The sequence below is a fragment of the Corythoichthys intestinalis genome, chromosome 9 (genome assembly GCF_030265065.1).
Source record: "Corythoichthys intestinalis isolate RoL2023-P3 chromosome 9, ASM3026506v1, whole genome shotgun sequence".
Taxonomy (NCBI): domain Eukaryota; kingdom Metazoa; phylum Chordata; class Actinopteri; order Syngnathiformes; family Syngnathidae; genus Corythoichthys; species Corythoichthys intestinalis.
Window position 1 is genome coordinate 11,899,397 of NC_080403.1, and position 273,104 is coordinate 12,172,500.

The 273,104-nt window shown below is 39.4% G+C and overlaps 11 protein-coding genes across 26 annotated transcripts in view; 5 read left to right on the forward strand and 6 right to left on the reverse strand.

Annotated features, from left to right (window-relative positions):
* Positions 1-238: 238 nt before the first annotated feature.
* Positions 239-16,440, forward strand: nuak2 (NUAK family, SNF1-like kinase, 2). Of its 3 annotated transcripts, none has more exons than XM_057845696.1 (7): positions 239-257; positions 1,263-1,605; positions 9,443-9,563; positions 10,651-10,802; positions 11,609-11,674; positions 13,437-13,689; positions 13,875-16,440. In XM_057845696.1, the coding sequence occupies exons 2-7, from the start codon at positions 1,381-1,383 to the stop codon at positions 14,909-14,911; spliced, it is 1,854 nt and encodes a 617-aa protein (XP_057701679.1). In that variant the 5' UTR covers positions 239-257; positions 1,263-1,380; the 3' UTR covers positions 14,912-16,440. The 3 variants fall into 3 exon arrangements, with proteins under 3 accessions (XP_057701679.1, XP_057701680.1, XP_057701678.1); XM_057845697.1 differs by lacking the exon at positions 239-257 and adding an exon at positions 838-856; XM_057845695.1 differs by lacking the exon at positions 239-257 and adding an exon at positions 939-1,081.
* Positions 13,820-35,771, reverse strand: ccnd3 (cyclin D3). Its single transcript, XM_057845699.1, has 6 exons — positions 35,521-35,771; positions 34,783-34,989; positions 34,338-34,553; positions 20,996-21,158; positions 19,035-19,168; positions 13,820-17,024 (listed from the first exon to the last, which is right to left on the reverse strand). The coding sequence occupies exons 1-6, from the start codon at positions 35,650-35,652 to the stop codon at positions 16,833-16,835; spliced, it is 1,044 nt and encodes a 347-aa protein (XP_057701682.1). The 5' UTR covers positions 35,653-35,771; the 3' UTR covers positions 13,820-16,832.
* med20 (mediator complex subunit 20) lies at positions 22,155-54,013 on the forward strand. 5 transcript variants are annotated; one of them, XM_057845702.1, is made up of 6 exons: positions 22,155-22,303; positions 43,542-44,053; positions 46,485-46,545; positions 49,005-49,150; positions 53,268-53,521; positions 53,597-54,013. In XM_057845702.1, exons 3-6 carry the CDS (start codon positions 46,526-46,528, stop codon positions 53,816-53,818), a joined length of 642 nt encoding a protein of 213 aa, XP_057701685.1. In that variant the 5' UTR covers positions 22,155-22,303; positions 43,542-44,053; positions 46,485-46,525; the 3' UTR covers positions 53,819-54,013. The 5 variants fall into 5 exon arrangements, with proteins under 5 accessions (XP_057701685.1, XP_057701684.1, XP_057701688.1 ...); XM_057845701.1 differs by lacking the exon at positions 22,155-22,303 and adding an exon at positions 37,067-37,143; XM_057845705.1 differs by lacking the exons at positions 22,155-22,303; positions 46,485-46,545 and adding an exon at positions 37,067-37,143.
* Positions 35,942-47,318, reverse strand: bysl (bystin-like). The gene is made up of 7 exons (XM_057845698.1): positions 46,899-47,318; positions 43,490-43,646; positions 43,275-43,413; positions 42,997-43,130; positions 42,766-42,926; positions 37,699-37,801; positions 35,942-36,841 (listed from the first exon to the last, which is right to left on the reverse strand). Exons 1-7 carry the CDS (start codon positions 47,158-47,160, stop codon positions 36,487-36,489), a joined length of 1,311 nt encoding a protein of 436 aa, XP_057701681.1. The 5' UTR covers positions 47,161-47,318; the 3' UTR covers positions 35,942-36,486.
* Positions 54,014-56,930: 2,917 nt separating the features above from the next.
* Positions 56,931-94,233, forward strand: usp49 (ubiquitin specific peptidase 49). Of its 5 annotated transcripts, none has more exons than XM_057846272.1 (7): positions 56,931-57,105; positions 58,633-58,681; positions 76,555-78,023; positions 82,158-82,365; positions 82,603-82,711; positions 87,819-88,024; positions 88,092-94,233. In XM_057846272.1, the coding sequence occupies exons 3-7, from the start codon at positions 76,623-76,625 to the stop codon at positions 88,193-88,195; spliced, it is 2,028 nt and encodes a 675-aa protein (XP_057702255.1). In that variant the 5' UTR covers positions 56,931-57,105; positions 58,633-58,681; positions 76,555-76,622; the 3' UTR covers positions 88,196-94,233. The 5 variants fall into 5 exon arrangements, with proteins under 5 accessions (XP_057702255.1, XP_057702253.1, XP_057702254.1 ...); XM_057846270.1 differs by having other exon boundaries at positions 56,932-57,105; positions 58,633-58,704; XM_057846271.1 differs by lacking the exon at positions 56,931-57,105 and adding an exon at positions 57,329-57,451 and having other exon boundaries at positions 58,633-58,704.
* An 8,927-nt stretch (positions 94,234-103,160) lies between these two features.
* On the reverse strand, positions 103,161-125,721 carry tmcc2 (transmembrane and coiled-coil domain family 2). 2 transcript variants are annotated; one of them, XM_057846461.1, is made up of 5 exons: positions 125,595-125,721; positions 120,197-120,586; positions 115,021-115,634; positions 114,531-114,666; positions 103,161-109,307 (listed from the first exon to the last, which is right to left on the reverse strand). In XM_057846461.1, exons 1-5 carry the CDS (start codon positions 125,595-125,597, stop codon positions 109,008-109,010), a joined length of 1,443 nt encoding a protein of 480 aa, XP_057702444.1. In that variant the 5' UTR covers positions 125,598-125,721; the 3' UTR covers positions 103,161-109,007. The 2 variants fall into 2 exon arrangements, with proteins under 2 accessions (XP_057702444.1, XP_057702445.1); XM_057846462.1 differs by lacking the exon at positions 103,161-109,307 and adding an exon at positions 113,217-114,092.
* Positions 125,722-133,992: 8,271 nt separating this feature from the next.
* Positions 133,993-139,503, reverse strand: cdkn1a (cyclin dependent kinase inhibitor 1A). 2 transcript variants are annotated; one of them, XM_057846302.1, is made up of 3 exons: positions 137,412-137,534; positions 135,491-135,932; positions 133,993-135,321 (listed from the first exon to the last, which is right to left on the reverse strand). In XM_057846302.1, exons 1-3 carry the CDS (start codon positions 137,412-137,414, stop codon positions 135,266-135,268), a joined length of 501 nt encoding a protein of 166 aa, XP_057702285.1. In that variant the 5' UTR covers positions 137,415-137,534; the 3' UTR covers positions 133,993-135,265. The 2 variants fall into 2 exon arrangements, with proteins under 2 accessions (XP_057702285.1, XP_057702286.1); XM_057846303.1 differs by lacking the exon at positions 137,412-137,534 and adding an exon at positions 139,330-139,503 and having other exon boundaries at positions 133,995-135,321.
* A 16,971-nt stretch (positions 139,504-156,474) lies between these two features.
* srsf3b (serine and arginine rich splicing factor 3b) lies at positions 156,475-167,170 on the reverse strand. The gene is made up of 6 exons (XM_057847029.1): positions 167,006-167,170; positions 166,212-166,422; positions 163,838-163,978; positions 159,119-159,157; positions 157,068-157,154; positions 156,475-156,996 (listed from the first exon to the last, which is right to left on the reverse strand). Exons 2-6 carry the CDS (start codon positions 166,412-166,414, stop codon positions 156,969-156,971), a joined length of 498 nt encoding a protein of 165 aa, XP_057703012.1. The 5' UTR covers positions 166,415-166,422; positions 167,006-167,170; the 3' UTR covers positions 156,475-156,968.
* An 8,569-nt stretch (positions 167,171-175,739) lies between these two features.
* On the forward strand, positions 175,740-198,626 carry LOC130921980 (S-adenosylhomocysteine hydrolase-like protein 1). Of its 2 annotated transcripts, XM_057846389.1 has the most exons (17): positions 175,741-176,229; positions 181,053-181,164; positions 181,307-181,450; positions 182,475-182,575; positions 182,715-182,817; positions 183,419-183,513; positions 183,600-183,706; positions 183,776-183,892; positions 185,663-185,726; positions 185,896-185,984; positions 186,107-186,177; positions 186,261-186,355; positions 186,480-186,578; positions 187,630-187,698; positions 195,757-195,835; positions 196,064-196,184; positions 196,329-198,626. In XM_057846389.1, the coding sequence occupies exons 1-17, from the start codon at positions 176,050-176,052 to the stop codon at positions 196,333-196,335; spliced, it is 1,653 nt and encodes a 550-aa protein (XP_057702372.1). In that variant the 5' UTR covers positions 175,741-176,049; the 3' UTR covers positions 196,336-198,626. The 2 variants fall into 2 exon arrangements, with proteins under 2 accessions (XP_057702373.1, XP_057702372.1); XM_057846390.1 differs by lacking the exon at positions 196,329-198,626 and having other exon boundaries at positions 175,740-176,229; positions 196,064-196,188.
* Positions 198,627-201,569: 2,943 nt separating this feature from the next.
* strip1 (striatin interacting protein 1) lies at positions 201,570-226,341 on the forward strand. The gene is made up of 20 exons (XM_057846824.1): positions 201,570-201,734; positions 208,800-208,869; positions 208,953-209,027; positions 209,122-209,256; positions 209,359-209,479; positions 209,567-209,742; positions 209,883-210,010; positions 210,102-210,284; positions 214,563-214,783; positions 214,864-214,929; positions 215,014-215,077; positions 215,151-215,222; positions 215,336-215,410; positions 217,304-217,401; positions 217,681-217,807; positions 217,917-218,017; positions 218,091-218,157; positions 218,253-218,357; positions 222,905-223,109; positions 224,567-226,341. Exons 1-20 carry the CDS (start codon positions 201,582-201,584, stop codon positions 224,812-224,814), a joined length of 2,490 nt encoding a protein of 829 aa, XP_057702807.1. The 5' UTR covers positions 201,570-201,581; the 3' UTR covers positions 224,815-226,341.
* Positions 226,342-230,621: 4,280 nt separating this feature from the next.
* Positions 230,622-273,104, reverse strand: part of LOC130921717 (sodium-dependent neutral amino acid transporter SLC6A17-like) — a 61,601-nt gene continuing 19,118 nt past the window's right edge. Inside the window, exons 3-12 of one of the 3 annotated variants that reach the window (XM_057845938.1) lie at positions 269,011-269,168; positions 260,144-260,270; positions 248,530-248,711; positions 248,355-248,465; positions 247,774-248,015; positions 244,050-244,242; positions 243,782-243,974; positions 243,078-243,237; positions 242,808-242,970; positions 230,622-236,980 (exon numbers count right to left, since the gene is read on the reverse strand). In XM_057845938.1, the coding sequence (XP_057701921.1) occupies positions 236,582-236,980; positions 242,808-242,970; positions 243,078-243,237; positions 243,782-243,974; positions 244,050-244,242; positions 247,774-248,015; positions 248,355-248,465; positions 248,530-248,711; positions 260,144-260,270; positions 269,011-269,168 (1,928 nt within the window). In that variant the 3' untranslated portion in view covers positions 230,622-236,581. Of the gene's footprint in view, positions 236,981-242,807; positions 242,971-243,045; positions 243,238-243,781; positions 243,975-244,049; positions 244,243-247,773; positions 248,016-248,354; positions 248,466-248,529; positions 248,712-260,143; positions 260,271-269,010; positions 269,169-273,104 lie in introns of those variants that run through there. The other 2 variants (XM_057845939.1, XM_057845940.1) reach the window with 2 other exon arrangements.

Here is a 273,104-nt window from a genome sequence, read left to right on the forward strand (position 1 = left end):
TTTTTTTTTTTTTTAAAGCGACCCTTGGAAGAAGAAAAAAAGTTTGGACACCCCTGCTTTATAGTGATCTAAACAGCCCCACGTTTAATAATGAGCAAGTTAGTTTGTGATTAAAATCAGAGAAGATCATCATGACTTTAGAGGTTACTTAATGTGACGTAATGTAAAATGATTTTAAATTGTGTGAGTGACAGTAATCCATCATTCTGATTCATCGACTGCGAAACGGTGAGAGAGTCTACTGGCTCTCTCCTGCGGTATGTAAAGGAATTACCATGTTCAAACTGCATAAGTCTTCCAGTGGCTCAAAATTTGTATCCACTTTAGTGCGTTATTATAATTACATTATATATTTGCATTTAATCTTTGTGAACAGTTTGCTGTAATAGATTTAATGTATATCAACCTAAGCGATTACTTTCGTTTTCTCTCTGTCAGAGGATGAAGGTGACATAAAACAAACGCATTTAAACCCAACTGGACTTTTAAACGGAAAGCAGCGGGGTTTCGAGGCTTTTTTTGTTTTGTTTTAAAGTACTTCATGTTTAAAATAGCATTAAATACACTTTGAAGCAATAAAAACAGCTAGTGAATTTGAATTTTTGTCTTTGTTAGCACTTGGAGAGCAAAGGTTTCTGTGTCTTTTTTTAGATGATACATGTTGCAAAACGTTTGAGAGCCTCTTGTGACGTTTGGTTTCATACAAAAGGTTAGTTTGCTTGAAGGCAAGTTTTAAAGAGCTTTGATCATTCATTTTGGGCAACGAATTCTTTCTCACGCGTTTTTACAAGCGCCATGCGCACTAACCAAAGAGACATGAATGTTTGAACTTATGAGGACTCGGGAGTTGAAAGAGGTGAGCGTTCATTGTGTCGCAATAGTATCCGTGCGCTCGTTTTATGACGCATGCACAGTGGTTGATGTGCCATTTGTTTTATGCTGCTAGAAGAACTCTGTTTATGTTTGATTTAGAAAATAGAAGATAAAAACATACAACAACAAAAACTCTGCGACAAGAATTGAGTTGAAAGAACTAAAATAGATGTCATTTCGCAGTTAACGTAACTGTCGGCATTCAAAGGTACGCAAATCTAACGTTACTTCACTCTTTTAACTCCGCCTTTCATACACTGACGTGTCAATAGAGAGCAACACGCCTCCCTACCGGCTGTGTTGTACCTGTTAAGTTCAAGACTCTGGAATTCTCTGCCTAGATCTCAAACTTTCACTTTCCTGCCTCTAAATCTCTCTCCAAAAACTAGCTCCTGGTGTACTGCAGACGGACGTTAAGGACGGCGTCTCGGTAGTTTATTTCTAAGGAATGCTGTTGGCGCATACCTGTTGAGGCATTTAGGTAAGCATCCATCCATTCATCCATCCATGGAGGGCTCCAGCGTTGGCCGACTCTCGTCAAACCGTTGGCCGCCCGTCGAGAGCCTTTCAGCCGAAGCGAAAACTCCTCTCCCGCCGGTCCAGGTGAAGAAACAAGCCGTGAAGCGACACCACCACAAACACAACTTGAAACACCGCTACGAGTTCCTGGAGACGCTCGGGAAAGGAACGTACGGGAAAGTAAAGAAAGCTAAGGAAAGATCTGGAAGACTGGTAAGGTTTTTAACGCAACATGTCATATTATTCATGTGCATTTTTTTTTAATTGAACAATCTTAAATTTGCTTCTCCCCTCTACCAACTGTTCAGAAACCAAAGTGGCATTTTTGGAGCAGCTGTCTTCATGAACATGTCATTTGTTAAAAGTCTAAAATTTACCCTTTTTACTCGGAGTATGACAAAAAATCGAAATGATGATATATCGTGAAAGGCAGAAGATGGGTAGAGTAGCCCAAAATTTTACTCAAGTAAGAGTAGTGTTACTTCAAAATATTACTCAATAGTAATAGTAGTCATCCAAAAAATGTACTCAAGAACAAGTAAAAAAGTATCTTGTGAAAAGAATACTCAAGTAATGAGTAACATTTTGAGTAACTTATTTTTGTTAATTTTTTTCAACAACGGTATTTTTTTTCTCAGCACAAACTTATCTGCAGTATATGAACTGTTGATATAATATCCAGATAGCAGACCGACGTTGAAAAGATGTTGGATCAACATTCCGCTGTCCATCTTATATTGTTGAATCAACGTCGCTTTTGCACCCTCGATTGATGTTGTTTGAATGTTGAAATCCTTACAAAACCTAAAAGTCATTTGGATTATTAATAATATAAGAACAACGCTGAATCAATGTTATGTTTTCGACTAAAGCACCAGCTCATACATAATTCAATGACTTTTCAATATTTCCCGGTCAATCATAAATGAACTATTTGTAAACATTAGTTCATCAATTATAAAACAATCTTTACCCAACCATCGCCTGAAATACCATAGAACGTTCTTTCAACGTCACCTGACGTCGAAAATGTTGATGTCAGCTATACTGATGATTTTGATGGAAAATCAACGTTTATTCAATGTCGGTTTTATATCTGGGTACTGTACAATAACCCATTACATAACTACATTAAGCCAAGGAAATTAAAAAAAATAGTAGAGAAAAAAAAACAGTAATGAAGCATTATTCGTCCAAAGCGCATGGGTGCCCTGCCCTCTAGTGGAGAAAATAGTTCCTAGTTTAATTAATGAATACTGTAGTTCCCGTGGTCAATTGATGCCAAATAAAAACTCGGAGAGAGGTTTAAATCCACGATTTCGATCTATGTTGAGGGCAGCGCTCTATGTTAAATACTTCATTTGTTAACGGTGCTTTAAAGACGGGTGATTCAACAGGCTTGCGTGATCATAGAACGGCAAGCTTGCGTCTGATTGGTGTAATGAGTCATGATTATTGTTGCGACGTCTTATTGGCAAAATTAGTAGCGCTACTCTTAGCAATAGCATCGCATGGAAAATGAATGAATGAATAATATGTAGAGTAAAGAGGTAGTAATGGTAGCTTTTTTTTGTCACAAATCTACTCAAGTTAAAGTAAAAAGTATGGCTTAGTAAAACTACTCTTAGAAGCACATTTTTCCCCAAAAAGTTACTCAAGTAATATAACTGAGTGCATGTAACGCGTTTCTACCAACCTCTGCCAAAAGGTTATCGATATGCTCCTGCCAAGAATCGATATATCGTTTTATAAAAGGTCTCACGGTTTAAAAAGGAACCAACAAGTTGCTACCAATATCTTCCACTTGAATAGTGTCTCTGTTGACTCAAGTATCACTTGTCACTTCCTGTTCTGTAACCCAAAATCAACAGGAAGTGACCCATAAATGCTCCAAATTCAAAAGAAAGTGACTGAAAATCAACAACAAATGACACGAAATGCCCCAAAATTAAATTCTTTGGTTGCCATTGGCCGCTGTGATAAACTCAATTCAAATCACAGCAGAAGGATGTAAATAGCTTGTTTTTCCTGTTTATTACTTGTATAGTAAATATTTTGTAGAATTATTTCCTGGAATCCTGACCCATGTATCGATAACTGTTATATCGCCATATTGTGAGATAATCGTTATCGTGAGTCGTGCATCACATTTCGTATCCAATCATGAGGTACCCAGAGGTTACCAACCCTATTTTTTACATAAATTCTTAACCCGAGTACCTAGTTTTAGCAATTAAAAAACAAACAACAAAAAAACACTGAAATCCATAAATACCTGGCGATGTGGATTTGGGTCATGCACAATTTTAACATTGGTTATACAGGTGTGGACTACATGATGCTAAATAAACTTATAAATTAATGAAATCAAGATGAATACAATTGTAATTAATAAAACCAGAAATACACTGGTTATGGCCCCCAGTAACAACAATATTTAACTCTGCTTTCCAATCACAGCAATAGACATCCATTTTGTCCATATTTCAGTGACATTAAAAGACCACTAGACATACAATCCAGTTTGAATGGGAGGGTTGGCAGTGAATGGCACCAAGTCAGTGGGAGCATTCAGTCAAACGAGTGCTCTCGAAAGGGTTAAAGCAAATTATTGTGTACATGTTGTGGGTGTTTTGGGCAGCTGATCTTTCCCGCTTTGTAACTATCCAAATGCAATTTGTGTCTCCGATCTAAGCATTGGACTCTGAGACGTGTAAAGAATGTGCTGCTATCACAAAGACTACAAAAAAAGAGATTTAATGCTCCTTGTAAAACTTGTCAGTGCACACAAAGCCTTCTCACCTTTAAACTTCCAAGTGGCTTGTAATCAACCTGGAAAGGCATTTGGTGGGCCAGCAAGGCAATTAAAAGCAGAGAAAAGGGTGCATTTATTTCTTGGGAAATGAAAATATTACATTACTGGAAAGTTTGAGGAAATAAAGCAGAATTTAAAAACAAGACAATTAACTCCTTATTTTATCAGCATAGTAGGCATGGAATGTAGTTTTTCCAGAACCTTGCTGTCATATGGCCAATCTATTTTTTTATTTTTGCTTTGTTCTTTGGGAACAAAATTGATAAAAGCGTGTATTTTGGCTCTACAGACAAGCCGACTCACTAAACAATAAGTAGCATTTTGGCAGATGAATCATTTTTAAAAAAAAAAGGCTCCTTTTAGAAGGTTACTCCCAAACCCTGTTTAGGATTACTATGAAACTAAACAAAATTTAAATGTGTATTTTAAACAACCAAATAGCATTTTCCTTGGGAATACTCTGTTTATCATAAACCCAAGAAACCAATGTAGTTAAGAGTTTCCAGTATACCAACTATTATTTACATTCTTTATATTTTGAGAATACAGCAAAAAGACAGGCAATGCAGAAAGTCAACTGATATTATCGCATAGTCCTTTAATAGTTCACCTACTAAATCTCAATGTAAAAATTATCACCATTTCTTTCCATTTTTAAAGTAATGCCTCTTCTAATATGTTTTGATTAGCAACTTGTTCACAATTTTTTTCTCTTAATCTTTCTGCGACAGTGGTCACTACAGATGACATTTATTCAAAAACTAAGCTAATTCACCTCCAGCCCAGGTCACAGAGTATGTGTTGTTGTAGTTAGTAAAAGAAGGAAATTGATATTGAAAACACCTATTGACGGCAATAGACGTCCAATCAATCCATTTCAACCGGGAGAGGCTGGAAGTGATGATTACTTCCAGCATCTCCCAGTTGAAATAGATTTGGACATTTTGTCAATATTAGCTAAAGAGTTGAACTATACAAGGTCACTACAGATTTATAAAACTAAATAAATTCCCAGGGCAAAAATACACACGGGCCACAATTATTTAAATTTCATGTCTTCTTATTTTTCTTTATTCATTTTCTATGACAATTTGTTTTTATTTGTGAAGTGTTCATTTAAAAAAAATATTTATTTTATTTTATTTAGAATTATGCATATTTCTATTACTCATGGCTTTTTTTAAATTCGCACTTTAAAAAAAATATTCATTACGATTTAAAAACAAATTTCCACAATGAATCCTTCAATTACTTTATTCATTAATTTATAATTATGTATTTTTATTGGTGATTGCAAAATACGTGCAGGCAAAGCTAATACTACATTTGGATTTCAAATCGAGGCCGCAAGTTGAGATGACCTGAATGTAGTAAAAACATTTAAGGAAAAAAAAAGGTAATTCATGCATGAAGGTGTTAAAAAAAACTCCGTTCTTTTGAGCCCTCCCTTCTCACTATGGCAATCCTGCTCTGTGTTGAGCAAATGCTTAACAATGTCACTGCATTTTCCTGTTCCAGAGCCTTTTGTCTACACTTTTTAAGTATACCAATCTCTCTCCCTCCTAGCTACAACTGGAATGTGAAGGGTTTTCCACCACTGCCAGACAGACTCGCTGCTTCATCAAATTCATTACTGTAATGTTTCATGGGAGTGTCATGTCTGAACAGCAACATCTTGTTTATCACCAACGCCCTTTCCACGAGTCTTGGAATATGGAATTTCCCTCCTTGCACCTGCGTTCGTCAATTCACGTCACAGTACATGTTGAGTCGCATCCCCATACACACACTGCAGGATGTGAGTTGTTGTCTGGGAATCACCCCTGCCGACGTCTTGCTGAGTCTGCTGTCATAATACTGATAAGATCTAGCAACTGGCCGTTCTAAATGTGCTTGAAGCTTAAATAGCCGTTAACATGTTGTAAATGCAACATTCCTTTCTTTGTTTTTATGTACCTGCTCAGACAAAAGGCATAGCGGACTTCCACTTTGACCTCACACACTCATCTTACAGTGAGGGCATAACCTCACAAGAGGAAAAACAACAATGTCATGTCGCAGACTTCTACTGAGGCATAACAATCCTTATTTGGATTGGATCAACCACAATGATGCACTCAAGATGAGTGCGTGTTACACTCGTGTTTCACGTTTTTTGTGACAAGGCACTTATTTTACATTTGAAAAATCTTACCGTGCACCACCCAACAAAAATAGAACACAAATTATGAATGCTGACTTTATGATTTTGTCTCATGGATTCATAAAATGATTTACTCCGTGTGAAATCTAGGCCTGGTTAATTGAGCACAAAGCTGATTGACAGGAATCTGTAAGTAGAAAGCGGATACACAGGTTTATTGAAACTTCTGTCATCTAAGAGAGGAAAAGTAAATTGTTCTGCGGCTTCGTGTGAATTTACAGTGCACTCAGAAATTTTTGGGTGTTTTACTTTCTACATATTATGTAACAGCTTATCGTAATATACAGTGGGGAGAACAAGTATTTGATACACTGCCAACCATTGGCAGTGTATCAAATACTTGTTCTCCCCACTGTATAATACTTACACCCCCCCCACACAACACCCCTTATTGAAAACATGTTGTTTTTCCATGGGGCGGAGGTGCAAATTTATTTAAGAAAAGTCTTTTTCAATATGATTCCACAAGCTTGACATATCATTAATTGGGGTGTTTGTCCATTCCCATAATGGCTTTTTTGTGTTACATGTGTACAAATTATTGTATTAAATTGATCGAAGGCCCTTGAATCAAATCATGGCAGACATTCTCATATTGGAAAATATATCCTCCATAGGATCGATATCATATCGTCATAAAATTGGAACTATATACTAGGCCTGTCGCGATAACAAATTTTAGTGTGCGATAATTTATCTCATAAATTTTTGCGATATGCAATATTATTGCGCCCCCCCACCATTTTTTAAAAACCAATTCACAATAACACAGTGAGAATACAGTATATATTAATAGATTAAGTTCACCTATTTAAACGCAATAAATATTTACTCTTTAATTAAAACATTCTTTTTAAGAAATCACAACTAAAAACAATAGACCATGCCTAAGTAAAAGACATCAATATGAATACCGCACAGAAACACAGACAGAATAAATAAAATTGCACTTAATAACGTTTAGGCAAATGAAAACTTTTCCCCTCATAGCTTCTGCAATGGTGTTCCATAGGGATGCAACGATACAGTTAATTCACGGTTCGGTACGATTTTCGATGTAAAAAAAAAATTTTTTTTTTTTACGATCAAAAATTAAATTGCCATCATATAAACATACATTTTAGTGCATAATATTTATGTGCTTACTTCTTACTGAAGAAATTTAGTATAAAAGTGCTGAGAACAATCTTTACTGTGTAAAGTGAGGCGGGGCACACTGTTGATTGCTACAGCTCTCTTAGCAGCTAGGTTTACTACATGAGCAGGACGTCCTATTTGTGGTCCGAATCCATCTGTGTCACGTACTGAATTAACAATATTTGCAGCATTATCTATAGTCACTGGTATGGATTGATTTGGCCTTCTTAACTTCCATTCAGTCATGCAGTTTATAATTCATCGATGTAGTATATGGACTACATGTCCCATAATCACTCTGGGCTCACGTAGCCAATGGCATGGGACGTAGCAGATCTAGTTTGCTATTTCATGATATCTAGTGTGTGGGCGCATTAAAAAAGTTAGCAAACGCCACAGAAGTCGGGTGTGCTCATTACTGCACAACACCAGCATATGACAATCGACTTTCATAAACAGAACGAGTTTGAAGCACAGCACTCTTAATTTGCTACTCAATGTTCATCATGTCCATTCAGCTGTCCGTTGTCAAAGCGAGGTTGTTCGTAGCAGCCAAGTCGGTAACAATGTTTTGGCGGACTTTGTTGTAAATATCCGGTGCTGTGCCAAAAAATAGCCGACCCGCGTGAAATGTCACCCCTGACGGGAGCGCCCACACGTCAACAACACTGGCACGCCGGAGATGGTCCGCAGTCAATCCGGAGCACTGACGTGGCCGGAATACGTTGAACAATGGGATATAATGGTAACGATTGGCTCCGGCGCTATTTTTTGCCGGACCTGGAACGAAGATGCATTTTGCGCAGTTGGTAACAAGGAATCCGAACTTTTAACAGCACGTCTGCCGCACGCACGTGCATGTGAGGCGATAAATCGCAGCGGAAAAATTACCGCCTTCATTTTTATTTATCGTGCGATAAATAGAATTATTGCATATTGCGACAGGCTTACTATATACCCCTACTAAAGCACTTAGTTAAAAAAATTATAAAATATTCTTTAAATAAATGGAGCACGGGAGTCAGTATTTCCTGAAATCTAAAAAAAAAAACATAATAATTGTCTAAGCCGGTGAAAACTTAACGCCCGAAGGTCAAGCTTGGCATGCGTTGTGGCATGTTATTCTACCTTGTGGGTGGTAGTGCAAAATTGCAGTCTAGTTGTGTTTGTACTGGAGCCCAGAGATTTTTTGACTGTGGGTGCCGAGTGCGTAGAACAAACTGACTGAGACAAAGGGCGCACACACACTCCGATAACCTCACAGGGGTGTGAAGTCATCATGAGTCCAGCAGCTCTGTCTGACGGCTATTCAAACAAACCCAGGAAACACGAGTTCGCAGAAGTCAGGAAAAGGGAGTCTATGCGGCGTGAACGCCACGCTGACGCACACCTCGCATCCAGACCAGACGGTGATTCACAGCAGGTTCTCTTGGTGAAATTGATACATAATGTCAGGTCTCTACTTTGTCTGCATGTCTGTCAGGAAGCCTAGAGGCTTCACAAATGAGAAGGCTACTCCAAACACCATCTGGTGCCTCATGATGACGCTTCTTAACCTTAAGCCTGAGTGATGAGGAATGCCTGGTATTCCAGCTCCAAAACATGGATAGTCTTGTCAACAAGCCTTTTATTTAAAAGGCAGTATTTATCACATTTTGCACGTGTCTTTACAGAGGGCAGTCTTTGGCACCTGGCAACTTTAAAAATTAACTATTCTGTTTTTACAGGAAGTTTTTTTTTCCGTTTGTCACAAACAGATCATGTTTCTTTGTCAACAAAGTCTGCAAATAATCTTCCTTGTTTCACCTGTACTGCGTAATTATTTCCATGAGCTGATTAAGAATATGAGTGCCCGTACTAAACGTGATATTCTTGTTCTGTGTTTGTTTTTAAAGGTTGCCATTAAGTCCATCAGAAAGGAGAAGATCAAGGATGAACAAGACCTGGTTCACATTCGCAGAGAAATTGAGATCATGTCGTCACTGTGTCACCCGCATATCATCACTATATACGAAGGTATTTGCACAATGCATTAGCTGTGTTGAATGGAGATTCTTTTTTAGGCCACACACGTGAATAGTGAAACGTGATACTCGTAAACAGACCCCTCTACATCGGTCCGATTGTTTGAATTCGGAGTGTGCTCACGCAAGTCTTTTGTGGAAACTGATTCTTGGTTGCATAAGTGCTGACTCCACGTTGCATCACAACAGCAGTGTTGTGGGCAGCGCACATGGCCTTGTCTTCCAGCGCCCCTAATCGAGATCGCCTCAATGCGCGCTTGTTACTATCCATAGGGTTTTTCCCAATTAGTTTGGCCTGCAGTTGGGCCAGTAGAAGTCAGCTATAAAATTAAGGACAGCAATACAATTTCATGAGATATGGTCACAACAAAAATCTTTTACAGAGGTAGCTACAATAAATGCTAAAGATTGACTTTAATGACAAAATGTAAGATTCAAGGCAATTTGGGTTTTTGAGTTAAATACTTAATTTGAGACTAAATGAGGTGTTATATATGCGTACCAATGGGAAACAATATTAGACCATGCGTTTTTTCCGTTTTTTTTTTTTTTTTTTTTTAATGCCTGGTGGAACTAAAGATGTGTTTGGACAAATATAATGATAACCAAAATGGCGCGAAATAGTTAAAGACTTGATGTCTGGACACTTTCAATTTATATCTTGATCAAAATCACTTACGTTCTTGCATTTGTAGCTACAAAAATATTCTTCTAGGCACTCAATGTTAAAAGTTGGCTTTTAAGCAATCTGTTTTCTGTCTTTTACTTATTATCTGTCTTTCGTGGTACCAGCGATTAAAGTGAATGCAAAATAAAGGGAATAATCTTCTGTCCTTATGAAGACCAGATAGTGCAGATATGACTAAAGGGTAACTTGACTTAGGAGTTCAGTCCTCATGGAAATTCAGATACTTCTGTCAGTGTCAGTCATTAAGTGTTAAGGCCTATATTTTTAACATAATTGTTTAATGTGTTTTTGAGCTTGGATTGTACGTAATGTGTGCACCAAGATTTGTATAGAGTTGTACATTGAAAATAAATGAAAGCTTAAATGGTTTTATCTGTTGTTTTCTTTCTAGTATTTGAGAACAAGGACAAAATTGTGATCGTAATGGAGTACGCCAGCCGGGGAGACTTGTACGACTATATCTGCGACAGAAGGCACGTCTCCGAGCAGGAGTCGAGGAACTTCTTCAGACAGATTGTGTCTGCTGTGCACTACTGCCATCAAGTAAGGACACATTTATATTTGTTCCAAATGCTTCCTTGTTGCAGCTACATGGACTTGAATGACACTGAGCTTCCCTTAAACCAGTTGCTGAGCTTGTGTTGCTTCCCAGGCACCATAACCCCCCACTGTTGCATAATGATCATTACTAACTGTCAGCTGGCTGATTGGAATAGATGCTGTGAGAACAATGCAGAGGAAAATGAAACGTTTGTAGAGAGAGGGAGAGAAATTAGGGGAGAGAGAGAGGGGGGTGGCGTTAGGGCTCGAGGCCAGCCACCCCAACACACATATTCACAGTCCCTAATGAGTGCGTGATGGAACACAACAAGCACACTCGCACACCATCAGCCCACTTCAGCAGTTCGAAAGCTAAAGCTCCAGCAAAAGGTGGTGTTCCACGTCAACCACCAGTTTTGCTTTTTATTAGCCGCTGATATAAAGGGCCATTGTAAACTGTTTGATATATTTGGCCTTACTTGGAATCATAAAACAGTGCAGACAATAGTTCTTTATACCCACTTCAAACTGCACGACACACAGTGTCCTTGGCTACACGTGTCCATTCCTTTTCAGGCATAGATGACCTGCATTTTTTCAAAGACAAACATTAGTGGAAGGCATGCCCCCCTGCAGAGTTAAGGACAATGAAGCATAGCCGACACACCAGGAAAAGACGAAAGAATGTGCTTCAAACTGGGGGAAAATAATCCTTTTATATAACTTAGACAAAAATGACAATTGTATGGAATGTTCCTGATAAAATGCTGTGAAAAATCATTTGGACCTTTCTTTCTTTCTTCTCGTAGAATGGAATAGTTCACCGGGATCTGAAACTGGAGAATATTTTACTAGATGGCAATGGCAACGTCAAGGTATGCAGCTCTGTGTAATATTTTATATACTTGTGTCGAAGACTAAAAATTACAAGTGTCATTTGGTTTGATTGATCATCTACAACCCCAACTCCCAAAAAAGTTGAGACCCCATACAAATTGTGCAGAACATGTATGCCAGTTCAAACTTTTAAGCGGGGAAAATGTATAATTTTAAGCGCAAAATATATTAATTTTAATTCCTTGGTGTCAACAGGTGGCAAAAAAGTTGGGACAAGTCCCATTTTAACCAATGTGGGCATCCCCTCTTAATAAAACAGTCTGCAAATGTCTGGGGACCGAGTAGCCAAGTTTCCTAAGTTTAGAAATTGGGAATGCTGTCCAGTTCCTCTCCAATATAGGCCTCTAACTGTATGTGGCAAATGTTCTCTTTAGGTGAAAGATATTCACTGCATACGTGCCATTTCAATGCAGTTTTCCCACTCAGCCATGATGTTGTAATTAGAGCTGGCACTGTCATGTTGAAAAATGCTCGGACTTCTCTGAACGAGCTGGGATCTGGATGAGAGCATATGTTGTTCTTGAACCAGAATACTTTTCTGCATTGATGGTGCCTTTCCAGATGCCCATGCCACATGCACTGATACAACCGTATACCACCACAGATGCAGGCCTCTGAACAGAATGCTGATAACAACTTGGGCTGTGCTTGTCCTCTTAGTCAAGATGACAAGGTGTCCCAGTTTTCCATTTAGAACTTCCAATCGTGAGACATCTGATCAGAGAACAGTTTTGCACTTTGCATTTTTTATGACCCCTGGCCAAGAGAAAAAAAAATGTGCGCTCCGTGGTTGCGTTTAGACATGGCTTCTTCATTTGCGCCTGAGTTTCAGCTGACAACAGCAGATGGCACGGTGAATTGGGTTCACCGACAATGGTTTCTGGAAGTGTTGCTGAGCCCACTCTCTGATTTCCTTTACTGAATCATTCCTGTTTGTGGTGCAGGGTCCTTTAAGGGCCTACAGATCACTGGTATCTAGTATGGTTTTTGGGCTTTGACCCCAATGCACAGAGATTGTTCCAGATTCCCTGAATCTTTGGACATTCTCATGTACTGTAGATGCAGACAAGGTAAAACTGATTTTTAACTCTGAAAATCCTTTCTGATATTGCTCCCTGATCTTTCTGAGCAACATTGGGGGTATTGGTGATCCACTACCCATCTTTGTTTCCAAGAGACACTACGACTCTGAAAAGGTCTTTTAATACTCAGTCATCACCCATGATGCCAATGGACCTAATTAGTCGTAAATTGTCTTTCAGCTGTTCTTTATATGTGCATTTGACTTTTCCAGCCTGTCCTAACATATTTTAGATTTGTTGACACCATGAAATTAAAAAAACATATTTTTTCTCTGTATTTTTTTTTTTCAGTTTAAACTTTGAATCTGTCATTTATCTTCTGTTTTGAATACAATATTGATATTTGACACTTATACATCGTTACATTCAGTTTTTTTTATTCACTTTTTGTATAGCACCCCAACTTTTTGGGAATCTGGTTTGTATATACTAAATACACACATGTATCCAGATATCTGTTCATTACTTTGAGCATGGAAGTAAATATAGTTGCAATGAGAAAGTAATGGTGTCGGGGGGACTTTGTGTCAATTTATGCCTCTAGGTCAGGGGCGATTTGTCTCAATAAATGAGTTAAGTGTGGTTGATACGTTCTGGTTAGAAAGGGGCTAATAGTAATATGTATTGACAAGATTCTTATCTCATTTTTTTGTTCCAGATTGCTGACTTTGGCCTGTCAAACCTCTATAACAGAGACGAGTACCTTCAGACATTCTGCGGTAGCCCATTGTACGCATCCCCAGAAATCGTAAATGGTCGGCCATACCGTGGGCCGGAGGTGGACACGTGGTCTCTTGGGGTGCTGTTGTACACTATGGTTCATGGTACAATGCCATTTGATGGCAACAACCACAAGGACCTTGTGCAGCAAATCAGCACTGGAAATTACCGCAAACCAAACAAACCCTCCGGTGAGCATTTTAGCATTTCCTTACATGGACTGTAATTCCTACTCAGTATATTCTCTCAAGGTTTTTACGATACAAGAGAACTAAGGACAACAGTCAAAGTGCTCTAGTATAAAATGACTTGATAAAACAATTTGCAGTGCTGCAGACAAATTTATTATTTTTTTACCTCTCTTGCTTCCTATCAGATGCATGTGGTCTCATTCGTTGGATGCTAATGGTCAACCCTGAGCGCAGAGCTACAATTGAGGAAATAGCAGGACACTGGTGGCTTAACTGGGGTTACCAGAAACCCCTCCTCTCTGAGACAACAGCCAACCAAGTTGAGGGTGCAAAGTCGACGGCCTCTTCGTCAGCGCAGCACCCGGCCGGGCTGGCTAGCGTTGCTAGCTGGCTGAGACGTACATCCAGGCCTTTGCTCGAGAATGGCTCCAAGATGCGCTGCCTGCTCCGCTCACAAGGCGTTAGTGGCAATGATGTAGTTCGACAGCGTTCTCTACGTAGGTCACAAAAGGAGAACAATGTCTCCCAGCCCAGCCACGAAGGAAGTACAGACACCCGACCTTCTAAGGGGATTTTAAAAAGAAGAAACAGTGTAAAACAAAAGGTCATCAGTGAGACCACTACCACATCACTGGAACATCAAAACATTTTGTCCAACCCAGCCAGCGCCCCTTCAGCGGAAATGGTACCTCGCAAAGGTATCCTCAAGAAGCCCACAGAGCAAGAATCTGGCTATTACTCCTCCTCCCCTGAGAACAGTGACTCTGGCTGGGTCCCGCAATCCAAAGCGCCCACCTCAATATCAACCCACAGAAAAGGCATACTCAAGCGAAATGGAAAGTTCTCTGGTGCGCAGGAGTTCGGCTCCTTAGATCAGCTAGCAGTTTCATTACCCAACAGGGGCACAAGGGTTAGATCGAGTGGTGCTATCAGCGAGGAGAGCATTCTGTCCTCAGAGTCCTTTGATCAGCTGGATCTTCCAGACTTTGCACGACTTCCTGCACATCCAGAGAAAGCTGGACGGCCCACCATGAGAGGATGTGTGTCTGCTGACAATCTGCTTGACATCCAAGAAGATGATATTCTTGGAGATGGGCTGCACAGGAAGTGGAACTGCTATGAGTCTGGAGTGGCTGACAGTGCCTTCTCCATTACAGACTGCGATAATGTGACCGAGGCTTACAAGCAGGCCTTAATTATTCACAGTCCTGTTTCAAGTTAAACACCACTGAAGATTCTGTATGCATGGCCAAAGCACATTGTGACAATACTGTCTAACAGCGCACTTAAGTCATCATCAGGGATTTCACACACCAAAAAAGGGAAGAGGGATACTCAACAGGCTTGGTCAGGTTAAAACAATGATTATTGTATATATGTATGTCAGAGTCTTAGGTACTCAGCTTTGAATACATGAGAGCATTGTCAAAGTCTCCCTAAAACCAAAACACCTTGAATGTAAGTGTTGTAGGGCATCAGTCATTTGGAGGCTCTTGTGCCTTTTATGACCTGAGGTTTTTTTTCCCAGCCGACAGTTAGAAAATTATTTATGGTTTCATGGCGCTTTTGTCATTGAACATTGTTGTCAATGAGGTTCAACGGGAGAAATGCTTCTCTTTACCTGCCTATTTTACTGCATTTTATTATAATGAAAGTTACGTAGGTAACTATGGTCCTATGAATCCCAAATGACTGCCAGTTACAGCACCCCGTCTGGCGGTCAGCAGGGATGAAATAGAACTGCAAACTACTGTACATTTCATGATGCCAAAGAGCACTCTTGTTAACACTACTGGATGAAATGCTCAGGACAGGGATCTCAGTTTTTAATTTCAATCCAGGTTTCTGCAAGTTTGGACAAGACTTGAATAACAACCTGACTCACTGATGCACAATAAGCGTAACCTGTTTAACCTGCTGTAACACCCAAATCTACGCTGGTGCACATGCACAAGTAGCATAACAGATGTTTTCTTGTAACATTCCAGGAAAAACAGCATTTGTTTGAAGTAAATTGTGAGCTTTACTGGCTGAATGTTATATCTGTTGTTAAACTCCTCAAGTAATGATGGTGTCTTTAGGTCTATGGCTCAGGTGTTTCATATTATTTGGAAATAATATGGATATTTGCTAAAGGCAGGTATAAGTATTTCTATCTTACAAATGCTGTTTACAAATACGGTGAACTGGCATGTCCATACTGCTTGATGCTGTTGAAATGCTAAATATTTGGGAGGTTTGGTTTGTTTCGTCCTGTAACATCAGCGGTGTTTTATGTCTAATTTGACATTTGAATTCCTGACATTACTCAAAATAGTACATTAAAAAGTGACAAGTTTTAACATGACATCTGATAAATTGGGAACTATTACTTTATTGTCATTTCAAAAGAAGACGTCCAGTAACGTAAACCTCTCTTGAAACTGGAATGTTGATATGGCAATGTTTGTGTTTCAGTTTTTCCTTGACAAACTGAAGCTTATCAGGAATGTAAAGCAGATGTGTGAATGTTTGTATATGCAAAGTTGAAATTGTCAAAACGTCAGTTTGTTCTTGTCATTTCAAGAAATGAAGGAGCAGGGTTCATGAAAGCAAAAGTGTTCATAATTTTTGTACCATGTGCATTTAAGTATTAAATCAACTTTTGTTGCAAATTTCATTTTTTTTCAACATGTGCCAAAGTTGTCAACTTTGTTGACACTTCTGTGACTGGGATAAGGGCATCAATAAAAAAAAGTGCTTCCTCATCTTGTCAGTCAATTACATGCTATCATTTTAATGAAAATGTAAAACATTTATCGTAACAATGGAGTTAAACCAAAAATGTTATACTATGTAAGTCATTGCATGAGTCTAGTTTAATGTATAATCTTGTAACCGTACAGAACTATAAATGCACCACAATGAATCCGTGCGTGACAATTGCGATTTTAACACGAAAAAATACATGAACACAATTCACAACAAGCATGGCCATAAAAAATGGACAAACACTTAGCTCTTTAGCGATTATAACGCGTAAAAATGTGTAAACGTAATCTGCAACAAGTATGGTCATATGAAAAAAAAGTTTGCTGTTTAGTAATAGACACACTATGAATAAATGGGTATTGTGAGCAAAAAGCCATTTAGGCCTGGTATATTCACACCTGCCTGTTGTGGCAGGGAGGGGTTTTCAGTTGGCTTTCACCAGGTGTCATTGACGTCAATGAAAGATTGTCAACATCAGTGGTAGTCTGACCGACCTCTGATCCGCAAACAGCAGCTTTGGAAGCAGAAGGCAGGATGAGCTCCAGCGCTGCCTGCAGCTGGTTGTAGCAGAGGAAGAGAGAGTCCTGGTCGAGGCGGAACACATGACAGGTTTAATGCCAGGTCATAGACTGAGATGATCATTGATTACTTTTACCTTATTCCCCAATATATTTCTTTGTGCTCTGAACCTCGTTTTTGTATGCCCTGGTTTTTGTAAGACTTGAACTTGTTTTTCTTGTCAGAGTTCCTTATACTGTTAAATAAGCCACCACGGGGCCTTAGTAAGTTGACTTTAATTACAGTCGTGAAAAAATTAGGACACCCCATTAAATATTCTTTATTAAGAAATGTTCACATATCAATGTCTGATCTTGTTTTTCTTTATCTCTGGAAAATAAAGTGATTTAATTGCAGGTAAACAACATAAATTAACATTGTTTTACTCATTAAACTAATATCAACAAAAATGCATGTTCTGAGGAAAAAGGACACCCTACCGCCTAATAGCTAGTGTTACCCCCTTTGGCTGAAATAACTTCAGTAGGACGCTTTTTGTAGCCATCTACTAGTCTTTGACATCGGTCCGAAGAAAGTTTGCCCCACTCCTCAACGCATAATACTTTCAGGTGTGAGATGTTTGAGGGGTTTCTTCAATGTACACCCCGTTTCAAGTCACTCCACAGCATCTTAATGGGATTGAGATCTGGGCTTTGACTTGGCCAATCCAACACTCTCCATTTCTTCCTTTTCAGCCAGTCCTTGGTGGATTTACTGGTATGTTCTGGGTCACTGTCATGTTGCAGGGTCCAGTTTCACTTCAGTTTTAATTTTTTCACAGATGATCTCACATGTTCCTCAAGCACCCTCTGATACACGACAGAATTCATGGTGGATTCTGATGTTGAGGTGGCCAGGTCCTGCTGTGGCAAAGCATCCCCAAACCATAACACTTCCACCTCCATGCTTCACAGTTGCTATGAGGTTCTTCTTTTGGAATGCTGTATTGGGTTTACGACAAACATGTCCTCTGTTCTGGTGTCCAAATAATTAAATTTAGATTCATCTGTCCAAAGAACATTATTTCAGAAGTCCTGGTCTTTATCTACATTCATTCTGGCAAACTTCAGTCTGCCCTTCATGTTCTTCTTGGACAGCAAAGGTTTCCTCCTTGCACATCTCCCATGAACGTTAAACTTGTGAAGTCTGACTGTAGAAGCATGCACTTTGACATGAACAGTAGCAAGAGCCTCTTGTAGGTCCCGTGATGACATTTTAGGGTTTTTGGAGACTTCTTTTAGCATCTTGCGGTCTGCTCTCGGGGTGAACTTGCTTGGACGGCCAGACCTGGGCATGTTGGCAGTTATTTTGAATGTCCTCCACTTGTAGACTATATTTTGGACAGTGGAATGGTTGATTTTCTATTCTTTTGAGATCTTTGGAAATCTCTTACCAGACTCATAAGCGTCTACAATCTTCTTTCTGAAGATCTCAGACAGCTCCTTTGATCTCGCCATGGTGTATTTTCTCACTTCATCAGTCAGGGACACACCAAGCTAAATTTGAGGTTTAAATAAGGCGGCTTGCCTTATTTAAACCTCAAATTTAGCTTCCTTCAAAATACTGGGTAATGATGTTCTAATCATGTGCATCTGATGTGATACCCTTGTGTGTGATTTTAGCCATTTTAAGTGGGATTCAATGTGGGGGTGTCCTAATTTATTCTTCAACAGAAATTGCATTTATTTAAAATTACATTTTACAGAAAGATATTTAAAAATCATTTTTTCTATTTTAATTGTTTAGTTCTATTACTTGAATCTCTCAAGACTGTTAAAATTTATATTAAATATCCACATGATCAAATATGTTAGAAAACACACAGGCTTCCATGGGGTGTCCTAATTTTTTCACATGGCTGTAGGAAAACAAGAAACAATAAAATTCTTGGTGATAGTTTTGGTTGTCTAGGTTTACCTACAGGAGATTTTTTATATTACAACTTGGAAGTCAGACATTTTGAAATAAATTATTCACAAAAAAAAAAAAACTGATTCTACTGTAGTTGAAAACAAAACTGTAAACATAATGCTTACCAGATCTAGGACCAGGAGATTGGCAAGAATCCTGAGCAGTGAGTTAGGTGAGTCCATCAAGTTGAGCCTGTGAGTTGCAGCACTCAAACAGGCACAAAGAAGGGTGGAGGGTAAAAAGTCAGAAGACCTCCACTCTGGAAGTCAATTAATTAAAAAATATCATTTGTAACATATAGTGCAAAATGGTGAGCAGAGATCATTAACACTAATATTTTTTCAAACATAAGAACAATTACAAGTTTTTCTTATTTCTTTAATCGCATTGTAAAGCCCTTGTTCCGCCAACTACATTTAGAGATGATGCACGCCTAACTCTTTACGCACCTTACTCATCCAACAGCTTTCTGGGTAAGAAAATATATAAATAATTCTCCAAAATGCAGGAATACTTTTTCAAAATGGCAGAAGTCCTAGCTATTTTTTGTATGCATGTAAATGACAACGAAAAACTGCTTCAACTTGGCATCAATGACCATTATTTTTTCAGACAGTGACATTCATCCATTCATATAAACATTTTTAACACTATTATTAGTAGTATTATTATAGTATTTTTAATGTTCTACAGGTCACACCACGATTAAAATTTGATAAGAATATTTAATATATAGATAGAGTTTTTAAAATATTTTCCATGTTGGAATAATTTGCCAGCATTTTAAAACAAGCCTTTATTTTTATTTTCATTTTAACGAGATGGTTAGAATACTCTTCTAAGTCTATTGTATTTCTCTACATACTATTCATTGCCGTAAGAAGAGGAGGGCAGATAAAGATGACAGATGCTGGCATTGTTGACACACCCTGATGGACAAAGAAAACACTTTAAAGGCGTTCTTTTGCTAAAACATGACAATCTGACATATTATTTTCATCGCCTCAGGAAGGAAAAGTGTCGAGACACCGTGTCTGCCATTCGATCCTTCCTCGGACACCTTTGTGAATAGGTCACAATGTCAGGGGGCTAGGAGTTGTCATAACTTTTTGTGATGTTTTCAATGTCTAATGTGGCCCGGTTATCTCCCTGGCACATGTTGCCTGGGGCAGCACCACAGAGCTTCGTGAGAAGCGTAGGCTGAATAGGAATAGGGGGACAGCGTTCATTCACTGCACACAATACTGTATTGCACAAACTCAGCTAGCTGTCTCCTAAATGAACTGCTGACACAACACAATCAAACTTATAGCAGCATTGTGCCCACTGTTTCCAGCGGTGAAAGTCTCTTCATTTTCCACAGCCAACACTCGTTCAATCGTCTTAATTTTATGATCAACAAATCAAATGCTGCATTTTTTGATAAACCAACCTGATACTACCTTACCTTACTTGTTTACTACATTTGGTTCCACCTTTTGCGACCATCACCTCAAAACATAACAGAATCTGCTAGAACATTGAGCGATTTACAGTATACACGTCACACAAATGGTGACTGGGTGACTTACAGTGGTGCCTGTTTGGTTTATCATCATTCAGAAATAAAAACTGAACCAAAGGTATCAAGTTCTTTGTAGAACTCTATCCCTACTTTAAAAAATATTCTGTAACTTGCCACTGGTGACACATACAGAATATCATATAATAAACCTTTTTTCTCTAAAATAGTTTTCCATATTTTTTGACATTCTATTTTTTGGTAAGGGGCTATAGTTTGCACTAATCAGGATTCTAGTAGCAGTGTTCAGAGTGACCTGAGGCTATTTATTGTTCTTTTGATGAACCCAAGTACTGTAGTAACAGTCAGCCATATTTGACATGTGGCCGAAGTTCAATATTTAACCAATTAAGTTGGAAAACAAAAGGCAATTAGGATATCCCCTCCAGGATGGAATTATATAATTTGTTCAGACACAGGGGGTGTAGCTCACTATAAAGAAAATATGAGTAGGCACTGTGGTCTTATCAGCACACAATTCATATTGACATCTGGGATTTTATGTAACTCTGTTACGCAACTCACCGATGTTTGCCAGTGCGACGTAAGCATGGACATGTTGGCGCAGTTTGGGAAGGTGCCGGGCATCGAGGAAGGAGAGCCTGTGAAGCATCGGCTCCAGGAAGTCAGAAGGGAGTACTGGCGACAGATACCAGCCTAAACTGGACACCACTGACACCTCGAACTGCTGCATCATAAAAAGACACACTTATGTCCATTTTGTCATGGTGAAATATCTATTGAGACCAAAACCTACAATTCAAAATATGTTTGTTAAACAGAGCAACAGCAGGCTAATTCAGCTTGCTAACTCAATCACATTACCAAGGTCCATCATATAAATGCAACTATGCTTATCAAGACAACACATTTTTTTAGGATGATATATTTTCGCAAAGCTATCTTGAGGAAATATATCATCTTAGATTTTTTTTCTGCTGATATAATATTGTAACATGTAAAATTAATCATCACAGAAACACTTGAAGGTCAGGAAAAATGAGATTCCGCTATTCATTGTGCTGTCAGCCCTAGGTATTAAATAAATACTATGTCTCATATCTGTATCAGCAATCTGGCCCTGTAGTCACTTGGACCAGATCGATGTCAAGAGATGTAGTATTGTAATTTATGGCCCCCGGGAAAAATTCTTGGCCTTTTTATATATCGGACAATAAGTCTATATGGCAATGATCGTGACAGGAATATATGTGACATCAACAAAAGAATGCAAACATTAACATTGTCTACCCTGTCGGGAACCTCACGTATTTTGATATTTGCATGTAAGCATTAGAGGTGTGCATCGGCACTGCCCTCATGATTCGATTCGATTACGATTCGGAGGGCCACGATTCGATTCGATTCAGAGGGTCACGATTCGATTCGGTTCGATTCGGCAATGCATCGCGATGCATTAAAGCCTGGGATGCATTAAAATTCTAAAGCAAAGCATATTTTTCGTGAATCATGAGGCAACACAAGCGGTCAGACATTATACAACTTTTTACTGGCTCTTGTGTCACTCCTGGTTGAAGTCAAATGACAATAGTATACTTTCAGATATATATATTATTAAAAAAAAAAAAAAAAAAAAAAAAAAAAGATCACAGCATTTAATTTGTGCTTTGAATGAGACCAGGGCTTTCTCTTTTTTTTTACACACAGTAGCACTCCCTCTTTCTCCGCTTCAGCCATTGTTATGTTATGTCCTATCTCTCTGCTCTCTCGATTGCAACTGCTTATGTCTGTGACGTTACTCCAGTGAGGAAGCGGATTTGGGTTCATCATTCCCTCTGCATTGCTTTGAATGTAAAATAGCTTCCTCTACAGGTAAACATGAGAATAATAATAATACATTTTCTTAATGTAATGTTGAAATTGTCTACCTATTTTTCTGATCATTATAAATGCATTTACACAACGAAATAACGCTGGAAAGGTTTGTTAAATATATTTCTGTGTGGGATATTTTGCTCACTATGAGCCTCTATGACAATGAGAGGAACAGCAGCATATACAAAAATAAACAAATACTTTTAACCCTTGTGCAGTATTGCGCCAAATCCTGGCGTTTTGCTTTGTTACTCATCATATTATCATATATAAAGCATATCAAAAAATAAGCTAGAGGGCTGAAAATTGTCAAAAAATGTCAAAACATGTTTACCTTCAAAATGGCACCATCCACAATTTCAAAATTGGTATTGTCATTATTATATGTGGGAGGCCTACTTTTTTGTGACGCAGAGAGTATTACGCCAACTTTCGTCCCCATTGACTCCCATTATAAATCCCAATTTCTCATGTTTTTTGATGCACTGCCACCTGGTGTGTGAAAGTGCATTTCCCACGATTACACAATTTATGGCTTCAGCGGGGTGTCAACTGACACGAGATTGTAACGGATCCTGGATGAATATCTTAAAAACAAAAAATCCAGCAGGGGACACTAGACTATTATTTATCATTTTTCTTGATTGATCCCTCATTGTCAAACGCATTTACTTACTACCAAAAAAACAAGTTTTCATGTTGAGCTTTGATCGAACGGGCCAGTGTGTGGACTCACGAACACTTGTGTGTGAGTGGGTGTGTGCACGCGCGTATGTGGGTATGTGTGTGTGTGTGCGCGCGCACTTTGCCTGTTCAATGGGACAGTATGAGTTGACTTTTGTGACGTTTGACTTTATGACGCGACTGTGGGAGAAATCGTGTGCGTTTGTACATGCACGCGCACTCTCACGTCACCGAGCGTGTGCGTATGTGTGTGCTTGTACTTTTGCGTGCAGAGGTCTGCAGAAGGCGGCTTTGAATGCACTTCAAAGCACCTTGTCTGCAGGGCGCAAAAAGGTGTTTGATGTGACACATTTTGAGAATTCAAAATGCAGTTGTTTATTGAATCTCAACTCTTATTGGTAGAATGTTTTACTTTTTCCTCCTCCCATTGGCTCAGTGAATGGTCACGTTTGTAAACAACTTTATATGGGGTCCAACGGCTCAAAGGCCATTTTACTCCCTGTGACTGCTGGTGAGCAGAGATGGCGAGAATATTTTTTCTTGAGGAGGCAAGAAAAATGGTGTTGGAGGAGGAATGTCCCACATACTCAATGGATGAAAAGGATGATGTGTCACAAGACTATGATGAAGATTTTGAGCCACTTGTAGGAGAGGAGGAAGAGGATGATGATTAGGATTTTGAGGAGGTTACAGCAGAAGCAGCAGAGGAGCAACAACAACAGAATCAGGTCAGCACTCCATGGCTTGCCAAAAACCAAGAAATTGTGTGGTCCTCTACAAATGAAGTTTCGAGGCACTTCAACCTGCCCCCTATTCTATTGCCTGGCCCAACGCTTTTTGCAATTGCCAGGATCAGTAGCCCCGAGACTACTGTCAATCTGTTTTGCCCGGACGACATTATCCATCAGATTGTCTAAAAAAAAAAGCCCAAGATTATTTTGGACTACTATCTGTGTAAAGCGGCAGTCGATCACTTGGACCAGGTAAGCATATGTTATGTCTTTTTCAAAACTTTGCATCAAAGCTCTCTGGTCATCTGACATCATCTGATGTGTTTTTGTGTGTGTGTGTGTGTTATTTGCAGGCATCTGCCACATATTCTTGCTGCTGGAGGACATTACGATGGCCAATGTCCATATCATATCATATGCTGGATCTGTCTCTCTTCAATGCATTCACCCTCTTTACTCAGGTGGACCCCGCAGTGGTGGCCACGCCACAAAGCCAGAAATGTGGGCAATGTGGCCTTTGCATTAACCGACTACGGGCATCAAACATTAGCTGCAAATGTGGCATTTTCTTTAGCCAAAAACATGGCCAAAAAGTGTGCAAATTGTTTTTTTTTTTTTAAAAAAAAAAAGCTCACTGGTTGTTTGTTGTTCTAGTTGAGTTGTTTGTTGTTCTAGTTCAGTAGTTTGTTGTTGTGCGTTTGAGTTATATAGATTCTGTTAATTCAAAATTCTTCTAGTTGTTGTGACTTGTTGACTGTTATTCTGATGCCAGTGAATATTTTTAGTGGTTGAAGGTAAAAAAAAATAATATTCAGAAATGACTTAGTTGTCACACTTCCAAGAGTGACTTTTGGCTCCAATACTGCAAGAGGGGTAAAAATTTTCCATTTCATTTTCAGATGTCACAAGTAAAAAAATATTCAGAAATGACTTAGTTACACACCCTCAAGAGGGCGCAAGGCTTCATCCCCAATACTGCGAGAGGGGTAAAAATTTTGAAATTGCCATTGTCAAAAAATGTTGAGTTCCTCAAATAAATTTTGATGTTATAATTTATTAACATATTCAAAGCTCTAATGACCTGATATCAAATATTCCTACTTGGATTTGTTTTTATATATTACATACAACATTGTTAGTTTTGTTCATAGCACACTATTGCTTTTATTGTCCATAGAGGGCATTCAGAATAAATAAATAAATTAAAACTATATATGTATGGATAGGTCTGATGCTAGTGAACATTTTGAGATGTCGCAAGTAAAAAAATATTTAGAAATGACTTGGTTATCACACCCTCAAGAGGGCGCCAGACTTCATCCCCAATACTGCGAGAGGGGTAAAAATGTTAAAATTGCCATTATAAAAAAATGTTGAGTTCCAAAAAAAATTTGATGTTATAACTTATGAACATATTCAAGCCTCTAATTATCTGATATCAAATATTCCTACTTGGATGTGTTTTTATATATTACATACAACATCGTTAGTTTTGTTCATAGCACACTATTGCTTTTATTGTCCATAGAGGGCATTCAGAATAAATAAATAAATAAAAACTATACACGTATGGATAGGTCTGATGCTAGTGAACATTTTGAGATGTTGCAAGTAAAAAAATATTTAGAAATGACTTAGTTATCACACCCTCAAGAGGGCGCCAGACTTCATCCCCAATACTGCGAGAGGGGTAAAAATTTTGAAATTGCCATAGTAAAAAATTTTTGAGTTCCCCAAAAAAATTGATGTTATAATTTATGAACATATTCAAGCCTCTAATGACCTGATATCAAATATTCCTACTTGGATTTGTTTTTATATATTACATACAACATTGTTAGTTTTGTTCATAGCACACTATTGCTTTTATTGTCCATAGAGGGCATCCAAAATAAATAAATAAATAAAAACTATATACGTATGGATAGGTCTGATGCTAGTGAACATTTTGAGATGTCGCAAGTAAAAAAATATTCAGAAATGACTTAGTTATCACACCCTCAAGAGGGCGCCAGACTTCATCCCCAATACTGCGAGAGGGGTAAAAATGTTAAAATTGCCATTATAAAAAAATGTTGAGTTCCAAAAAAAATTTGATGTTATAATTTATGAACATATTCAAGCCTCTAATTATCTGATATCAAATATTCCTACTTGGATGTGTTTTTATATATTACATACAACATTGTTAGGTTTGTTCATAGCACACTATTGCTTTTATTGTCCATAGAGGGCATCCAAAATAAATAAATAAATAAAAACTATATACGTATGGATAGGTCTGATGCTAGTGAACATTTTGAGATGTCGCAAGTAAAAAAATATTTAGAAATGACTTAGTTATCACACCCTCAAGAGGGCGCCAGACTTCATCCCCAATACTGCGAGAGGGGTAAAAATTTTGAAATTGCCATTGTAAAAAAATTTTGAGTTCCCCCAAAAATTTGATGTTATAATTTATGAACATATTCAAGCCTCTAATGACCTGATATCAAATATTCCTACTTGGATTTGTTTTTATATATTACATACAACATTGTTAGTTTTGTTCATAGCACACTATTGCTTTTATTGTCCATAGAGGGCATCCAAAATAAATAAATAAATAAAAACTATATACGTATGGATAGGTCTGATGCTAGTGAACATTTTGAGATGTCGCAAGTAAAAAAATATTCAGAAATGACTTAGTTATCACACCCTCAAGAGGGCGCCAGACTTCATCCCCAATACTGCGAGAGGTATAAAAAAAATATACTGCACAAGGGTTAAACAACATTCTTTATTTTAATGACTCGCATTAGAACACACAAAAGAACAACCCGCCTTAAGGAGCACTGAAACAAAATAAATAATAACATTTAAAGGAACACCACGATGTCCTGCTTAGCACGAAGAGGTGCAGCCCTCGAAACAAATGATAATAACGATGTTTGACCAATATCATCTTTTAGGCCGGTACAGTTTTTAAAATGCCTGCTCAGCGTCAAGGTGGCAATCTTTCTGCTCTCGTACGAGAGCAAAGCGCCACATTTGTTGCATTCGGCAAGGCCGACACGGTTTTCTGTAGCATCTTCCACTATCGATTTAAATCCTTTCCACACACCACTCGTGGATTCTTGCCTTTCCAATCCCCCCGTCTTTAGTTTGCTTTTCACGTCTTGCTGCTCTATATCGAAATTCGAAAAGGAAATACGAGGATGCAGTTACAGACTCGCGGAGAGGCCAAAGCGCGAGGGGAAGATTAAAAGGAGGGCGGGGCCACGGCGTTCATGTGCGCAAACAATACACTGGCTCTGCTGCGGCTCATGTTTGGGATTACCAAAGCGCCTTCTCTCTGTTTTATCCAATTTATTTATTTTTATAACAAATATTCCTTAGTTTAACATCCATACATCGTTTTAGTATACAAATATATATTTATTAAAAAAAAAAGTTAGCGAGAGAGCAGTCCTGCCCGACCCGAACCGACCCGACCCGAACTTAAATCGTTGACATTTTGGGCCCGACTCGGCCCGAAATTCGGGTCGGGTTGGGTCGGGTTCGGGCTCATGATCTAGGCTATTAGTCTTATATATTTTAAAATGCGCTGAATCGATTCGGCTTGTTGCCCGCATCGAATAGAATCGTCCATGCCTCGCATCGGGATGCATCACCGCATCGATTATTGTTGACGCCAGTAGTAAGCATTGTCAAGTTGCCGTGATAGCTCCTACGTGATTCATTCTGTCTGTCATGAGCAGTCCTTTCAAGTTTACAGCTGCCTGTTGACCATCTATGAAGGCATGCTGTGGTCTATTTAAATCCGTGGTTCTTTGCCAAAGGTCCCAAACCCGAAAACTTCCACATGTGCATTCACCGAACCCTTCAGAATTAGATACCAAAGCAATTTTTCTCAAATTCAAAACCGATGTATCTGAGCCACCAAGCTAATATCTTAGCGAACTCCCATTCAAAATTCTTCTCATTTTAACAGCATGTTTTATAAACAGGTGAAAATTTCAGACCATGCTGTCCGAAGGTCTAGTATACTTCCTCATACTAAGTGCGAGACAACCTTCCACTGAGAAAACCAGTTTCTCCTCACATCAGACCAAGGACTATTAGTTAAAAGACATGGAATAAGCCCATAAAGTGGGGGCAAACCAGGCCAAAACGCCGCTTTGTCTAGATTTAGTCAGCGTACGAAAATAGGGCTCTTCGTTTCTTACAGGGATCCTCGATCTTAAAGACGTGTAGGCTCTAATAAACCACAATTGTACTGAAATATGTTGTTAGAAACACATAAAATGTTAAATCAAAGGCAATATTTTATAATATTTAGAACATATTTTGACCGATAGTTGGCGCCATGTTTTGCGGGCTCGGAGTGATGACGTAATTGGGACATTTCCACTTTTGTACAACAATTGTGTATTGCCGCCTAAACTCGCTAAGTAAAATGCCACAATGTGCTGCTTTTGGATGCAATTTCCAGTCAAATGGAAGCAAGGGGAGTGATGTGAGTCTCCACAGATTTCCTATCGACAAGAAGAGGAGAAAGGTTTGGGAAAATGCCAGTAGACTGACAGAACTTCCTAAAGACCCTAGGCTTTGTTCTCACCATTTTTCTCCTACTGCGTTCGAGGCTTTTAGTTGACGACAACTTATGAAAGAGCTCACCGGAGCAGCTGGACATAAGCGGAGAGTAAAATCAAATGCTGTTCCAACTATTTTCCCTCACAAGAAGCCTCAACGTGCTTGGATAGCGAGTGAAATGTGCGCAATGAAGCGCCTAAGACAAGAGATGCTGGCCGCTCTCTTAAGCAGGCAAGCCGCTCCTGTCGCTGCAGCGGGTAGGCAAACCTTCTGGCGTAACGCTAGTTACAGAGGAAGCTAATAATTCACCTCTACTGTCAGTTCATCAGACAGTAAATGTGTCTGTTTAGTTTTCACCTAATATGAGTGATGCTGCCACTCAAACTGATCCAGACACGGCCGATGCAGCGATACAGTGGCCAGCTGATGCGCACAGAGCACTTAATATGGACCACCCTTACGTTGCTAATCGTGAGTTGGATGTAAAAGACATGGAGGAAACTCGATCCAGATGACGAATTTAATGGGGACAGTCAGCCACGACAGTCAGCCACGACATGACTCCGATCCTGACTATCACACGTGTGGATTCATAGTTTTATTACCTTCAGTGAGAGTTTATAATGTCAATAGTCATGAAAATAAAAATGCATGAATGACAAGGTGTGTTCAAATTTTTGGTCTGTAGTTTATGTAAAGCACACGACAGCTCTGGATGCTAACAATCTACAAATTTATATTGGAATAAGCTTGATCACACAATAGCTCACCTTGAAGATCTGCTAAGAAAAACCGGAGTTCTCAACAGCATACGCTGTCTCGCTCTGTTGTCATTGAGAAGCCCTTGCTGCAAGTACATCACCAGTTTTGCCCCTCTCTTGACTTAACAGGTATTTCCTGCTATGCATTTTGCCTTTGTTGCTCGTCTTGTGAATGACCGACAATGTTGTCCTGCTCTTCACTTTTCCGCTCTGGTTCAAATTGTAAGGGCAGAACGACGACATGTTGGAGTAGCCAACGAGTGACACGCAGGAAGTTCGGCAGCGGACCTGGTGACGTCACCGCAATGCAACGTCAAGAAGAATGGCGACCTATCACTTAAAATAATTTTACAAAATTTATTCAAACGAAAACAATAAGAGGGGTTTTAATATCAAATTGTTATAACTCACACTAACATTTATCTTTTAAGAATGACTTGTCTTCTAGATCGAGGATCCCTTTAACCTTCACCAAACCCTTTAAACTTACTAACTGAACCTCTGGGGTACAATTGAACCCAGGTTAAGAACCACTGGTTTCAATAAAGTGCTTGGGTTTGAGTTTGTTCTGCATTTTTTACTTTGTTCTTGATATTGTGTTTAGTTCAGACTAGTTTATCTCGTCAGTGATTACCTATGGATTTCATCTGTTGTGGCCTAGTCCTTCTGTGTCTACTAGTCAGCTTCCTCTTCACCCACCTATTCCTCATTGTCTCGTTTCCTCATGTTTGTATTTAAAGGGGCGTTAACATAGTGACGCTGCGACACCAAGACACAACAATTGTGTTGCGGAATGGCCTTGCCTTTACACGGTGACGGCGAAAATGGAAGGCGAAGACGCAAACTTTTGATTCCGGCCTCTAAAGGGGAATGATTCAATAGCGTACTGCACGAATGCTATTTTTAGAACGTGACGTCGCCATCGTAACGCGGAAGTGGAACATTTTCGAATGGCTTCGCATACAAACCATGTTTTTTCTGCTTATTTTCTACAGTAATCTTTCAAAAAAGAACATGCCAATTAAGCACTACTGATATCAAACTTGTAGAAACGACTCTAGACATTACGACATATGAAGGATGTTTTCTTCATACGTTTCCCGAAACCAAAAACTCAGAGGAAAAAATGTGAATCGTGGATCAACTTGCGTGGACGTCCAAAAGACCAGTTTAACGCCAGCTAGGTGAAGCCATTCACATTTCATATGCAGTAAACAGCCATTTTGATATTTTTTTGCTTATTATTTAGCGTGGCGTTTTGCCATGCTGCGCCTATCTGACAATGAATGACCTGAAAAAAGTTCAAATGGTATCTGACTGCCACTGTTACCTTTTCTGTTGTAAAAACAACTTTAGTAAGGGGGTAGTCTAAATAAATTATAGAATTAAGATTTGTTATTAATGAAAAAATTAAAAGTGTTCGTTGGCTGACACCGAGTAGCATTTGCGATCGCTACACAAAAATAGCAATGTACATTGCCCCCAAGAAAGGTCAGAGACGTAAGACAACCAGAGGATATAATAGTAATATATAAGAAGGACAGGGCTTATGATGGTAAAGGATAGATTGTTGAAACAGGAGAATGTCATTGTCAGTGGCGTAAGAAAAAGGTGTCGATAAAAAAGCTAAGGCTAAGCTTAGGTCGGCTCGGCTCTTTTTCTCGTCTTTTTCAGCCCTCGACACTCAAGCAATCTCTTTAACTGAACATTTGTATGTTCTTTACCAGTGAATTTGGCTCCAGGGACATCATTTACAGACAGAATTGGTAGGTTTAGCTCAGTAAACATCTCGTTCGTACACTATTTCCGTTCATTTACTATTAGGGACAAACAACAGGTTGACCCGCCTAGCCACAATTGCTAATGTCATGAATACTAATGAGCAAAAAGTGACGTGTTGCTTGCAGTACGCCATTGCGGGGATTGCTCAGCAACCATATGAATGGAACACTCTCGCTCCGATGACGTCAGCACTCGCGCATATCACTTTGGGCATGCGCAGTCACTCATAGTGAACATTAGAAAACATGGTAGGCTTGAATTTACTATTTCTATATTATTTTTTTATTTAAATACATTTTATGTTTGCGTTTTTGTGCCTCTTGAAGCAGAAAGAAAAAAACGCGTGGATGCCATTGCTTGGAGTGGGCGGGAATGTTGTCTTCCAGGCTGAGTAGGTTGTTGTCAAGAAAGTGCATCATTGGCTGTCGCCTTGTAAAACTCCACAGCCCCCTAGGGCCTGGCATGAAAACATATTTTTTAGGCGGAATTAAGACATCGTTCAAATGGAAACGGAATCAAGACGGAACCATGTAAATGTAAACATGAAATGTGGCGTATTCTTGGGAGCGTCAGCCTGTAAACGGCCCTTAAGCTCCCAGTTTTTGTTCAGTACTTGTTGCATTGTTGCTCATGTCAGATGTGTTTTCCTTTGCCATCTTCCAAGCCTTGTTTCTGCTTTTTGAGTGAGTTAGTTTTGATTCCTAGTCTTTTATGGTTTTTGTTTGTATTTTGTCTTTGGGATTTTGGATTAAAGCATTTTGAGTTACGACTACACTGCCTGCCCTCCCTGTTTTCCTGCATTTGGGTCCACATTGTCTCCCAACCCTAACATAAAGTGTGTTATTTAAGAGATCTTTCTTGGGAGAATTGACACAAATGATCCAGTTTATCTAGGGAAAAAACACAAACACTGAAGGAATGTTTGTGCTACACAAATGTTTTCTGCAGTTCTGTCCTACTAACCTTCAGACCCTGTGTCGAGTAGGGAAACTGAGTGTACTATCTATCAACTATTTGGTGAAAACGGGTCATGGTGAAGTAATTCAGCCATTAAGATTGTATTTTAGAAACTAACATTAAAAAGGGTACATTTCTAATAGTTTGGAGACCTTGTTCAACATTATTAAAAGGAAAATAAACTTTTTAGTACTACAGGTATAATAAACACTTAATTAAAACCTTTTAAAATCTTTTGTGAAGCAGGACGCAGCAATATTTCATATTTTGGAAAGTTCCAAGCCTATTTGACAAGTCCTCACTGTATTGGGTTATTGTAAGAATGTCCATTACTGTGAATGTGAACGTTTGTTCTATGTACCTTGCAATTACCTTCAATGGGGCAAATAGGTATTTAGTCAACCACCAATTGTGCATGTTCTCCTACTTGAAAAGATTAGAGAGGCATGTAATTGTCAACATGGGTAAACCTTAACCATGAGAGACAGAATTTGGGAGAAAAAAAACCCAGAAAATCACATTGTTTGATTTTTAAAGAATTTATTTCCAATTTAGAGTGGAAAATAAGTATTTGGTCACCTACAAACAAGCAAGATTTCTGGCTGTCAAAGAGGTCTAACTTCTTCTAACGAGGTCTAACGAGGTCTAACAAGGCTCCACTCGTTACCTGTATTAATGGCACCTGCTTTAACTCATTATCGGTATAAAAGACACCTGTCCACAACCTCAGTCAGTCACACTCCAAACTCCACTATGGCCAAGACCAAAGAGCTGTCGAAGGACACCAGAGGCAAAATTGTAGACCTGCACCAGGCTGGGAAGACTGAATCTACAATAGGTAAAACGCTTGGTGTAAAGAAATCAACTGTGTGAGCAATTATTAGAAAATGGAAGCCATACAAGACCACTGATAATCTCCCTCGATCTGGGGCTCCATGCAAGATCTCACCCCGTGGCGTCAAAATGATAACAAGAACGGTGAGCAAAAATCCCAGAACCACACGGGGGGACCTAGTGAATGACCTACAGAGAGCTGGGACCACAGTAACAAAGGCTACTATCAGTAACACAATGCGGCGCCAGGGACTCAAATCCTGCACTGCCAGACGTGTCCCCCTGCTGAAGAAAGTACACGTCCGGGCCCGTCTGCGGTTCGCAAGAGATGATTCACATTTGGATGATCCAGAAGAGGACTGGGAGAACGTGTTATGGTCGGATCAAACCAAAATAGAACTTTTTGGTAGAAACACAGGTTGTCGTGTTTGGAGGAGAAAGAATACTGAATTGCATCCGAAGAACACCATACCCACTGTGAAGCATGGAGTGGAAACTTCATGCTTTGGGGCTGTTTTTCTGCAAAGGGACCAGGACGACTGATCTGTGTAAACAAAAGAATGAATGGGGCCATGTATCGAGAGATTTTGAGTGAAAATCTCCTTCCATCAGCAAGGGCATTGAAGATGAGACGTGGCTGGGTCTTTCAGCATGACAATGATCCCAAAAACACAGCCAGGGCAACAAAGGAGCGGCTTCGTAAGAAGCATTTCAAGGTCCTGGAGTGGCCTAGCCAGTCTCCAGATCTCCATAGAAAATCTGTGGAGGGAGTTTAAAGTCTGCGTTGCCAATGACAGCCCCAAAACATCACTGCTCTAGAGAAGATCTGCATGGAGGAATGGGCCAAAATACCAGCAACCGTGTGTGAAAAGCTTGTGAACAGTTACAGAAAACATTTGGCCTCTGTTATTGCCAACAAAGGGTACATAACAAAGTACTGAGATGAACTTTTGGTATTGACCGAATACTTATTTTCCATGATTTGCAAATAAATTCTTTAAAAAATCAAACAATGTGATTTTCTGGGGGGTTTTTTTCGACATTGTCTCTCATGGTTGAGGTTTACCCATGTTGACAATTACAGGCCTCTCTATTTATTCTGGCACTTGTGAGATTTGACAAAGACGTTTACCTTCTCATTAATATGCAGAACAGTCAGGCTCACTGTTTGGAGTATAACAGAAAACTCTCCAGGTCCTGAATTCCCCAATAACGTAGTCACAGTTGCCACTCGGAAACTTTGCTAAAAGGTACCAAACCCGACAAGTTACACACGCGCATTCACCGAACATCTTCTGATTAGTTATCGGAACTTTACATAGCTCACTCACGCAGGTCATGAATTCACAAACTATGTTTGTATGTGTCGTGTGTGCACATGTTCTGTTTAATAAAGGGAGGCTAAATGTCTTTAAGTCAAATATGCACCAAGCAGTACATATATACTGTACAGTTACATTTAAGGTGACACAATCATTTCAAATGTCAATATGTGCGTGCAGCTCCCAGTGTTGTCTATTTTGTGGAAACTGGGCCAAAATGGCTTTTTCAGTTTCCAAGGTTGCCGACCGCTGGTCCAAGGTGTACCTACTACTTACCATCCCAAGTCAGCTCAGACAAACATAAGCAGTATTGAAAATGGCTGGATAAAAGTTTGATTGGATTAAATAACCACTGATTGTGTATTCCAATAAAGACATTTACCAGGATACTTAGCAGTGAAAAGGAGAAGTCTGTGTAGATACAGAGCTTGTTGGCTGTCAGAGGAACAGTCTCTTTCATCTTGGAGGCCAGCCACATGGTGACAACACCTAAAAGCTGCAGCTTGGAGGTCAGCACAACATGGCGGCTCATGTATGAGTCCAGGTAGTGGACGGCCAGGGGGAACACCTCCTCCTCACATTTCTGCTCCTCACATACCTGAAGAACAGCACAGTTACCACCACCGAATCCATTTCAAACTCAACCGAAGGATACGTTTAAGCCACAGCTTGAAGTGAAGAAAATCGGATCTTTTTGCATTTAAGTGAGATTCTTTCATGAATGAAAAGAAAATCAAAACAGCTGTCTGAACAGACATTCAAAAAGATTAGATTTAACATTAACAAAAAAATAGATCGAACATCAAAATAGAAAGATTTTGCAATACCCGGAGCATCCAGATTAACAGCGTCCGCCTAGAATGGGGCTGGATGTTCTCATGGATTCCATGAGGAGGATGCACCTGTCTAGCAGTGTCCTTTTCCAGGGCTCTCAGATTCTGGACACTCCGAAAGTCACCGATGATTGCCAAGTCGGGGCCCGCCCGTGTAGACACATCATAATCATACACCAGTTCAGGTACACAATATTCCTCCTTGGACAACATTAGATTCAGAGCAATCTCAAAAATCATACTAAAACCATGAACACTGAAAGATTGGAATCATGTGATACACGAGATTGTACATATTTATCATAGTTAATCTCTAAAAAAATACCAATTATATACATTATACTGTATGTTAATATGTAATTGTGTTTCTAATAGTCTGGATCATTTAGACAATTTTAACTAAACCTCGCCAAAGAATAACTCTTACTAAAATACGGGGTAAAATCGGTGGTTTTAAAAATCTCCTAAAATTCGAAGTCAGCAACAATTTGCCAAGATTTTTACAAATAAGTACGCAATGACGTCATTTGTAAGGAACATTAAAACTTGCCGTTTGGAGCTATTTAGCTTAGCTTCGTGCTAGCGTGTTTGTTTGAACTTCCTTCCACATGGTCGCTGTAAAAATCTGTGCACTTGTTTCAATCGTTTTACAACAAGTGACGCATATAAATATAGTAGAAAATAGCGACAGATTCTTATAGAGAAAATGTGTTCGGAAATTGCCAAACTCACCGCGCTAATTGATGTGGTGTCCATAGTGTAGACGTTTTTGGAATGCAGGATAATGAGAAAACCAATTGTAAATAGTCTGTTAAAAATCGTACTGTTCCTGAGTCCTCCCTCTATTAAACGAATGTAGATCATTCATACCAAAGATTGCATATACTGTAATTAATTGCCTGATTGTATAAATATTTGATACGATCATAAATGTAGTTAACTGATATTAACTCATTCATTACTAATGGTGAATAAACAATGTTGTTTTTGATGTTCAACTGCTCAAGGACGAAAAAGAGTAGAAACAATTTCTTAAGGATGAAAAATAATTTCTACCCTTGACAAGGAGTGTAAAACAGGAGCAGAATAAGTGTCAATGTTTTGCTGCAGAAATTATTTGCAGTTTAATATGAGCATAAACTATTTTCCACCACTTGGCAGCATGTTCTGAGTCTGTGTTCCAATGATCCCTTGAGGATTTGTTGTATGTTGCATGTGCATGTTCTCCTCTCATTTGCCAAAATACATCTTAGGTTTACTTTTCTCTAATAAGCATGCTGCCTCTCTAGCACTAACCTAATAAGGAAAACTAAAATATAGATGGTTGTCCCAATTACAACAAATACACTACAAACATAGACATAGGTTTATCTTTGGAAATGGTTAAACATACCGGGATGAGAAATAATCTCCATGGCCAACTTGTATGGATTTGGTTTGTTTTTATCAAGTTGCTCCTTCATAATGAAATACATGTCTTGTAGCTTTATAGCATTTTCTTTGCAGTCATTGCAACTCTGGGAAAAGCTTTTTCATATCATACATCGTAACATGTGTTTTTTAACATCAAACAGTCCCCAAGTAGAAACCCTACTGGATGTACTGTAATCAAAATGGGGATTATCATTTTGCCCAATTTAAATGAACCATGATTTGTTTTTTTACTCAGGAAAAAGAGCACACATCAAACAACAATTCTTAGTCCATATCAATACTAACAGGGATTCCGATTTCAATATCCCGCGACTCAGAGTTCTGTAGTTCTCTGCGGATCTCCACTGATATTTGAGGGTGGGTTTGTAGCTTGAGTAGCTCCAGTAGCGCCATCTTCTGTTCGGAGGCCAGGTCCGCCTTATAGCGCTGAGCCAGTGTGAGTAAGCTCTGATGCCAGAGCACAGGAAGCACTCGCTTTTCACTACGGAAAGACAGGAAGTGAGCCACCAAGGCATCTAGAACACGGAAAGGCAGGGCGTATTTCTTGTCGAGCAACAGACGCAGGAAAATGCTGTTGGCGCCGTTGTATTCCATTTCTGCCAACTTGAGCATCGCCGCGCTGAAAGAAATAAAGTTCACATATTATGCAATCTTATATCATATGGAAACTGACTCCACCTAGGATATCCTCTTTTGAGGTGTTCATTCTTAAATTAAAAAAACTGCAGTGGTACCTCTAATGTAAAACTTGAATATGAAACTTTAACAGATCTGTCACACTACCCTGAAATCATAATGATGTCACACAGAAGCACTGTGATTTCAAAGTCAAAAAGTGAGCATAGCCACAATATAGGCACAGATAAATTAACGTTCTGATAAAACCAGCACATACTTTGAATAGACAGCTGTCAACGTAGGGTAAGGAAAGCATATTTTATTGTTTTTAAATGTTCACTGAATAATATTGTATGCATCATGCATACCGAAAAAAATTGTAACTGTCATGTGCAGATTCTGAAAACAAAGTCCTAATGGATCAACTAGTAACATGTATTTTATGCCTGCACATGATAGAATTTTACACTTTGTCAAACTTTTAATTTCTTTGAGAAAACATGCTTCTTTCAGGATGCAATGGGCGGATTGTGTTCAACCTCAGCCGTACAACAGTAATTGGAGTTAATGACAAGACCATTGGTATTTGGTATTTGTCAAATTTAATTTTCTTGGAAGAAAGCATTGTGCTAATGTTCTCATTAACAAACACCACCACCAAAATACACAACAAAAAATAGGTGCACCTAGTGAAATTAATAGTAAAGCCTTTTCACCCCAAAGCGGTTTGAATATATTTGTGGTTGATGGTTGTGAGGATTGTGTAATATTGTGTCACGTAATACCATAGCTGACACAGTAGCTTGTTACAAACACTCATGAACAGTGGCGGGTTGTCTCAGGAGAGACAATACTTACCTGGAGTAGAGGACAGGAATAGAACATTTTGTGAGGATGCTCCCAATGATGATCGCCTCTCGTAGAGTGCATGTCCCAGATTCACACAAAGGTAACAGTATACCTAAGGGTCAAAGTAAAGAATACATTTTTTAAGGTTTAATGCATAGTATCACAATAAACAAATGTTGCAAACATTACATTAAAACATGTTTGGGTAGAGTGCATATTTCCCTTTAAAAGCATTTATTATCATGCCGCATATGGATAACCTACATTCCTAGATTTATGACTATGATTATGTAGTGAATGTTTTCTTCAAAGCGTATAAAATAATAAGTACATATCTTTTATGCACTGGCAATAAATTCCAACGGCTGGGTCAACGGCCATGTAGTACAATACTGATCCAATGTGCATACTAATCGGGTTGTAGAATTCAAGGCAAATACAGTAGATATAATGCAGATAGGCCAAAATGATTTTTCCTTTATGGTTTACTAAAAGTTAAGATTACACAATTGTCAATTTTAAATTCTACATGGTTAATGTTTTTGTATTTTTGGTGTGGTTTAATTAAGGAACATAATAGCTCTGGACCTTTTTACATTATACTAATGACAAGTAAAGTATGGACTATTGTTGAATGGAATTGAGTCATAATTTTAACAACAATCTTTGTACTCATTAAAATGTTCTTTTTACAGTCTTTACAAATACATTTTAATATAATTGACTCCGTGCCGTGTGAAAATGTATTCATCAATAAAAATGAATACCGTGAGTATCTATTGTTAGTATTGTCTTGAAATTACTTTAATCACAGACGAAACCATTTAATGAAGATTCATTATTTGTTGTCAACTGCAATGTTTTATATATGCAACACTGCCACCAAGTGGGCATTTTACACAGTGCTGTTTTCAAAAAGTGGGTCATGGTGGAAAATTCCATACTGGAATATGGCATAACCAATTGGTAAGTAGATTTTGCTACACTATAAATACTACTGCTATATTACAATGCTATAAATATATTTTAAGCAGTTTTTTTCTACCCCATTTCTAAAAAATCTGAATATCAGATGATGAAAATGAGGGGAAAATCTTATTCAACAATGTTTTCAAACAGTTCTTACACTCAAGCAGTGGATTACCAACGGGTATCTGAAAACGTGAAAAACTGCCCAGATTGTCATTTTTCAAGCCATTTTTGGTGGATCTTATGTTTGCCTTTCTGTAACATCCGAATTCTCATTAATATGTAGCTGACTGGCTCCAATTTGAATATTCAATATTTAAATGTCAATTTTTTTTGCTGTGATTGGCCATTGGTGAGACGCTCGTAGGCACAGGCAATGCATGAGGTGACTTTGACACATCTTGAAGACACAGATTTAAATCAATAACACCAGGCTTTGCTATTTCACAATTATAAAAAATAAAATAAAATGTTCATTTACACTCCCGCTTAAGTGGGGTTCCGTGCTCGCTTGTGTGCAATGAGGCATGTCTAAGTCAAGAAGCAAGATTTTGCTAGGACTTCCAGGTTACAAAATGCTTACATATTACTTATTTCTACTTAAAAGTCCTATATGGAATTTTTTGTGTAAATGTAAAATACCTCTCTACTAGGCCTGTCGCGAAACAAATTTTAGTGTGCGATAATTTATCTCATAAATTATTGCGATATTCGATATTATTGCGCCCCCCCCAATTTTTTCTAAACCAATTTACAATAACACAGTGAGAATACAGTATATATTAAGATTGAGTACACCCATTTAAACGCGATAAGAAATCACAACTAAAAACAATACACCATGCCTCTTAAGTAAAAGACAACAATATTAATACTGCACAGTTAATAAAATGTGTTTTTCAAGAAAAAAAAAAATATGATTGCAGTAATAACTTAAGCATTTCAGCAAATGAAAACTTTTCCCCTCAAAGCTTCTGCAATGGTGTTGCATAGGGATGCAACGATACAGTTAAGTCACAGTTTGGTACGATTTTCGATACGGGGGACACGATTTTCGATCCGATTCAATACACTTAATGCTCTGGAAAAAAAAAACTATTTTTTGTTTCTTTTTTTTTTTTTTTTTTTTTTTTTTTTTTTTTTTTTGCAAACAACCAATAATTAAATTGCCATCATATAAACATGCGTTTTTAGTGCATAATATCTATGTGCTTACTTCTTACTGATCTGAAGAAATTTAGTATAAAAGTGCTGAGAACAATCTTTACTGTTTGTAAAGTGAGGCGGGGCACACTGTTGATTGCTATAGCTCTCTTAGCAGCTAAGTTTATTACATGAGTAAGACATCCTATTTGTGGTCCGAATCCATCTGTGTCACGTACTGAATTAACAATATTTGCAGCATTATCTATAGTCACTGGTATGGATTGATTTGGACCATAGGGGCCCCTGAATGACCCTTAATTTATTTATTTTTTTATTTAAATCATTGTCTGATTAAGCATTATGTTCTTCTCGATAAATACTTAAAAACTTTAACATATTAATTATTTCAAATATATATATTTCTCCCTTTTTGTACAACGCCTCCCGCCCCCACCAACTCTGTCTTAGCAGAGAATGGTTTGACCCCGCTCTGGCACACTCAAGGCTACACTACGTACGAAGTAGCCTATTGAGCTGCAGTATGACAAGACATGCTGCTTGCGTTGAGCCGAGGAGAGAGAAGGTGATGGGAGATAAGTGATATATTTTAGTCTGTGGGGAGCAGGTGCCCAAGGCTGAACAGACTCTGGTCCGGTGGCTGGATTTATCTTGGGTTTACGACCCACAGTGTATTATAATAACCGCTAAAACGAAGCACACTGTTACACACTTCATACACGTAGCACACTGCTACGCATTTTGTTGTCTTTGCCATATGGCGTTATATTGCTGCCTCTATTCTGAGTGAGCAATAATGGATTATGATTGCTGCCTTTATTCTGAGCGAGCAATAATGGCTTTTGAGCACAAAAAAAATCAAAGAGCTAGCGGAGGTACACAGGTTGGCTGTTTGCCCTTCGCTAGCTCTCTGATTGGTTGGCTTCCTGACACTTTAGTAGCGTTTTCTCAACTGAGCGCGCAGAGAAAAAAAAACAAAACTGTCGAGCGCAGGAGTCGAGAAATTTCGCGAGATCAGGAGGTCTGCTCAAAATCCATTTTTGATCGCTCAGAATAGAGGCAGCACAGGTGTGCAGAAATTGAGCGAGAGCCCGAGGGGTGTTTTGTGTGCTCAAAATCCATTATTGCTCACTCAGAATAGAGGCAGCAATATAACGCCTTATTGCCAGTGACTGTAGCTGAAGGAGAGCGAGCGTCCAGTAAAATGAAAATAATTTTTTAAAAACTACCTACGCTCCACCATATCACAGGGCAGGCTTAATGGATATATGTATATATTTTCTCCAAGTGGAAGCTTCCATGATCCTAATAAATTTAATAATAATTAAAAAAATATATTACATAATTATATTTTATATATTTATATACAGTATATATACCGGTATTAATTATTTTATTAAATAAAAATGCACGTTGATACGACCCACATAAAGGCAACTTCCATGAAAAAAAATCGTGAGAAAGTTGTATGAACTTACAATCCGCTCGCTTGTTGTTTCTCGTTGTCTTCGAAAATTACACTTGGGTGACGGCATTTCAAGTGTTCGTTCATAGCCGACGTGCCACCGTGGTATGCGAGCTCAGCTTAGCAAAGAGTACACACAGTGGCACCCTCCATATTTTCCTTGAAATAATTCCAGGCTCTGGGTATTCTGGTCTGCTTTTTTGGCTTTATGCCGCTTTCACGTGTTACCAGTTCTGCCCTTTTTGGTAATTGGCGGTGTTTTCAACTCCTCGCCGTAGTGAGGAGTGAACTGGCGATTCACTTGGCTCGTTGTCGTCAGTTCGTCCGATTTCCTCCTCAGGAAGGCGGCGGCGTGCATAAAAACACCGAGAGGCGTCGGATGGCTTTTTATGGATACTTTTATTGACCAAAACAAAAACGTGGGGGATGCCAACTCCGCGCTACCCGCACACTTACCCAACTCACCGATCTTGCTCCCTCTCTCTTGCACGCCCACGTTCATCCTCTTTGCTCAATCTGACAATGCCGGTCACATTAAAATAACAACGGCCCCCTTGGGGGTGCAAGTAACAACCGCTTGCATCGCGAGCGCCCGCCATTTTAAACTTTATCCGCATGTAATATTTTTTTTAACCCGTCATTACCTGTCGACGGTATGTTTTGCCCGTCGTCGCATTTACGTCATCGATGACGTCGACAACGTCGACTAGTCAGGACAGCTCTACATAAAACATTCACTCACTTCACGCCAACACACTCACACGGTCATCACCTTATTGCAGACATCTATGCCGGCAAACAAGAGGTAAGGGGTGGGGGGCGATCAAGAACCAGGCAAGAGAGCTGACTGATGGCAAGCAAGCCAATCAAAGTCCCTTTCGAGCAGCCAGCTAGACAGAAAACAGCAGCGGGTTGTGGAGGTTGTGTGGAGAAAATAAGTTGATCGAAAACCAGGTGAGAAGACAGACTTTTACCGGCGTGCAAGCCTAGCAAATTGCCACTCGGCTGGCTAGACAGCAAAAAACGGTGGTGCGTGTATGTCACGGTAAATAATGTGACAAGAACAGGAACAGGTCATGCAACAGAAGTGTTGTACTAAACCACAGCAAATGCACATGTATAGATTTAAATAAAGCATACTGTATCCTGTATATAACATTGAAAAATGACTGTAGTGCCTTGTACCAGCTGCCTAAATGCAAAAACACAAGTAAAATGTTTTTAAAACTTAATTTTAAAAAATTTGGAGTCAAGGGGTTAGGGAAAAAATGGAAATCAGATCACTTCATATTTCACGGTACCATAGTACTAGCACTAAATTTTTTGCTTAGACAAAATGTAACAATTAGGATGCAGTATTCTACCCAATAATTGTTTGATAGTGTCGATTAAAACTGAGCATCATAAATGTTTTATGGGTAGAATTTTTTATATAGGATGTTGTTAACAAGGCCTTAATTGAACAATGGACATCTTACCTTTAAACCAAGCCCCTGGTTTGAATAATGCCTTCTTTAGAGCACTATAGAGATGAAAGTTGAGCCTTTTGTATTCAGCAATATCATCCCGAACTCTGGGCAACAACACCAAGTTGTAGAATCTCTGGGCCATACGCTCTTTCAGATTGGAGGAAAACATTCTAAAACACAAGAAAATCACCTTATTTGAAATCTTTCGTTCTACCCTCATTCATGTCACGCAGCAAGCACCTTGTCGCTTGAAACATAGCAGCTGCCGTCCATGTGTCAGGCTCAGTCAAATAGAGGACCTGCTCCCAGTTTGAAAGCGCTGGTATTATTTTGAAAGCCTTTGGCAACTTTCCACTACGATATTTTGACAGGACCTGAATAAAAGTAACAAACACATATTTAAAGTGTGACTTAACATCTCAGGCTGACAGAGACATTCGGATTACAATAAATTCTAAAATAATTTGTTGCTGTATATGTTATTTGTAGTGAAGAGATCCTTTTTTGAGACAACTGACCTTATTCACACCTCTGTACACTTCTACTACCCTTGGGTCGAGTTGATGCATTGGACAGCCAGAAACCTCGGACATCACTGTTCCCACCTCTGTCTGTTTCTCTGTTATCTTCTCCATTATAATATCTGCAAGGGTTCGCCTGAAAGGGAAAAACGGAGCACAAATCAATTTTTTATTTGATTCTTCGAAATGAAAAAGTTTCTCATGTATCTTACCTCATTGGAGGGTTCTTATTCATAAACATCTCAATTGCTTTCTCGTCATCAGGGTCGACCACAACTTCAGTCTCACATACGGCATCATGGTCACCATCACCGGCTGCTCCCAGTGCTGGCCACTCATCATCTGAATCTGCATCTTGAGAGGAGGAACCTAAAAAGAATTCCAAGGGGAAAAATACCCATGAAAAATATGTTAACTTTAACTCATTTTGGCTGGGAAAAACTGGCAGCGATCATTCACTGACGTCCGTGCTCAGCCCTCCCACCGGGGCTGGCTCTTCGCTGTAGTAAGAGGGGGCAGTGCCGTCAAATCAAACTTTTGGAAGTTGAGAAAGCACATTTTTAATACACTGACAAAATTAATATATTACATTGACAGGTTAATCTGCACTCAATACAAATCACAAGTTGAGTGACTGTTTGGTGCCATAGACACCATGTAATAGAAAATCATTTTACCGATTACTCCAACAACACATGAATGCAGCATCAATATAGCATGTGCTAATCACACAGTTGATGGCGGGTGCAAATGACATCTTCCAACCTGCTTTGAAGGTCAGTGCCAGATAAAATGCCCATCCTTTTTGTTCGTTTTTATTACCTACTGTATGTGTTGATGTTTGTTTGGTCGCTTATACCCATTAATTGTGAATTTAAATGGTTCAGCTTTACTCTTTACGTATCAGGCAGTTAACTGAGGTAAACTCCTCTGGTCTCGAATTAAAGTAGCAGATTAGCTGCCGTCTTTTAGCCGACTGGGTATGAATACAATGACAATTAAATGCAATTTGAGTGAGAGGCTCTCACTCAAGAGCTTTGCCTAATATTGTGGTAATATGGTATGCAGTATTTGATAAGAGGTGGGAATCTTTAGGCACCTAACGATTCGATTACGATTCAGAGGCTCCGATTTGATTATAAATCAATTATTGATGCCCCCCCCCTCGCTTTTAATGTTTTGTACATTAGTTCCAAAGTTTTTAAAAAGTCCTCTCAGAATAAACCAAACTAATATTTCTGTATCAAGTTAACAGTTAAAAACAGTAAATAAAATACTCAATTCTCCATTCTGTATCAGCAGCTTTAAACTGCATTCAATTAATTCAATGATGTGAATTAACCGTTAAAGTTGTTAAAATTGCTCCCGTTATTCCATAATTTCCCTTCTGTCTACTTTTGACATGTCAAAGTTTTAAAACTATTTTCTCATTCAAAGATAGATTCCAGTCAAGATTTTGCCGATTTAGGAGTATTTTAGATAAAAAGTTAATTAGGTTCGCTACAACAGAGCCTTCTAGAGAAGTCTACTGCTTTAAGATGGCGGCTGTTTACTAATGCGGCAACTACTAAACAGCAAATCTGTCATTTCGCATATAGTTCTCTTTACATGTTCTAACGCCACAGCCGTCTGTCATTTTGCATCTAGTTCTACATATATGTGATATCTACAGTAGCCGTATGTGACCGTATGTTTGTAGCAACGAGCCACTGGGCGTTGTTTGAAGCAGCTGTCAGCCGCAGTCAGGTACAGTGGTACCTCTACATACGAATTTAATTCGTTCCAGGACCTTGTTTGTAAGTCGAAATGGTCGTATGTCGAGCAGGATTTTCCCATAGGAATACATTATAATTCCATTAATTCGTTCCAAAGCCTAAAAACATACACTAAATTCTTAATAAATACTGCTGGCACTGTTACAAATGGCAATTAAACATAGAAAAACAAATAAGTTATAAATAAATAAGTCAGAATAATATAATAATAAGAAGAAGAATTAATAATTATTCCTGTAAATAATGTAACGAATCGGATTCTAATATGGCGGACACTTTTTACTGTCCCTGAACGCACCGCGAAGCTGACGTCACGGTAAGATAGGTCGGTGCGGTAGAGATAATACTTTCGTTTTCTTGAGAGCAGTCAACTGCTTAAGACAATGGGCGTTTTGTGTTGGATAAGTTCTTAAATAAATGATAAAAACGTGACGAAGCTGGCGATTTCCTTGGCAATGTTACCACAATAATAATTGTCAACTTATAAATAGTGGCGAACGGTGGTCGGAAGAGGACCATGGAGCTGTGTTGTTGAGCCAGTTCAGGGACGCGCACACCAAGCTCATATTTTTCTATAACTTGCATCTTCATTTCAAAGGTAAGCATCACTTTTTTCCTTGTTTCTCCAACTGTATCAACTTTTTTTGAAAACTGTGTTGATTTCTCACACAAGAAAATCCACCGTGCGTTCGTTTGCAGTGCTGTCATGTCGTCGTATTTCGAGCAACTCGTCGGATGTAGAAACAAATGGCGGCTCAAATTTTACGTCGGATGTCGAAAAGATCGTGTGTCGAAGTGATCGTATGTAGAGGTACCACTGTATTATTGTTTTTTTAATCTAGCTGTATGAGTTGAATATGGTATTTACTCTCAGTCTGTTCCTCATTGCGTCCCGAAGACCGCGCTGACTGTGTTTTAGTTCTGCTTTACCTGGTATAATTCAATAATGGGAATATGGATGTTTGTAAATCGTTCTCGAATCTTCCACGGTTGAATCGCGAATAATCGAAGAATCACAAATTTCACACGCCACTAATATTTGAGTTGTATCAATACTGATGCTATTTATTGCGATTTGTTTATATGACAAAAATGAATCAATCTGTTTGAATGAGTTGCCTTTCTTTGAGATATAACCTGTACCAATTTTCTATTTGTGCTTATCATAATTTCCAGCTGTTTTACAAGCCGTTTATTTGTTACTGCAGTCCCTGTAAACTGTAAAAATATTATTTTTATTTGTATTTGACTCAAACAGCATTACTCTTGCAAATGGACATTAGAAATGTATTTGTTCACAGCAAGAAGGAAGGAGAGAGGTAAGCTAGGTAACCCACCTAGGCAACATAAAACACTTCTAGGTCACAAATTACCGTAACCAGTTGAGAAACCCTGAATAATTGCATAGCAGTTTATGCATATTTATGTCCAGACAAAGCAGAGCAGCAGAGTGCAGGCAGAGGTGAACGAGAGATGGGAGTTGATGAGCACAGGTGAATTGACTATCAACAAAGGATTTCGCGATTTTGATTTAGAATTCAGATGGCTGAAAAACACAAAAAAGGTCACTTTTTTTTACAGAAACCTCAGAAATTTCTGACTTTTTATGACAAATAAGCGGTAAAAATATTTTATTGCTTGCTCGCCAGTGCCTCGCTGTGCCCCTACATATTTCTGACTGCCCCCTCATACATGCCTGCCTACAACCGGCCCTGCCTCCCATTCAAAATGGATATGACGTCGAGTCCCACCAATAGTACAGTACTTTCAAATGAGAATTCAGAAGAACTTCCTCGGTTAAAATTGCAGGCAATTAGTTAGTTCTGAATTTTTCTACTCTTCTTACCGAGGAGAGTGACGGGTGCCTTCTTCTTCTCTGGTGCCAAGCCATATTCGGTCTGAAGTTCCTCTTGTTGAATCCGGGCTTGTCGCAAGATTTTTCTTGACAGACGTTCGTCCACGTAGTTGTCATCGCTCTCTATCCGGTCGTCTCGAATCTTCACCCGACCTTTACTACGAACCGTGTCGCCCTGTAGCATTTGATCAACAAGCGTGTCCGAGTCGCCTCTCTTCTCACCCCCTCCTTTGGATTTTCTCACTTTTGGCATGACTGCAATTTGTTTAATCTCGATCAATAATGTTCATGTACCCAAACACGTGTTTAGACAAAACTGTCAAAAATTTCAATACAGTTAAACAGAAGTTAGCAAAACACGTGGAAGGGTGGCTCTTCTTCTTCTTCTTCTTCTTGTTTTTTGTTGGCAGTTTACCCCTCGCATCGTGGGGCATTACCGCCATCTACCGGGTTGACGGTTTGGCACGAGATCAGGCAGTTACAGACTAAAAAAAACTGCTATTCCGACTAACCGTTTAACACACCCAGAGTGGAGACGAAACCTATCACACACAAAAAATAAATAAATGAATATAAATAATAAAAAAATAAATAAAAAGGAAGGTTGTTTCTTCAACGAAAGTGACGTTTATTGTGTCACATCCTTTCAAAAATCATTTTTTCCTCTTCAGTCTCATGGACTTTTAATTGTTTGTATTAAATGTATCTAGCAATTATATTGATCTATTGTCACTCATATTGTTATAATGCTATTATACTTTTTTCCCTAGATAGCGTTTTTTTTTTTTTTTTCCCAAAAGAAAAAAAGTTCACCTGGAAGTATTCTACGTACTATACCATAGATCACATATATAGAGCCCTAGATGCAAATATTTGGGAGTCCGTGGCGTTAGTAACAGGCCACCATCTTAAAGCGGTGGACTTATTCGGTTGACTCTTTTGCAGTGAACCTAAGGTGATATATTATATTTTCCCCACTACAAACTCCTAACTTGGCGAAATCTTTAAATATATTAAAACGATTTGGTTAATAACAAAGAAGATTAACGTGGCTAAGTCCAGGTTGAATATTGAAAAAAATATATTTTTAAATACGCAATTATTTCAATTGCATCTCCGGCGTTTATGAAAAACCAGTACGTTTAAAATGGGTTGGGAATTTATGCAAAATTGAATATGTATAATGTTATGCTGAGCGAATGGCACTGATAGAAAATGGCCGACAAGGGCTAATGGCCGTCCCAGTTGGCCCACAGCGTGCATTACGTATCTAGCTCATTATATATTTGATATCTATGCCTACTACGACAATAGCAACTGCAGGCAAATATCAATGGGGGTCACTTGGTGAGATTTTATATTCTTTTAAAACAATGTACAATTATTAGAAAGTACACAGCGTTTTTTAACAAACCGCCCGTAAACCCTATGCTTGTTTTTTTTTTTTCCACGGCGTCGCTTTGTTCATTAAGTATCGTCATTATGAAGACATTCAGAGTCTTTATTGGCCACCCTGCTAACAAATTCCAGCATAAGCGCCAGGAGATCCCATACCAAAACAACATATCCTGCACAGCTCTGCTAGATTTATTGTGTTTTAGTGCTGGTTTTACTGCTACACCCACTATCATATGCTGGAATTTTTAGCAGGGTGCAATTATGTTATAAAGACACATGGAAGTTGTCTCCTTCATTTAGAGCCACACTTTCCAAGCTTTACTGAGTCGTGCTATAAAAAAAAAAAAACACACACAAATGCGTTTGTGTGATTACTTATTTTGTGGTATAAATTGCATCAGATGGATACACTTGATAATAATATGTGCAATACATGATTTTACACTAGTACAGGGATCCAAACTTCCCCTTAATGATGGCATTTTGGCCCATAAACGTTGGAACAGTGGACAAAAATTTTCATCTATCACGCTTGTGCAGCTAGTAAATTTTTTTTATTATATTCTTTCATCATTGTTATTTTTGATTTTTTTTTTCTGACAAACTTGAGCAACACACATAAGCCCATTTATTGGCGATGCTGCACAATTGCATATACACGATCGAGTTCCCGTTTTCAAGTCATTGTTTGTGTCCCAGTGTGTGCCAGGTGCCGGTTGCGGAGGGGAAAAGTGTGCAGCAGACTGTGGACATGGTGCACAAAAAACTGGAGCAACTGGGAGCTGTGAAGCAGGGTAGCTTCTGTGTAGACTGTGAGACCTACCATGCAACTGGAAGTGTCAGCGGTAATTCTTTTTTCATTTCGCTTCATGTCTCTGTGTTTGTGTGTAAATGCAGCCAATCTTCAGGTTCAGATATATATTTTTTTTAGACATTCCAAATGATCGGTTGACATGTGTGAGTTTACAGTGTTGTAAATGGATTAGATTTTTCCTGTCTACACTACGTTGCATGAAAACATACTCACGTAGAGAGAACGTGATGATGCAAATGTCATTTTCACATTCTACCGAACCTAGCACAGTCAGAACTTTTTGGCCATTTATATCTCACAATTCTGGTACTTTCTACCACCAGTAAAATACATTTTGAAGTGTTTCATTACACTAATGAAGTCATGAACTTTCTCTTTACTCTTAAAGTGTTTCATATTACTTATCATCAGTTATGCAGCAACAACTGCTTCTTTAGTCCAAAGACCAAGATTCCTTGAGAATAGAGCAAGCGCAAAACATGAGGGCAGATACTCATAGCCATATACACTATATACAGTATACAATATACAGTGTATATTGCCAGAAATTCATTTGGAGGTACCTAGGGGTAGTCACGATGTTTTTGAAAACTGGAATACGAGCATCTAGTTTTTTTTTTATGTGTTTACGTGAGCGGTCATCAGGGGTCGCGTTAACCGAATATTTTCCGTCGTTGACCGTTTTTTTTAAACGGTGACGGAAAAAACTGAAGTCCATCCGTCATTTTGACAGGTTGCAATTCACACCCCAGACCACAGGGTGGCGGCGAGTGAGCATATTAATTAGCTATTGTCTCTCTTGATGCATTACGTCGTTGGCCTTACTCGGAAAAATGTCAAGGCAACTGAGTGTTTGCCTAGCACGGCCAGACTGTTCTCCCTGTATTTTTCAAACACTGAGAGACAAGTCTGGGACACAGCCTCTCGAGTAGGTACAAAATCAATCGACAAATCAGATTTGTTTATTTGCGTGACGTGTTCTTCACGAGCAACGTCACTCTTGCGCACCGAAAGTCGTCTCTAGAACAACGCGGATGGCGAACGGGAGAGCCGAGAATACGTTTCAATCCGCGGTAAATTCAGTTTTAAATGAGCTAAAACACATCGACACGAATCATTGACAACAGTCTGTCTCGCGCTAGCCATGTTGAATAAACTCCGTTCTCCTCGTATGTTTACTTCCGCGCGCAAGTCCCTCGTCCTGCCCTCGTCGCTTTGCTAACGGCACGTCTGCCCGTCGCTGATTGGTGCACTCCGCTGTCTGTTTGCCTCTTGTTAAGCTTGTTCAGACAGAATATTAATTAAAAATGAATGAAAACTAAATACTATTGAATATATCATTATTATCATTTTTAAAATGTAAGTGACGGGTAAAAATTGATTATGACCGGATTTTTATGACACTGTCAGTCAAAATGACAGACAACGAAAAAGTCTAGCGCAACCTCTGGCGGTCATAACTGGATAACTGCCAGCTACCAATATATTCGGGCCATTCAAATGGTAAAAAATAGTTACAAATATTTTAGCATCATAGAGATGCACGATAATATCGGTCACCGATAATTATCGGCCAATAATGGCAATTATGACGTCACACAGATAATCCAGATAAAACGAAATTCAACCGATAATGCAATCCGATAATTATATACTTGATTTAGCCTCCAAATGTGCGCAATCAACAGTTTTGTCCAATTCTGCTAGTTTTAAGGAGGTGTTTTTGCAGTGTAGTAATGTGATATATGTTAGGAATGGCTTACTGGATAAGTAATTGTTGCCAAAAGCTTACCATTACACAACGTCATTGCCATTGTTTAGTTGTTGGAATTTACTACTTGTTCACATTTGATGTGGAAAAAAATAGCACTAAATTACATTTTTGTACAGTAACATTTGATCTTTGTATACCGTACTTTAAAATTTTACATACATATTTGAATAAAATTATCGGCGTGACATTATCGGTTATCGGGTGGAAGGGGCAGGAAATTATCGGTTATCGATATCGGTTGAAAAATGTATTATCGTGCATCACTAAAAATCAATAATATGTCTTCATTCTCCTTGTACAACATTAGACGCTTTTGTGTACCTCTTTTGCTTAGTATTCATTTATTTCCAGCAGTCTTTTGCAATGTCGATGCATTTGTGGGTTATTTTTCTCCCTACCCAGTCAGAATGTGACATGTGTTGCCATATCAATGTAATGTTCCCAGGTCCTTCAGACTCAAGGTTGCGGGCCAATGCCAATTGAGGTCATTAAAAAATGCTGGTTCTGTTGTTTTTTTTTGTTGTTTGTTTGTGTGTTAGTTTGGCGCTTACATTTTTCCATCTTCTGATTGGTTCAAAGCTACCTTAATTGAGATTCTCAAGGCTTATGAGCACGACTACTGTTATAGCAATTAAGAGGACTACAGTCAGGCATAATTTGACATTTCATTTTACGTCTGCAGCTATCGAATATTTTAGTAGTCGATTAATCGATGGACTAGTTAGTTCGAATAATCGAGTAATCGGATAAGGAACATGAAAAATAAAAAATATCTGAGCTGAGCCTCAAACTGTATATATATATTTTTTTAATGAGGATCTCTGTACATCAAAAGAACAATTAGCTAACTTACATCGAAAAAGTCTGCTAGCTTAAATGCTATAAAATGCTAAAGTTGTTTTTACAATGCTCTTAACAAATGGTTCAGACACATATTCCCACACCGCAAAAAACGGCCAAATATACCTATAAACTGAATGCATTAAAAAACATTAGCTCAAACCAAAAACTTAGCTTACATTGATCTTAACAGGGAGCAGTTGCATTCAGCCATGTGAAAAGAGACAGACCAGAGGGCAGTATATCCGCCCTAATCAATAAAACTAAATGCAAAAACTTTCAAAATAAACCATTACAACGCCACTTTAATTAAACGAATACTCGAAGCAACAAAATTTATTTGTAATATTTTTTTCCAATCGAATACTCGAGTTAATCGATTAATCGTTGCAGCACAGTTTCATTTACAAGGCAGACATAAAATAATTTTAAAAACTCAACATTTAAATTGGACAGCGCTTGCAGTTGGCTGGCTTGATTCAATATGCACCAGCTAAAAAATAGCCAACATAAAAAATGGCGAAAGTAATGGAGTTCCTCTAAATATTAGAAAGATTGCAGCTACTGACATATAAATGTCATTTTAGGTATAGACTGACACCAAAAAATGTTAACTAGTTAAGAGTCAAAGTGAATCATTAACTTAAGGCCTTTTATCAAAGTCATTTTAGCAATTGCTGTGACTTTTTTTTTTTCAATATGTTTGTCTTTAACTATTTACGGATAAATTATCGTAGAACTTGACTGCTATGTTTATACCTTTAAACAAAAAAATAAACAATACATTTCATACTTTCATTCAGCTATAAACATATTTTTTCTCCACCTGTGTCTACTGCCTTCATAATGAGGTGTCCAACGTTCATTTTAACTTAAAGGTTTTGTAGCCTTCGAAAAGCTTGAGCAGAATCTAGAGGTGCACGATAATTATCGGTCTGATAATAGGAATTATGACGTCATCCCAATAAATCCAATAACACTATATGTTATCAGGCCTATTAATATTTTTGGTGTCGGATTGGGATGTGTGCGTTTGTTTCCACTCCTGTTTTGCCAGTACGCAAAGGCTTGTTACTGTTCTAGAGGCCGTATTTTTCCTTCACTGAGTTATAAACCTTACTATGGCATTTAGCAGATATTTGTATTTTACAGTGTTATGTTTACAAGTTATTGATAGGCTTGATGTTCTATAACTGCCAGGTTAAGAAAGTTGTTTCATGGACCAAGACGACAAAAGTCTCCTCTCCTGTTGCACCTAACGTTTTATCTGCTGACAAAGCACAATACCTCTTGGGTTTATGTTTGTTTTAGATCAATGCTCATTGTTCAGGGGACACATAGTCAATGATATTGACTGATTGATGCACATAAAAAAAATACTGTATATATACTGTACGTTATCGTATCGGTATCGTCCTTGAGGAGCAGGAAGTTATCGATATCGGTTTCAAAAAATGGATATCGTGCACCCCTAGGAGAATCTTCTTTATAGTGAATGCAGAACTGCAGTAATTGTGTGACCTTTGTGTTCCAGGTCAGCCCTCCAAGCTCTTATATGTGATGCACAACTCAGAAACCCCACTTAGCTGTCTGGCTTTGTTTGAGAATGGGCCCTGTCTGGTAGCTGATGCCAATTTTGACGTTCTCATGGTGAAGCTAAAGAGTCACTTCCAGAATGCTAAGGGACACAAAGTGGAATGTCGGGGGTCACGGTATCGATACTGCGACTTCCTCATCAAAGTTGGCACCGTGACCATGAGCTCAAGTGCCAGAGGAATATCAGTAGAGGTATGGCAACATAGCCAGTGGGTAAAAATATATTTCCCCCACCTTTTTTTTTAACTGTTCTCACCCTCTCTTCAGGTAGAATATTGTCCCTGTGTGGTTCCAGGGGACTGCTGGAATCTTATGAAGGAGTTCATGCAGTCATTCCTGGGCCCTAGCATCCCAGAGCTGCCATCTGCGTTTGTTGCCAAGCCCGAAGGCATCTTTGCACCGGCAGACTGTGTTGACACCATGACACAGTATCTGGAGTTATTCAACAAGCTGCGTAAACTGCAAATCCAAGGGAGTAATGTGCGTTGAATATTACTGATGGGTTTTATTTTTGATATATTCCTAATCTGTTTATCAATTCTGGTCCTGTGGATCAAGAAGCTAGCCTAGCTGGCATCTAAGAAAGCCTGGCCTTTTATTTCACTTGCATCATGTAAACATCAAATCTCAACCGTTTTGATGAGAGACTATTGTATTAAAAAAGGTAAAGAACAAATAAACAATCTTTTTGTATTCACTTGTTCATACATGTCATGTCGATTCAGACATGATATCTTTGAAGAGAAAAGAGAAAGTAGTAATATACAAATAATACTAGGGATGTGCCAAATACGATCACGTGATCGGAAATCAGGCCCGATAACTTCATTTTCAGAGGATCGGAATCGGGTATAAACTGGTTTTAAAACTATTTTAAGTATGAACTTCATTGGCTGCCTTTGACGACGATAGACATCCAATCAATTTTGACTGGGAGAAATGCCATCAAACACTTGCTGCCAGGCCCTCAGTCCAATTGGATTGGACGTCTCGTCGTCATGATCACTCAATGCCAGCCTTTATTGTTGAAATGGATTTGTCTTTTATTGTCAATAGCCGTGAATGAGTTAAGGACGACAAGCAACAAAATAATCCAGAAGTATAAGGATAGCGCAAAATATATACAATACGTTTTAACACCATTTATATACGTATATTTACACTAATGTTATTTATGGACGCATAACAATGTCATTTGATAGGTATTTTCCAGGGATGTATCTGTATATCCTCAGAGCCCTATTCCTATTTTTTTTTTCTTGAAGGGATCCACGGATAGAAAGGCTTGTAGTTCTTAAAAGATAAATGTTATTATGAGCTAAAATAATTTGATATTGAAACCCCTCTTGATGTTTTCGGTTTTATACAATTTGTAAAATTAATTTAACTTTTAGGTCATGGTTGTTAACGTCACATGGTTATGCTGCCGGGCTTCCAGAGCATGACTAGCAACATAAACGTCATCAGTTCAACCCTTTCAAAATGAACCCGAGAGGAACATTAATGAGCATGACAGCACTGTCCATATTTCACAAAACGAGCAGCAAAAGCAAAATGAACATGAAAGACGGGATTAGACGAGGTGGGAGTGGGGGGGGACGGTGTGCTGCCAAAATGTGCTACACCAGCAAAATGTCTACAAGAGGCGAATTTGAGACCCAAAGTACTACCATGCGCTTTCAGCTTGTTTTGTTTAAATGCATACAGACAGAACATACTAAAGATGCCATAAGAAAATACTTAAATGTAGTAAAATCAAATATGGGTGGTTTAAATATGCTACGTGACTGATGTTGTCAACAGATCAACAATCTGCTTTATTAAAGCGACCACAAGAAAACACAATGCTTAAAAGTATGAGAGAAAATACATGCCAAAAGTATTGTGAGGCAATGAAAAGGTAATAAAAGACTCAATAAAAACAGAAATAGTAAGTACTCGCCACTTTTAACCGATGTGCGCATGTGTTGGACGTCTCACCTAGTTTAGTCCGGTGACACTGACAATCTACGTCATGGGTGTCCAAACCTGTCCTCGAGGGCTGCTGTGGGTCCTCGTTTTTGTTCCTACCAATTGAGCACAGACAGTTTAACCAATGAAGTTTGTGCTAAAACAAGCAGCAAATGACTGCAATCAACTGATTACACTTGTGAGACACCAGATTGGTGAAAGGTTGTCCTCATGATGGGTTTGAACAAAAATCCGCAGTCCCGCACCCACTGCGGCCCTATGTGGAATAGTTTGGACACCACTGAATTCTACGTCGTCACCCGAGCCTCCATTGCGCGCATAAAATGTCTTTTTTTTTTGTTTCTATAAGAATCTCAAGAATGAGAATCCAATGTAGCAGACCCACGTTGAAAAGATGTTGGATCAACATTCCGCTGTTGATCATATATCGTTGAAGCAACGTCACTTTTGCACCCCCAATTAATGTTGTTTCAACGTTAAAATCCTTACAAAACCTGAACATCATTTCGATTATTAGTAATATTGGAACAATGCTGAATCAATGTTGTTTTCGACCAAAATGCCCGCTTATCCATAATTCAATGACTTTTCAATCATATTTCCCGGTCAATCATAAATCAACTATTTGTCAACATTAGTTCATCAACTATAAAACAATGTTAACCAACCATCGCCTGACATACTACAGAACAACATTGTTTCAACGTCACTTGACGTCGACAATTTTGATGTCAACCATACTAGTGATTTTGACGAAAAATCCAACGTTTGTTCAATGTCAGTCTGCTATCTGGGATGTTTTATTATTAATCTACTTATCAAAATTCTACCTCCAAGAATGTAAATTTAAGTAGCCGTGACCTCCTTTTTTCTCACTTTCATAACGAGACTGTGTGCTACATAAATCTAAGAATCTGAAAGCGGAAAAAAACAATATTTGTGAAAAACTAACTTTTTTTGTGAATAATTGATTACAGCATTTGTAATATTTCCTCTCTGATTGCAATGTTTGGTATGTTTATAACCCCTGAAATATTTGTGTTTGTTTTGTTTTTGGTTTGTATTGATAATTGTTCATAAACAATAACAATCAACAATAGTTTGTCTATCATGTTAATAAAATTAAAAAAAGCATCCATTGCACGCATATAACATGGCGCCCTCCGTAGGTCAAAACATATACTAAATACTGTATTATAGATTTTTAGATCAATAGGAAAAAAATTGTCCTTTTAATAACATACTCTAGTAAAAGAGAACAATTGTGGCTTACTAGAGCCTAGAAGTCTTTAATTCCTTTTTTTTTTCCTGGAGATGTTTCGAGTTAGCCAGTAAAGGGAGCCGGGCGGCCGTAGTTCATTTTGAACTTGTTATTGTGTTAAGGCAAAACATTCAGTATTCACTGTAAATTGTCGTTTAAAGGTTCATTTTGCATGAAATTGTCATCAATACAAAAAATGTTTCTTTCCTCAACGGAGCACATCTTTGAAACGATGAAGCGAACACGAACCACAATAGTGCCACAGAGGTCAGGCTCCTCCTCGCCCGGTTTGGGGCTCCGACTCCGAGTCGCGGTTATTGTTCCATGTGGCCTCGGTGGGGTGGGCGGACGTCGGCCGGTCCATCCTGCTGCCTGTTGTTCCGCCATTCGGCCAATGGGAGGCCGGCTGCTGCTGAGCCTCGGTCCAATGAGAGCGTCGGGGTCCGGGCTCGCTTCGAGAGTTGGGTTGTTCAATCTGAGTGAGGACAACAAGCATTTTTTTTTCTTCATCTCTGGTGTGCCGGATGGATGCGTTCTGGCGATGGTAATGTTAACCCATCGGCATTTCTTTTATCACAAGGCAATATTCTTGTTTAGGGTACAAAACATTGATCTCCTTGGTGGATGTCAGCGGGGAGTTTCTACTCGCTTTGCGGTGCAGTGCGTTAGCTAAGCGGGGTAATCAGCCTCGGCGACCGACAACAGCAGCTAGGTCAACTTCACTTAACACGGGGGCCACGCGAACTGCACTTCCACGTTATATCAACAAACCAGCGACTCGCGTTTATCCATCGCCGTTAAGTGACCGGAGAGGCGGGCGTAATCGGGGGACGGTGCGACGCCGACAGCCTGGCGGAGGAACCGCGGTGGCTGCGAGGAGCCAGTTTAAGGTTAGCATGGAGCGAGCGCGAGCTAACTTGGTGGCCGCGCTGCTTCAACAAAGTTGCTGGATGTTCTCGGAGAGAGAGGAAGAGGGGCTCTTCTTCACGCCCCTTTGTTCTGCCTCGACGCGGAGGTGGAGGCGGTGAGGTAGCCTAGCATGGCGTTTACGAGCCGGGTGGAAAGAAGCGCTCGAACAATCGGGATTAATACAACCACGCCAGACGTGCGGTCAATCAGATAACACGCAGTACTGTAATACAGAACCATTAGCGACAGTAGTCCACGTAATCCTTTTTCCTATTGCCGTTGTATTATAACATCAACATATCAGTGTCGAGCTCAACAGATGTGATTAAGGGAGACTGGTGCATGAATAATGACCCTGAAGAACTCTGAGCACATTTTCAGGGCAAGTCACAAGCATTCATCGTTGTAATTCCATCTTGTTTGCATGGGAGGAAAAAGATTACACGTTTTTGACAACAATCTTTTCGAAAATTACCTGGATCTGATCTTAAAATCCAATCAAAACAACACGTTCGGCACAAAAGCAACAGAAGTGTTGTTTCGATCATCTTTTGTGAATCCCACACGCGGAGCAAAAGTATTTGGTAGCGTGCAATCTTCAAGCATCAAGTGGTTGTAATGTGTATTTGTATGGTAGAGTCAGCATCTGAGTCATTTGCATCTTGTGAACAAAACTGGAATTCAGTTTTGAAAGGGGCTTCAAATCATATTGTTCAATGAAAAACATCATTCCAAATTGAATCTGTTAGGTCTTTTGTCTGAAAAAATCAAGGATTGCCATAATTAGTTATCCCTAATTAAATGAGAATTGTCTTTTGTTTTTTTTCCTCCCAGTCCCCGTTCATTACCCTGCATTGAAGAAGTCCAAGCTGTTCTTTTCACTTTTAAAAAGTGAATCGCTGTGCACTTTACACAATAGCGCCACTAATGTGAACCTTGAAGTGGCCACATGATAAGCCGCATGAGTTCCAACTAGTTTGCTCAAATCCTACTCAAGGCACACAGATTAAACCCAGGATTCCTGGAGAACACAGACGCTCCAACACGAAGCGTGACATGTATTTGACTAGGAGGAGACTTTGAATGCTATGCACAGGTTTTAACTTTGCGTGTATTTGAAGTTCTAGAACGCCTACTCACTTTTGATTTGTATCTCCCTCAGAATGTTCCAGTGGGTGCTGCTGACGACAGTGGATATGGCTGATAACACCGTACGTTGACAACTATTTGTACCGTAAGCGCATCTTTCCTTCTCTGCGTACATTTAATTTTTTTTTTCAATTTTAGAGCTGTGCCAACATAACTGTTCTCATTTTATATAAAGTTGATGGATGAATAGTAAGGCTGTCCCATATCATCCTATTACTAAAGATACTAGCGAGGACTAAAGAATCAGTGTAGACTTGCTGGCCAATGATATCATGCAAGCGCGAAAAGGGAAAGCGGGGTGAAAAGTCTGCACATAATTCGTGTTTGCACCTCTTAAAGCAGGACCGCAGTGAGCGCAGAATCTTGTTCCATCCGAACAAAATGACAATACCCTTTCACTAGTCTGGTGTTTTACATGTGTAATCACTGCAGTCAGGTGGTGATTGACTTAGCAGAAATCTCAGTGGTCCAACTTTCGGTACTGGATTGGTTGGAACAAAAATGAGGACCCACAGCGGCCCTTGAGGACTGTTTTGGAGACCCCTCTCTTAAAGAATGTGCATTGCTCGTAAGGTTTAAAAAACAGTGGTACACCGACATAAGGTCGCTTCGACACACGATCTCTTCTACATCCGACGTAAAATTCATCTCGCCATTTGTTTCTACATCCGACTACATGCTCGAAATACTATATGACAGTGCCGTAGACGGACGCACGGCAGATTTTCGCGAGAGAAATCAACACATGTTCAAAGAAGGTTAGTGCAGGTGGTGAAACAAGGAAAAGGTGAAGTTTACCATTGAAATGAAGATGGAAATGACAGAAATATATGAGCAAGGGGTGCGCATCCGTGGATTGGCTGAACAATACGGCCGCAGAATGTCTACGACAGTGGTCTCCAAACTATTCCACATAGGGCCGCAGTGGGTGCAGGATTTCACTCCAACAAAACAAGACCACACCTCTTAACCAATCTGGTGTTTTATAAGTGTCATCAGTTGATTGCAGTCAGATGTTCTTTGTTTTAGTAGAAACCACATTGGTTAAAAGGTCTGTGCTTGATCGGTATGAACAAAAACCAGGACCCACAGCGGCCCTCAAGGACCGGTTTGGAGACCCCTGGTCTACGATCTTCACGGTTCTCCTCTGACCTCCGTTGGCCAGTCTTTATAAGTTAAGGTGACAAATATTATTGTGGTAACATCGCCAGCTTCATCAGGTTTTTATTCGTTTATTTCAGAACTTTTGCAACACAAGACACCTACTGTCCGCCGCATTTGACGGTCTTCTCAACAAAACATTAAAAGTGAAAGTAAAATCTCTCCCTCTCTCTGTCACGTCAGTGACGCGATGCGTTCAAGTACAGCAAGCAAAACACGTCCGCCACATTAGAACCCAATTCATTACATTATTATAGGAATTGTTTTTTTGTTTTTTGTTCTTTAATAATTCCGGTTTTTATTAATAATTTATTTGTTTTGCTATGTGTAATTGCCATTGGTAATAGTACCAGGGGTATTTATTAAGGATTTAGTGTGGGTTTTCAGGCTGTGGAACGAATTAATGGAATTATATTACATTTTGTAAATGTTCTTAGAGGGATACAGCACTCTTGTAAGATGTACGATATTGGTACGTGATCAAAGAACTGTCAAACGTTTTGTTGTGAACAGTCAACAGGGTAGCAAAAAACATGTCGAAAATCAAAGACGCAAATTCATTAATTCACTTTCCGAGCCGTTTATCCTCACAAGCGTCGCAGGGGTGCTGGAGCCTAACCCAGCTAACTATGGGCAGTAGGCAGGGTACACCCTGAATTGGGAGAGATGATCATTCACGCACACATTCACACCTAAGGACAATTTGGCGTGATCAATCAGTCTACACTGCAAGTTTTGGGGATGTGTAAGCAAACCAGAGTACCCGAAGAAAACCCACACATGCACGGAGAGAACATGCAAATTCCACACAGGAAGGCCAGATTCTGGGATTGATCTCTTGATCTCAGAACTGTAAGGCAGATTTGCTAACTACTCTGTGACAGTGCGGCCAAGACGCAAAATAACTGTCAAAAATTGGAGAAAATTAAACATGAAGCAACCAATAACCTGTTATCTTTCAGTGCTCCAATATTCCACAATTTCAATCTACCTCAAGTCTCAAGAATTACGAGGCGGGGCTTCTCAGCAGGGGCAGATCTACAAATATATTAATGATGTGCGAGAGGGGGGCAGGGACTTGTTGAGGGGTGGCAAATATTTCATGATCGTATAATTATCGATTCTTTGGGCAATAATACGATATTCTACGACGATTCAATTCAAGAGCCTTCAATCAATTTATGCAAAATTATGAACACCTTTGACACAATCCATTCTAATTTACCTAAAGCAATAAAAATTACCGAGTAATGTTTTGATGGGTGCGACAATTTTGTTGATTAAATGTAAGATTTTTTTAAAATAAAAAAAAAATAATGCGGCATATCGAAATTAATAATTTTCCATTGACCGACTTAGATTAAATTGTGTTTACCAAATCGATATATTGATCCACCTTGATTGTTACACTCCTAGTGTCAACATATGGCAGATGTACATGTTTGTCAAGAAATTGTATGTGTAGAGACTACAAAAAAGCACAACTGACATTTACAAACAGATTGACAAATTTTGTTCCATACAATTTTTTATTTAATGAGGACCCTGGATTTCTCACAATTGAAATCCTAAATACACAATACAAAATTATAGCGTTTGCCATCTTTGCAATGGTTTTTAAAGGCGGACACCTAGGAGAACAAAGTTGTCTATAAGAGTTGAATTGGACGGTTTCCATGTTTCTCAGCAAAATGTTTCACCAATTTATCTTTATCTAATTTGGATCCAATGCCGAGTACACCCAAACTGGATTGTCTTTATTTTTTTTTTGTCTGTCAAAGTAGAGCGCAAATTAATCTTTATTAGTCTCAAAGAAGGAAAAACAGGTAAACAACTGCTATTTCGCAAAATCTGAATAGCTCATAAGAAACATCCTGGTATTGTTCCATAAAAAACGTTTTTACCTCATTTTTCTTGTGTTTTCTTCCTACGTAACTTGCACCATTGCTTTTTCAAAAAATAACTTGCTACTTGCATCGACTGAGTAGAATGTAGAGAAGTAAAATAGACTCTAGGAAAGTGCTTTTCAACCTTTTTAAGGGTCACGGCTAGGGGTGTAACGGTACACAAAAATCTCGGTTCGGTACGTACCTCGGTTTTGAGGTCTCGGTTCGGTTCATCTTCGGTACAGTAAGAAAACAAAATGCAAAATACAAATGTGCTAGTTGTTTATTCACACCTTTGTGCTTTCAACAATAGGAACATTAGCCTATACAAAGCAAGAACTCTGCTCAAAAAGTAGCGGGTATTTAAAGATAATCCAACAACAATTTGCCTTTCAGACCCGGCGTATTGGTCAGCTTTCTTTCTAAAAGAAAGAAGAAAAAAGAGCTGTGCTAAAGATAAAAGCAATCCCAATGACAAAGATTTTAAAGAGCACATGACAGGAGAAAAAAAAGTCTTAAATGCCATTATTATGTGAATTAGAATCATATTTTGAGACGCTTCGACTATATCCAACAATTTAGCAAAGCGCAGATGACGAGAAATTAGTCTTTTAATCTGCCGGTTAGCCACACCTACCATTATAGGGCTTTAGCGTCCCCAACAGGTAGATGACGTCAGCGGGAGACTGGGCTCATCGGTTTTACTGTTCAGCTCACTGAGGGGGAATTATTCAGAACGAGGAAAAGTAGACGAAGAGAGCCGCAAAATGTCATTGTTTCAGTCTCTCTACTCCAATATTTTTACAGGATATTCTTTTTATCCAAGTATTTTCCCCAATAGCTATATAAATGGCTTGAGAAGGACCAGTCAGCCTGTCGAGGGGGAACTATTCACAACGAGGAAAACGATACGAAGAGAGCTGCAAAATGTCATTGTTTCAGTCTCTCTACTCCAGTATTCTTACAGGATATTCTTTTCATCCAAGTATTTTCCCCAATTGCTAAATAATTGTCATGGTCATGACAAATAACAGTCTTGTGCTAAATGGAAAATGAAATAATAAAAATGCACTTATTCAGGATGACGTGGCAAAATTACTCCATAATGGTCAAAACTGTCGACTTCACCTTTACTGTCGCACCTCCCGAACGATATTTTATGACACCTAAATCGGACATATGTCATTTCCCTTCCCTGGCTTCGGAGAATGTAAACAAACCAAGAGGCGTGAAAGCTAACAGACATGCCAACCCGAATCGAATGATGTTTCAAAGTCTTCGAAGCGGAAAATCACACATAACTAGCCCGGTTTATTTGACATGACGACTGCGTAGTCGACTGTCTTCGCGGATTGGCAAACCGCCCGGCGGAGAGCAATTTTTTCATTCCCCGGAGGAGGGCGGCTGCAGTTGTTGTGAAGCTAACGTGCAGCTAATGTGCATGAGGAGAGCTTTTTACATGCCTATCAATGATCAAACGTAAGTAGTCCTTTATTTAAAGAAAGTCTGTAGTGTTTACTTTGTAATCGCTGTATTCGTATTTGACATAATACAAAACAAGATGTTTACTCACTTCCTCGTAAGTCCAATGGTCCCATAGTGGTCGGGCTTGTTTTGGCCAATATCCACGGTAAATGGGAACCTTTTGAAACTCCAAAAAGGCTCATACGCCTCTCCCTCATACAGAATGATTTTTCTGCAGCCGTTTGGCTGGTGTGATGCGAAAAATAAACGTATTAATCCGCAAAATCAGCTGAATCCTTCGTCCCCATACACAACAGTACGCTGTATAGTGAAGAGGACGCCTTCACCCGTACACGTCACAGCTCCCTCCTCCTCAATGCAAGACCGAAGCTGGAAGTCACTCATTTTCATGGCGCGGGATTCAAAAAAACTAAATAAATATAGCGATCACTTCCACACACATCCAAGCGGTCCACATCATTCAGGAGCATAAAATACCGCGTGTATTATGAAATAAACATGCTTTTTCGTGTCACATGCACTTTAAAATGTATTTTACAAATAAAACGCCTCAGTGAATCATTTTTTTTTCTTATGAACGGTTTTCAAAAGCTTTATTGGTGGATTTCCTCAAGTTAAAGCGCCACACAGAAATTAATAAATTTAATTGTGTAAGTAGGATCTGTGTATTATTCTTATTATTTAATTACAGGTGTTTTAGCTCATTTCAGTTTATTTTATTTAAATGGGCTATTATTTATTTTATTATGTGTTTATATTTTACAAATGTGATGTAGTATTCATTTATATTGTATATTTTATGTTGTATAACTTTAGTTCCTATGTGAATATTAGTTCCTACTTGTTTTGTTGTGGTAGGAGGGTTTTGTATTGAACACAGGGTCATGTTGGTTATTATATATATATTATTATAGCAGAGAAGACAGCAGTAAATCAACAAAGACAAGTCAACTGTGCCCCGATCTACCACTCAAGAGATCTGATGGACTCAAAAAGTGGGTTATGATTGCATATTAGTTTGAAAATCGACCGGGTCCACCATATTTTTATACGAGTGACTTCCGGTCTGCCCGATCCTAGCTACCGGTAGTAGTATTGACGCAGGAGGGTCGCGTCTCGCGTCAAATAATAAACTCTGCCGTTCTATTCGCGTGCGTCGTGTTGAGCCGCTTCTGGGACGCGTCTAACACGCGGCTGCACTGCGACAGGTGTGCATTGGCTGATTGACTTTAACGCCCGCGTTTCACTGTGTTCTCGCGGCGGCCACGTTGTCGTGCCGTTGACGTTTCTGGGTTATACTGTCGTACCGTGTTGGTCCTCATTATAGTAGAGAAGACTGACCCCGGCCTCTCATCAGAGAAGGGAAAAGTTATGTGGCCCTCACAGGAAAAAGTTTGGGGACCCCTGATCTACACAAAAAAACTGTAACCCGATCGACTCACAGCCTCGAAAAGTAAGGGTTACATTACGTCAGAAACTCATTCGGTACGCCTCTGTTCCGAACCGAGCACCACGTAACACAACGGTTCAATACAAATACATGTACCGTTACACCCTTAGTCACGGCACACCTTTTTCATTAAAAAAAAAAAATCCCAAGGCACACCACAAGCAAAAAAAAAAAAAAAATGTAGAATTGAATTTCTGTAGCCTACATTAAGAGTATAAAGTCGTGTATTGAATAGAAATCAAACACAAAGAAAAACACATTTTATAATCATATTTTTACTCACTCAATGTGACAATTGGGCTCATTGTATTGGAGTAGGTATCATTGCGTCCTGATGAAAGTTATGTTCAGCTCTATGTTCAGTTTTTACAGTCGTGTGTAAATCCCAATTAATGATAGCTTTTGCATATTTCCTCAAACCAGAGACTTTCTGAGAGAAAACTGTCTTTGCTTCATTTTGACCGCCATTGAATGAATTTTGTCCAGTGTCCAGTTCTGAGCTGGCATGTAGCCGCTAGACCCAATGCCACTCTTACCTCCTACACATCACTAAACATCATAATTAGCTACCTATTGACACCTACTGAAATGATGGAACAGTACTGCATGACAATTGGACAGCACACACACTCAGCAACTGCATATTGGCGTATTCATTTTCAAAAATTTAAGTCAGGGTGAATCACCTCCATTAAGTTGGCCCCCCATCAGATGAAAATGTATATGAAAATGATGTCAATCGTTCGTGCTACATCTGTGCTGTAAAAAGTTTCTTTTGTGCTGCTATCGTTTTTGAAATATTTACAATTCTTTAATAGGTCAATTTGATGTCAACCTGATGTAAACCGTACTAGAGGGTTCGTGCACTCACTTATAGACGCACACGGACTAAGCAACACACTCAGGACATTTTTCAATTAACATGACTTGAAACTACGGCTGGACAACTGAAAGGCAAGGAGCAGTGAACTTTCTCTTCTCCTTTCTCTCTAAAAAATACCTTGCGCACAGAAGAGTACCCTATGCGCAACCACCTGAAGCTTGCCTGTCTCATACACAGATTTCTTTTCGAGTCTTTTGTACATGAGTAAATCTCTCACTCAGTAACTTCCGCTGCCGCCATCCTCAACCTGCGGCGGACGTGTCTTGAATTTTGTTGCGCTAGCAGTGGCTGTCATTAAGTTATTAGCGAAAATCCTCGTTTTTGAACATTTATGAATCGTAATCGAATCGTCATGTGTCGAATCTCGATGAATCTAATAATCGATGTATTGGCACACCGCTACCATCGCGGCTGACTGAGTGTAGCAACGAGCAACTCTCAATAACAGAGGTGTGTCCCAACAATTAGCGCAAAAGCAGCACAAACAAATGGCATCCCTTTGGATCCATTTTGCAGGAAATGGGCGACTGCGAGTCACGTCACCACTCGAAATTAATATCTCAGGCCCCCCATTGACTGCATATTGGACTCGAAGGGGTGCCATTCCTTTGCGCTACGTTGGTGCTAGTTATTTGGACACCTCTGTTACTGAGAGAGTTGCTACGCTCTGTCAGCCGCGGGAGTGAGGATATGGAAAGGCTGCGAGTGATGTCATCACTTGACATTAATATCTCAATATCCATAAGACAATAGCAGCACAAACGAATGGCACCATTTGGGGTCCATTTTGCAATAAATGGAGGGGCTGTGTGACCTCATCACTCGAAATTAATATCTCAATATCTCAAAATGATAGCAGCACAAACTAATTTTTTTACAGCACAAATGAAGCACAAACGACTTGACACCATTTTTAATCAAAATGGGGGGTTGGTAGACCTCAGATTGACCTATAAAGAATTGTAAATATCTCAAAAACGATAGCACAAACAAAACTTTTTACAGTACAAATGTAGCACAAACGATTTACATCATTTTTATATCAATTTGCGTATAACGGGGGCCAACTTCACGGAGTTCGGTGAATCATCAGTCATGTGAAAGCGGATGATTTTCCACGGCACACCAGACATACGGCTACGGCATGGCATAGTAGTGTGCTGCGGCCCTGCTCTAGGACGCTGTAGGCCACAGTTAATCTGATATCAACTTTTGCTGCGTTTACTGCAGTCGAATGTTTGAGTTTCGTGCTTGTAAAGCTTTGAGTCACTCTTGACTGACTGGATGGATTTGCCAGTGGTTGTAACAGAACTACAGCTCCACTTTGACTCAGATACCAGAAAAATTGAGGTTGCGTACTGATATGAGCTGGTATTTTCTCCAAACAGTGTTTGGAACGCTGTAGTTGCACCTGTACAGAAAGTTGATTCTGATATGTTCACAAGTTTATTATTATTATTTTGTACATTTTTAGTTGTTTTTTTTTTTATCTCGTAAACAGGTGAAAATACTGTTGATTTTCATTTAGTCACATAATTCTGCACATTAATAATCACCTAATAATGGTGTACATGATAGTGCACAAATTTCTTCAACTCCCGCCTTCCCTTGACTAAGCAGAGTTGGGAGACTTTAAGGTGGGCTCTCTTATCTCTGGGGTTGAAGTCACGGTGGTGTTTATGAAGCTCTTCGTCGCAGGGGTTGAGATCCACCTGCAGTTCCAGGGATTATTTTTGTTGGCATACATTAGCAACAACACATGGACATTGGGGACAGTGCCACTGAATTTTAAGTAGGGGGCCGAGGGCTGTGTTCCAAGTTCCAACTCTAGAGATATCACACTGGTAAGATTTATTCAGAATGTGGAAGAGTGTCAGTCGGGAAGTCATTTCTCAAATTCAGGAGGAGCAGTGTGGTTTTCGTTCTAGCTGTGGAAATGTGGACCTGCCCTATACCCTCAGTAGGACTCTAAACTGTGCATGCAAGGTCAAAATTAATGGTGGATGAAGAGAGATAATAACAGATCTCTTGATGTGCAGCGGAGTAATTCCCAGCTCGTCTTACACTTTGAATTCTGGTTGTTCAAATCCTGCCTGCTTTGTGCATGGTCTATTTCCTTTTACTGGTTCTCCTTCACTTACTAAAGCTGCACATTCAGAAATAGAGGACCATGAAAAAAAATTAAGGTGACGGACTAATTTCATTTAGTACGCCAATTTGTTGCTGCAAGCGATCGAGTCCTCCTCAAGGTAAAAACACATGATTACAACTAGTCGACATCAAGTTGTAAACATAATTTATGGGAGGAAAAACCATGTCAACTACTTTGTACAACCTCTACACATGTTGTCAATAGGGATGTCCCAATGCTCTTTTTCTTTTCATACGTCGATCCGATTTGACCAAATATGTTTTGCCGATTTGGATTTTGATGCCGATCCAATACCCATATTTATCAACCAGTAAAAATGAAAAAATTAATGCAACAAGTAAATTACCAATCCCATTTTTTGTATTCAAGTGTCTACGACAGAAATGCTCCGTTTAGAAATATTACATGTTGCTTTGTTACTCATTAATTAGTAAAGAGAAGTAGTCCCGCTCAGCGGACATGTTTGCTGAATGGTTTGATCAGATCCGATCTTGTGATCAAATCTGTTACTGTTCCATACTCCAAATATAACTGTTGGACGCCGATACTGAGTGTCTGATCGGGACATCATGAATAGTTGCTTAATTTTAAGATGCTTTTTAATGTTTTAAATTAGATAGTTATCTCCTATTCTTAGGCGTGGCTTGTTCATTTTTTATTTCAATACAAGCAGTATCTAATTTAAATTCCGTAGCAGCGCAATGTGAGGGGCTGATAAAAGTGAAGGTTGTCGTTTTGCTGAGAAATAGACATGGCAATCACATCAAAATTTGGGCCTCTGGGAAGCTGTTGACCCTTGTGAATTACTGTAATTAAAGATTGATGATGGGGAACAGGCAGAATTGATAGGCGTTTGTGGTGCACTAAGGGCTTTGGACTTTTAAGCTCCGAGCTCATTAGATGGAAGCATTCAAGAAATGATGGATGAGTGAGATACAGCTGTTGTTTTTTATCTGATTTATTAAAAAAGAAAGCATGCCAAAACGTTCAAGTACAGTCAGGAGTGGAACATCAAAAACAGTGTTGGACATTTGCCCAAAGTCAGATTAGATGGGCTCCATCTTCCAATACCCAGAAAAGGATCTGTCATATAAAACAGATGACTGGATTAACCAATAGTTATTACCCCTGGGAATCGGCGGCGAAAGAGCGTTGATTCCCTGGAGAACAACCCTCATTCTGCGGAGAACAATTCTTGATTCCACAGGTTTTTATCCCATAGGCCTTACACAAACTTGAGCCACCTTATCTGAGTCAACTCAATACGGAAGAGCAGCGGCTCTACTCCAAGCCATTCCAGGATAATCGAGCTTCTCACCTTATCTCTAAGGAAGAGCCCGAACACCCAACAAAGTAAACTCATTACGGCCGCTTGTATCCGGGATCCCATTCTTTTGGCCATGACCAACATCTCATGTCCGTAGGTGAAGGTAGGAACGTAGCGTGACCATTAAATAGAGAACTTTACCTCTCAGCTCAGTTACTTCTTCACCACGACGGACCGATACAGAGTCCACGTAATTGCAGATGCAGCACCGATTCATCTGTCGCTCTCCTGCTCCATCCTTCGTTCACTCATAAATAGGACCCCAACAATTGTACACGTAACGTGTGTTTAAAGGGTATGACAACACCTGGGGAAATGGTAATATTCCATCATTTATCCATAAACGCATGCCTTTTGGATTCATATCATGCCACTTCACGTAATTACACACATCGCAACACCAAGAAAATGATAGAAATTTGGATCGATTGTCAAGTTAAAAGGACCCGCCCCCGAGATCCCGGAAATCTAGCATATTGTGTGAGTGACGTCACGACAAGGAAACAACCAGCTCAGTGCTTAGTACTGAATGGCAGCGATGATGGCGGACAATTTTGTTTCTAGTTGCAGCGACGAATCCGACGTAACGAACAATCTTCTAATGGTGACGAGGAGAGTTATGAACCTTTCTTTGGTGTTTTGGGTTATCAATTTGAGCCCAAACGAAAGCCATTGCAGCCTAATGAAAGGATCATTGAGGGGAGCAATCACACTGATGAAACACCGGCAACATATCTTGTGGGAAACACCGAATGGTTTGTTTTGCATTTCTTTTTGTGAAGCTGATACACCGTGACCGCAAAATAATGTAATGTATAGAATAATTATCATTTATTGTGCTATCATTGGTTTTCTCTCTGCCAACAGACACAAATATGAATGGGATTAGAGGATTTGTTCTATATATTTTACGAGCGATAATTTATACGTGTCCAGTCCTATATCCAATGCGTGATATGTTTTTATTATAAAAGAGTACACACTCTGGCCATTTCGAGCTTGGCTGCTCCGCTCCTTTGGTTAGCCTGGGGTGGTCTCATCAGAACCAGTCATCGTCCTCTTTCTTGATATCTCGGGACATTTAGGTGGCTGCGCGTGTATGGTGGGCACCGCATCTGCTTTCATCAGCAATTTCTTAGCAAAACCTGATTTCATTTGTCCATAGTTCGAATAGCTTTCAGGTGTAAAATGCGCACCACACAAAACCTTGCCGGAGGGTGGGTGTGCAAAATTAGCCCTCTTAGCACGGACAAACTTTACTCATTATCTGCGTAGTCCAGCTGTTTTTCTCGCGTTCGGGAACTCATGGGTACTACATTGCGACAAATGGCAATTTGTAGACCACATAGAATGACAGGTTTGAACCATTTTAGCGATTTTTTTGATAAAACACGAACGCAACTCTCTCGTCGATAAACAACGATGGCACCTGCCTCGACCTTTCGTTTCCTTGTTATGACGTCTCCGCCCCATTCGGCTGTTTCCGAAGTACTTTAGGAAATGTTCGTAATTTTCGATCTATTTTCGATAATTGCTCATGAATGTGATTTATTTTTTTGTTAACTTTATTAATATTTGTTATCTTGCCACATAACGGTTCTATTGATATCTCACAGTCCCTTAGTGTTTTAATACCCTTTAAAAGGAAAAAAAATTAACATTTTTATTTTGGCGATATACACCGGAAAAGATCATTTCCATTATTTTCCAAAACCAAACAAATTGGAGGTCTACCAAGTGTAAAAATTTAATAATGCAAACACTGAACTTCATTGAAATGCCTAAAGGTTGTTTATTGAATCACACAAATAAAAAATAATAGCTTCAGAAGTGTCTAAATTTCCTAGACTCAGAAAAATCTTATAACATTGAATAAAAGGTTAAATAAGTAGCTCTCATTAAAAAAAAAAAAAAAATGTCGTTCCAAAAAAGAAATAAAGTTTTAAACTTGTCACTGTCCCACTGTGCCGCCGTCAAAATGCGAATTGTTTTTAAACAAGAATTACGGAGAAAAATGCTAGTCTTTATTAAATGCTTCATTGAGTGAGTACAGTCAAATCCGCTCACTGCTGAGAGCAGCCGCGCACACACACAAGCAATGAGTTGTCATAGCACACCAGCTAAACGATGATTGACACATTCAGCGTCTATGAAGGTAGCGCTGCCCAGCTTCTCTGGCAAGTTTAAAGCTTCACTGCCTATCAATCATCGTTTACTTTAACAAACAAAACTCTCAGTGCACTGCTGACCAAGAAAAGAACCAGGAAGCTGTACGAGCATGAAGCAGGAAAACAAATATATTTTTTAATTAAAAACCCGATTTTTTTTACCTGATTCCGATCCTGTGAAAAATGTCGCGATCCCTCATGCCTATCCCTAGTTTTAAATTGACTTTTTCATATGGGCCGGTCGGATTAAAAAAAGGCTGATACCAATATACGTCAAATTACCAAATATTGGCCCGATAAAATAGCCGACCGATATATCTGTGTGTCTCCACTTTTTAGATGTTGTGTCATCTCATCAACATAATACCGATATAGTTAAAATTGACAACCAACTCCTGCAATAACGTTCCGTTTTCATAAAGTCGGATGTCTGAGAGCTGGAAGCAGCGAGAAGTATGGCGGAGGCAGCTGCCTCCAAATTTAATATGTGGGAAAAACCCTGCATTCATTCTGTGGTCACATCATCTAATCCAGGGATTCTCTAAAGTGGGTGACGCCTTCCAGGCCAAGTAAACTTCAGTTCTTCGATATTCAACACACTTGTATTTTATTATTGTGCTGTGCAATGCATCAAACTTGAGTCTAACATGTTGACAGATAGATTTTATTAACAGACTCAGGGTCCAAGCCACAGCCATACAATACAAGGAAAGGATTAAACAAGACTAAAAACAAAATAACAATAAAATGAAATAAACTACAGTGATACAAAACTAGGTCATCTAGTGACCCACTTTTAAAAGGCATGTATACCAGTGCTTCCAAAACAGTGAAAAGCAGCGTGTAGAACTGTGCAAAATGTTAGTCAGGCCCAAGACAATCACATTTTTAGAACACTTCAAACGATCAATAAAATTAAACATCAGCACCCTTAGGATGGCCTGGAGAGTATTCACCCGAGTAGCCACAAACTTTTCAGAGGCAATGCACCACTTGGGCCTCGTCAACAAGATTCTCAGAGAGTCATGGTAGGCCACATGCAGTCTCTGAAAACTTATCTTATTGTAATTTGACCACAGTTGCGCAGTGTAGAGGGGAGTACAATAGGCCTTGAACAGGGCGAGCTTGACCTCATCAGAGCACTGACCAAATTTTCGGCAGAGAACATTGGCTTGGACATATAATGAGCGACACTGTCGAAATATGTCCTCTTTGTCTGTCAGAGTGTCCGTGAGCATATGACCAAGGTATTTTTACCTGACCACAGGGCTTTAAAACTTGACCAAACAACTTCAGATCAGGGAAAACCAACTGTTTGCCCTCTTCGGTTCTTAAAATCATAATAACACTCTTTGATTCATTGTATTTAATGTTGTATAGCTCCCCTTACCCGGAACACACATTGAGTAGCTGCTGCACCCCAGCTGAGCTTGGGCTAAGTAGCACACAATCATCTGCATACATCAGAAGGTTCACCACCAACCCACCAACCATGCAACCAGTTTTACACTTACTTAACAGTTCTGACAGTTCATTCATATAAAAATTGAATAAAATCGGCGGTAGGATGCTCCCCTGTCTGACCCTATTGCTAACTTGGAGGGGCGCCGCTATACAGCCGTTCCACTTCACCTGCATAGTTTGATGAGTATACCAATATAAAGAATTCTTATAATGTCATTGGGAACCCCTGCTTGGCCTAATTTCCTATACAACTTCCCATGGTTCACACGATTAAAGGCTTTGGAAGCGTCTAGAAATTCACATGAACATAGAGAAGTTTTTCCTCATATAGATATTGGCCAATACTTTTAGAGCATAAATACACATGTCTGTGCCACATCTAGGTTTAAAACCAAACTGATTATCTGTGGAGCATATTAGTGTATTAAGTTTAACTCTCTCCAGTACGAGGAGATCAAATACCTTAGAAAGAACACTAGCAAGGCCGATGGGTCTGTAGTTGTCCGAGCTGCTCACTTTCCCTGCTTTATCTTTGATGACAGGGACTAGCAGCACCGACATCATAGTCGGGAAGACAGCCGTGAACCATAAAGGAAATAAAGCAGAGTGCAAGAAGTGGAACAAGCGTCGGACTACCTTGTACCCGTATAAGCTGTTCGGCAGATATAGAATCCATGCCTGTGGACTTATTAACTGATAAGATTTTGATAACTTCAAACACCTCATGGGTCTTAATTGTGCACACCTCTCCGATATTGCCCACTTGATAGGGTTCAGTTGGGACAAAAGTTAAAAAGATTTTCATAATGCTGTCACCAGAAAGCAGCAATAGCATTTGCACCAGAGAAGCCATCTATCGAGAGCAAGGTAAGCAGGGCTTGCAATGATTAGCAAGCCTCAGCTCCTTCCAAAAGAATTTCCTGTTTTTACAAAGAAGCTTCTTGGCCATGGAGTCGGCCCTCAATGTTTGCTCGTTCTTTTTAATGTACCGTAAAGCATATTTATATTTTGCATTCAAATATAGGGCCCTGCCTGGGTCTACCTGCCAAAGGCCAAGCCTTGGCAGCTTCACATGCTTCTGCATAAAATTCAGCGACATAAGTGTTCCAGCCAGGCCTAACTCTACCAGTACTCCACCTTTTAGGTGTACAGCAAGTAGAGCTGACACAATGTCATTGTACATTTCCATGACATCTGTTTTATGGCTAGGGTTACTGCAGTTATTCTTTCTACGCATGACTGCTTCCTTGGGCAGATATATGTTGCTCAGCTGTACATTGGTGTCAGACATATAGGAAGTAACGTAATCGTCGCTTTAACAGTATTTGGGACATTAGCAAAACTAATAACCATCTTCACAGGGATGTGATCTGAAGTAGACATGTTATATAAAATTTCCATCTTTGCCAGGAAAGTGTGAGCATCCACTGTTGAGATACAATGATCTAACCAAAATGTGGTGTGCCATGCTTCACTTGTATGGGTGTAGCTACCAGAAGGCAGGAGCCACCTACTAGACAGAACCAACCCATTATCCCGACAGCGATAATTCAGGTGGTTAGCAAACAAGGAGCCGCTACCTGAAATGTCAGCATTAAAATTTCCAACTATAAAAATATTAGTGAATTGCACATGCATTAAAAATGAGCTAATAAATGCCATCTTATCCACAAAATCGTCAACATTATCACGACATTCATATGGGGTATAAACATTTAAAATAAATTACTTGTCAGACTGGGCCAGGTGTACAGCAGTGCACCAATCTACACCAAGTCTAAGGACATTACCAACAGCGTCCAGCCTTTTGTTCCATATAACTGCCACACCACCAGGAATTCTGCCTCTTCTCATTCCCAAACTGAGATCAGTAGAGGACTCACCAGAGCCATGAAAGTTATCATTGAGCATATTTAGCCCTTTTAGGTCCTGCTTAGCCAGAAAAGTTTCCTGTAGGCGCAGAATGTCACAGTGCTCCAACAACTGGTCCACAAAAATGCAGCGAGCTTTATCCTCCACGCTCTGTCCCAAGCGCAGGCAACAACAGTTATAAAAGAGGACGTTTAGATCTATAGCAACATTAGACATTAGCTTGAGAGCCAGACACAAGCGCATTTACACCTCCAGCTAATGGACGAGCAGCATCAGCAGATTTATGAGGTTCATAAAAGTGCCGAACGAACGCTCCCTCCGGCCAGAGCTCCGTGTTATACATGTCACCAATCTCCTGGCACTCAGCAGAAATTTTAAATGACGCATGTCTGCTATTTACAGTTGCGATCTTATGGCATTACACCTCTCTGCAAAGTTTCATCTCAAGGTGAGCACGTAGAGTTTCGGCGTCTAACCCAGGAGAGAACTTGGTAGCAAAAACACCAGTTTCGTTTTGACCACTTTGATATTCCCTGATGATCCAGTACCAACGATAACTTTGCCAGATTGCCTTGGCACCGTTGGCAGATTACTGGCACGTGAACCTCGTGTGGCAGGGGCCGTTACAGTACGCTTCTGCTGACTTGTCCTCACAACGCGGTTCCAGTTTGGGGATTCGGGATGAGACGTCGTCGGCCTGATGTAGCAGTCTAGGTAGCCCCCTCCACAGCCACCGGCGGCAACGCGGGCAGCTGTCCTCCACAGAGTTCGCTTCCTGTCCCCGCTGCTGAGCTGCGGCTTACGTCCACGAAGCGCAGATTTTCACTGGTTTGAGCGTGCAGATGCAGCACACTTTTCATAGCTTTCCGGAGAAGGCTACAACATTCATGTTTGAAAAAGTCACTGGTGGTAGCTCATCAAGATAGTGCGAGACAAACAGTGGGACATTGTCGCCACACTAGTTCAGCACTTAAGTCAGCTTCTTATATTATTTACGTACTTCTGCGCACCTTTGTGCGAGATATTGTGCCACGTAGTAGGACAGAGCTCAAACAGCGTCTTTTTTGAGGGTTCAATCCAATCTGAGTCGAAACAGTTAGTAGCCAAAATGACAATTTCATAGTGACTTAAAATCCTTATTTTCATGGCCATGAAGTTTAAAAGTTCATCCTTCACTATGATTTTGCCGTTAGCAGTCCGTAAAACATGAGGTTTTAAATGAACTCGGGCAAAAGCTGGAGCTCCTGCGGGGCAACCTGCTGTGCCGTCCGCCATCTTGATACTACCCAAGGAACTGGAAGACTTCATATTTTAAATAATCCACATTTTTAAAAAATTCTAAAAAAAAAAAAAAAAAAAGAAATACAGTTTCTGGGTGCATTTACCTAATTTTCGGACTATAAAGCAAACCTGACTATAAGCCGTCACCCACCAGATTTGACACGAAAAGAGCATTTGTTCATAGATAAGCCGCGCTGGACTATATATTAACTGGTAACACTTAATTTGACAGCAGCATTATACCACTGTCATTAGATCAAATGAACCACCTTGAAGCTTTGAACCAAATGGCTGCAAAGCTTCATTGCTTCAAGAAGCTTCATTTGGCCATCACTGCTACCTTGGGGGAGACTGTCAGCCTCTGCTGCCACCTGCTGTCAACACTGTTGCTGTTCAACATGCCTCCAAGCATGCATTTTAGCGCTACAGATGTAAATAATAATCAAATTTTATGTTCTGTGCTAATTATTTCTTCAGTTACTGTTCCAGTTGTTTCATTAATTTCTAGTTATGGTATTTGGTAATACTCTTGTTTGTCTGTGGCGCCATAAGACTGTCATTAGACACTCATAAATATGACATGACACTGTCATGAGCATTAATGAAAATTATCTCACTTTTGAATCCATGCAAAAGAGCCGAGCTGGACATAAATAGAGTTAATGACATAATTTGCCAGATGACACTGAATGATAGGCTATTACCTTTCACTATTGATCAATATGTAGTAGAAAACCAGAGAAGTTATAAAGTTTATTCTTAAAGAAACCCATAATCTAATGAAGACTTGTGATTGCAACTTGTAGAATGACTTGCTGCTCAACTAGAGGACCTGCGTCCCACCACTGAGGGCCCCCCATGTGCATGCGGAGAGATGGATCGCTGTAAGCACGTGGTGCGCCTTCGCCTGGGCCACGACCACTCCATCCTCAATCCCCAGAAATGGCACTGCGTGGACTGCAGCACCACAGATTCGGTGTGGGCTTGCCTCAAGTGCTCCCATGTGGCCTGCGGGCGCTTCATGGAGGAGCACTCGCTCAAACACTTTCAGGAGTCTCACCACCCGTTGGCCATGGAGGTGCGCGAGTTGGATGTCTTCTGCTTCGCCTGCGGAGACTATGTACTCAACGACAATGCAGAGGGAGACCTCAAGCTCCTCCGCGGGGCCCTCTCCACCGTTCGGAGCCCCGGTACACGCTCGCTACGCTCCTCAGCTTGGCGGGTATACACCCACCGAGGCGGTGAAAGTGGGCCCCAGCCTGCCATGCAGCTAGCTTTGCGTCACAGGAGGAAATCCCTCCTTGCCAAGATGCTTCAGAGGTGGATGAGCAAACACCAAGAGCTGCAGGCGGAGCGGCAAGAGAAGCTGGAAGAGGCTAGAAGACAAAAGAAAGAGGTGAAAAGGAGACTCTTGGAAGAGCTGGGCAACGTCCCTCCCAGAAAGAGCGCTCGGCTTCTTACTCAGGCGCCCCGTTCAACCATCACACTCATTCCTTGTAAGTTTCGAGACCCTCCGGAACGCCTACCTCCAGCTCCTGCTCCTCCTAAGAAGCCTTCCCTTCTCGCCTTGTCACGAAAGCCGCCCCCGAACGGAAAATCCGCAAAACTGAGGCGGTACTACTCGACCCACTCGACGAACCGCCGTCGGTTGGCACCAGGGGTAACCGGTCTGCGTAATCTGGGGAACACGTGCTACATGAACTCCATCTTGCAAGTGCTAAGCCACTTGCAGAAATTCAGGGAGTGTTTTCTCACTTTGGACCTGTGTGAGACCGAGGAGCTCCTGGCCAAAACCAACCATTCGCACGGCATGAAGGCAATGGCCGGAAGCGTGGTCAGCAGTGGTAATGCGCCGCTGACCTCCTGCCCCCTGGGCCGCGTGGGAAATCTGACTTTGGGCAAAAAAGAAAGTATCCCGCCTACCCCGCAGACTGCCGAGTTGGTCCAACCCAAAGAGCCTCGTTGCTCCACCCGCCAACAGATGTCTCTGTGCCATGAGTTGCATACACTTTTCAGGGTCATGTGGTCAGGCCGCTGGTCTTTGGTGTCTCCCTTCGCCATGCTGCACTCCGTGTGGAACCTCATCCCGGCTTTCCGCGGCTACGACCAGCAGGACGCGCAGGAGTTCCTGTGCGAGCTGCTGGACAAGGTGCAGCAGGAGCTGGACACGGAGGGCTCCAAGCGCCGGATCGTCATCCCCATCACCAAAAGGAAGCTGTCCAAACAAGTGCTCAAGGTGCTCAACACCATCTTTCACGGGCAGCTACTCAGCCAGGTGAGTGTGGCTGCATGAACGAGGCTTTGAGCATTTGCAAAGTCAGATCTCCTAACCTTTACAACACACGCTACAAAGAATACCCACACAGAATATGAAATTAAATGTTTTCCTTGCGCTCTGGAGCCACCAATTTTACTCTGTTAAGAAATGTTAAGAATACCTTCTTTTTAGTGCCTGTAGTGCTGCAACGATTAATGGATTAACTCGGGTAATTCGATAAGAAAAAAGCTTCGAATCATATTTTGCTGCTTCGAGGATTCGTTTAGAGTGGCGTTATTATAGTTTGTTTTGAAAGTGTTTGCATTCTGTTTTATTGATTTGGGTGGATACACGGCCCTCTAGTGGCAACAGTGAATATGCCATAACTTGTCTAACATGGCTGAATCCAGTTGCTCCCTGTTAAGACCAACATAAGGTGAGTTATTGTTTGAGCTAACATGTTTGTTTATGTATTCATTATTTAGTATAGAATTATATTTTGCAGTTTTTTATGGGAATATGTGTTTGAACGATTTGTGAAGAGCATTGCAAAACAAAAGTTAGCAATTTATAGCATTTAAGCTAGCGGACTTTTGCTATGCAAGTTAGCTAATTGTTCTTTTGTTGTGCTTAGATCCTCATTTATTTTTTTTCATACAGTTTGGGGCTAAACTCAGGTATTCTAGTTTAGTTTTAAATTCATTTATTGCTTTGTAAAATGAATGTGCAATTCTGCATAGTTTGAAGAAACACTCAGGTATTTTATATTTGCATTTAATGTTCTTTTGAAAGTGTAATCTTAGCAAGCCAAAATAAATGTTATTGCAGGCATAAACACTTATTTCTTCGTTTTACATATCCTAAAATTTATTCTGCAACGCAATAAATGTTGGTTATCCGATAACTTGATTATTCGAACTAATTCATTGATAGAATAATCGTTTACCTAAATTATCAATAGCTGTTTCAATTTAAGTGTCCAAGAAAAGACCTAAAATAGTTACTTATATAGGGTTAAAGGTCTTTAGTGTCAACTTTTGAATAGCCGTCCACTGTAGTGACCACTGTCCCTGAAATGGTTAAATAGTGTTGTCATAAAGCACAGGTGTCAAACCGATTCCAGAAAGGGCCAAGTGGGTGCTGGATTTCGTTCCAACCGATACCGCGCAGAGAGTTTAACCAATTAACTTCCTGCTGAAACAAGCAGCACCTGACAAAGTTTAACTGATTACACATGTAAAAGATCTAATTGGTGAAAAGGTGTCCTCTTCATTGGTTGGAAAGCAAACCTGCACCCATTTGGCCCTTTCTGGAATCGGTTTGACACCTGTGTCATAAAGGATTAAGGGTAAGATATTTATGTAAAGGTTGGACAGGAGTAACGCATGCTAAAAGTAAGTTTAAGGTTATGTCGAAGAACCTTCTTCAAGCATATTTAGAAGTGAAACGGTCTTCCAAGTGCTCAGCTTTCTCACATAGGTTGGGAAAAGAAAGTTCCCATTTAAAAAAAAAAAAAAAAAAAAAAAAAAAAGCATCCAGAAACACCCATTGTGCCTTTTTGTTTAAAATAACAATATCCGGTTTGGAGGTATTTGTTTCATGCCAGCAATTCCTTCTCTCCTTGCCATCACAAGCAGTGTCTTCATTTCATAGCTTTATATTGCTTGGCTGCACTGCTCCCAGGACATGTATTTGGATCTAACCTTTTTTGTTGTTGTGGGTCCAATCAAATTTCAGCATCAGTGTAATATGTCAATCTAATCTGCCCAGTGCCTTTTGAATCAGGAATGCTGGCCTGTTGAACAATATTAACAATTGGACAGCAGTGTTGTTTTTGGCAGCCATTTTAATTTTCTTCTTAGTCTTTTGGACAAAAATAATTATTGTCTTTATTGGTCTTAGTCATATTTTAGTTACTTCAAAATGTTTTCTTCTATGAACGTCAAAAGTTTTAGTCCATGAATAAATAAATAAAAAAAGGTTTCCAACAATTTCGAATTATTATGACGGATGAGCACGTAACCGTAGAGTCTACAAGGATATCACCATTTTCATGATGATAATACACGCTCAGCAGGAAAACAGCACATTATTTGCAATTAATTAAACTCACCTGGATGCAACGAACTGTATGTGAAATGTTTTCCAAGAGTTTAAGAAGACACTGAATCACTGCGCTGAATGCTGATGCTAATGCGAACACCATGCTAACTCTAAAAGTTAGTTTAGTGTGTGTGATAATCACTCAGCATTGACCTTTAAAGGCTAAAGCAACATGGCATATTAAGCCAAGATAAGATAGCAAAACTTACCAAGCAGCACCTGACACATGTTTCACAAAATGGGCACAGGCTTACTCACAGGCTGGTGAGTAAGAGGTGCAGCACGTCACATGAGTGACACAACCAAACACTGCTAAATGCCATCTAACTACACATAAAATAAGAAAATATTAGGGCTGTCAAAATTACCGCGTTAACGGGCGGTAATTAATTTTTTTAATTAATCACTAGGGTTGTCAAACGATTAAAATTTTTAATCGAGTTAATTACAGCTTAAAAATTAATTAATCGTAATTAATCGCAATTAATCGCAATTCAAACCATCTATAAAATATGCCATATTTATCTGTAAATTATATATATATATTCTGTAAAATAAATTGTTGGAATGGAAAGATAAGACACAAGATGGATATATAAATTCAACAGACGGTACATAAGGACTGTAGTGGGCATTTCACTCTACTGTCATTTAAATCTGTCTATGTTGTCCTCACTCCGAAGCGTCTACTTTTTCCAAAGCTAGACAGCTAGTGAACGACGCCTTAATAATCAGACTTCTTCCTTTTTCATCTGATTTATTAATAAAATGGCCTCAAACCATTGTCCTCTTTAGACCGTCGTAAAACTACAAAAAAAAGTACACAAGCATTGCATTAGCAACAACGTTAGCTTAGCACGCTATACAGGTTCACTAAACATAAACAAAAAGCGTCTCATACAAAAAATGTAACATTTCGCTTAGTAACATAATGTGTACATTCTTTACAACAACCATACTTACGGACAAATCTTGTCCAAGGATCATATAAGCACAACATTACAACGTAGGCGTCAGCCCCAGACGTCGTGCAGCCATATTGAACTGGCAAGAAGACAATAAACCATTTCGCAAAGTGACCACAAGAGTTCGCTGTTAGACAGCACAAAAAGCCTTGCTGTAAAACTTAACAAAAGGCAGAATACTGTCTGAGCGGGACATGTGCGTTAATTGCTTCAAATATTTTAACGTGATTAATTTAAAAAATTAATTACCGCGTGTTAACGCGATCATTTTGACAGCCCTATTAATCACATTAAAATATTTGACGCAATTAACGCACATGCCCCGCTCAGACAGATTTAAATGACAGCACTGTGAAATGCCCACATGTTAATTGTGTTTTGTGGAGTTTTGTCGCCCTCTGCTGGCGCTTGGGTGCGACTGATTTTATAAGCACCCATGAGCATTGTGTAAGGAATTATTGACATCATCAATGGCGGGCTACTAGTTTATTTTTGATTGAAAATTTTACAAATTTTATTAAAACGAAAAATTAAAAGGGGTTTTAATATAAAATTTCTATAACTTGTACTAACATTTATCTTTTAAGAACTACAAGTCTTTCTATCCATGGATCGCTTTAACAGAATGTTAATAATGTTAATGCCATCTTGTTGATTTTTTTGTTATAATAAACAAATACAGTCCTTATGTACCGTATGTTGAATGTATCTTGTGTCTTATCTTTCCATTCCAACAATAATTTACAGAAAAATATGGCATACTTTATAGATGGTTTGAATTGTGATTAATTGCGATTAATTACGATTAATTAATTTTTAAGCTGTAATTAACTTGATTAAAATTTTTAATCATTTGACAGCCCTAGAAAATATCACACATTGTGAATTTATTATGGAAACTATGGCAAATTTTCATCTGGTTTTCATCGGCATGAAAAAATTGTTCGTTGACGAAATATTTTCTGTAATGTCATCGTTGACGAAAACGACACAGTTGGACAGTCACTTTAACCAATGAGGTTTGCTGTGTGTTCTGAAAAGCCTGACTGTACATTTCATGGCTAAATGCAAACGTTCTTTCTAGGTGACATGTCTGTCCTGCAAGCACAAGTCAAACACGGTTGAGCCATTCTGGGACTTGTCCTTGGAATTTCCCGAGCGATACCACAGCGTCAACAAAGGCTCCGGCTCCACAGCCTACCAGCGCAGCTGCACCCTCACCGAAATGCTGTCCAAGTTTACCGAGATGGAAGCGCTGGAAGGCAGCATTTACGCCTGTAACCACTGCAACAGTGAGTGCAGTCTTTGGACTTGAACGCATGTGCAATATCATTTGCACTGCACCCGCATTGTCACCTTGAATTTAGTTTTGGTTTTGAAAAGGCTTGACTCCAGTTTGAGCATATCCTAGTTTGTTTCTGTTTTAGTTCAACTTAAGCGTTCAGTTTTTTCACTGTTTCATCATTTTGCAATCTGCTACCGATGCCATTTTCATGTAACAATTGCTCATCTCTGATGTGATTTGTTAGAAAGAAGAAGGAAAACGTCCCACAAGCCTTTAGTCCTTTCAGAAGCCCATAAGCAGCTTCTGATCTATCGTTTACCTCAGGTTCTACGGCTGCACCTCAAGCGCTTCAGGCAAGTGTTCGAGACAAATTCTGTCTTTTTACTATGTTTTGTATTTCATGTACAATCAGTAAACAAATGTCCAAAAAATAACCACTCTAATGTAAATCTGCACCTTTAGGGCGCTTTCACACTAGCACTGTTTGGGCCGCGGACCGTAGTTCTTTTTTCAGATTGTTCACTTCGTTTTGTAAATGTGAACGTGCATCTGAACTCTAGTTCGGACCAAACAAACGAACTCCGGTCAGCTCAAAACAGAACACAGAATGACGTGTCGCTGTATCCGGCCACCATATTGTCCGTCATTGTTTATCCGTATTCTCAATGGTTTCAATTTGTCGAGCAATTTATAGTGCAATTCATGGAAGCCTCGGTGCTTTCAGACGCTGTAAACTCATTGGATGCGTTGCATAAAAGGCGTTATGTGGAAAAGCTTCAGTCTATCCATTCGCCAGATCCATATTTGATGCCTAAATCGATATTTTTCGACCCGCTGTCTTCGCCGTCTCTGCCTGACATCTGCTACCCTGATATCTACAACTATCTTGTCCACACAAAATAAGCCTATTCTCATGAAAGTTTGAAAAACTTTAAGAGCAGCACGACATTACCCCGTGTGACCCTTTACTTCTAATTTTGTAAAATGGCGACAATCAAAAAAAAAAAAGTTGACTGCGATGGCCGACGCTTCAAGGATAGGTGTATATTGGACTATTTCTTCAATAAAACTGTGTCTGCCTCATTTGCAAAGAGACAGTCGCTGTTTTCAAAGAGTTTGATGTACGACAACATTACAGGGAAGATACGCAGCGAGAAATTATAGCACCTTGAAGCTAGTTTAATTTCACTGCAGCAGTATTTCGCAAGGGCTCTAGTGTCGAAAGAGAACGCCACAAAGACGAGATTGTTGAAATTATGAATTTTTAAAAAATGATAAAGCAAATGTGACACACAGTAGGGCTTGCTAAAATTTGTTTAAATGTATTGTTCTATGTAAATCAGCCAAGGTAACCCCCCGCATTTTTACCACACCAAATCTGGCCCCCTTTGCAAAAGGTTTGGACACACCTGTTTAACTGATGATCCGCAGACGAGGCCAGCTTCTTTCACTTGGTACCAGCTAAATATTATTAAAAAAATAATGATGGTGGAAGAAATAAGCATCTTTAATTTGAAACTGTATGTTGTCGGCAATTAGCTTCGCAGTGATCTTAATTGTGGTTGTCAGCCCAAAACCCTCTAAATATATATTAAATGCATCTTACCAGATATAAAATGACTACTACATAATCTGTGGTGATCGTTTGGTGCCCAGTTTTCTGGTCGAATTGCAGCAGTCCATCTCGCTCTCCTCTCCGGGCCTCGCGGAATACGGTAGAAGTTCAAGTCCTCCGTCTATCTTGTCTGTTACTGCAACCAACCGCCACACACGCCTTCACTATTTTGATTATTAATGTTCGCGAGCAGAAAAAAACGCCATAATAGGAGGAATTTACGTAGCGGTGATGCGTAAACAAGACGAGCTGACGGACAATATGGCGCGGAGGAGCGGTTGTGACGTCATGTGAGTGGGGTCTATAGGGTTCTACTGTAGCGGTTGTGATTTGCATGCTGTTGCTGAATGTACCGTGAGGGACAGTGGCATATGCAGGCGGAGCCTCTCAGGGTGGCCGTTTTGTGAGTCTTGCCCTCCTGGAAGTGGCGGCAATTTTTCAGTCCAAAAAGTCACGAAAGTGAGAGTGATTGCGTGACTGTGGTACCACGTGGTTCCTTTTCGTGGATTCATTTTCCCCTATGCATTTTTTTGTATATTCCAGTTTGCTTTTGGCACTGAGTCAGGAGGGAGCAACCCCAGTGGCGATTATCTATGCTATGCTACATTACGTGCAGTTAAGCCTGTCGCAGTATGCAATAATTGCATTTATCGCATGATACATAAAAATGAAGGCGGTAATTTTTCCGCTGCGATTTATCGCCTTGCGTGCACGTGCGGCAGACGTGCTGTTAAAAGTTTGGATTCCTTGTTACCAACTGCGCAAAATATAGTGCCGGAGCCAATTGTTCCCATTATATCCTATTGTTCAACGTATACCGGCCGCGTCAGTGCTCTGGATTGACTGCGGACCATCTCCGGCGTGCCGGTGTTGTTGACGTGTGGGCGGTCCCGTGAATATTTACAACGAAGTCCGCCAAAACAATGTTACCGACTTGGCTGCTACGAACAACCACGCTTTGACAACGGACATGATGAACATTGAGTGGCAAAATAAGAGCGCTGTGCTTCAAACTCGTCCTGTCTATGAAAGTCGATTGTCATATGCTGGTGTTGTGTAGTAATGAGCTGACATGACTTCTGTGGCGTTTGCTAACTTTTTTAACGCGCATGCACACACTAGATATCATGAAACAGCAAACTAGAAGTACTACGTCCCATGCCATTGACTACGTGAGCCCAGAGTGATTATGGGACACGTAGTCCATATACTACATCGATGAATTAGAAACCTCCATGATTGAATGGAAGTTTAGAAGGCCAAATCAATCCATATCAGTGACTATAGATAATGCTGCAAATATTGTTAATTCAGCACATGACACAGATGGATTCGGAAATAGGATGTCTTGCTCATAATAATAATAATAATAATACCTTTTATTCTTCAGATCAGTAAAAAGTAAGCACATAAATATTATGCACTGATGGCAATTTTTATATGATGGCAATTTAATTTTGCTCGTTAGCAAAAAAAAAAAAAAAAAACCTGAAACAAAAAATATGATTATTATTTTCTTTTCAGAGCATTAAATGTATTGAATCGAATCGAATATCGTGTCCACCGTATCGAAAATCGTACTCAACCGTGACTTAACTGTATCGTTGCATCCGTATGGAACACCATAGCAGAAGATATGAGGGGAAAAGTTTTCATTTGCCTAAATGCTTAAGTTATTAAGTGCAATTTTATTTATTTTTTCTTGAAAAACACATTGTATTTATTCTGTGTTTCTGTGCGGTATTAATATTGTTGTCTTTTACTTAAGAGGCATGGTCTATTGTTTTTAGTTGTGATTTCTTAAAAACTATTTTTGAATTTAAGAGTATTTATCGCGTTTAAATGGGTGTACTTCATCTATTAATATATACTGTATTCTCACTGTGTTATTGTAAATTGGTTTTAAAAAAATTGGGGAGGGCCGCAATAATATCGTATATCGCAATAATTTATGAGATATCGCACACTAAAATTTGTTATCGCGACAGACTTACGTGTAGTGTCAAAGCACCATGCTGTGTAGGGAGGAGGTATTTCCGCTTCTATTTGTCTAATCAATGAGTACGCCAGGAGTGCAGCTGGAGTTTGACACTTAAAGCTACGTATGATTGGCAGGTTTGTAGCCTTGATCTGGCAAGTGAATGCTCAATAGCTCTACGATCTAAGGCACAAATGTGTTAATCATCGTTTAGTCAATCTTAGTTGTCTAGAGGCTGTTGAGCGCCAAAGCGTGAGTGAATTTGAGTGGACTCACTCATATGAATTATATGAATTATGGAGAGTGATTCAAAGTGTGGTGTTAAAGGTGATTGAATGAAAATGTGGGTGCGCCTACATTTTGTGCTGGTGCACCTTAAGAAAAAAGTTAGCTGCACTATTGCAACTAATACAAAAAGAAATTGTGGAGCCTCGGCAATATACATGATATCGCAATGTTAATTTTTTCCAATATCATTCAGGCCTAATTTATTTATTTTTAAGGGCTAAAAAGTAACAAAATAATCAGAAATTCAATGGCATTGCCAAAAGATACAAAAATATATACGTTTTATTGTCAGTAGAGCCTAGTTCGGGCCTAAAAAATCCAGCCCGACCCGACACGGCCCGCTGGTATTGAGGCCCGACCCGGCCCGAGCTCGATCACTTAACTAGATTTGCAGGCCCGAGCCCGAAAAACCCGATTTTTTTTTTTTTTTTTTTTTTTTTTGAGTGACGCGGAAAAAACGCAGCAGCAGCAATTTATTTTCATTTCTTCGAGTTGGCAGAAAAAAAACGCAAATTTTCTTAATGTTTAAATAATCTACATATTTTCTTTAGAATTATCAAAGCATTCACACAACGAAATAACGCTGGGAAAGTTTGTTAAACATATTTCTGAGTGTGTAGGATATTGTTCTCACATGGACGCGCCTCTCTGACAAGGAGAGGGAACAGGAGAGGGGGGCGCCTCGGCCGTGCGCAAACGGTAGAGGGGGAGGACAAGAAGGAAAAGCGGCCGGCGCCACGGCGTTCGTGCACACGCACAAGCAAAAGCGCAATACAGAGAGACTGCTCTCCAATTTTTTTTTTTTTTTTTTTTTTTTTTTTTTTTTTTTTTTTTTTTTTGAGTGACGCGGAAAAAACGCAGCAGCAGCAATTTATTTTCATTTCTTCGAGTTGGCAGAAAAAAACGCAAGTTTTCTTAATGTTTAAATAATCTACATATTTTTTTGAGAATTATCAAAGCATTCACACAACGAAATAACGCTGGGAAAGTTTGTTAAACATATTTCTGAGTGTGTGGGATATTGTTCTCACATGGACGCGCTTCTCTGACAAGGAGAGGGAACAGGAGAGGGGGGCGCCTCGGCCGTGCGCAAACGGTAGAGAGGGAGGACAAGAAGGATAAGCGGCTGGCGCCACGGCGTTCGTGCACACGCACAAGCAAAAGCGCAATACAGAGTGCTTGCTCTCCTTTTTTTTTTTTTTAATAATTTATTAGTCCGGCATGGCGGCCCGACCCGACCTGACCCGAACGTGAATGCTTAAATTGTGGGTTCGGGTTCGGGCACAAAATCTAACCTCTAATTGTCAGTAACACTTCTGCAAAAAGGAAGTAGTAGAGGTACTGTAAAAAGTACAGTTCTGTAACATGTTTGAAACTTTTATTAAAATAAAATATATATCGTTACCCAATATCGGTTCGGGACTCTGTATCGGCAGATTCTAAAAGTCAGGTGACTTGGACTTGGGTGCAAAAATATGCGATCGGGACATCCCTATACTTAACACATTATGACTAATTCGTGCTGCTGCTGCTGCTGCAATAAAAGACAACCAGATGATGAAAAAAATTATTGTCGCAGGTGGTCTGGGAGGAACCACCGGGAGAAAATTGGTGTCCATGTGGCCTTCGACCAGGTTCTCAACATCAAACCCTACTGCTGCACGGGCTCAGGTCACTCTGTCCACAGAGGGGGCTACACCTACGACCTGTCGGCCGTGGTGATGCATCACGGCAAAGGCTTCGGCTCAGGGCACTACACCGCATACTGCTACAACACAGAAGGAGGTGAGAACGCCGGCAGAACGCCTGGTCGCGAACACCTCCGATCTAACCGCTCCCGTGTGCTCTTCAGGTTTCTGGGTCCACTGCAATGACTCCGAGATGAAGGTTTGCAGTGTGGAGGAGGTGTGCAACACTCAGGCCTACATTCTCTTCTATACCCAGAGGTCTGCTTAGGGACTTCTCGCTGTGAGCCTGAGCTGCATTTATGAAATCGATCCACACCAAAAAGTCACTTGACATTAGCTATTAGGACTAGCCTTTGCATTATGTTCCCCGCGGTCGTGGCAATTGCGTTTTGCACCACATGAACAAATGAGATGGACAGATGCGGTGGCGGAACAAATATAAATTGGGGCCGGTTGAAAACATGATCAACGAGTCCCTCGTGTGAGCCATCTATAGCGGTGGTGTTTGGGTGTATCTAGTTGAAGATTTGAAGATTTTCCTCGGGCACACTTTTGACCCCCAAGTTGCAGAAACATTCGTCTGGAATAGAAATTAGAACACTTAGACACAGTATTCGAGCTTTAAGCATCATCATACCTTATTTTCAGGACCTTCCATTGATGCCCCAAAACCAGGCCCGGGTGCACCCGCACCATCACTCCCCCCTTAGGTTTCGCCCCTGGACAGAGGTTTAAAATGTCCTCAAAATTTGCTATTGCGGTCACAGGTCGGAAGCCTCAAAATGTGATGGCGCTTAATTATAAAGCGAGACATCAGCAAAGACGTATTATTCAAGTCTGCTGTGGTCACATATGTGCTCCAAAGCTGCCAGAAATATTAACTTATAGTAAATGCAGGAGGGGAGTGCCAAAATCCTAAACAAGACAGCAGAGACCACCGGGAATATCATGTAAGTGGAGCAGGGACTGGCAAACGTCCTAATCGAAGTCACACAAACATTTTATGGAAATTGACGAGCGCTCATCTGTGATCCTAATTACCATCACACCATCCAAAAAATGCCTAAAGAGTTAAAAATCCTTATGTCACTTTTTTGGAGGGAATTTTATTTCATGGTAGACCAAGAACAAACATTATACATTAGAGTAATAACTATAAAATGGAGAACAGTGGGCTAAGTAAGCATCTTTTACCATAACATGAACAGTTATTTCGATAATTTTAGCCTAAACAACGCAACTAGTTTTATTAAGCAAACTCGAGCTCATTCCTTCGTAGGAGTATTGGCATCAAACAAAGACAAAAATTAGGACTACGAGAGTAAAGTCCTTATGAGATGAAAGTCGAAATATTACGAGAATAAAGTCATACGTTACTACGAGAAAAAAAGTTGGAATATTATGAAATTAAAATCATAATATTACGCATCTTTATATTAGAGGTGGGAACTTCTTGGTACCTTACGATACGATTTGCGATACAAAGCTCACGATAACAATGATCTAACGATTTGGCGATACAACGATTATCGATACATTGGTCAGGAAATCATTGACAAAACGACTAATAAACAGGAAAGACGAGCCATCTTTGTCCTTCTGCTGTAAGTTAATTGTAGTAGACATCCAATCTAATTAAACTGGGAGGGTTACAGCGAATGAAGCCCTCCCACTTCTATGGCCATCAATGGCAGCCAATGCCAAGCAACTCGGTAAATTTTGGGGACACCAGCAGAGGTGGGTAGAGTAGCCAAAAATTATACTCAAGTAAGAGAAGGGTTACTTCAAAATAATATTACTCAAATAAAAGTAAAGTTAGTCATCCAAAAAATGTACTCAAGTAAAAGTAAAAAAGTATTTGGTGAAAAGAATAAGAGTAACTACTTACAAATTTGATTGAGTTTTTTTTCCTCAGTACAAATGTATAGATATGAACTGTTGTTACAATGATGCTGTACAATAACCCATTACATAACCACATTAAGCCAAAGAAATACAAAAAATGAAGAGAAAAATGACAAATTAAGCATTATTTGTCCAAAGAGCATGAGTGCCCTCTAGTGGAGAAAATAGTTCCTAGTTTGAATGGTGAATAGTTCTGTCATAGATCCTATTATGAAATTAAAAGGATCATATCTCTGCTTTTTCCGTGGTCAGTCGGTGTCATGGGTGACTGGGAGAGAGGTTAAAATTAGGGCTGTCAAACGATTAAAATTTTTTTAATCGAGTTAATCACAGCTTAAAAATTAATTACCCGTAATTAATCGCAATTCATACCATCTATAAAATATGCTATATTTTTCTGTAAATTATTGTTGGAATGGAAAGATAAGACACAAGACGGATATATACATCCAACATACTCTACATAAGTACTGCATTTGTTTATTATAACAATAAATCAACAAGATGGCATTAACGTTAACAACATTCTGTTAAAGCGATCCATGGATAGAAAGACTTGTAGTTCTCTAAAAGATAAATGTTAGTAAAAGTTATAGAAATTTTATATTAAAACCCCTCAATGTTTTCGTTTTAATAAAATTTGTAAAATTTTCAAACAAAAAATAAACTAGTAGCTCACCATTGTTCAGCACCACCAATTCTCATGGTGCTGAAAACCATAAAATCAGTCGCACCCAAGCGCCAGCAGAGGGCGACAAAACTCCAAAAACACAAGTAACATGTCCACATGACACTGTACTGTCATTTTAATCTGTTTGAGCGGGGCATGTGCGTTAATTGCGTCAAATATTTTAACGTGATTAATTTAAAAAATTAATTACTGCCCGGTAATGCGATCATTTTGACAGCCCTAGTTAAAATCCGCAATTTCAAGACATGTTGAGGGCAGCGCTCTATGCCAAGTACTTTAAAATACTTCAAATTTTTTATGGTGCTTTAAAGACGCCACGTAATTGAATAGGCTGGCGTGATCATAGAACAGCAAGCTTGTGTTTGATTGGTATAATTTAGTCATGTGATTATTGTTGCTACGTCGAATTGGTGAAATTGGTAGAGCTACTCTTGGAATCGCTGCCAAAAAAAATCTAATATGAAGAATAGATATGAAGAATAAAGAGGAAAAATTACTCTTGTGTAGCCCAAAGTAGCAGAGTAAAAGTAGCGTTTTTTCTTCACAAATCTACTTAAAAGAAAAAGAATGGCTTAGTAAAACTACTCTTAGAAGTACATTTTTCTCAAAAACTTACCCAAGTAAAGGTAACGTAGTACATGTAACGCGTTAATACCTACCTCTAGACACCGGGTACCTGTTGATTTTCAGTCACTTTCTGTTGATTTGGGGGCATTTCAAGGTCACTTCTTGTTAATTTTTTTTTTTTTCTTTTTTTTATGAGTCACTTCCAGTCCTGTAACCCAAAATCAACAGGGAATGAATAGGCATTGACTCAAACTCAATAGGAAGTGTCCTTTAAATGCCCTAAAATAACAGGAAGTGACCTGTTAAATGCCTCGAAAATAGTGACTGTGAATGCCCTGTTTTTGAATGAACGAAGAAGTCATTTGCCCCTCCCAGTCTTAATGAACTGGGTGTCGAGCTCCGTCAATGGCAGCCACAGAGTTAACTAAGACACTATTATGGTGGGAGATTTTGCTAGCAACTTGTTTTTTGTTTTTATTTTATTTTTTAAACATTGGCACCTTTTTAAAACGATATCTCAATTCTTGGCATCAGCATATCGATAACCTTTTGGAATGCAAAGTATCACGATATATCAACATTTCGATATTTTGTCCCACCCCTACTTTTTATTAAAGAAATATGTATGGATTCAGAACGGCTAATTCGGCTTATAGATCATAATATTTATTATACCGTAATTTTAAGACTATTAGGCCGCTACTTTTTTCCCTCATTATGAATCCTGCTGCTTATAGTCCAGTGCGGGTTATTTGTTGATTTATTTGGGTTAATAGGTAACACTTTATTTGACAGCGGCGTCATAAGACTGCCATAAGACTGCCATAATTATGACATGACACAATCATGGACATTAATTAATGCATATGACATATGTCATTAAGTGTCATCCGGTGAATTATTACACTAACTCCATTTATTTCCTGCTTGGATATTTCACATCGATTCAAAAGTGAGATAAATTGCCAGATGACACAAAATGACATCTGTCATAAGCATTTATTAATGCTCATGGCAGTGTCATGTCATAATTATGATGGTCTTATGACAGTCTTATAGCACCACTGTCAAATAAAGTGTTCCCAGATACCATAACTAGCAATGAATGAAACAACTAGAACAGTAACTGAGGAAATTAACACAGAACATGAATTTTGATTATTTACATCTGTAGCGCTGCAATGCATGCTTTGAGGCATGTTGGACAAAAAGTGTTAGGTAGGAGCAGAGGTTGACTGTCTCCCCAAGGGAGCAGTGATGGCCAAATGAAGCTTCTTGAAGCAGTGAAGCTTTACAGTCAATTGATTCAAAGCTTCATGGTGGTTCATTTGGTCTTATGACAGTGTTCGATGCGGCTTATCTATGAACAAATTCCGTTTCGTGTCAAATTTGGTAAATTTGGTTGCGGTTTATAGTCTGGTGCGCCTTATAGTCCGAAAATTACGGTAATTTGATGTAGAGGTGGCCAAAGATGAAGGATTTCCTTATGTAAAACTTGTAAAATAAAGCCTAGCGAGTATCTCTCAATATTGTTCATTTTAACGGATATTGTTCATTTTAACGGAAGCAGAGAAGCGCTACGTACAGTACGCAGTATCTGATTTAGCCGAACTACGCTGTGGTGGGGAAAACATAAGTCAGATTCCCAGCCAAACTATGAGCAAAGTGCGACTAATAGTCCAGAAAATTGTTTACATACAAGCCATTACTGAAGAAATGTCACAATGCAGAATAAGGCAATCATCTCATCTAATGTCTTGCGGTCTTTGTTATCTCGTACTGACTGGCAAAATTCCCGCCAAAATGAAACATTTAACCAAACTGTCCAGAGCGTGTCTTCTTTTTGTAAAAACAAAGTAATATTTTATTCGCACATCTGTAGCAGAAACAATCGTAAGACTTGACGGAGGTCATTAGCCACTGTGATAGGAATCCTTTCATAAATGAAGCTCCAGGTGGACCAGCAGACTGTGCGTGCAGTGTGGATTCTGTCCTGCTGAACATCCAGTGCTGTCATCTGCGTTTTAGAAAGAAAGAAAAAAAAAAAGCTCATTTGTGTTGAGTGTGAGAACTGAGCAGGCACTCGTGCTGTTCCTGAAACTACATTTTGCATTGAACACAGATTTTGCATTTCAGGACTTTTTGGTTTTCTCCCTAGAGATGTTTTATTTTGTAGCTTTACGTACGTTGAGGAGGGGATGGACCAGCTTACTTGAAAGAAGATTCAGAGAAGCCCAGACTGTGCTACATGTGATTCAGATTTTTATTTGACTTTTTTTTTTTTTTTTAATGGTAAAATGTCACTTTTCTGACTCATCCCTATGTGCATCATGATGTCGCTTCCTGGCTTGGATGTCCTCTCGGCGAGTTCGCTTGAGTTCATTTTGTGTTCGACTGCCATGAAAAGAAGCGAAAAGGACACTTGACTGACGTATGAGAGCGGTTTATCTAGCTGCTCCTAGCTTTGTGATTGTTCTTTTTTTATTTTTTTTTTCTCCTCCATTGTTTCTACATGGCAGCTCCCTGCCACCTCCTCTTTCTCTCTCCCCTTTTGACTCCATGTATAGATGAGGCCAGCGATGGAAATAAGCCACTGCAGAAGTGATTAATGAATGTTTTCTTTTCAAGAGACATTTGGTACCTTACGTTTTAGCACCTGAAAGCAATATATTGTAAATCTTAAACCTTGACAGGAATTTAAGATCAAATCAGGAAAATGTTTTTTTTTTCTACTCTGCTGTTTCTTATCAAAGTCTTTAGAATTTGCTATAATTGAGAAGCAACACTTGTGTTTGATACGAGTCAAATCCACACTACATTTGTTATCTCCAAGTCCGAAACAATCTTAATGACGATGAATGTCCTACTGCTTAGAGGTCAGGTGAGTTCTGTTGTGTACTGTAAGAATACATGTCATCAATGTAATGGTCATATGGGTTTGCCTGACTGTAATTATTAAAAACATGATGCAAAGTCTTGTGTGTGTATATTTGAGACATTTAAGCCTAGTCAGGAGCGTGTAAAGGTTTTCTTCCCAGTTTTGAGAATAAATACTGTAAAAAATAATTAGTATTGAAGGAAAAGAAAGCCGATTTTTCCACTTTCTAGGTTCTTTAATTCTCTCAACGAACAGGAAATGACTACAAAAAATTCAGGAACAAAACTAAAGCATTAATCACCTAAGATACAGTGTATTACAAAAGTGAGTACACCCCTCGCATTTCTGCAGATATTTAGGTATATCTTTTCATGGGTCAACACTGACAAAATAACACTGACACAATGAAAAGTAGTACCGGTAAGTGTGCAGCTTACATAATAGTTTATTTTCCCTTCAAAATACAGCCATTAATATCTAAACCCCTGGCAACAAAAGTGTGCACACCCCTTAGAAACTACATCTCTAAATGTCCAAATTGAGTACTGATTGTCATTTTCCCTCCAAAATGTCATGTGACTTGTTAGTGTTACTAGGTCCAGGTGTGCATAGGGAGCAGGTGTGTTCAAATTTGTAGTGCAGCTCTCTCATACTGGTCACCGAAAGTTCCAACGTGGCACCACATGGCAAAGAACTCTCTGAGGATCTTAAAAGACATATTGTTGCGCTACATGAAGATGGCCAAGGCTTCAAGAAGATTGCCAACACCCTGAAACTAAGCTGCATCACAGTGACTAATATCATCCAGTGTTTTAAAAGAGCAGGGTCCACTCAGAACAGGCCTCGGGTTGGTCGTCCAAAGAAGATGAGCGCACGTGCTGAGCGTCGCATCCAAATTCTTTCTTCGAAAGATCGTCGCAGGATTACTGTCAGCATTGCTGCAGAGATTGAAGAGGTGAGGGGTCAGCCTGTTAGTGCTCAGACCATATGCCGCACTCTACATCAAATTGGTGTGCATGGCTTTCACCCCAGGAGGAAGCCTCTTCTGAAGACTGTACACGCCCACAAAGTTTGCTGAAGACATGTCAACAAAGCACATGGATTACTGGAACCATGTCCTATGGTCTGATGAGACGATTAATTTGTTTGGTTCCGATCGGTCTCAAGCATGTGTGGCTGCGACCAGGTGAAGAGTTCAAAGATAAGTGTCATGGCTAAAGTCAAGCATGGTGGTGGGAATGTCATGGTCTGGTTCTGCATGAGTGCTGCAGGTGTTTGAGAGTTACATTCCATTGAGGGAAACATGAACTCCAACATGTACTGTGAAATACTGCAGCAGAGCATGATCCCCTCCCTCCAGAACCTGGGTCGCAGGGCAGTGTTCCAGCATGACAATGACCCCAAACACACCTCTAAGATGACCACTGCTTTACTGAAGAGACTGAGGGTAGAGGTGATGGATTGGCCAAGTATGTCTCCAAACTTGAACCCAATAGAACATCTTTGGGGGATCCTCAAGCAGAAGGTGGAGGTGCGCAAAGTCTCAAATATCCGGCAGCTCAGCAACGTAGTCATGGAGCAGTGGAAGAGCATTCCAGTGGCAACCTGTGAAGCTCTGGTCAACTCCATGCCCAGAAGAGTCAAGGCAGTCCTGGATAATAGTGGTGGCCACACAAAATATTGACAGTTGACATGTTGTATATTAATATTGACAACTTTCTCTAAGGTGTGTACTCACTTTTGTTGCCAGGGGTTTAGATATTAATGGCTATATTTTTGAGTTATTTTGAGGGGAAAATATTATATAAGCTGCACAGCACACAGACTTTTCATTGTGTCAAAGTGTCATTTTGTTAGTGTTGGCCCATGAAAAGGTACACCTAAATATCTGCAGAAATGCGAGGGGTGTTCTCACTTTTGTGATACTTTTTCGTACCACTGTATATACAGTGTATCTGAACCTTTTTTTCACATTTCTGCATAAAATCACCATCAAATGTGATCTGATCTTTGTCATAATCACACAGATGAAAATTGTGTCTGTTTTAATTAAAACCACCCAAAAATGTATAGGTTTTCATATTTTAATGAGGATAGCATGCAAGCAATGACAGAAGAGGGAAATATAAGTAAGTCAATCCTCTGCGTACGGAGACTTAAAGAGCAATTGAAAACAATTTTGACCAAACATTCAAGTCACATTCAAGTCAAACACACAAGTCAGGTGTGTGCCCAATCACCGATGAGTGTTTCATAGCTGCCCTGCCCACAATAGAACACACACCTGGTAAGAATTCTCTTGATGCGAAGGGTTGTCTGATGTGCATCATTGCTCGGTCAAAAGAGCTGCGATCAAGGATTGTTGATTTGTAGAAAGCTGGGAAAGGATGAAAAACCATCTCTAAAAGTCTGGATGTTCATCATTCGACAGTCAGAGAAGTTGTCTACAAATGGAGAGAGTTTGGCACTATTGCTTCTCTCCCAAGGAGTGGCTGTCCACCAAAGATGACGCCAAGGTAGCATCAGGAAGGTAGGGACATAACTTTTCAGGGTGCTCAAATTGTCCCCACCAACTTTTAAGCAACCTTATATGCATTATATCATGAGTTCAGTTATATAGGCAATTTAGATTTGTCTTTCCATATGTTGTAAGGATACAACTGACCCTACCATTATTAAGTGAATTATTTTCATTATGTTCGAACCTACTCTACATATATCCCTTTTCACTTGCTGAATGTGCCAGTCCATGTTTTCAGCCTCAAACGCACGTTTGATTGGCTGATGACTTGACCCACCCCTGACACTCACACAGCCCCAACAGAAATACATGTCGACAACATGCCGCCCCCTTCGAAGAGGAGGGATATTAGTTTTTTTTTTTTTTTTTTCACTAATTTTGCTACTGAAAGTCTGACCTGCATCAGTGTTAGCATAACATTAAACTGTGTGAACTTGCTAACCTGCAAAACTTGAGTAGAAAGATGCTTAGAGAGAAGTATCCTTCAGTTTGTGTTTTCTACTGTTAACGTCAATTAAACTGAGAAATGTTGTGAACCCTGCTGAAAACTATCGAACTAGAAAAACTTGAGCAAGAAGCTGCTTCGAGAGAGAGTTGCTGCACAACCTCACATGCTGCTCACACAAAACAACATACAACATTATCATAATTATTTATACACATTAAAAAAAAAAATTGGGGGAGCGGGGGTGCCGTGAGCTACCCACACTAGCGTTCCGATTGACTGGTCGATCGTGATCGACGTAATGAGCACCCCTGATTTAGTATATGAATTAATTAGGTTCATATTCGTGTGAAATATAGTCCTGACTCCCGTTCACCCAATCTGTTTGGACTTATTAATGTCCCATCCCAAGCAGAAAGTGTACATGCAGGCTATGCTGTTATATTATCCCTGCCAATGTTGAGACCAAACCTACGCCCCTGATAATTGGTGATAAACTAATTGGTGGGATGTAGGAGTGCATCTTGGCCATTGACTGCACGAGAATGGATTGACATCTACTGGTGATCAACTCATTAAAATTCACAGCAGTAGGATGATTGCACATCATCATCTAGGGAAGGGCAACAAGTGTTTATTTTACAGAAGTGTGCCATAACTCGAAAAGTACATATTGCACTGCATCAGCACGTTACTGTTACTGATACTAGTATTAGTATCAGTATCGTTGCAAACACTAGTTCAGAGCATTAACTCATTTAATTGAGGTTTATTTTTTTAACTTGAAAAAGCCAGTGAAAATGTGTTTAGCGAATTATCTTATTCATGCTGTTATGTTTGAATGTTTAAATTACAATTTATTGAACTACTGGCGGCCATTTTCCCCCACTTTAATTTGATCCTTGTTTTTGTTGCGTGGCTTTGGCCGACTTTGAAATATTTCAATTTCAACCAACTTTTTTTTTCTTTTCAATGTAATGGTCTGTGTTATACCGACCCCAGGTGGTCAAAGTGCACACACCAGAAGGAGTAGCACAGTGTCCATTGAAATCAAGCAAAAAATTTATATCAATAATTGTCATTACTTTTTAAGAAGTACATAGCAGTTTTCTATATTATATTCCCTATTAGACAACACTGCAAAAAAATTAATTGCTTCAAGACTTTATTGTCATTTCCATTCATTTTTAAAGGAAATGATGGTTTGAGTTTTGTTTTTTCTAAACATGGTCATGAATAAATTGGAATCTGGATTCCACCAGTATTTTATTCATTTGACGAGATTATTTTTATGCAACATCCCTGTCACTTTCCTAAATTTGGGTTGGTTATGAACCATGTTTATTAATGTTTTAATTTGTCATGGTGTCGTATTTTACCGCACCGTATTCTGTTTCTAGTATTTTGGTTACCTTAGCAACACGAACAGCAACCTTTGACTCTTAATGATGAATCAAGGCAATTCTAAAAGTGCTTGCAATGATTTCCTAGAATTAGCAGATGGGCACACAACTAATCTGCTACCTCCTATTAATTGTGTCGCTGTAATTCATTCCCCTTTTAACCCTCAAAAAATACAGTGTATCACAAAAGTGAGTACACCCCTCGCATTTCTGCAGATATTTAAGTACTGTATATCTTCATGGGACAACACTGACAAAATGACACTTTGAGACAATGAAAAGTAGTCTGTGTGCAGCTTATATAATAGAGTTAATTTATTTTCCCCTCAAAATATAGCCATTAATATCCAAACCCCTGGCAACAACAGTGAGTACACCCCTATGAAAAAACATACAACAAACATATTAACATTCTTTCTGTGAGAGGGATAGAAAGACTTGTAATTCTTAAAGGATAAATGTGACTTTGTATATTGTAACTAAATATTGCCATCTAGTGTATTTGTTGAGCTTTCAGTAAATGATACAGCAGCCATTTAACTGTTCTGCTCAAATGCATGATGGGAAGTGCAACCATGACTGTGCGTAGGGGCACCAATTGATATATCTTCTCTGCGTTAGGAAAGAAAATAGGGTGTTAAGAAAATGATCAACTACTACCTTTCTTCCCCACATTGCCTCCCACGATATTTTTAATTGCTGAGAGAGGGATTGTAAGGCTTTAGCCAAATAAAAACAAGGCTCCAACGGCTGTCAAAATTCTCTCTACTCATTATGCGCTGCCTTTTAGTTCTATATATAGGTAAAATGGCGCTTTTATAGATTGAATGCGAGAATGCGTTAGTGGGCCGAGCAGCGCATGCGTTAGTTATTTAACGTGATTAATTTTTAAAAAATAATAATTACCGCCGCTTTAAGCCAAAACTACTTTGGATGAGTGTAAGACATTTTGTCTGTAACATTAAATGCAATTAAAAAATGATTTAAATTAAAAAAAAAATATATATATATATATATATATTAAAAAAAGGCATGTCCGATATTTTTTTGCCGATTCCGATACTTTGAAAATGACGTGATCGGAAAATGTGATGTCCACATATGTGGACACCCGGTCCCAATTATGCAATTTTTTAAAATTATAAATATATATATATATATATATATATTTTTTTTTTTTTTTTTTTTCCTCTCTCAATGATTAATAAAATTTCAATTAATAAAATGTTATTTCGAGCAAATTTTAAAAAAAAATAATATATTGTCATGGCCCACAATAACACCCTAAAGCTGTTTTTTTAGGGGGAATTTCATAGTATTTAACATTGCCTGCCAATGACTGGGCTAAACGTCAAATTGTTTTCAACTAGAAGGCATGGCAGATAATTCTAATGTTTCAGTGCCATTGACAGAACTAGATGTCCAATCAATTTTGACAAAATGGACTGGATGTCTAGCAGCATAAATGGCAGCCAAAGATTGAAAGAAATGACTGCCCCATAAAGAAAGGGTTAGCTCCCCGGTTTGCAATAAAACAGCAATATTTATTAGTTGAATTTTTTTTTTGCAAACTGGATAGAAACATTGACACAAATTGACATGCCAGTTCATTTGACATTGTGGGCAAAAGCAGATGTACAACAGTGGTCATGAAATATCAGGTATGGCAGGAGAATAGTTCACATGATGATAAAACATTTTTAGCAGCTAAATGCTCCACATACAGCCAGAAATTAGTCTAAAAAGCTTCCCTGCAACAATATGGAAATGGCATTGGTCTAACAAATGGGACATTTCATGGTGTAAACCTGCACTTTCAAAATATAAATTTTCGTTTGTGCATTTTTATTTTTTTGACACGTGATAATAGAACGTATTAAGAGATAAATCGCTGAATTCACTTGACTCAAAGCGTGCAGTTGTTTCAAACTGCAATGGAATTCAGTAAGCAAAATTCTAGTAAACAGTTCATACACTATAATAAACTACAGCTGTGGAAATAAATGAAATAAATTATATTTTTAAAATCAGTTGCTAAATTTAATTACATGAGTCATTGCCTTGACTTTGAATTTAAAATTCATTTGGTATTTTCATTGAAAACTAAGCATTATTGTTAAGATTATAGGTCAACCGATTTATATTTAAGATTGGCTGATATATAGCCGGTATAATAGGATAACTGTGAACTATTTAGACTTTTTGGGTGATGATATTTGTTTTGAAGACTGACCGATATATTGGTCAGCCAATAAGGTTGCAACAACTAATCGATTAAGTCAATTAAAATCGATCAATAAATTAGTTGACAACAAATTTGATAATCAATTTTTGCCGGCAGCTATGAGCAGTCCCGTTTGGGTACTTATTTGTCTGTAATATGAGGTTGCGTGGCCGCGCCAGTGATTAGAGCAAGAAAGAGAGAGAGTTCACTGCTACACTCAGGTTTGGCAGCTGGATCAATAATATTTATGCGTGAGCTTTATTGTGTTGAGTCGTATGTGTTGTTAGATTCAGTGTGCCTCCGTCAGGGGTGAGTAAATTAAGCCAATTGTATTGTTTGTATTTTTTGATGAGAGTATTTTACTACTTCGTACGGATCACTAAGCTAGTTAGCAATTATGCTAATCAGTGTCTTAAGTGTCCATTTGTATTGTGTTTTGGAGAAGCATAGTAGCGCTCCAGATATCGTTAGATAGTAAAATTGTCTCATTTCTTTTTATAAAGAAATCACTCACATAAACCCATTCATATAACAGCTTAGAGCAGTGGTTCTTAACCTTGCTAAAGGTACCGAACCCCACAAGTTTCACATAAAGCAATTTTATTTAAATTCAAGACCAATATATCAAAGATAACAAGCTAATACTTTAGCAAATTCACGTTCAGAATTCTTCTCAGTTTGACAGCATGTTTTATAAACGGGTCAAAATTTGAGACCACGCTGCCCATTGGTCTGTTGTATTCCCTGATACCAAGTGAGAGTCGACCTTCCACTGAGCAAACCAGTTCTTCCTCCCATCAGCTCAGAGAACTAGCATTTAAAAGAAATGGATTAAAAGCATAGGCGGAGTTTGTAGAAGGGGGAGTGGGGGATAAAACCTTGATGACCCCGCTATTCTTTTGGTCAAGGACGTCATCCATTAAATATGGTACGACTGGTTGTGGCTCTGTTGTACAATTAGCATCTTTAGTGGGACAAATTGAAACTCCGCTCACCATTTTGGTGGTGCTCTCCGGCATCTCGTGAGCCACATCTTCAATCCTTGGTTCTCGCTCAGTAGTTTTGTCGCTTTTAAAAGCTTGGGTTTGAAAAAAAAATTACGTATATCCATCGTGTTTCTGTCCTCAGGTGGTTTTGGCTAAGCAAAGCAAATGACCGTCTCGAAGGTGCTAGTCACATGATCTGTTCGATAATTAATTTTGACCCATTACAAAATTATCTTTTATGTTCATTTCATTCATTTTGGTGGTTTTGCTTTAAAAAATTTATAGACATTTTACTGGCAAAGTCTTAATTTTAAATTCATAGAGTGGAAAGTCAATTACATCCAACGATATTTTCGGCCACTCGGGGGGGCCCGACCCCCCTTTAATCTCCGCGTATGATTAAAAACCTGTAAATTGGGAGCAAACCAGTACAAAACTTGGTCTAAGAAGCCCCTTTGCCTGGATTTAATCAGCGTACAAAAATAGGGCTATGTGTTTCTTTACCTTTGCCGAACCCCTTGGACTTACTCACCGAACTCCTGTGGTTCGATCGAACCCAGGTTAAGAACCACTGGCTTAGTCTCCTTTCAACACAAACTCCCATTCAAACTGCAAATAGTCATACAAGAGAGTGTGCTCAGACATTGGATTTGGATTGTATTTAAGAACAACTGTTTGATAAAGAAAACTGATTCAGTACAGTGTGCCTCTTCCTTATTTGATTTTGTTGTTCAGTTTGTTTAAGGAAAATAAATGAGTCACTGACAATATTTATATCAGCGCTTTGCCCACAAGAAAAAAAACTGTCAATCAGCAACACCTTTTTTCTTTGAATGAACATGACCTTTGCCTGATTTGTGTACTGAGAAATGATTTTCATGTTTTATGCTCGGAACATTGATTAAAAAGTTTTATGTACCAAAAACAGTACAGTAAAGACTACAGTTAAGTCAGGAAGCTGTAATAAAATATCATTTTTGAAAGAAATAGTCACCCATTTTGTCTTCCTTGTTACTTACAACTTGCCTAAAATAACTTCGTTGGGGAAAAAAAAGTGACATCTGATTAATCGTTTAGTTGATCATCCAATTAATCGATTATAAAAATAATTGTTAGCTGCAGCCCTACCGGCCTATATATGGACTTTTTATCAAGACCGGCAGATATCAGGCATATATAAAGTCATAGGATAACTTTCATGTTTTCTGTTTGGTTGGTGATTTTTGTTAATTGTGATTTTGCAACACCAGTGTTCTGAAAAAGGAAGTAGAGAAAAATTGCATTTAACTTTAAATACAGTGAGGAGCAGTAGTATTTGGACACCTAGTGATTTTGCAAGTTCACCCACTTAGAAAAAAGGTAGAGGTCTGAAATTTCAATCATTGATGCATTTCCACTTAACAGAGACAATCTAGAATACAAAATCCGGAACTCACATTGTATGATTGTTCAATAATTGATTTTTAATTCACTGGGGTTCATAAGTATTTGTACCCCTGAGAAAAGCAGTGCTAATATTTAGTGCAGAAGCCTTTGTTTGCTATTACAGAAGTCAGACGCTTTCTGTAGTTCTTCACCAGGTTTTCACATATGAAAACAGGGATTTTGGCCCATTCCTCCACACACATCTTCTCTAGATCTGTCAGGTTTTGGGGCTGTCGTTGAGAATAATGAAGTTTCAGCTCAATCCAAAGATTTTCTATTTCTATTTTCGGGAGACAGGCTGGGCCACTCCAGAGCCTTGATGTGCTTTTTACTCAGCCACTCCTTGGTCAGCTTAGCTGTGTGCTTCTAATCATTGTCATGTTGGATGATCAAGCCACGACTCATCTTCAAGTCTTTGACTGAGGGAAGGAGGTTGTGGCTCAAAATCGGATGATACATTTTACCATTCATCCTCTGCTTTAACAGTACAGTTGTCCTGTCCCCTTTGCCGAAAAGCAGCCCCAAAACATGAGGTTTCCATCCCCAAACTTCACACTAGGGATGGTGTTCTTGGGATTATACTCAACCTTCTTTTTCCACCACACACAACAGGTAAAGTTTGCACCAAAAAGTTCTACTTTGGTCTCATCTGACCACATGACTTTCTCCCATGACCCCTCTGCATCACTCAGATGGTCCCTGGAAAACTTCAGACAGGCCTTCACATGTACTGGCTTCAACAGGGGAACCTTCTGAGCAATGCATGATTTTAAACCATTGCACCGTAGTGTTCTATTGACATTAGCATTTGAAGATGTGCATCCAGCTCCCTTCAGGTCATTGGCCAAATCCTGTCATGTAGTTCTAGGCTGAGCCCTCACTTTTTGCATCATGAGGGATAACCCACAAGGAGAGATTTAACATGGAGCCCCATTCTGAGGTAGATTATCAGTCCTGTTTAGCCTTTTCCATTCTCTAACAATTGCTGCAACTGTTGATTTATTCTCATAAACCTGATTTCCAATTGTTCCATAACCTTTTTTTCAGCTTTGTGGAGCTCAACATTTTTTTCTCTAGTGTCTTTCGAAAGCTCTCTGGTCTTGCCCATGGTAGCAGTTGGATTATGACTGACTGTGGGGTGCACATGTGACAATGTTGAGCTCAAACGGGTGGGTTGGTGGTTACTCATGGGGTAAAGGGGGACTTTTTTTAAGATAGACTGACAACTCTTTGAGTGTCATAATTATTGCTGATTCTCAAGGATACAAATACTTATGAACCCCAGTAAATTACAAATAAATTATTGAAAAATCATTCAATGTGAGTTACGTATTTTTTTAAAGATTATGTCACTATAAGTGGATATGCATCTATAAGTTAAATTTCAGACCTCTACCTACTTTCTAAATTGGTGAACTTGCAAAATCACAAGGGGTGCAAATACTTCTGCTCATCAGTGTGTGTGTGTGTGTGTATACAGTATATATATATAATATTTCAATTGCCTTTAAAAGTCACTGCTTAAAAAAAACTTATATTGGCATCGAATCACTCAAGATCAGTTTTAGATATCACAATTGGCAGTTGTTTTTTTTTGTTTTTTTTTTTAAGGGTGGTATTGGCATCAGCTTTTGGAAATCCCATAACGCTTGACTTCTAGTTAAGATACCATATTGTGCAGGTGTACCCAATGAAGCGTCCAGTGAACTTATCTCTGGCATAGAGTGAAATCCATATTATCATTAATTGAAATGTCAGCTGGTTTCAGTGCACACATGAGGACATGCATGATGAGCACATAAACATTCATGAGGGGAAAAACATTTCCTCCTGAATAAGCTTCCACCTGAAGGTGGGCCTCTTTAATCCAGTTCTGCTTAGAGACTGTCCGTCCTTGTTTGTCTTGTTTTCATCCCCTGGAACATTGTCCTGACAGAAAAAGTCTCTTGTGCTACCTGCAACCATCTTACTCTGTACAAAAGGAGCCTCAGAGCAATCTAGATTTAATTAGGAAACGATACCTCCTGTTTCATCTACATCTGATTTCTGGTATACAGTTAAATGTTGTCCCTGTTACTGCAGCACATAGCACACCTATTGAGTTTAAGGATACATCTAAACCTCCACAGGTATTCTATGGCAGCATCTTTGCTCATGATAGGAGTGTGTGAAGTGGTCAGAAATGTCAAGGTTCCTTAATCTAAACAAGCATTCCTTCATGAATTATGGCATTATAATTGGGATTCTGTTGAATTATGTAAAGACTGCATGTAAAGTAAATTCTCCTTCCTTTACAAATTATTCATTCAATGGAATGCAATACAAATACAGTGGTACCTCTACATACGAATTTAATTCGTTCCAAGGCCTGGTCGAAATGGTCGTACAGTATGTCGAGCAGGATTTTCTCATAAGAATACATTAGAATCGATGAATTTGTTCCACAGCCCAAAAACCTCCGCTATATCCTTAATAAATACTGAAGGTACAAATATAAATAGCAGTTTCACATATCAAAACAAAAACATTATAAATACAAATTGGAACAATAATAATACATTGGAAATAAAAAGCGTTGTCACCTTAATTTAGAGACTGGCGAATGGAAGTTGGAGATGGCGGGTGGTGGTAGAGGAGTAGGACCGTCAGATCGTAGACATACATTATTCCAACCGTATTGTCGAGCCAGTTCATACGGTCATATTTTTGTATCATTTCCTTCTTACATTCAAAGGTAAGTGTTACCTTTTCCCTTTTTTATCACCTGCACTAATTTTCTTGGGTACAATGTTGATTTCTCTCACAAGAAAATCTGCCGCGCTGCGACGCTGTCTGAAATTGTCATATTTCGAGCATGTCGTCATATCTCGAGACAAATGACGAGTCAAACTTTACGTCGGATGTTGCATCATGTGTCGATGCAGTCATATGTCGAGGTACCACTGTATTTTGAAGACAGTTTCTTCTGGCGTACCCCATGGTTCAAACTTAAGTCCAATTTTGTTTAATATTATGCAGATTTGCTTAGCAGAACCTAAACCCGATGCAATATTTGATTTTTTTAAAATGAAAACATCATCATTTATTGCTGTAGTCCCACTCATGGTGAAGCCCATGACTATTTCCTTTAATCTCGTGGAACATCATTTTACGGAGGTAAAACTTATTTTTAACGTTTCCAAAACTAAAAAGGTTTTTTTTTTTTTTTTTAATGGCACCTCCCAGTGTGTTCTCCTGACAATTGAACACAGTTAAATTAGTGTTCATTTTTATTAAATACATGGTTGTTTTAATTGATCGATTATTTTAGAACTCATGTAGAAGCCCTGATTAAAAAATTCAAACTGGATATCTTTTAGTATTGCTACTCCTTTGCTGCCACACAAATATTGATCACTGCCACCATCCTTCCTACGCTTGGCTTTTGTGATGCCTTGGAAACATATCCCATGGACTTCACTATCAGTTGACGGGACACAGGGCTCGGGGCCGATCCGTAGGGGGCCTATTTCAAAATACTTAAAATTCAAATATTTTCAAAACCAAAGCTGCTCGCGGCCTAAAACCAAAACAGGAACCTCCCTTCGGCATATACAGTATGAGTCTTCATGAACAGCGACATAAAAAAAATGTAAAGTCGTTCCCTAATAAAATCCGTATTTTTTTTTTTTATATATAACAAAACTTAAAATGGCTAAATGCATGAAAATCACCAAATGCAGAGATAATCACCTAGATTTTCAGGATCAATAGCAATATTTGACATATTATATGAGTTACTGCCCAAAAAGCAACTTTTTTTTTTTTTTTTTTTTAGTTGTTGGTTTTCAACAGCTAATAAATCACAAAATTTTCACATGAAAAACAATACTTGAGGAAATCCTGCAGAATCATCTTAATTTTACACAACAAGAACAAAATTTGCATTTTTCTATCTACAATCACAACTTATTCAGGTTGAATTCCGCTATTGTGTAGAGATACAAAATCCAACATGGCGGCCGTCACAAAACAAAGAGCTTCATAGTTGAAAATTCTTGTAAATAAATGCTTAAATCGCGGAATTTCTATAGATATTAACATAAAACAGTGTAGATTCTTGGTTAAAAGCAAAAAAAAACGGGCAGTTATCGTACATTTTTACGTAACTATTTCAAGCCAAAGTTACGGTATTGCGTAATCCAACATGGCGGCCGTTACGAAACAAAGAGCTTTTTAAGTTGAAAATTCTTGTAGATAAATGCTTAAATTGCGGAATTTCTTTTGATATGAACGTAAAACAGTCTAGATTCTTGGTTAAAAGCAAAAAATCGGGCCGTTATCGTTCATTTTACGTAAATGTTTCAAGCCAAAATTACGGTATTGTGTAATCCAACATGGCGGCCATCACGAAAAAAAAAGAGCTTCTTAAGTTGAAAATTCTTGTAAATAAATGCTTAAATCACTGAATTTCTATAGATATTAACGTAGAACAGTCTAGATTCTTGGTTAAAAGCAAAAAACAGGCAGTTCTCATTCATTTTACGTAAATATTTAAAGCCAAAGTTACACTAATTTTATCCATTGATTTTTTTTTTTACGTTTCAACGTGCATGCATGGTGCTGTTTAATATAATAATTACCTTGAATCCTCAACCAAATCACTCTTGAGATACTCCTGCTGCTTGTATGCAGTAAAACCATTGTCCTATTTCCACCTAAATCCGGCGTTAGAATGCAGCATGTGTTTGAATTTACCACAGTGAAAGCCAACTCAACATTCTGCCTGCGTCGGCCCCCTACAGGAAGGTGTGGCACAATGTCAGTGGGAGCTGTCTTGTCAACTGATGGTGGAGTCGATGCATATCCACATCCTTGGACTACATATAATTTGGTGCCCTGAGGTTTGTGACAGGCTGCACTTATTTCTGCTCAATGTTCACAATGTTAGTTCAAATTAGGCCAGTGCTCGTTGATTCTCTCTGGACCTGCTGCTTGAATTTTGCTTCAAGGACCTTTAAAATTCAAGGAACTGGCTTCTCTTAGAATATTGTACCACTGCTCTCTTTTAAAACGACAGTCCTGTAATTTACCTGTATTTTCCTGACGACCGTGCATTTCTGTTTTAGCCTTATTTTATTACTTTGTGAATGTTGTTGAAACCGTTTTAACATGATGTCTTAGCCAGGCTTTCCTTGGAAAGAGATACCCTCATCTTAACAGGACCGACCTGGTAAATGAAGGCAAAACAAACAAACAAACAAAGATCCTAAAAGTAACTTTAGAAAAATAAGATGATGTTTTTGGTGACAGCAGTGATAATCCATGGTTGGTCATCCACACTGAGAGAAGGTCAGAGATTCGGACATGAGATGCTTGGCAGGATGTTATTTTGTCCATCTTGTCGTGCGGTTTGTCTAATCATCAGGCCGATAGGAAAATAAGCAGCTCACATTCTGTGGCAGGCCTCCTAAACTTTGTGCCCTCCTTTGGCATTTTTGTGCATTTTTCTCATTTTGTTCTGATTTGGCCAACATTTTGGTAGCGGAAATGTTTTTTCCCAAAATTCAGTGTGTTTTACTTGGCGTGACGCTGTGTTCAGATTGGTCTGGCAAATGAGAAATACAGTCGGCCAGCTCCATTTTGGTCATTTTGCAAGAAAGCAATTTTAAGCTTCAGCCCAATAGTGCAATAGTGCTTTAAGTCCAGGTTTAGGACCTGGATTTATCTGAACGATATGCCTTTTTTCCAATTGTTTCTGCCCTCAATGCAAAGATGACAAATACGTAGTTAGCCCACTCTTGTTCTTGGCCCATTTATTGTACTGTATGTGCCGCAGGCCCTCAAAAAGTAGGGACAACTGGCACCAGATGCCAACAACAAAATGTGATGTTTGGTAAATTTAAGCAAGAGTTAATTTTTGAGTGTTTTTGTTTAACAACAAGCAGAAGAAAAACCCACAAAGGTGTCAGAAGGATAGATTTTAGGAGGGCACAAGGGTTAAAAAAGAAACCCACCGGGAGCACGTACTGCTCTAGTTCCCTTCTCGGTGCAGCTCAGCTGGGCAGAAGCCAGGGCTCCAAAAAGTCCCAGTGCTTCCACAGAACGAAGAGCAACACTGTGAGCAGGACAGTGGCGCCCACCCGTGCCCGTGTCTTCATCAGCGGCGTGATGAAGTTGGCCAACGTGGACACGAACACCAGTAGTACTGCCATGAGCGCCAGGATGACGTTAATAAGCTTGCCCAACAGCGCGCGGGCGTTGGCGTTCTCCACGCCCTCCAGCTGGACCACCTGCTGCTGCTGCTGCTGAAGCTCCAGCTTGGTGATGCGAGTCAGGCACGACTCCACTGCCTCCTGCCAGTGTGGAAAAACACAAAAAATGAACACGAACACCAGCTAATGCTCATCCTAACTTTATTAACTCCTTGCTACCATTTATGGCAATTGACGTCCAATCCATTTGAACTGGGATGGCTGGCTGTGAATGATATGTGTCAGACCTCCCATTTCAAATGAATTGGATCTGTATCACTGTCAATGGTAACCAATGAGTTAAAAGACATTAAAGCAATGGTAAACTTTTAATATAAATGACCTTTATGTGAAAGATGGTTGCTCAAAGAATCAAAATATGCAAATCACAAATTTCTAAGAACTATGCTAAAATGGACAATTCCCATTCTTGATGTAGCCAAATGGCCATTGGGTCAATCATGATGGCAAATAAAAGGGGGGAAACAAGACATCCTCTTCTGGTTCCTCGAAAAAGAGAAAATGGGGTCGAACAGAGTCCATTCGTAATAACCGAGGCTGTTCGGTTAGTATGAAGCAATTTAATCCGTGATATCAATTGTGAGTCAAAACCAAATTGATGTAGAATAAAAAAATAAAAACTGCATTCCACTCTTTCAAAGACCTTTTCTGCATCGAGAGAACATAGACTTCGTAACCTAATGACCTGAGACTTCATCATTCTTTGCTCACGCCATACCATAGGGGGCCGAGCTTCATTTAGAAATAGCCGAAGACAGCACACACTCCTGTCGGATTTAAGCTTGGATTTTTGAAGAACTACGAAAGCTGTACCACATTCAAACAGGAAGGATTGTCTCAGGAGTGATTTGTTCGAGGATTCAAGGTAAATATTATGTGGCAGCCCCCTTATCATAACAAAGAGCCAACAGACTAGCATCAATCTTCGACAGATTTAAGTAAAGTAGTTTTTTTTTTGCTTTTAACCAAGAATCGAGACTGTTATACCTTCATATCTATAAAGAATTCAGGGATTTAAGCATTTATTCACAAGAATTTCAACGTAAAAATCTCTTTGCTGTGGACTTGTGGTAAGGCGGCGCCACAGTGAACTTAAACACGAGCCGCACATGCGCTATATTTACGTAAAACAAATACAGTAAAAGTACAAATCGAGGAAGCTGACCGGCAAACACAAGGCATAGCCCGATATTCATTTATATGCAATATTCTATGTGCAATACTTACCTGCAATATTCAAAGCCTTAACTGTCAAACTGCTGCTACTTCACTCCGATTATTTGCACTGCCTGAACATAGGGCTATCGCATACGCATTTTATATTTGTTTATTTAGATTTTATACTTGCAAGTCACTTTTAAGATTTTAACTTATCATGCACTGCAAAGGGAAATGCTCCAAGGCTTGTCCAATATTCATTTATATGCAATATTCTATGTGCAATACTTACTCACTTGCAATATTCAAAGCCTTAACTGTCAAACTGCTGCTACTTCACTTCGATTATTTGCACTACCTGAACATAGTGCTATCTCATACGCATTTTATATTTGTTTTTTTAGATTTTATACTTGCAAGTCACTTTTGAGATTTTAACTTATGCACTGCAAAGGGAAATGCGCCACAATTTCATTGTACAACTGTATAATGACAATAATGGGCTATTCTATTCTATAAAAAGTTGTGATTGTATATAGAATCGATTAAGTAGTAATCTATTTATATATTATAATTGATTCCGCGTGTTTTCCTCAAGTATTAAATTTCTGATGTGAAAATTGAGTGATTTATTAGCTGTTGAAAACATGCAGTAAATGAAAGGAACATAAGTTGGTATTTTGGGCAAAAACCTATATGATATGTTAAATATTGCTATCGATCCTGAAAATATGGGTGATTATCTCTGCATTTGGAGATTTTTGTGCATCTAATGTAAAATCCGAGAATTTTATAGCCATTTTAAGTTTGTCATACTTTTATGAAAAATAATGAATCGGGATTTTATTAGGCAACGACTTTGAATTTTTTTATGCCACTGCTCATGGAGACTTATATCTGGCTAAGGTAGGTGCCTGTTTTGGTTTTAGGTCGGTAGCAGCTTTGGTTTTGAAAATATTTGAAGTTTTTTAAAATAGGCCCCCTACCGATCGGCCCCCGTTTCCCATGTCATGTCAATAGGTTATGAAGTCTATGGAGAGAAATAATCACTTCTGGCTATGGTCAATAGTCTTGACCAATAGCCTTTTGCGCCAACTACTGTCTAGGTATGTCCCGATCGCATATTTTTGTACCAGCGTCCAAGTCACCTCATTTTGAGAATCTGCCGATACTGACTCCCGGTCCGATACCGGAAAAAAAAGTTGTTGGTTGTTATTTGAACAAAAGTTCCAAACATGTTAAAGTACTGTACTGTTTACAGTACTGTACTTCCTCCTCCTCTTTTTCCGGGAGTGTTGTTGAGGATAAAACCTACATACTTTTTGCTTCTTTTGGCAATGCCATTGTATTTCTGGATTATTTTGTTACTTTTTAGCTGTTAAAAAAATATTTTTTAAAAATATATAAGTGTACTGCCCAAAACAGTGCGTTTCCTCGTGCACTACCCGACAGCCAGCTAACATTGTACTGTATGTCCGCCAATAAAACACAAGGCTTGGTTTTCTTGTTTATATATGGAGTAATTCGTTTAAGTTTGTGAAACTGTAATAAAGAAACATGCATGCGTTCAACACAACTGCACAATACACGCCGGTATACAAACGCCATGTAGACACCACACTTCACTTGAGCTACAAGCTATAAGTATAGGCTAGCTTCCATACAGCAGGACTTATTAACAAATTTCGTTCACATTATTTTTTTCCATAAACACACATATACTGCATATTAACAGGTTGGTATATATAAGTTTCCGAGGACTTCCATTTTACACTTTCTCTAACCAAAACAAGCTGAGCTCGAGTGGCATTACTCATCGAAATCCCTCAAAAAAGACAATTTGGAAATGTCACATCCTTCTGCCATCATCACGACATAGGAGGACAACATGAAGAAATGGCTAAGAGTCGCCACAACCAAAATAATTTTATACATTATTGATTTAATGGCAGTGGATGGAAACGCAATCAGGGACCTGAAAAGCTCGGAAGCATCCAGTTGAATGTGTCCTTATACATAAATGACAATGAAAGACAGTGCCACCACAAAGCAATAACATGTACAATTATGTTAAATTTGACAACAATTTTGTGTGTTGTTTCACAGTTGAGACATCATTAGCTTTGCATTAGCTTCAGCGATAAAGAAGTGGAAAACAAGCACTCATCTACCTACAAGTCATACATGGGCTTTTTACCCTAAATGCATAAATTCAAGTGTTACATGTCTTTGTCCATTTGTTTACAGGTAGAAACGCAGTTAGGCAAGGGAAGACAACTTGATGTGCCTCACAACAACACTTACGTTGATGGACATATATCGAGACTACGTGCATTCTACCTTGATGATGGAAGGCTCGATTTATGCTCCACCTTCCTTAATATTTTATAAATTATGATTTATTGACCTGTTTTGCACACACACCAATTAATCAGCTTTATCTGTGAATATGCCTTGTTCATTTGCTGCTTAGAAATAGATGTACAGGGTGTCCCAAAATGCCGTGTCTCTGGCGTTGAGACACACAGATTCAACACTTAGAAGACATGTGTTACAAATCTTTGAATTTCTCAAACAAATTTGAATGAATAAAATGTATAAACGGTTCAATTTCATTGAGTTCAAATTTATGATATTTAGTTTTTTAAATTATGTATTTTGGGGAAGGGGCAGTATTTCTCGACAAATTATTGTTGTAATCAGGGCTGGCGCTAGCTATTTTGGTGCCCTAGGCATAAATGCTTTGTGGTGCCGCCCATACCCCCCCAGCCCCCCATCCACCCCCCCAACGATAAATGAACAATATCTGAACGTTTGAATATGAAAGGGGAAATCTACATAGCTTTTAGATTGTTTTTTTTTTCTACTTAGTTTCATCAGTAGATGTCGCTCTTGGCCTCTGAACCTCTCGAAAATGACTACGGCTTCTTACTAATGGAAAAATTTCGGTATCAACATAGTCGTTGCATAAAACCACTACCGGTATGTCTCGTAACATTCCATTTAATTTTCATTGTGCAATGAATTTGCAAGTCACATCATTTCCACCACAGCGTTTTGGAGTGGGTTTTTTTTGGTTGTGCACACTAATAAACCGATCATAACCCGATTTCTGGAGTTACCAGATTATTCAAGTGGTCATGTAAAGAGCATGATCCGCTATCCTTTATCTGATAAACACCGCTATTTTACATCTCTGAGCATGTGTACAAATGGAAAAACGGACGTCGCTAGAGAGGCCTTAGGGACACAAAAACTGATTCGCTTTCAGCCTATGGGCCTACTCTGCAGTTAGCGAGCTTGTGTAACGCAATCGCCACACTCGCATTTGAAGAGGTTCAGTGGGACAACTTCAAGCAAGCATGGGTTTTTGGTAGACATGGAGGAAGGCCTATGCTGAGACCGAGTTTTACGTCATGTACTTGGAAAGAAATCGAACTATTGACTTAACATGTAAACCAGGTTTTTCCTGATTATCACATCACTGAAGTGCACGTAAATGCGTCAAATCTCATTATTGTCATTACCAGTTATCGGATTATTGTAGTCATGTAAACGTAGCTGATAATAAATAAACAATTGTTTAAAAAAAAACAAAAAAACAAAAAAAACATTCTTACCTGCAAGTGATGCGCGGGCATCATCTCGCTGCTTTTTCCTCTTCCTTTTTTCCGCCCCCGACTCTTGTTGTCTTTTCGATGACATTCCCTTTCAAGAATAAACTTCTGCCAAATTTGCGACTGAAGCATAATGGAGCAAACCACTAGGGAATTGGGGGGGGGCACCAAAGGTAGACTGACGAGAGGGCCGCACAGGAGATTCTTTTTTTGTGTAAATAATGAGCCTATGTTACTTATATTTGTATTACTTGCATTTATCAGGCTTTACAAAGTTTTATTTTAAGTACTATATATTGTTGTTATTATTACAATTACTATTTTTTAGGATTTTTTACAAACTTGATTTTTTTTTTGGTGCCCCTTCAGGCAGAGTTGGTGCCCTACGCGCAGTGCGTGTTATGCGTATGCGGAGCGCCGTGTCTGGTTGTAATGATAAAATACGAAAGTGTTTATTTTGAGAAATGCATGTGGTTGGCACAGCCCCCAATTATTTGCCCAGAGCATGGATGCATGCATCCATATTTACCTGAATGTCTCTTGCTCTCTCATAGGACTGGTAAGCCACTTTCTCCTCCATGCTGGCCAGTTCCTGTTTGAGATTGCTCATTTCATTCTGATGAAGTTCTGTCAAGTCGCTTAGTTGCTCCTCTAGTCGTTCATACCTGAATTAAAAAATACAAATAATTGCAATATAAAATGTCTATATGTGGTAAGAAAAATATATAATTGCTAAGGACAAGGTGACAGTTTTACATCTTACAGGAAATTTTAAATATGCTCTCTCATTGGGAGTAAAACAGCATACATGATGTAAACCTACAATATGGTGATACACATCAATTGACTCAACTACGGTGAGAACAGAGCTTTTCATTGGCAAGGCTTCAAGTCTACAGTGGCACACGTTCTATCACTCAATGTAAAACTGAATAAATTAAAACTAAAATATCCAGATTTCATGGCTTATTTTTAAGGAAAGGTTTAAATGATTGCTGTTTGTGTGGGGTTCGGTATACCTGTATCTCTCTTCTTGCAGGCACTGCGTCATGTAGGAGTAGTCGCTTTGCAGCTGGCCCTTCATGTCCTCAATGGTGTCCTCCATGTGTGCCTGGCTGGCTTTGATCTCCTGCAAGCCCTCGAGGAGCGAGTCCCACGAGCTGTGCACGTGATGGTGGTGGTGGTGGTGTCCGTCCAGTCTGGGACTCCCCATCGTGGGCCCTAACATACCACCTCCTCCCACCCCACCAGAGTTGCTGCCTGGAGCGGAGCCGGACGTGGCGCTGGAGCACTCGTCGTCGCTGCCGTACTTTGGGCTGGACACCAAAGTGGCGCTTCCACTGAGGGCGCGTGGGGTCGGGGTGTCGTCGGGGTGGCCGCCGACTCCGTCTTCCAGCGTGTCCTTGAGGTGGGCAATGTTATCCGCGCTGCCGAACTTGTTCCTGATGAGACTGGCGAACTCTCTGGGTTTGGAGACCACGGCGGTGTGAGTGAGGGCCGACACTCCTCCTTTAACCCCTTCTACCACGCCGCCTCCGAAACCGCTTATCCCTGCACGAACGTTTGCCCCCACGTCCTTCAGTCCTTGTTGCATATCACGCAGGACATCCTTGGGCTGCCGGGCCGGTCCATTCTGGACAGTCAGAGGGAAGAACAAGAATAAAGAATCTTACATTTTTGGTCTTAAGGGGCAAACATTGGATGAAGGCGGAAGTTTGAACCTGGCACAGACATTCGCCCCCACACTGCAAAAACACACATCTTTAAAACTAGTTAAATTCCCTTGTTTTCAGTGTAAATCTATCAGAAATAAGTGAAATTATCTGCCAGTGCTTCGTGTAAATTTTACTCATTTAGATTTCATGAAATAAGAAAATTAGCTAGCTGAAAATAATCTTAACATATTTATTTTAAGTGACAGATTAGTATATAATATCTTTAAAAAAAAAGATTGCTTGTCAGAAATGTTCTTAATTCAAGAATAGATATCATTCAAAACATTATTTGAATGCAATTTTTCTTGATTTAGCTGAAAAAACTACCAGCTTTTAGCTCTATAGGCTTAAAATGAATAAATAGCAATATTTATTTAAATTGAATAATCTGACGCAAATATTCTGTTATCTAGTCTTTAACACTCAAAACAAGATGGAGAAAAATATTTGACTAGATTCAAGAAAAATAATCTTATAAAGGCATTATAAATTTGCCAGTGCACAGACTGTTAAATTGACAAGTTAAAATCAGCCATAATGTTCGACATCAAGAGTTTAATTTGTTCTGTGACCACGTTTGTACCTGAAAACACTTGCATGTCAAATAATCCCTGAAATGAATAGAAAAGCCTTTAATCTACAGGTGTCAAACTCAAGGCCAGATCTGACCCGCTACATCACAAAATCCGCCACAAAAGATAAACATCTGCATCGACCTCATGTTTCTCGCTAAAATACCAAAATTGCAGAAAGCCATTATTCAACTTGTTGTGTAATAATATGAGGTGATCATAATTGTTCATAGTTAATTATGGCTCTTCCAGGAAAGCTATAATTATGATGTGATCTGCAATTGAAAAGGGTTCAACAACCATGCTTGAATCCATTCTTGATTCCAAAGAAATACAATGAAAATTTTTCGTGTTTTAGGTAGATAACACTCCGTAATATAACATAGCGTAAATCAGTGTTTTTCAACCGCTGTGCCACAGCACACTAGTGTGCCGTGAAAGATCGTCAGGTGTGCTGCGAGAAATCATCCATTATCACATTTTTTCTTTTTTTTTTCATGTCGTCGGGCGGAGTTGCAGGAGGAAGGAAGGAGTAGGTAGAAAGTTCTCGGTCGTGTGCAGATGAGCGAGGTATTGCTCGTGACGAGTTCAAAAACTGCTCGGATTTCAAGCCATCAGCCACCTTGCTGTCCGCGACAATGTGGTCCCCAGCATGTCTACTGTACATCATTTGATTAGACTCATTAAGTATTGATATACGTCTAAGTGTCCTTTCTATTTCATCCATATGTGACGACCGTCAATTCTCACCCTGTGTTTTATTCCTACACTTTGTCGAGGACAGCAAGGTGGCTGATGGCTAGAAATCCGAGCAGTTTTTGAACGCTGCACGAGCAGCTCTCCAACAGCGCCATAGTGCCAAGCAAGCTTCAACGTCATCTCCAAACGAAGCACCCATCGCTTCAAAACAAGTCGATGGACTATTTTGTTCGCCTTTGTGAAAACACAGAGAAACAGACAACTATTTGGAGGAAAAACTACAAAAGTAAATGAGAAAGCCCTCAAACCCAGTTACCTTGTTACTGAACTTGCTGCTAAATCCAAAAAGTCCAATGCAGTGGTAGAGAAATTAATACTGCCTGCCTGCAAAGCCATTGTCAGCGAGATGCTCGGCCCTGATGCAGTTAAAGACATTGCTAAAGTCCCTGTCTGATAATTCTGAGCTTTTGAAGCCTAACTGCTTTAAAAAAAAAAAAAAAAAAAAACTGAGAGACTGAGAGCTGTCGCTGAAGATTCCTGCCAGGATATCGGCTTTGTGTTCATCTAAACAGGCTCAAGTTTCCCACTGTGTTAGTATAAATTCTGAGAAATTATTTTTTTTCATTAAACATACTGTGCAGAAAGTAATTTTGGAACATTTTTTATTTGTGGTGTGCCGCGAGATTTTTTCCAATGTAAAAACGTGCCGTGACTCAGAATAGGTTGAATAAACACTGGCATAAATTATAAAATAATTAGTAGGCGTGTAAGGATACACGGATCTGGATTGATGTATCAATTAGTTATGCAATATCGAATCAAAATACATTGAAATGCAAAACATCGTCACATTATTTTAGATAGATCATTTGTCAAAAAGACTGTGTGTCATTCATATGAAAGTTTCAGCAAAAAAAAATGTCAAAATTGCCTTAAAGAATTCATTGCTTTAGTTGAAATTTAACTGATTTTGTTAATTGTGTCGATAATATTGCAATAATATAATAATATTAATATCTGCAATATTATTTCACTGTCCAAAGAATCAATATCTTATAGCATCATCATGAAAATGTTAATTTACACGCCTACTAATTACCGTAATTTCCGGACGATAAAGAGTGAGTCGGGTCAATGGTATTTTAGGGCAACACTGTAAACACACACACACACAAAAATCAATGTTCAACCCGAGTGAGGAGAACGCGCAGTAGAAAATGAATATGGATGATGGCCAATGTCCAGACCATTAAGTTAACACTTGTAGTGAACTACTGTCAGTGTTGCCAGTAACACGTTACTCTAATCTGATTGTTATCTTTCATTTTTCCAAACCAGTAATCTGATTAAAGTTATTTTCCTTAGTGTCTGTGCGTCACAATCAGTGTTGTTAATAACGGCGTTACAATATAACGGCTTTACTAACGGCGTTATTTTTTTCAGTAGTGAGTAATCTAATTAATTACTTTTCTCAGCTTGGCAACGCCGTTACCGTTACTGAGGCGGGAAAGGCGTGCGTTACTATGCGTTACTAGGTTGGTTGAATAAAAAAAGTCAGACGGACTCACGGAGACGAGAGAGCAGAGCAGGAGTGGGGAAGACGCCGTTGCAAAAGCGATGCTAGGTGGCTCTAATAATACCTGACTGTAGCCCACAAACTACACCCACATGATACGGTAGATATCCCATATTATAGAACTAGATGCTAAAGATAGACACAGCTGCATTAGCAACATGTTTTAAGGACTACATGCGTTAGTAAACAGCCGCCATCTTAAAGCAGTAGACCTCTCAGGAAGGCTCTGTTGTAGAGATCCTTCCTAGCGAACCTTTTTCTAAAATGGTCCTAAATCGGCAAAATCTTGACTTAAATCTATCTTTAAATGATGAAACAGTTTTAAAACTTACACATGTTGAAAGTAGATAGAAGGGAACTCATGCAATAACGGGAGCAATTTTAACAACTTTAACGGTTGATTCAAAACTTTAAATGACTTCCACACATAGCAAAGGTTACTATCTAGTTATCGCAATACCCTTGTGTCTAGTTAAGTGGAGGGTAAAGAATTGGGCTCGGGCCAATTGTCCCAAAAACCCTTTAAACTTCACATTGTGTGACCTTTTTTTTTTTTTTTTTTGGAGAAAAAAAAACATGAAAATTATCACTAGTTACTTTGCCAAGTAGCTAATTACTCTTAAATTCAGGTAACTGAGTTACTAACGCAATTACTTTTTGGGAGAAGTAATTTGTAACTGTAATTAATTACTTTTTTAAAGTAAAATTAACAACACTGGTTACTATTGCCTCATAATGTGTGTAGAATGAAGAATATTGTAGTCATGTATGACGAGCATTTTGAATAGAAAATGCTAGAAAGGTTCCCGGTACGTGTTTGTTAAAATGGTAACTGCTTATAGCTACTTCCTGTTTTGGTCTCGAGTCATACGCGCTAAGTGTTTTGGGACGTGGGCTAGGCAGGTGTACATTCGAGCCGAGTCTTGAGATGTGCAAGGGACTGTCGATCCTTGTACATCCATGAATGAACGTGAGTATTTTTCCTTCATTCTGGAGGGTATCAGCGATAGGTTGGACCCCCTACATAGCTTTGCCGTTGCAACGGCGGGTAATCATCACTCCAAGTCGGCAAGCATTTTTTTCATCATATTCATGTTGCACAATTATGCCGTGAGGTGATGTGTTCATTTCATCTTTGGGATGTGTTGTAAATCCGATTGAGTGTAAAGTGCTTAGTTGCTGCCACGTTTTTAGGCTTAATTGACTGTGTGTGTATGACGTACCTCCAGGTTGTGAGTTTGTCAGTTATTTGTTAGTTTCAGGGCTCCGGAGTGGCTTAGCAAGCGCGAGTCAATGGTGGTTGAAATCAACTCCATCGACTAATCAAACTTCCGATAACTCTAAGATGAAGCCTTATGTGAAAAATTCTTATCTTCCCCTTTAAATTCAATTATCGGAAAGTCAATTACATGTGATGACAGTTTTCTGTTTCATTCTTATGTTGAGGCGGCATAAGGAGAAAAATTGGTAAAAAGTAAGTAATAAATTACTTTTAAAGTAACTAAGTCATTTTGATAATCAAGTATTCAGTAAAGTAACTTGATTACTTTTGTAAGGCGTAATCAGTAATTAAATTACTTTTTCAAGTAATCTGTGACGACTACTGTGCTCTCTGTGTGAGATGATGACTTACCTGTTCTATCTCCTTTAGCTTCTTGTGGTAATGCTCTAGCTTCTTGTGCAAGTGTGCAATGGTCTGTGCTGACTTTTGGTTCTTTTTCTCAAACACCTGCTTGATCCTGGATGCCTGCTGCTTGTCGGCGTTGTGGGCTAACTTAAGGTACTCGGCAACGTTGTCGTCACGGGCCTCCTGCTCTACCCGGATCTGCTCGGTCACCTTCAAGATTTTCTGTTGCAGGTGCTCCAGAGCCGCCCGGGTTCGCTGGGGCTCGCCGCATCCCGCGCCGCCCTCAGTGCCGCCGGACGCTGAGCCCGCCGCGCCCTCTGCGCTAATGTTGCTGTCTGAGCCTCCATGGCTGGCGGTGGAGGGGAGGCTGAGAGTTGTCGCCTCGCTCTTGTCCAGCTGGCAGGACAAGAAAAGAGGTACAGAATGTTGATGACTTGATATTGAATAGACTTTGCCCATTTGAAATGAATTTTGTTTATCAACGGTCATTAAAAAAATGTTTTTTTTAATGAGAAAAATGGCACTAATTAATATATTACTTTGTGATAATATAGACAAAGGTTTTATTCTATTATGCACGCTTCGGCTAACTTGTGACAGTACACTACAGACATACTGTACAAGGCGAAAGTCACAGCTATTTAGTGATATTCAGTAATACAGTATCACTAGTTTATCAGAATACACGCTAGGCAACGGCGTAGGTTTGCATAGGGATGGTAGGGATATAACACTACCAACTTTTCAGGATGCTCAAATTGTCCCCACCAACTTTTAAGACACTTCTATTATACAACGACATCAGTTACAGTGGAGCAAATAAGTATTTAGTCAACCACCAATTGTGCAAGTTCTCCTATTTGAAAAGATTAGAGAGGCCTGTAATTGTCAACATGGGTAAACCTCAACCATGAGAGACAGAATGTGGAAAAAAACAGAAAATCAAACATTGTTTGATTTTTAAAGAATTTATTTCCAAATTAGACTGGAACATAAGTATTAGGTCACCTACAAACGAGCAAGATTTCTGGCTGTCAAAGAGGTCTAACTTCTTCTAACGAGGCTCCACTCGTTACCTGTATTAATGGCACCTGTTTTAACTCATTATCGGTATAAAAGACACCTGTCCACAAGCTCAGTCAGTCGCACTCCAAACTCCACTATGGCCAAGACCAAAGAGTTGTCGAAAGACACCAGAGACAAAATTGTAGACCTGCACCAGGCTGGGAAGACTGAATCTGCAATAGGTAAAACGCTTGGTGTAAAGAAATCAACTGTGGCAGCAATTATTAGAAAATGGAAGACATACAAGACCACTGATAATCTCCCTCGATCTGGGGCTCCATGCAAGATCTCACCCCGTGGCGTCAAAATGATTACAAGAACGGTGAGCAAAAATCCCAGAACCACACAGGGGACCTAGTGAATGACCTACAGAGAGCTGGGACCACAGTAACAAAGGCTACTATCAGTAACACAATGCGCCGCCAGGGACTCAAAGTCAGACGTGTCGCCCTGCTGAAGAAAGTACACGTCCAGGCCCGTCTGCGGTTCGCTAGAGAGCATTTGGATGATCCAGAAGAGGACTGGGAGAATGTGTTATGGTTAGATGAAACCAAAATAGAACTTTTTGGTAGAAACATAGGTTCTTGTGTTTTGAGGAGAAAGAATACTGAATTGCATCCGAAGAACACCATACCCACTGTGAAGCATGGGGGTGGAAACATCACGTTTTGGGGCTGTTTTTCTGCAAAGGGACCAGGACGACTGATCTGTGTAAAGGAAAGCATGAATGGGGCCATGTATCGAGAGATTTTGAGTGAAAATCTCCTTCCATCAGCAAGGGCGTTGAAGATGAGACGTGGCTTGGTCTTTCAGCATGACAATGATCCCGAACACACAGCCAGGGCAACAAAGGAGTGGCTTCGTAAGAAGCATTTCAAGGTCCTGGAGTGGCATAGCCAGTCTCCAGATCTCAACCCCATAGAAAATCTTGGGAGGGAGTTGAAAGTCCGTGTTGCCCAACGACAGCCTCAAAACATCACTGCTCTAGAGGAGATCTGCACGGAGGAATGGGCCAAAATACCAGCAACAGTGTGTGAAAATCTTGTGAAGAGTTACAGAAAACGTTTGGCCTCCGTTATTGCCAACAAAGGGTACATAACAAAGTATTGTGATGAACTTTTGGTATTGGTATTGGAACTTTTGGACCAAATATTTATTTTCCACCATGATTTGCAAATAAATTCTTTAAAAATCAAACAATGTGATTTTCTGTTTTTTTTTCCACATTCTGTCTCTCATGGTTGAGGTTTACCCATGTTACAGGCCTCTCTAATATTTTCAAGTGGGAGAACTTGAACAATTAGTGGTTGACTAAATACTTATTCATATCATTTTGACGCAGTCTGGTGTTAGTGGAAGGCTCATATTTAAGCAATAAATATTTGAAACACATGAACAGATAATATAGCAATACTCATCACAGACATTAGGCCTGAACGATATATCGTTTGACCATAATCATCGCGATGTGCGGATGTGCAATACTCGCATCGCAAGGGTGAACGATATTTTAATAATAATTTTTTTTTAACAAGCTTAAATTCACTCACGCTTTGATGCTCACGCTGCCGAGAACAGCCTCTCACTTACACAATGAATGAGTTGTCTTTGATTGGAGAGCCAGCGAGTCGTCCATCGCAAGAGCAAAGCTACAAAACTGTCAATCATCGTTAACTTTACCAAACCCGCTGCGCTGGCAGAAAAGCTTTGGTCACACTGCTTAGCAGGAGGGGGTGTGAGAGGCTGAGTGGACTCACTCAATGAAGCAAAGCATTTTTCTAAGTTATTCTTTTTTAGAAATAATTCACATTAACAAGGTGGCACGGTGGCACACTGGTTGCATTGTTGGTTTGCACTGAGCTAAACAGACTATTCTAAGGCAAAACAATGTGTCTGTTTTCAATACACAAGATTACCTAACCCTAACCCTAACCTCTTCCGAATACTTCTCATTATCGGCCAAAAACGTTGCTTGTTGTCAAGTAGGAGTGGGAACCTCTTGTTACCTCACGATACGATACAATTTGCGATACAAAGCTCACGATAACGATGATCTGACAATATGGTGATACAATGATTATCGATACATTGGTCAGGAAATCATTCTAGGATATTCTACAAACAACAAATAACAAGAAAAACAAGCTTCTGCTGTGAATTGGAATGAGTTTATCACTAGTAGACGTCCAATCCATTTGAACTGGGAGGTTGGCAGTTCATTCGCTGCCATCCCTCCCACTTCAAACGGATTGAACGTCTATGGCCGTCAGTGGCAGCCAATCCCAGGCAATGCCTGGCAATGAGGTAATTTTGGGCCATTAAACATCATTTGCCTGTTGATTTTCAGTTACTTCCTGTTGATTTTGGGGTATTTTATGGGTCTCTTCTTGTTTATTTTGAGCTACAGAACAGGAAGTGAACTGGGAATCACCCAAATGAATAGGCAGTGACTCAACAGGAAATGACCTGTAAATGAACAGCAAGTGACCTGTAAATGCCCCGAAAATCGGACAGAATGACTGCGAATGCTCTGGTTTCAAATTAGTGCTGCAACGATTAATCGATTAACTCGAGTATTCGATTAGAAAAAAAGATTCTAATTAAATTTTGCTGCTTCGAGTATTCGTTTAATTAAAGTGGCGTTGTAATGGTTTGCTTTGAAAGTGTTTGCATTTATTTTTATATATTTGGGTGGATACTGAATCCATCTGCTCCCTGTTAAGACCAACATAAGCGTTTGTTTGAGCTAATGATTTTTTGAATACAGTCCTAATTTAGTTTAAAGGTATATTTAGCCATTTTTGTGGTAATATGTGTCTGAGCCATTTGTTTAGAGCATTGTAAAAAAGTGTTAGCATTTTATAGCATTTAAGCTAGCGGACTTTTGCTTTGTAAGTTAGCCAATTGTTCTTTTGTTGTACGCTGTTGTTCTCTTTTTCTTTTCTTTTTTATATACTGTGTGAGGCTTAGCTCAGGTATTTTAATTTTTTATGTTCCTTATCCGATTACTCGATTATTCGAACTAAATAATTCATCAATTAATCGACTACTGAAATAATCGATAGCTGCAGCCCTATTTCGAATGAACGAACGTGCCCAGTCTAAATGGATTGGGCGTCGAGCATCGTCAATGGCAGCCTTAGAGTTACCCGAGACACTATTATGGTAGAAGATTTTGGTAGCAATTGCTGGTTCCTTTTTTTTTTTTTTTTTTTGTTACATTTTTAGATATTGACACCTTTTTAAAACGATATCTCGATTCTTGGCAGGAGCATATCGATAACCTTTTGGGATACAAAGTATCACAATATATCACCATTTCGATATTTTGTCACACCCCTATTGCCAAGCGAGTTGTGTTGAGCACAATGAAACCATTCGGTACTCAACCTTCAAATAATTGCTTGCAAGCCAAAGCAAAAACTCATCTAAACAAACTCGTATCTCCAAAAACTTGCAAGTCAGGTCACATGCATCTCAAGGTGCCACTGTATGCACTTCTTGTTTAAATTTACATTTGAACAAAATACTGTATCCTCCATCTAAAATCATGTATACAAACACCATAAAAGAGGAACAGAGCTGAGACTCGAACCACAGACCTCTGAAGTGTCATGCAGATGTGCTAAGTAAAGTGTGTGTCTAAGTAAATAATGTAAGGGTCACATAAAATGGGACGGTCCAATATTTGATGGGAAGAATAACATGATTGATCTGAAGGGGATTCCCTGCATGGGCGAATGTGTGGCCTGGCAGATGGTGCGTATTTTAATGCCTGCCTGCCTTCGCCCGCCTGACGTCAAAACAGTGTAATGAGAGCCTGCAAACATGAGCTCAGGGAGACACATGACACTGAACATCTCGAATTCCGTGCTCTAATTTCTCTGGACGGGTCAGTGGGAGGGTTTATCAGCATTTTACTGGCATGGCGGTGTTATAATAACAGCTCTGAGGAGCTATTTACAACTCCCCTCCCAGTGAAAGTAGGTTACAATCACATTGTAATGGAGAAAGGAAAAACAGACGAGACTCTGTGGGAGAAAGTGGGATGCAGGAAGCTGAGCAGAGGATGCGGTGCATGTGTGATGTCGCATGACTGTGAAGAGACATCAAAACTGCCAAGGATGACGTTGTGACCTGACTGTGTCTTTACATTTAACTAGCGCAAGTCAGGTTGGGATGGGGAGGGATGGTCGGTGACGAAGATGGAAGTGACACCCGGCATCAAAACAAGCGCACACACGACCGGCAACACCAGGCAGGACACGACGAGGATGGATGAGGACGAGAGGACGAGGATGAGTCACGAGCGGGCGAGGAAACAAATGAGAAACGTTACCATACTGCTTTAATCCAATTTGGACTGTTTGCGTTCCAGGCCCATTCTCCTGGAGCCCCCCTCCTCCTCCTCCTCCTCCTCTTCTCCTCACCTCCCCCTGAGCCCCCCACCCCACCCCGCTCCTATCTTCACCCTCAGCCAACGCCTGGGCGACGATCACCTCAGCTCGTCCTATGCGGCTCCATTGTTGACGGCGTCGACATCTGCAGCCTCCTGGCCTCCTCTCTAGCTGCTGGCCGCTCTGATCTAGTTCTCACTCTCTCTCCTTTGCCTTTTCCCCCCCTCCCACCGCTCTCTCGGTGCAAATGCTGCCTGTCCTGCTCTATAATGGAGGTGGGAGCACAGGAGCAGATGATGGCGGGGGTGGGGATGGGAGAAAGCTTAGCGCAGGCGTAAAGCTGCCATCGCTGCTGTAGGAGTTGAGGTGTGGGAGGGGCAGAGAGAGCACAGGAGGGCCTGTGGCGAGGGGGCGGGGGGCTGCAGGCCGTGCAGGAGCAATCCAGAAAATCTGTCTGTTCCACAACCACTCCAAAGAGCACATGATTGGGAAAAAAATGTATTCTCATCAGGCAACATGGTAAACAATTGTTGAGCAGATCTGCTTCAGTTTTGCTATTTTTGCAAAAAAAAAACTATTCCAATTAAAAAACAAATACGTAGCAGCGGGAACCTCAGGGTTCCTCAGGATACGATTAGCGATACAGGTCTCACGATAACGATGATGTAATGATATAGCGATATAACAATCATCGACAGATAGGTAAGAGAATCAATCTGCGATATTCAAGGATAAAATTATGAAAGTGTAAAGCTATTTCTAGATTTTAAAAAAAATGTTTAGCTGACAATTTGTCAGACCTTCATTTTATGGACTTTGAGAACACTATATTTTGCAACATTCTTGTAAACATAGACACTTTTATAGTGGAAAATGTGGTTAGCAACCTGTTGGTTCCTTTATTAAACAGTGACACCTTTTTTTCAAAGATATAGCTATTCTTGGCTGGAGCATATCGTGTTCAAATTATTATTATTATTTTTTTAATATACAACAAAAACAAGCTATTTAATGTTTAAAGTGATAAACACTTTAGAAAATAGCCATTAACTTTATTTTTATGGCTGCAGCACGTTCTAAAAAAGCTGGGACAGAGTCATGTTTACAATTACCACTGTGTTACACCACCTTTTCTTTTAAAGACCAAATGTGAAGTAATTTCATAACATGCCAAATTGGGTCACAATTAAAGTAATTAAACATTTTCCAACAAATAAAGCATGAAAAAATCATTTATATGTTGTATATTTGACAAAATAATCGTGTTTCCGAAGTTCGAGCCTGAAAGGGGACGAACCCGGAAGGGATACGTCACACTGAGAGCAGTGATGGCATACAAAGCCCTTCAAACAATGAATCAAACAGCGATATAAGCGATAGATCGAGCGCAAGGGAGGAGATTCAAGTTTTTGAAGAGTTGGAGGAAGAAGAGGAGGTTGGAATTTTATGTTGGACCTAACATGTATTAGCCAGACGCTAATCAGGATGCAAACAGTGCACCTATACTATCTGTCATGGAATGGAGACAAGACCCATCGAGATTACAAGATGGGTAAGATATAGGCTGTTATTATTTTCATGATTTGAAGATGCAGGCATTTGCGCATAATTTTATGTTTTTGTCTATCTGATGACGTTGTTTAAAAAAATAATAATCAGACTTCATGTTCACTTTGGCAGATCCGGCAGCTCTCGTGCATATAAAATAATAATATAAAAACGTTGGGGGGAAAGAAGGAGATGAGTCGTTGATAGCTTTCTCCACTTTATTGTGGCAACAATAAGAAAAGAAAATAATAGCGGATTGCCGCCACATTCGACCGCAAAGTTTTGCTTCTCGCTCATCTCACCCCCTTGCCTCCTACTACTCACAGCTCTCCAGTCCCAGCGTCTCTTAAACGCATCGTGCATAGTGTCTTGTTATGAGCTTTTTGTTGACAAAGGTATCGAACACACGACGTGCTGACAACTTTGTTTCTTTATTAACACATGGAGCTAACAGTACGAACACAGCTTGGGGCTCTCGGCAGGCTGTGCGTAGCGACAGATAGAGCCTGTAGAAGTGGCGTCTAATGGCGTGAGGAAATGTAGTTTTTTAATACAAGCGAACAGATTACAAAGCACCACTTCAGTGTTGTCCCGAGACTACATTTCCCATGATTCACTGAGTGACCTGCGCCAATCGCTGATTTGCTGCGAGATTGACTCAATGGCTACGCTAAACCAACACGCTAGTTGTCAGCTGTCACCTGTCAGCGGCTCTCGTAAAACACAAACTAGAAGGCTATCATCCGATCACCGTGTAAGAAACGCCGAACAGTCCAAAAGCAATGCGAAGCATGAAGGTGGAAATACATGATACAAATACAAATAAATGTGCACAAACTCACCGGCGGTGTGTGTCTCTTACGGCAACGTGACCGTAAATTACGCCGACCCACTTATATGCACATCCACACCCCTTTCCCGATTGACAGTGAATTAACCCTTTCGCACAAGATCGTAGATGACGCACAATTTAAACACGCTTAACCTAGCGAACGCAACAACAACTATGACCGGGATTGCCATGGGTTAGCTTTCGGCTAACGTCGCTAGCTTCTACTGTTCATTCCACAACAGTTGGCAGCTCTGCTTTGACAAAGTTATCAGTCATGTATCCAAAAATCACACTTACTTTATGGCAAATCATTCATCATAAGCAGACCGGTTGAGGAAGCAGGCATCTTCGAAGTCTTTGTAGCAGAGAACACGACTCGATGATGGCGTGAAATTCATTCGCTTAGTGTGAACAAAAGATGTCCATTTACATGCCCTGCTATCCTTCAGCCACTCATACAACTTTTCTTTAGATTGAGAACAATACATCACCAAACACCGCCGTGGCATCTTACCGAGAAGCAATGCAACAACTGTGTGTATGGCAGACTTCCCTCGCAGTTCTCGGTGTGACATAATTTCCGAGGATTTCCGAAGATTGTCGAAGAAAAGCATTTTCATTGTCAAGGGCGTTGCTATGGGTTAAACAAAGAATCTGGAAGGGTTGCGTTAAAAAAAATAACGAAAATATGCTTATAATTGTTTACCCATTGATATTATTCAAAAACATGGTTGGCCAACCTTACTTCACATTTCGTCTTTAACATCATTCAAGAAACCTTCAGGAACAAGTGGACACATATTGTTGAAGCTTTGTAGGTGGAATTATTTAAAAAGTGCGTATGACACCAAAAAGCATGTTTATTTCATATTTCACGCAGTGTTTTATGCTCCAGAATGAAATGGACCACTTGGATGTGTGTGGAAGTGTTTGTTTTATATATTCAATTTTTGAATCCCGCGCCATGAAAATGAGTGACTTCTGGCTTCCATCTCAGGTTTAGGACGAATGCGAATGTGACGTCAGCCGGGTCAGCGTCTCACAATGCAGCATTGCTTCAAAAGCATGCAGATGGACTGCGGATTCAGCTGATTTTGCTGATTAATTCGTTTTTCGCATCACGCCAGCCAAACAGCTGCAGAAAGTTGTTGCTGCACCAGAGAGAGGCGTGTGAGCCTTTTTGGGTTTCAAAAGGTTCCCGCGGATATTGGGCAAACCAAGCCCTACTACCGTGGGACCAATGGACTTACGAGGAAGTGACTAAACATCATATTTTGTATTATGTCAAATACTGGGATCATGGCACACATTTTAATACAGAGGTGGCTTGCATTTTGTGGCTGATTTTGTCACCAAGAATGCCACTAGGCCGTCGACCGGCGGCTTGTTTGCACATCCCCCTCTATACTCGGCTTATTGCCCTCTTGGTGTGCCCGGTGTTCTGTCAAATTTTCAACCCTATCAGAAATTGCAACTTTGCGTTAAAAATGGCCATGAATACAGTGATTACAAAGTAAACACTACTGTTGGAATTGTTGTACATACAGGTAACATTTATGCTTTCCTTAGTATAGTTAGTTACCAGATAGGATAACCTCTGTCTAGTTAACCTCTGCTTTGTTCTGGGCCATGTGGCCCCCATGTAGTCCTGACACCTCCCATCCTATTATTTGCCCCTGAATAAAAAAAGGTTGCTATCACAGCAGCTGGGGGAGCAGCTACCAACCTCCAAAAAAGCTACATAGACTTCCTGCGCTCTCTTTTTAGCCAAGCTAGGTGTACATAAACCTAGCTTCAAATCTAACAACAACAAACTTTCTTTAAATAAAGGACTATGTACTTACGTTTGATCATGGACGGACATGTAGAAAAGTTTTCCTCAGACACATCCTGCCATGTTAGCTGCACAAGAACTGTACGCCGCTCTCTGTTTACGTCTTCGTCGTGTGGTAAAGCATTATTTTACGCCATATTTGTGATAACCATGTGGCAGCTACGCGCTCCTCCGACGTAGGCCGGTTTGTACAGCGGTACTCTCCAGCTGCTTCCCCGGTGAGCTCTCCTGTCCGTAGCAGGGGAAAAAGATAACTTGTTTGCCGCCGGGCGGGTTGCTGATCGGCGAAGAAAATCGACAACCCCGCCGCCGTATGATATGATCCGGGCTAGTTTTGTGTGATTTCTTTTTATTTTGAAAAGTGAAAATAAGACTCTGAGAAGTCACTCGGTTCGGGTTATCATGTCGGTTAGCTTTCACACCTCTTGGTTTGTTTGCATTCTCCAAAGCCGGGGCAGGGAAATGACAAAAGCCTGACTAATTACGGTGGCATAAAATATTGTTCGGGAGGTGCGACAGTAAAGGTGAAGTGGACAGTTTTGACCATTATGGAGTAATTTTGCCATGTTGTACTGAATAAATGCATTTTGAATATTTCATACTGCATTTAGCACAAGACTGTTATTTGTCATGACCATACTATTTGTTTAGCAATTGGGGGAAAAATACTTCAATAAATATAATATCCCATAAAAATATTGGAGTAGAGAGATTGAAACAATGACATTTTGCGGCTCTCTTCGTCGCATAATTCAAGTTCTGAATTATTCCCCCTTAATGGGCTGAATTTTAAATCAGATGAAACCATGACCCTGCCGATGTCATCCTCCTGTTGTGGACGCTAGAGCCCTATAATGGTAGGCGTGGCTAAACTTCGGATTAAAAGACAAATTTCTCATCATCTGCGCTTTGCCAAATTGTTGTATATAGTCGAATCATCTCAAAATATGATTGTAATTCACATAATAATGGTATTCAAGACTGTCGTACGCACTTTAATCTAAGTACATGTAAGGCCGAGACTTGGAACAACACTTCTTTATTCAGTGTGCTTCTCATCATATGTGCCCCCGACACATCACAGGGATTCCTTTTATACTGCAATACCCCACCCACAGGAAGTGCACCCTATGGCAACAGCAGTGTGACATAAATATGTTACACCGTCCCCATAAAAAAAGTCTACATGCAGGTTATGCTGGTATATCATCCCTACCAATGGTGAGACCAAACCTACGCCCTTGGTTGAACATACTTTAGAAATCTTTGTAGGCCTATTCTGTTTTATGTTTAACATAACGGCCCAAAGTCATTTGAAATTAAGTTGTAATTACGCCCATTGCGCACTGACAACAACCACGCACGTAAAACACACTCCCTCCCTTTCATTACCTACTGTAGTATTAACGTTCCATCAATAGAAGGTGCTAGTAAGTTGTGCTATTTTCCTTGTTAAAATTTTTGGGAACGGAGGCTGCAAACAGGTTGATGGCAATTGCATTTGAGGGTTTATTAATTATTATTATTATTATTATTATTACATCACTGACCTAATCAAACTCATATTTCAAGCCAAGGCTTGCACATTTGGTAATGGCACGTCACGAGCTTGGCACAAATGTGCATGATTTTGTGGCCTAGTGAAAAGTCCACCCTACTCTTCTGAGATTTGACATTTTGCATCTTCTCCCTGTTCTTGAGTGGTCCGTTAACATTTAATATTCCTAAATTCACGTGCTTGTTAGATTCACAGAAAAATATCTATAGTTGTGATGAGTTGTTCATGTGTCGGCTGCAATAGATGTTCTGCCCGTAGGAAATGATAGCTATAACAAAAATATTTTGTGATTTGTTTCCACATTTTATGATGATAATTGGCAACCATTTGTGTGACTTCAACTGTCTGTTTGTTTTCAAAAAGAAACGCTTCTATTTTTTAAGAGACTTCTGTTGACCTATGATCACACCAGGAACACAACACAAGCATAATAGCACTGTTTTTATTTAAAAAAAATATATATATATATGGGTTTAAAAATAAAAATCAAATTGAAAAAAATCAGGTCAAGTGCTCAGCAACATCAAAAGCTGGGAAACACTAGTTTCATTTTTGGATGATGTTGCCATGGTGACATTCAGTACTTTGATGAACAGGAGACAATGACTAAGCTCTGGCGTTTCAAATTTACGGCTCGTGGGCTGAAAGCGGCCTGCAAGGAGTTCCAATCCAGCAGTCAGTTTGTGGGTCATTCATTCTGTATATAAAAAATCGCATGCTTTTAATCTGACATTGGAGCAGTAAAACTGTTGATTTGTGATTTATGTGATCGAGTGCGTGTACTACTGCACATAGCTCACTTTTGTTTCAGTTAAATTCATTCATGAATTCACCCTTTCCCAGTCAAAAGGTATTGGACGTCTAGCATCGTCAATGGCAGCCAATGAGTTAACAAGGAAGTGACGCAAAAATACCTCCAAAACCAACCGAAATGGCCCAAAATCAACAGGAAGCAGCCCGGAAATGCCCAAAAAATCGACCACAAATTTGCCAAAATTTACAGGAAGTGACCCGTAAGTATCTTAAAAGGGTCCAAAGATAGAAAGACTTGTAGTTCTTAAAATATAAACATTATTATCAGTTAAAATAATTTGATATTGAAACCCCTCTTGATTTCGATTTTATATAATTTGTAAAATTAGTTTAACTAGTAGGTCGCCATTGTTGCTGATGTCGCAGGGCGGTGAGGTCACTGGGTTACGCTGCCGGGCTTCCAGAGTATGACTCTAGCAACATAACCATGTCACCTGTTCAGCCCTTTCAATTTGACTCGAGAGGAAAATTAATGAGCATGACAGCAATGTCAATATTTCACAAAACGAGCAGCAAAAGCAAAATGAACAGGAAAGACGGGATGAGACGAGACAGGAGTAAGACAAAATCTGTGTTCTGCCAAAATGTGCTACACCAGCGAAACGTCTACAAGAGGCAAATTTGACACCCAAAGTATGACCCATGCGCTTTCAGCTTTTGTTTAGATGCATACAGGAAAAAAAAAAGTTAAATATGCCTTAATAAAATACTTAAACGTAATAATATCAAATAAGGGGTATTTAGATATGCTACGTGAATAATGTGGTTAACAGATCAACAATCTGCTTTAAAGCTACCATAAGAAAACACAATGCTTACAAGTATGAGAGGGAAAAACATGCAAAAAGTATTTTGAGGCAATGAAAAGGTAATAAAAGACTCAAAGAAAAACACAAAGTACTCGCTGCTTTTAACCGATGTGCACATGTTTTGGACATCTCGCCGCATAGAAGGAATTGCAGAATACCAGTAGTATTTGTCTAGTGACAGTGACAAACCAGTCATCATCTCGAGCGTCCATTGCGCGCATAAAACATGGCGGCTTCTGTCGGTCGAAATATGTACTAAATATTATAGTTTTAAATCAATGGCAATATTTTATGCGTTTTTAATAATATATTTTAGTAAATGGGAACAATTGTGGCTTATTTGAGCCTTCAAGTCTTTTAGTCCGAGGTTCCCTTTAAAATTGCAAGCGACACAAACTGAACTATTTGCATGCCATTGACAGACGTCCAATAATATATATATAATATAGTGGATATAATATGGTAAATATACCTAGTGGAACGGCGGGCTGTGAATGCTCATGTTCCAGTGCCATTGACAGTGCGATGCCAATCCATTTTGACTCAAAATGGATTGGATGTTGCACGCCGTCAAAGGCAGCCAGTGAATTAACGCTTATTTGCCCAAAAGGCTATGAACCAAAATGAATTTGACGCCCCTGACTTTGCTGAAAGATGCATGAAACATGTGAGATTGGATTCAAATAGTTATGTATGGCCAACAATTTTCTAAATTGTCATCTGACTTTAGGCATGAGGCGGGTAAACCCTGGACTGGTCACCAGAAAATGGCAGGGCACTTAAGGACAAACAAGACTGGGGAGTTGGTCATGTCGTTGTTGACATACTTGCATACATAATGTGGGTCTAATTCTCCTTTTTAGGCCACATTCTAATCCCTCTGGAAAATATGTAAGGCAACTAGAAAATGAAAACACAAACATTTAATTCAGACATTTATTAGATTTTTTTTATTTCAACACAATAAATAAATGATTTTCATTTGTAGCTCTCCACAAAAACAGTATGTAGCAGGATCCTTGCCCAAGTATCAATAAATAGGAAGCGCAGTCAACATTTGAGCTCCATGCTGTCACTCCGTGAGCACCTTTTTCTGCACCTATTCAAATGAGCCATAGCAGCAGGACTGTCTACATTAGACATAATTAAGAGTGATCAAAGTTATACTATTATCTAAGAGACAATTAGTGTGATGAATTGCACGCAATAGAGCAATAGGAGAGGATCGCCACTTGCCTCAAGCTTGGTAAATGAGAACACTTTTGTGATTGTCGATTAGCAAGGGTGGTGCCATGAAGACACTTAATACTGGATGGCTCCAGTACATGAGGTGCATGTGCAATACCGCAATGGGTTTATAATTAGTATACGCTACTTTACAGATCTAGTCTATTAGATTAGTGATATTTCGTTAAATAATCATTTTTAGATGTGCTATTCTACAATATCTGGAACAATATACTGTACATTTGAGGTGGGCCACTTACAAAAAAAATATTAAAGGTGGAAGAACATGATGGCACTTGTGTCATGTCTAATCTAAGCTAAGCAAATGTGTTTAGAATACTTTAGGACAGTTCAAGCATTTTTTAAAGTTGTGCAACAGGATATATAACCTATAATACAATGTAAGTGCTATCTGGGGTAGAAAAAAAATATTAACATTAAAAATAGTTTCACTGTCATAATGAAGAACAACAACAAAGTATAAAAAAAAAAAAAAAAAAGTTGAGAAAAGTGGATTCCAGCTATGAGCCAGGGACCTTCCATCCTCTGTTATTCATTGATTTCCTTGAGGCAGATTGATGTGAAACCTGAAGGTGTGTGTGTTTCAAGTAATCTTCAGCCTTATTTTCTCCGCTTCTGCATGTCACAGACTTCAAAAGTAAACAGAATGCACAGAAGGACAAATTCAGTCAACCCATAGGACATCCACCTGATCCAAATGAGTATGAATCCACCAACGCAAAGTTTAACCGTAATCTCCATTTGAACAAATGTTAAATCATTCCCATCCCAAAACCCAGTTCATAATCAACACAGTACCCAAATTAACTATAAAGACACCGAGGCTGAGGTCCCATATGTTGTCTCCCCGAGGGGCAGCCATGCAGTCTGTGCCCAACTTGGCATTCCTTAGTGTTTTTGTGAGGTCCGGTTGGAAAATTGGCACTCTTTCTGGAATGTTGCACCAGTGGGGGGGAAAAAAAAGAAAGAAATCACTTGTCGGATTTAAGCGACATCCCGACCACTCTTCTCTTGGCCTGATAGAAATCTGTTGGGAGAGGCAGGACATTTAGTATCCGGACAGAATTGGGTGTCTACTACTATGCACAAAGCTCAGCACTGATATCTCAAATCATCTTTGGAATAAATGGAAATGCCATTAATTAATTCCTATTGTGTGCCTGTAAAGATATGAAGACCATGTGTTGAATAGTTACCTGTAATATTAGTTTGTTTCCTCTTGAGTCCAGTGTTCTCTTTCTTCTTTGGCGTTTTCTCCATATTGAAAGAACATTTATCCGGTTTGCTTTCAGGGACATTCTCCTTCTCGCATTCTGATGATGCAGTCCTGGATCTCTTGTGGCTGACCGTCACCTCTGTCACCCTTTGATCAACCGCCTTCCCCAACATACGGGTTCTGTAGAGCAGCGGCACCGTGGCGACCGGAACACCCTCCCACTGAAAATGGCCGCTAGCCAGTGGCTGGTCGGACACGAAGTCGAAACTCCATCGCCGCGACGCGTCCTCCAGGTCTCTCCTCAAAGCATCCTGGTAGTCTGCCTGCAGCTGCTCTCTGTCAACTGGGCCGAACAGGCTCCTCCGTGTGGGGCCTCGCCCCGCGAAGCTCAGGGTCCTCTTGACATTGGCCATTATTCGACACTAAAAAGACATGAAGAAGGTTGAAACGAATCCCTCTTAGGCTCAAAAACCGTACAGTATTTTCTACCCGCAGAAGAAAAGAATGATTTCTTTGTATTTCATGTGGCTTTTCGTTAAAAGGACAACCAATACCTTTATCTTGTACATCCATGGTGCAATTGAGAAGAAAATTTCAAATATACTGTAAGCTTGTATTTTTTCCATGAATTGGCCACCCTAAGTGTGGGCAGACATTCCATTAATGCTAGTGCTATTTACGTGCATGTTTTTGCTATTTGACAGAGAAACCAGACTACCTGCAGAAAAACCACAGAAGCACAAAAAATCAAACCCATTTTTTTCTCACCTCTAAGACAGATTTGCTGAACCAATATTCGGTGCTGGCTTAATTCTTACAGACATGATTAGATTAAGATCTGACATGCTAGTAAAATCAGTTTAATTACAATATTTACATCCCAACATTATTTTGATTGAGTTGGTTTTGCGTCAGATTTTAAACCATGAAAATAGTATGAGAGGCGAGGATGCGATAGACAAAAATAAAGATAAAAACAGACATTTTGGCTTGTTTAAAAACATTCTGTCGAAATGAGAAGAAATTTGAATGGAAATTAACTTAGGTAAGAATAGTGCTGCAACGATTAATCGATTAACTCGAGTATTCGATTAGAAAAAAAAGACTCAAATTAAATTTTGCTGCTTTGAGTATTCGTTTAGTTAAAGTGGCATTGTAATGTTTTGTTTTGAAAGTGTTTGTATGTAGTTTTATTGATTTGGGTGGATACACTGCCCTCTAGCCTGCTTCATTTCACGTGGATAAAATCCAGCTGCTCCCTGTTAAGACCAACATGAACTAAGTTTTTGTTTGAGCTATTTTATTTTATTTTTTTTTAAATGCATTCGTAATTTAGTTCATAGGTATATTTGGCAGTTTTTTGTTTTTTGTTGTTTTTTTTTTGCGGGGGAATACGTAGCTGGATCATTTGTTAAGAGCATTTTATAAAAAGGTTAGCATATTATAGCATTTAAGCTAGTGGACTTTAGCCAATTGTTCTTTTGTTGTACATTGATCCTCTATTTATTTTTTATACTGGTTGAGGCTCAGCTCAGGTATTTTAATTTTTAATGTTCTTTATCAGATTACTCGATGATTCAAACTAACTACATCGGTTAATCGACTACTAAAATAATCAATAGCTGGAGCCCTAGGTAAGAACCACCTATATAGAATATGATTATATTAAAGTTTCCAACATTTTGACTTTTTTTTTTTTACATGTTACTATTCAATAATAAAACAGTTAACATGCAAAAAAAAAATAAAAAAAAAAATTAAAAAAAAAAAATTAAAAAAAAGCACAATTTCCATTTCTTATCTAATATATAACATATGTATGTATCAACTTTCTAATTCCTCCAAAGCCAGTTAATATGTATACCTTCAGAGTTTAAAATATAAATATATAAGTGTCTTACCATTGTTCAACGCTTCCTCAGTGAGTACAAGAGAGCATCTCAGACTGGCGTTACTGGGAGTCTATTTATAATGCTGAGACATGACTCACAGGGGAACTCAACTCTCACACTAGTACATGCCCAGACACAGTCCCACACACAGACATGTGAGGACAAGTCCTCAGGCGGAGAGAGCCACCGCTAGGAGGTGCTCTCATCTCGGGCCATCATAATTGAAGGGTGTGGAATCGTCCACTTGTCAAGATCACAGATTGGGGCTTGACAAGCAAATTAAGCGAATAAAGAACATCATGATGATTGTCATGATAATATATTTTTGTGGGGGTATACTGGTATGTTACGCTGCTTTTACACAGCTACACAGGAAGGAATCAACTGCATTTTGTGAGAATAATGAGTCATTACGCCCATCCAGGAAAGGTGGGGCAGATGCAGATCTTATGGACAAACTCTAATTAGACTAAAATCCCAAAAGACTTTAAACTCGGCTCTTGTTGAGTAATAAAATTGTGTTCTCTTTGAGAGTGTTACGTGCTATTTAAATTAAATTGAAGGTATTTCTATTTCATATACGTATTCGGGATGTTTTAGTCGTACAAAATATGCAATATTAAAACTGACCACATGGTGGCGTCATATAAAAATAATGCATTGGGCGTTTCTCCAGGAACTGATCCTTCATTTGAAACAGGACATCGAAATCATAACGCGTTTTAAAATAAATACTTTTTCAAAATGTACTCACTTGACAACTGTGCATAAATCTTTCAGACTTTTCTAAACGTGAGGCTAAATGCAGGTAGTGTTGCATCAATACCATTTTTTTGCCTCATGATTCCGACATTTTCATGTGAACCATCGAGTTTATGAGAAATTGGATGAATATAAAGTAGTGTGGCAGCATTCTGGAGACTCATATAGGCTGCGTCTAGTGCTATTAGACTAACATCAGTCTTGACCAAGGAATGACTTTCGAAAAATTGACTTTTGACATCCGCCACATTAATTAGCAAACGCCCCCCTCATTTTTATATTCATCTAATTACAGTGATTCCTCACTACTTCGCGCTTAAAACTGCAGATTTTTTCCAATTACAAAAATAAAAACATACAGTATTTTATTTATGTTATGTGCATGTATACATGTACAAAGAATTGTTTTTTAATATATATAATTTATATTATAATTATTACATTTGAAGTGCTTAAAAACTTAAAATATACAAATTATATATATATTTTTTTTAAATGATAATTTCGGAGGGTAAATATGTCTTATATGTATCTCTTTACAATGCTCTTAAATCTGAATAAATACATTGAACACACACACAAAAAAAAGAAAAAAATTGTGTAAATAAACTGCCTCTACTTCACGGATTTTCGATTTCGCGGGGGGGGGGGCGGTCCCCATTAATCGCGAAAAACAAGGAATTACTGTAAATATTTAATTTAAAATTTTGTTAAGATTGAGACGTTTCTCGAGACTTTTTGAAGCTCATTTCGTTCCTGTGAAGCGGAAATGACGTCACCGGCACTGGATGGGCGGGATCCGAAATGGTTCCAAGAATTCAAGACTGTGGCGGGAGTGGAAGACTCCGCCCAATTACTATGCCGGTACACGTGAGCTCAAAACTCGTGTCAGCCGGGTATAGTAGTTGACAATTTAACTCGACCCACGCCCTTCGTCGAACAACAGTGAAAAACAAATCTTTTGTGTATTCTTCTGAGAAAGCCAACATAAAATTTGTGTTTAATTTATTTATAATCATGTGGTGTACAGCCACTCTAGCAGTACTAGTCAATGGAAGCCATGTCTCCTGTATGCTATAATACTCAGTGAGGAATTTAATGGACTCGGAAATAGCACTACGTTCAACTTAAATCTGAAAAGTATTTTAAACACAATTTTACTTACATTTTCAGTTTCCACTCAAGATGAAATCTTGTTATGTGCTAGTTGAGCCTTTTGGCTGAAATCACCTCGAAGAAAAGCTGCGAAACTCTGCAGGATGGCCACAGAAATATAAAACAGTTTGACAGTGTCTCAAGTGTTCTCATACGGTGGCTGGCCGTAGACTTTATGAACTCCAGTGGGCGGGGACCCCCGTTTCTCGTGCGAAGGCGTGGCTTGTCGACTTCCACACGTGGATCCTGCCCAGTAAACACACGTGGGCACACGTGACACTTGGATGTGCTGGCAGAAGGAAATTCCAGCATAGGAGAGGCCCTCAGTGTGAATGTACAGAATATGTGAGTGGAAGGTCATCTTTCTTTCTCTCATTTGTGTGGTTAGAATGTGAAATGGAAAATGATTTAAGATAACTCAACATGATCACGAATAGAGTGGACTTTCATCACATTATATTTGCCCTCAAAAGAGTCATTTAGTCATTCAACTAGTGCTGCATGGATTAATCGATTAACTCGAGTATCCGAGTAGATAAAAATATTCAAATTAAATTTTGTTGCTTCGAGTATTCCTTTATTTAAAGTGGCGTTCTAATAGAAATTTTGAAATTGTCTGCATTTAGTTTTATTGATTAGGGTGGATACAATGCCCTCTGGTCTGCCTCTTTTCACATGGCTGAATCCAGCTGCTCCATGTTAAGAGCAACAAAAACTAAGTTTTTGTTTAACCCTTTAACACCGAACGTGTCGGCAGCGACGCTTTTACGCATATCATCTTTGAAGCTTCGTCACGCTGTAATTACATCACGCACGTGCTGCTGGTTGGTCTCGTTTGAAAGTGCGGAAGTTGATGTCCACACCAGTTTTTATTTGAAGTCAATCGGCCAAGAAAAACGGGAGATAATGTCATTTGAGTTTTACAGTTTTACTGCACTCATAAATATGCATTAAAACGCTGCATGGACCATGTATCCATCTCCATATTTCCATCATTTCTTGTCCTTTTTCAAAAGCGAAAGCAGCACAAAAGATTACTTATCCCAAGAGTCGTTGTGATGTCAGGAAGGACGAACCGAATGTGATCATTTTTAATAAATTTCCGAGCGAGGCGCCAACTATTGAAAGGGAGGCATGCGAAGCAAGCAGCGGCCGGTGTCGTGCCGAAAAATGCACAACACCGGTTGGTTTGAGCGAGCGACTTTGAAACGTGCAGAATGAATCTAAAACTACATTTAGCACAAGCTAATGCATTATTTCATCAACTCAAGGAAGAAGATGAGTCGTATTTGTCGTTGTTTTACTCTGATGAATCGGCGTCTCGGCGAGTAGAAGTGACAGTAGAGCGCAAACGGCGAAAGAGTAGGCTGTGTGACGTTGTGTGTGACGCAGCTCCGTGACCTGTTCAAGAAGCTTTATTGAGTGCGCAAAAAAAAAAAAAAAAAACTTTATTGGGTCGCATGCCTGAAAAATTTGAATTGAACTACTTGTCAATATTTTTTAAAATACTTTTTTTCAATGTTATACATATTTTTTCTTCACTATAATCTTTTCAGTTTTTATGTAGATGTGTGTGCGAGAAGCTTGATTGCATGTACGTATATACTTTTGATAAGGTGATGGGTACAACACCTAACTTCACAAAGAGATATCTTCCTAACCTTTTTTGTGTTACATGATATATATACATTTTTTTCTCATTATTTTGCACACTATATAGACTGTTTTGACCATAGTACGTGTAAAGGCCAAAAACGCCTATGACCATACCTGCTGTTTGTGTTGAATTGTCAAACATAAAACTATTCAATCTTATTTTTTTCTATTGAATGTTTATCCTAACAAGTTGAATAAATATTATCAACCTTCAAAACGGTTGGTCGAGCATGTTTGGTTGTCAATGGGACGTCAACATTACAAATTTTGAAAAAAGATTTTGGGATTTTTTTGTCTTTTTGGGTCCAAAATGTGGATTATTGACCAATTGGTCAGTGAAGAAAACAACAGTTTAGACATGAAGTTCAAGGTGTCCTGAAAAAGGGGACCCAATTTGGCCATTGTAAACAATTTTTTCTTTGAAATATAAAGGCAACATCAAATGCATGCAAATTCGGCCAAAATAGGCTTAGGTGTTAAAGGGTTAAGCTAATTTTTTTTTAGTGCATTCATAATTTAGTTTATAGGTATATTTAGCCATTTTTTGTGGGAATATGTGTCTGAACCGTTTGTTAACAGCAGTGAAAAAAAAAAAAAAACTTTACCGTTTTATAGCACTTAAGCTAGCGGAATTTTTCTATGTAAGTTAGCCAATTGTTCTTTAGTTGTACCTAGATCCTCATTTAAAAAAAAAAATACTGTTTGAGGCTCAGCTCAGGCATTTTAATTTTTCATGTTCCTTATCTGATTACTCGATTATTCGAACTAACTAGTCCATCGATTACTCGACTACTAAAATATTCGATAGCTGCAGCCCTACATTCAACCACTCATGGTAATAAAGTATACATATTAATAGCATACAGAACATGAGGAATTCTGCTCCACGATACTTATTTTAGCTCTCCGCCTTAAAAAGCCACACACCCTAAATGAAGGGTGGTCAAACTTTGGTGGTCACATATTAGATTTTTTAAATGGAAAGATGGGATATGCCATCCTGTAATTAAATTTATATTTATATGAGTGGGGACAAGTCATCAGCCAATCAAACGTGCGTTTGAGGGGGGAAGGGGGTGGGCTGGCACATTCTGCAAGTGAAAAGGGATAAATGTAAGTCTGAACATAATGAAAATAATTCCCTTAATAATGATAGGGTCAATTCTATCCTTACAACATAAGGGAATACAGTCTAAATTAGCCACACAACTGAAGTCATTATATAATGCCAATAAGGTTTTTTAGAAGTTGGTGGGGACAATTTGAGCATCCTGAAGAGTTGGTAATGTTAGGTCCCTACTGTCCCTATGCAAACCTATGCCCTTGCAAACAAGCAACCACACACACACTCACACTCATATCTCAGGGAAATTTGAATCAGCCTTCCATTCATGTTTTTGGGATGTGGGAGGAAAGAGAGTACCCGGACAAAACCCACGTGTCTCGGTAGGACATGCAAACCTCTCGCCTCACGATAACAGGCGTTCCATCCACTGGGAGAAATGCCTGATTCTCGAGAACAAACTTGATTGGGCAACCGCTTTCTGAGCCTTCAGCCTGCCCCCCTGAGACGAGTGTTCAGTTTCCGGTCTATTTTCCTATTTATATCGTGAGGCTAGTCATTTCCAGCAATACACATAGGTTGTCTGTGCCAGTGAGTAGAAAATCTCAGATGGAAATTTTCAATGAAGTATTTAAAGAGCATATGACACGAGAAAAAAAGTCTAAAATGTCATTATTATGTGAATTAGAATCATATTTTGAGACGATTCGACTATATACAACAATTTAGCAAAGCACAGATGACGAGAAATTAGTCTTTTAATCTGCCGGTTAGCCACGCCTACCATTATAGGGCTTTAGCGTCCCCAACAGGTGGATGACGTCAGCGGTAGACTTGGCTCATCGATTTTACTATTCAGCCCATTGAGGGGAAATTATTCAGAACGAGGAAAACGCGACGAAGAAAGCCGCAAAATGTCATTGTTTCAGTCTCTCTACTCCAATATTTTTACAGGATATTCTTTTTACCCAAGTATTTTTCCCCAATAGCTATATAAATGGCTTGAGAAGGACCAGTCAGCCCGTTGAGGGGGAACTATTCACAACGAGGAAAACGCGATGAAGAGAGCGGCAAAATGTCATTGTGTCTGTCTCTTTACTTCAATATTTTTACAGCATACTCTTTTTATCCAAGTATTTTCCCCAATTGCTAAATAAATGACATGGTCATGACAAATAACAGTCTTGTGCTGAATGGAATATGAAATAATAAAAATGCATTTATTCAGGACGACATGGCAAAATTACTCCATAATGGTCAAAACTGTCGACTTCACCTTTACTGTCGCACCTCCCGAACGATATTTTATGACACCTAAATCGGACATATGTCATTTCCCTTCCCCGGCTTCGGAGAATGTAAACAAACCAGAAGGCGTGACAGCTAGCCGACATGCTAACCCGAACCGAGTGATGTTTCAAAGTCTTCAAAGCGGAAAATCACACATAGCTATCCTGGATTATTTGACATGACGACCCGGTTGTCGAATGTCTTAGCGGATCGGCAAACCACCCGGCGGAGTTCAATTTACAGTTCGTTCCCCGGAGGTGGGTGGCTGGAGCTAACGCAGCTAACGTGCTGCTGCTAATGCATTAGGAGAGCTTTTTACATGCCTATCAATGATCAAACGTAAGTAGTCCTTCATTTAAAGGAAGTTTGTAGTGTTTACTTTGTAATCGCTGTATTCGTATTTGACATAATACAAAACAAGATGTTTACTCACTTCATCGTAAGTCCAATGGTCCCACAGTAAATATCCACGGTGAATGGGAACCTTTTGAAACTCCAAAAAGGCGCATACGCCTCTCCCTCATACAGAATGATTTTTCCGCAGCCGTTTGGCTGGCGTGATGCGAAAAATAAAGGTATTAATCTGCAAAATCCGCTGAATCCTTCGTCCTCATACACAACAGTACACTGTAGCGTGAAAGAGGACGTCTTCTACCGTACACGTCACAGCGCCCTCCTCCTCAGTGCAAGACCGAAGCCGGAAGTCACTCATTTTCCTGGCGCGGGATTCAAAAAACTAAATAAATATAGCGATCGCTTCCACACACATCCAAGCGGTCCATATCATTCAGGAGCATAAAATACCGCGTGTATTATGAAATAAACATGCTTTTTCGTGTCACAGGCACTTTAAGGAAACTTCCCAGATCCAAAAAATCCTCCAATTGAAACAAATTCAGCATGTTTGCATGCGCACCTTGATCGAGGAAAGAGACCTGGTATTGGAAATCACTGATCCCTTCTCTTCAATCATTTTGAGTCGCCTGTTACCCATTTCCTCGGTGGCTCCAGTGATGACATTAATAATCGATAACTAAATCACCAACAACAACCAAAGTGGTCACAATCATGGCATCCATAGGTAACAGTGAAGAAACACTGTGGCACGATGAGACACATCATCTTGTAATGAGGTTTAAAAACAATAACAATCGTATGTGAAAATAATGAGTTTTATTTACTTATTTTCACTTTCAATTGTATTTTACAAAACCCCATTTATATTTGTACCATGTAGGGTGATGAGTTAGCAGCGGCCTATTCCAGTTGACATTGTGCAAAAGGCAGGGAACACCCAGGATTGGTCACCAGTTAACTGCAGGGTAAACATTGTTTTTAACATGTATAATACAGAATTTAGACTGGGTGATGTTTTGATTATTGTACAGAGTACGTGTGTTGGCCTGTGTTGGTCATTTTGACCACACACTATAAAAGCAGTCATCACACACCTGCCAATTTTCTCACCACGTGCTTTGTAAAAATTGGGGAAAAAGTAAAAAACATTTTTTTTTTTTTTTTTTTTTAAATGTAGAATGTCACTTTTTCTTATGTCATGTTATTAGCTTGGCAAATAATCTTTTGGACGATGATTTTGGCAGAATTGTGCAACCTGAAAATGCAATGGTACATTTTCCTGATTGAGGTGACAGAGTGAATGTGAGTGTGAATGGGTGTCTACTTCTATGTTAGCACAGTTTGTAGTCTGTGTTTTTTTTCCTCTCAAGGTCAGCTAGATACGCTTCAGCACGGCAGGTAAGGTAAAACAAGGTTCCAGTTTCATAACAATCGGACGGATACAGCCAGTCCTGAAATGTAGTAGATGTTATTGCAACAAAAAAGATAAGGTGAGCAGCAGCGGCTGTGAGACAAGACAGCGAAGGTCTGTAAATCTATGCAGCTGAGTTATTATCTATCTGTTGTCATAAGGCAGCTGGACATTGTACTGTTAAGGTATTTGTTTTGCTGCATCAAGTGGCCACAATAGCCACTGGACCAAATCTAATGAGATCCAATACAGGGGTCAAATTCATAGCCCTGCACCAGATTCAATGTGTCGTGTCTTTTTATGTGGCCTGCCGATAAATAATGCCTGTTCACTTCATGTTTGTTGGTAAAATTGAAAACTTTATCATTCCTAGGTAACACGCGTGATTTATTTGCATTTATTTCATAATTCTCCCTCATAGTTAACACTTAATTGAAACAATAATTTACTAAATCCATTACAAAACTATTATGACAAAAGCATACAACCCCACTTGAGCCTACATTTCCATGAAACTAAGCATTACATAAGTAACAACATAGTTAATACAGCAACAATACCAACAGTCAAACAAACTGTCTTGCTTGACTTCTGATCCCAAAGCAAGTTCTCCATCAAGTAGTTATGAATATAACGTGTGTATATAAGGCTATAAAATATTTACACTGAACCTGCGATGTTTTTAAAAGAATCGCCAAATAAAATACAAATAAATTAACATGATAACATTTATTTATTTGCTAGTTTTCAAGGGGGCAATGCAAATTAATAAAATACAACTATACATAATGAAGCTTCTAACCCTTTATAAGGCAAGTGACCTTTTTTGGGGTAATTTAATTAAAAATATTCAATGTCATTAAGCACTGGTGTCCACATATGTGGACATCACATGGGTCATGTTAGGCCACATGACCCAAATTGTTATGTACTGTACATATGTTGACTAGGGTTGCAAACCTCTGGGTACTGATTTGCAATACAAGACTCACAATAACAATGACCTCACAATATGGCGATACAACAATTATTGATACAATCATTCTACAAATTCTACAAAAAAAACCTAATAAACAGAAAAACAAGATATTTTCATTCTTCTGCTGTGAATTGGAATGACACAGCGACGTGCGGTAAGGTTCATGGTTGGTGAGGCACTGACTCCTTTAGTGTCAGATTTCCAAATATTTAAACCAAAAAGGGTAGCTTATTCAATTGGCTACTGGTTATTTCATATCTCATCAGCATTCTTCACAAAACATGCGCACACGGTACATATTATCGATACGTAAAAGTAAGAAAATAACATGCATTTGCTCTGCACCCTCAATGTGTTGGCCGTCGCAATTCTATAATTCATGCAACATAAATGAGAGTAAAGAGTGGTGTACAAAACCACAGAATTCAATTCTGACCTTTAGTGAAATATTCAGTTGTTTTTAAAACTTTTAATTCTGATACTTTAATCAATTTATTAGAGATTGCTAAACAAAAAGTGTGAAAAGAAAAACAAAGGATATTTTATTTAAGTCCAAAATTTAGTTTTTAAATATTGTATTGTATTTTTCTTAGTCCAAGCTTTTTTTTTTTTTTTTAATGAGATTGAAATGAAAACTGTTTGTGGTCTTGCACCTGTCCTTCACCACAAAAACCGCCGTTACTTTGGAAGGGCATAGGTTTGGTCTCAACATTCGAAGGGACGATATAACAGCATAACCTGCATGTAGGTACACTTTTTGCTGGGGACGGGACATTAATAAGACCAAACAGATTGGATGAAGGGGGCAAAGGGCCACATTTCTCATGTATATGAATTATGAACCTAATTAATTAATAGGCAAAATGATCAATGCAAAATAAATCCTTATCTACTGATAATAACTTTTACGTGCATTGGTTCAGATGATACACTGTGCGATTCAAACCTTTGTTTTCAAAAAATACTAAAGAAACATTTTGAAAACTTCCTAAATAAATGTCTGGTTTTTATTAGCAAACATAAACATAATGAAAATAATTCACTTAATAATGGTAGGGTCAATTCTATCCTTACAACAGATCTAAATTCTCTATATAACTGAACATTATATCAAGCAAAAAAGGTAAGGTTGCTTAAAAGTTGGTGGGGACAATTTTAGCATCCTGAAAAGTTGGTAGTGTTATGTCCCTACCGTCCCTATGCAAACCTACGCCCTTTTTGTAAAAGTCCTCCTAATTTTTCGTTACTTTAAAAAATCTCTCCGCCTCAATGGAGAGGATTGCTTCAATTAGATCGTTCTGTGTTCTATTTGACAAGCCAGAAAACACAGTGGATGTGTCCAAATGTCTAGCTAACCTTTCATCTTTCTCAGCAAAACCATGTAATCGTTCTACATATATGCCACGTTTAGAAGAGCTTTACGCTCATCGTTACCACGAAATGTTAACTCCTGTTTAGCTAGGATGCAGGTCGCATTAATGAGGTCTTTCAAACTCTTTCGGTTTTCCTTTACCTTGGGCGTTGTGGATGCTACCGTTGAGCTTCCGCTGTTCGTCAAAGCAAAATCGATCCTTGAACTTCCAAAAGTTTTTAAAGCAATCAGGCTTTAAGTGTGAGTGGTCGAGCTCTCGTGTTTGCTAAGCCTTCGTGGTAGTTTTTTAATGTCACAATATCACGCGTTAGTCCAGACATTGGCACAAGTTGAGAAGAAAAGGCAGGGAAAGCAGCAAGGGCGATTTTTCGAAGGACAGCCACATAGCCAGTCTTTTCGGGTGTACCAGTCCGCTTGAAAAGCGCGAGTTATCTTCTGTCCCGTAGTTTGAAGCAAACCTTTTAGCTCCGGTGTTGTTAATCGCGTCCACTTTTGACGGAAAGTCCAGTTTCACGTACGCCCCCTTTCAGTGCGGCAGAGTACTATCTGCCGCAACCTGTGCCTTTTCACTGCGGTTTTATTTCCCATCAGCAAAACTAAATATGTCGCTAACAAACATTAAACTTTAAGGGTTAAAGACATTAGCCAGACTGTGGAAAATCAGGTCAAATAAACGTATCTGGAAACATTATAATGGCGACATGCAGATGTACGGCAACCAGCACGCTCCAATTCCATGTATCAACCCAGTTTGTTATGGATTGCGCAATCAGAGGTGAGGCTTTACTCGTTGCTGCCGCACCTCTCGTTTCATTTCGTTATTTGAACAGGAAATGGGCAAATTCAGCGATTTTGACTATAAAAAATGTTTGAAATGAGTTATACATTAAGAGCAATGGACAAATATTAATATAAATTTGATGCTATAATTATTTTTTTGTCATGATGACAGGTGAGGCTCTGCCTCACCTGCCTCCCCTGACCGCACGTCACATGAATGAGTTTATCACTAGTAGGTGTACAATCTGTTTATCATTCGTCCATTCGCTGCCATCCCTCCCACTTCAAATGGATTGGATGTCAAACACCATCAGTGGCAGCCATTGCCAGGCAACGAGTACATTTTGGGGCGTTTGATGTCAATTCCTGTTGATTTTCCGTGACTTCATTTTCCTTTGGGTCATTGACATTCCTATTGATTTGGGGGCATTTACAGGTCTCTCTCTGTTGATTTTGGGTTACTGAAACGGAAGTGAATCAAGAATATCCCCAAATTAATAGAAGGTCACTCAAAATCAACAGGAAGTAACTTGTTAATGCCCTAAAATGATAAGGAAGTGACCTATAAATGCCCACAAAAGATTGGCTGTGAATGCTCTGCTTTTAGTTCTATTGACACTGCTAGATGTCCAGTCCAGTCAAAAATAACTAGATGTCTAGCACTGTCAATGGCAGGCAGAGAGCTAACGTAGACACTATTCTACTGGAAGATTTTGGTAGAAATCTGTAGGTTCCTTAAAAAAAAAAAAAAAAAAAAAACAGTGACACCTTGTTTAAATGGTATATCGATTCTTGGTGGGAACATATTGATAAACTTATGAGCTACAAAGTATCGCAATAGTGTTACCTCTAATTACGAATGTCTCTACATACATCATTTTCAGGTTGACACGCCTCAACAGGAAAGTATTGCCTCTTGTTATGAAAGAAGTTTCCTGATACGAAAGCCAAAAATACAGTATGGCTGGTACTCGCAGCTCCCAATTTGCTGAATGTAACATACTTATAGCAGCTCTGACCTCTACTGTATATCCCAGCGTTCTCTTCATTAGGTAACTACAGTGATGCCTCGCTACTTCGCGCTTCAAACTTCCCGGCCTCAGTCTATCGCACGAGAGTTACTTATTAAAGTTAACGATGGTTAACAGACGTTAAGGTTTGATCTTGCCAGAGATGCTGGGAAGCCAAAGTTTCAAAGCGCCGCATGCATTAATCATCGTTTAAATTGTTAAACAGTTGCCGTGGCATCTCATTGTGTGTAAGTGAGCAGCCTGAGCGGATTTGAGTGGACTGACTCAATGAGGGATTTAACAAAGATAAGCATTTTTCTAATTTATTCTTGTTTAAAAATAATTCTAAACTTATCATAATTATTACATTTGAAGTGTGTTATTAATATGTAAACATACACTCACCGGCCACTTTATTAGGTACACCTGTCCAACTGCTCGTTAACACTTAATTTCTAATCAGCCAATCACATGGCGGCAACTCAGTCCATTTAGGCATGTAGACATGGTTTAAGACAATCTCTTGCAGTTCAAACCGAGCATCAGTATGGGGAAGAAAGGTGATTCGAGTGACTTTGAACGTGGCATGGTTGTTGGTGCCAGAAGGGCTGGTCTGAGTATTTCAGAAACTGCTGATCTACTGGGATTTTCACGCACAACCATCTCTAGGGTTTACAGAGAATGGTCCGACAAAGAAAAAATATCCAGTGAGCGGCAGTTCTGCAGGCGGAAATGCCCTGTTGATGCCAGAGGTCAGAGGAGAATGGCAAGACTGGTTCGAGCTGATAGAAAGGCAACAGTGACTCAAATAACCACCCGTTACAACCAAGGTAGGCAGAAGAGCATCTCTGAAAGAACAGTACGTCGAACTTTGAGGCAGATGGGCTACAGCAGCAGAAGACCACGCCGGGTGCCACTCCTTTCAGCTAAGAACAGGAAACTGAGGCTACAATTTGCACAAGCTCATCGAAATTGGACAATAGAAGGTTGGAAAAATGTTGCCTGGTCTGATGAGTCTCGATTTCTGTTGCGACATTCGGATGGTAGGGTCAGAATTTGGCGTCAATAACGTGAAAGCATGGATCTATCCTGCCTTGTATCAACGGTTCACGCTGCTGGTGGTGGTGTAATGGTGTGGGGAATATTTTCTTGGCACTCTTTGGGCCCCTTGGTACCAATTGAGCATCGTTGGAAGGCCACAGCCTACCTGAGTATTGTTGCTGACCATGTCCATCCCTTTATGACCACAATGTACCCAACTTCTGATGGCTACTTTCAGCAGGATAATGCGCCATGTCATAAAGCTGGAATCATCTCAGACTGGTTTCTTGAACATGACAATGAGTTCACTGTACTCAAATGGCCTCCACAGTCACCAGATCTCAATCCAATAGAGCATCTTTGGGATGTGGTGGAACGGGAGATTCGCATCACTGATGTGCAGCCGACAAATCTGCACCAACTGTGTGATGCCATCATGTCAGTATGGACTAAACTCTCTGAGGAATGCTCCCAGCACCTTGTTGAATCTATGCCACGAAGTATTGAGGCAGTTCTGATCTGTCTATCTATCTATCTATCTATACATATATACATATATATTCATTCATTATCCATGCCGCTTTTCCTCACGAGGGTCGCGGAGGTGCTGGAGCCTATCCCAGCTAACTACGGGCAGTAGGCAGGGTACACCCTGAACTGGTTGCCAGCCAATCGCAGGGCACAAGGAGACATACAACCATTCACGCACACTCTCATACCTAGGGTCAATTTAGAGTGTTCAATCAGCCTACCATGCATGTTTCTGGGATGTGGGAGGAAACTGGAGTTCCCGGAGGAAACCCACGCAGGCACGGGGAGAACATGCAAACTCCACACAGGAAGGCCAAAGCCCGGGATTGAACCCTTGATCTTAGAACTGTGAGGCAGATGTGCTAACCACTCAGCCACCGTGCCGCCTATACATATATATACACATATACACACACACACACATACACATATACACACACACACACATATATATATACATATACACACACACACACACACACATATATATATATATATATATATATATATACACATATATACTCACATATATATATACATATATATACACATACACACACACACATATATATATACATATATATATATATATATGTTTTTTTTATTATACTTTGCGGGAAAAAAGTGAAAAAACATGTCTTATATGTATCCAATGCTAAATCTGAAGAAAAACATTCAACACACACAATTTTTTTTCCCGAAAACTAAATAAATAAATGTCAGCAAAATAAATAACTCTTATTATGTTAACTTATTTGAATTTAATTTGGTGATTCTTCAGTGAGAATATTTTATAGCCTTATACGATTACATGTTATATTCATAACTACTTGACAGAGAACTTGCTTTGGGATCAGAAGTCAAGCAAGATAGTTTGTTTGACTGTTGTTATTGTTGCTGTATTTACTATATTGTTAAAAAAAATTGGGGGGAGCAGGGGCACTGCTTCGCGGTTTTTCACTTATCACTGCAGGTTCTGATCCCCATTAACCGTGAACAACGAATGATTACTGTATCATAATTATAGCAATGTATATTTTTATTGTTAAAATGTATGCATTTTTTGGGACTGTCTAAATTATCGCGTTAACGGGCGGTAATACATTTTTAAAATTAATCACGTCATATTTGACGCAATTAACGCACATGAACCGCTCAGACAGATTTAAATGACAGTACAGTGAAATGCACACTTGTTAGTTGTGTTTTATGGAGTTTTGCCGCCCTCTGCTAGCGCTTTGGTGCGACTGATTTTACAGGCTTCAGCACCCATGAACATTGTATAAGTAATTATTGACATCAACAATGTCGGGCTACTAGTTTATTATTTTATTGAAAATTTTACATATTTTATTAAAACGAAAACATTAGGAGGGGTTTTAATATAAAATTTCTATAACTTGTACTAACATTTATCTTTTAAGAACTACAAGTCTTTCTATCCATGGATCGCTTTAACAGAATGTTAATAACGTTAATGCCATCTTGTTATAATAAACAAATACAGTCCTTATGTACCGTATGTTGAATGTATATATCCACCTTGTGTCTTATCTTTCCATTCCAACAATAATTTACAGAAAAATATGGCATATTTTATAGATGGTTTGAATTGCGATTAATTGCAATTATTTACGATTAATTTTTAAGCTGTAATTAACGCGATTAAAAATTTTAATCGTTTGACAGCCCTAGTATTTTTATATTAATTCATTTTTGCGTGTATTTTTACATATATATTTTTTCAACGAATAAATACTTTCATTTTTTAATAAAAAGTCGCAAAAACAATCCAGTGTTTACGTCCAATTTATGAATGCTCATGTTTTAGAGCCATTGACGGTGCCAAACTTCCAATCTAGTCCTGTATATGAGTTAAATGAGTGCCATGTAAAGGGTTTAGTCCATCCAGTACATTTTTAAGTAGTACAGCACGTTTTAATGAAAACTCAGCAATATTTAACTAAGACAATGAATGTTGGTTTCGCGAAAAATGTCAGGAAGAAAAAAAAAATCACAAAAGCAATCTGTCGATGATGAAATGGTGCGTTTTTTCAAAGTGTCACCTCTGCGTGGACGTCGCACGACATCCATCATGTACAACAGTTACATAACAGTGGGTGGACTATATACCATAACCAGTATAAGATAAGTGAGTGGATTCCCGCTTGTTTCTCGAGTGTATCGTCCCCGTGGAGATCCGTGACTGAGTCACGTCCCACGCTTACGTCACGCGGCTTTGAGCCATTCACAGAAACGAGGGAAAAGCGCGCGCGATTTTAAGAGGCTTGCCTGTGTCTGCGTGCGTGTTCAATGGCACTTCACGTGGGATGTATGCGTGAATTTAACCAGCGTGGGACCGCGAGGGGCGGGGTCGAAAAAACGCCATTGGACAGTGGTGATGTTGGGAAACCGCTCGCGGGGAGAAACGTTCGATCACAGGGCAATTTTTCTCCTTTATCATTGAATGAACTCTGTATTCCGCCCATCTTGTGCACCTCTATTATACTGTAGTTCCCTACTCAACTATTAATTGTGTAGTACTACTTGTCAATATAGAATATCTTAAAATAAAATTTATAAGTATTTGGTGCACACAAAAGTTTTATCATTCAATATTGTAGAAAAAAATGATGAGATGAATTATGCTGTGTACTGAGTGATTTTTTAAAGTCTTAGAATAACTTATTGTATTTCATGTACACTGCTAATGTAAGCTTTTCTGTTAAACCCAAAAGATATCAACACCTAAAAAGGCACAATCTTACTGTCATGAAAAAGTGCGGCCACGCAATCACATTTCCCATTTTTTAAAAATCCCTCAGAATTGTGAAGGTTATACAGTATATATTGTTAATATTTTTACATCACTCCCACCTGGAATTTGGATAGGGGCGTGCAAACGTAATATCGTCATTACATTTGACCAGCTATGAAGCCTATACATGTTGCATGCCTCAAATAAATGCAAGATTCCCATAGTCTAGTCCCTCACATGCAGACCCGTGCTGCCCATAAGGCGAGCTAGGCAACCGCCTATGGGTGCACCAGCGTACAAAAAGGGTGTCAAGAAAAATTTTCAAATAATATTTGATGATAGCAGTATTCAAAAAATTATACACAACAATAAAACAAAAGAACAACAAAACTGTTCATAATAAGTCTTTAAATAATAAGGAAATTATTTTTCTAGTGTGCCTTCTGCCCGTTTCACTTTTTCCTGTGATGTGATAATTTCACCACAGACCCTAGTCTCACTCACCACCCAGCTGACCAGCGAGCTACCTGAAGGTGCTATTTTTAGCCTCTGCAATTGAGCGACGTTATGTTGACAAGTCAACTTCATGAAAAGACAAAAGCCCTCCGGGTCAGAAGAAAAAGAAAGAATAGAGCAAAGACGTGAAGAAAAACAGTTTTGCTGTAATGATTTTTTTTCAACAGCATAAGCACGTAGACTTAGGGCAACTGCAAGCAAGCGGTTATTTACCTAGAGTTTATATGACTTAGTGCTAAAGCAAAATTATACTGTATCATTAGCCAGGCTGTTGTTTTAGAAATATTTTCAATATTCAGCCAGCTGTGGATTAGTTTCAGTGAAATTTACTCCCCCCTCCAATTTTAGAGAAATTTGGACAAAGTGTATGGGAGGCTAAAATTGTCTTGCTTATTTTCATGTGATGTGAACCACTTTTACCTTGTGTAAATTGTGCTTTTCAAATAAATTTGCCTTGCCTAAAAGTGCCAAGGTTAATTAAATAAATACACCATTAAATATGGAATTAATCATTTCAAAGTTCTGTGGTATGGGGGACTAAAAGTGCCACGGATTTAAATGCAAACACTTGTTATTAAATGTGTCATTAATTCATTCAAATGGCGATCACGTTCATGTAAAAACATTCAATTTGTTATTATTTTTATGCTATCATATATTATTTAATTTAATATTATTGGATAGTCCTGTGTAGTTGCAGTGCTTCAAGAATTTATTTTCTTTTAACTACGCCCATCAAAGATAGTGGCCAGATCCAATAGACAGGTACAGTAGGCTGCAAGAATTTAGGCGCTATTATGGTTATGTCATGCTGGTTTCACAATCAACAGCTATTTGACTAATATAATGTAACATTCCACTTTCTTCTCTTTGTAGATGCTCTTCTGAAATATTTTCTTTCTACCTCTGTACATCCTGGGCCATCTTTTACAGTGAACTTATCCACATCAGCACCAAGTCCAAGCCCACCAAGTCCAGGAAAGAAAAGAAGTGCACCTTCCAAAACAACTGTCATATGAAAGTGTAATAGATGCTTTTGCATCAGTGAAGAAAAGGTGAGTAAGGTTATAGGTAAAGGTGAAAAAAAAAAAAGTTTCATTTTAAAGTGTTCTGTGTGTCTTTATATAGGTTTGTGTGGGTGGGTGTTAACCATATTGTAATAACAATTGTAATTTATTTCATGCATTTGTTTTTTAAGTGTTTTTATTGGTGCTTTTGAATAAAGTTTACAGCATTTTTCTTTAAATTTATGCACTTGTTCTTTTTTTAATAAATTACAAAGAGATAATGTGCTTTTTCAGTGTTTAAATATATGTGATTTAAAAAAAAAAAGGGGGGGGGGGGGCAACAAATGTGTTGCCTAGGGCACCAAATTGATATCAGGAACGGCCCTGCTCACATGTAGTTGTGGTTTATCATGCAGTGGCACAAGGACACCATTATTTGGATGTTTTATCTCAAATTGCCTTCTCACGATTACACAACCGACAAAAAACCTCTTCCTTTGTAAAAGAGGAGCAGGACAACGTGAGACACAAGTTTGATTTGAAGACATCTTTTACCTTTTAGTGTACAATGAACAGCGAGGGCGGCTCTAGAGCCACATGCGGCTCTTTAGTGCTGCCCAAGTGGCTCCCTGGAAGTTTTTCAAAAATTAAAAAAGATGGGAGAGGGAAATATTTTTGTTTTGATATGGTTTCTGGAGGAGGACAAACATTCTTATTCATGAATACTGTAATGAAGTTAACCTTGAGGCGGCATCGTACAACATAGTCACATGGTGCCTCAATCTACAAAATGTACTGCTGGGGGAAAAAAAACATGAATTATGTATTTGTAGCCAAGTCAGTCATTTTGACAGTAGGCTAATATACCTACAGATTTTTTGCGGCTCCAGACATATTTTTTTGGTCCAATATGGCTCTTTAAACATTTTAGGTTGCTGACCCCTGAAGGGCAAAAAGCTTTTATTTGCTTCTGACAGTATGTTAGCATTAGCCTCAGGTTAAAGTGCGGCACATACAACACATTTTCTACCATGATGAAATATAAAACTCTAAGATGGGAATTCAGTTGAGAGGAGGCCAAGTAAATGCATATTTTGAATATTAAATGTTTCTAGTTAAGTTACAATTGTCTGGTAAAACACACAAGTTGTTGAATAGCGCAAAATTGCAGCATATGAATTGTATTGCTGCACAGAATAAGCAATTACAGATTTTGGACATGCTAATCTTTCTCTTCACATAATCCGTAATACATGACTCAACTCTGTTCTTGAGTTATTATGGTTTGCATCGAAAAACATGAACCTTGGGCCCGTTACGGTTTTTCGTCGTAATGAATTTCCTCCTAATGTATGGAATTTAGGAAGTAAGAGGAAAAGACAACTTGTTTTAAACAACCAGTATTTTTAATTGAGACAATTTCACACCGTATCAAAGTACTGAAAATGAAAAGCCGCTTCAGATACGTTCCATGTTCCGACCAGCTTTTTACAAATCACATGCAGATGAAAACCAGCTTTACCTTGGCAAGTAGCACAGTGAACGTCTGACGGCACCACATTCTATCCTTCTTAAAAAAAAAACATATTCACAATGAAAATGAACTTGCACTATATGTCAAACGGCACATATTCATAAAACAGCAACAAAAACAAGTTGTCAAGTGATTACTGATGGAATGCTGGATGGTGCACCTCCTTCGGGACTTGTGTGAGGCTTCACACCTGTGCACACCCAATGTTGGTGAAATGACTAACAAAAAAAACAAAAAACAAAAAACAAGGGAGACTATAACTCTTAACAGATAAAAAAACAAAACCAACATCCATTATTTGAACACAACAGTACAACTGCTTTCTCATCTCTGTTCCTGTTCTTCTACTTTCTGTCATTTGATCTGGAGCGGCTGTGGAAAAAGGAGATTGCAATTTAGTCTCAGGGCCACTGAAAATCCACCCAAAATATTAAGTCGCATACCTCCTAGACCGAGAGAAAGATCTTGAAGGTTTGTGGTTCCTGTCCCGGGAGAGGGAACGCTCCCTCCTCCTATCTCTAGAGAATGACCTGGATTTAAAAAAAAAAAAAAAAAAAAAGGGCATCCCGTGAAATAAAAAACAGCATTCAAACATTTTTCTCCGAGGGCCACTTTCAGAAAAATCTTTTAGGGATGACCCTGATCTGATCATGTGATCTGAAATCCGGCCTGATCACTTAATTTTAAGAGGATCGGAAACTGGTAAAATGTGTCGAGTTTTTAAAAATGTTTTATTTTTAATTATCAATTGGCTGGTATTGACAGCGATAGACTTCCAATCCATTTAGACTTGGATGGTTGGCAGCGATAGAATAATCCTCTAGTCAAATTGGATTGGACATCGATCGCCGTCAATGTTAGTGAAACATGATCACTCAGTGCCAGCCTTACCAGTTGAAATAAATGTCTGTCAGTGGCAATGAATGAGTTAAATAGTACAAGGAACAAAAAATTCAGCGGTATAAGGATATTGCAATATACATAATACAGGTAGTCCCCGGGTTACGATGAACCCGACTTATGCAATTTCAACTTCACGATGCCAGAGTTGTCGTCTTTTTTTTTAATGTTGACTTTTGTTTTGTGATGCTTTTATTTTGGTGCAGGAAGTGTAGAACAGGAAGCGCGTGCATGTACAGACGAGCCCGCCCACCCCACACACAGTACAGAGCAGCCGACTGACAGAGGTGACAGCCTGCGCGCACATTTGTTGCTTGTGAAGCATCCAGAGGAGACTGCTGTATATAACCTCTTTTGTACTGTTTATTGTGAGTTTTCAATTGTGGTTGAATACTTGGGGCGAGTTTAGATGATTGCTTTTGGGAATGTGCGGACGCTAACTGATATATGCTAATCGTTTGTTATTGCTGTTTCAGTAGCTACTTGGAAACGCAAATTTCATTCCTGTTATTGAAGATGAGACTGATTTATTTTTAGTTTTATTCTACAAGTGTTGATGTTATGAGCAGCTGAATGAAGTTCGCAAACCACATGGACGCCTGACATCTTCATTTCGGAGCTTAGCTCACGTCTAGCTAGGACTTCGCTCCAACGTCCTGGCAAGGACAATAAAATGATGTATAATACATGTTTTGGGATAGTTGTTTTTTTATTTAGAGGGTGTTTTCAGGGATTTAAAGGGTTGATTCCGACTTACACGGACATAATCGCCAGTGCAGGAACGAAACTCATTCGTAAACCGAGGACTACCTGTATTCATATTTACACTACTCAAATGAGAATGTCCAGCAAAAGCAAAAATTACTTTTATAAATCACAACCAAGATAAGTCATTTTATCACATTGATTATTTTTCAGCTGCAACCTCCTGACTGTCCGGACCCCTGGCTGGATAGACGTCCTCGCTGCTACCCCCGTATCATCTGGCTAGATGGACCTCTTCTTGCTCCTTTACTCCACTGCATTTTTACAGACTAACTTCGCCTGCTAATTCCCCTTAGCAGTTCTGGGGTTCCTGTCTATCAGTCCTGGGAGTGGATCTCTCCTGACTGTGGTACTCCCCGAGGTTTCTCATTTTTCTCCCAATTGACTCTGGAGTTTTTTGAGTTTTTCCATGGAGGGTCTTAAGGATAGGGGATACCCAGGACTTGAACTGTATCTATTCATCTTTGTTGCTTCATTTCTAATTGTGTATCATATTGCCTCTGCAAAGCACTTTGAGACATCTGTTGTGATTTAGGGCTATACAAATAAAATTGAATTGAATTGAATTATTTTTAAAATATAAGTATGTGAAAGTAAATACTGAAATTCTACCTCGGAGCTAATGACGCACTGTTTAAGTGACGAGCTCCATCTAGCGTTGAAGTCGAGAGTGCAACAGACTGATGTTGAACTCAGACATCTTGTGCAGACCATATTCAGTGATATTTTTATAATTTGCAAAAGGCCAATAAAACTGGGCTGTAGTTTGGACACCCTTGCTCCAATACATTGCATGCAAAATCAATGAGAGCATAGATAAGTGACCAACCTGCTGCGGCTACGGCTGAAGCTCCTCCTGCGTGGAGATCTGTATAGGAAAAATGCCCAAATGTTAAGATCATTCACTGATGCATCCATTATCGCGCCCTCGTTATACACAGTTCATGTTAGTTTGTGGGCCCCCATCAGACCTGCACTAAAGAATATAGCTTTTGAAACTATGAAAACCAATTGCATTGGGCCATTTGCCAAAAGGTTCCTCAGGTTTCACCTAACCCACAGTACAAGATCCTTTCAACTAAGTTATTTAGAAGATGCAAATGAACTGAAGCCTCAAGATGAACCGACTAACGCCAACCGTCCCTATGCGAAGATCACTGCACTTTGGACTGGCACTTTTGTAGGATTTCGAGGTCTTACTAGTCCACTGCATGTGCAGACAAGTTAACAGACTTTAGGTATAAATTAGTCGATAACTATGCTCAAACCCTGTCAAGGATAACTTATCAGAATCTCTGGACAAACACCAGACAATCTGATGGTGGACCCTTCACCTTTGGAAACAAGGAATTAACAGTAATGGGTGAGGACACAATGACAAACTTGTATGAACGTTATTAAACAAAAAAGGAAAAAAAACCTCCGTAAAGCAGCTGTCTCTTCACTTTAAAACTGTTATCAGTGTACTGAATGAAGCAGGAAAACTTACTAGTATTTTTGGTTTTCAACAAGCTAGATATGGCGAAAGGGAGGCAGACTGTAGGCTGGGTAGGAAGAATTGGTAGAATAGGCCTGGCCAGATGCTGCGAGGCGATAAGGTGGCAGGCAGGTGGGGGCTGGCTGCGGCTTTTTTCCTGCTTTAATTGGTTAGCCGAAGGCTGCCGCTGGTAGGCTGTCGACATTTGGAAACGCGATACGCTGATTGGAATGTGAGGTGGCCCGCTGCCGTTTGGATTAAGGTTGAAGGAGGAGGTGGTTGAGAAGAGCATGATGAAGAACCAATGGCCTGGTGCAGCCTGACGACTGGCCATGCCTGGGTCATGTGACAGCGCCAGTCAAGCTGATTGAGGCACGATGGTCAGCAGTCACATGATGCTGAAAGAGGACTAGTTGATTGACTCTGAGGGTGGTGAGAAGAGGCATGGTGGTGGCTCTGCAACGGGTTTCATTCTTATTAATATATATGAAAAATAAAAAGCATCCTCAAACAAAAAGGAAAAGCATCACATTTGGCACTCTTACCCCTTCCCACTTTTAAAATCTGTTTTGTTTTTTCTCACACATTAAATGTGGAAAGTTGGAATCCTTAAGTCGGTTGCACACTTGGTGCTTTAAGCTTGAAAATTTACTAGAAAACTACTATTAACCGTGTGGTCCCCACAAAGTGATTACTGATAAACACTTTGCAAAAATAATTCAAAAACAAATTTTAGTGATCATAAAGATCAAGCTTTTTAACTATCTACATTGGTATGGTTACTGTTCTAATCACAGTTTTGTTACAGCTAGTTAAGTGCCGTTTTACTAAATGTGGTTTTTCATTTACATAATTTCCTATGGAATTTATTGCTTCATATTTTTGTATGATATGGTTTAGGGTAGGGATGTCCCTGATCCGATCACGTGATCGGAAATCAGGCCGATCGGGCCATCTTTCAGAGAATTGGAAGAAAAGAGGTTTTAAGGGCTAAAAATTAACAAAATAATACAGAACTACAATGGCATTGCCAAAAGAAACAAAAATATATATGCGTTTTATACTCCTTTTATACGCAACACTCCCGGAAAAAGCAGAAGTACAGTAAACGGCACAGTACTGTAACATGTTTGGAACTAGGGATGTCCCGATCCAGGTTTTTGCACTTCCGGTCCGATACCGATATTGTTTTGCACTTCCGATCCGATACTGGCCGATACCGACCTATCTGAGCATGTGTTAAAGTTTAAAGTTATTTAGCCTCCTTACTTAGTTGTCAGACTCATGTTGAAAAAGGTTTTAGTACTCTTGATAACAACTAGCCAGCTGAATTAGGTGAGTTTGAATAACACAGTTGGTAACAAGAAACTGACCTGTTTATTCAGTGACAAACACAAAACATTGTAAATAACAAACAGAAATGGCATAGTCAGTCAGTAAAACGTGCAAATAATATTGTAAACTGTCTAGGGCTGCAGCTATCGAATATTTTAGTAGTCGATGGACTAGTTAGTTCGAATAATCGAGTAATCGGATCAGGAACATGAAAAATTAAAATACCTCAGCTGAGCCTCAAACGGTGTAAGTTTATTTTTAAAAATGAGGATCTATGTAAAACAAAAGAACAATTGGCTAACTTACATAGAAAAAGTCTGCTAGCTTAAATGCTACAAAATGATAAAGTTTTTTTTTTTACAATGCTCTAAACAAAAGGTTCAGACACATATTCCCACAAAAAAAACGGCTAAATATACCTATAAACTAAATTATGAATGCCTTAAAAAACATTAGCTCAAACAAAAATTTAACTTACGTTGGTCTTAACAGGGAGCAGTTGGATTCAGCCATGTGAAAAGAGAGACCAGAGGGCAGTGTACCCACCCTAATCAATAAAACTAAATGCAAACACTTTCAAAATAAACCATTACAACGCCACTTTAATTAAACGAATACTCGAGGCAACAAAATTTAATTCGAATATTTTTTTCTAATCGAGTACTCAAGTTAATCGATTAATCGTTGCAGCACTAAAACTGTCTTAAAAAAGCAAAACACACCAACAACCTCAGTGGAAAATCCCACAAATCCCCCAAGCTATTAGATGCTTTTAATGTTTCGTGCATTAGTTACAAAAATTGTATAAAAAGCTTCTCAGGTTTAAATAAACAACTATTTCAGTATCAAGTTAACATTTTAAAACAGTAAATAAAATACTCAAGTCCCCATTCTGTATCAGCAGCCTTAAACTACATTCAATTCATTTAATTTTGCGAATCAACTGTTAAAGTTGTTAAAATTGCTCCCGTTATTCCATAATTTCCCTTCTGTCTACTTTCGACAAGTGAAAGTTTTAAAACGGTTTTGAAGATTGATTCAAGTCAACATTTTGCTGATTTAGGAGTATTTTAGATAGGTTCACAACAGCCTACTAGGGAAGTCTTCTGCTTTAAGATGGCGGCTGTTTACTAACGCATGTGGTTTTCAATACTTCAATGTTGCTAACGCAGTCGAGTCTGTCGTGTAGCATCTTGTTCTATAGACATATGATATCTATTATCTCCAGTAAAACGTTGACGTAGTTTGTAGCGGCTATCAGCAGCAGTCAGGTATTCTTGTGTTTTTTTATTCAGCGGCATGAGTTGAGCTAAAGCCGTGAGTTGAGCATTGGCATTACCCGGGTCTTTGGCATTACCCGGGTCTAAGACAAGTTATGTTTACTTTCGGGACGCAATGCGGTCAGTTTCTCATTGCGTCCCGCTTTACTTGACATATTTCAATAATCGGAATTTGGATGTTTGTGAATCGTTCTCGAATCTTCCACAGCCGAATCGCGTGTTGGATGGTAGGTCTTTACTCACGAGAGATAATGGCTCGTCATCCAGAATGAATTCTTCGGCAATGACTCCTGTTATTCCCAGGGCTTTGGGACTATCGAGTGCCAGTTTGTCACGCATAGCAAAAGTTTCTGCCAGTGTTAGTTGCGTAGGACCTTTCTTTTTGTCTTCGGTTTTCTTAACATACTCCTCATATTGTTTGTGGTGGTATTTCGCTAAATGCTTGATTGGGTTGGTTGTATTAAAACTTCTTACAGATTTACCACTACGCTTGCCTTTATTGTGGCATACGTTGCTCCCTGCCTCTTCGTCTTTGTCGTCCTTTAAGGTGAAATGATCCCACACAGCTGACATTTTTACCGATAAAAGTCTCTCGGTAAATTGGGAGACGGTAACGTAAATGTAGTGTGTTGAAGGTGTGCCGTAAAATGCGGACCGGATTTTAGGGAAACCGAAACAAAACCTGGAAAGGATTATGTAAACCGGTGCGCTGGAAAACCCGGACCGGACTTTACAAAAAAAAAAAAAAAAAAACTGGATCGGAAGTCTGGATCGGATTTTTCCCCGTGTTCCGATCCGATACCGATGCACATTTTTTGCCCATATCGGCGTCCAAATATCGGATCGGGACATCTCTATTTGGAACTGTAAAATATAAATAAATAAATAATTAAATCTGTGTCGGATAGGGACTAGGAATTGGCAGATACTCAAAAACAGGTGACTCTTGGCACAAGTGCAAAAATATGCAAACGGGACATCCCTAGATTTAAGTCAAAAATTTTTCAAGTAGCTTAACTATGAGAATTGATGTACCGCTGGACCATAAATATTAGGCATAGAGCTTGGTCCTATACCATATGAGCATTAAGATTTTTCATTGGAAAGTTTGAGGATGACTGGTGAAGGAGGAAAAAAAAAACGCACAAACATAGCTACAAACAATGTGTCGTCTAATCACTTCGCAGGGACTACCTAATGTAACGAGCTTCTGTTCGACACACATTGTGATATATAGTTATTTAATTGTTCCTATAAAATGAGGTGTTGATGGCGTTGATATATTGAACCTTAGAGATAGAAAAACTTAAACACTGCATACCAAGATGACGTAGTCCTAAATTGGAAACGATAGTCAGGAAATATACCATGAATGAAAGCGACCGCAGCAATTGGTGGGATTATGTAACAAACGTAGGCTATGGTAAACCAATGTCAAAAACATCTTTTGGGTCACCTTCGCCTCAGTGGTGGACTACGCCGCCTGTAATCATCTCTGTCTCGGGGGCGCCTGCTCCATGACGGCGGGGCACCGCGGCTGCGACTGCGTTTCTCCCCGTTGGACAGCTCTACCCGTACACGGCAACCGCACAATGTTCTGGAGAACACAGAAGACCGATCAAAATGGGGCAAATGATACACACATTATGACTACACAGTGGTTCAAAAAAGTTCAGGCAACCTTGACAATTTATTGGAGAAACGATGTGCAATAAGGATGAAAACAAAATTTTACAGGTGCAAAAACTTGGGTAACCTAACAGAAAAAGAATGAATAACTATTAAGTAGACCTTCATTTTGCCAAAATAACAGTTTCTAGACGTTTCATGACTTCCAATTAGTTTCTGGATTCTGTATTGGGTTGTTTGGATCTTTCCTCCTTACAAAACATCTCTACTTCAGTTAAGTTTGATAGTTGTAAAGCATGGACAGCCCGCTCCAGATCATCCAATAGATTTTCGATGATATTCAGGCCTGGGATGGCGCTTCTGGAATATCGTATTGCTTGTGTGTATTAATAACAATAATAAGTAGATTTAATAATAAGTAGATTTTGAGCAGATTGATGTATTGTTGAAATATCTAGCACCAGCGTAACATTACTGTTGTGACTGTTTGTTGAACATTATTCTCAAGACTTTGTTGATATTAAGTGGACTCACTGCAATCCTCATTTAAAACAAATTTCCCAGTACAAGGACTAGCTACATAGCCCCACAGCATGATGGATTCGCCACCAAATTTTACTGTTCCTGGAATGCACTGATCTTTCGTCACCATACACAACACCTTGTTTCCAACAAATAACTCAATCTTTTGTTTCTCCAGTCCACAGAACCTTGTTCCCAACTGAAGCTGGCTTATCCAAATATACTTTTGCAAACCTCAAGCAAATCTGTTTATATGGCCTGTAGCGGAAAATGCACAAGAGGCTGAAAAAGCAGTTTCTGCACTTGCAGACGATTTTAAAATAAACTACTGTAATCCAAGCCCAAAAAATTGTCGCATTTGATCGAGCATTATTTCTACATGCTACCATAGCAGTTTCATCGTGCAAATCAAATCAAAACAACTCTTAGCGCCATTTTACAGCTGCATCTTTACAAACCAAAAAAATCGCACTTGGACAATATAAAGCAACACTAGGTAACTTTTCAGTTTTGGTCGATTTTAGCGACAGTGGTGGACAAAAGCGGTTTTGCCTCAGGGAAGACTCCGTTTCCAATGAGGACCAACGCATACCCACTCAGTATCGTAAAATCATGATCTTCCGGTCGCCTGCAAATGGATTAATTAGTGCCAGTGAAAACAATACAGACTGGGCTATCGATTATTTTAGTAGTCGAATTACCTATAAATTTGTTAGTTCAAATAATCGGATTAGGAACATTTAATGCGTTGCAGAATAAATTTTAGAGGAGATGTAAAACAAAGGCCTACTAAGATTGCACTTTCAAAAGAGCATTAAATGAGATTACAAAATAAAATTCCCTGATCATTTCTTCAAACTATGCAGAACTGCACTTCCGTTTAAAAATAAGATACCTGAGCTTCGCTTCAAACTGTATAAAAAAAAAAAGTACAACAAAAGAACAGTTGGCTAACTTGTACAGCAAAAGTCCTCTAGCTTAAATGCTATTAAAAAAATAAGTTATTTTAAAACAAGTATTCCCACATAAAATTGCCAAATATACCCATAAACTAAACTATGAATGCATAGCAAAAAACATTAGCACAAACAAAAACTTACCTTCTGTTGGTCTTAACAGGGAGCAGTTGGATTCAACCATTTGAAATGAGTTTTACAACACCACTCTAATTAAACGAATACTTGGGTTAATCGATTAATAGTTGCAGCACTAATACAGACTAAATTTATGAAAGGTGTCATTCAACTAGCTGTCAGTCGACATATTGTCACAAATGTTATAGAAATATTTTATTAAGATTAAAAAGTTACCTGGTGTTGCTTTAAAGTTGCTCAAGGCTGCATGTATCCTTCTATGAGGTTCAACACTTGATCAGTTCAAATGTCAATTTTGGTTTCCGTTTAATAACAGCTAATTAATTACAGGTATTAAAATCAACAAAATAACAAGGGTGCCCAAACTAATGCAACGTTGTTATACCATTTTGATATATATTGCACATCTTCCATTAGTCCGATAAACCCACCTAACCTAAAAAATTCTGAAATGTTACTCTGTCCATCAGTTTATTTATATATCAAATTGAAGTTGCTGATGCAAACACTCAGTTATAAAGGTAAAAAAATAGACATTGTCAAGGGTGTCCAATCTTTTTCATACCAGCTTCGGTTACTTCCTACCTCCCATCAAGCTCTCGCACAGCATCGGTCGCATCCCTGGGGTCTTCAAATTCTACAAAGGCAAAACCTGGGGGGTTCCTCGCCACCCACACACTGCGGAGAGGCCCATAGTAACTGAAGGACCTTTCCAACTCGGTCTTGTTTCCATTGCTGCCCAAGTTTCCAACATAGACTTTGCAGTCAAGTGGACATTCACGATGCATGACTGGATCTGTACATAGAAAATATTTGCATTCAGGGAATAATCATGGTTGAGTTCATTATTAGTTGGACGACTGCATTTTCTACGAGGGCTTAAATGTGTTTTTATTTCATATTCCAACTAGTGTGCTCACGAAAAATTCGACCAATATTTTCAAGCGGAATATGCAACAATAAAATAACGTTATTATTCAAGGACTTATTTACTATCGCAGAGATATTTGGAGACGGTGAAGGTGGAGAACCTAGGCCTTTTTTCCGTCTTGTGGCTATGCTAGTCCTAGCTCAAAAGGCCGTTGTTGAAACAAAACATCCACGAGTATCAAAGCAGCGAACAGTAAAACCAATTGGCGTTTTTCCTCCGCAGCCGATCAATAATGAATCTTGAAAAGAAAAATCGGCACTGTTTCGTCCCTTCGAAGCTAAAACTAGTTAGACGCAACTAAAATGGCCGCCGACTGTTTCGAGGCCTTAGCGGTCGTCAAAATGAAACAATGAAGCACTCATATAAGGTTTCACACAGATTCACAAAAGGCACAGCAAACGATTCTCTGCTAGAATCTTGCATATACAATTATGCAAAAGACCCCTACCTTATCGGTGTTCTTTCAGGATTTGATTTGGCGTGCCGTGCACTGCTCCAGATACACGACGCTTTTTCCGCTGGCGATGGAAAATGGCGTGCTCGTGTTCGGCTGTTCGCTCGTTCGAAAGCCCAGCTAGTAGAATGAGGGCGGGGCAAATGTAGGTGTATCGCTCATGAATAAAATAGAATTGCGACTTTCGATTCAACTCGTCTGCTCGACACCTGTAATGAATATCTGTTGTTCAAGTCTTGTGAAGGAGAACTTTGGCTGCGTTTGCCCAAATGTTTTTATTCATTTTTGCCCCATGATCTTCACAGATTTGTTGAGACGAATTCTTTTTCAAGCAACACTAGGTAACCTTTCAGTTTTAGTCGATTTTAGCGATGCTGGTGGACAAAAGCTGTAGTGTTTTGCCTTAAAGTGCATACGACAGGATAAAAAAAGTCTAAAATAGCATTATTACAATTACAATCATATTTTGAGACGATTCGACTACATACAACAATTTGGCAAAGCGCAGATGACGAAAAATTAGTCTTTTAATCTGCCGGTTAGCCAAGCCTACCATTATAGGGCTCTAGCGTCCCCAAAAGGTGGATGATGTCGGCAGGGTCATGGTTTCATCTGATTTAGAATTCAACCCATTGAGGGGGAATTATTCAGAAGGAGGAAAATGCGACGGAGAGCTGCAAAATGTCCTTGTTTCAGTCTCTCTACTCCAATATTTTTACAGGATATTCTTTGTATTTTCCCCCAATTGCCAAATAAATGGTACGGTCATGACAAATAACAGTCTTGTGCTAAATGAAATATGAAATAATAAAAATACATTTATTCAGTACGACATGGCAAAATTACTCCATAATGGTCAAAACTGTCCACTTCATCTTTACTGTTGCACCTCCCGAACGAAATTTAATGCCACCATAATTAGTCAGGCTTTTGTCATTTCCCTGCCCCGGCTTTAAGAATGTAAACAAACCAAGAGGAATAACAGCTAGCCGACATGCTAACCCGAACAGAGTGAGGTCTCAAAGTCTTATTTTCACTTTTCGAAGCGAAAAATCACACAAAACTAGCCCGGATCATGTCACACAGTGGCGGGGTTGTCGATTGTCTTTGCCGATCGGCGAGCAATTTACAGCTCGTTCCCCTGCTACGGACAGGAGAGCTTGCCGGGAAAGCAGCTGGAGAGTACCGCCAGACAAACCGGCCGACGTCGGAGGAGCGCGTAGCTGCCACATGGTCAACACAAATATGGTGTAAAATAACGCTTTACTACACTGTGAAGACGTAAACAGAGGGCGGCGTGCAGTTGTTGTGCAGCTAACATGGCAGGATGTGTCTGAGGAGAACTTTTCTACATGTCCGTCCATGATCAAACGTAAGAAAATAGTCCTTTATTTAAAGAAAGTTTGTAGTGTTTACTTTGTAATCGCTAAATGGCCATTTTTATCACAAAGTTGCCATTTCTAATGGGGTTGAAAATTTGACGGAACACCAGGCACATGAAGAGGGCAATAAGCCGAGTATAGCGCTCTCCGGGGGGTGCAACAAGCCGCCGGTCATCGGCCGAGTGGCATTTTCGGTGGACAATCAGCCACAAAATGCCAGCCACCTCCCTATTAAAACGTGTGCCATAATCCCAGTATTTGACATAATACAAAATACGATGTTTACTCACTTCGTCATAAGTCCCATGGTCCCACACTAGTAGCGCTTGTTTTGACCAATTTTCGTGGTGAACGGGAACCTTTTGAAACCCAAAAAGGCTCACACGCCTCTCCCTGGTGCAGCAACAATTTTCTGCAGCCATTTGGCTGGCATGATGCAAAAAATAAACAAATTAATCCGCAAAATTAGCAGAATCAGCAGTCCATCTGCATGCTATAAAGCAATGCTGTATTGTGAGAGGCTGATCCTGGTGACGTCACATTCGCATTCGTCCTTAACCCGAGACTGAAGCCGGGAGTCACTCAGTTTCATGGCGCAGGATTCAAAAATTGAATAAATAAAACGATGGCTTCAACACACATCCCGAGTGGCCCATTTCATTCAGGAGCATAAAACCCCGCGTGAATTATGAAATAAACATGCTTTTTGGTGTCACAGGCACCTTAAATAGCATTATTATGTGAATTAGAATCATATTTTGAGATGATTCGATGAGATACAACAATTTGGCAAAGGGCAGATGACGCAAAATTAGTCTTTTAATCTGTCTGTCAGCCCTGCCTGTCATTATAGCGCTTTAGCGTCCCCAGCTGGAGGATGATGCAGGCAGGGTCACGATTTCATCTGATTTAGAATTCAGCCCATTGAGGGGAAGATTCAACCAGGAAAATGTGATGAAGAGAGCAGCAAAATCTCATTGTTTCAATCTCTCTACTCCAGTATTTTATGCCACCGAGTTTGTCCGCCTTTTGTCATTTCCCTGCCCCAGCTTCAGAGACATAGGAGAGAGTGTAAACAAAACAGGAGGCGTGAGAGCTAGCCGACATGCTTACCTGAATCGAGCGGTGTTTCCAAGTCTTATTCTCGCCTTTCGAAAACGAAAAATCACATAAAACTACCCCGGATCATATCACATGGCGGCCTGGTTGATTGTCTTCACCGATCGGCCAACCCCTCGGCGGCGAGCAAGTTACAGCTCGTCGTTCCCCTGCTACGGGCAGAAGTGTTTGTTGCCGGGGAAGCAGCTGGAGAATGACCGCCGAGCGGCTGTTCCAATCTTTTTCGCCTTTCAAAAACGAAAAATAGCACAAAACTACCCCAACTCATGTCACACATGGCAACGAGGGTGACAGCCTTAACCGATCGGCCATCTGCTGCGGCCAGCGAATTTCGGCTCGTCGTTCCACTGCTGCGGGCAGGTGTGCTCGTTGCCGGGAAAGAAGCTGGAGAATGACCAGCGGACAAACCCGCCGACGTCGGAGGAGCGCGTAGCTGCCTGAGCTCAATCTGAGGAAAGTGGTCTATTGCCGGGCACACGAAGAGAGCGGGGGGGCTGGAAGTCTGGACGAACTAGAATCGCAGATAAGAGTGGGGGTCTGCACGAGCATTAGCCGAGTATAGCGCTCTCAAAGCTGGCATGCAAAGAGGACTAAGGGGGGTGTGCCACAAGCCGCTGGTTGTCGGCCGAGTGGCCTTCTCGGCGGACAAGGAGCATTGTCAGCCACAAAATGCAAGCCACCTCCTTATTAAAACGTGTCCCATGATCCCAGAATTTGACATAATACAAAACACGTAGTTTACTCACTTCCTCGTGAGTCTAATGGTCCCACAGTTGTGGGACTTGTTTTGGCCAATCTCCGAGGTGAAGGGGAACTTTTTGAAACCCAAAAAGGCTCACACACCTCTACCTGGTGCAGCAACAAAAACTTGCAGCACACTTGGCTGGCGTGATGCATAAAATAAACTAATTAATCTGCAAAATCAGCAGTCGTTCTGCATACTGTAGTATTGGCTGTATACTGAAGATGATTATCCCGCTTATGTCACATTCGCATTCTTCGTCAATCCAGGAGGTCACTCATTTTCATGGCGCGGGATTTAAAAAATTGAATAAATTTATCGATCGCTTCCACACACATCCAAGCGGTCCATTTCATTCAGGAGCATAAAATAAAACATGAAATATGAAATAAACATGCTTTTTGCTGTTATGGACAGGCTGCGTTTCCCACGAGGACCAGCGCACAGTGCCGAAAAATCCTAATCTCCCGGTCGCCTGCAGATGGATGAAACAACATTTCTGTTTCCAATGGCTGTGTGAAGGATAAATAGTAATGAGGTAATGAATCGTGTTTTGGCTAAACAAGAGCATTTGACGATGTTGACATTAAGAAACGTTTGATTTTGTACTGTATTCCCTCACGCCCCTAGGTCGCTCCAGCGTGTACAAGAAATGTTGATTCTTGAGTGTTCTTTTATCCTGGTAGCCTCGCTTTTTCTTTTTGTCTACTCGGACAAACCTTTTTGTCTCTTGTGTTGCATCTTTGCAAACGTCTGTCTTTTTAACGAATGGGTAAAGAGGAGAGTAACGTATGCCGTAAAGCACTCGGCACATTTGTAGTTTCTTTGTGTGTAAGGTTCACGCCACCCTCTTCAAAGTTAATTAGTGCCGGTGAAAGCGAAACAGACCTCTCAAGACATAAAAAAAGGTGTCATTAAAGTAGTTGTCAGTCGACATATCATCACAAATGTTGTCAAAATATTTTATAAAGTCCGAAAAGTTACCTAGTGTTGCTTTAAACGAGAAATTAATTAATTTTACTGTAACTCAACAGCCCACGTTCGCAGGATTATTTGGCAGTGTAGTTTCCTGTTCAAAATGCTGTTTTTCAAAGGAAGGCAAGGGTTTTCTGAAATAACAGTTGGGGTGTACTCAGTTATGATGTGTGCCACTCGGTGATGTCCCCGATCAAGCAATCGTAAATCAAGCCCAATGAAGTCATTTTCAGAGGGTAAAATCAAGTAAAAAAAAAAAAAAAAAAGGTTTTTAAAAATATTGATTTTTTTTTCTATTTCTAACTCATTAGCTGTGATTGATGTCGATGGATGTCCTATCCATTTTGACCGAGGGGTTGGCAGCAATCGAACAATCTCCCTGGCAAAGTGGATTGGACGTCTATCGCCATCAATTGCAGTGAAACATGTTTACTCAATACTAGCCTTCCCAGCTGAAATGAATTTAAATCTTATAAATGTCAATGGAAGTTGATGAGTTAAGGGTTACAAGCAACAAAATAATCCAGAGGTACTGTATGAGGATTTAAAATCATTCATTCATTCATCGTGTGAACTGCTTATCTTCTCGAGGGTCGTGGGGGTGCTGGAGGCAGGGTAAACCCTGACCTGGTTGCCAGCCGGTTACAGAGCACATAGAGACAAGGTGTAAGGATATTACCCAAAAAATAACGACATATACCGTATGTTTTATAATATATATGTTATTTATTTATTTATTCACAATATTTTACAGTACTGCAGCTAACTTTGCAGAATAAAGCGCAAATGTCCAGCGACAGCAAAAAAAGTGAAGAAACTCACAACCAAGATAGCTCACTTTATCATACTGGATGATCAAATTTATTTATTTATACAAGTTTATATATGTAAAACAGAACAATAATACATTATTGGTGTGCAACCTTAGTTTGTGCTTCATATATGATTTGCCCAAAAAAAAAAAAAAAAAAAAAAAAAAGGATTTGTGAATTTTTTCTCTTTGTTGAAACTATTACGGTATGAATAACTTTTATATATTCATGTTTTATTACATTTTTTTGTTTCCTCAATTACTTTAATTAATTAAAATCCAATCCTTTTTCTAAGACCTTTATAATAAGTAATATACAGTATATAAGTATGTATGAGTAATAATAAACAGCACTCCAACTCCGGACAATGTGTGCACTCTGGACTATGTGTGCAAGCCTCATCAATACAGTGCGTCAGCGACAACTCTTGTTTGTTGAAACTGGTACCTGCGGCATTATGGCGTAAAATAATTGAGAACTTTCGATATGTTACAGCAGTTATGGCGTATCGGGCTTGTTGACGAGAACTCTTCTTCTAAACCTACCAATTCTGTCCGAAAATCGTGTCCTTGGTGCCAGATTCACTGGTAACGATGTGAAAGAAAATACAAATGTTCAGTTAAACAGATGGCTTGAGTGTCGAGGGCTGAAAAAGACAGGGGAAAAAAGCCGACCTGATCCAGATGTAGCTTTTTTATTGACACCTTTTTCTTGTGTGCATTGCCTTACGCCACTGACAACGAAATTTTCCTGTTTCAACAAGCTATCCATTTCCACCATATGCCCTGTCTTTCTTATATATTATAACCTCTGGTTGTCTTATCTTTCTGACCGTCCGTGGGGGTAATTTATATTGCTATTTTTGTGTCGCTATCGGAAATGCTACTCAGTGACAGCCAACGAACACTTAAATTTTTTAAATTAACAACAAATCTTCATTCTATTAATCTATTTACGCTTCCCCCTTACTAAGGTTGTTTCTGTACTACAGAAAAGGTAAAGCTGTTAAATCTAGAGCCTACCTGTCAGCATGAACGGAAAAAAAGATCAAGGACAAACATGGCTAATTTATTTAAATATCCGTATTTTAGAAAAATAAGCCTAAATGACTGTTGTGACATATAGTATAAATATATATATATATATTTTCAGGTCATTCGTTGTCACACAGAAGCAGCACGGCAAAATGCCACGCTAAAAAATAAGAAAAAATATCAAAATGGCTTACCTCTTTGGGGCAGGCAATGGATCAGGATTGTCATCTGTAGGACCATGGCCCCCAACAAAATGTTTACTGCATATGATTGTGAATGGCATCACGTTGCTGGCGTTAGACTGGTCTTTTGGACGTCCGCACAAGTTAATCCTATGTTCACATTTTTTCCCTCTGAGATTTTGGCTTTGGGAAACATATGAAGAAAACATCCTTCATATATGGATGGTCGTAATGTCTAGAGTCGTTTCTACAAGTTCCATAGCAGCAGTCTTTAATTGGCATGTTCCTTTTTGAAAGATTACCGGTAGAAAACAAGCAGTACTAGCATGGGTTGTATGCGAGGGCCCTTCTATGTTGACCCCCTTCCGGTTTATAATGGTGACGTCAATCATGCTATCACGCTATCAGTACTACATTAAAGGTGCTATATGGAGTTGGTCACGTTTTAATTGCGACTATCACCTCTGGCCCAAAGCGTAACTGCAGCCTCTGTTTAAGCTTGTGCATGGTGCGCATGCTTGTATGAGAAGAAAAAGGGCTTTTTGGGGCAGTCACAGTTATAATGTCAGGGCTCTGTAAACTCATCATTGGTGGAGCATGCGTGGAGTAGAAAAGTATTTTACATGAACACTATAAATTCCATATGGTACCTTTAAACAATAAGAATCACATGTGAACTGATCACAGCTTTCAGCCTGTAGTAGCACATTAGTGCCAGTTTTTTTTTTTTAATTAAAAAAATAGTCACTTGTCTTTTAGGCAAGGCAAGGCAAATTTATTTATATAGCACAATTCACCACAAGGCAATTCAATTGCTTTACAATGCATGAAGATCATGAAAATCACATTAAATCAACAGAATGTAAAACACAGACAATCGAGACAGGAAATAAAAATTATACTTAAAAATCGCATTTAATCACGATTAGGGAAAAAAAAACCCACTACTACTACTACTACAAATAATAATAATTGAAATCAGCAATGGAGATAAAGCACAAGAGGAATAGCAAATAGATTGAAATATATAGACATTTATGGATATGCTGTGCTAAATAAAATCGTTTTTAGCCCTGATTTAAAGGAGCTAACAGTGTGAGCATACTTCAGACCTTCAGGTAACTTGTTCCAGAGGTGAGTAGCATAATAACTAAATGCTGCCTCACCGTTCTTGTTCTTGGAACATACAGGAGACCGGTTCCAGACGAAAGTAGGGGTCTAGATGTTTCATAGGAATCTAACAAATCAAGCATTTATTTTGGTCCAAGGCCATTAAGTGTTTTGTAGACGAGCAGTAGTATTTTATAGTCTATCCTTTGACTCACTGGAAGCCAGTGTAACGATTTCACAACCGGTGTAATGTGGTCCAGTTTCCTTGTATTTGTTAGGACTCTGGCTGCAGCATTCTGTACTAGCTGCAGCTTCCTGACTGATTTAAATGAAAAAAAAAAAATTTTTTTTTAATCATGACCTGTAAATATACCGCTGCTATAGTCCAATGTACTGAAAATGAATGCATGCAATGTCTTGTTGAGTCAGAAGCCCCTTAATTCTGGCTATATTTTTAGGTGGTAATAAGCAGATTTAGTGACATACTTTAGATGGCTATAAAATTTTAGGTCTGAGTCAATAATACACCAAGATTTCTGACTTGATTTGTAGCTGTAAGTGATATTGTGCTAAGGTGCCTGCTTATAGTTGACCTTTCCTTTTTTGGGCCAAAAATGATTACTTGTTACACAGGGAGACTAAAGGACTATAATCATGTGGGGACACAGAAATGTAGAGTTGTCTGTCATCTGCATAGGTGTGATCGGAGATGTCATACTGTTCCATAATCGGAGCTAGGGGAAGCATATATCCTAAATAAGAGTGGTCCAAGAATTGACCCATGAGGGACTCCACACGTTAATTTGGTTCGTTCTGAATGATGGTTTCCTATTAACACAAAGAAATCCCTATCATGTAAATAAGATGTGAACCACTGAAGAACAGTGGTAGTAAGCCCATTGTTCCAATCTGCCGAGTAGTACGTTGTGATCAACCATGTCAAATGCGGCGCTGACATCCAATAGTAGCAAACAGATGATTTGCGTGCACCGGCATTCCCACGAATATCATTTTAGGACTTTGATAAGGGCTAATTTAGTATTAAGTCATATAAATGCAACAAACAAACATGAAACACCAATCTTTAGTTTTGTAAACAAGTGGTTCTCAACTTTTTAAACCAAGTACCACCTCATTATAATACGATTAGTGGCGAATGAAACTAGGCGTGCGGGAAGGGAAGAATAAATAAATAAATAAATAAATAAATACATAAATAAATAAATAAATAAATAAATAAATAAGGGGAAAAACAAAAAAATATTGAACTGTCAACCCTATAATTTACCAAAAATACGGAAAAGCCCAAAATACCCACATTCTCTTGATGAAATTGAACGCCGCGCGTTGAGGGAAACACCCCCTCAGTCCTTTAGCTCCCGCCCACAAACTTTCTCAGCTGGGGCAGCAGGTGACAGTCGGGTCTTTCCGAGGAGCAACGCTCAACAACCTCCATATCACAGCATCAAAAAAAGATTTCACTCCATTCTCTATATTTTATATTGCGTTATTTAAGGATCTCTTTCTTCTCGTTGGTGGGAAGCTTGCTAGCGGTTACGAGGACATCTGTGCCATTAGCGACTGACGTTGACAAGCAGAGAAGACGAAGGATTTAAGAGGGACGACGTAAACTGAACACTCTTGTTCTTGTCCCGGTAACCACTGGCACCCCACCGTCGACCATGTCAGAGCCGACCCCTGAGGTGAAACTGGAGACGAAGCAGGCGAGCAAAGAGGTGAAAGAAAGCGAAAACGTCGCCGAGAAATACTCTGTCATGACAGTGAGCAAGAACACCGAAATGAACATGGAAGAGCTGTCGTCTGCCTTCAGCGCTGTGCCCACTCACAAGCCGGTGAAAAAGGTATGACGCCGTTCGAAACACATTAAAGCTTGCTCTTGCATTTGTTGGTGCAAGCTATTTCAGGCAATAATCGTTTAATAAGCGTTTAACACCCAGCTAACCACTGCCAACAGGATTTTGAATAAGCCACCTATCACTACATGGAGCTTCTGCCTCACTTCAGAGAGATTAAATATCCACTTTTCCAACAGTGTTATGTTGACATTTTAATTTGATACGGATCTGAGTATGTTGCCCCATCCCATCATTTGATGAAGTTATACACAACAGCCTGAGAATTGAGCAATTGAGCTTCTTGGCCTTGTCTTTTTTTTTTTGACTTTTCACACTAAGGTATTCTGTGACCAAAACAAGGTCACCATGGAGACACCTAGTCTGATACTGTACTGAGCAAAGAATAAGGGTAAATAATAACTCTTTCCACGGTTTCAAAGTTGGTGTAAGAATAGTGGCTTCTACATAGCACAAGTACTCTGTCAAACAATGATTGGATGTCAGTGATTATTTTAGATCATTTTGTTTCATGTACTTAACATGGAGAAAATTCTAAGGCGATTTTGTTTCATACCCTTAAAAAACAAGAAGTTGCTTGTCGAATTGGTGTAATGCCTTTAAAATGGAATGTTTATTTATTTTTAAGGTGAAGTGTATATGTGAAGTCCAGATGAGGTGTTTTGCAAAACAAACCTGCTGCATAGGAGATATTAATCTCTAACAATATTCTGTCAAATCTTTAACCCAGCAACCTGTTTTGGAGTTGTACTTTCACATCCTCTTTCCTCTTTGAGAGGAACACAAATTGCATTGCATCACCGATCCAAGAACTTAGTCATTTTGCTTACTTACTGACTTTAAGCAAAATTATTTTTATTTACTGTTATCAATTGCAGTGGAATCTTATGAACGTGTACCTATGGGTGTAGGAAGTGGTACATATAGTATATAGGATTTAGCTTTAGGGGGATGACATGTATTACACATTAGAAAAAATAATAATGCAAATACAGTGCCTTGCAAAAGTATTCGGCCCCCTTGAACCTTGCAACCTTTCGCCACATTTCAGGCTTCAAACATAAAGATATAAAATTTTTATTTTTTGTCAAGAATCAACAACAAGTGGGACACAATCGTGAAGTGGAACAAAATTTATTGGATAATTTAAACTTTTTTAACAAATAAAAAACTGAAAAGTGGGGCGTGCAATATTATTCGGCCCCCTTGCGTTAATACTTTGTAGCGCCACCTTTTGCTCCAATTACAGCTGCAAGTCGCTTGGGGTATGTTTCTATCAGTTTTGCACATCGAGAGACCGACATTCTTGCCCATTCTTCCTTGCAAAACAGCTCGAGCTCAGTGAGGTTGGATGGAGAGTGTTTGTGAACACCAGTCTTCAGCTCTTTCCACAGATTCTCGATTGGATTCAGGTCTGGACTTTGACTTGGCCATTCTAACACCTGGATACGTTTATTTTTGAACCATTCCATTGTAGATTTGGCTTTATGTTTTGGATCATTGTCCTGTAGGAAGATAAATCTCCGTCCCAGTCTCAGGTCTTGTGCAGATATCAACAGGTTTTCTTCCAGAATGTTCCTGTATTTGGCTGCATCCATCTTCCCGTCAATTTTAACCATCTTCCCTGTCCCTGCTGAAGAAAAGCAGGCCCAAACCATGATGCTGCCACCACCATGTTTGACAGTGGGGATGGTGTGTTCAGGGTGATGAGCTGTGTTGCTTTTACGCCAAACATATCGTTTTGCATTGTGGCCAAAAAGTTCAATTTTGGTTTCATCTGACCAGAGCACCTTCTTCCACATGTTTGGTGTGTCTCCCAGGTGGCTTGTAGCAAACTTTAAACGAGACTTTTTATGGATATCTTCGAGAAATGGCTTTCTTCTTGCCACTCTTCCATAAAGGCCAGATTTGTGCAGTGTACGAATGATTGTTGTCCTATGGACAGACTCTCCCACCTCAGCTGTAGATCTCTGCAGTTCATCCAGAGTGATCATGGGCCTCTTGGCTGCATCTCTGATCAGGTTTCTCCTTGTTTGAGTAGAAAGTTTGGAAGGACGGCCGGGTCTTGGTAGATTTGCAGTGGTCTGATGCTCCTTCAATTTCAATATGATGGCTTGCACAGTGCTCCTTGAGATGTTTAAAGCTTGGGAAATCTTTTTGTATCCAAATCCGGCTTTAAACTTCTCCACAACAGTATCTCGGACCTGCCTGGTGTGTTCCTTGGTTTTCATAATGCTCTCTGCACTTTAAACAGAACCCTGGGACTATCACAGAGCAGGTGCATTTATACGGAGACTTGATTACACACAGGCGGATTCTATTTATCATCATCGGTCATTTAGGACAACATTGGATCATTCAGAGATCCTCACTGAACTTCTGGAGTGAGTTTGCTGCACTGAAAGTAAAGGGGCCGAATAATATTGCACGCCCCACTTTTCAGTTTTTTATTTGTTAAAAAAGTTTAAATTATCCAATAAATGTTGTTCCACTTCACGATTGTGTCCCACTTGTTGTTGATTCTTGACAAAAAAATTAAATTTCATATCTTTATGTTTGAAGCCTGAAATGTGGCGAAAGGTTGCAAGATTCAAGGGGACCGAATACTTTTGCGAGGCACTGTATGTAGTCATACTTTGTAATAATAACAAAAAATAATGGTAGGGGTCTCTATGTTACACTAAACCGAGAATATGTTCTCACAGTGTCAAAAACAGAGCTCGCATGTCAGTGTTAGGTATGAACTCTAGAGTCTCAAAATGTATTTCAACTTCACAGTGTTATGAAATACATTATATTTTTTGTGAAGGTAACAAAACCCTGGAGTCAGTCTGGGTGTTTGCCAACCTGTTCTTGGTATATAAGTATCCTGGCTTCTCATCAGGAAAATCAAGCTCCAGGAATATTGTTCTTTTTGTACAGTGCTGGCCAAAACTATTGGCACCCCTGCAATTCTGTCAAATAATGCTCAATTTCTCCCAGAAAATGATTGCAATTACAAATGCTTTGGTAGTAATATCTTCATTTATTTTGCTTGCAATCAAAAAACACAAAAGAGAATTAAAGAAAAAAATTAATTAAACCGTTATCTTTTTACACAAAACTCCAAAAATGGGCCTGGACAAACGTATTGGCACCCTTTGAAAAATTATGTGATGCTTCTCCAATTTGTGTAATTAACAGCACCTGTTACTTACCTGTGGCAAATAACAGGTGGTGGCAATAACTAAATCACACTTGCAGCCAGTTAAAATGGATTAAAGTTGACTCAACCTCTGTCCTGTTTCCTTGTGTGTACCACATTGAGCATGGAGAAAAGAAAGAAGACCAAAGAACTGAAGCAAAGAAGCAAAATTGTGAGGAAGCATGGGCAAAGCACTTTGAGGGCCTGTCAGGTTTTTGTAAAGGGCTATAGAAATAATTTTTGATTGATTGATTGATTTTCAAAGACCTGAATGTTCCTATGTCTACCATGTGCAGTGTCATCAATAAGTGTAGAAGCCCATGGCACTGTGGCCAACCTCCCTAGATGTGGATGGAAAAGAAAAATTGATGAGAGATTTCAATGAAAGATTGGGCGGATGATGGATAAAGAACTTTGAGTAATATCCAAACAAGTTCAAGCTGTCCTGCAGTCTGAGGGTACAACAGTGTCAACCTGTACTATCCGTCGGCATCTGAATGAAATGGGACTTTTGGTAGGATACCCAGGAAGACCCCACTTCTGACCCAGAGACATAAAAAAGCCAGGCTGGAGTTTGCCAAAACTTACCCGAGAAAGCCAAAAACCTTTTGGAAGAATGTTCTCTGGTCAGATGAGACAAAAGTAGAGCTTTTTGGGAAAAGGCATCAACATAGAGTTTGGAGGGAAAAAAATGAGGCCTTCAAAGAAAAGAACATGGTCCCCACAGTCAAACATGGCAGAAGTTCCCTGATGTTTTCGGGTTGCTTTGCTACCTCTGGCACTGGACTGCTTGACAGTGTGCATGGCATTACGAAGCCTGAAGACTACCCACAAATTTTGCAGCATAATGTAGGGCCCAGTGTGAGCTGGGTCTCCCTCAGAGCTCATTGGTCTTCCAGCAGGACAATGGCCCAAAACGTAATTCAAAAAGCACGAGAAAATGGTTTGAGAAAAAGCACTGGAGACTTCTAAAGTGGCCAGCAATGTGTCCAGACCGGAATGGCGGAATCCCATAGAACACCTGTGGAGAGATTTGAAAATGGCAGTTTGGAGAAGGCACCCTTCAAATCTCAGAGACCTGGAGCAGTTGGCCAAAGAAAAATGGTCTAAAATTCCAGCAGAGCACTGTAAGAAACTCATTGATGAATACCAGAAGCGGTTGTTCGCAGTTATTTTGTCTAAAGGTTGTGCTACCAAGTATTAGGCTAAGGGTGTAAGTGTACAGTGTATGTTTCTGGATTTACACTAGTATGCAAAGGCTTGACTAGTACTGCCTTGAAACCAGAGATGCGTCTCTGTTGAATACCTGGCTTGCCTTCAGAGCCAAAGCCCAATGACTAAAGTGGCATTTCAATCCCCACATGATTGGTCACTTGAAATCTTATACTTGCTCAGAATGTTGATTCCTGGTGTGAGTATTCCCATGTACGTTGAGTTGTGGAGCCAAATGGACGCACGCACGGAGGTGCAATAACCGATAAAACACTATTATTGGACTCACTGAACTTAATGTGATCCCTCAGTATCACATGTGCATGACCCTTGGAATAAATGATGTTTTAAGCAAGTGTTTAATTAGCAATTTTGAGTTTATTTTCATGGTGTATTTGATAATATGTCTTAACAGCAACTCCAGTTTGTTGAGGACAAGCAGGAGTTCAGCCGGTTCCCCACTAAGGCAGGTCGCCGTTCCCTGTCCCGCTCTATTTCTCAGTCATCCACAGATAGCTACAGTTCAGGTAAGATTTTGTGCTACCCCCCCCCCCCCCCCCCCCCCCAATCTAAATTTAGTATGACACAAATGTCATTTTGTTGGAAAATTGATGCTGCTGAATTTAGATAAAATACAATCTTCTTTTAAATCCTTATCGCACATCCCAGCCGCGTCCTACACAGACAGCTCAGATGATGAAACTTCGCCACGGGACAAAACACAGGTCAACTCCAAGGGTAGCAGTGACTTCTGTGTCAAGAACATTAAACAAGCTGAGTTTGGGAGACGTGAGATTGAGATTGCAGAACAAGGTAAAACAATTGGCACTGTATTCAGTATATCAGGATTACTGTCCTTTTGGTCTTGTTGAGTCATTATTATTCAGCTGCTCCAAAGCAGAGAAACTGTGTCAGTAATTATTGATTAATTGAATTTTCAGTCGTTGAGATTAGTGCTCTCAAACTAGTTTTCGAAGAACTCAATCTAGTGAAGATAGTTTGCAATAAATGATTTCATTGGATAATTAAAAAAAAAAGTCAATTGGTGTTCCAATAAACAAAGCTTAATTTAGTTTTGAGTCAATTTCTGACACATCGTGAGTCTGAGATTTCTGCATATGCAAAGCATTTCTAGATCTCCAGAGCTTATTTTCTCATCATGTTGAATTGTACAGTTAAGGAAAGTCAGCCTCTGCAAATATTTGCAGCATGGAAGCATAGAGTACATACGGTCAATAGATTGTAACATGTCAATAAAACACTACTTTTACTATATGAATTGGCTCCATGTCTTTGGCAAGGGTGAGTGAGATTGAATCTGTGAATGCCATGCTCCTTTCTGTAAAAATAGTTTTCCCCGTGTTGTCAATTTTTTAGGTAGAAGTCGCTTGTCACCTTTTGAGAAATTGTCATTAAATGTGCTACATACAGTGTTAAAATGACTATGTTGGCAAAACCAATAGTGCTTTTGTAAAATAGCGCTTCTCTGTTCATAGCTGTAATTTTAGTGTCAGCAGTGCTTGTCGACGATTTACTACAGAAATATGAACATATACGAATATAATCATTCAAATAGCCCCTGTATGGGATGCCTACTGCCCAAAAAATAGAACCCCTGCCTGGATGCTGCATCATGCTGAGAACTTGTTTCTTATAAAAGCTTAAATAAGGTAAGGAACGCAAAACATATATCCTGCATTGGCGTTCATTAATTGTGCAGGTGTAGTTTGTTTTCCAATCCAGCCCGGCAGTTTGTTGCACAAGCCTGTGTGTGCATCTGCCTACAACACTGTTCTCTCTCTCCCACCCACCCACTCTCTTAACGTTCTGTTCTCAGACATGTCGGCACTGATTGCTCTCAGGAAGAGAGCGCAGAGTGAGAAACCATTGGCTGGTGCCAAAATTGTGGGCTGCACTCACATCACCGCACAGACCGCAGTAAGATATTTCTTTATCTTAGAGGTTCAGTTGAAGTAGGGATTCTGCTTGATTTGTTGACCTGGCACCAGATATTGAGCACAGGTTGTGGTATCCTTCTCAATGACTTCATAAATTTTGCTCATATCTGTGGTTTCAGGTGCTGATTGAGACTCTTGTGGCTCTCGGGGCCCAGTGCCGCTGGACAGCCTGCAACATTTACTCAACTCAAAATGAAGTGGCTGCTGCTCTGTCAGAGATAGGTAAATACTTGAGCTTAATTAAACACATTAAAAGTCACTTCGGTAGTCCCATAAATAACGTACACCGTCTCACAGTGCAACAAAGCCAGTGTCTCACATCATTACTTTAGAGATAAAACATTGTTTTTGGAGCTCTAAACATAATTTAATGTGCACTAGTGATTGTCTTAAGTGATGGGAACCAGGAATGTTAATGGTACCATTAAGCATTAGCAGGTGGTTGCTATGCGGTGGTCCAAGTATGTAATTTCTTTCACTACAGATCACTTGCAGTCTGGCGTGTAAATTGGTTTAAACAGAGCAAGCCAGGCTGAGAAGATATTGCAGGAAGGGTATTGGGATTGGCCTGGTGTTAATAGAGTTACTGCTATCATGCACTGTGTACTTTTTCTACAAAGGAAAAAAATGTGTAGTAATAAAACCAGTGGCAGTTTACGAAATGCAACCAGGTAAATTACAGTAATACAACAAAAACACAAACCAATGCCATTCTTTCCGTGTTCCTTCAAACAACAGAATTAACCAAACTAATTCGATACAATCACTGGATTGTCAATACAGGAAAGGAAACCTTGTATATCACCCATATGGTCTATTTCAGGCGTGGCTGTGTTTGCCTGGAAAGGGGAGTCTGAGGATGATTTCTGGTGGTGTATTGACCGCTGTGTCAACACTGAGAGTTGGCAGCCTAACATGGTATAATAAAGTAACATTCAAGGCATAGAGTATGCTGTATGCTCTAACTGAGGACTGCTTTAATGCTTTAACCTCTCTCCTGTTAGATCCTGGATGATGGGGGGGACCTGACACACTGGATGTACAAGAAATACCCAAATGTGTTCAAGAAGATCCGAGGCATTGTCGAGGAGAGCGTCACTGGGGTTCACAGGTTATCTATTGCTAAAACAAATATCCAACTACTGTCTTCAAAAACATCACGATTGTCCTCTCTTTTCAGGCTTTATCAACTCTCCAAAGCGGGGAAACTGTGCGTGCCAGCCATGAACGTAAATGATTCTGTGACTAAGCAGAAATTTGACAACCTCTACTGCTGCCGAGAGTCCATCTTGGACGGGTGCGTGAGTCTGCTGTGTGGCTCCTTCTAGGCTGATTGAGATTGTCATGTCCAGTGTTGTTAATTTTACTTTAAAAAAAGTAATTAATTACAGTTACAAATTACTTCTCCCACAAGTAATTGCGTTAGTAACTCAGTTACCTGAATTTAAGAGTAATTAGTTACTTGGCAAAGTAACTAGTGATAATTTTCATGTTTTTTTTTCTCAAAAAAAACAAAACAAAACAAAACAAAAAAAAACAGGTCACACAATGTGAAGTTTAAAGGGTTCTTGGGACAATTGGCCCTAGCCCAATTCTTTACCCTCCACTTAACTAGACACAAGGGTATTGCGATAACTAGATAGTAACCTTTGCTATGTGTGGAAGTCATTTAAAGTTGTGAATCAACTGTTAAAGTTGTTAAAATTGCTCCCGTTATTGCATGAGTTCCCTTCTATCTACTTTCAACATGTGTAAGTTTTAAAACTGTTTCATCATTTAAAGATAGATTTAAGTCAAGATTTTGCCGATTTAGGAGCATCTTAGATTAAAAAAAAAAGTTACTTAGGTTCGCTACGAAGGATCTCTACAACAGAGCCTTCCTGAGAGGTCTACTGCTTTAAGATGGCGGTTGTTTACTAACGCATGTAGTCCTTAAAACATGTTGCCAATGCAGCCGTGTCTGTCATTTGCATCTAGTTCAATAATATGTGATATCTACCGTATCATGTGGGCGTAGTTAGTAGGCTATCGGCTACTGTCAGGTATTATTGGAGCCACCTAGCATCGCGTTTACAACGGCGTCTTCCCCACTCCTGCTCTGCTCTCTCATCTCCGTGAGTCTGTCTCTCAGGCTTTTTTTATTCAACCAACTTAGTAACGCATAGTAACGCATGCCTTTCCTGCCTCAGTAACGGTAACGGCGTTGCCAAGATGAGAAAAGTAATTATTAACAACACTGGACATGTCCAAACAATTGTACAGAATGTGTTTTTGGCAACTCTACAAAGACGTGATACAAGTACAGTCAGTTATCACTTCTAAGAAAGCTTCTGATATGACAGCAATCCAAACGATAATAGCTCTGTCAATTTTCACCAAGGCCATCTATGAATAGTTCAGTACTCTTGCACAATGTGCATACTGCTCTGCATGTAACGGGTCAATGCTTTTAACTGTCCTGCTACCAGAGGCATGGCAATTTATTGCTTCCCCTTGTTTAATAATCTGCTAGCTAGACTGTTGTCTTGTAGCAAGTGTTCCATCATCACATTCAACTCAAATGGCACGCAGCAGCGTACCGACCTCTATCAATGCTAAACAATCCCAATTTAGGAGAGCTGTGATATGTCCCATGTGCCTGCATATGACCGACATATGACAAATTGTTTAGATTAATGTGTTTTCTTTTGAGAAGGTAACAATTCTATATTATGATAACACAATTGAAAAAGTAAAAAGAGTATTACAGCCACACTGACAAAAAATTAAGACCTAAGTCGATTATAAAAATATTTCTCAATAATTACTTTCATAATAGAAAACCCATACTTTTGCAAAAAATACATGTGAAAATAGATTTCAACTAAGCTGCAACAAAACAAAGTAACTTCCTTGTTGGATAGCAGCACATCACTTCACATGACTGTTATTTATTTTGTGATACAGTCAGTACAACAAGATTGACTGAATTTTCAAAGGAATGCTGACTCAATTTATTCAGATTTATTGACAGGCAGTTTTCCACCCCAACGCAATGTGCCAATTATCTGCTTCTGTTATCTTTAAGCTTGAAGAGAACCACAGATGTCATGTTTGGAGGCAAGCAGGTGGTTGTATGTGGTTATGGTGAGGTGAGATATTTGACTTCATCCCATGCTGTATGTAATAAGAAAAATAATGATCTCCACCTACACTGCAAAATCAATTGACATTTGCACAGCATTTTTATGGAGAGCACTGTCATATTTTATAACTGTTGTTTTACAATACAGTGTACAGTTTATTATTTTGTCTTTTTAGGTCGGAAAAGGTTGTTGTGCTGCACTGAAAGCTCTTGGGGCTATTGTCTATATTACAGAGATTGACCCGATTTGTGCCCTGCAAGCTTGGTGAGCAAAACAGAACTCAATGGAAAAGAAAGCCAGAAACTTTGTCAGGCATATAAATGGATTGCTTGGCCTTATTTGTAACTTTGCTGATTGAGGCTTATTTCTCTTGTGCGTGTTAATAGCATGGATGGATTCAGAGTGGTTAAACTGAATGAGGTCATTCGCCATGTTGATATCACCATCACATGCACTGGTAACTCCACTCATCACCCCCTCTCACTGAAGCCTTGAGCTGTGTATACTGTGTACGCTTACAGTTGAAGGACGTTTCTGCAGGAAACAAGAATGTGGTGACCCGAGACCAGCTGGACCGCATGAAAAACGGCTCCATTGTATGCAACATGGGGCACTCCAACACTGAGATTGATGTGGTAAATACCTATTTATAAATGAAGCATTCAGAGGGCTATTTTAACTTAATTAACTCAGTCAGTTTATTTCAGATGTGAGGCACTACTCAATAAGCATGTACTAATGTTACTGGAATTACTTCAGGCCAGCCTTCGTACCCCTGAGTTGACATGGGAGAGGGTGCGTTCTCAGGTTGATCATGTCATTTGGCCTGATGGCAAGAGAGTCATCCTGCTCGCTGAAGTGAGTGGACAAATGCAATCAATACTCATGTACAGTGGTATGAAAAAGTATCTGAACCTTTTGGAATTTCTCACATTTCTGCATAAAATCACCATAAAATGGGATCTGATATTGGTCAAAATCACACAGATGAAAATACAGTGTCTGCTTTAACTAAAACCACCCAAACATTTATAGGTTTTCATATTTTAATGATGATAGCGTGCCAACAATGCTAGAAGGGGGGGGGAATTGAAAACCAATATTTACCAAACAATTTAAGTCAGGTGTGTGCCCAATCACTGATGAGTGGTTTAAAACTGCTTTGCCCACTGTAAAACACACACTTGGTAAGAAATGTCTTGATGAGAAGCATTTTCTGATTTGCATCATGGCTCAGTCAAAAGAGCTGTTTGAAGACCTGCGATCAAGGGTTGTTGAATTGTATAAAGCTGGGAAAGGATATGAAACCATCTCTAAAGGTCTGGATGTTCATCAATCGACAGTCAGAGAAGTTGTCTACCAATGGAGAGAGTTTGGCACAGTTGCTTCTCTCCCAAGGAGTGGCCGTCCACCAAAGATGACGGTAACAGTTCAGTGCAGAATACTCAGAGAGATAAAAAAGAACCCTAGAGTGTCTGCTGAAGACTTACAGAAATAACTGGCACAGTCTAATATCTCTGTATACACACCAACTATATGTAAAACTATGTCTAAGAATGGTGTTCATGGGAGGACTCCACGGAGGAAGCCACTGCTGCCAGAAAAAAAACATTGTTGCTCGTTTAATGTTTGCAAAAAGGCACTAGGACACGCCACAGAAGTTGCAGAAGAAGACGTTTGCACACTATCCTCATTAAAATATGAAAACCTATAAATGTGTGGATGTTTTTAGTTAAAGCAAACACACTATTTTTTTCATCTGTGTGATTTTGACATAGATCACATCACATTTGATGATTTTATGCAGAAATGTGAGAAATTCCAAAAGGTTCAGATACTTTTCATACCACTGTACTTGAAAGTACTTACTTGTAGAACACAATACACATGGCAAATGTTGCTTTTGTAGGGACGCCTCCTCAATCTCAGCTGCTCCACTGTTCCTACATTTGTCCTGTCTATCACCGCCACCACTCAGGTAACAAAGCAGCTTTACAGTCTAGACCAGGGGTGTCAAACTCATTTTGGATCACGGGCCACATTCATAGCAAATAGATGTCATGTGGGCTGGATCAGTGTATTTTTGGACTAATAAATTGACTCACTGGCTGACCTTGACGGCGATAGACGTCCAATCCTTTTTGACTGGGAGGGGGCGAATGAACGAACATTTATCAAGGGCACTGAAATATGAGCATTCACAGCCAGTCCTTCCAATTTTAGTGAATTGGATGTCTAATGACAGGCAATGACTTAATTTTGCGTCATTTCCTTGTTTTAAGATACGATACGATAAGATACTTCCTGTAAATTATTCCTTGTTGATTTTGGGGCATTTCCAGGTTACTTCTTGTTTTTCTGGTGTCATTACCTGTTGGTTTTGGGGCATTTGGTCACTTCCTTGTCAACTCATTGGCTGCTATTGACAGTGGTAGACATCCAATCGATTTTGACTGGTAGGATGCGAATGAACAAATGTAACTGCAGACACGAAAGTGATCCAAGGCGGAAAACACTTGGGTGACTTGAAGTTCCGCTCTGAGATCCCCAATTTGGCCAAATTTCAAAATTTTCCTATATCAGTGACGTGCGGTAAGGTTCATGGTTGGTGAGGCACTGACTCCTTTAGTGTCAGATTTCCAAATATATAAACCAAAAAGGGTAGCTTATTCAATTGGCTACTGGTTATTTCATATCTCATCAGCATTCTTCACAAAACACGCGCACACGGTACATATTATCGATACGTAAAAGTAAGAAAATAACATGCATTTGCTCTACACCCTCAATGTGTTGGCCGTCGCAATTCTATAATTCATGCAGCATAAATGAGAGTAAAGAGTGGTGTACAAAACCACAGCATTCAATTCTGACCTTTAGTGAAATATTTAGTTGTTTTTAAAACTTTTAATTCTGATACTTTAATCAATTTATTACAGATTGCTAAACAAAAAGTGTGAAAAGAAAAACAAAGGATATTTTATTTAAGTCCAAAATTTAGTTTTTAAATATTCTATTGTATTTTTCGTAGTCTAAGCTTTTATTTATTTTTTTTATAAGATTGAAATGAAAACTGTTTGTGGTCTTGCGCCTGTCCTTCACCACAAAAACCGCCGTTACTTTGGAAGGGCATAGGTTTGGTCTCAACATTCATAGGGACGATATAACAGGATAACCTGCATGTAGGTACACTTTTTGCTGGGGACGGGACATTAATAAGACCAAACAGATTGGATGAAGGGGCCAAAGGGCCACATTTCTCATGTATATGAACCTAATTAATTAATAGGCAAAAATGATCAATGCAAAATAAATCCTTATCTACTGATAATAACTTTTACGTGCATTGGTTCGGATGATACACTGTGCGATTCAAACCTTTGTTTTCAAAAAATACTAAAGAAACATTTTGAAAACTTCCTGAATAAATGTCTGGTTTTTATTAGCAAACATAAACATAATGAAAATAATTCACTTAATAATGGTAGGGTCAATTCTATCCTTACAACATATGAAACTATTGAAAGATCTAAATTCTCTATATAACTGAACATTATATCAAGCAAAAAAGGTAAGGTTGCTTAAAAGTTGGTGGGGACAATTTTAGCATCCTGAAAAGTTGGTAGTGTTATGTCCCTACCGTCCCTATGCAAACCTACGCCCTTTTTGTAAAAGTCCTCCTTATTTTCCTTTACTTTAAAAAATCTCTCCGCCTCAATGGAGAGGATTGCTTCAATTAGATCGTTCTGTGTTCTATTTGACAGGCCAGAAAACACAGTGGATGTGTCCAAATGTCTAGCTCACCTTTCATCTTTCTCAGCAAAACCATGTAATCGTTCTACATATATGCCACGTTTAGAAGAGCTTACACGCTCATCGTTACCACGAAATGTTAACTTCTGTTTAGCTAGGATGAAGGTTGCATTAATGAGGTCTTTCAAACTCTTTCGGTTTTCCTTTACCTTGGGCGTTGTGGATGCTACCGTTGAGCTTCCGCTGTTCGTCAAAGCCAAATCGATCCTTGAGCTTCCAAAAGTTTTTAAAGCAATCAGGCTTTAAATGTGAGTGGTCGAGCTCTCATGTTTGCTAAGGCTTCGTGGTAGTTTTTTAATGTCACAATATCTCGTGTTAGTCCAGGCATTGGCAAAAGTTGAGAAGAAAAGGCAGGGAAAGCAGCAAAGGCGTTTTTCGAAGGACAGCCACATAGCCAGTCTTTTCGGGTGTACCAGTCCGTTTGAAAAGCGCGAGTTATCTTCTGTCCCGTAGTTTGAAGCAAACCTTTTAGCTCCGGTGTTGTTAATCGCGTCCACTTTTGACGGAAAGTCCAGTTTCACGTACGCCCCCTTTCAGTGCGGCAGAGTACTATCTGCCGCAACCTGTGCCTTTTCACTGCGGTTTTATTTCCCATCAGCAAAACTAAATATGTCGCTAACAAACATTAAACTTTAAGGGTTAAAGACATTAGCCAGACTGTGGAAAATCTGGTCAAATAAACGTATCTGGAAACATTATAATGGCGACATGCAGATGTACGGCAACCAGCACGCTCCAATTCCATGTATCAACCCAGTTTGTTATGGATTGCGCAATCAGAGGTGAGGCTTTACCCGTTGCTGCCGCACCTCTCGTTTCATTTTGTTATTTGAACAGGAAATGGGCAAATTCAGCGATTTTGACTATAAAAAATGTTTGAAATGAGTTATACATTAAGAGCAATGGACAAATATTAATATAAATTTGATGCTATAATTATTTTTTTGTCATGATGACAGGTGAGGCTTTGCCTCACCTGCCTCCCCTGACCGCACGTCACTGTCCTATATGCATGTGTGATACATCATTGGAAAGCTTAAAATCTCAATTTTCTGGGAGAAGAAAAATTTTGAACAGGAGGGCATTTAAAAAGGAAAAAAAAATTAAACAGCAAAACCCTAACTGGAGGTGAGAGCATGAGAGAGCATAATTAAAGATGCCATGATTTTAACGAGATATTATTGCGTACTTACCTTGTTTCAATCCAAAAACTCTATGTACCATGTGTCACCGAGTGTCAAGACACTGCTGTGAATGGCCACAGCCGGATTTTTGGGGGATTTTATGGGTGAAACATGGTAATATAACAAGGCTCGCGATGCAGAAATCGCAGACATCAAGGAGTGGTCGAAAAAAAAAATTCTCATATATTTATTTACCCTTTTAAACTTTTTTTTTTTTTTCAATTTTTCTTTATCTGGATTGATTATTTATCATCTAAAATATTGGTGAAAATGTGACAATAACAAAAAAAATACAATTAAGCGATAGTTATGAGGTAGATATCCGTGACCTAGTTACAGACACTATTTTTTTCATTGTGACGTAATTTGTTTAAAATATGCGAGTGAATAATTTTTTAAAGACCAAATGTGAAGTAATTTCATAACATGCCAAATAGGGTCACAATTAAAGTAATTAAACATTGTCCAACAAATAAAGCATGAAAAAATTATTTATATGTTGTATATTTGACAAAATAATCGCGTTTCCGAAGTTCGAGCCTGAAAGGGGACGAACCCGGAAGTGATAAGTCACACCGAGAACAGCGATGGCAGCGCTCCATACGGCCGCCATACAAAGCCCTTCAAACAATGATTCAAACAGCGATATAAGCGATAGATCGAGTGCAAGGGAGGAGATCCAAGTTTTTGAAGTGTTGGAGAAAGAAGAGAAGGTTGGAATTTTATGTTGGACCGAACATGTATTAGCCAGACGCTAATCAGGATAGACTACCTGACATGGAATGGAGACAAGACCCATCGAGATTACAAGCTTGGTAAGATATAGGCTGTTATTATTTTCATGATTTGAAGATGCAGGCATTTGCACATAATTTTATGTTTTTGTCTATCTGAGCGGTCATTCTGTCTAACCACATTTGAGCTCCTGAAAGCACGCTCCTATCTCAACTGATAAGTGCTCAGGGCTGGGACCAGCCTGAAAAATACGACTCCAGTATGGCTCGGAAAACTCTGAAACCTGAGGATCTGGATGAAGTTAAATCCTCCATCCAGAAAATAGTGGCCTCTCTGGCCCCTCTGACGAACCTGGAGGCTTCTCTGACTAACCTGATTCAAAGCCAGAATCGGGAAGTCATGAAAGAATTACAGCTGATGCGCGCTGAAAACGAGAAGCTCAAGCAAGTGGTTGAGGAGAAGGAGGCTCGCATCAAAAGGCTGGAAATTCTGGCTGATGATCTCGACCAAGGAAGACGCACAAATTATCTCATCTCTGGATTACAACTGACGCCCAGATCATATGCCGAGGCCGCTAGCCCACCTGTGGCTCAACAGGCAATTGCCAAGCTGCAAGAATTTGGAATAAAGGTGGACCCGCAGGACATCCGCCACTGCTTTCTGCTCCCACCTGGGGGGAGAGGACCGACGACGGTGGTCGTGAAGTTGGCAGACCACAAGAGCAAGGTTGCCTTGCTTGACCAGCGCCACCGCCTGAAAGGAACGAAGGTATTTCTGAATGACAATTTGACTCGCCGAAATTCCCAAATAGCGAGAAAAGCACGTCAGCTCAAAAAAGAGGGGAAAATTGCCAGCACCTGGGTCTCTGATTGCAAAATCCTTGTCAAGTCGCAAGACATGAAGATAAGAGTCGTGAGAAGCCTGGAAGAGCTGACCTCATTCGAAAATTAATGATAACCACCTTTCTGGATGACTAGATTGATGAGTACCATGATGACCCAACTGATAATCTTGATCCTGACCTTTTACAATAACATGTCGGACAACTGTAAGTACTACACAACGGAACAGTACTACACAGAGCTTCAATAACAAGTTTGATGTTATTGCCGTCTCAGAAACCCTGCTTAAGGAAAACAAAAAAACTGACTTTAATTTGCACGGATACAACATTGCTGTGATATCACCGACCATCTGCCTATCTTCACAAACTACACTCCACGCAACCACTGCGTAAATCTGACAAAGACAGTGTACAAAAGAATCAGAACTGATCAAAACATTGAAAACATGAAAAAAGATCTCTAAACTCAAGACTGGAATGATGTTTACAATGCAAGCAATGTGAATGCAGCTTATGGGTGCTTATGAATACACTTCAGCACGATAAGCACTGCCTGATTAAGTTGACTCCCACGAGACAAAGTATGCAAAACAAACCTTGGATGACCAAGACGCTTATCAATGCTTGCAAAAGAAAACAGCTCTGTATAAGTTTATCTGACAATATGTGAAATTCCATGGCAATCAATGACTTTTGAATGATATGTAAAAAACAAAACAAAACAAAACAAAAAAAAACTGATTAGAACTGGACTGTTGCACAAACATGCTTGACTGTGCGTCCCGGGCTGTTGGGGGACGGGTGTCGGTAAGCATTTGCTTTTTCCCGTCTTTCCTTTGTCTGTCATCGTCTTTCTTTCGGGCAAATTCCGCATTCTGAAACTGTCAATTATTATGATGATGATGACAATGACAATAAATTCATTCATTCATTCATTCATCTGATGACATTGTTTAAAAAAATAATAATCAGACTTCATGTTCATTTTGGCAGATCCGGCAGCTCTCGTGGATATAAAATAATAATATAAAAACGTTGGGGGGAAAGAAGGAGATGAGTCGTTTATAGCTTTCTCCACTTTATTGTGGCAACAACAAGAAAACAAAATAATAGCGGACTGCTGCCACATTTGACCGCACATTCGAAGTTTTGCTTCTCGCTCATCTCCCCATCGCCTCCTACTACTCACAGCTTTCCAGTCCCAGCGTCTCTTAAACGGATCGTGCATAGTGTCTTGTTATGAGCTTTTTGTTGACAAAGGTATCGAACACACGACGTGCTGACAACTTTGTTTGTTTATTAACACATGGAGCTAACAGTATGAACACAGCTTGGGGCTCTCGGCAGGCTGTGCGGAGCGATAGATAGAGCTTGTGCCTCTCTATCACATTCCCGCGTCACGTGACAAAAACAAGAGTAACATTGCGTGCACTTCAGGGTGCCTCGAAAAACATATCAGAATATTACACGCAGTTAGGACATTACAGTATATAATAAAATAATAATAGTTGGCTGGGATAGGCTCCTGCACCTCCGCGACCCTCGTGAGGAAAAAGCGGCATGGAAAATGAATGAATGAATGAATATGCATAAATTCATTTACACAACCAATTCCAAGAATTGCATGTAGTTTATATATATGAAATGAATAGAATATACATATATATATATATATGAATATATGAAAGAGTCGGAGATTTGTTGGTGCACTGAGAAGCTGGACCAACAAATCACACTCCTGACATTTAAAAAAAAAAAAAAAAAAAAAACTTTGCGGCATCTTGGGAGCAAGCAGCCAGGATCAAACGGTATTTCAACATGCCAAAAAGACTGCTGCATTTACGGTCTTTTTTCAAAAAGAAGGAAGATGGTTCAATGTCAGAAAAGCACATAGAAAAGAAAGGGGAAAAAAAAGGAAAGTCCCACAGTATGGCAAGTGGGCATTTGCTTTTTGTTTTCAGCACCATTTTCTGCATAATGGAATATCCGTAACTGTGTGCGGGCCCGTGAAGGGGCCATCGGACAGCAGAGTGGTGACGTAGCGGGAAGTGAGGAGAAGAGTGCGGCATGAGAGCGAAGTTGGCAGTGGCATGTTGCAGCAGTCCGATGTTTTTTTTTTTGTTATTTGTTATTTAACTATTGCCACAATAAAATGAAGGAAGCAATCATTCACTCCTCTCCTTTCTATTTCCCTATTCGGGCTATTTTAATATGTTCCGGGACCTGTCCACATGCCGTCATCCCTGCGCTGTCATATGTACTTTGCGTTCCAGTCCTTATGATTTACAAATTAAGCATTGTTCCACAACAGTCGGCAGCTCTGCTTTGACAAAGTCATCAGTCATCTATCGAAAAATCACACTTACTTTTTTGCAAATCCTTGATCATAAGCAGACCGGTTGAGGAAGCAGGCGTCTTCGAAGTCTTTGTAGCAGAGAACACGATAATGGCTTGAAATTAATTCGCTTAGTGCGAACAAAAGATGTCCATTTACGTGCCCTGCTATCGTTCAGCCACTCATACAACTTTTCTTTAGATTGAGAACAATACATCGCCACACACCGCCGTGGCATCTTACCGAGAAGCAATGCAACAATACTGTGTGTATGGCGGACTTCCCTCGCAGTTCTCGGTGTGACGTCCTTTCCGAAGATTGTCAAAGAAAAGCATTTTCGTTGTCAAGGGCAGTGCTATGGGTTAAACAAAGAATCTGGAAGGGGTTGCGTTAAAAAAAAAAAAAGAAAATATGCATATAAATGGTAAATGGTGTTATACTTATACAGCGCTTTTCCACCTTTCAAGGCGCAATGTTTAGCCATTGTTATTATTCAAAAACATGGTTGGCCAACCTTACTTCACATTTGGTCTTTAAAGTTTTTTTTTTTAACTAAATTTTAACTAAATATTAACTAAATATTTTATATTTTTTAACTAAATATTAGACATCAATTAATGATTCTAAGCTAAAAATGACCGACACTTCGAAAGATAAATATAATTACTTACCTTCTTTTTGTGGCTGGGCTGAATGCGCCATTAATCTGCTATGGCAGCATAAAGACATATTGTTCTATCAAACACAACAGTTCTTTTGGCTTAAAATACAGCAATTTATTTTAAAGAGGGATTCAAGAGCAGAAACTGCTTTTTCAGCCTTGTCCGTGTTTTCCGCCCCAAGTGAAGTAGTGGATGCACTCAATCACACAAATCTACTGTCAGGCAGAACAACCCCACTGACCGGATTGGACTCCCTGGCGGGCCCCTTCCATCCCGCTGGTCGTACATTTGACACGAATGGTTTAGACGGCAACCAGTGACACAAACGAGCACAAAGCGGTTGAAACTCCACTTTATGTATTTGCTTAGTTTAGTTCATTATTATTAATTTTTAAACATTATTTATTAGCATAAACACAACTACAGAAGGAAAACATGATTTCCATCATTACTGTTTTTTCAGGCGCTTGCCCTGATAGAGTTGTACAATGCTCCAGAGGGACGATACAAGCAAGATGTTTACCTGCTGCCTAAGAAAATGGGTATGGAGTATATAAACTTTTACATTTATGTACTTAAATGTATAATATTTCACAAACATTATAAGCAGGGTTCTTTTTGTAGTATTCATCAATGCCATATGATACTTTTATCTATTTTATCATGTATGTAAATTTAGGAATTCACACTCGATAAAAACACTTTTTTTTTTTTTTTTTTTTCTTTTCAATGTTTGTAACTTTTTTTTCTCCCCTAAATCTGTGGTCCAGATGAATATGTGGCCAGCCTGCATCTGGCAACCTTTGATGCTCACCTGACAGAGCTCAGCGATGAGCAGGCAAAATATTTGGGCTTGAACAAGAATGGCCCTTTCAAACCTAACTACTACAGGTAATTATGGAATGTATTTCCTAACCATTAAGATGAAGGATTGATTTATTATTGATTTGGAAATTATTGTAATAAGGCAAAGAATAAGGATTTTTTTTATCAGACATTGTCCCTCTAACTGAATCCTTTGTTTTGTCTCCTCAGGTATTAGCAGGCAAAAAGTTACACCTCAGCACACGTGTTGATGGTGGCCAAGACACAAGACCTTTTAGTGTATCTCCTATTTTGTAGTCTGCACAAGACAGAATTTTAGTGTGTGTTATAATGTGTTCCATCAATTTGACTTTAAAGAAATGCTCATTAATACAGAATTTTACTGTATTTTAAGATTATGGTGTATAAATTTCAGCCAGATACTGTAATTCTTCCATTAATATTGTTTATGAATGTTGTGCCAAATAACTGTAAGGGAAGGGTTACAGAGTTAAAATGGTAATACTTCATTTTACTCGACAAAAAAAGTAATTATCTGGGATATGAAGTTTGTACATATGTGTACTGTACCAGGAAAACTCTGAAAATCTTTAAACTGACTGATATCTTTAGTTGATCATCGAACTCATGTTTGAGGTAGATGGCAACTAGCCATGCCAGGTCTAACCTTGCTTAATTTAATGATACAGAGTGATAGATGTATGGACCAAACCACAGTTTTGGTTACTAAATATTAGATTCATTATATAACTAATTTGTTGACGTGCGTATGCTGGGTCGAGTTAGTCTCTTAAAGCACATGATGCTTAAAAATGAGCCATAACGTCCAAAATGTTGGAAGAAATGCATTAGCATTTGGTTATCGTCCTGCAGTTGAAATACACAGGCTAGGTTACTTAGGTGGCCCTGCTGACTGAATACATTCCAGTGGCAAGGTAGATAGGACATTTTCTTGCCTCTGTAGTTATAAGTCTATGAAAACTCAATGCATTTATGTGAGCTACAGTAAATCTAGTGTTGAAGAAAGTTGATTTGTTTTGGAAGAGGAATGATAAGATGATGCATGCACCTCAGGTCAGTCAAATATCAATAATGTCTATAGCATCACTGTCATTCTTTATATTATCAAATAGATGAAATTAAGATGTCCAATGTGAATCCATACTGTTGCAAATGATGTGCATTCTATTCTGTCCATATTGTGTGAGTCACATGCTTGCTGCATGCTCAGCACATTCTAGAACTGTTTGTACTGTATACAAAGCCACCATACGCACATCTCAGTGGCATTTATCACAACAGAAATACACCTATCGGTACAAAAAAATGCATTGTTTGACTTGTCTATAGATTGAGGTAGTATAATCTATACCTCTTTTTTTTCCCACAATATTTTAAAGACATGAATGACAAGCTTTGTCATCTTGTTTGAGACAATAGTTGGCTGTACACTTTGTTCTCTTGTGCTTTTAAACTGCTTTTATTTTTCACTTCACAATGTTACTATTTATGAGGCTTGTTATTATACTACTCTTTTTCTCTGTTATAAATTTAAGGACCATTTTAAATGATTTAATTGATAGAATCTTCCGTTATTTGTGTTGAATCGTTTTTGGCCTTGGCCATGTGGGCTACTTCATTATTGTTCCAAATGTTAAGATCTACTCATTATACCTGAAATGTCAATACGTTTTAACAGAACCGTACATAGTCCGACATTGAAGTTATAAGGATTTTTTTTTTAACGACAGGACTTTATTGAAAAGTAGCCTTATATACGCTACTATGTCATCCTTGCACTTGCAATTTCAAAGCATATGATATGAACCAAAGGTAAATAGCTATCTATGAGGAAATCATTGTCAGGAAGCTGTATGCTGTAACCAGGGTTACTGCCCAGCTGACAGTGCCTTGTGACTCCCTTAGTACAGTTTGTATCTGCAGTACGTGTGTTGTTGCCAGTACTGCTGATGCTCAACAAGACTTTTCTGCTATGCAGTTTTCATCTGTCAAAAATGATTTACGGTAGTTCTGCGGTGGAGAGTTGTTACTCATGTATTCATTCCTTATTTGTCATGAATACAGTGTTTTCTCTGTCATACAGCCCTCGTATTACACAGGTATTGCTTTAATTCTAGTTTTCCACCACAATCCAACTATTTTTTTCTTATAGCACTTAAAATGCCTTTTACAATAGATTAATGTTGCTTTGATAAAGAATAACTGGTATTGGAACTCGTGTTATGTTAAAATAAAAACAGGATATGAATGTGTTTTTCAGGATGATGGTTGTCAACTGGATGATATATGCACACAGCTGTGATTTTTATAGATGTACAGTTTTTGATTTCTTGTCTATTGTGGAGACAGCTAATGTTATTACATTAATGTTTTAAAGTAGGCTTTGATCACAGTAACTGCTTAGTTTTAGAATGCGTTCACAACAGTATAATGTATGCTATGGCAAATTCTTGTGCACCTTTCCCTTTAATAAACTGCTGGTGACAATTTTCTGGCAAATCATTTCACAAGAAGTAAATTTACATCTTTGTCAGACACATTCTTATTACCCCATGGAATACAGGACATGAATAATAACAACTGCGTTGATCACTTTGTAATTGAGCTTATTTAAGAAAGGAAAGAAGAATGTAAGGGAAAATGGAAAGAAAGAGATATGAAAAAAAGGCAATTTGCTCCTTTAGGTTGTCCAGGTCAGCCCACAAGTGAAACTAACACTGGCCTTGAAAGCTTACATTAAAACCTTCAACTCTTGTTGAAAACTCTAAAACTGACGCCATGATGTAAAACCCTAATTAATTGTCTCACTAAAGTTGTCTGAATCTGAATAATGAACCCTAATCCAAGATAGAAACCCAAACCCTTATTTAAAATCCAAATTTCAAAGTCCTATTATGAAACCCAAAAATTGGTTTTAAAGGCTTTTTTGGAATCCTAACCCTTGCTTTTAGTACTCTGGTTTATTAGCCCCCCAATTTGTACTGTACTCGGACAGAGGATGAAGAGTGGTCCAAAAAAAAAAAAAAAAAGTATATATGAAAGATAATCGATATTTAAATATTTATTAATTTAAAACATATTTAATTTTTTATTGAATTCCCAATTTAATTAATTTCAATATTAATTCCAGCATTCATTTATTTCTATTAATGTATTTAGGAAAGATAATCGATATTTAAATATTTATTAATTTAAAATGTATTTCATTTTTTTCATGAATTCCCATTTTTATTAATTTCAATATTAATTCCAGCAGTCATTTATTTCTATGAATGTATAAGGGTTTATTCAGGTATTTCAATATTTATGCACCCTTGAACAAAGGCCACGTTTGTTTTATATATACAGTGCCTTGCAAAAGTATTCGGCCCCCTTGAACCTTGCGCCACATTTCAGGCTTCAAACATAAAGATATAAAATTTTTATTTTTTGTCAAGAATCAACAACAAGTGGGACACAATCGTGAAGTGGAACAAAATTTATTGGATAATTTAAACTTTTTTAACAAATAAAAAACTGAAAAGTGGGGCGTGCAATATTATTCGGCCCCCTTGCGTTAATACTTTGTAGCGCCACCTTTTGCTCCAATTACAGTCGCTTGGGGTGTGTTTCTATCAGTTTTGCACATCGAGAGACTGACATTCTTGCCCATTCTTCCTTGCAAAACAGCTCGAGCTCAGTGAGGTTGGATGGAGAGTGTTTGTGAACAGCAGTCTTCAGCTCTTTCCACAGATTCTCGATTGGATTCAGGTCTGGACTTTGACTTGGCCATTGTAACACCTGGATACGTTTATTTTTGAACCATTCCATTGTAGAGTTGGCTTTATGTTTTGGATCATTGTCCTGTTGGAAGATAAATCTCCGTCCCAGTCTCAGGTCTTGTGCAGATACCAACAGGTTTTTTTCCAGAATGTTCCTGTATTTGGCTGCATCCATCTTCCCGTCAATTTTAACCATCTTCCCTGTCCCTGCTGAAGAAAAGCAGGCCCAAACCATGATGCTGCCACCACCATGTTTGACAGTGGGGATGGTGGGTTCAGGGTGATGAGCTGTGTTGCTTTTACGCCAAACATATCGTTTTGCATTGTGGCCAAAAAGTTCAATTTTGGTTTCATCTGACCAGAGCACCTTCTTCCACATGTTTGGTGTGTCTCCCAGGTGGCTTGTGGCAAACTTTAAACGAGACTTTTTATGGATATCTTTGAGAAATGGCTTTCTTCTTGCCACTCTTCCATAAAGGCCAGATTTGTGCAGTGTACGACTGATTGTTGTCCTATGGACAGACTCTCCCACCTCAGCTGTAGATCTCTGCAGTTCATCCAGAGTGATCATGGGCCTCTTGGCTGCATCTCTGATCAGTTTTCTCCTTGTTTGAGAAGAAAGTTTGGAAGGACAGCCGGGTCTTGGTAGATTTGCAGTGGTCTGATGCTCCTTCCATTTCAATATGATGGCTTGCACAGTGCTCCTTGAGATGTTTAAAGCTTGGGAAATCTTTTTGTATCCAAATCCGGCTTTAAACTTCTCCACAACAGTATCTCGGACCTGCCTGGTGTGTTCCTTGGTTTTCATAATGCTCTCTGCACTTTAAACAGAACCCTGAGACTATCACAGAGCAGGTGCATTTATACGGAGACTTGATTACACACAGGTGGATTCTATTTATCATCATCGGTCATTTAGGACAACATTGGATCATTCAGAGATCCTCACTGAACTTCTGGAGTGAGTTTGCTGCACTGAAAGTAAAGGGGCCGAATAATATGGCACGCCCCACTTTTCAGTTTTTTATTTGTTAAAAAAGTTTAAATTATCCAATAAATGTTGTTCCACTTCACGATTGTGTCCCACTTGTTGTTGATTCTTAAAAAAAAAATTAAATTTCATATCTTTATGTTTGAAGCCTGAAATGTGGCGAAAGGTTGCAAGATTCAAGGGGGCCGAATACTTTTGCAAGGCACTGTATATAAAAAAAACCCCCTTGCCATTAACACTTTAATGCACAATTTATATATGTATATATTTTTGAAACCCTTACTAATTTAACTGGATGCCATTGACGGCGCTAGACATCCAATCCGTTTGGACTGGGAATGGACTGGGAGTGGGCGAATTCTATCACGTACTGACAAAGGGATGAGTTAAGTGCTATGAAAAAAATAAAGTCTAGAGTGTTACTTGGGGTTGTAAGTAGTGTCCATTTCTGTGTTTAAATTTGATAAGGTATTCATTTATCCATTTATAAATCCAAAAATTGTAAAAAACAAAAAACAAACAAAACAATAATGATTAGTTATTTTAAACCACTAATCCTGAAGGGGTTAATGTGTCTGATAACTTCTGACTCACCCTATATGAAAAACAAAAGCGAAATTTTTAGCTGTGGTTATAAATTTTGTGGCGTAAATAAAAAAATAAACGCTTGATTCCGACGTTAGTCTCGTGATGAGAGCTCGTCTCGCGAGAAAACACCGTAGCTTCGCAAAAATGGAGGTCGGAGGCAACGGTGGTGGGCTAGCTGTAAACAATAAACAGAGAGCAATGCTACCAAACAAGAGTAAGGGAGAATTCACACGCAACCAGAGAAAGGATTCAGAGGTATGTGTACACACGCACGAGCCGTTTGTATGAACACGCATGTTGTATTTCAATCAGTCCATCGATGGACGAGGCCATTACTTTGCTGTACACAGCAACATCGTTAGCTTTTCCAGGATAGCTTCAGTATGATCTGTCACACTTAAGAGTTCTTAAACCTCGCCGGAACCTTTCCTAATGATCGTATTCAATGACTGCTGAATTTATTGTACTGTCACTTTGTTTTGTAACATGACACAGGCAACTGTCAAAACAGTTTTCATGTTCGCAAGCGGACGCTCAATAGTTATAGCTTTAACCCATCTAAAACGACTAACTTGGTTGTCTGACGTTGTAGTGGGTGGTTGTTATTTATTCTAATCTGACTCATACACATGTTTATGAGTGCTGTGTACGCAATAAATACCCATTTGATTTCTGACATTGTCAAAATTCTATGTTGTCACTGTAGCCACGACTCACCACAAGTCAGGGAGATTCGCGCATAATTTAGGAAGTAGCCCAAAATGCATTTTACACCATGTGTAAACCTTTGAATCTGATCCTTAACGAGGGGCTGAACGGAAAACATACAGTCATGTGAAAAAATTAGGACGCCCCATGAAATATTCAGTTCTTTATTAAGAAATGTTCACATATCATCGTCTGATGTTGTTTTTATTTATCTCTGGAAAAGAGAGTGATTTGATTGTAGGTAAGCAACAAAAAATACCATTGTTTTACTCATTAAACCAAATATATCAACAAAAATGCATATTTTAACTGAGGAAAAAGTTAGGACACCCTACCACCTAATGGCTAGTTGGCCCTTTGGCTGAAATAATCTTCAGTTATACTCTTTTTGTAGCCATCTACCAGTCTTTGACATCGGTCTGAAGAAAGTTTGTCCCACTCCTCAACGCAGAATACTTTCAGCTGTGAGATATTTTAGGGGTTTCCTGTGTGTACAGCCTGTTTCAAGTCACCCCACAGCATCTCAATGATATTAAGATCTGCGCTTTGACTCGGCCATTCCAGGACTCTCCATTTCTTCCTTTTCAGACAGTCCTTGGTGGATTTACTGCTATGTTTTGGTTCATTGTCATTTTGCTGGGTCCAGTTTCGCTTCAGCTTTAATTTTTTCACAGATGATCTCAAATATTCTTCAAGCACCCTCTGATACACAATAGAATTCATAGTGGATACTGGATTCTATGATGTGAACTGGCCAGGCCCTGCAGTAGCAAAGCATCCCCAAACCATGGCACTTCCACCTCCATGGTTCACAGTTGGTATGAGGTGCTTTTCCTGGAATGCTGTATTGGGTATAATTTTTGATTCATCTGTCCAAATAATATTATTCCAGAAGTCCTGGTCTTTGTCTACATTCACTCTGGCAAACTACAGTCTGACCTTCATGTTCTTCTTGGAGAGCAAAGGTTTCCTCCTTGCATTCCTCCCATGAAGGTTAAACTTGTGAAGTCTCTTACTGATTGTAGAGGCATACACTTTCACATCAACAGTAGCAAGAGCCTGCTGTGGGTCCCGTGATAACATTTTAGGGTTTTGGGAGATTTCTATTTGCATCTTGCGGTCTGCTATCGGGGTGAACTTGTTTGGACGGGCAGACCTTGGCATGTTGTCAGTTGTTTTGAATGTCCTCCACTTGTAGACTATTTTCCAGACAGTGGAATGGCTCTTCTTTTGAGATCATTTGAAATCCTTACCAGACTCATAAGCATCAACAATCTTCTCACCATGGTGTTTTCTCTCACTTCAACAGTCAAGGGCACACCAAACTAAATATGAGGTTTAAATAAGGCAAGCCTCCTTCAAAACACTGGTGTTCTAATCATGTGCACCTGATTTGATAGCCCTGTGTGTGATTTTAGCCATTTTAAGTGGCATTGAATGTGGGGGTGTCCTAATTTATTCCTCAACAGAAATTGCATTTATTTTAAATTACATTTTACAGAAAATTGCACAAAAAAAAAAAAAACTTTTTTTTTTCCAGTTTTAATTGTTTAGTTCTATTACTTAAATCTCTCAAGATTGTTAAAATTGATATTAGATATCCCTATGACCAAATACTGTATGTTAGAAAACACACTGTATAACAACAACAAAAGGAATCGATCAATACATTTCCAAGGACATCCACTACTATTTCTTTCTCTGTCTCAGTTCCAACCCACCGAAAACACATGTACGGTCTTTAGCCACTTTGCTAATCCTGGTCAAAGCTGCTCAATTGTTGGCTCATGGCGTGGTGTTGTCTAAATGTGAACAGCAGAAAGACTGTAATTGCGACAGGAAATTAGTTGTTTGACAACAATAACTGTAATTTCTTGAGTATGAATTAGTTATTTTTGCTAAAAACATAATGGCAATGGTAAATGATGGCTTATAATTAGAGTCGTCCGATATTAATGGTCACCCAACAATATCGACTGATAAAAGCTTCTGATAAATTAATTTTGGAAAAAAATCGCATTGGTATTGCGCCAATTTGAATATTGGCTAAAAAGTTGAGAGCTAATGTACAAGGCTGCAGCTTTTGTACATGTGCTGATCACAACGTAGCACAGTAGGTATGCTTAGAATGACTTTAGATGTCTCCAAGCTAAGATGCTTGGGGTTTGTTAAGTGAGCAAAGACCATTTGCATTCATGGTGCACAAATAAAATGAACAATAAATGAAAAATAATGAATTATAAACTCATCACATATACCTACTGCGTTATCAGAAAGAAGTAGTCACTAAGAAAAGTAATTTTATTTTTTTTCACTGAATATTTACCGTATTGGCCCGAATATAAGACGGCCCTGATTATAAGACGACCCCCTCTTTTTCAAGACTCAAGTTTGAAAAAAGCCTTTTTGAACACCAAATCAATGTTTATACAGAAAATAATTACAGTACATCTGAAACAAATGATTATAACAGAATATTTTAGAGAAAAAGCATGTTATTTTGGTCTCATTCAAATCTTAATATCTGAACATTTAAATATGTAAACTAAAGTGCAATCACATTCGTAAATGAATGGCTTCTGGTTTTTGAAATGTAAATAAACCACTCTATTGTGATAAAACAACAAAATTGCAATAACTGCATTAACTATCAAAGTGAAGTCTAACTGTAACTGTAGTCTTGAAACAAATCTGAATAAGGAAAAACATTGCAATAAAATAATGAAAACTTGTTAAACTAATAAGAGTAGCTGAGATCTGTCATGACAGAACATCGCTTTAATAATATCTGGCGCCATCTAGTGTCGTGAATGGGTATAATGTCTAGACTGCGAATATAAGACGACCTCCTCTTTTTCAGTGTTATTTCAATGCAAAAAACACCGTCTTATACAGTGGGGCACATACAGTGCCTTGCAAAAGTATTCGCCCCCCTTGAACCTTGCAACCTTTCGCCACATTTCAGGCTTCAAACATAAAGATATAAAATTTTAATTTTTTGTCAAGAATCAACAACAAGTGGGACACAATCGTGAAGTGGAACAAAATTTATTGGATAATTTAAACATTTTTAACAAATAAAAAACTGAAAAGTGGGGCGTGCAATATTATTCGGCCCCCTTGCGTTAATACTTTGTAGCGCCACCTTTTGCTCCAATTACAGCTGCAAGTCGCTTGGGGTATGTTTCTATCAGTTTTGCACATCGAGAGACTGACATTCTTGCCCATTCTTCCTTGCAAAACAGCTCAAGCTCAGTGAGGTTGGATGGAGAGTGTTTGTGAACAGCAGTCTTCAGCTCTTTCCACAGATTCTCAACTGGATTCAGGTCTGGACTTTGACTTGGCCATTGTAACACCTGGATACGTTTATTTTTGAACCATTCCATTGTAGATTTGGCTTTATGTTTTGGATCATTGTCCTGTTGGAAGATAAATCTCCGTCCCAGTCTCAGGTCTTGTGCAGATACCAACAGGTTTTCTTCCAGAATGTTCCTGTATTTGGCTGCATCCATCTTCCCGTCAATTTTAACCATCTTCCCTGTCCCTGCTGAAGAAAAGCAGGCCCAAACCATGATGCTGCCACCACCATGTTTGACAGTGGGGATGGTGTGTTCAGGGTGATGAGCTGTGTTGCTTTTACGCCAAACATATCGTTTTGCATTGTGGCCAAAAAGTTCAATTTTGGTTTCATCTGACCAGAGCACCTTCTTCCACATGTTTGGTGTGTCTCCCAGGTGGCTTGTGGCAAACTTTAAACGAGACTTTTTATGGATATCTTCGAGAAATGGCTTTCTTCTTGCCACTCTTCCATAAAGGCCAGATTTGTGCAGTGTACGACTGATTGTTGTCCTATGGACAGACTCTCCCACCTCAGCTGTAGATCTCTGCAGTTCATCCAGAGTGATCATGGGCCTCTTGGCTGCATCTCTGATCAGTTTTCTCCTTGTTTGAGAAGAAAGTTTGGAAGGACGGCCGGGTCTTGGTAGATTTGCAGTGGTCTGATGCTCCTTCCATTTCAATATGATGGCTTGCACAGTGCTCCTTGAGATGTTTAAAGCTTGGGAAATCTTTTTGTATCCAAATCCGGCTTTAAACTTCTCCACAACAGTATCTCGGACCTGCCTGGTGTGTTCCTTGGTTTTCATAATGCTCTCTGCCTTTAAACGGAACCCTGAGACTATCACAGAGCAGGTGCATTAATACGGAGACTTGAATACACACAGGTGGGTTCTATTTATCATCATCGGTCATTTAGGACAACATTGGATCATTCAGAGATCCTCACTGAACTTCTGGAGTGAGTTTGCTGCACTGAAAGTAAAGGGGCCGAATAATATTGCACGCCCCACTTTTCAGTTTTTTATTTGTTAAAAAAGTTTAAATTATCCAATAAATGTTGTTCCACTTCACGATTGTGTCCCACTTGTTGTTGATTCTTGACAAAAAAATTAAATTTCATATCTTTATGTTTGAAGCCTGAAATGTGGCAAAAGGTTGCAAGATTCAAGGGGGCCGAATACTTTTGCAAGGCACTGTAAGTATTTAGTCAACCACTAATTGTGCAAGTTCTCCTACTGGAAAATATTAGAGAGGCCTGTAATTGTCAACATGGGTAAACCTCAACCCTGAGAGACAGAATGTGAAAAAATACCCAGAAAATCACATTGTTTGATTTTTGAAGAATTTATTTGCAAATCATGGTGGAAAATAAGTATTTGGTCAGTACCAAAAGTTCATCTCAATACTTTGTTATGTACCCTTTGTTGGCAATAACGGAGGCCAAACGTTTTCTGTAACTCTTCACAACCTTTTCACACACTGTTGCTGATATTTTGACCCATTCCTCCATGCAGATCTCCTCTAAAGCAGTGATGTTTTGAGGCTGTCATTGGGCAACACGGACTTTCAACTCCCTCCACAGATTTTCTATGGGGTTGAGATATGGAGACTGGCTAGGCCACTCCAGGACCTTGAAATGCTTCTTACAAAGCCACTCCTTTGTTGGCCTGGCTGTGTGTCTGGGATCATTGTCATGCTGAAAGACCCAGCCATGTCTCATCTTTAATGCCCTTGTTGATGGAAGGAGACTTTCACTCAAAATCTTTCGATACATGGCCAATTCATTCTTTCCTTTACACAGATCAGTCGTCCTGGTTCCTTTGCAGAAAAACAGCCCCAAAGCATGATGTTTCCACCCCCATGTTTCACAGTGGGTATGGTGTTCTCCGGATGCAATTCAGTATTCTGTCTTTTTCAAACACGAGAATAAGTGGTTCTACCAAAAAGTTCTATTTTGGTTTCATCTGACCATAACACATTCTCCCAGTCCTCTTCTGAATCATCCAAATGCTCTCTAGCGAACCGCAGACGGGCCTGGACGTGTACTTTCTTCAGCAGGGGGACACGTCTGGCAGTGCAGGATTTGATTCCCTGGCGGCGCATTGTGTTACTGATAGGAGCCTTTGTTACTGTGGTCACAGCTCTCTGTTGGTCATTCACTAGGTCCCCCCGTGTGGTTCTTGGATTTTTGCTCACCGTTTTTGCTATCATTTTGACGCCACCGGGTGAGATCTTGCGTGGAGCTCCAGATCGAGGGAGATTATCAGTGGTCTTGTATGTCTTCCATTTTCTAATAATTGCTCCCACAGTTGGTTTCTTTATACCAAGCGTTTTACCTATTGCAGATTCAGTCTTCCCAGCCTGGTGCAGGTCTACACTTTTGTCTCTGGTGTCCTTCGACAGCTCGTTGGTCTTGGCCATAGTGGAGTTTGGAGTGTGACTGACTGAGGTTGTGGACAGGTGTCTTTTATACCGATAATGAGTTAAAGCAGGTGCCATTAATACAGGTAACGAGTGGAGCCTCGTTAGAAGAAGTTAGACCTCTTTGACAGCCAGAAATCTTGCTTGTTTGTAGGTGACCAAATACTTATTTTCATCTCCAATTTGGAAATAAATTCTTTAAAAATCAAACAATGTGATTTTCTGTTTTTTTCCCCACATTCTGTCTCTCATGGTTGAGGTTTACTCATGTTGACAATTACAGGCCTCTCTAATCTTTTCAAGTAGGAGAACTTGCACAATTGGTGGTTGACTAAATACTTATTTGCCCCACCGTATCTGTTATCGGTTAAAGAGTCATTATCCGACAACTCTAGTTATAATACATTTGTACAGAAAGTACAATTTAAGGTGTACGTTCATGGTTTGTGATGTCTGATAATACAAATTTAGACTTGGAAGCAGACATCGCATGTGTATGTGTGCACATATGCTTGCATGTGCTTCATGGGTGATATCATGTTGTAAAGTGAGTTAATGAACAAAACCAGCACTCAATCATTAAAGAAATATATATGTGTTTTGGAATATTTTACATTACTGGAAAATTTCTTCTTACTTAATCACTTTTGTGACGATAATGCTCAAATTTGATGTTCAAGAATTTATCTGTAATGAGTGTAATTTGGAATATTTACTTCGTGTGTTGAATAATTAATTTAGTCAGTCAGCCACGGCTATTCCGTAGTTGACTATGAGTATAATGTATACGCTCAATATTTTATTATATTTATAAATTGTTTTAATGGTGCACATTTTAACTTTTGTATATAGGGCCTGTCTGAGACACCAGACCTGGAGTTTGAATATGCCGATACAGACAAGTGGGCTGCGGAGTTTTCAGGTAAGTGATTTATCTATTTTTGTCACGTGGATCTGTGGAGTGTCATGTCTTAATGTTTGTGCGCTTCGTGCTGTGTGTTCTAGAACTGTACAGTTATACTGAAGGGCCGGAATTCTCTCTCAATAGAAAATGTTTTGAGGAGGATTTCAGAACACATGGTAAATGCTCAAGTATCTGCTCGCTCAAATGCTTGTTACATAAGAAAGAAATTTATTTTTGTTCGAATTTCCTTTGTTTCCGACTTTGACTCAGTGTGTGATAAGAAGTGGACAGAGCTTGATGCACCTCATCACAGGGCGCATGCCATGCGGCTGCTGGACGGACTGGAGGTGACAGCTCGCGAGAAGAGGCTGAAGGTCGCTAGAGCCATTCTTTACATGGTGCAAGGTCAGTTTTCTGATTGATTGGCTCATATATAAATCTATCCAAAGTACCAACTTAAGCCTGTTTTGTTTTGTGTTAATATGGGGTACATTGTTTTTCATGTAGGAACCTTTGGCGAGTGCAGTTCTGAGGCCGAAGTCCAGCATTGGATGAGATACAACATTTTCTTACTTCTAGAAGTGGGGACTTTTTCTGCCCTGGTAGAACTGCTCAACATGGAAATTGAGTAGGCAATGAATTTGTTAAATGAAAGAAAAACATTGGTGCATATGTAAAAAGAAAGCTTTCACTATGATGTTTTTCTGTCCCTCAGCAATAGTGCCGCTTGTAGCAGTGCTGTCAGAAAACCGGCCATCTCGCTTGCTGATAGCACAGATCTCAGGGTGCTGCTAAACATCATGTACCTGATGGTAGAAACCATTCAGCAGGACGACCCAGCTGACTTGGCCGAATGGAGAATTATCAGGGAAACGTTTAGAGCGGAACTGGGTAGGTTTGATAAAGAACAATATGCTGGCATGGCATAATGTTAGGTGTTGCTACAGTTAGAGCTAATAGAAGAGTGGTGATCGTAGACTGAAACAAATGTTTATTAATGGACTTTTTGAATTTAACAATATCCATTCCAGGTTCTCCCCTATACAACAACGAGCCAATTGCAGTCATGCTGTTTGGGATGGTTACCAAGTTCTGCAGTGGCCATGCACCCCACTTCCCTATGAAGAAGGTGTTGCTGCTGCTGTGGAAGAGCATACTGGTGAGGGAAAGGCGCTATATATTGCTTATGTATCAAAATAATCACATCCAGAGTTTTGATTGAGTCATGGAACTCATTCTCTCTCTTTCAGTTTACACTCGGAGGGTTTGAGCAACTTCAAACCATAAAGGTCTATAAGCGTGAGAAGCTTGGTCTTCCACCTTTGCCGGAGGACAGCATTCGGGTCGTACGCAGTATGAGAGCGGCTTCCCCTCCTGCCTCAGCCTCCGACCTCATAGAGCAGCAACAAAAAAGGGCGCGACGTGAACACAAGGTACTTGTCGTTGCTGGGACGAGGGCTAGGGACAGTGAACACTGAAAATATGAAAAAAGAAGAACGTTTGTGTGATGTTCTTGTCAAACCATCCCTCATTCAGTAAGGTGTCCGTCATCAAAATAGATTTGATGCTAATTAGAGCTGAAACGAATACTCGAGCAACTCGAGTAACCAGAGTTTAAATCTGATCCGAGTAATTTTATTCACCTCGATGAATCGTTTAATTTGGCCAATTCTAAGCATCACGTTTTGCCCGGACTACTTTTAATGCAGGACAACGCACTGGCGTACGTAGAGGGAGAAGCAATTAAAAAAAAAAAAAAAAAAAAAACTTACCGCAGCCGACAGCCGCTACAAAATATGCCGACGTTGCTAAAAAGTACGCCCGCTGGATGCTAGTGTGGTAGCAGGTAGTGTCCGATGCGTCTCATAGATATCGCATGCATTTAGGACTAGATGCGAAATGACAGACTCGGCCGCGTCTGGGCAGCGTTAGTAAACAGCCGCCATCTTTTAGCAGTAGACTTCTCATCGCTAATAAATATAACGTTACTGTCACTCGCTCACGTAACGTTAGCCCTTCAGAGGGCTAGGTTTCTATTGATTATGACCACTGTCGATGCTTGGCTAAGGTGTCTTACATACAGGCTTTATTTAATCTATAAAAACAGCGCTGTAGAGTGATGAGGGTGTAAAATTAAACATAATAAAGCTAACTGTCAGTTTTAGCTCAGTAGTCATTGCTGAATAAAACACCAAGTAGCACTGGTCCCTAATGTGCTCCAATACAGCAGGTATCAAACATTTATTTTGAACACTGCAAAAACTCAAAATCCTATCAGTACTTATTGTTTAGACTAACTAATAACTTAAAAATAGCTTGACACAAATGGAAATTAAACTGAAACACGTGGGAAAAACACGTAGCTTTCAAGTGATGTGTGTTATCAAGCGTAATTACATTTTTAGGTAAGAAATATGTTTTTTTTATAAGATCTAGAAGTTTTTTGAGTGAAAGCAGTGATTTTTTTTTTTAATCACATCTTAGATGCAATTGTTGGCTGTTTTCAACAATGTACATCAAAAATAAAGACATCGATTGACTGAAAATGGTTCAATATTGGATTAAATGTCTTTTTTTCTAAAGTATATTTATAATAGCTCTTTACCTAAAAAAAAGCTTTATCCGATTACTTGATTAATCGATAGAATTTTCAGTCGATTACTCGATTACTAAAATATTCAATAGCTGCAGCCCTAATGCTAATTGTATTATCCTACAGACCTACTAACTAGTGTTGCACCGATACCATTTTTTGGCCCTGATACCGATACTGATACCTTGCTGTGCAGTATCGGCCGATACCACTTCGTTTAAAATGATTTGCTTGCTTGCTTGTTTTGCTTCGTTTTGTCATCTTGGCTTTGCTTGCTTACCATTGTGAAACAGGAAAAATACCTGGTATGGGTGACAATAGTTAAATAAACTTTTGGCTCTCAAAGGCCAAAATAGTGCTAAATTCGTGAAATTAAAAAGTGTATAGTACTAGCCCAACACCAAGAAAGTAAAAATACAATGAATGAACTCAATAAAGTTTTTTAAACCTCGAGTTTTGGCTCTCAAAGGCCAGACAGTGCAACTTTCATGAAATTATACTGGAAGTAATAATAATTGAGTAATAATTGACCACAACATCCTGTCTCTCTATTAGCCTCCCTCTTTGTGCACCAGCAGCAACATAACTCCATCTATAGCTACGCACAAATCCAAACGGCGGATGAGTGAGACTCTCTCTGACACACACACACACACACTTAGCAGCTTAGCTTACTTTGCTTACCTCTTCAAGGCTTGCCATCCGTCCTTTTAAATAAGGGTCGTTCCGAATTGGAAATTGAAAGTTGTGTTCCTTATTGAACCAATATGGAATATATATAAACATATAAACATTTCTATGCATTTTAGGAGTTTCGGGGTGTCCCTTTTTTTCATCGCCTGTACGGCTTTGGGCGTGAGGGAGGCATCCCTTATTTCTATTTCTGAAAGGTGGCTACCCTACTTTTGAAACCGGTCTCAAATTACTGTGGCATTTCTTTCAGTAAAAGACAATAAAAGTAAAGTAGACAAAGTGACCTTACCAGGGGTTGTTGCTCCGGTCCAGCCCCCTTCCTGTGGATAGCAGACCTGCTGTTGCAGCCTCAAACTGTTAGTGTTCGTTCACATGTTTTGTCTTCAAATGTTTTCACAGATTCGAGGTATTAAAACTGGCGGATTTAATTCCACCTCACGAAACTTTAAGGCCGCAAATCTTGCATGCAGCCATTGTACTCGACGGAGATCTTTCTATGCTCAAATATTTCCAGAACGCCGACATTTTCTTCCCTTAGTTTGTGTATTTTTCCTCCATACGAAAAAGCTGCCCCGGCATTCAGTAAGACCGGCTATTGGCCTGCTCTCATTGGTTTGGAGCAGGTCAATAGCGATAGCTGCTTGGCATGCAAAGTGATCACGTGTGATCACACAGCAAAAAAAGTGTAGTGAGCATCAGGAGAAAGAAGGCGGTCAAGTGTTATAATACTGGACCGGTAAATGGTATCGGCGCCCTATTTGTTTGTACTCGCCGATACCTATACCACCGTTTTAGTGTTGGATCCCCCACCCCCGGCCTATACTGGTATCGGTGCATCCTAACTACTAACCCCCTATTGGTCACTCATTTAATTCATTGGCTACCAGTAACAGTGCTAGCCTCCAATCCATTTTGACCGGGAGAGGTTGGCAGCGATCATTCACAGCCAGCCCTTACTGCTTGCATCAGGGGTGCTCATTACGTCAGTCACGGTCTACCAGTCATTCGCAATGCAAATGCGGGTAGATTGTTGCATAAAAAGTAAATTATGTTGTGTTAGCAATAGAGGTGTGCAAAATTTCCGATTCTTGGATTATTCGCAATTCGGCCGTGGAAGATTCGAGAACGATTCACAAACATCCAAATTCTGATTATTGAAATATGCGAAGTAAAGCGGAAGTACACAACACTCAGCGCGCCGCTTGGTCTTCGGGACGGGACGGAGCGAGAGTAGCTAAACATCATGCTTCCCATTACCCGGCCCCTAGGGTAATGCCAATGCGCAACTCACAGCTCTAGCTCAACTCATGCAACGAGATAAAAAAACACAACAACATACCTGACTGCTGCCGAAAAGCTGCTCCAAAGTACATCCATATAATGTTACGGTGGATATCATTTATATAGGACTAGATGCAATATAGATTTGGTAGTGTTAGCAGCACATCTACAAAAAGCTAGATGCGGGCGTTATAAACGGCCGCCATCTTAAAGCAGTACACTTCCCTGCAAGGCTGTTGTAGCGAACCTTCCAAGCAAACCTAATTAACTTTTTATCTAAAATACTCCTAAATCGGTAAAATATTGACTTGAATCTATCTTTAAAATAGTTTTAAAACTTTCACGTCAAAAGTAGACAAAAGGGAAATTATGGAATAACGGGAGCAATTTTAACAAATTTAATGGTTGATTCACAACATTAAATTAATTGAATGTAGTTTAAAGCTGCTGATACAGAATGGGGACTGGAGTTTTTTATTTAATGTTATTTTTGTATATTTGTTTACTGCTATATGTTAACTTGATACTGAAATAGTAGTGTGGTTTAGCCTAAGAGTATTTTTGAACAATTTTGGAACTAATGTACAAAACATAAAAAAAAAAATAGAGAGAAAAAAAAAGGAGGGGGGTGCATCAATAATCGTTTTATAATCGAATCGGAGCCTCTGAATCGTAATCGTAATCGAATCGTTAGGTGCCCAAAGATTCCCAGCTCTAGTTAGCAACATATGGGGTTATCGAACCAATGAGCACCCCTGGTTTACATGAATTGAACATCTAACATTATTAATGCCTGGTAATGAATTAAATACTCTTGGGGGTGTGGGGGGGACTTAAGAGGATTATCGGGGGCCCTAGCCAGACTGTATTTCTGTTTTATTGACAATTTATTAAGTTAGAAAAATATTTATCATATAATTATATATAATTGAGACCTGCCGTCCACATATGCGGACATCACATTTTGGGTCATGTAGGCCACACTTGCACACCAAATGTTAATAATAATAATGTGCCCTACATGACAAAAAATGCAATATCCACATGTGTGGATGCTAGGTCTTTATGAGTTTTTTTTTTAAATTAGCAAAAATAGTCACTTGCCTGATAAAGGGTTAACCTCACCTACTTTCTTTCCATGCAGTCACTGATTAAACAAGACAACCTGGACGCATTCAATGAAAAGGACCCTTACAAGGCGGATGACAGCCGTGAGGATGAGGACGAAAATGATGACAATGACAATTCAATGGAAGCCGAGACTTTCCCATTGGAAAGGGATGAAGTTATGCCTCCACTCATCCCTCATCCTCCATCAGAGAGGGTGTCCTTCCCCAAAGGGTTGCCGTGGGCCCCTAAAGTCAGGTATGTCAAAATTACACTCTCAGTTGATATTGACAATGCTTTTTTTTAACTGCATAAATTGATTTCATTGTTATCAATAGGGAAAAGGACATTGAAAATTTCCTTGAGTCGAGTCGAAGTAAATTCATAGGTTACACACTTGGAAGGTAAGCGCAATAACATCAGCTTTTTTTTGCAGTATATGGAAATAGCTGCATTAAAGGCACTACCTTCCCGTGTGTGTTTCTCAGTGACACAGACACCGTTGTTGGCTTACCCAGGCCCATTCACGAGAGCATCAAGACACTAAAGCAGGTATTACATCGCTATATACAAATCTTCCTCAGCTTTTGAACTCTTCTGCAATTTCACCATATATTCCTTTTAGCACAAATATGTCTCCATAGCTGAGATTCAGATTGCAAAGGAGGAGGACTTTCAGAAAACACCAATATCAGGGGTGAGTGCATTTAGAAATAACATTTAACCTGCTGGACAAGAACCTCTTGATCTTGATATGTCGTTGGCTCATGATAGCATTGTTTTTGTGTATATGTGCTTCCTGGTCTTTAGGGAGAAGAGGAAGTGGAGATGTGTGCCACAGAGTTGCTCTATCAGGGAATCCTACCCACATTACCTCAGTACATGGTCAGTGCTCTCACAGCAGACTTCCAATAAAAAATTGTCACCATTTTTGCTATGCACTGGTCAACGGAAAAATTGTTACTTCGATACAAACACCTGTTCTTACGTAATGTTGCCATGTTAAATCTAAATCTGAAGTTTTTTTTTTTTTTTCCTGTAAGCTCTTATTTTTTCCCCAAATCAACATTTAATTGCAAGATGATATTTTTAACAATGCAAATACAGTATATTGCCAGCACTTAAGGGAAAAAAGGCCCCATAATAACAATATGTAGAAAATTTTACCTGTTCTGTCATGCTTTAGACAACTGCGGAGGCAAAATACCAACAATAGGGAGAATGTGATTTGGTATACTGCAGTGCTCCAATATGATAAAAATCACTCTACTATGACAAGCTAATGTTGACGATTCAAAAAAAATGTATAGATATGCTAAGGACTGAAAAGTTAAAATGGTGAAAATATATGAAGAATCTGTATAAAATACCACTAATATTAGAATGTCAAAAATGACAATGGCATGAAAACTAAAGGATAGAGGGAAAAAATGATGACAGATGTAAAATCTTTGACCAAAAAAGAGAATCAGTTTAAAAAAAAACAACCAAAAAAAAAAAACAGAAAAAAGACAGTGTAGTAATTAGCTACAGCCCTAGTTTTCAGTAAAGGTCACGTTAAAGGGAACCTCGGACTTAAAGACTGAATTTCTAATAAGCCACTATTGTTCTCTTTTAGCAAAAAAATGTTGTTAGAAACAAATAAAATATTGCCATTAATTTAAAAATCTATAATATGTACATGTTTTGACCTACGGAGGGCGCCATGTTTTTATACCTGCAATGGATGCTCGGAGTGATGACGTACATTGTCACTGTCACTCGACGAACACTGCCGGGTTACTCCAATTCCTTCTACGCGGCGAGACATCCAACACATGCGCACATCGGTTAAAAGCGGCGAGTAATTACTATTTGTGTTTTTATTGAGTCTTTTATTACCCTTTTATTGCCTCAAAATACTTTATGCATGTGTTTCCCTCTCATACTTTTAAGCATTGTTTTTTTCCTTTGGTTGCTTTAAAGCAGGATGGTTGATCTGTTGACCACATTAGTCGCTTAACATATTTAAACCACCCTTAAATGATATTACTATGTTGAAGTATTTTCTTTAGGCATCTTTAGTATGTTCTCTCTGTATGGATCTAAACAAAACAAGCTGAAAGCGCACCATAGTACTTTGGGTGTAAAGTTTGCCTCTTGTAGGACGTTTCGCTGGTGTAGCAGATTCTGGCAGAACACCGTTTTTTTCCCCCTACTCTCGTCTCGTCTCATCCCATCCCATCTTTCCTGTTCATTGTGCTTTAGCTGGTCGTTTTGTGAAATATTGATAGTGCTGTCATGCTCGTTAATGTTTCTCCCGGGTTCAAATTAAAAAAGTTGAACAGATGACATGTTTATGTCGCTAGAGTCATACTCTGAAAGCGCGGCAGCGTAACCATGTGACGTCACCTCCCGTTAACAACAATGACGACCTACTAGTTAACTGATTTTACAAATTGTATAAAAACGAAAACATCAAGAGGGGTTTCAATATCAAATTATTTTAACTCATAATAACGTTTGTCTTTTAAGAACTACAAGCCTTTCTATCCGAGGATCCCTTTAAAGGTGGATTTTTCAAACAAAATTGTATGTATTGATCAAATTTTTTCCCCATCACAAAAATCTGGCATTTTTACAGCCCTGTGTGGAATTTTTACATGCACTTGAAGTGTGAAACTCAAGGCATCTCCCCTTAAATTATATTTCGTAGTTTACTTCCACTTAATAATGTAACACTTTTAAGCAGTTAACAATGCATAATTGACATCAATTTTCTTTCTCTCGGGTATTCAGATCGCTCTGTTAAAGATTCTCCTTGCGGCAGCTCCGACGTCTAAAGCCAAGACTGATTCCATCAACATCTTGGCAGATGTGCTGCCGGAGGAGATGCCGTAAGTAATGCATATTTTTTTCTAGGCATTCCTGCTAAGGACACCTTTCTATTGTTAGTAGCAATCCAATAGAAGTGGAAACTAATACATAAGAAAATCTTCCTAAGAAGCGTTTCGGATAATTTGATTGTTTCTGTGTGGCAAAAGTAAAAATATTAGAAACATTTGCACCATAGCATAATATAAATACATAATGCAATGTAAAAACATTTTTTTGGTAAAAGTTATTTGGCCTAATAATGAAACACATTGATGGAAAAGGGATTGGTCCTGTTGCAGGACCACTGTGTTGCAGAGCATGAAACTCGGTGTTGATGTCAATCGACACAAAGAGATCATTGTGAAGGCAATCTCTGCCATCCTACTGCTGCTCCTCAAACATTTCAAACTTAATCACATCTACCAGGTACATTTTGTTCAGTGTTACTTGTGTGATATGCAAATATGGTGAGTTATAAATGTAGTTTTAAGTCAATTAAATATGACTAATGATGAAGAATTTTTTGTCTTGTTAGTTTGAGTATATGGCTCAACACTTAGTGTTTGCCAATTGCATCCCCCTCATTTTGAAGTTCTTCAACCAGAACATCATGTCTTACATCACAGCTAAAAACAGGTACTTCCTTAAACAAAAAAAAACGTAGAACCTGATTAAATTGTATTATAATTTTACTTTATATGGTTTGCAGCATCTCAGTGCTGGACTTTCCGTACTGCGTGGTACATGAGCTCCCTGAATTAACAGCAGAGAGTTTGGCAAGTGTTCTCATCGCTATTTTCCATTTTTCTCTTTGGTTGAACAAAATGCATTTTTCTCCCACTGCAGTTAATACTGATGACATGTTTTGCAGGAAGCGGGAGACAACAACCAGTTTTGCTGGAGAAACTTGTTTTCCTGCATTAACCTTCTGAGGATCCTCAACAAACTGACCAAGTGGAAGCACTCAAGAACAATGGTCAGGAGACACTCACAGCATCTTGATGTCACATGATTACTCTCATTGCCTTTATTTATGGATTTATCTCTCACTGAATGTGGCATACATGCAGACATACATCAAACCTTTACTGTTTTTACTACAGTGGTATGAATAAGTTTTGCCACCTGTGGCAATTTCCCTTATTTTCATTCATAAATCATTGGGCGTTTGTATCAGCAACTTCATTTTGACATATTAAAAAAAACAACAACTGATGTACAGAGTAATTTCAGAAGTTAAGTGTATTGGGCTGACGAAAAATTTGCAACATGCATGTAAACAAAATTGTGCAAAGATTTGAGCACCCTTGTCATTTTGTTGCCTGTAAATTCTTAGCACTGGTTAATAGCGTACCGCGCGTAACACGTTACCTTTGCTCATTCATATTCATGACGTTAGCGACTGTTGCTAAGGGGGTCAAACTTGCTTTTGTCCCTCATGCTAGATGCATGTAAATAGTGTAAGAAGGAGATGTTTACTGAACTAAACCTACCAATTCTAGCTGAAAATGATGTCCGTGGTGCCAAATTCACTGGTAAAGATGTGGTAGAGCATACAAATGTTCAGTTAAAGAGATGGCTTGAGTGTCGAGGGCTGAAAAAGACTGCAAGAAGAGCCGACCTGATCCAGAGGTAGCTTTTTTATCGACACCTTTTTCTTGTATGCATTGCCTTACGCCACCGACCATGATGTTCTACTGTTTCAACAAGCTATCCTTTACCACCATCTGCCCTGTCTTTCTTATATATTACATCCTCTGGTTGTCTTACGTCTCTGAGTGTTCTTGGGGTTATTTATACCGCTATTTTTGTGTGGCGATCGCAAATGCTACTCAGTGGCAGCCAACAAACACTTTTAATTTCTTCATTAATAACAAATCTTAATTCTATTTATTTACATTTCCCCCTTACGAAAGTTGTTTCAGAAAAGGTAACAACAATGGAAGTCAGATACCATTTAAATTTTTTTCAGGTCTTTTATTTTCAGAAGCAGCACAGCAAAATGCCACGCTAAAAAAATAATTAAAAATACCTCTTCGGGTCAGGCTGTGGCAGGCAATGGATCAGCATTGTCTTCTGTAGGACCATGGCCCCCAGCAAAACGTTTACTCCATATGAAGGTGAATGGCTTCACCTTGCTGGCGCTAAACTGGTCTTTTGGACGTTCGCACAAGTTGATCCATTGTTCACATTTTTCCTCTGTGTTTTTGGCTTCAGGAAACGTATGAAGAAAACATCCTTTATATGTCGTAATGTCTAGTGGTCTCTACAAGTTCCACAGCAGCAGTGTTTACTCGGCATGTTCTTTTTTGGAGAGATTACCGGCAGAAAACAAGCAGTACTAGCATGGGTTGTATGCGAGCGCGTTTGTATGTTGACCCCCTTTCGGTTTATGATGGTGACGTCACGCAGCCTTGCGGTCTAAAAATAGCATTTGTGCGGTACGCTATTGGAAGCCAAAATTGGTATGTGTGCCTGTTAAGCCTTGAAAGATGCATGCAATCATAAGGTGGCTAACTGCATATTGTATTTTTATTTTAATGACCTCTGAAGAATGACCTCAAAACAGCTCATTCAATGTCATGATTTCGGGGAAGCCTAAAACAATCTGAGATTTTAGTTGTCAGTTTCCACTGCGAGGAACATGATAAGGAAATGGAAGACTTCAAAGACTATTCTTTTAAAAGCCAGAAATGGCCAGCCATGAAAAATATTGGGGGGAGCAAAGACGAAATATGTACAGACAGCTACCAAAGAACTATTACGACAGCGTGTGATCTCTACAATACAGCACACTATGCACCAGAGGTTGCGCTAGACTTTTTCGTTGTCTGTCATTTTGACTGACAGTGTCATAAAAATCCGGTCATAATCTATTTTTACCAGTCACTTACATTTTTAAAATGATAATAATGACATATTCTATAGTATTTAGTTTTCATTCATTTTTAATTAATATTCTGTCCGAATAAGCTTAATGTAGTGGAGAAAACTGGATTCTCGCTGATTCAGGTTGATTTTAGCTGTGTTCACGTCAGTGTGTTGGCCAAACACCACTTAAGGCCCACTCAAAGTAGAGGCAATCACGGCACTTGGACAGGTGGCTGGATTTCTCCTTTTTCTTTCATGCAAATCCTCTTAAATCAACTTTATACAGTCCATTCATCCCAACTGTCCATGTAGATGTGGAAATGGTTATATTCTTGAGTAGGTGTTTGTGTGTATATATGTGTGTATCTGTGTGTGTGGTTTATCTGTACAAAAGACATGAAAAGAAACAATAAATAAATATACATTGCTTAAATTCAACTTAATTACATTTAAACATGTAGATGGAATATTCGAAGTTAAGCTTGAACTATTTTCTACGCTCCAGCTAAGCACTTCCGGTTTCGGGCACTTATTGTGAAGGCGGATTCACTCTACTTCCGGTGCGCTATGCCGCAACTTGTCGCTATTTTAGAATCGCAGCATAGCAACACGCTAACGGACTACCACGCCAAACAATCGGACGAACTATCATAACAACAGCAAAAGGTAATCATAACAAATTGTCTACGTAAATATGAATGCTGCTTGTGATACTCACTTTGCATTTACGCACAGCAATGAACAAACACACAGTTAGACGCACGCTCATGTCGTGCATCCACCCGTGACTTTCTTACTATTGACATCCGCATTCTTGTACGGTGCATGCGCAATCCAACTTTTCACCTATTTACGTCAGCCAAATGTGGGAATCAAATGATGCTGAAGGCATTGAACGAGCAACTGTGAACATCTTAAGCAAACAATCACATAACTTTGTAGCCTTTTCTACACTTAACAAGAGGCAAACAGACAGCGGAGTTCACCAATCAGCGACGGGCAGACGTGCCGCTAGCAAAGCGACAAGGGCAGGACGAGGGACTTGCGCGCGGAAGTAAACATACGAGGAGAACGGAGTTTATTCAACATGGCTAGCGAGAGACAGACTTGTCAATGACTCGTTGTGTTTTAGCTTATTTAAAACTGAATTTACCGCGGATTGGAACATATTCTCGGCCCTCCCGTTCGCCATCCGTGTTGATCTAGAGACGACTTTCGGCGCGCAAGAGTGACGTTGCTCGTGAAGAACACGTCACGCAAATAAACAAATCTGATTTGTCGATTGATTTTGTACCTTCTCGAGAGGCTGTGTCCCAGACTTTTCTCTCAGTGTTTGAAAAATACAGGGAGAACAGTCTGGCCGTGCAAGGCAAACACTCAGTTGCCTTAACATTTTTCCGAGTAAGGCCAACGACGTCATGCATCAAGAGAGACAATAGCTAATTAATATGCTCACTTGCCACCCTGTGGGTGTGAATTGCAACCTGTCAAAATGACGAATGGACTTCAGTTTTTTCCGTCACCGTTTTAAAAAAACGGTCAACGACGGAAAATATTCGGTTAACGCGACCCCTGCTATGCACATAGAGAAGCCGTGCGGTACAGTGATGAGGAAGAAACATTTTCTCTAATGCTGCAAAAAGACGTTTGGACAAGCAAGCTTCATTTTTGAACAAGGTACTATGAGCTGATGATACAAAGATTGCGTTATTAGGCGATAACAAGTGGTGAATGCATTTTGATGAAAAAACACTGCATTTCAAGAAAAGCACTTGCGACTCACAGTAAAATTTGGTGGCTGATTCATAATGCTGCGGGGCTGTGTGGCCAAATCCAGTTACCGACAATCTTTTGAAATGAATGAGGTTTGCATATAATATGAAGTTATGAACATATATTTAAGAATGTTGTTCAACATTCAGTCACAAGGTTAAAGTTACGCTGGGGCTGGATATTTCACCAATACAATGACCATGTCTGGTAAGGCCAGCGTAGTCCCCCCATCGTTGAACATCTGGGAAGGTCTAGGGTGGGCAACTATCAAATTTAACTGAACTGAGGATGTTTTGTAAGAGGAATGGTCCAAAATATGTCTTATTAAGAATTCACAAACTCATTGGAAATCATAGGAAATGGCTAGAAGCTGTTATTTTGGCCAAAGGAAGGTCTGCTAAATATTGATTTTCTTTTCTTTTCTTTTTTTTATGTTGTGATGCCCGAATCTTTGACCTGTATGCCCAAACTTTTTAATACATGTAAATGTGAAGCATGTACAGACTGGTAGAATAAAAAAAGAACACAATCTTTTGGGCTGAAGAGAAAATGGACAAATGCAATTCTAAAAGAAAATTGAGGCATAATCTCTTTCCTAGTGATAATTTGTTCTCATGAACTAATGTTACTGCTGGTAAATAAGTTGGTGCAAAGAGCAATGTGGCAGCCAATGAGTTAAGTGTAAATGAATACAATATATATATATATATAAATATATAATAAAGCACAATTTGTAGTTTGATAACATTTGCCAGGATAGGTTTCAATGTTACCTTCTTTAATAGAGCATACCAATTTACATGCGCAATACACATGCCTAAAAAAATCTCATTCTGTCATGGAAAGTCAAATTATTTTAACAGGTTCTCTGTCCCCTAGATGCTGGTGGTCTTCAAATCTGCTCCCATCCTGAAGAGGGCGCTCAAGGTGAAACAAGCCATGATGCAGCTGTATGTCCTTAAGCTGCTCAAAGTACAGACCAAATATCTTGGACGCCAGTGGCGGAAGAGCAACATGAAAACTATGTCGGCCATTTACCAGAAAGTCCGACATCGGCTTAATGATGACTGGGCCTACGGAAACGGTGAGAATTTCATATGCGTATAATTGTTTCAGGTGTCATTGTCCAATAAGAATGCATCTAGAAAATATTAGGGGTGTAGCGGTACACAAAAATCTCGGTTCGGTACGTACCTCGGTTCTGAGGTCACGATTCGGTTCATTTTCGGTACAGTAAAAAAAAGCAAAATGCAAAATATAAATGTGCTAGTTGTTTATTACACACTTTTGTGCTTTCAACAATAGGGACATTAGCCTATACAAAGCTAGAATTCTGCTCAAAAAATTGCGGGTATTTAAAGATAATCCAACAACAATTTGCCTTTCAGACCCCACGTATTGGTCAGCTTTTTTTCTGAAAGAAAGAAGAAGTAGTCCTGTGCTAAAGAGAAAAGCAATCCCAATGACAAAGATTTTAACATGTATTTTACAAATGAAATGCCTCAATGAAACATTTTTTTTTTCTTATGAACGGTTTTCAAAAGCTTAATTGGTGGATTTTCTCAAGTTAAAGCGCCACATAGAAATTAATAAATTTAATTGTGTAAGCAGGATGTGTGTATTATTCTTATTATTTAATTACAGATGTTTTACCTCATTTCAGTTTATTTTATTTGAATGGGCTATTATTTATTTTATTATATGTTTATATTTTACGAATGTGATGTAGTATTCATTTATACTGTATATTTTATGTTGTATAACTTTAGTTCCTACTTGTTTTGTTGTGGTAGGATGGTTTTGTATTGAACACGGGGCCGTGTTGGTTATTATTGTAGCAGAGAGGACAGCAGTAAATCAACAAAGACAAGTCAACTGTGCCGCGATCTACCACTCAAGAGATCTGATGGACTCAAAAAGTAGGTTACGATTGCATATTAGTTTGAAAATCGACTGGATCCACCGTAAATACGAGTGACTTCTGGCCCGATCCTAGCTAGTAGTATTGACACAGGAGGGCCCCGTGTCGCGTCAAATAATAAATTCTGCCGTTCTTTTCGCGTGCGTCGCGTTGAGCCGCTTCTGGGACGCATCTAACACGCGGCCACACTGCGACTGGTGTGCATTGGCTGATTGACTCTAATGCCCGCGTTTCACTGCGTTCTCGCGGCGGCCACGTTGTGGCGCCGTTGACGTTTCTGGACTGTCCTACCGTGTTGGTCCTCATTATGGTAGAGAAAACGAAGTAAATATAATCTACACAAAGAAACTGTAACCCGATCGACTCACAGCCTCGAAAAATAAGGGTTATATTAGGTCAGAAACTCGTTCGGTACGCGTCCGTTCCGAACCGACTACCACGTACCGAAACGGTTCAATACTATTACATGTACCGTTACACCCTTAGAAAATATTTAAAGTGGTTTAGTTTTCCCACATGTTATTATTAATATTAATACAGCCTGATTGAAACATTTTCCCGTCATGATAACAATTTGTACTAACCATGGCTATGATTTACTGTATACCCATTTTGGGCAGATCTGGATGCACGTCCCTGGGACTTTCAGGCCGAGGAGTGCGCCCTACGTGCCAACATTGAACGCTTCAACAGTCGCCGTTACGACAAAAATCAGAGCAACCCGGACTTTCTTCCAGTGGACAACTGCCTGCAAAGTGTCCTGGGGCAGCGGGTGGACCTGCCCGAGGATTTTCAAATGAACTATGACCTCTGGCTGGAACGAGAGGTCTTCTCCAAACCTATTTCATGGGAAGAGTTGCTGCAATGAGAAACCAGGTTCTTTTTTTGAGGATCTGACTTTTATGTGGCATTCAGGTAACCCGTCACCATGACACTAATTGAACAATTGTGATCAATGAATTTGGTCACATGTTACTGGTTTTGTTTTTCAGTCAGCAGTGTAGCCGCCAACAAATTATTTAATTGATGCTTTAAAGAGTTAGCCATATAATATGTTTAAAGATGCGTAATATGTTTTTGTATTTAGGTTCCGTGAGATGCCACCACTCTGATGCAAACATACAAAAGCAGCTGTGTCTGTGGACCCGTACTTTTATAGCTAGCTTCCTGTAACAATATCTCAATACATACTTACCCTTTTTAAATACATTTATGTGAAATAAATGTGAGTTTTAACTGTACAACTCAGGCCGCAGAGTGGGAACTTTAATTAGATGTTTTACAACATTTTAGTAAACATGACATTCTGTGTTCACGATAGATTTCATTTTATCAGAGTGATAAAGGGATTTTTTTTAACATGTACATTCATGCATATAAAATACACTGCTCCAAAAAATTAAAGGAAAACTTTTTAATCAAGAGTATAAAAACCTATCAGTCAAACATCTGGCTCAGTTAAGTTGCAAAGGGGTTTGCTAATTAGTTTTAGTTGTTTTTTTGTTGTTGTTAATGAAATCCACAATTGTTGCATCAGAGACCAACAATGGGACGGCCCCCAAACAGAAATCGTTTGTAGTGATGCAATTCCTGGAAGATGACGGAATTAATACCATTGACTGGCCTACACGTTCACCTGACCTAGACCCAATAGAACACTTCTGGGACAGAATGTTTAGGTCCATCTTCAACCACACAAACTAGTGAGAATCATTTTGAGTTGCTGCAACGACAATTTGGAAAAATGGACCAGTCTGCTGCATCATTTTTTGCCTTTCATTTTTGGGATGTGTTTGATTAACCCCTCTATATGGTGATCAGTTTCATTTCTATCAAATTATGTGTCAATTTGTTACTAATACCTCACCTACTCTTTATCAGAAAAGATATTCAAGATAACCCCGCCCCATTTAGATCTGCTGTGTTTTTGAAGTGTTCCTCTTAAGTTTTTTAAGCAGTGTATATTTTTAGTTATTTTTAAAGGGGTGGAAGTATGTTTACAAATTTTCATTTGTTTTGAATTTCTTACATTTCTTATATTCCACATATAGTAGAGGCAATCACAGGGTCAAAGGACACAACAAATATAGCCTAGATTGAAATATGCTTTGTTCTTTGGAAAATATATCAAATTTTCCCTCTTGCTTTATTTATACAGTAGGATACTTAAAGGTTTATGAAAGTATGCTATTTTTAGGTTGGTTGCATCACTCACACAAATAATTTAAAAAGGAAAAAAAATAACAGGTCACCCATTTTGTTTTATTCTTTTTGCGGACTATTTTGTTGGTTTTATAAAAAATGTGTCAAATTAAATTGTTTTACTTTACTGTCAATCCTGCAGCATTTTAATCCAATAAAAAGCCAATAAATATTTACAAATTGTATTCCTGGGTTCTATTTATTTATTAAAAATAATGCAATGAAAATGTTTCAGACCTATTGTTTTCAATTATGCACAAAACCATGTGTACTTTCCTAAGGAAGGAAAATGACCTTACTTGACTGTAATTTGTTTAATCAATCTATAAGCAAACTCGCAAATGTTAAGTTGTTTTCCACTTGGCTGCCATCGACAGTCCTGCTAGTTTAAATAAATTGGCTGTCTGTTGCTGTCAGTGGTAATCAATGAGTTAGTGTTTTTGTGTATAATGCTGTTCTGTTCTGTTCTTTTCTGAGACACAACCTCATCACTTGGAAATCACAATGCCTCATGGTGTAGAATTTGTTTAATCCAGCCAGGAAAGAAAGTAAGCCCCTTTCTCTCGGTCCTCAAACCACACGCACTTTCTTTTACAGCTCTTTGAAAATGAATCTCATATTAAATTTCTTCGGAGACCATCAGGAACCCTTCAGCATTGATGTACAGTAGTCTGCCCATAAATTGAGCAGTTTATGCTAGCAGGTAGTTCCCCCACTGTCTTCTTGGAGATGTAGCCCTATGTGCTTCTCATGGCCACTAGAGGGCGGTTTTGCATTTAGGACAAATAAAATGTAATTCTAATTGTAAACTATTACAGTTTAGAGGTTGTCTTCCAGTGTGGAGTTGGAATGTTCTCACTGTCCTTGAGTAGATTTTGTACAGGTACACTGGCTTCCTCCCAAATTCCAAAGTCTTAACTGAAGACATTGACGTGTGACTGTTACTGTGTTATTGTGCCTGTTTGTCTTTGTGACCTGCGTTTTGCTTGATGACCAGTTCAGGCTGTACCCCGCCTCTTTTACTACTAATTACCACCCACAAATGGAGAATTCGCACATCTTCACTTTGGGTGCAGTTTTTAAGAACCCTTGTTTTAATGTGCATGTGCGTGTGAATGATAGGCCAAACCGTAGAAAGAGTTTTTGCCAAATAACCTGCTATGTGTAGACATGGCCTCAGATTGTCTGACCAGCTACTTCTGGAAACACTGAGGGCCTCTAGGTAAAGGCAGGGTCACCATCAAATATTCCAGAAAAAAATGTTTCGGGTATTGAGTCATCCAGTCTATATGAATATCAATTGAATATATGAACCCTTATTCAGAAGATTAATAACTTGCTGCTCTCATTTTTCTGCTCTTTACATATTCCTCAACATGTCTAAGTGGATAATGATATGAATTACATACTGCTAAAGTTAAATTATACTGTATCACTAGCCAGGCCTGTTGTTTTATGAACATTTTTGGTATTCAGCCAGCTGTGGATTAGCGTCAGTTAAATTTAGTCCCTCTCCCATTTTAGAGAAAGTTGGCCAAAGTGTATGGGGGACTGAAATTGTGTCTTGCTGATTTTCATGTGATGTGAATCACTTTAACATTGTGTTAAATTGTGCTATTCAAAATAATTTGCCTTGCCTAAAAGTGCCAAGGTTAATTAGATAAATACACCATTAAATATGCAATTAGTGCTGCAACGATTAATCGATTAACCCGAGTATTCGATTAGAAAAAAAAGATTTGAATTAAATTTTGCTGCTTCGAGTATTCTTTTTTTAAAGTGGCGTAATGGCTTGTTTTGAAAATGTTGGCATTTAGTTTTTTTGTTTTGGTTGGATACACTGCCCTCTAGTCTGCCTCATTTCACGTGGCTGAATCCAGCTGCTCCCTGTTAAGACCAACATAGACTTCGTTTTTTTGAGCTAATGTTTTTTTTTTTTTTTTTAATGCATTCGTTCATTTATTTTGTGGGAGTATGTGTCTGAACCATTTGTTAAGAGAATTGTAAAAAAAAAAAAAAAAAAAAGCGGATTATAGCGTTTAAGATAGCAGACTTTTACTTTGTAAGTTAGCCAATTGTTCTTTTGTTGTACATATAACCTCATTTTTTAATTTTTGTATACCGTTTGAGGCTCAGCTCAGGTATTTTAATTTTTTACGTTCCTTATCCGATTACTCGATTATTTGAACTAACTAGCTCATCGATTAATCGACTACTAAAATAAATCGGTAGCTGCAGCCCTATATGCAATTAATAATTTCATAGTTCTGTGGTAGGTCTAAAAGTGCCATGGATTTAAATGTAAACATTTGTTATTAATGATTCAGGAGGAGCAGTGTGGTTTTCGTCCCGGCCGTGGAACAGTGGACCAGTTCTACACCCTCGGCAGGGTCCTCGAGGGTGCATGGGAGTTCGCCCGATCAGTCTACATGTGTTTTGTGGATCTGGAAAAGGCGTTCGACCGTGTGCCTCGGGGAGTCCTGTGGGGGGGTGCTCCGGGAGTACGGGGTACCGAGCCCCTTGGTAAGGGCTGTTCGGTCCCTGTACGACCGGTGTCAGAGTTTGGTCCGCATTGCCAGCAGTAAGTCGACTTCGTTCCCAGTGAGGGTTGGACTCCGCCAAGGCTGCCCTTTGTCACCGATTTTGTTCATAATTTTTATGGACAGAATTTCTAGGCGCAGCCGAAGCGTTGAGGGGGTCCGGTTTGGTGGCCTTATCATTGCATCTCTGCTTTTTGCAGATGATTTAGTGCTGTTGGCTTCATCAAGCCGTGACCTCCAACTCTCACTGGAGCGGTCCGCAGCTGAGTGTGAAGCGGTTGGGATGAAGATCAGCACCTCCAAATCCGAGACCATGGTCCTCAGTCGGAAAAGGGTGGAGTGCCCTCTCCGGGTCGGGGATGAGATCCTGCCCCAAGTGGAGGAGTTCAAGTATCTTGGGGTCTTGTTCACGAGTGACGGTAGGAGGGAGCGGGAGATCGACAGGCGAATCGGTGCAGCGTCTGCAGTAATGTGGACTCTGCACCGGTCCGTAGTGGTGAAGAAGGAGCTGAGCCAAAAGGCAAAGCTCTCGATTTACCAGTCGATCTACGTTCCTACCCTCACCTATGGTCACGAGCTTTGGGTCGTGACCGAAAGAACAAGATCCCGGATACAAGTGGCCGAAATGAGTTTCCTCCGCAGGGTGTCCGGGCTCTCCCTTAGAGATAGGGTGAGAAGCTCGGTCATCCGGGAGGGACTCGGCGTCGAGCCGCTACTCCTCCGCGTAGAGAGGAGCCAGCTGAGGTGGCTCGGGCATCTGGTTTGGATGCCTCCCGGACGCCTCCCTGGAGAGGTGTTCCGGGCATGTCCCACCGGCGGGGGACCGAGGGGATGACCCAGGACACGCTGGAGAGACTATGTCTCTCAGCTGGCCTGGGAACACCTTGGGATCCCGCCGGAGGAGCTGGTTGAAGTGGCTGGGGAGAGGGAAGTCTGGGCTTCCCTGTTAAAGCTGCTGCCCCCGCGACCCGACCCCGGAACAAGCGGAAGATAATGGATGGATGGATGGATGGCATTTGTTATTAAATGTGTCATTAATTTATTAAAATGGCAATTCCGTTCATTCATTCATTCAAAAAAAAAGTTATTTTCTTATTTTATCATATATTATTTAAATCATTACCATTGGATGTCTGTACAGTTACAATGCTTCATGAATTTATTTTATTTTTCATCCTTCAAAGTTAGTGGCCGGATTCGAAAACCTAATTGAGCCAGGTACAGTAGGCTGCTAAAGTTGGGCGCTATTATGGTTATGTCATGCTGGTTTCACAATCAATCATTTGACTAATATAATGTAACATCCCACTTTCTTCTTTTTCTCGATGCTCTTCTGAATATTTTCCTTCCACCCCTGTACATCCCGGGCCATCTTTTACAGCCACCTTATCCACATCAGCACCAAGTCCAAGCCCGGCAAGTCCAGTACCTTCCCACATACAAACTGCTAGTGGAAAAAGAAGTACAGTGTGTTTTAATATTTGTGGTGAAAATAGCTATTGTTGCGCTTAGGGGGCAGGCACCAGCAAATATGTTGCCTTGGGTACCAAATTGGTCAGGAACGGCCCTGCATTGCACTCAGGTTTAAAAGGAAGCACAGAAATGAGAGAGCTTTTACTGCACGTTTTCAAATCACAGTGGAGTTTTCTAAGTGCAATTCTAATGTCTTCTAAAAGATAAATATGAGCCTACCTTGCATATCTTCACAGTTCACAAAGACCCAATCCTCTCCAAAGATCTAAAAAAAAAAATGTTGGTTTGGCTCTCGCAAGTGTAAAAGTCATTGACTAGCAACCTGCAGACGTTTGACTGAGCAGGTAAATTGTCTTCACAGGCGAATGAGAACTGTTAGTGGTCAAAGGTAAAGACTTTGAAACATACTTTAGTGCAAAAATATAACAAATGAACAATGATAACATTAAGTGGTCCTTAGACAACTTCATTATATTTATTAGTAGTATTTTTAGTGAAACCACACTATGTACAATATTGATCATCATAATACAATCATCATCACTGAGGAGAATGGAATGACTGTCTAAGGGAAGCTTTCCCCTCTACAGACTTGTGCTCAGCAGGATCCAGCAACCCGAAGGAATCAATTATATAAAGTACACACATTGGAGCATATTTAAGAAAAGGTATCTAGTATTATAGTATTCCATCATATTGTTTCTTTTCATCCTTTTCCCTTTGTTGTATTTATTCTGCATTTTGTCATCGCTTTTGCACAGATTCATGAAGACAACATTTAATGTACGTTTGTATCTCCTTGTGTATTCATAACATTCATTTTTTGGTGATTCAACACATACCAGTAAACAGTGATATGTCATCTAAATAAAATTAATATTCTGAACAAATTTGTAACATTTTTTCAAAACATTGCAATCTGTATTTGCCACACTCGCAAAGGCTATAGAAAATGCTACGAAAAAAAAAAACACACAAAGTGACATGTGAGACGATAGCCTATAATAGCACACTGAAAGATAATGGATTGAGCAAATAAATACAATCATTGCCTTTCTTGGCTCTTTAAGATGGAAAAGTCAAGTTGGGCCTGAATGTGTCAACAACATGTACACACACCAGAAAATAAGTCTTTAAATGTACAATTGGGATGAAAAAATACATAATCTATCAGATAATATTTAGCACATCTACATACACGGCAAATATACAGGAATATAAATATAATCCTTTCAATAACAGCATAGCTTTGAATATTATGAGTTAAGAAAATAAAGATATCTTTAACAGAAGCTTAAATGTGCTTGCTTTCAATCATCAACTATGCAGTAGCAGTGTGTACAGAAATTAGCCATCTTTAATATACTATTCACATTTGACAAACAGTGGTATGAAAAAGTATTTGAACTTTTGGAATTTCTCACATTTCTGCATAAAATCCCCATCAAAAGTTATCTGATCTTTGTCAAAATCACACAGATGAAAAAACAGTGTCGGCTTTAACTAAAACCACACAAACATTTATAGGTTTTCATATTTCAGTGAGGACAGTATGCAAAATTCTTCTTCTGCAACTTCTGTGGAGTGTCCAAGAGCCTTTTTGCGAACATTAAACGAGCAACAAAGTTTTTTTTTCAGACAGCAGTGGCTTCCTCTGTGGAGTCCTCCCATGAACACCCTTCTTGGCCATAGTTTTACATACAGTTGATGTGTGCAGAGATATTGGACTGAGCCAGTGATTTCTGTAAGTCTCTAGCAGACACTCTAGGGTTCACTTACTTATTTTTCCCCCTTCTGTCATTGTTTGTATACTATCCTGATTAAAATATGAAAACCTATATATGTTTGAGTGGTTTTAGTGAAAGCAGGCACTGTTTTTTTCATCTGTGTGATTTTGACAAATTTCAAATTACATTTGATGGTGATTTTATGCAGAAATGTGACAAAATTCTTAAAGGATTACATACTTTTCATACCACTGTATTTTATGCTACTAGGAGACAAATGTAATATTTACAATTGATTGGAATTGACGCAGAAGTGTTGCAGTTTTTGTGTATTGTTTTTTTGTTGTTGTTAATATTGAATAGAATTTGTGCTTCGATGACTGCCTTTGTGAGTTTGCAGAGGACTGTTTGTGCATGCATTGTGGACACAGCGCTGCAACCACAATTTAGAGATTAGGCTCAATACTTTGTGCGTCATTGTTTAATTAAAAAGCTTTAAGAGCATCGTTCAGTGCACAGTTGAGTGGAATATCTTTCTTTTTAAGCACAGAGTCCATTTAAACATTCACATTTCAGTTGTTTTACTGTGTGCTTCTAATTCTTTGGTGTATAAAATGTGAGTAATCAACTCCTGTTGTGATGAAGTGGAATGAATGTGATGATAAAAATTGTGCATTGTGTCAGATAACATAGCCCTGCATTAAACACGAAACGTACACAGGTTAAATGCTGGCAAACAATATGAAATATTTTTTTTCCCTCAAATAGTGACCTATGCCTTGTTAGACACACTCCACCTGAAGGAATGAATGCCAAACTTTTTGCTTACCGCAATCCTGGGGGTCCTTTGTTTATGACAGAATTTGTACACAGATTGAAACTTCACCCAAGGGCGGTTTTTGGGCCTGTCTTTTCTGTGAGAGAGAATGTTGTTTCTACAGTAGGACCGAACGATATATCAATTGAAGTACATCATCGCATTGCGCATTACTTGCACAGCAAGCACGTATGATATTAAAAAAAAATTTTTTGAACACGCAAACTTGTTTTTCTGCTTTATGCTCATACAGCGCCACAGCCTCTCACCCTCCCTCCTGCTCAGCAGTGTGACCAAACAGTTTTTCTTGGTCATCAGTGCAGCTGTCGTTTGGTACTTAAACTTAACCCTTTAATGCCAGCAATATGAAGCAATTATCAGAGAACCCCAAAATTTGAAAAATAAGGTCCTAATGAAACCTTTTTTTCAAATTTGTAAAAAGAAAAGTAAAAAATGAATACAGTATGTGTAATATGCGCTCAGATATCTACAACCCTTGCTAAATCCTGTTTGTTTTTCTCATGGAACCTGCAGATGCATGTGCTGACTTGCATCCGTTTTTTTTTTTTCTCATGGAACCTGCAGATTCATGTGCTGACTTGCATCCATTTTTTTTTTTCTCAAAATGAAATGTCAAAATTCTGAATTAGTCTCAAAATCCTAAAATTTTAGGTGTATCAAATGTGATACATTTGGCAATATAGGGTTAATGATGATTGACAGGTTTGTAGCCTTGATCTGGCCAGAGAAGACTCTGTAGCTCTACGTTAAAGGCACAAATGTGTTAATCATCGTTAAGATTGTTACATGCTAGCGGTAGCCCAGTCTGAAGTATGCTGTCGCAATTCATTCATTTTGTATGTGAGAGGCTGTTCTCAGCAGCATGAGCGTCAAAGTTATTAAATGAAGTATTTAATAAAGACAAGCATTTTTCTACATTACTCTTGTTTAAAAATAATTCATGTTATTTCTCCGTGTTCCTGCCACATCCCCCCAAAAATTGTGCATGGTATGCTGATTGAACACTCCAAATTGTCCGTAGGTCTGAGATTGTGCATGAATGGCTGTGTGTCTATATGTGCCCTGCGACTGGCTGGCAACCAGTTCAGGGTGTACCCCGCCTTCTGCCTGGAGTTAGCTGTAATAGGCTCCAGCACCCCTGTGACCCTCGTTAGGATAAGCTGTGAATGAATGAATTATACGAACGTTACAGAGAGTGAGTCAAAGTATGGCGTTAAAGGTAATGAAATTAAAAATGTTGGTGTGCCTACATGTTGTGCTGGTGCAGCTTATGAAAAAAGTTAGGCACACCAGTGTAACCAATGCAAAAAGTAAGTTGGAGCCTTGGCAATATATATCGCAATGTTAATTTTTTCCAATATCGTTCAAGCCTACCCCAAAGAGATCTATTCAAGTTATCTGGTGAAAATTCTTCTATTTTTAATATCACAATGTAATATCGCAACCCCTCCCCAAAAATCGCAATGAAAGTTTTTTTTTTTACCAATATCGTTCGGGTGTATTCTGGGGTATGTCAAATATTTCGTGATTAAAATGACTTCGGAAAAAAAAGTGATTAAAATTATTGTTCTATGTATTTCATCCCTACTTGCAGACAATATAATTAAAGGCGCATTATTACCAACTTTACTGGTTCATCAATAGACTTCACCATCTGTTGACAAGACAGCTCCACAAACATTGCGCCACGCCTTCCCGTTGGGGGCCGACTCAGGCAGAGTTTGGCTTGCGCTGTGATAAACTCAAACACACACTGTGCTCAAACGCCTGATTTAGGTGAAAAAAACGACAAATGTCATACTGCATACAAGCAGGCAGGAATGTCACTAGTGGTTTGGTGGAGGATTCAAGTCTATGTTAAAATATCCCCATGCATGCACTTTAAAAAGTTTTGAAAAAAATGCATAAAAAAAATTTGCGTAACCTTAGCTTGAAATATTTACGTAAAATGAATGATAATTGCCTTTTTTTTTTGTTTTTGCTTTTAAACAAGAATCTGGACTGTTCTACGTTCATATCTATGGAAAGTCCGGGATGTACGAGTTTATTTAAAAGAATTTTCCAATTTAAAAAGCGCTTTGTTTTGTGATGGCCGCCACGGTGGATTACACAATAGCGTAATTTTAGCTTGAAATAATTACGTAAAATGAACGATAACTGCCCGTTTTTTTTCTTTTTTCTTTTAACCAAGAATATAGATTGTTCTTTGTTCATATCTAGAAAAATTCTGGGATGTCCACATTTATTTACAAGACTTTTCAACTTAAAAAGCTTTGTTTTGTGATGGCCGCCCCATTGGATAACACAATAGCGCAATTTTAGCTTGAAATTTTTACTAACTTGTATGATGTGTTAAATATTGTTATTGATCCCGAACATATAGGTGATTATCTCTACATATGGTGATTTTTGTGCATCTAGCGTATAATTTGAGAAGTCTATAGCAATAGCAAGTTTTGTTAAACCTGTATAAAAAAAACTAATCGGGATTTTATTAGGGAATGACTTTGAATTTTTTGATGTCGGTGCTTATGGAGACTCATATATGCCTAAGGAAGGTGCCTGTTTTGGTTTTAGGTCGCTAGCGGTTTTGGTTTTGAAAATATTAGATTTTTAAATATTTGAAATTAGGCCCCCTACGGATCGGCCATGAGCCTCGTGTCCCGCCAACTGATAGTGAAGTCTATGGTTGGAAGTCTCTGCTTGACAGTGTCAAGCAAAGATGTTTGTAGCGACACATGCAGGATAATCTGCGTATTGCCTTGTTGACCGAAACAAACACTGAACAAAAATGGCAGAGACACTTGGCCCCTGAGGGTTACATGTGGCCCCTTCTTGGCCCCTGTTTCAGAAAAATCCTAGAACCGCCGCTGACTACACTAACATAACCTAATAAAGTAAACTAAAGTAATCTAAACTAACTAAACTAAAGTACTAAAGTTATATAGAAATATTTGAATGAATAACACTTTGGGCCATGAATTAAATGAAAAACAGTCAGCAAATAGCTGAGTGTGCTCTTTTTGCTGTGTGATGACTGATGACATACTGTACTTGCTGCTGTACGTCTAGTTCATCATATGTGCTATTCTTAACCCCTGAACTGAGCTAGTGTCAGAGCACGTTGAGTGCCTCGGAAGTGGAAAGACAGTCTTGAGTCCATTTACCATTTAAACTATGGTCCCGTCATAAATAGAGGGCCTCCCTGTATCTGAACTCTGTGCATTCGAATCAATAATTCGTCAAGTAGGACCCACAAAATGATCCACAAAAAGTGTGTTACTTGATAATTCAATGGCACAATCTGTGAACATTTATTTTTGTCTGAAGACACAAATTTAACACTACCTAAATCAAATTGAGATTAATTAAATACGAAAAAAGGTACCTAAGTATTTATAGTTTTTGCACGATTATTTGGTGCCTTTCCTTGGGATTTTTCTTAATTGTTTTCTTTCCTTGATTACACATCTTGGCTCAATACTCGATTGGAATTACTGCTTGGTCACCATTTGAGGAAATTGAGCGAATATGAGCACACAGTCGTCTATGATACATGATGAGAGCTTTGCAAATATATACAATAAGTTTTTTTTCTGTTCCGAGGGGACTACAACTATCATTACGTGACATTATTTGTGCAACACAACCTTTGTCAGAGGGCGCATTCATTGCTTTAGTACTAGTGAGTGGTGTGTCATTAGAGGTTCCTTGTGCTAAGGCAAAGGAAAGTAAATCTTAAGTGCATGGACTGAGTGATTTGCTGCTAGGTGAGTATGTTTGTTTATTAGTGAGGGCAGTGCAGGGAATTATTGCCCCCCTTGCGAAGGTAAACTGGACTAGTGAATGATAGAGTCAAAAGTCAGACTCAGGTGTTGTAGGCGTTGTTGGTGTTGTTGGGCTGATGGCTGCATTCTGGTAGCCTGTACCGTAGCAGCTTTTTGGAGACAAGGAGTTAGGGTCCAGGGGTTTCGCTCCACCAGGAGCCAGGTAGGCTTTGCGTGCCGCCACTGATGCAGGCCCATCGCCGGCTTTGGCGCTCAGTATGAACCTGGACTCGTCCTGCTCCTCCAGGTTGGAGATGTCCTTCATCATGCTCTTACGGTAGGAGACGGACAGCTTGTTGGAGCCGTCTGACATCAGGTTAAAGTGACGGGCGATGAAGACGACAGGGAGGGGAAGCATGGCCAGCACAATGAGTGCAAAGCACATGACTAATGCCCATGTGGGGTAGCTCTGGAAGCGCTCCTGTGCCTACAAATACAAAGGTTTGAGCAGTTATCAGAAATGAGCAAAGAATCATTTTAAAGCCATGGCATGCTTGTGTTTAGAATCAAATAACATTTAAACTATTGCTGTGCTCAAGACCACACTTTTTAAGACCGAGGCTTCAATCAATGAAATCAAGACAAGACCAATATTTTTGAGAGTTGAGACCAAATTTTACCCTTGAAATTCCCTTAAAATTTTGTATTGAGACCATTAGCAATCTTGAGAATTATAACTCATGTAAAATGTACAACTGATTTACCCAAATTATGTTAAGATGTTCTAGTAAGCTTTCTCTGATTTTTTTTTTTGGTTTGTTTTTCAAGCAGAAGCCTGAGGTTTTGTGGCCAGGCTCACTAACTACTATTTTAAACACTTCTTAATTTAATTTTTTCCACCTTGTCTAAGCATGATACTGCTGGTACCACAATGCTTCAGTGTAGTAGATATGGCAGTTGTTTGGGTAATGAGCAGTGTTTTGTTTGCACCAAACCTACCTTTTGAAATAACAAAATACATTTGTTTCACCGGAATCATTTTTCCCATATCTGTTTGGGAGATTTTGCCAACACAATCTTTATTTGAGGTTCATCAGAGTGACTTTAAATGTGGGCATTTAACCTGGGTGCAGATGTAATTGTTCAGTTTTGAGCACATCCAACATTGTGTGGAGAGTTGTCTGATCACACTATCCTAGTTGTTTGTTCCTATTTTTCTTTCTTTAAAAAAAAAATAATCGGTGAAGTGATTGATCTTTGTTTGAATCATTTTTTTAAATTGCCAAAACATGGCATTTGAGCAGCAGACTATTTACATAAATTATATCCAGTCACCTACAAGTCAAAAATTACCTTCTGATTAATTTATTGCATGTGGGTCTGTTTTTAATTGCATGTATCTTATCTACTGTATTTTTGTTTTGTTTTGTTTTTAATATAAGCGCACTTAAAAGTCTATTTTTCCCAAAATTGACATTGCACCTTGAAATCCAGAGCATTTTATATATGAATTCTGGTTGTGCTTAATGCCCTTGAACCTATTTTGTTGGAGCATAACTGTAATATGTGCTCAAGACATACATTCATCAAACCCATTTAAAAAATTGATCAAATGGCATATTAATTAAAAATAAAAAGAACAAGTTCAAAGATTAAAACAAATGACAAATGCACTATATTGATGCACTAATGCGCCTTCTGTGGTGGTGTGTCTAATGAATGAAACACAGTGGCACAACTACACGTTGAGCAGTGAATTCGGCGCATATGGGCGCAAGCCGACAGGGGGCGCCGTCACAAGGAATCCCCAGTCAAAATTACGCCAACTTTTTTTTTTTTTTTTAAACTTACACCTTTAAATTGTTAATTAGGAAAGTCAATGGATTGTTGCTAACAAATTTGATCATTGATTTTTTTGCAGCTATGAGCAGTGACGTTTGGGTGTTTGTGTTTAATGTAAGGCTGCGCACGCGCCAGTGATTAGAGCCAGAGAGAGAGGGAGGGAGAGAGAGTTCACTGCTACAGTCAGGTGTAGTTGCTGAATCAATAATATTTACTCGGGAGTTAGATTGTCTTGAGTCGTGTGTATTGTTAGATCCGGTGAGTAAATGAAGCCAATTGTAGTGTTTGTATTCGTTATTGATGAGACATTACTACTTAGCACGGAGTGCTAAGCTAGTTACTGATTATGCTAATCAGTGTCCTAAGTGTCCGTTTGTATTGTGTTTTGGAGAAGCATATTGGCACTTGAGTTATTGTTAGATCGTAAAGTTGTCTCATATCTTTTTATAAAGAAACCACACACATAAACCCATTCAATGCTCAAAGTCACTCAAAGTCTCATTCAGTCTGCCTCTGCCTCCTCCTTATTTGATCTTGTTGTTTAGTTTGTTTCAAGAAAATAAGTGAGTCTTTGACACAATTTGTAGCAGTGCTTTGCCCACAACAACAACAACAACAACAACACAAGTTAATGAGCCGCACCTTCTTTTTTATTTGAATGAACAGGATTTTTGTCTGAGTTTTGTACTGAGAAATTATTTTTAGATTTTATACTCAGAACAATTATTAAAACTTTAATAAGTTGTATGTACTTAACAGTTATAGATTACAGTTAAGTCAGGAGCTGTTATAAAATATCATATATTTTTGAAGGAAGTAGTCATCCATTTTGTACGGTGGCCGAGAGGTGTCAGGCGACATACAAAGTCCAAACACCCTGCAAATAGAAAAAAGCACGAACTCCAATTGCAAAAGAAAAAAAGCAGGATTGCGAACTTCCACAACACGATCCCCAATTCCTACAGCGCGATTGCAAATTGGCAAAAGCACGAACCCCAATATCCACAACACGACTGCAAATGGCTCACAAGACGAATGCAAAAAGCCACAGCACGACAGCAAGTAGCTACAGCACGACTGCAAGACAACACGGAAGTTAAAAAAAAAAAAAAAAAAAAAAAGGACAACGCATGCATATTGCTCCTTTGTTTGTGACCATCTCAACAGACCTCCGTGAAGCTGCAAATTTATATACCGTATAGAGCCTACCCATGTACCACGTGCTCGCTGTATGGTTCCGCCCACTTGTCCGTCAAAACATAGTGTTAACCTGTTACGGCTACGTACATTTCTCCTATTTACGGCGTGTTTTTCTGCTCTTTAACATTAATAATCAAAATGGTGAAGGCGTGTGTGGCTGTTGGTTGCACTAACAGAGAAGATGGAAGGAGAGACTTGAAGTTTTACCGTATTCCGAGGGATCCAAAGAGGAGAGCGAAATGGACGGCTGCAATTCGACGTGAAAACTGGACACCAAAAAATCACCACAGACTATGTAGTAGTCATTTTATATCCGGTAAGATGCATTTAATATATATTTAGAGGGTTTTGGCCTGACAACCACAATTAAGATCATTGCTAGGCTAATCGCCGACAACATACGACGTAGTACGACATAGTTTCAAATTCAAGATGTTTGTGACTTCCCTTTCTTCCACCATCGTTATTTTTTGAATAATATTTAGCTGGTACCAAGTGAAAGAAACTGGCCTCGTCTACGGGGCTGACAAATAACCACAATTAAGATCATTGCGAGGCTAATCGCCGACAACATACGACGTAGTACGACATAGTTTCAAATTCAAGATGTTTGTGACTTCCCTTTCTTCCACCATCGTTATTTTTTGAATAATATTTAGCTGGTACCAAGTGAAAGAAACTGGCCTCGTCTACGGGGCTGACAAATAACCACAATTAAGATCATTGCTAGGCTAATCGCCGACAACATACACGTATGTATGTAGTGAGAGTGCTATCGCTAAACCATATAAACATTAAAAGCCTTAACTCCATTGACAAACGACATGAAATACATTAGACTTGACAGTGGATGTTAGCAATAACAAAAGATTTTGAATTGAAAATTTCGTAACTCACCTTTCCAAGCACAAGATAGATTCCTGCCGAATTTTCGTGGATGAGGACCTGTTTCACCCAACCAGCAACGAAGTATTTATAAGCCTCCAAGCTCTTGAAGTTTTTCATATTTTCGTGAGAATAGGCTGATTTAGTGTGGACAAGATAATTGTAAATATCTGCGTAGCAGATGTCAGGCAGACAGGGCGAAGACAGTGGGTCGAAAAACATCGATTTGGGCATCAAATATGGATCTGGCGACTGTATAGAACGAAGCTTTTCCTCATAACGCCTTTTATGCAACAGATCCAGTGAGTTTGCGGCATCAGAAAGCACCGGGTCTTCCATGAAATGCATTTTAAATTCCGCCATCAATTGAAAACAATGCTAATACAGAGTCAAAATGACGGACAAGTGGGCGGAACCATACAGTGAGCACGTGGTACGTGGGTAGGCTCTACAGGCCCGAATATAAGACTGAAAAAGAGGGGGCCGTCTTATGTTCACGGTCTAGACATTTTACCCATTCACGAAGCTAGGTGGCGCCAGATATCATTGAAGCGATGTCGGATGACAGATGACAGATCTCAGCTACTCTCAAGTTTAACCAATTTGCATGATTTTATTGCAGTGTTTTTCCTTATTCAGATTTGTTTCAAGACTACAGTCACAGTTAGACTTCACTTTGATGGTTAATGCAGTTATTGCAATTTTGTTGTTTTATCACAATAGATTGGTTTATTTACATTTAAAAAACCAGAAGCTATTCATTTACGAATGTGATTGCACTTTAGTTTACATATTTAAATGTTCAGATATTAAGATTTGAATGAGACAAAATAACATGCTTTTGCTCTCAAATATATTGTTATAATAATTTGTTTCGGATGTACTGTAATTATTTTCTGTATAAAAATTGATTTGGTGTTCAAAAAGTCTTTTTTCAAACTTGAGTCTTGAAAAACAGGGGGTCGTCTTATAATCAGGGCCGTCTTATATTTGGGCCAATAAGGTATATATAAAAAAATGATGTCAATCGTTTGTGCTGTAAAAAATTGTCGTTTATGCTGCGATTGTTTTATAGATATTGAGATAAAAATTTCAAGTGAGGATGTCATAACTCCTGTGGCTGATGGCTCTCTCAATAACGGGGGTGTCAACAACTAGCACAAACGAATTTGGGTCCATTTTGCAGTAAATGGGGGTGGGGGCTTGAGATTTTATTTTTGAGTGATGGCGTCACTCTCAATCCTTCATTTACTGCAAAATTGACCAAATGTGGTGCCATTCGTTTCTGATACATTCGTGCGAATTGTTTGGACACCCCTCTCTTACTGATAGAGTGGCTGCACTCCGCCAGCCAGGGGAGTTATGACGTCTTTACTCCAAATTAATCTCTCAAAATCTATAAAACGACAATTTTTACAGCACACACTATTGGCACAATTTTTAATCAAAATGGAAGGCCGATTGACCTCAGATTAACCTATAAAAGAGTTATAAATATCTCAAACGATAGCAGCATATACAACAATTTTTTACAGCACAAACCAGTGACATCATTTTTATATAAATTTACGTCTGATGGGGGGGGCAACTTCACGGAGGTCCATGGAGATGATCACAAACCACGTATAGCGATACACAAAGTGTCGTCCATTTTTTTCCCCCCTTAACTTCCGCGTCGTCGTCTTGCCGTCGTGCTGTGGCTTTTGCAGTTGTGCTGTAGCTTTTTGCATTCATCTTGCGAGCCGTTTGCAGTTGTGTTCCGAGCCATTTGCATCTGTGTTGTGGCAATTGGGGATCGTGCTTTTGCCAATTGGCAATCGCGCTTAAGGAATTGGGGATCGTGTTGTGGCAGTTTGCATTCGTGCTTTTTTTCTTTTGCAAAGCGTTTGCAAATGGGGTTCGTGCTTTTTCTATTTGCAAAGTGTGGACTTTGCATTTCTCCTGACACCTCTCGCAGCCACCGTAATTTTGTCTTCATTGTAACTTACAACATGCCTAAGACAACTTCAAATGAAATTGTTAAGGTATTTGAAAAAAGTGACATTTATCTGATTAATCGATTAATCGTCCAATTAATAAATTATAAATATAATCATTTGTTGCAGTTGTATCACTAATATACTAAAAAAGCAGCAAAGATGTCACCCAAAAAAAACCCCAATTGCGTGTATATCTGATGGGTTAGGGCCAGTTGGGATGTGAAGGTGTGGGGTGCCATTTCTCATTACGCGTACCCTGCCAAGAATGGGTAGTTGCGCCCCTGATGAAGATAAACTCATTCATTGATCGTCTGCCTTAGTCGAAAAAATATTGTACTTATTTTCATTGTGTATTTACAGTGTTATATGTGGAATAATAGGTAGAAAAACATATGAAAGCAGGCTGACCAGTTCTTGCACCCACGCGTTGTATCCTGGCGGGCTGACAGCCATTTCTACGATAGAAGCCGAGATCAGCACAATAAGGCAGATCGGAGAGACGTATTTCCACAAGTAGAAGTATATTATGTAAGGCCGGAAACCCAGCATGTCTTCCAAATCCTGCATGAATCTGTCGGCAGCAGAGGAGCAGAAAGATTAAACGGTATATGCGGGATCCTGCCTCTGGAAACAATCCCCCACTCACCTACCTACACTCATCTGCAGTTGTTGTTGTACCTTTTAGTGCCATAAATCCAAGCCACCGATATATTTTCCAAGATGACCACCACAGTGAGGGGCAGGCCGGCGGAATAGTCGTCGAACATCGTGACAAAGTAATTCCCTGAGCGCTGAACAAACAACAGGCCGCACAGGAAGGCCACAATGCAGCAACACACTGGTGAAATAAAAGAAATAAATGGTTAGAGAAGAAATAATAGGGGACAGTTAACAGTACATAACTAGGTACGGATGCAAAATGCCAACATAAGACAGGATAAAGGTTATATGCCTACGAGCACTGTTATAATGCTGTCTACATGTGTTGCTTCATTGTTTGTGTTCTGATATTGGTTGAGCTGGGGGGTCATTAGAATGCAACATTGTAATGCAATTTTTTGGTTCACCTATCGTATTTCCTGCTATGTGCTGGCATTAAGCTCGTAGACTTCTGTGTTTAGTTTGATAATAAACTGCAACTGGGTGTGGCATGAAACGGCTTGACGACTCTTAATTGTTTATTATCTGCCAAACTGCTGCTGGTTTTTGAAGTAAATTGAGTTTACTGCCTCCATACAAAAATAATCTCTCACTTTTTTGGCTTGTGAGCCAAAGCCAATAAAATCTTCCAACAATGGCTCGTTTAAAAAAGCTCCAACTTAGATCACAAGTATCTCAAAGTACCACTGTATATCAAGCTGTCAAATAAATGAATTGTTTACCTGTAAAGAGTTCCTTCTGGACTTTGTAGGTGTCGAGAACAGGTGTTGTAATGCCGGTCATGGTGCCGATCATGCTGCCCAATCCAAGGTTGATGAGCATGAAGAAGAACATGACAGACCAGAACGGCGAAGCTGGAAAATGTGTCATGGCTTCTGTGAAGGCGATGAAAGCCAGACCGGTTCCCTGCACGGCCTGCACATAAACAGTCAGGGGTTGTGTTAAAACAGAGCCTGCTGTGGACCTGAATACGAACCAATGCTGGCTCACTTTGTTGAGCTCGTCCTCCAGAATGCAGGGATCCAGACCGAGCTGGGAAAAGCCGCCCTCTTTCACCGTCTTGATGACTTGATACATCTCAGCATAGTCGGAAGTCGTGATGTGAGAGAAGTTGACGTGCGGGGGGATCAGATCATGACTCAGCACATTTGAGTTGAGGTATTCCACAATCTTCTCAGCATTTCTATATTGACCAAAATGGTACACAAATTGAAAAGCTACCATACAGTACATCAAAAGACAACAATATCTGTAACCTTGTACACTTACCAGCCACAACATAAGACATAACTTCCTAGTCCAATGTGACAATTGCCTTACTTTTACAGTTGTTATGTAGGCTATGGGTTTGGCTGGATTAAAGAATTAATATTGATGAGTGACCACACTTTTTTGCAACATGAAAAGCTGATTTGCAAATCTTTTTTGCATTGATTTTACAGCAAAAAACATACACTTCATAATGATATTGACGGGACACAGTCGACAGACACTGCATCACGCCTTCAAGTAGGGGGCCGTCCTACAGTTTCGTCCCACAGCTAGTTATTCGCAGTCGGTCGCAGTTTTTCAACACGTTGCAATCCAACGCCGGATTTAGGTTAAAAAAGTACGAAAGCTGTACCGCATACATAGAGGAAGGATTGTCTAAGGAGTGATTTGTTTGAGGATTCAAGGTAATTATTATATTTTTCGTACCATGCATGCATTTTGAAACGTTATGAAAAAATATGAATGGGACAAATTAACCGCTACGGCATTGGCATGATAATTCGCAATATTTATGTAAAATAAATGCTAACTGCCCCTTATTTTTTGCTTTCAACCAAGAATCAAGACCTTTTTACGTTCATATCTATAAAGAATTCAGCATTTATTCCCAAAAATTTCAACGTAAAAAGCTCTTTGTTGTGATAAGGTGCCGCATTTTAATCAGTGGCTTAAAGACTAGCAGCACATTCGACATATTTATATAAAATAAATGCTAACTGCCCGTTTTTTTTTTTTTTTTTGCTTTCAACCAAATATCGAGCCTGTTTTACGTCCATATCTATAAAGAATTCAGGGATTTACGCATTTATTCCCCAAAAATTCAACGTAAAGAGCTCTGTCTGTGTTTCCATTCGGTCAGCTTGGACGGAGATAGGCCCCCTACTAATCGGCCCCGTACACCGTGTCCCGTTAATATCTTTATGAAGTCTATGGCAAAAAAATTGGATACTGTACTAGCACTGCATGGTGACAGTCACTTTAATCTATTAAAGTGTGCCTCCAACTCCGCCTGGATAGAAAAATTCAGTTTTTCAGCCAAAATGTCTCCAGATGTCTGCTTTCAATGTCTTAGGTGCATCAATAATCTTTCTCGCTTCCTCTTTCTCCGCTTCAGCCATTGTTATGTTATGTCCTATCTCTTAGAGGTTAGATCTTGTGCCCGAACCCGAACGGGTCGGGTCGGGCCCAAAATGTTAAGCATTCATGTTCGGGTTGGGTCGGGTCGGGCCGGGCAGGGCCGACTAATAAATTATATAAAAAAAAAAAAGTGATAAAACCGAGAGCAGGCTCTCTGTATTGTGCATTTGCTTGTGCACGCACATGAACGCAGTGGCGCCGCCCGCTTTTTCTTCTTGTCCTCCCGCTGTGGCGCTTGCGATTCGTTACGAAAGACACTTTTATTTATGCACACAAAGGCAACACAAATGTGATCCTTTTGAATCTTCTCCTCTGTGTGTCTTCAAAACCGCATGTTTTTTTTTTAAAATTAAACTTTCCCAGCGTTATTTCGTTGTGTAAATGCTTTTATAATGATCATAAAAATATGTAGACTATTTAAACATTAAGAAAACTTGCGTTTTTTTTCTGCCAACTGAGAATTCAATACGAAAGACACTTTTTTATGCACACAAAGGCAACACATATGTGATCCTTTTGAAACTTCTCCTCTGTGTGTCTGCAAAACCGCATGTTTTTTTTTTTTTTTTTTTTTTAATATTAAACTTTCCCAGCGTTATTTTGTCGTGTAAATGCTTTGATAATGATCATAAAAATATGTAGACTATTTAAACATTAAGAAAACTTGCGTTTTTTTCTGCCAACTCGAAGAAATGAAAATAAATTGCTGCTGCGTTTTTTTTCCCGGTGTCACTCCCAAAAAAAATAAAAATAAAAAAATTCAGGTTTTTCGGGCTGGGCCTCCAAATCTAGTTAATTGATCGGGCTCGGGCCGGGTCGGACTTCAATACCAGCGGGCCGTGTTGGGTTGGGCTGGATTTTTTAGGCCCGATCTAACCTCTACTATCTCTCTGTGCTCTCGATTGCAAAAAACTGATATTTCCTCATGTTGAAACAGATTGTTATGGCTGCTAAAACGCTGCTGCACTTCATTTTAATTCATTATTTTTTATTGTTGTGTGGTAGTTACTGATTGCATTTCTAAGTTGATTGCACATATACAGTGGCCTAGGCCTACATTTTACTTTTGTTCTACATTGCAATTTAGTTGATGTTTTGTTTGCAACTGAACTGATCCCTGGATTGATATTGCGATAAAGATGCTGCTGCACTACAATATTTTCTTTGTCGTTTTCTTTAATATTTACTTGAATATTTTTATTGATGGGTCGTTGTGACTAAAATACAGTAACTGTTATTACTGATTTTGCACAGGAGTTCAGAGGTTGCACTATGTGAAAGGCTTCTACTGTGTGTAAAAAAAAGAGAAAGCCCTGGTCTCATTCAAAGCACTAATTAAATGCTGTGGTCTGTTTTTTTTGCATATATCTGAAAGTATTTTCATTTGATTTCAACCAGGAGTGACACAAGAGCCAATAAAAAGTTGTTTAATGTCTGACCGCTTGTGTTGCCTCATGATTCACGAAAAATATGCTTTGCTTTAGAATTTTAATGCATCCCAGGCTTTAATGCATCGCGATGCGTTGCCGAATCGAACCGAATCGAATCTTGACCCTCTGAATCGAATCGAATCATGGTCCTCCGAATCGTAATCGAATCGTGAGGGCAGTGCCGATGCACACCTCTACTAGGCCTGCATAATAATATAGTGTTTGAACATTGCTATCACAATGTCCCCATGCACAAAAGTCTGATGGCAGGATGCGCGACTGTTTTTTTTTTTTTTTTTTTTAACACGCATCTGTGCGATTAGGGTATACGAAAGTTGTCAAAGTGTGTCTTAGTGTGTACTAGGCTGTGTGGCGCACCTGCTCTTTTAGTTTTTTGTTTAAAACCTGTTTAATAATTTTGCTGCTGTGAAATACAGTGTTAAATAAAATCATCTATTTTGAGCAGAGACATGGCCTCCTGGATCTCTTTTATATCCAGAAATCCTTATGAATCACAGAGGAACCCCCCTTAGCCTGGATTAAACGGTACTATATAAATACAATGTGGGCATGTTGAGTCAACCAAAGTCTTCCCATAAGAGCTACGGTATTCAAGATATTGCAAACCCCCAAAATGTCGCAATGTCAGTTTTTTTCAATATCATTCAGCTCTAGTAGGCACCATATTCACAACAGGTATATGTTTTTAAAATTCTGTGAAGAATGACTAATACTAATGCAGCAATCTGAACAGTTTTGACGGTTGAGTGTTGCTTTTTTAGGTCTATCCAATATTCTGGCCCAGGTAAATGATTACAAGCACAGTACAGTATGTATGATTGGATGGAGGAATGAGAAACAGTCTTGAAACGTACTCGACAACACATTTCTCGTTCATGATGTTGGCTTTGAAACCCAGTACGGCGAACACCACCAGCGTGGCTAGGATGGATGTGAGAAAGTTGATGAAGGAGACGAGCACAGCATCAAAGTGGCAGTTGTTGTCTATCTTGTTGTAGCTGGAGAAGGCGATGACGCCCCCGAAGCCCAGACCCAGGGCAAAGAACACCTGGGTGGCCGCCTCTCTCCACACCTGGGGTTCCAGCATCTTCTCCAGCTGAGAGACACATGGATTTGACTTATCATTTTAAAATCTTAAAAGAAATAACCAATTTTTCTAGAAGATCCTGCAATTGTCCAAAATAACATTTACCTCTCACATACTCCCCAAAACCTCTCGTAAGCACCCATCAAGGTTCTTTAAAGTACAAATCTCTTTTACTCTATATTTTTTTGCCAGTTTTTAGGATGGTTCTAAATGATCTTTTGATGCGTGCAAGAATTCTATTGTGTATTTTTGGTGAGTAGGAGTAGTTATTGTGCAGGTTTTTCTGCGCATATCTTTTCTGACCAATACAACACCATCATCATCATGGAGAAATACTCTCGAGCTCACCTTTGGAGTGAACATGTGAGCAATGCCATCCACAGATCCTTTCAGCATCAGACCTCTCACTAGGAAGCAGAAGAGCACCACGTAGGGGAAAAGAGAGCTGAAGTACATCACCTGTGAGACAAACACACACAGTATGTTGTAGCATATTGCCTCTCTCACATTTGCTTTGTCCTACCTTTCCAGAAGATGCGATCCCTTTAATAACGGCGAGGCAGACAATGATCCAGGCAGCCAGCAGAGATAAAGTCATTTTCACATTGAGGCCACCGCTTTCTGCAATGGTGCTGGTTGTGTTCAGGGTCTGGCGGTACCAGAAGTAGGTGGTGGCCGAACTCTTCTCGCACTCTGGCTCCACAACTGTAGATTGTGTAAGATACAATGACCGATCAAAGGAAATACTTGGCAGCATGCACGTTCTCACTGTCTTCATCACACATTTCAAAAACATGCAAATTGAGTTCATTAAAAATCCTACACCAGTGGCTGTCTAAATTGTGGCCCAGGGGTCAATTATGGCCCACGGGATAGTACCCGTAATTTTCGCACGATAAGGCGCACCTGACCATAAGTCGCCACCCCTCAAATTTGAAATGGGATGTTAACACCAAAAGATATTAACCGGTAACACTTTATTTGACAGCGGCATCATATGACTGTCATAAGACCAAATGAACCACCATGAAGCTATAACCAATGTTTTGAACCAATTGGCTGCAAAGCTTTATTGCTTCAAGAAGCTTCATTTGGTCATAACTGCTCCCTTAGGGGAGACAGTCAACCTCTGCTGCCACCTGCTGTCAACACTGTTGTTGTCCAACATGCCTCCTAGCATGCGTTGCAGCGCTACAAATGTAAATGGCAATCAAAATTCATGTTCAGTGCTAATTATTTCTTCAGTTACTGTTCCAGTTGTTTCAGTAATTGCTAGTACAGTGGTACCTCGACATATGATCGCTTCGACACACGATCTTTTCGACATACGGCGTCAAATTTGACTCGCCATTTGTTTCTACATCCGACGACATGCTCGAAATACAACGACATGACAGCACCGCAAACGAACGCACGGCGGATTTTCTTGTGTGAGAAATCAACACAGGTTTTAAAAAAGTTGGTACAGATGGTGAAGGAACAAAATAAAAATTGATGCTTACCTTTGAAATGAAGATGCAAAATATAGAAAAATATGAGCATGGGGTGCGCATCCGTGAACTGGTTCAATAATATAGCTCCACGGTCCTCTTCTGATTATCGTTCGCCAATCTTTATAAGTTAAGGTGACAATTATTATTGCGGTAACATTGCCAAAGAAATCGCCAGCTTCGTCACGTTTTTATCATTTATTTAAGAACTTATCCAACACAAAACGCCCATTGTCCTCCACAGTTGACTGTGCTCTCAAGAAAACAAAAGTATTATCTCTACCGAACCGACCTATCTCACTGTGATGTTAGCCCTGCGGTGCGTTCAGGTACAGCAAAAAGTGTCCGCCACATTAGAATCCGATTCGTTACCTTATTTATAGGAATAATTATCTATTATTATTATTATTATTATTATATTATTGCGATTTTTATTTATAATTTATTTCTTTTGCTATGTTTAATTGCCATTTTTAATAGTACCAGCAGTATTTATTAAGGATTTAGTGTAGGTTTTTGTGGAACAAATTAATGGAATTATAATGTATTCCTATGGGAAAATCCTGCTCGACATACGACCATTTTGACTTACAAACAAGGTCCTAGAACGAATTAACTTCGTATGTAGAGGTACCACTGTAACGGGATTTGGTGACACTTTATTTGACAGTGGTGCCATAAGACTGTCATTAGACAATTATAATTTTGACATGACACTGTCATGAGCATTAATAAATGCTTATAACATGTCATTTAGTGTTATTCAGCAAATTATCTCATGTTTGAATTGATGTAAAAGATCCAAGATGGACATAAATGGAGTTAGTGACATAATTTTCCGAATGACACTTAATGACATCTGTCATAAGCATTCAGTAATGGCCATGGTAGTGTTATGTCATAATTATGACGGTCTTTTGACAGTTTTATGACATCGATGGCAAATAAAACGTTACCTATTCACCCAAATAAATCAACAAATAAGCTGCACTGGACGATGAGCCGCATGATTCAAAATGAAGGAAAAAGTTGCAGTTTGTAGTCTGAAAATTACAGTATTTAAGGGTCCCCGATTTTACATCAAAGTAAAGTGTTTGTGTGGCCCGCGCGTCATTGCTTTAAAAAAAAATTTTTTTTTTTAATTACTTCCAGCACAAGCGAGCATGGTCCAAGCTTATGTTCATGACAGTTTTCAGATTTTTTTCTTCTACAGAAGTTAGCCAACGTAAATGATTACCAGTCACTTGAAATATAATTCTAAAGCAGTGGTTCAAAGTGGGTAAAAATTTACCAAGTGAGGTTATTTTCTTGAAATATCTTTGTAGTGAAAAACTGTTATCATTTCATATTCCAGGTATTGCTAAAAAAAAATATGTTTTGTGGCATGCCATTCACATTTTTAATTTACCTTTTATACATTTGAAAAAAGTTTAATTGTTGTATCACTACCCAAGCTTCCATAAGTGGGTCAAAATGACCCACGGGCATTTATTATGGAATCCAATAGGAACCTTTGATTCTTACCAACTTTGGCTGTCAACCCTCAGGAAGATTATTATTATTTTTTTTTTTTTTACACCGGAAGAGCTGATATGTGTAAGTATTATCTTCAAATAACATTTTATGTGTGTGTATGTGTGTTTTATACAGCGGGGCAAATAAGTATTTAGTCAACCACTTGTGCAAATTCTCCCACTTGAAAATATTAGAGAGGCCTGTAGTTGTCAACATGGGTAAACTTCAACCAACAGAGACAGAATGTGGAAAAAAAACAGAAAATCACATTGTTTGATTTTTAAAGAATTTATTTGCAAATCATGGTGGAAAATAAGTATTTGGTCAATACCAAAAGTTCATCTCAATACTTTGTTATGTACCCTTTGTTGGCAATAACCGAGGCCAAACGTTTTTTGTAACTCTTCACAAGCTTTTCACACACTGTTGCTGGTATTTTAGCCCCTTCCTCCATGCAGATCTCCTCTAGAGCAGTGATGTTTTGGGGCTGTCATCGGGCAACACGGACTTTCAACTCCCTCCACAGATTTTCTATGGGGTCGAGATCTGGCTAGGCCACTTCAGGACGTTGAAATGCTTCTTACGAAGCCACTTCTTTGTTGCCCTGGCTGTGTGTTTAGGATCATTGTCACGCTGAAAGACCCAGCCACGTCTCATCTTCACGTCTTGCAGTGCAGGATTTGAGTCCCTGGCGGCGCATTGTGTTACTGATAGTAACCTTTGTTACTGTGGTCCCAGCTCTCTGTAGGTCATTCACTAGGTGCCCCCGTGTGGTTCTGGGATTTTTGCTCACCGTTCTTGTTATCATTTTGATGCCACTGGGTGAGATTTTGCATGGAGCCCCAGATCGAGGGAGATTATCAGTGGTCTTGTATGTCTTCCATTTTCTAATAATTGCTCCCACAGTTGATTTCTTTACACCAAGCGTTTTACCAATTGCAGATTCAGCCTTCCTAGCCTGGTGCAGGTCAACAATTTTGTCTCTGGTGTCCTTCGACAGCTCTTTGGTCTTGGCCATAGTGGAGTTTGGAGTGTGATTGACTGAGTTGTGGACAGGTGTCTTTTATACCGATAATGAGTTAAAACAAGTGCCATTAATACAGGTAACGAGTGGAGCCTCGTTAGAAGAAGTTTGACCTCTTTGACAGCCAGAGATCTTGCTTGTTTGTAGGTGACCAAATACTTATTTTCCACTCTAATTTGGAAATAAATTCTTTAAAAATCAAACAATGTGATTTTGTTTTTTTTCCCACATTTTGTCTCTCATAGTTGAGGTTTACCCATGTTGACAATTACAGGCCTCTCTAATATTTTCAAGTGGGAGAACTTGCACAAGTGGTTGACTAAATACTTATTTGCCCCACTGTATGTAGGGTGTGTGTATTTATTCGATTGAACCCGAGGGTTCAATGAGTAAAGGCCCAAGTACACTGCATGCGTGATCGTTGCGGTTCCGGTCCGACTCCGGTAAAAAATAGCGCCGGAGCCAATCCGTTCCCATTATATCCTATTGTTCAACGTATACCAGCCGCGTCAGTGCTCCGGCTTGACTGCGAACCACCTCCGGCGTGCCGCATGCCCGCCGGATGGTATAGGCTATTTTCTATTTTTGCCGGACACGCATCCGGCAAAATGGGCGGAGCTTGGCCTGGACGTAACAACCCAGGTGCCTAATCACGGTTTAAACACGAGCGAAGATGGATGATGAGCGCTTCATCGTGGAGGTGGAAACCCACAAAATCATTTATGATGCAGCAGATCCTTTCTATAAGGACAATTTTAAAAAGGAAGCTGCAAGGTGTCCTATTATGTGTGTTTTTCTGTCCTGATCTCATCATGATGCAGTCATGTCTGTCTCTTAATTCCAGATTAACTAAAATATCAATATGCAAAGAAAATATGTGCTCTCTCTCTGCTTCTCTGATGAGTATAGACTCCGTGTGTTTTTCGTTGTTTTAAAAGGCACATTATCGCGCGCGATCACGCGAGAGCTCACGGGGGGGACGAGGTTGGCGGACCGCAGCCGTGCAGCAGCCGGTATGATTTGCCTGTTTTTGATGGACTGCGTGGCACGCAGGCAACACTGAACCTGACAAGGATGCACTAAAGGACCCAAATGCTCGACAGTTCAATCCAAACAAAGATTTATTTTCCAGTTCATAAAGTTCAAAAAACGGAAGTTAACAAAAATTCACAGCAATGGCTGGACATTAATCAACAAAAATTCACAGCAACAGCTGGACATCAATCAACTGAGTAGATTTCACTAGAAACAAAAAAGGCATTGGTTCAAAAACATGAATCGTTCTCAAAAAGGGGCTTACACAAGGACGTGGCGTAGGATGTGGCAGGATAGCAGACAAACCGACACTGGGCAAGGTTAGTAGCAGGCTATTTATACAGAGGGTCACAGGTGGACATGATCAGCCTGATTGGCAAGGGCAGGAAGTAAAGTTAACTCATGAAGGCACACCAGTACCAAAAATAAAATAAAAGGATCTGACATGAATCTACACAAAACGTTAAGACCTCAGAGACGTGACAGTACCCCCCCTTCAAGGGGCGGCTCCAGACGACCCACGAGACCGCTGTGCCTCAAAGTCCTTGATAAGGTCCTTGTCCTCAATGAAACTCGCGGGAATCCACGACCTCTCCTCCGGGCCATACCCCTCCCAGTCCACCAGATACTGTCGACCACGCCCACGTTTCCGCACATCCAGAAGCCGCCGGACCGTATAGACCAGACCCCCATCCAGCATGCGAGGCGGAGGCGGCGGCTTAACAGGTGGGACGAGGGAACTCTCCTTAACCGGCTTAATCCTGGAGACGTGGAAGCTGGGGTGAACCCGGAGGGACCTGGGAAGACGGAGGCGCACAGAAACAGGGTTAATTACTTTGGCAATCGGGTAAGGGCCCACAAATCGAGGTGCCAACTTCCTGGAGGCCACCCGAAGGGGCAGGTCCTTAGCACACAACCAGACTTTTTGCCCGGGCTTGTAGTCTGGAGCTTGACAACGACGACGATCTGCTACTCTCTTCATACGCGCAGCGCTGCGGATGAGGACCTTCCGTGTTGCAGCCCAGACCCGATGGCAGCGTCGAACCAGGGCATGAGCTGACGGAACCACCACTGCCCTTTCCCCCACAGGAAACAGAGGAGGCTGGTAGCCGTAGACACAGTGGAAAGGAGACAGTCCCGTTGCTGCTGTGGGAAGGGTATTGTGTGCGAACTCCACCCAGGTAAGGTGAGTGCTCCATGAGGCCGGGTTCTGGGTCACGAGACACCGCAGGCCTGTCTCGAGCTCCTGGTTGAGCCGTTCTGTCTGCCCATTGGACTGTGGGTGATATCCTGAAGAAAGGCTTGCAGAAGCACCAATGAGGGAGCAGAATTCTTTCCAGAAACGTGATATGAATTGTGGGCCGCGGTCTGAGACAATGTCTTTCGGGAACCCATGGATGCGAAACACATGGTTCATCATGACCTCTGCTGTCTGTTTGGCAGACGGTAGCTTGGGCAACGCAATGAAGTGAACCATTTTGGAAAAACGATCCACTACCGTCAGGACGGCAGTGTTACCTTGTGAAGGTGGAAGTCCTGTGACGAAGTCCAGGGAGATGTCCGACCAGGGTCTTTTGGGAATGGGGAGCGGATGCAGGAGTCCCTTAGGTGCTCTGGAGGAAGGCTTGTTCCTGCAACAGACAGTGCAGGCTGCCACGTAATCCCCCACCTCTTTTTCCATGGAGGGCCACCAGAACCTCCGTTTGATGACAAACATCGTGCGCTTCACCCCTGGATGACACGTAAGTAGAGACGTGTGAGCCCAATGAATGACTTGGGACCTCACACTCTCCGGCACAAACAGGCGATCCGATGGGCAGCCACTAGGTGTTGGGCATCCACTGTTGGCCTGCTTGACAACAGACTCAATCTGCCATCTGACGGCAGGATGTGCTAGGGCTCTTTGGGATTGCCTGTAATTGGAAACAGTCTAGACAAGGCATCAGGTTTACCATTCTTGGAACCGGGTCGATAAGACAGTATAAAGTTGAATCTGTTAAAAAACAATGTCCACCTGGCCTGATGTGCACTTAGTCTCTTAGCCTTTCTAATATACTCTAAGTTTTTGTGGTCTGTCCACACAATGAACGGGTGGTTAGCCCCCTCCAACCAGTGTCTCCACTCTTCTAGCGCAGCTTTGACAGCAAGGAGCTCACGGTCACCGACGTCGTAGTTGCGCTCAGCAGACGAGAATTTGCGTGATAAAAAGGCACATGGATGAAGCCTGTCTGTGCCCGCAGAGCGTTGTGACAAGATGGCTCCTAAACCCTCATTGGACGCATCTACTTCCACAATGAACTGGCGCTGTGGGTCTGGAACAGTGAGGATAGGGGCAGACGTGAACAGGCCTTTGAGCCGTTGGAACGCAATGTCTGCTTGGGGATTCCAATCAAAGCGGACTTTAGCTGAGGTCAGGGCATGGAGCGGTGCAGCCACAGAGCTGAAATTCCTGATGAAACGCCTGTAGAAATTTGCGAAGCCCAGGAATTGTTGGACCTGCTTTCTGCTAGTAGGTATTGGCCAATTAAGCACTGCACTGATCTTAGCGGGGTCCATCTTTGTCTGGTCTGGTTCGATGATGAAACCAAGGAAGGAGATGGTGGTGACGTGGAAATCGCACTTCTCGGCCTTGACAAATAGTTTATTTTTCAACAGCCTCTGCAAAACTAATCTAACGTGTTGAATGTGCGTCTTCTCGTCTGGGGAAAATATCAGAATATCATCCAGATACACAAAGACAAAAATGTTCAGGAAGTCCCTCAAGACATCATTGACTAATCCCTGAAATACTGCTGGAGCATTTGTCAGGCCAAAAGGCATAACGAGGTACTCATCGTGCCCTATAGGTGTGTTGAACCCAGTTTTCCATTCATCCCCCTCACGTATCCGCACCAGGTGGTAGGCATTGCGCAAGTCCAACTTTGTGAAAATCTTGGCACCCTGTAACAGATCGAAGGCTTCATTCATGAGCGGAAGGGGATACCGGTTTTTTATTGTAATGTTGTTCAAGTGACTGTAGTCAATGCACGGACGTAGTGTTCCATCTTTCTTCTGCACGAAGAAGAAACCTGCCCCTGCTGGTGAAGAAGAGGGCCTGATGAGTCCGGCCTTTAGAGATGCCGTGATGTACTCGTTCATCGCCTCCCTCTCCGGTCCGGAGATGGAGTAGATGCGCCCTTTTGGGATGACCGCCCCTGGCTGGAGTTCGATAGCGCAGTCACTGGGTCTGTGGGGAGGAAGAGAAGTGGCCTTGGCCTTGTTAAACACTTCTTTCAAATCAAGGTAGCATTCGGGTACTTTGGAAAGATCTGGATAAAGTTCTTGACTTTTGATCTCAGGTGGCTCCTTATCATTCTTGGGTGGTTCTTTATCATTCTTGAAACAATCTTTCCTGCACTGATCCCCCCACTGCAATACAGTTCCCCGTCTCCAGTCAAGGTGAGGGCTATGTTTGACGAGCCAGGGAAAACCCAGGATGAGGGGGTATTGAGCAGATTGGAAAAGATGGAACCGGATTTCTTCCGAATGTCCCTCCGCCATCGTCAAGACTACGGATTCAGAAACATGGGTCACACTGAACAAGTGCTTGCCATCAAGCGCTCTAGCGTTTAGGGGTTTGTCTAAGGCCTCACTTCGTAGGCCCCATTTTTTAGCTAAAGTCCAATCCATTAGGCTTTCATCAGCCCCTGAATCAATCATCACACCAACAGATTTGTTACGCCCCTGGAATTGTAACATTGCTTGAGTCAAGGTGCGTGAAGGGGGGACAGTCACCCGTAAAGAACTCACCGGCGCCTTCCTCCTTCTGCTAGATCGATCTGCTTTTGCGGAGCAGGCTGCCAGGACATGTCCCAGTTCGCCGCAGTAAAAACAGCGTCTCTCCATGAAGCGACGATGGCGTTCCTGTGGAGTCAGCTTTGTCCCCCCCAGTTGCATAGGTTCACCGGGATCGCTCGAGGGTGTTGTTCTTGCGGGAGGGAGAGCTGAAACAGGCGGAACTCTTGTCAGCTGAACGTAGGAGTGCCCCCATGGGGGACTCGGCAACTGTGCGGTCTGTTTTTTGTCTCCGATTCTGTCACGGATTCTGCTGTCAATTCGGGAGGCCATGGCGATGACAGAGTCCAGGTCTGAGGGAAGGTCCAGAGGAGCCAGCTGGTCCTTGATGGAGTCTGAAAGCCCATGCAGAAAGGCATCTAGGAGGGCCATTTCGTTCCAACCGCTATCAGCCACTAGCGTCCGGAACTCAATAGCATAGTCAGAAACTCTGCGTTGGCCTTGCTTCATTCCAACTAATGCCCGAGCCGCCTCCCTCCCTGGGGTGGTGTGGTCAAAATTTTTCTTCAGTGTCTGACTGAAGAGCAGAGACTAGTTGCAAATCTCTGACTTACGTGCCCACTCAGTAGTGGCCCAGGCTGCTGCTCTGCCGGTCATATGTGAAATCATGAATGCCACTTTGGATTGTTCAGTCTGGTACATGACAGGTTGGTGACTAAAATGCAGTTCACATTGTACCAAAAAAGGCCTGCAGTCACCAGAAACCCCAGAGAACTTTTCCGGAGCCGCCAGACGGACTGACACTGGATTTTCAGGTACACCTCTTGACGAACAGGTGGCAGCAGTGGGGGACGAACCGGGAGGTGGGCCACTCTCGGGGGTCAAAAACTGTTGGAGTGTCTGTAAAAAGCTTTAGTTGCTGGGTTATCGAAGTCTGGAATTCACTTTGTTGGCTGTGAAGCTCCCTGATTCCTTGGTTAACAACAGACAGCTGTTCGTCATGTTGTTTCAAACGACCTCCTTGATGCCGCAATGCGGCCTGGAGCTGCTCAGAATCGGCTGGGTCCATACTGGTCGGTTTGTACTGACAAGGATGCACTAAAGGACCCAAATGCTCGACAGTTCAATCCAAACAAAGATTTATTTTCCAGTTCATAAAGTTCAAAAAACGGAAGTTAACAAAAATTCACAGCAATGGCTGGACATTAATCAACAAAAATTCACAGCAACAGCTGGACATCAATCAACTGAGTAGATTTCACTAGAAACAAAAAAGGCATTGGTTCAAAAACATGAATCGTTCTCAAAAAGGGGCTTACACAAGGACGTGGCGTAGGACGTGGCAGGATAGCAGACAAACCGACACTGGGCAAGGTTAGAAGCAGGCTATTTATACAGAGGGTCACAGGTGGACATGATCAGCCTGATTGGCAAGGGCAGGAAGTAAAGTTAACTCATGAAGGCACACCAGTACCAAAAATAAAATAAAAGGATCTGACATGAATCTACACAAAACGTTAAGACCTCAGAGACGTGACAGAACCGGACCGGAACCGCAACGATCACGCATGCAGTGTACTGGGCCCTATTTTCATACACTGGCTAAAAGCAAAGTGTCATTTTCGACTAGGTTTTGGACTGATTGCCCCAATTTACAGGCTCTTTTAAATTTCTTTCAACTGCTAGCCCTCTCTCTAATAGGAGGAGAAACTGGTTTGCTCAGTGAAAGGTTGACTAACTTATCAGGAAGTCTAATAGACCTACGGGCAGCGAGGACTGTGCAGATACTTAAAAAACATTTGCAATATTTTACGCCATGAAATAGTATGTGATGCAAGGATGGGAAAATAAAATAGGAATGTAGTCATGAACACAGAAAAATGAACAGTGTAAAATGAAATTTTCAATGAAAGTTTCATTTCATTTTCCAACATGAAAATAAACAGCAAAAGGCAAAATTATTTGTAATGAATTTGAAATCTGAAGAAATTTCAACAATTTTACTTAGATATTACCTTCCTAGCTTAGCTATATCGGTTTTGAATTGAAAAAAAAAAAAAAAAAAAGCTTTATTATTAAATTCTGAAGAGTTCGGTGAATGCACATGTGAAACACTCTAGGTTCGGTACCTTTAGCAAGATTAACAACCACTGTTTTAAAGGGACACAATGTAATAGGAAAATTATATCCTGTCATTTGGCTTTCCTCAAAACAGACACAAGTAATGAACGTTTAAGGCGGTCTCCAAGTATCCAATTCAGAGTGGTCTCTTTATACACTATTTCTTTATACTAAACACACATCCCCCTATGCACTCACTAAATTAATTTCTTCGTTGGGGACGAGCTGCACCAACAAGTACGCCTCTGTTAAAGGAAACGTATACAGTCCCCGACAAAAGTCTTGTCGCTTATCCATTTTGTAGAAACAATTATTAATAACCTGACTTGTAATTATTCAATTGGTTTCAGAAATGGCTCATATGAAAGCTAAGACCCTCCCAAATGATGTTGAATGTACAAAAAATATATTCGTTTCACTGAAAAAATAATAATCAAGTGTCTTTAATGAAGACATAAAGGTCAAATTTTGGCAAGACAGGGTGGAAGGCAACATAAATAGTCTGAAATATCAACAAATCTTAGCTGCCTCTTATATTCCTAACCATAAAAAGGGACAAATTCTGCAGCAGGATGGTGGTCCTTCGCATAGTTCAATCTCTTCCTCAAAATTACTCAAGGCAAAGAAGATCAAGATCAACGAGGACTGGTCAGCCCAGTCCCCAGACATGAACATCATTGAGCATGTCTGGCGTAGGATGAAAGAGGAAGCATGGAAGACGAAACCCAAGAATGTTGATGAACTCTGGGAGGCATGCAAGACTGTTTCTTTGATGTTCCTGATGACTTCATCAATAAATTGTATGAATCCTTGCCGAACAGCATGGATGCAGTCCTTCAAGCCCATGGAAGTCATACAAAATATTAAATTTGGATCTAACAGCACCACTACTGAATTCGCTAATGTTGTGTAACATATTTTTGTACTTGAAGTACATTTTTTGTTCAATTTTTAAACTACTTTCTGTAGGCGACAAAACTTTTGTCTTGCCAAAATTTTACCTTTATGTCTTCATTAAATGATAAATCTTTTTTTCAGTGAAACAAATATATTTTTGTACATTCATCATCATTTGGGAGGGTCTTAGCTTTCGTATGAGCCAGATTCCATGCAGCCCTGAATAGGATTAGCAGAATCGAAATTGAATGGAGAGATGTAGTGTATGTACAGAAACTCACTAGCAAGTGTCCCATTCTTTCTAATAGGACAGTCACTCCATGGCAGTGGATACTGGAAGGACTGGAAAAAGTAGAAGATGCTCCAGCCTATAATCACATTATAGTAGAGCCCCACAAATCCACACACCTAGATGAACAGAAAGACAGACATTAGTATGTGTTGCATTTCATCTGCACCGAGGAAGCACGTTGAGACCCGTGTCTCCAGTCGTGAAGGACATTCCGTGGCTACATCGGGTTGGAGGGATGCGTGAATAATTAAAGTGTTCTCTTTTCAACTCAGATACACTCAGAGATATTTTTAGCTGCATCTGCACCAGCCATGCAACTCGGCAGAAAGGCTCACTTTTACTGCCAAACATGTTAATACCTCCCATGTACGCAGGAGGCTGAAGCGGGTTGTTACAGGGATAGAGTAACCTCATCCTGCACGAATGGCGGCCCATCTGTGTTGTGCTTGTGATAGATGTCAGAGAATATTTACTGTTTTGTTTTTCCTCCTTTAAAAAATAGAATAAGTAAACATAAAAAATAAAAAAAAAATACAAAAATAATATTGACCTTTTTTATTTTGAATATAAAAAGTACATATATGAAACAGTATATTGTTTTCATGTTTTTTTCAAGACGATAAACTTATTTTTAAATTTAAAAAATGTACATCAGTTAAAGAAATTGAAAAATGAATTTATAAAATGTTCCTTTTCAGATAAAAACATTTAGAACAAAGAATATTTACTTTCTTTTTTTAACATTAAGATATGTATATGTAAAATATATGTGAATTAATAATAATAAATATTCAGTATTTGACTTAAACAGAAATGGGTTACAATTTAGCTTGACAAATGTTTTTCTATTTTTAATCAAATGTATATTTCTTTAGAATAAAGTGATCAGTCATTGACACAATTTATGTCAGCAGCACTTTTTTACTTTATTGAACTTTGGACTTTAACCAATTTGTGTCTAGGCATGTGCCGGTATGAGATTTTGACGGTACGATAACCGTGAGCAAAAATACCGCGGTTTCACGGTATCACGGTATTGCAATTATAGCTACAAAATGTGTTATTTTGAGATGTATGGGTTAAAAAAAATAACTTTTTTCCATTGAACAGGATTTTTTTTGTTTTTCAGAACATAGTTGCATATTGGAACATGAATATATTGTTAAAATAAATACATTATCAATAAAAAAACAACAACATTTTAAATAAAATTAAAATATAACTAATAGACTATACCCACAGCCACAGCTCAAGTTGATTAAGATTAGAGCAAGAGCAAAATAATTTCTGTAAAAAAGTAAAAACAGTTCTGAGTAATTTTTAAAAAAATGTATACTGCATGACTTTTTTTTTTTTTTTTTTTTTGAGGGTGGAAAAGCTCAAGTGAAGTTTTGCCATTTTCAGCCACTGTGTCAAATCTGGTCATGCCTTTGTGTTAAAAAGAACATAAAGAATTCATAAGTTAATAAGTTAGTTAAAAATGTAAAAGTTAGTTAAAATGTAAATATTGTTGTGGAAAGGTTTCATCTAAAAAAAAAAAAACATTGGGAGTGAGACCTCTTCTTGAGCTAACAAACGTGGATTTGTGCTTAGGGCAAAATCATCTTTCGTCAATTAACGATCTTTGATGCTATGCCTTTTTCCCCCCTTCATTCAAGCAAATCAAGCTTGTTTTCTCACTCTGCGGCTGTAACACTCGACGCAGTTGCTCTTCCAGCTAAGCCTAGGCTAACATTCATCTTTGTAAGCTTTTAGTTAGTGCGTATATCGAATTTGAAAGGAAAATGTGTGTTTTGTTTTTAGCGAACTTTTCCATGGTGCTAATCTGTTGAAGCTACTCACGTCTCACACATGGCAAAATACAATTGTACAACGTTTTAAATGTATTTATTTTGTATATTACACTTACCACGATTTGAGAGCTCAATGAATTGAAGAAAAGAACGACTTATGATTGGAGTATTTGTTTTTGGGTTTGCTTGCTGTTTAGCGTCACTTTCACACAGAAACAAACGGGAGGGGGTGAGCGCTGCCGCGCCACGCCACTTCTGGCTGCATTTTTGACACATGAAAAATGGCGAATACCGTACTACGGTCTGACGGACAATTTTAGTGGTTTTGAAACCGCAACGTTTTCACACCGCGGTAAACCGTGAAACCGGTAACCGGCACATGCCTATTTGTGTCCTGAGAAAATTTGTTATATACTCAGAACCTTTCAACAAATTTCATATACTTAAAAGAGTACAGTTGTGCAGGTAAGTCATATAAGAAATAATACAATATTATTTTGGGAAGTAGTCATTCATTTTTTCCCCATTGTTACACAGAGCATGCCTGAAACAACTTCAAGTTAATTTACGAAGGTAATTGCAAAAAAGTTTCATATATCTGATTAATCAATTAATTGTCCGATTAATCGATTATGAAAATAATCATTAGTTGCACCTCTATTGTAAATAGTTGTTGAATGCATGACATGGGTGAGTGCAATATAAGGAAAGAGCGTGAAAAGTCAGCCTTGCTCCTTTGTTAACTTAAAGTGCCTATGACAGCAAAAAGCATATTTATTTCATTTTTCACGCGGTATTTTATGCTCCTGAATAAAATGGACCGCTTGGTGTCTGTGGAAGCGATCTTTTTATTTATTAAATTCTTTAAATCCTGCGCCATTAAAACGAGTAACTTCCAGCTCCAGTCTCAGGTTTGCACCAGCCAAATGTGCTGCAGGGTTTTGTTGCTGCACCAGGGAGAGGCGTGTGAGCCTTTTTGGTTTTCAGAAAGTTCCCGTTCACCGCGAGATTGGCCAAAACAAGTCAGACAACTTTGGGACCATTGGACTTACGAGGAAGTGAGTAAACATCGTGTTTTGTATTGTGTCAAATACTGGGATCATGGGACACGTTTTAACACTGAGGTGGCCAACAATGCTCTTTGTCCACCGAGAATCCCACTCGGCCGACGACCGGCGGCTTGTCGCACCCCCCCCTCGGTCCTCTTCGTGTGCCTGCCTGGAGAGCGCTATGCTCGACTTATGCTCATCCGGTTCTCCCTATCGTCCAGACTTCCGGCCCCCTCTGCCCTCTCGTGTGCCAAGCAATAGAGCACTAACCTCGGGTTGGGCTCGGGCAGCTACGCGCTCCTCGGCCGGTTCGTCCGGCGGTCATTTTCCAGTTGCTACCTCGGCAAACAAGCTCTCCTGCCCGCACCAGGGGGACGACGAGCTGTGACTAGTTTGCCACCGGGGAGGGGGGTTGCCGACCGGTGAAGACAATCGACAATCTTGCTGCCGTATGACATGATCTGGGGTAGTTTGTGTGGTTTTTCGCTTTGAACGGCGAGAATAAGACTTAGAAACGCTGCTCGGTTTCGGGTTAGCATGTCGGCTAGCTGTCATGCCTCCTGGTTTGTTTACCCTCTCCAAAAAAGGGGCAGGGAAATGACAAAAGCCGGACTAACTTCAGTGGCATAAAATATCATTCGGGAGGCGCAAAAAGTCGACAGTTATGACTAGAGCTGGGAATCTTTGGGCATCTAACGATTCGATTACGATTCAGAGGCTCCGATTCGATTATAAAACGATTATTGATCCACACCCCTACTTTAAAAAAAAAAAAATTTTTAAATGTTTTATACAATAGTTCCAAATTGTTAAAAAATACTCTCAGGCTAAACCAAACTACTATTTCAGTATCAAGTTAACATATAGCAGTAAACAAATATAGAAAAATAACAGTAAATAAAAAACTCCAGTCCCCATTCTGTATCAGCAGCTTTAAACTACATTCAATTAATTTAATGTTGTGAATCAACCGTTAAAGTTGTTAAAATTGCTCCCGTTATTCCATAATTTCCCTTTTGTCTACTTTTGACATGTGAATGTTTTAAAACTATTTTAAAGATAGATTCAAGTCAATATTTTACCGATTTAGGAGTATTTTAGATAAAAAGTTAATTAGGTTCGCTTGGAAGGTTCGCTACAACAGCCTTGCAGGGAAGTGTACTGCTTTAAGATGGCGGCCGTTTACTGACGCCCGCATCTAGCTTTTTGTAGATGTGCTGCTAACGCTACGAATCTATATTGCATCTAGTCCTATATAAATGATATCTACCATAACATTATGTGGATGTACTTTGTAGCAGCTTTTTGGCAGCAGTCAGGTATGTTGTTGTGTTTTTTTTATCTCGTGGCATGAGTTGAGCTAGAGCCGTGAGCTGAGCATTGGCATTACCCGAGGGGCCGGGTAATGAGAAGCATGATGTTTAGCTACTCTCGCTTCGTTACTCATTGCGTCCCGAAGACCGCGTGGCGCACTGAGTGTGTTGTACTTCCGCTTTACTTGGCATATTTCAATAATCGGAATTTGGATGTTGGTGAATCGTTCTCGAATCTTTCAAGGCCGAATCGCGAATAATCTAAGAATCGGAAATTTTGCACACCTCTAGTTATGACCATTATGGAGTAATTTTGCCATGTCGTACTGAATAAAAACATTTTTAATATTTCATATTCCATTTAGCACAAGACTGTTTTTTGTCATGACCATACCATTTATTTAGTAATTGGGGAAAATACTTAGATAAAAAAAATAATTTATAATACTGGAGTAGAGAGATTGAAACAATGACATTTCGCTGGTCTCTTTGTCGCATTTTCCTCATTTGCTGAATTCTAAATCAGATGAAATTGTAACCCCGCCGACGTCATCCTCTAGCTAGGGACACTAGAGCGCTATAATGACAGGAAGGGGCTAAACTGCAGATTAAAAGACTAATTTCTCGTCATCTGCCCTTTGTTAAATTGTTGTATATAGTCGAATCGTCTCAAAACATGATTCTAATTTACATACTAATGCTATTTAAGATTTTTTTTATGCTGCCACAGGCACTTTAAGGAATGTTAAAACCCTCTCTCAATTCTTGTGAATGCCCCAAAGTAGAATAAGTACACTCCAAAGAGTGTAATAATACTGCGTTTGATAGCCTCCTCTGTGCATGTGCCATTAGCTTCCATAGTAATGATCAATGACTACTTCTTCATTGTTTGTTTAGGTATGTCTTCTTTTTACTGTAATGTTGATTGTTGCTTTAGACGCATTACCTCTACCGCTGCCTGGAGTGGAGGAGGACCACGACATTTTTTACCCCCCAACTCAAACGCATTCACCATCTGACTCCGTGCACCTAACTGTGATGCCCACAAACTCAATACAACTATTTTTCCTTTTTGATAAAAAAAAAAAAAAAGAAAAAATCAAATATTTGAAACGGAATAATATAATGTAGGGCTGCAGCTATCGAATATTTTAGTAATCGAGTAATCGACTGAAAATTCTATCGATTAATCGAGTAATCGGATAAAACAAATATATTTTTAGGTGAAGAGCAATTATAGATTTACATGAGAAAACAAGACATTTTATCATTTTCAGTCAATCAATGTCTTTATTTTTTATGTATATTGTTGAAAACAGCGAACAATTGCATCTCAGATGTAACTAGAATTAAAAAAAAAAAAAAAAGACTAATTCACTGCTTTCACTCAAAAAACCTTTAGATCTTATTTTAAAAAAAAAAAAAAATATATATATATATATATATATATATATATATATACACACACCTAAAAATGCCTTTACGCTTGATAACACACATCACTTAAAAGTTAGGATTTTCCCCCACGTTTTTCAATTGAATTTCTATTTGTGTCAAGCCATTTTTAAGTTCTAGTTAAGGTCCTGATAGGATTTTGAGTTTTTGCACTGTTCAAAATAAATGTATGATACAGGCTGTATTGGAGCACATTAGGGACTAGTGCTACTTGATGTTTTATCCAGCAATGACTACTGAGCTAAAATTGATAGTTAGCATTATTGAGTTTTTATTTGACACCCTTATCACTCCACAACGCTATGTTATGTTAAAGCCTGTATGTAAGACACGTTAGCCACGCATCGAAAGTGGTTTTAATTGATTGAAACCTAGCCCTCCGCAGGGCTAACGTAAGATGAGCTAGTAGTGACAGTAACGTTAACCTTATATATTAGCGCTTAGCGCTCTTTATTAGCGCTTAGCGCTCTACTGCTTTAAGATGGCGGCTGTTTGCTAACGCTGCCCAGACGCGGCCTAATCTGTCATTGCGCATCTAGTTCAACATACATGTGATCTCTATGAGACTTACCAGACGCTAGCTGCAACTAATGTAGCATGTGCGGGCTAGTATTTAGCAACGTCGGCGTCGTTTGTAGCGGTTGTCGGCTGCAGTAAGTTTTTTTTTTTGCTTCTTCCTCTACGCACGTGACATCAGCGCGTTGTCCCGCATTAAAAGTAGTCCGAGCAAATGTGATGCTTAGAGTTGTCAAAATAAACGATTACTCGAGGTGAATAAAACTACTCGGATCAGTTTTTAAACTCGAGTTACTCGAGTTGCTCGAGTATTCGTTTCAGCTCTAATATAATGCTTACTGAATTACCGAAAACAGAAATTAAAGGAACATGTAATAGTTGTTCCTTTTTGAATGAAGACAAAAGGAAAAAGAATGTACTTAAAAAAAAAAAAACATTGAAACAAAAAAAAAGATGAAAAAAATAAAGATTTTTGCATCTTAGACGCCCAAAAATGATCTACAGATTTGATATAATTGGTCAGTAATTAATTTATCGTGGCAGCTGCCGGAGTTGGCATACTCCGTGGCAAAGCCTGTAAGTTGAGTCGTCATTTTTGTTTTCCGCTCTGTAGGCAGCTCCATCTGAACCAACTGTTCCGTACCAGCGATGTGGTGAGCAGCTGCACTTGCGTACTGCCGCAACTGGGCATGGTCAAGTACAAGAGCAACTTTGAACTCGGGCCCTTTTTCCAGTCCCAAAACCAGGAGGTCAAGCCGGCATCAGAAAATTAAGATTTTAAGCTTTCCAATGATGTATCACACATGCAGGGCTGTCAACAGACTTGCAGGGGTCAAGTCATTTATAACCAGTGTTGTTAATTTTACTTAAAAAAAGTAATGAATTACAGTTACAAATTACTTCTCCCAAAAAGTAATTGCGTTAGTAACTCAGTTACCTGAATGTAAGATTAATTAGTTACTTGGCAAAGTAACTAGTGATAATTTTCTCTTTTTTTTCTCAAAAAACAAAACAAAAACAAAAACAAAAAACAAAAACAGGTCACGCAATGTGAAGTTTAAAGGCTTTGGGGGACAATTGGCCCTATCCCAATTCTTTACCCTCCACTTAACTAGACACAAGGGTATTGCGATATCTAGATAGTAACCTTTGCTATGTGTGGAAGTCATTTAAAGTTGTGAATCAACCGTTAAAGTTGTTAAAATTGCTCCCGTTATTGCATTAATTCCCTTCTGTCTACTTTAAAAATATGAAAGTTTTAAAACTGTTTCATAATTTAAAGATAGATTTAAGTTAAGATTTTGCCGATTTAGGAGCATTTTAGATGAAAAAAAAAAAAAAAAGTTACTCAGATTCGCTAGGAAGGATCTCTACATCAGAGCCTTCCTGAGAGGTCTATTGCTTTAAGATGGCGGCTGTTTACTAACGCATGTAGTCCTTAAAACATGTTGCCAATGCAGCTGTGTCTGTCATTTGCATCTAGTTCTATAATATGATATCTACCGTGTCATGTGGGCGTAGTTTTTCGGCTATGGCTACAGTCAGGTATTATTGGAGCCACCTAGCATCGCGGTTGCAACGGCGTCTTCCCCACACCTGCTCTGCTCTCTCGTCTCCGTGAGTCCGTTTCTCTCAGACTTTATTTATTTAACCAACTTAGTAACGCAAAGTAACGCACGCCTTTCCCGCCTCAGTAACGGTAACGGCGTTGCCAAGATGAGAAAAGTAATTAATTAGATTACTCATTACTGAAAAAAATAACGCCCTTAGTAACGCCGTTATATTCTAACGCCGTTATTAACAACACTGTTTATAACATCAGTGAAATCCAGTTTTTGAGCAAGCTCACGCTCAATGGAGAGCATGGCTAGGTTGTGAAGCCTGCCCTGTGATATGGTGGAGCGTGAGCAGTTATTTATTATTTTCATTTTACTGAAGGCTCGCTCTCCTCCAGCTACAGTCAGCCTTGCGCACCTGCTCCCCACAGACTAACATATTTCCCTGATCTCCCATCACCTCCTCTCAGCTCGGCTCAACGCGAGCAGCATGTCTTGTTATACCTCACAGTATCTTATTTTTTTACTTTATTTTACTAATATGACTGTTGTGCCCTTTGACGAAATGTGTATTTGATTATAATTTTGAGTTTTGTTTTGTGATGCATGCTTTTATTTTGGCGCAGGAGGCGTAGAGCAGGTAGTACTTCTGCACGTGAGTAAGAGCGCATGTACACACGAAGAACGTATTTACACACGTGAAAAAGAGTGCACGTGCACACAAGAGGAAGAGAGCATTTGCTCAGACGAAAAAGCGAGAGAGGGGAAAGATTACAGCTTAGCTCGCTGTCTTGCTAGGATTTAGCTCCAAAGTCTTGGCGAGGAAATTGCAATGACGTATAATACATGTTTTTAGATAGTTATTTTGAGATTTAGGGGTACTTAAAGGGTTAATACCAACTTACGCGTAAATTCGGGTTACCTCGCCAGCGTGGGAACGGAACTTGTTCGTAACCTGGGGACTACCTGCACATACTTTATTTGTCTGAACGGGCGACACAAACTCATGTGGCTGACTGAATGATTTTGACACACAATCTAAATTTACAATAGGCATGAATGTGAGTGTGTATGTTTGTCTAAATGCTGTCTAAATGCCAATAGTCAGCTGGTATAAGCTCCAGTCACCTTTGTGCAGAAAAGAAGTATTGCAAATAAGACATGGGTGTAGTACCATCAAACTCGACATCCCAATCCCGCCTAGACGTGGGCAGACGTAGTTCCACACCCCGATACTCCCGCGCCGGATCTTCTGACCCACAGCCAGCTCAAGGAAGAAGAGTGGGATGCCAATAACAAGCAGGAGAATGAAGTAAGGGACGAGATAAGCGCCTGGAAAACAAGGAGGCTTGTTGACAAATAAGACAATCAAGCAGATTAACAGATTATCTTTTCCCCACACAGCAATATGACGGACTCAAAACAGCATCTTCCTAAAGTGAGATATATCAATTTTTCAATCGTCTAAATTTATCCACTTGCAGCTTAATCTGCTAAAATATAATCAGGATGTGCAAAAACAGAGTCAACATCCCGGCTATAATGACTTACAGCCATCAAACATGAGCTGCAATAAAAATAGCAACACTACACACTCGTATCAAAGTGGTTGCATGAGAGGAGTTGAAAGGATGGATGGATGGAGAGAAAGAGAAATGAGAGGTGAAAGGAAAATTTAATGGGAAGGATTTTGACATGACCTTGAGGAAGGAGGAGAAAAGACGGGCAGAGGGGAGAAGAAATGAAAGATACAGTAACAAAAATAAAGAGGAGGTGCAAGTTGGAAGAGGAGAGTGGTGAAAGGATGGATGACTAAAACAGAAAAACTAATATAAAAAGACAAAAGGAGAAAAACACAGTAGAACAATGGATAAAAGATGAGATAGAACAATGGATTGAAGGAATGGATAAGGCAGAGGTGCAAAAGTGGCTGAAGAAAAGGAGGTATAAAGAGGAAGAGCCTCAACTCAAAAGAAATCTGACTTCAATTCACATACGAAGTGAGAAAAACGCAGCTAGTGTGAATGTGGGGGAAATGTGCGACACATTACAGATGACTGACAAATGACGCTTGATTCTGCATGTCAATAATCTCTTCCAAAAAGTGATTTAGCGACATTTCAGCCTCCAGTTACATGCATCCCAGTATACAATCATCTTCATATTGATTATGCTTTTGTCCGGCTTTGTATCGCTTTACACAGGGTGCTTAGCTCGGAGTCTAATCGATGATGCAGCTAAATTTAGACAAGCTGGTTTAATACACAATGGCGTTGGCACACAACTACTGGCATTGGGAGGACAGAAGCAAGGCTTTTTGATGAAGATTATTTTCGACAACATAAGCCGTAAAGTGCTTCATTTATGACAATGAAAACATGACTTGCAGATCACTTTGGACATTCATTACCACCCCCTATAGGGACAGTGTGGAACCTTAACGACTGCATACAATTTACCGGTCCGGTAACATTGAACACAGCCTTTTTTCTCCTGACACTCACTATGCTCTGTGTTGTATGATAACACGTGATTACTTTGCATGCCAAGCAGCTATCGCTATTGAACTGCTCCAGGGCAATCAGAGCGGGCCAATAGTTACTCTTAACCAATGCCGGGGCAGTTTTTTCTTATGGAGGAAAAACAAACTAGGAGTAGGACAAGAAAATGTCGGCGGTTTTGGAATATTTCAGCGTCAAGTACAATGGCTGGGGATGGACCGCAGCAACAAACCCGGGGCAGAGGTATGACAAGAGTGAAGCAGCAAGACAGATGTCCGAAAAAATCACGGAAATGACTGTAGTCTGTAACCTGCCCCTTGCCTTTTTTGAAAGCGTGGAAATCCTGCTTTTGATGGCTCAAGCAGTACCTAAGTATAAGGCATTGGCGGAGTTTGACTTTTGGGGGGGGGGGGGCGGGGGCACAATATGTTGATGAATAAAATTAACTTACAATAATATTTGTAATAATAAGTTGACAATGAGCGTTTTTTTGTTTCCCATCATTCTTGAGAGGAATTCTAAATCAGGCTGCTCAGGCAATACATTTTGCCAAGATCATCATCCATTGAATTTGGTACGCCCGCTGGTGTCGTGCCAATGTAGTTACCCCAGTCAAAAATTGTATCCCCTGGGCGGAGCCATATGGAGGTAGATTTGTGTCTTTATTATTCAATCAAAAAATGTGTTTGAATGCAAAAGTAAATTTGAAACTCAAAAATGCATGTAAAAGCTATTTTCCTTTGATGAAATTTTAATTTAATTTTTAATTTTTTTTGGATTGAAGTCAAGTTTTTTTTTTTTTTGTTTTTGACTGAAGTAATGTTGACTTGTGTTTGGGTCACATTTTGGCTAGGACATAATTCTATATTATTCAATCAAAAATAAGTTGCTTAAAAAAATAGCTTTTCAAAAAGAAAAATCACTTAGATCAAAAAAAAAAAAAGAAAAATTTCAATCATAGAAAAAATTTTTTGAATGCAAAAAAATATTTGAGATTGAAAAATTTGTATTTGAACACTTAATTTTTCATTGAAAAAGTTTTCTTTGACTGAAGCAATCCTTTTTGTGTTTGGGCCATATTATGATTAGGACATTTGTGTCTATATCATTCAAACCCCCAAAAAGTTGCTCCAATCAAAAAAACCATTTTCAATCAAAGAAAAAAATCATTAAAATTTTTTTTCTTCTCTAATATATATACAGTATATATACAGTATATGTATAATTTAAATCATAAGCAAAGCAAATGACTGTCTAAGGTGCTCGAAGAATAATTTCGACCCATTATAAAAATGTTTTTTTGTTCATTTCATTCATTTTTGTTGCAGTTTTATTGCTTTACAAATTATATATATATATATATATATATATATATATATATATATATATATATATATATATATATATATATATATATATATATATATATATATATAGGAAAGTCAATACATGCAATAACACTTTTCGGCCACCAGGGGGGTCCTGGCCCCCCCGCCCCCCTTAAAACCTGCTTATGGTATAAGGTCCAAAGTCGCAAATAGATTAAGAAGACTATCCTGCACTTTAAAAATAAAACAACGAAAAATATTTTAGAAAAGCTGGAGAAGGCAGAGGTCCATAAGTTTTTCAGCCAACGTCTGGAGCAGCCAAGTCTGCAAACTTTCCCTGCTTTGCTTGACAGTTGACTGGAAAAGGTAGTACTTCATGCGAATGAATTCAAGGAATCACACACACCGGCCAAGCTTTTGCTGCTCAACTGGAGCACCCTGAAGTCAAAGGTACTTTACTTTTCTTGTCTTTTACTGAAAGAAATGCCTCAGTAATTTGAGACCTGTTTCAAAAGTGCTGTAGAAGTAAGCAAAGTACCGTATTGGCCCGAATGTAAGATGGCCCTGATTATAAGACGACCCCCTCTTTTTCAAGTATCAAGTTTGAAAAGAGACTTTTTGAACACCAAATCAATTTTTATACAGAAAATAATTACGGTACATCTGAAACAAATGATTAGAACAACATATTTGAGAGAAAAAGCATGTTATTTTGCCTCATTCAAATCTTAATATCTGAACATTTAAATATGTGAACTAAAGTGCAATCACATTTGTAAATGAATGGCTTCTGGTTTTTGAAATGTAAATAAACCAATCTATTGTGATAAAACAACAAAATTGCAATAACTGCATTAACCATCAACATGAAATCTAACTAATTGTAATCTTGAAACAAATCAGAATAATGAAAAACATTGTAATAAAATAATGCAAACTGGTTAAACTTGAGTGTAGCTGAGATCTGTCATGACAGAACATCGCTTCAATGATGTCTGGCATCATCTAGCGTCGTGAATGGGTATAACGTCTAGCCTGTGAATATAAGACGACCCCCACTTTTTGAGTCTTATTTCAATGCAAAAAACACCGTCTTATATCCGGGCAAATACGGTAATCTAAGGTGGCTAAGCTGTGTGTGTGTGTGGGTGTGGGTGCGCTGTTTGCATTTGTGCGTTGCTATAGATGGAGTTGAGTTTTGTTGCTGCTGGTGCACAAAGAGGATTTAGGGTTAGGGTTTGTTTGGCCTTTGAGAGGTTTGAAAAAGTTTATTCAATGCATTCAGAGTTTATTATTATGGATGTACTTTTACTTTCTAACTGTTGGGCTAGTATTATACATGTTTTAATTTAAAAATTTTATCAGTATTTTGGCCTTTGAGAGCCAAAGGTTTATTCAACTATTGTCACCAATACTAGGTATGCAATAAAAAGTTCTAC

Coding starts and splice junctions, on each gene's coding strand:
- med20 (XM_057845702.1), top strand. CDS start 46,526: ATGGGAGTTGATGAGCACAG. Junction 46,546..49,004: donor ATGGGAGTTGATGAGCACAG/GTGAATTGACTA, acceptor TTTGTGTCCCAG/TGTGTGCCAGGTGCCGGTTG. Junction 49,151..53,267: donor TGCAACTGGAAGTGTCAGCG/GTAATTCTTTTT, acceptor TTTGTGTTCCAG/GTCAGCCCTCCAAGCTCTTA.
- LOC130921980 (XM_057846389.1), top strand. CDS start 176,050: ATGTCAGAGCCGACCCCTGAGGTGAAACTGGAGACGAAGCAGGCGAGC. Junction 176,230..181,052: donor CTCACAAGCCGGTGAAAAAG/GTATGACGCCGT, acceptor ATGTCTTAACAG/CAACTCCAGTTTGTTGAGGA. Junction 186,579..187,629: donor GAGTCATCCTGCTCGCTGAA/GTGAGTGGACAA, acceptor TTGCTTTTGTAG/GGACGCCTCCTCAATCTCAG.
- usp49 (XM_057846272.1), top strand. CDS start 76,623: ATGGATCGCTGTAAGCACGTGGTGCGCCTTCGCCTGGGCCACGACCAC. Junction 82,712..87,818: donor CTGCACCTCAAGCGCTTCAG/GCAAGTGTTCGA, acceptor TTATTGTCGCAG/GTGGTCTGGGAGGAACCACC. Junction 88,025..88,091: donor CTGCTACAACACAGAAGGAG/GTGAGAACGCCG, acceptor TGTGCTCTTCAG/GTTTCTGGGTCCACTGCAAT.
- tmcc2 (XM_057846461.1), bottom strand. Junction 115,635..120,196: donor AGCTAAAGGAGATAGAACAG/GTAAGTCATCAT, acceptor CTGACTGTCCAG/AATGGACCGGCCCGGCAGCC. Junction 114,667..115,020: donor CTGCAAGAAGAGAGATACAG/GTATACCGAACC, acceptor TTTTTAATTCAG/GTATGAACGACTAGAGGAGC.
- bysl (XM_057845698.1), bottom strand. CDS start 47,160: ATGCCAAAAGTGAGAAAATCCAAAGGAGGGGGTGAGAAGAGAGGCGAC. Junction 42,927..42,996: donor GCTATGTTTCAAGCGACAAG/GTGCTTGCTGCG, acceptor CTTGTGTTTTAG/AATGTTTTCCTCCAATCTGA. Junction 36,842..37,698: donor ATTCCTGTCCTCTACTCCAG/GTAAGTATTGTC, acceptor TATTTCTTTCAG/CGCGGCGATGCTCAAGTTGG.
- strip1 (XM_057846824.1), top strand. CDS start 201,582: ATGAGAGCTCGTCTCGCGAGAAAACACCGTAGCTTCGCAAAAATGGAG. Junction 210,011..210,101: donor TGCTGTGGAAGAGCATACTG/GTGAGGGAAAGG, acceptor TCTCTCTTTCAG/TTTACACTCGGAGGGTTTGA. Junction 215,078..215,150: donor GCATCAAGACACTAAAGCAG/GTATTACATCGC, acceptor TATTCCTTTTAG/CACAAATATGTCTCCATAGC.
- nuak2 (XM_057845696.1), top strand. CDS start 1,381: ATGGAGGGCTCCAGCGTTGGCCGACTCTCGTCAAACCGTTGGCCGCCC. Junction 9,564..10,650: donor TATCATCACTATATACGAAG/GTATTTGCACAA, acceptor TTTTCTTTCTAG/TATTTGAGAACAAGGACAAA. Junction 10,803..11,608: donor CTGTGCACTACTGCCATCAA/GTAAGGACACAT, acceptor TTCTTCTCGTAG/AATGGAATAGTTCACCGGGA.
- srsf3b (XM_057847029.1), bottom strand. CDS start 166,414: ATGCATCGTGAATGTCCACTTGACTGCAAAGTCTATGTTGGAAACTTG. Junction 163,979..166,211: donor GTGCGAGAGCTTGATGGGAG/GTAGGAAGTAAC, acceptor TGTGTTCTCCAG/AACATTGTGCGGTTGCCGTG. Junction 157,155..159,118: donor TTCAGCCGTAGCCGCAGCAG/GTTGGTCACTTA, acceptor TTTTAAATCCAG/GTCATTCTCTAGAGATAGGA.
- ccnd3 (XM_057845699.1), bottom strand. CDS start 35,652: ATGATCTACATTCGTTTAATAGAGGGAGGACTCAGGAACAGTACGATT. Junction 21,159..34,337: donor TTTCACTGCTAAGTATCCTG/GTAAATGTCTTT, acceptor TTTATGATGCAG/CAGTTCGAGGTGTCAGTGGT. Junction 17,025..19,034: donor ATCTCCTGGTCCTAGATCTG/GTAAGCATTATG, acceptor CGCCTCGACCAG/GACTCTCTCTTCCTCTGCTA.
- cdkn1a (XM_057846302.1), bottom strand. Junction 135,322..135,490: donor GAAACAAACTAATATTACAG/GTAACTATTCAA, acceptor CTCTCCCAACAG/ATTTCTATCAGGCCAAGAGA.